Genomic DNA, 286758 nt, shown 5'->3' on the forward strand with positions numbered 1-286758 from the left:
CTGAATGGGGTAACTGTGCCCCTGAAGGACCAGGTGCGCAGCCTGGGAGTCATTTTGGACTCACAGCTGTCCATGGAGGCACAGATCAAATCTGTGTCCAGGGCAGCTGTTTACCAGCTCCATCTGGTACGTAGGCTGAGACCCTATCTGCCTGTGGACTGTCTCGCCAGAGTGGTGCATGCTCTGGTTATCTCCCGCTTGGACTACTGCAATGCACTCTACGTGGGGCTAGACATTCAGAAGACATCTTAAGGCAGCCCTGTTCAGGGAAGTTTTTAACGTGTGATATTTTATTGTATTTTTGCTTTCTATGGAAGCCGCCCAGAGTGGCTGGGGAGGCCCAGCCAGATGGGCGGGGTATAAATAATAAATTATTATTATTATTATTATAATGTTTTGCATATGTTAAGGGGAAGGGAAGTCGGGCACTTCAGGAAAAAATGATTACCTTGATCTGGGGGTCCCTCCTCCCTTTTCTTCCCGGTGCTTGCCTGATCAGTGGAGGGAAGGGACAGCTGTGATTCCTGCACTGCAGAGGGTTGGACTAGATGACCCTGTGATTCTGTGGGTCTTGGAAGATTAGGCAGTGGGACAGGAGTGCAGGTTGCACACTTTTGAGCAAGGAATCAGGAGAAAAGAGCATGTTCCATGGAGGCTATGCACATTGACCAGAGAATGTACAAAATTCAGTCGAACCTAGCTCCTTCAACCATTCCTCATAGGGCTTTGCTTCCAGGTCATTGAATATCTTAGTTGCCCTCCTCTGAACACGTTCTAGCTTGTTAACATTCTTCTTAAATTGTGGATCCCAAAACTGGACACAGTATTCCAGATGGGTTCTGAAGAAGGCAGAATAGAGTGGGACTATGACTTCCCTGGATCGGGATACTAGATTTCTGTTGATGCAGCCTGGAATAGCGTTAGTTAGTTAGGTTGGTTGGGGGTTTTTTTGCTGCTGCATCACAATTCTCATGTTCAGTTTGTGGTCCGCTAAAAAGCAGAGACATCACCTTGCCAACAAAGGTCCGTATAGTTAAAGCTATGGTTTTCCCAGTAGTGATGTATGGAAGTGAGAGCTGGACCACAAAGAAGGCTGATTGCCGAAGAATGGATGCTTTTGAATTATGATGCTGGAGGAGACTCTTGAGAGTCCCATGGACTGCAAGAAGATCAAACCTCTCCATTCTGAAGGAAATCAGCTCTGAGTGCTCACTGGAAGGACAGATCCTGAAGCTGAGGCTCCAAGACTTTGGCCACCTCATGAGAAGAGAAGACTCCCTGGGAAAGACCCTGATGTTGGAAAAGATGGAGGGCACAAGGAGAAGGGGACGACAGAGGATGAGATGGTGGGACAGTGTTCTCGAAGCTATGAACATGAGTTTGACCAAACTGCGGGAGGCAGTGGAAGACAGGAGGGCCTGGCGACAAAGAGTCGGACACGGCTAAACCACAACAAGACCCCCAGATCCTTTTCACATGTACTGGCTAGTAAGCCAGGTGTCCCCCATCCTATATTTGTGCATCTGGTTCTTCCTGACTGAGTGCAGAACCTGACATTTGTCCCTACTTAAATTCATTTTGTTAGCTTGCGCCCGGTTCTCCAATCTGTTAATGTCGTTGTGAATCCTGATTCTGCCTTCTTTGGCATTAGCTACCCTTCACAGTTTGGTGTCATCTGCAAACTTGATGAGCATCCCCTCAATTCTTTTGTCCAAGTCATTTATAAAGATGTTGATCAACAATGGGCCCAGGACAGAACCCTGCAGCACCCCAGGATGACAAGGAACCATTAAGGAGTACTCTTTGGGTTCAGTCAGTCAACCAGCTACAAATCCACTTAACAACTAGTTACCTTGTCCTGACCCACTGGTTGAAGACCTATGCTGTATAGCAGAGGTTCCCAAACTTGGGGGGGGGGGCAATCCCTCTTCATCTCTACAAATTGATGATGATGATGTATATATATAATTTATATACCACCTAACAACAACAACAGCAACAACAATTTATTATTTATACCCTGCCCATGTGGCTGGGTTTCCCCAGCCACTCTAGGCAGCTTCCAACAAAATATTAAAAATACATTAAAACATCAGTCAGGACCTTCACCGCCTTCACTGGTTCTGATTTAAAAGAGAGGTAGAGCTGGGTATCATCTGCATACTGATGAACACTCAGCCCAAAGGACTTCTTCACATGGCACAGAGTTTACCTGTGGAACTTCTTCCCCCAGCAGGTAGTGATGACTGCCAGCTTGGATGGTTTTTTGAAAAATGGATTAGACATATTCAGTTCTCAAAACTTTATTGGCATATCGACAAGATTCCGGGAAGCTTCAGTGCAATAAAATCACTCAGCAAAATCTGCATCTCACAATTTTTCTTTCATTCTTTTTCGGCGATCTCTCGTAGCCAAGTAAGATTGTCTTCCATAAACACGGTTTGAACAAGGAGTCCGTAAGTGACTGTGGAGGCCAATTCTGAACCCACACGTCCTTCCACAGTAGGGACAGAGGTTTCCAGGCGGGAGTTGATCATAGTGTGGATTTGCCAAATGTGCATTCCTCTTAGTCCATTTCTCCCTTTCGCCCTGAGTTTTTGCTTCTTCAGAATCACTGACACCTTTGGTAAAGGCTATTATCCAACTGGAACACTCACAGGCCAGTGATTCTCAATTGTCAGTGTTTATACTAAAAATTTTAAGGTTTGCCTTGAGAGCATCTTTAAACCTCTTTTGTTGTTACGCTTTCCATTCTTAAGTTGAGGATAGAGCAGTTGCTTTGGAAGACGATCATCAGGCATCCGATAATGTATAACGTTTGCAAATCCTCATTCCGTGTTGCAGAAACTTGGTTTAATATTAACAACAACAACAGCAGCAGCAGCAACAACAACATTGAATTTTTGTTTCTGCAGAACAGGTCTTATGTGACTTGGTCCCAAGTTCTCACTTGGTTCCAAGTTCTCAGCACATCTGGAGGTTGGCAAATGGTGCCCTATAAAATTATTCACTGGGCTAATGCCCTCCGACTCTGCGATTCACCCTCTGGGATGGGGGTGTGATCAGATCCACCCATTGCTTAGTGCTACCACTGCCTCCCGTCCTATCAATCAGTTATTGATCAGGAGGACGTTTCTCATTAACTACCCCGGATAAGCAGCTGGTTCTGCTGCCATCGCCTGAAGCCTTCCGGATTTATGCGTCATCTTGAGGAAAGGCATCGAGCGACCGGGGCAGGCCTGTTTTATTAAGTAGGCAACCCCCCCCCAAAAAATATCCAGCATTAGCACAGACAATAAACACAATTCCCCGAGGATTTGTAGGCTATGATAGCAGGCTCTGCAAATCAAATACCACATGGAGTCAGGAGACAGCGTGAATACTTACACAATCCCGGAAAGGATAACCAATGAGATATTAAATTATTGTCAGAAAACCCAGGAGCAGATATACAGGGAAAGTAGAAAACAATACTTTATTCTACGCGCGTCTGAGTAAAGTTTTCTAATGCAGAACTGTCTTCACAAGCCGAAAAGTGAGACAAGCTAGAAAAAAAAGGGATCTATTCTGGACTGTACAGAAGTGGGTGGTAGCACCCCCTGGGTGGGGGGTGGGGCACTGGGAAGCGAGAGGGTGCCAATTGGGTGCTGGAGATGTGAATGATTGCCAGTCTTTGAAAAGCTGGTATCACTGGTTCAATTTCAAGCATTTGGTTGAATTGATGGAGCTAAATAGTTTTGATTGGGTTGTTGCTGTTTTTGATTTGATTATGTACTTTGTGGTTTCATATTCTGACTTTGTGCTGTGGACCACCTTGAATGCCTGGAGGCGGTTGGAGGGTGGATGGCAGCTAATGGATTGAGGTTGAATCCTGACAAGACAGAAGTACTGCTCTTGGGGGGCAGGGGGTGGGTGGGTGTGGGGGACTCCCTGGTCCTCAATGGGGTAACTGTGCCCCTGAAGGACCAGGTGTGCAGCCTGGGAGTTATTCTGGACTCACAGCTGTCCATGGAGGTGCAGGTCAATTCTGTGTCCAGGGCAGCTGTCCACCAGCTCCATCTGGTACTCAGGATGAGACCCTCCCTGGCCGCGGACTGTCTTGCCAGAGTGGTGCATGCTCTAGTCATCTCCCGCTTGGACTACTGCAATGCACTCTATGTGGGGCTACCTTTGAAGGTGACCCAGAAACTGCAATTAATCCAGAATGCGGCAATTAGACTGGGGACTGGGAGTGGCCGCCGAGACCATGTAACACCGGTTTTGAAAGACCTACATTTGGCTCCCAGCACGTTTCCGAGCACAATTCAAAGTGTTGGTGCTGACCTTTAAAGCCCTAAACAGCCTCAGTCCAGTATACCTGAAGGAACATCTCCACCACCATCGTTCTGCCTGGACACTGAGGTCCAGCTCCAAGGGCCTTTTGACGATTCCCTCATTGCAAGAAGTGAGGTTACAGGGAACCAGGCAGAGGGCCTTCTCGGTGGTGGTGCCCGCCTTGTGGAATGCCATCCCATCAGGAAATAAACAACTATCTGACTTTTAGAAGACATCTGAAGGCAGCCCTGTTTAGGCAAGTTTTGAATGTTTGAAGTTTTATCGTGTTTTTAATATTCTGTTGGCAGCCGCCCAGAGTGGCCGGGGAAACCCAGCCAGATGGGAGGGGTATAAATAAATTATTATTATTATTATTATTATTATTATTATTATTATTATTATTATTATTATTCCTCCATCTGTTCTGAAACTTCCAGCTTCATTCAGCTTTGCTGGATGTCCCCAAGTTCCAGGGAGGGAAACTTTTCTCTATCTGCTTTCTCTATCTGAAACCTTTCTCTATCTGATGCGGAATTTTATAAGCTTCGATTATGTCGCCTCTTTCTGCTCCTAACTCAAAAGCCCCAAGGCTGCAGCTGTTCTTCACAGGGGAGTAGCTTCGCCCCTTGTTGCAGGAAACCTCCCCCCCCCCAATCATTTAGTTTGTAGAAACTCGACACACACACATTCACATACGACATAAGCGATGTTTCTGTTATAAATTCACAGAAAATCATCCGTACATTGCATTTACACCGTTCCACTTTTATTTTGCTCCATGAAGAAAGGACTATCAAAGGGGGATGGTTTGATACAGGGTGGCCATAATCCTTTGAGCGTACCAACACGTACTCAGGAGCCCTGCCCAGTTGGCATGCCAACCTTGATGGTCCCAGACAGAAAACCATCAAGGTCACAAAAAACTTGCATGTGGGAGTGGATTCAACAGGGACTGGAACAAAGGACAATGATCAGATCTTCCCTCTGGGGGGCAGGAAACTGCCAAATCCCCTTTGTCCTCTGGAAATGACTCATGGGGAGGGAGAGAGGAGGAACCAGCCAGGTGACAAAGATACTCAGGTTACTTCCACAACTCCTCCCTCAACCCCTCCTCTTTGTGATGTGTCAGTGATGTAGTCATGATGTAGTTCTAGGGGTGTAGCTTGGGGGATTAGTAGCTAATAAAAGTTTGGGTTCTCTTTTGTTCGGGGCTTCCATCTTGTTCCACCTGGTGGCAGGTGGGAGTCCTGTCGCGACAGTCTTCAATCAAGACCAAGCCTACTGGCTGCTGTTTTGCTCTGGTATTCCTGGCTGGTGTCCTTGTTTTTTGTCCAAGGGAGCCCTCGGATTTCTCCATTAACACCCTCGATCATTTTGGCTTCCCTTTCCTGGACCTTTTCAAACTCAGCAATATCCATTTTTCAGGAGAGGCGACAGTCGATGTTTCAGAGGCTGGCAGTGGACGCAGCCCAGGCAAGATGAAGGCTTCCCTTTCTCGTTTTCCCAGCTTGTTTTATCCTGACCCTGCTAAAGATCCGGTTTTCCTCACCCACACTTTCCCTCTCCACCGGGCTTCATCTCACAGCACAGCTTCCAGCCTCACAATGGACCAGCTGGGTGTCAGTGAATCGCCGAGCACAAGAGATGGGAGGCTGCCGGCTTTGATGGCGTCGCTGCTTTTTGCAAACCGTCTCTGGCGCACATGGAAGCGAAGCTCCCCTTGGCATTGAGGGGTCCACTGAGGCTCAGGCTCAGTGACATTGTTGCAGAGTCAGGGCCTGCCTATTCCACACATGGTGAGCACTGGAGCGGTTAAAATGATTTTTCGGGGAGGCAGGCAAGGGCAATTTAACTGGAGGCATCACAAAACCTGCAAGATTTTATTTTTTAAAAAAGCAGGTTGCCATCAAGAGGGGTCAAAGAATCATAGGAGAGTTCAAAGGGGCTCCAAGAGTCATTTAGCCCAACCTCCTGCGATGCAGAGACGCGGGTGGCGCTGTGGGTTAAACCACAGAGCCTAGGACTTACTGAACAGAAGGTCGGCAGTTCAAATCCCCGCGACGGGGTGAGCTGCCGTTGTTCGGTCCCTATTCCTGCCAACCTAGCAGTTCGAAAGCACGTCAAGTGCAAGTAGATAAATAGGTAGCACTCCGGTGGGAAGGTAAACGGCGTTTCCGTGCACTGCCCTGGTTCACTAGAAGCGGCTTAGTCATGCTGGCCACATGACCTGGAAACTGTCTGTGGACAAACGCTGGCTCCCTCGGCCTATAGAGTGAGATGAGCGTGCAACGCCAGAGTTATCCACGACTGGACCTAAGGGTCAGGGGTACCTTTACCTTTACCTGTGATGCAGAATCCCTGAGAGATGCCCATCCAACCTCTGTTTAAAAACCACAAATGAAGGGGACTCCACAACCTTCTAAGGGAGTGCATTCCACTGTCAAATGGCTCTTACCATCATAAAGTTCTTCCTAACGTTTAGCCAGAATCTCTTTGTTGTTTGAATCCTTTGATTTGGGTCTTACTCTCTGGAGCAGGAGAAAACAAGCAGGCTCCATCTTGCATGTGACGGCACTTGCAGATATCTGAAGATGGCTATTTTGCCCCTTCTCGGTCTTCTCTTCTCCAGGCTAACATTTTCAAGTCCCTAAGTCATTCCTCGTAAGGCTTGATTTCCATCATCATCTTGGTTTTCCTCCTCTGAGCATCTTCTAGCTTTTTGATACAGGAGTGAATGCCGGCCGTGTGGCCATTCAGCGAGGAGGCCCGGCACATGGCAAAAACAGGCTGGGCTCCGGGGCCCAGAGACCCCTGGCAGGGAAAGACAGGGAGCCGGGGATGGGGACCACCAGGATGTGCCTGGGCAGGGTGGGGATCCCCACAGAAGCCAACACCTACATGGGGGCGCCTGGTTTGCACCTCCCCAAAATTGTGCACCTGGAGCCACAGACCCCAGGTCTCCACCTGTTGCGATGCGTCCAAGGGAATGGGGGCAATTGGCAGACCCCCAGCTGGCTCCAGCCCACCAGCAGAACATCAATATCCTAACATACTAGGCCACTTGCCTGATCAAACAGGACTCTCCTTGCCCTTGCAACACATGGACACATGTGAGGCTGTGGCCTAAACCACTGAGCCTCTTGGGCTTGTTAATCAGAAGGTCAGCAGTTCGAATCCCTGCAACGGGGTGAGATCCTGTTGCTCTGTCCCAGCTCCTGCCAACCTAGCAGTTCGAAAGCACACCAGTGCAAGTAGATAAATAGGTACCACTGCAGCACGAAGGTAAATGGCATTTCCATGCGCTCTGGTTTCCATCACGGTGTTCCATTGCGCCAGAAGTGGTTTAGTCCTGCTGGCCACATGAATTAGAAAGCTGTCTGTGGACAAACGCCGGCTCCCTTGGCCTGTAAAGCGAGATGAGCGCTGCACCCCATAGTCACCTTTGACTGGATGTAACCATCCAGGGGTCCTTTACCTTTACCTTTTACCTTGCACTCCTAGGCAGGAAGGAAGTTGGAGTCTTTCTGGCCTTCCAGACCCAGAAGGACTCCCATTCCCATCATTCCCGGTTCCGTTAACCAGGCTGGCTTCTGTGGTGATGGGAGTTGGAGTCCAACCATATCCGCAGGGCTGCTGGTTTCTCCTGCCTGCCTTGGGGCCAAGTTGCTGTCAAAATAATTGCAGCCCTCGCTGCGTAGTTCACCTGTCCCTTGGATGCCAGTTGGCTCAAAAAACACAACACTTAGCATGCCATTACTTTGGTTGGGTCTTTGGAAGAACATTTAAATGAAGCATCTCATTTTGGGGGGTGAAGCAGGCAAGGAGGGACAACCCCCCCCCCCTCGCCGCATCTGCAATCCCACCTCAAAGAGCGGCCTGATTATCCAGCACAATTCTCCTTCTCTGCTGCCTTTTAAAGAAGCCAAACTCCTGCTCTTGAGCCGTAAAACTGATTTTCATGGGTACCTGAGGGGCTGGAGGAACAGCCTTTAAAACAGACGCGCCAGCCACGCGGCCTCACAAATCAGACGCTAATGGCTGCGGGAGAGGGAGGGGGAGAGGGACGGCGGTGCTTTCACCTCGCCTGCAGCACAAGGTTTGCATCATTCATAAATCCACAGTATTAATGAGGCAGCCAGAGGCCTGAGCTTGGAATTTTGCAAGAGAGACCTCGATCTTTCAGTGCGGCAGCAGGTACCCTTCGGAACTCCCTGCCTATTGATATTGGGCAAGCACATTCACTGCACACTTTTCGGCACCTGCTGAAAACAAGCCTACCTAGACAGCATCTTAAAAAGCAGAGACATCACTTTGCCAACAAAGGTCCGTATAGTTCAAGCTCTGGTTTTCCCAGTAGTGATGTATGGAGGTGAGAGCTGGACCACAAAGAAGGCTGATCGCCAAAGAATGGATGCTTTTGAATTCTGGTGTGGGGGAAACTCTTGAGAGTCCCATGGACTGCAAGAAGATCAAACCTCTCCATTCTGAAGGAAATCAGCCCTGAGTGCTCACTGGAAGGACAGATCCTGAAGCTGAGGCTCCAAGACTTTGGCCACCTCATGAGAAGAGAAGACTCCCTGGAAAAGACCCTGATGTTGGGAAAGATGGAGGGCACAAGGAGAAGGGGGCAACAGAGGACGAGATGGTGGGACAGTGTTCTCGAAGCTACCAGCATGAGGGAGGCAGTGGAAGACAGGAGGCCCTGGCGTGCTCTGGTCCAGGGGGTCGCGAAGAGTCGGACACGACTAAACAACTAAACAACAACACCCAGATTCATCACTATCAGACCAAAGAACATCTACATTTCCAAGTTAGCATTTGATGCGAGTTTTGATCTGCTTTCAGTCTACAGTGGTACCTTGTGTTAAGTACTTAATTCGTTCTGGAGGTCCGTACTTAACCTGAAACTGTTCTTAACCTGAAGCACCACTTTAGCTAATGGGGCCTCCTGCCGCCGCCATGGGATTTCTGTTCTCATCCTGAAGCAAAGTTCGTAACCCGAGGTACTATTTCTGGTTTAGCGGAGTCTGTAACCTGAAGCGTATGTAACCTGAAGCATATGTAACCCCAGGTACCACTGTATTGCTATTTTCACTTTTTGAATGTTTTAAGTTGTTGGTGTTCACTTTTCTTACTGATTTTTTTAAAAAAATCTTTTTTGGGGGAATCTGCTTTGAAGAATTTTATTACAACTGAGCAGTGGGTAAATCACATGAAATAAAAAATCGGGGGATGGAGGGGAATAAGATATGTGTACCATTCCTGCCTGGACATGGGTGGCGCTGTGGGTTAAACCACAGAGCGTAGTACTTGCTGACCAGAAGGTCGGCAGTTCGAATCCCTGCAACGGGGTGAGCTCCTGTTGCTCGGTCCCTGCTCCTGCCAACCTAGCAGTTCGAAAGCACGTCAAAGTGCAAGTAGATAAATAGGAACCGCTCCGGCGGGAAGGTAAACGGTGTTTCCGTGCGCTGCTCTGGTTCGCCAGAAGCGGCTTAGTTATGCTGGCCACATGACCCGCCAATAAAGTGAGATGAACGCCGCAACCCCAGAGTCGGCCACGACTGCACCTAATGGTCAGGGGTCCCTTTACCTTTACCATTCCTGCCAAGACCAGTCAGGAGACGCTGGGCCCCCAAATGCATAATCCCTGGGTGTCTGCCATGGTATTCAGAGTTCCCTTTATCTCAATACATAGTGGGGTCCCCCTCAGAGGTGGGTATTGTCTCTGATTGGCTCTGAGTATTCACCCGTCGCAGCAATATATGGAACTCATGGGCAACATGATATCTCATGCAGTCCTTGCAAAACATCCCTGTAAGATAGGCCAGTATTATAGTCCTCGTATTACGGGTGGAGCTGCTGAGGTAGAAGAAGAAGATGAAGAAGAGTTTGGATTTGATATCCCGCCTTTCACTCCCTTTAAGGAGTCTCAAAGCGGCTAACAATCTCCTTTCCCTTCCTCCCCCACAACAAACACTCTGTGAGGTGAGTGGGGCTGAGAGACTTCAGAGAAGTGTGACTGGCCCAAGGTCACCCAGCAGCTGCAGGTGGAGGAGCGGGGAAGCGAACCCAGTTCCCCAGATTACGAGACTACCGCTCTTAACCACTACACCACACCAATGAGTTTTGACCAGCTCTTGTCTTTTAACCCCTGTGTGCCACCATCTCTCCTTCTTACCAACATGACGGCTCCTTCTCTCCTCCCGCACCACGATGAAGAGATTGGAAAGACGGATGTCAGTCGCGGAAGATGCATGGAGACACTGAGTGATTTGGACTGACGAGGTAACATGCATAAGTGTGTGGATGGACGGATGAGAAAAGAGCACGGGAAGGAGATAAATTAAAAGATTATAGGATGATAGATGGGCAAGAAGCAAGTTAAATTATGAGGGAGAGAATGGAGAATCAGTAGCTTCCAAACATTGTTGGGTTATGATTCTCACCCTCCCTTGTTCACTGGGGCCGATGGGGGTGGGTCTCTGACAACACCTGCAGGGCCACAGGCTCCCCATCCCCATCTTAGGACACAGGAGACCTGGATTCGAATTCTGCTCTGCCACGCTGGAATGACCATAGGCTCTCTCTTACTGCCAATGCAACACAAAGCCTGCTTTATATCGATCTATAAGGCAGCTGCTGTTCCATAGTATCCCCAAGCAGAAGACTTAATATGGCCTTCAGAAAAACTGGGTGCATCTTAACCATTGAGGCTAGTGGTGCGGGACGCCAGGGCACCAAGTTCTGGAGGGTGCCAGGAAAGAGGTGGTGTGATGGCCTGGGATTCGGACTCAGAGGCTGAACCTGAGGGATCCCAGCCTGCACAGGAGTCCCCGCCTCCAGAACCAGCTGGGTTGGGGCTGGGGCATGAGCCTGAAGGGTCCTCACCTGTGCTGGGTCCTCAGGTGCAGGCACCAGCTGAGTCTTCTCTGGCTCCTGAGGTGATGGAGGACCCATTGCCTGCAGGTGCTCCACACTCAGCCCCGTCAGAGGAAGCTGAGGTTGCCTCTGGGTCCAGTAACCCTCCAGCCTCTCCTGAGCTGCAGAGGCTCAGGGCAGAGAGGCGGAGGGAACTAAGTTCCCGCAGGAGGAGTGCTCGCCTCCAGGCCAGGAGAGGCGAGTCACCTGAGGATCGGGGCTTCCCTATGCCTCGGGGCAGATAAAAGCCAGCCAGCCCTAGTCCCAGGTTGCGGGAGCAACATTGTTGGTCACCTGTTCCTGCCTGTACCCTGCCCTGCTCTCCTGCCAGAGTTCCTGACCTCACCTTGGACCCAGCTTCAGCTTTGACGGACTGCCTCCATATCGCACCCTTGACCTTGGACTGGACTCAGACCTCGCCGCACATTTAGCCCTCAGGACCAGCACAGGCGGAGGCTGGACGTGGCGCCTCCCGGCATCAGCTTGCCGTCCTCGCCCGCCTCTGCCATGCCGCGCTGAAGCAGCGCCACGGCCGGAGCCTCCGTCTGCTGTGGCCACCGTGGCACAAAGTGACCAGCTGAGCCGGGAGTGGCCACGTCCAGCCTCTGCCTCTTCCCCACCGCAGGAGCAGCCCTCCAGCCACTGCCTGCCTCCTCCAGCCCCGCTGGCAGCACCGCCCTCCCTAAAAAACTCTGGCAAATGGGAGGGCGCCAGAAGGAGCTTCACACCACGGCGCTGTATGCTTAAGACGGCCCTGGGTGTGCCCCAGGATGTTAAACACAGAAGTGATGGCCGCTCACCTACATGGCTTTAAAATGTTGTCATTTAGTCATTTAGTCGTGTCCGACTCTTTGTGACCCATGGACCAGAGCACGCCAGGCATTCCTGTCTTCCACTGCCTCCCACAGTATAGTCAAACTCATGCTGGTAGCTTCGAGAACACTGTCCCACCATCTCGTCCTCTGTCGTCCCCTTCTCCTTGTGCCCTCCATCTTTCCCAACATCAGGGTCTTTTCCAGGGAGTCTTCTCTTCTCATGAGGTGGCCAAAGTCTTGGAGCCTCAGTTTCAGGATCTGTCCTTCCAGAGAGCACTCAGGGCTGATTTCCTTCAGAATGGAGAGGTTTGATCTTCTTGCAGTCCATGGGACTCTCAAGAGTCTCCTCCAGCACAATTGAAAAGCATCAATTCTTTGGCGATCAGCCTTCATGGATCACTGCCTTGCTGTGGTGAAAGGGCTTGAATAACTCAGAGAAGCTATGAGCTATGCCGTGCAGGACCACCCAAGATGGACAGGTCATAGTGGAGAGTTTTGACCACCTGGAGCAGGAGCCGGCAAGCCACTCAAGTATCCCTGCCAAGAAAACTCCATGGACAAAGACAACAGGCTTTAAAATGTTTTTGTTTAGTCGTGTCCGACTCTTTGTGACCCCATGGACCAGAGCACGCCAGGCACTCCTGTATTCGGCTTTAAAATAGGATTGGAGAAATTCATGGAGGAAGAGGAGGAGTCTGTCAATATCCACTAGCCAGGATGGCCCTGCTTGGCCTTCACAGTCAGAGACAGCAATGCTTCTGAATCTCAGTTGCTGGAAACCACCAAAGATGTATTCCTTTACTGTCACTTGTGGATTCCCCACCCCCTTAATAGTAATAATAATAATAAATTTTATTTATACCCCGCCCTCCCCGGCCAGAGCCGGGCTCAGGGCAGCTAACACCAATAAAATCACAGTAAAAACATAATAGGGGGGAAAGAGAGGGTGGAAAAAACAATTTAAAATACAGGTTAAAATGCAATTTAAAATGCAGCCTCGTTTTAAAATAGCCGATAAATCAAAACCATAAGGGGAGGGAAACATAAGGGTCAGACTGTGTCCAAATGGAACAGCTCTGTCTTGCAGGCCCCGCGGAAAGATGTCAAGTCCCGCAGAGCCCTGGTGTCTTGTGACAGAGCGTTCCACCAAGTCGGGGCCAGTACTGAAAAGGCCCTGGCCCTAGTTGAGACCAATCTAACCTCCTTGAGGCTCGGGACCTCCAAAGTGTTGTTATTTGTGGACCTTAAGGTCCTCTGCGGGGCATACCAGGAGAGGCAGTCCCGTAGGTACATGGGTCCTAGGCCGCATTGGACCAGTGGTACTTACCTACGGTTTCTAGAAAATTGTTGGTGGTCTATGCGCTATGAGGATCGCCATATGTCTGGAAATTCAACAGTGAAATTAGCATTGAAAAACCAGCAGAATGCCCATTGTTTTCGTCAAGGGAACAAGGAAGCGTTCAACAGAACAGGGAAGCTCAACAACTTCCAGATTTTTGCTTCTTGAAATGTGGCAATATTCCGCTGCCGCTAGATCAGATGATGGCTCCCAGGTTAGAGTCGGGGGAAACTCTGAAGCTCCGGGAGGTTAAAATAAAGGTAGGGGAACTGATAGCTTGTCAGGACTGCGATGCACACAGGCTCTCAGACAATGGGAAGCACGCAGATGAAATACTAGCGGACCATTATTCCGGACCACTGCACTTATTACCAGATTTCAAGGCAAGGTGTCTAGGAAATGGATATCTCTCTATAGTGGGCTGGAAGAAGCTAGCTAGTGTTGGGGAGAGATGGCAGAGAAGAGGCCAGGCCGGATGATGGGATGATGGGGGTGCTTCTCCCTGCAGAGACAGCTCCATTAATCCGTCCGTCAAACACATTTTGTGAATACTCTCTTTCCCTGCTGCCAGCTAGGCCAGGACGTGTAGCCTAGACTTCTGTTTCCAACAGGGGCCAGCAAGATGCCTCAGGGAGGAGCTCAGAATGGGGGCGCGAGGGCCACCCCTGTTTCTGGCCCCAGGTAAAGGTAAAGGGACCCCTGACCATTAGGTCCAGTCGTGACCGACTCTGGGGTTGTGGCGCTCATCTCACTTTACTGGCAGAGGGAGCCGGCGTACAGCTTCCGGGTCATGTGGCCAGCAGGACTGAGCCACTTCTGGCGAACCAGAGCAGCGCACGGAAACACTGTTTACCTTCCCGCCAGAGCGGTACCTATTTATCTACGTGCACTTCGATGTGCTTTCGAACTGCTAGGTTGGCAGGAGCAGGGACTGAGTAACGGGAGCTCACCCCATTGTGGGGATTTCAACCGCCGACCTTCTGATTGACAAGTCCTAGGCTCTGCGGTTTAACCCACAGAGCTACCCACGTCCCATTTTCTGGCCCCAACTTACTCCTTAACTTAAAGAAAACAAAAGAGATTATTGTGGACTTTAGGAAATGTAAATTGAATATTCAGCCACTCATTATTGAGGGGAAGTGTGTGGAGCAGGTCTTGGTGCTTCGATTTCTGGGAATGGAGTTGAGAGATGACCTAACCTGGGGAGAAAATAGCAAAGACCTGATGAAGAAAGCACAGCAGAGGTTATATTTTCTGAGAATCCTCTGGAAAAACAATCTCTCAAAGGACCTGTTGATGGCATTTCACCATTGTACTGTGGAGAGTGTATTAACTTCTGGTCTCTGTGTGTGGTTTGGGAGCTGCACAGTCAGGGAAAAAACAAAACTATCCAGGGTTGTAAAGACTGCAGAGAGAATAATTGGGTGCACTCTTCCCACCTTGGATCAAATCTATTCTTCCAAGTGCCATAAGAAAGCTGCAGAGATAGCGCAGGATAGTGCGCACCCCAGAAATGATCCCTTTCAGCTTCTGCCTTCTGGAAGAAGGTCCAGGGTTATAAAGACTAGGACTGGCCGCCTGAGAAACAGTTTCTATCCCAATGCAATTTTGGTTCTAAACACAGTGTAAGGTTGTCTCTATGGGAGTAGATTGTATTTAATTATGGGGTATCAGAGTTTTTAGGGAGCTAACAGGCTGGGATAGCTGGGATAGCAGGCTTTTTGGTTTTGAATGTCTGATGCAGATTTTTTTCAATTTTGTTGTTCTGTATGGGACAATGACAATAAAGATTATCGTATCATATCAAATTGAGAGGCAGACTGCCTTTGCCAATGGGTGCTCCATCAGTGAATGGATTGCAACCAATTTTACCCTGCTATTCAGGCAAAAGAAAAGCAGGGCTCACTGAGTGATTATTGCAAACAGCTAACAGCCCTTAGGGTTCCCATGTGTCCTCTTCTTCCAGGACACGTCCTCTTTTTCAGGGGTAAAAATCGAGACAAATTGCATTTATTTGCCTTGAATGTTGTGGTTGTTGTTTAGTCCTTTAGTCGTGTCCGACTCTTCATGACCCCCTGGACCAGAGCACGCCAGGCACTCCTGTCTTCCATTGCCTCCCGCAGTTGGGTCAAACTCATGCTGGTCGCTTCAAGAACACTGTCCAACCATCTCGTCCTCTGTCGTCCCCTTCTCCTTGTGCCCTCCATCTTTCCCAACATCAGGGTCTTTTCCAGGGAGTCTTCTCTTCTCATGTGGCGGCCAAAGTCTGGGAGCCTCAGCTTCAGGATCTGTCCTTCCAGTGAGCACTCAGGGCTGATTTCCTTCAGAATGGATCAGTTTGATCTTCTTGCAGTCCACAGGACTCTCAAGAGTCTCCTCCAGCACCAGAATTCAAAAGCATCCCATTCTTTGGCGATCAGCCTTCTTTATGGTCCAGCTCTCACTTCCATACGTCACTACTGGGAAAACCAGAGCTTGAACTATATGGACCTTTGTTGGCAAGGTGATGTCTCTGCTTTTTTTTGGCCTTGAATAGTGTCCTCTTTTTTTGCTCTTCGAAAAAAGTTTTGATTTTCTAAGATCCCCACGTTGCTCACTGGGTGACGTTGGGCCGCTCACTGCATCTCTTAGCCTAGCCTACCTCGCAGGATTATTGTGCAGATTAAATGAAAAGGGAGAGAAATCCAGGTGGGATGAAAATGCAATTAATACAGTGCTTACTCGAATCTAATGCACCATCAAATTTAATGTGCACCTAAATTTTCAAAACCCCCAAAAAGTATCTAAGGTGCCATCAAATCTAATGTGCACCCTAATTTTCACATTGTAATTTGGCCATAAAAGGTGTGCATTACATTTGAGTAAGTACAGTAATAATAATAATAATTTCTAGAAATCCAGGTAAGTTGATGTCTACCTGCCTACCTGCTTTTATTTATCCTGGTGTCTCCTGCTGCTGCGGGAATTACGGTTTTATTTTGTGAGAATGTCTGGCCTGCTTTTGGAGGACACCCCCCCCCCACAATGTAGCTCACAATCTCCTATAAAACCCGAGTCGACCTGAAAATGAAACATAAAAAAAGGCCAAACCCGCTGCAACTAAACAATAAGCCGGAATTAAGCATGGAATTTAGTCTCGGCTCGGGCTCTGTTATTTCCTCTTCCACCCACTCCCTCTCCGCATTGCGTGTGGCTGCATGCTGCCCTTCCTTATCTCCACACAGTACCTTGGCCTGCGCATTCACCTGGAGGGATGCAGAGACGATAAGAGCAGCTCCAGGGAGATGGCGAGCGGAAGGAGGTCAGTGAGTGACCAGGTGATCTCCCCAGCCTCCTCTCTTCCAAGTCCAATAAAAACCATTTGATTCCAGCCTGTGACTTTGCCTTCCATCCTGAGGTCCCTCCATAAGAACATAAGGAGAGCGTGCCGGATCGGGCCCATCTAGCCCAGCTTCCTGTTCTCAAGTGGCCAAAGAGTTGCCTGTGGGGAAACTAGCCAGCAGGATCTGAGCATGAGAGGTCCTGCGGTTTCCGGGTCCTGGCATTCATAAGTGTTGCTATCTCTGACAGTGAAAGTGGTGCATAATAATAATAATAATAATAATAATAATAATAATAATAATAATTTATTTATACCCTGCCTATCTGGCTGAATTTCCCCAGCCACTCTGGGTGGCTTCCAATCAAGTGTTAAAAACAATACAGCATCAGACTTTAAAAACTTCCCTAAACAGGGCCGCCTTCAGTTGTCTTTTAAAAGTAAAATAGTTGTTTATTGCCTTGACTGATGGGAGGGCATTCCACAGGGAGGGTGCCACCACCGAGAAGGCCCTCTGCCTGGTTCCCTGTAACCTCACTTCTTGAAGGGAAGGAACCGCCAGAAGGCCCTCGGAGCTGGACCTCAGTGTCCGGGCAGAACGATGGGGGTGGAGACGCTCCTTCAGGTATACTGGGCCAAGGCTGTGTAGGGCTTTCAAGGTCAGCACCAACACTTTGAATTGTGCTCGGAAACTTACTGGGAGCCAATGCAGATCTCTCAGGACTGGTGTTATATGGTCTCGGCGGCCGCTCCCAGTCACCAGTCTAGCTGCCGCATTCTGGATTAATTGCAGTTTCTGGGTCACCTTCAAAGGTAGCCCCACGTAGAGGGGAGGGTCTCATCCTGTGTACCAGATGGAGATGATAAACAGCTGCCCTGAACACAGAATTGACCTGTGCCTCCATGGACAGCTGTGAGTCCAAAAGGACTCTCAGGCTGCGCACCTGGTCCTTCAGGGGCACAGTTACCCCATTCAGGACCAGGAAGTCCTCCACACCTGCCCGCCTCCTGTCCCCCACAAACAGTACTTCTGTCTTGTCAGGATTCAACCTCAATCATTGCAGCTGTTGTGTACAGACCCTCCAAGTGCCCCTATTTCCCAGGGACAGTAACAGATTTACAGAAGCTGTCCCGGTTTCTGATTTGATCCCAGAATGTCCCGCTTTTCCATGGAACATCCCCGTTTTTGTTGGAGGGTAAAAAAAAGAAACGAAAAGAAAGGTAATGGACCCATGAAAATCAGTTTTACAGCTCAAGAACAGGAGTTTGGTTTCTTTAAAAGGCAGTAGAGAAGGAGAATTGTGCTGGATAATCAGGCCGCTCTTTGAGGTGGGATTGTAAATGGGGGGGGGGGTCCCTCCTTGCCTGCTTCACCCCCCAAAAATGAGATGCTTCATTTAAATGTTCTTCCAAAGACCCAACCAAAGCAACGGCATGCTAAGTGTTGTGTTTTTTGAGCCAACTGGCATCCATGGGACAGGTGAACTACGCAGCGAGGGCTGCAATTATTTTGACAGCAACTTGGCCCCAAGGCAGGCAGGAGAAACCAGCAGCCCTGTGGATATGGTTGGACTCCAACTCCCATCAGCCACAGAAGCCAGCCTGGTTAACGGAACCGGGAATGATGGGAATGGGAGTCCTTCTGGGTCTGGAAGGCCAGAAAGACTCCAACTTCCTTCCTGCCTAGGAGTGCAAGGTAAAAGGTAAAGGACCCCTGGATGGTTAAAGGTAAAGGGACCCCTGACCATTAGGTCCAGTCGTGGCTGACTCTGGGGTTGTGGTGCTCATCTCGCTTTACTGGCCGAGGGAGCCGGTGTGCAGCTTCCGGGTCATGTGGCCAGCATGACTAAGCCGCTTCTGGCGAACCAGAGCAGCGCACGGAAATGCCGTTTACTTTCCCGCCGGAGTGGTACCTATTTATCTACTTGCACTTTGACGTGCTTTCGAACTGCTAGGTTGGCAGGAGCTGGGACCGAGCAATGGGAGCTCACCCTTTTGCGGGGATTCAAACCGCCGACCTTCTGATCAGCAAGCCCTATGCTCTGTGGTTTAACCCACAGCGCCGTCAAAGGTGACTATGGGGTGCAGCGTTCATCTCTCTTTACAGGCCGAGGAAGCCGGCGTTTGTCCACAGACAGTTTTTCCAGGACATGTGGCTGGCATGACTAAGCTGCTTCTGGCGAAACCAGAGCAGCGCACGGAAACGCCATTTACCTTCCCACTGCATTGGTACCTATTTATCTACTTGCACTGGTGTGCTTTCGAACTGCTAGGTTGGCAGGAGCTGGGACCGATCAACGGGAGCTCATTCCATCACGGGGATTCGACCTTCTGATTGGCAAGCCCAAGAGGCTCAGTGGTTTAGACCACAGTGCCACTCCTCCTTCCAGCAACTCCTTCAGCCAAGCAGGTGCCAAACGTCTCGCTCTGCTTTCTTTTGGGCCCCATGAGTGAGGCCGGCGGGGGGCGGGGGGGAGGTCTTGTCATCTGGGCACGCTGCCCAGGCTTGAGGTCACTTCAGAGCTGCTAAAGCAGCAGTTTGACTTCACCCCCGGAGGCGCACTCCATTGTCTCTCAAGGCAGATGGATGCCAACCACACCCACAGCAGCAATGTATTGTGAAAGGGCTACAGCTCAGTGCTAGGACATCTGCTTGGAATGTAGAAGGTCCCAGGTTATATATAGGGCTGGGAACACCCTCTGGAAATCTGCTGTAAGTCAGGGTGGATGATGCTGAACTCGATGGACCAGTGGTCTGATTAGACAGCTTCCTCTCTTCTTATTTAAATCAGCTATTTGTCGATGAGGACTAGAACCTTGTGCTCTCTTTTTAATTTTTTTTAATTCAAAATTAAAACAAGACATATTATCCAAAAACATATCATCCTTGTTCTCCCCCCCATTTTTTGTCCCTCCCCCCAAAAAACCCACCCCCACCCCGACTTCCCTCAGTTCCAGTCTTTGATCTCTCTAAAAACGCTGTTTTCTGTATGTTACAAAGTTGTATAGATCCTCAAACTATTTAGCTGATTATTATCAATAAAAAGTTTGTGAATGTTTATTCAAAACCAGCCAAGGAGTCCAGTTCGCTTTGTTGCGTCTTCAGATATTTTGTGAAAGGTTCCCATTCATCTTTAAAGTCACAGTTATCCTTGTCCCGTAGCTTATATGTCAGTTTTGCCAGTTCTGCATAGTCCATCAATTTTTCTTGCCATGATTCTTTAGTTGGGGTTTCTTCAGTCCTCCATCCTTGTGCTACCAGAACTCTCACAGCCGTTGTCGCATACATTCAGCTTTTGGGCAGATGTTTCCCTACAATCCCTAATAAAAATGCTTCAGGTTTTTTAACAAATGTTAAATGGAACATTTGCTTCAATTTGTTGTATATCATTTCCCAGAATTTTTAAATTACTTTACAATCCCACCACATATGATAAAATGTCCCCCTATATTTGAAATAGTTTTGTACATTTTCCCTAACTGCGCTGGTGTCGTGTACCATCATCTCTTTTTCAAAAGGAAAGACTCACATTGTCCTATGCATACCTTCCACCTCTGAACTCATATTGGAGGAATACTTCATTCCAGGGACAAGACAGTGTGAGAATGGGAAAGAGAGTTACCTACCAGAAGGGGGCGTTGTGCCCCTGCTTGAGCCATTGCTTCAATGGGGGGGGGGGAGGAGCAAGTCCAGAGCAGTAACTCACTCAGTGCTGCGACAGGCAGACTCCTTTGCGGATGGCTGCTTTGGGGTTCGGGCTCACATCCTCTGGTCCTGGGGGACTGGCGGCGCCATTTGGGATGAGTTCAGGAGTGTTCTGCCCTCCTCGCAGAGGGAGATCACATGCCAGGCTTTGCCTCGGGACCCCGCTCAGCCTCACCTTGAGAACAGCTAATATGTGACAATTTTCATGTCAGTTCGGCTGCCAAGCAAACCCAGGAGGCCAAGTCGGCTTCTAAACAGCCTGTCTCTGGAATGAAGCTGGCATGAAATTGACGCACATTCAGAAAGTGTGCAATGTGATAAAGGCAGACACACAGGCCTGGCAGGGTGGGGAGGTGAGGTCTTGGGTTCAAGCCATTTCCTGTTAGGGCTGGGAATGCCTGCTGGAAGTCTGGGTGCAGCTCAGCTTGCAGAAAGATGTGCCACGTAGGGTTAAAATAGAATGAGAGACTTGCAGATTTGGAAGGGACCTCAGTGGAAATCTAGTCCTGTAGCCTTCTTAGACTTTACCGACTGGTGGGGTCTGCGTTGCTCCTGGGAGGGAGGGAGGAAGTCAAATGACACCGAGGTTGATTCAGAGAAAGAGTTTATTCTGCTCTCCGGATAGCAGAAGGCACTTGCGTGGTCACTTCACAGCAAGTCCAAAGAAATGAGAAATTTCATGCAATATATATATCCTCCAGGCCCCCTCTCCCCCCTTCCCCAGGAATCCAACCACGTCAGCTTATACACGTAAGTTGACATCCATGACCATAAACAGTTGTTCCTGTTCCGGCACTCTTGACCATAAAAGGGTGTTCCTGTTCCTATACTCTTATCTTGGGGCATGTGATGGCCTGGGATTCCGATTCAGAGGCTGAACCAGTGGAATCCCAGCCTGCACAGGAGTCCCCGCCTCCAGGGCCGGCTGAACTGGGGCAGGGCCTGGATTCTGAAGCGCCTACACCTGTGCCAGATCCTCAGGAGCAGGCACCAGGTGAATCCACTCTGGCTCCAGAGGTGGTTGAGGATTCAGAGCCTGCAGGTGAGTCTCCCCCTGGGCCCAGTAACCCTTTAGCCTCTCCTGAACTGCAGAGACTCAGGGCAGAGAGGCGAAGGGAACTGGTTGCTCCCAGGAGGAGTGCTCGCCTTAAGGCCAAGAGAGGCGGGACTCCTGGGGGCCAGGACCGCCCCTGGCCTCAGAACAGATAAAGGCCAGTTGGCCCAGTCCCAGGGTGTGGGAGCAACGTCATTGTTGAGTTCCTGTTCCTGCCCAGACACAGACCTGACTCTCCAGTGCTCCTGTCCCCGCCCGGCTTCCTGCTTTGGACCTCGCCCCGCTCCTTCGGAACTGTTTCCAGGCTATTGACCCAGGACCGGACTTTGACTACGCCAACGGTAACCTTCCCCCCGGGACCAGCACAGGGCAGGAGGTCACCAACTCCTGGCGCCGTTCCCGGGTCTCTTGTCAGACTTGACAAGGTCTGTGCATCTTTGTGGTCTTTGTGGTCAGGATGTAAGATAAGACCCACACGTGCCATCCCTGCTCTACTGGAACTGGCAAGGCCACTCATTGCCGTCACGGACTGATAAAAGAGAGGGTTTTGAGCACTTGTTTATACAGCTGGGTTTTCTGTTTATACATTGACTCAAGCTCAAACTTCCTGAGCTTGAAAAGCTCAAGTTAATGCATTTTAGAAATGCTCCCTTGGAGGAGGAAAAATGGGGATTTGGGGTCAGTTTCAAACTGACTGCACAGAAACCCATTCCTTCAGTCCAGCCCTCTGCAATCCAAGAGTCCCAGCTAAGGTAGCCCTGACCTGAATAAACTCTTTCTTTGAATCAACCTCGGTGTCAGTTGACTTCCTTCCTCCTGTCCAGGAGCAACACAGACCCAATCGGTGAACTCCAATAAGGATACAATGGTAGCCCTGACTTGTGGCCACCCAACATCTGTTAAAAAACCTCCAGCAAAGGAGAGTCTGTTCTACAGTCAAACACAGCTCTTACCCTCCAGAACAGGAGAAAACAAGCTTGCTCCCTCCTCCATGAGACAGCCCTTCAGAGATTTGAAGATGGCTCTCATATCACCTCTCAGTCTCCTCTTCTCCAGGCTAAACATACCCAGCTCCCTCAGCCCTCAATTGTAAGTCTTGGTTTCCAGACTCTTGGTCATCTGGGTTGTCCTCCTCTGCACATGTCCCAAACAGAGTAGAATAATAGAATCACAGAATCTTAGAGTTGGGAGGGAACCCAAGGGTCATCTAGTCCAGTGTTTCCCAACCTTGGGCCTCCAGATGTTTTTTGGCCTACAACTCCCATCATCCCTAGCTAGCAAGACCAGTGGTCAGGGATGATGGGAATTGTAGTTCAAAAACAGCTGGAGGCCCAAGGTTGGGAAACACTGATCTAGTCCAACCCCCCGAAATGCAGGAATCTCAGCTTAAGCATCCATGGCAGATGGCCATCTGATCTCTGCTTTAAAATCTCCAAGGAAAGAGGGTCCACAAACTCCCGAGGGAGGCTGTTCTACTGCCAAACGGCTCTTCCGTTCAGAAAGTTATTCCTGACGTTTAGTCAGAATCTCCTTCCTTATAAGGGACCTTCAGTTCCCTTGATTGTCCCTGTCCCTTTGACCTCTTTGCTGACCTCTCTATCCTTTGAAGTTTGGGCAGACTTCCTCTTCCTCCTTCTATACTGTGAAAACAAAGGAGGGAGCACGGCTGCCTGTGTTTCCTCTAGACTCGTTAGCTTAGACTTGGGAGAAAAGCAATGACAAACCTAGACAGCATCTTAAAAAGCAGAGACATCACAATGCCGACAAAGGTCCGTATAGTTAAAGCTCTGGTTTTCCCAGTAGTGATGTATGGAAGTGAGAGCTGGACCACAAAGAAGGCTGATCGCCGAAGAATGGATGCTTTTGAATTCTGGTGCTGGAGGAGACTCTTGAGAGTCCCATGGACTGCAAGAAGATCCAACCTCTCCATTCTGAAGGAAATCAGCCCTGAGTGCTCACTGGAAGGACAGATCCTGAAGCTGAGGCTCCAAGACTTTGGCCACCTCATGAGAAGAGAAGACTCCCTGGAAAAGACCCTGATGTTGGGAAAGATGGAGGGCCCAAGGAGAAGGGGACGACAGAGGACGAGATGGTGGGACAGTGTTCTGGAAGCTACCAGCATGAGTTTGACCAAACTGCGGGAGGCAGTGGAAGACAGGAGGGCCTGGCGTGCTCTGGTCCAGGGGGTCACGAAGAGGCGGACACGACTAAATGACTAAACAACAACAACAGTTAGCTTAGGTTAGAACAGGAAAGTTATTTATTATTCTGGTTCGCCAGAAGCGGCTTAGTCCTGCTGGCCACATGACCCGGAAGCTGTCTGTGGACAAACGCCGGCTCCCTTGGCCAGTAAAGCGAGATGAGCACCGCAACCCCAGAGTCGTCTGTGACTGGACTTACCTGTCAGGGGCCCTTTTACCTTTACCTTTTATTCCTTAGCCTTTTCTTCTGCCCAAGATATTCCAGAAGGCAGAGGAGGTTTAGGGTCAGTGTTTTCCTTCTCCTCGATGGGCTCCCTTCCCATGTGCAGAAACTGCCTCCTTGACTGTCGGACCCACTTTTGGTCTTGTCCGCTCCCATCTGCAACCTGTGGGTCCCCAGGCGTTGTTGGACTACAACTCCCACCATCCTTGAACACTGGTCATGCCGGCTAGGAATGATGGGAGTTGTAGTCCAACAACATCTGGGGACCCATCGGTTGAGAAACAGTGTGCTAGAGTCAAACCCTAAGCGTTTGAGCCACATCGGCTCCCCTCCCCTGGTTTAGCCAGCCAGTCGAAGCCGTTTCCTGGGATTGTGGCCGCTGTTGCCTACTGACAGCTTCTAGGGGCCACAGGTGAGAGCTGTGGTGGACCAAAGGTGGGCAAACTACCCCAGAAGGTACACGATGCGGCCCCCACCAGAAATACCACCCCTCATCTAACAGTCTGAACACCCTGTGTATGTATATGGGTATATATGTTTGTGTGTATTTCAATAATTCTCTCCCTGCCACCCACAGAAAGGACCGAGAGGAGACTCTGCAGCTTATCACCGATGCAGCAGGGGACAGGAAGCCCCCCCCCGCCGAAACTCTAAAGAGGGGACCCCCCCTCCTTTCCTTCGCTGCCTGCGCCCGAGGGACACGCACCACAGAAAGCAAAACCTGAGCAGACATCTGTGCTGACGGAAGCACGGCTGCCTAATTCCCTGGCAAGAGCTTTATTATCCCATTGCATTATTAATCCCAATTATTCATTTGCTTGATTACAATTCTTCTATTTTAGTGGTTTTATGAATTGCGTCGCGCGGCGCCTCTCTCCAAGGCGTGGAGGCTAGGACGGCATGCCAATTTGGGCTTTGCGCTCCTTCCGGCGGAGAGTCACGCGCACGATGGTTTCCAGGAAAAGGCCGCCAGCTTCTGAGTCACACAGCATTGTTCCGCGGAGAGAAAGCACGCCAACAAAGGGGCTATTGGGAGGGGGGAGTTTATTCCCTTAGGAAAATTGCACCCGTTAAGAGAGCTTCTGGAATCCACACAGAACGTTTCATGCAGTATGTGGGTGTCCCCCCTGCTGAAGAACTCTGTGCCATCCGACAGCTTGCCTCTGTACCCGAGCAACACCTGACCTAGTTTAGCTCCCTTCTCACTGCAGAAGGTGAGGTTTCATATGTCAGAAAGGATGGTCCCAAAAAGGTTAGTGTCTAAAGCAGAAAATTCAGTTGGGAGCACAGTCTCAAAAGGAAGTTCTCCTTCATGCTGGAATGAAGCAAAGTCGCTCACAGGCGTGAATTTCAATGGGGACAGAAACCCCCTGAGGGATCGTTCGCTGCGGGTCTGATAAGCCTTTTTCACGGCACCCCAAACCTGTTCCTTATTCATTATTCATTGCATAACATATATACAGTCGCCCAGCTGAAAAAATTGGTGTACAAAATAATAATAATAAAACAATAAGGAAACACAACAACAACGATTTAAGGTTTTCGAAAGGTTAAAGTAAATATAGACTAAAAACTATATATGTTCCTAAACATATATAGGTGGGCTTGTCCAAACAAAAATGGTTTTAGCAGGGGCCAAAAAGAGTACAGTGAAGGCACCTGCCTGGTGTTCCAAAGTTCTGCCACACTAAAATGTTGATTTCTTACTGGTATTATGTGTCCCTGTAACAATGCCCGATCCTTTGATCAAAGCTGTCTCGTAAGTAAACATTGCGCTAAGTTGTTATGGGTTTTATATACTAGCAGGAACACCTTGAACCTGGCCAGGTAGCGAATGGGCAGCCGGCACAATCTCTGAGCTCAGGTGTGAGATGCTGACAAGGCCTCACTCCTGTCAGCAACCGGGCTGCAGCTTCTTGAGAGAGAAGAACCGAAGAGTTAGTGTGCTAGTTATCTCCCAGTGTGGTGCAGTGGTTAAGAGCGGTAGTCTCGTAATCTGGGGAACCGGGTTCGCTTCCCCGCTCCTCCACATGCAGCTGCTGGGTGACCTTGGGCCAGTCACACTTCTCTGAAGTCTCTTAGCCCCACTCACCTCACAGAGTGCTTGTTGTGGGGGAGGAAGGGAAAGGAGAATGTTAGCCGCTTTGAGACTCCTTAAAGGGAGTGAAAGGCGGGATATCAAATCCAAACTCTTCTTCTTCTCCCGCTTGGACTACTTCAATGTTCTCTACTTGGGGCTTCCTTTGAAAGTGACCCGGAAACTACAATTCATCAAGAATGCGGCAGACAGACTGGTGACTGGGAGCGGCCGCCAAGACCTGAAAGATCTTCATTGGCTCCCAGGACGTTTCCGAGCACAATTCAAAGTGTTGGGGCTGACCTTTAAAACCCCAAACGGCCTCAAGGGTCCAGTAGACCTGAAGGAGCATCTCCACCCCCATCGTTCTGCCCGGACACTGAGGTCCAGCTCCGAGGGCCTTCTGGTGGTTCCCTCATTGCGAGAAGTGAGGTTACAGGAGACCAGGCCTTCTCAGTGGTGGCGCCCTCCGGGTGGAATGTCCTCCCATCAGATGTCAAAGAAGTAAACAACTATTTGACTTTTAGAAGACATCTGAAGGCAGCCCTGTTTAGGGAAGTTTTTAATGACTGATGTTTGATTATTCTGTTGGGAGCCACCCAGAGTGGCTGGGGAAACCCACCCAGATGGGCAGGTTATATATAATAAATTATTATTATTATTATTATTATTATTATTATTATTATTATTATTATTCCCTAAGGTAGACAGCCACTCGCTTCTGGGAAGCCCTCAGAAAGGTCATGAAGGCATCAGCTCTGCCCCAAATCTGTTCCATAGAGTCATAGAGAGGGAAGGGGTCCCCCCAAAGCTCATCTGGCCCACCCCTCTGCAATGTCCTTAACAGCTGCTATTCAGAGGTTACAGGAGGGACCTGCAGGAAAATGACACAATGTGCAGTGCTCCTGTTGAGCCAGCCAGCTAGCTGGACCCTCTACCAGAACTCCATTCCATCCCATTGCCAATGCTCTTTTTCCATTCCAGCAGGCTCAGTTCTCATTGGTTGTTTGGGAGGGGGTTACACCTGTCGGGTCTTCTCCATCCCACCTCCCAGATGATTGGTAGTTCTGCAAACCTTGAGATTTCCCTGAGCATGCTGCCCCCTCCCTCTTGTTTTTCTTCCATTTCATTCCTGGCGGTGCCCTCCCTCAGCCGAGCTCTCTAAAAGTGGGAGAACCTGGAGGTTCCAGGCAGTTGTTGCAAGCGGCGTCCGCTGGTGGGTCTCTCATCCTTCATCCTGCACTTGCCCATTCTCTTCAGAAAACTGTCAAAGCTGGTGACCCCAACATGTTTGCAGCGAATCCAGCAAATGCTGCCAATCCAATTTTATTGGGTGACCCAAAATTCCTGCATGACCCGAAGGAGAAAAACAACCTTCTCTACCCTGTCTCCCCACCATAATTTTTCACATATCTCCTCCTGTGTCCTCCCATCATGGAAGCATAGAATCAGAGAATCTCAAGAGTTGGAAGGGACACCTGGGGGTCATCTAGTCCAACCCCTTGAAATGCCGGAATCTCGGCTGAAGCATCCATGACAGATGGCCGACCAACCTCTGCTAAGAAACCTTCAAGGAAGGAGAGTCCACCATCTCCTGAGGTGGACTCCTTTCCACTGTTGAACAGCTCTTACTGTCACAAAGTTCTTCCTGATGTTTAGTCGGCATCTCCTTTCTTGTAACTTGAAGCCATGGGTTCGAGTCCTACCCTCCAGAACAGAAGAAAACAAGCTTGCTCCACCTTCCATGTGAAAGCCCTTCAGATATTTGAAGGTAGCTCTCATATCTTATGTCTCCTCTCTTCCAGGCTAAACACTCCTTCAACCTCATCAGGCTTGGTTTCATCATCATCATCATCATCATCATCATCATCATGCATTCCTATCCCACCTTTTTCCTCTAGGGACCGCATGATGCCACACACAGTTTTCTCCCTTCCCATTTAATTCCCACAACTCTGTGGGGTAGGTTTGGCTGAGGGGCAGCTACTGGTGCCCAGGTCACACCCAGTAAGCCTTGTGGCTGAATGGGAGGACCCAACTCTCGACTCTCTCAGGTCCTAGTCCAACACTCTAACCACTACACCTCTGACCTAGCAGCTATGAGGATCAGGGCCTTTTCTGATGGTGGCTCCCTCCTTGTTGTGGGTCTCCCTCCCAAGAACGCCAAAAGCGGAAGGTCTCTCAGGACCATTCGGGAAGCAAGCTGAGCTCTGTCTGTTCTGAGCTGTCTGCTTCTATCCTAAATATATGCCTTATCTTCCCGTCGCAACCTTCGAGTTCCATTGTTTGACGGCGCCCTTGATTGCTTTATTGCTGCAATTTCCAAATTTTCGGGGAATTGTCTCCAGCTTGACTCATCTGCCAAGGAACTCCTGGCAAAGGCTTCTGGGGAGACACTAGCCAGCTAGGAGGGTGCAACTCTCGTTGCTGGCACCATTCGAACCAGGAGAGACCCCCAGAATGGCCACTCACCCACCCCTCAAGCTCTCCCCCATGGCTGTGGGGTGGTGTTGTTGTTTTCTCACGGGGAAGATCAGCAGCCACAGGAAATGTTTCCAAGCAAATCATCCCTGCTGTTGTTGATCTTCTCGTTGAGGAGCCCCTGAGAAGGTTCCAATGAACCCCAGGGGTGCCCAGAAAACAGCTTGGAAACTGCTGCTTTTATTAGCTACCGCCTGGCTGATGGCGGATTTTAGAGCTCTATAGTTGTCTCTGTGAAACTATGGGGTACGAGCCACATGGAGGGCCTGCTGTCTGGAGACAACTCTTCCCAGAACCACCCCACCCTGAAGGCTGAAGCTGCCCATTTCTGCTGCAGGGGGTCCTCCACCGTCGACTCTGAAGCTGAACCCCAGAAGCAAGTCTGGGAAAGGCCCTGGACCTGCCTGGGGCTCTGAAAAGACCCAGACAGTCCAGCCTTGGGGCGCCAGATGTTGCTGGACTTCAAAACCCACCACCCTCAGCCAGCTTAGCCCAACGGGCAGGGGCGATGGGACTTGTAGGCGCAAGGAACGGTTGAGGAAGTTGGGAATGTTCAGCTTGAAGAGAAGACCGAGAAGTGATATGATAGCCGTTGTCAGGAGTGCACGCAGGAGCCAGGCCCTGGGACCAGTAGGGCTTCGCAGGACTGGGCGTTCCTAAGTTTGTTCTGGAGAGGCAAGGCATGGCCACACAGGTGAGGCCGATTGGTAACTCGCTGCACCTGGTGGCAAGAGCCGGGAAGGGATATAAGGGCAGCATTTCCCTTCGGCTCTTTGCCACAGCAACACGTTTCCTGTCTTGCTGTGTTTGGCTTCTTGCCTCCTGATCCTCGGACCTCGGCTGCTTGACCCCTTGCTTCTCAACCCTTGGCTTCTTGACCCCTTGCTTCTCAACCCTCGGACCCTTGACTTCGTGACTCCTTGCTTCTTGATCCTTGCACCCTTGACTTCGTGACTCCTTGCTTCTTGATCCTTGCACCCTTGACTTCGTGACCTCTTGCTTCTCGACCCTTGAACCCTTGACTTCTGGACTCTTGTTCCTGCTCCCACCCAGCCATCTTGCCCCTGGTCCCAACATCCTCAGCCAGGACTTTGATCGCCCGTAGACCGGACCGTGACAGCCGTCTGGATAGTTCAGTTGATTAGAGCATGGTGCCGATAACGCCAAGGTCATGGGTTCGATTCCCATAAGGGACAGCTGCATATTCCTGCATTTCAGGGGGTTGGGCTAGGCAGTGTTTCTCAACCTTGGGTCCCCAGATGTCGTTGGACTACAACTCCCATCATCCCTGAGCTCTGACCTTGCTAGGTAGGGATTATGGGAGTTGTAGTTCAATGACATCTGGGGACCCACAGGTTGAGAAAGGCTGGACTAGAGGATTCTGAGTCCCTCCCAACTCTACAATTCTGTGATTCAAATATCTGAAGAGCTAGCATATGGAGCCTGGGGCAGACTTTGGTCATCTTTGGTAGCATGGCTCCCTGAGCAAGGCCAAAACTTGGCAGCTCCAAGTGGATCTTCTCAATTATGAATCTTTTCAATTTGGCGACCCCACAGCTCGGCGCCCTGTGTTGGGGAACCACCTGCATCACCGTTCATCTGATAGAGCAAGTGGATTCAAATCGCAAGGAAGGCAATTCCATCTAAACACTAGGAAGGACTTTCTGATGGTGAGAACCGTTCTACAATAGAATGGACTCCCTTGGAAGGGGGCAGATTCTCCTTCGCTGAAGGTTTCTAACCAGAGGTTCTTCAGCTGGGTTTCCTGCATTGCAGGCAGTCGAACTAGATGACTCTTGGGGGTCAACTCTTCTAACTCTACAATTCCATGGTTCTATGAAGCTACCGTCCAAGAGCCAGAACTTTGCTCCATCAAGACCAGTCTTTCCTGTCCTGGTGTGTCCTGGGCTTTGAAGACACTCAAACTCAGGACGCAAGGGAGAAGCGTGCTAAGAAGAAGGCACACCTGGCAAATCCACACCGTGATCAAATCCCCACTGTGATCAACTCCCCACTGTGGAAGGACGTGTGGATGCAGAATTGGCCTCCACAGTCACTTACAGATTCACTGTTGAAACCATGTTTATGGAAGACAATCTTACTTGGCTATGAGGGGTCGCCAAAGAAGAAGCTCCTCCCCAGATGTTCTGGACTACAGCTGCCAGCCGGGCATGTCCAATGGGAAGCCCCAGGTCGGAGGAAGCCTGATCTGAACCAATCTGGCCTTGTGTTCTTCAACCTTGGCTCCAGATGTTGCTGGACCAACAGTGGGGAAGGACTGTGGCTCACCTGCAGAAGGACCCAGGTGCAAACCCTGACAGCATCTCCAGGTAGATCTGGGACAGACTCCTCTTCTGAAACCCTGCTGTTGATAGTTTGCGGACCTATGACTGGGCATAGGGCAGCTTCCTGGCCTTCTTGATCTAACCACTGTACCCACATCCCTCCCAGCACCATCCACCGCTAGCTTCCCTTCTTACTGCTGCGCCAACCTGCGTTGCGATTCCTGTGTTGCAGGGGGTTGGTCTAGATGTCCTTCTGGGTGCCCTTCCAAGTCCACCATTCTATAAGCCACCAATTATTTACACGGCAGCCCATCAAACCAACAGCCTGTAGTTATTAATCAGAAACCAGCTGGCTTCTTGGATCAGAAGCAAAGTCGATTCCACATTCAGGGAACCCTGGAGAGGCCAACCCCCTTCTCAAAGACCAGTCACAGCACGGCTCTGGCTTGCAGGGTCGTGGGGAAACCACAGAACTCAGAACCCACTTTCTGCCGGCGGCGGCCAACTTTGCGACCTGCCATTGCGCCTGTGCTTTATTTTATTTTGCAGCGGGGGGGGGGGGGAGACCCGCAGCCCGTCTGAGAAGGCAGGTTCTTCCTACTTTGCGAAAAAGAGTCCCGGCAAATCGAGGCCGGACTGCCACAAGCACCCCCTAAAGCGCCAATCAGTTGGCAACCACTCATGTGCTGCCCCTTCGGGGAGGAGAGAGAAGCCGGCTGTTCGATTCCCCCTTCCTCTGATGCCCCGAGATGGGGCGGCACCACAGGGTCGCAAGTGTCCCTCCCCCCCCCCCCCGCATACAGGCAGCTCGCCCACACCTGCCCCCCCCCCATTGCTGGACTCCTGTCACTAACACCCGCTGTTATTTTCCTCCCAGAGATATTCACATGTATGGGGGGGGGGGAGACACACCGTTCCCCCAAACAATACTTTGCCCCTTCTGTGCCCCCCAGAGCCCCCTATCCACTCTCTTAAAGATGTTTCTACCCCACCCCGGTTTTCTCTCTAATCTAATGGCACCTCCTGACATTGAACCCCCTCGCTCTTTGGGGTATGGGGGTCCTTCCTTCTGCGCCCCCTCCTCCTTCCTTCACCTGCCTCTCCCCCCACCTCCCCCCCCCACTCGGTGCAGCAGCTGCAACGCTAAATATTTTCAATGCAAGACCCTCCTTGTCCCCGCCTTCCTCTCCCTCTGCAGAAAGGGGGCCGGCGCTTTCTCCAGCCTCCCCCTCACTCTTCCTCCTCCTCATGCCAACACCCAGCCCGACCCTCGCGGCCCCGATCCCCGGCCGTCCCCCGCCTCTCCTTCCCTCTCCGTCCAAGTGCTCGGGGGTGGGGAGAAAGCCCCCCACCTCCCCTCCGAGGCACCGCTCCCGCGCTGCGCCCCGGCCTTTCCTGCCCGGTTCCGGGGAGGCGTTTCCACCGCGCGCTCCTCCCTCTCCTCCCCCCTCCTCCTCTTCTCCCCCTCCCCTCCCTCCCCAGCCCAACCCCGGTTCTGCGGGGCTGGGAAGAGCCGAGGAAGAAGGGAGACTCGGCTCCTTCTGTGGCTCTGGATCGCCCGGAGAAGCCACCGGGCCCCGCGCACCCCTCTGCGCCCCGGCGCACCGCAGCCATGGCGGAGCCCAGCTAAGACGCCCTTCGGGGGCCACAGCGCTCCGTTAACCCCCACTCCACCCTCCCTTTGCGGATCTCGCCGCCAGGCTCGCCTTTGTTTGTGGATTCCGCCGATGGAGCCTGCGAGGAGTCGGCCCGGAGGAGCCCCCTAGGGCTCCCCCTCCAAGGCGCCCCCAAGGCGGAGTCCCTTTGGCGCAGGGCGGGCGGGCGGGCGGCGGCGCAGCCCCTCTGGACGCGGCCGCGCTGCCCAGCCGAAAGGATGAGCCCACCTCCCGTCGGGTGACACCCCGCTGCACCCCCAAAGGTAAGGGAACCCCCTCTTGCCTTTTCCTCCAGGGAGGGAGGGAGGGAGGGAGGAGAAGGCCGCCGGAGCGACATTTGCGCATGGTGAATAGATGGATGGAAGGATGGATGGAGGCTGGAGGGGAGGGGCTGGGTGAGGGTTGATGTGATGAAGCCCAGGCTGGCAACTGGAGGCTTTGCCAAAAATGATGGGGAGGTGTGTGTGTGTTTGTTGGGGGGGGTTTGTTATATCTGGGTCTGGTATTCCTTGAGATGCGCGGAATGTTAATGTCTCTTCGTTCGTCTGGTGCCAGAGGTTATGCTTGTTGGGGGAGGGGCTGGGTGGGGTGCCAGAAAATTGGGGGCGGGGGGGGCGCCCGGGTTAGTGGGTGAAGGGGCTCGCTTCGTTAGGGGCTTAGACGGGCTTGTATTTCCCCCTCCTCTGCCGCAAATGATTGGGGATGGAGAGGTATTTTTGCAGTTTTGGGGAGGGGGCTGTTAGTCCTGGCGAGGAGAACAGATGGGGGCGTTGGGCTCAAGCGGCAGCCAGCCTCTGAAGCGTCGCTGCTGCTGCTGCTTTGCTTCTGAACCCTGCTGTGTGCCAGGCAGGGACCCTGGCACTCTGGTGGGCACCGGGCTGCTGTCCTCTCTCCCCTTAGCACCAGAGCGCTTGGAACTGGAACAGGCAACCTGGGTTGTTTGCCCTTGTGCCAAAGATCGGAGATTTCTGAGTGTGTGTGTGGCCTTTTTTTTTTTGGAGGGGGCCACATTGGTGTATCTAGAGGGCGCTGAGATGCCCAAGTTGTCTCTTTGGCTCGGTTCGGTCTCTTTGGCGCGATTCAGTCGTCCTCCACCCCCAGCCCAACCCGCCGCCACTTGGGGCTGGCAAAACCGATTCTGTCTCCTAGAGCTGTGCTGCTGCTTCTGCCGCCAGACTCTGGGGGTGGCAGCTGGTTTGGAAGCGGGGAAGCTCTGCCAGGCAACAGAGGGGCCATTCTTTTCCCTTGGCACCTGCCAGCGAGGGCAGCTGGCATCCCCTTCGCCTCTTCTCATGCTGTCCAAGGTGCTGAATTTCAAAGCCACCCTCTGCTGCATTCTGATGGGGGACACACACATACACATGAACTGGAAACCATCTCACTCACTCTTGATGGATCTGAGCAATGCCAGGAAGGGGAAACAGATCCGCTCTTCTTCACCCCCCTCCCCGCCTTTTCTTTTTTGGACCTGATCCGTGGGAACACCTGCCAAAGAATTCCCAGCCTCTGTGCAGCCAGGTTTTGATGGTTAATGGTGCTCACCTGAGGGTGAATTATTAGATTAATGGTGGGTCTCTGTTACGTGGTTTTACACTCCCTTGGAGATCCACAACTCACCCCACTCTCGCCCCAATTTTGGGATCTGGATGTCCTTAGGGACCTTTCACAACTGGACTGCAGGCAGTATTATATTCCAGCGTTTCCCTCCCTCCCTTCCTCCTTCTCCCTCTCCACAAGTTGGTCTGTCTCCTGCCCTCCAGGTTGATGTATGATGGTTTTCTCTTCTCTTTTTTTTTTTTTGCGAATGAGGATGAAGGATGGATGCTGGGCTTTTGAGAGCGCATCAAATGGAGCTTCGCTCGCTTGCCTCAAACGCCTGACCGCCTCATCGCTCCTCTGTAAAGCTCCTGGACATACGGAATGCTCATTCACCCGCTGTCATTCACACTGCCAAATGCACACATACACACACACACACACACAATGCACGCGCCGAGTTGCAGGAGGAAGCAGCGCGACCCCCCTCTCCCACACCCAGCTGGGGGGGAAACAGACACCTCCAGATACTTGATGCCCGGCCAAGAACAGCCCCGCACACTTAAGTACACACACATTAAATATGCACGCTTTATGACACACCCGCGTGCATTTAGAGAGGGGCCTGGGAGCAAGTACGCCAGAGAGGCCTGGGGAGTGCCATTATTTATGTAGCGTATGCAGAAGGGAAGGGAGACCTGTGCCTACCCCCTTGGATGTCTTCAGACTACAACACCCATAACCCATGACAATAGGCCCTCCTGACTGGGGCTATAGGAGCTGGAGTCCCCATCCCTATTTTTACAGAAGCAATAAACAACCCTCCCCAAACAGGTCTCTGTCCCAAAGAGCTTACAATATGATAGAGGGCTGTTTTCAATACTTTATTGCGGTCCAAAAACCCACAAAACAATTTCAGAACAAGATACAGTTGAAACGACCAGACAGATGGAAGAAACCGAGGCAATTATTTTGTTTTATCTAGGGCATAATGATCTTTGTTTCTTATAACCGAAAAAAACTTTGGTGGCTATTAGGCATGATGGCTATGCTCTGCAGGCAGCAGTGCTTCTGAGTACCAGTTGCTGGCAACTACAGGAGGGCAGAGGACGTGGGTGGCGCTGTGGGTTAACCCACAGAGCCTAGAACTTGCCAATCAGAAGGTTGGTGGTTTGAATCCCCGCGACGGGGTGAGCTCCCGTTGCTCGGTCCCTGCTCCTGCCAACCTAGCAGTTCGAAAGCACGTCAGAGTGCAAGTAGATAAATAGGTACTGCTCTGGCGGGAAGGTAAACGGCGTTTCCGTGCGCTGCTCTGGTTCGCCAGAAGCGGCTTAGTTCTGCTGGCCACATGACCTGGAAGCTGTACGCCGGCTCCCTCAGCCAATAAAGCGAGATGAGCGCTGCAACCTCAGAGTCGGTCACGACTGGACCTAATGGTCAGGGGTCCCTTTACCTTTACCTTAGAGGAGGGCAGAGGGTTCTTGTGGTTGGGTCCAGATTCTGGGTTTCCCATTGGGGCATTTGGTTGGCTCCTGAGAGAGCAGGAGTCTTGACTCTATTGGCCATTTTTCTTGATCCAGCACCCGGGGTCTTGTTATGTTCTTGTGGAACCTCCAGGTCCAGAGGCAGTCTATCTGATTCCTAGGTTCTTAGAGGCATTTGGCCCCTGTGAGAGCAGGACGCTGGAGTAGACGGGCCACCTGCCTTTCACCTCAGGCCTTCCTTGTGTTCTTAATGCGCATTTTCACAGAGAGGGAGGATGGAGAGAGTTGGGACTGCCTAAATGATACCTGGCTAATCTCCTTGATGCATACTCAGAAGTGTCGGGTGCTAGTGGATGCTCAGACAGGTCCGCACTCCTGCAAGCGATGAGCAGGAAGGAAGCGCACTTCACACTTCCAGGCCTGATCCTTGGCAACAAATATATGCAGGGATTTTGTGCACCCGGCTGCATGTCGACTGTCACTCCCACACTTGTTTGCTGACATCTCTGCGCGCAGGCAAACTCAGCGACTGCGCGCAGGTAGGGCTTCTCTAGCAGCACAGTCCGAAACAGCCTTCCTTGGGGGCTCTGGCCGTGCCAAAGTTGGGAAATGTCGATCGCGCGGCACAGCTGAGCTTAGTCCTACTCCATGCCACCGTCTGTTTAGCCTGGAGAAGAGGGCACTGATAGGTGACATGAAAACCATCTCCAGATATCTGAAGCGCTGTCCCACGGAGGATGGAGCGGGCTTGTTTTCTCCTCTTCCTGGAGCGGAGGACCCGAACCGATGGATTCGAGGGACAGGGAAGGAGGTTCCGACTCAACATTCGGAAGAACTTTCTGATGGGGAGATCCATTTGATGATGGAAAGGACAACCTCAGAAGCGGGGTAGACTCAAGTTGCCTGGAGGATTTTAAACAGCCATCGATAAACTATGGAACTCAGCCCCATGGACCACCAACCTGGATGGCCTTACAAGACAAATTCAAGGAGGAGAGGCTGCTGTTGGCTACCAGGGATGCTTCTGGATGAAGAGAAGGCTCTCGCTTCCTGCCTGAGTGTTGGCCATAGAGGCACCTGGTTGGCCACTGTGAGAACAGAATGCCAGAGTAGATATTATTATTATTATTATTATTATTATTATTATTATTATTATTATCAATTTATTATTTATACCGCGCCCATCTGGCTGGGCTCCCCCAGCCACTCTGGGCGGCTTCCAACAGAATATTAAAATACATCAAACATTAAAAGTTTCCCTAAACAGGGCTGCCTTCAGATGGTTTCTAAAAGTCTGGTAGTTGTTCTTCTCTTTGACATCTGGTGGGAGGGCGTTCCACAGGGCGGGTGCCACCACCAAGAAGGCCCTCTGCCTGGTTCCCTGTAGCTTTGCTTCTCGCACTGAGGGAACCGCCAGAAGGCCCTCGGAACTGGACCTCAGTGTCCGGGCAGAATGATGGGGGTGGAGACGCTCCTTCAGGTATACTGGGCCTTTGAGGCCGTTTAGGGCTTTAAAGGTCAGCACCAATACTTTGAATTCTGCCACTGGTCTGATCCTGCAAGCTTCTCTTACGAAAGCGAGATCCCCATTGGATTAGGCTAGATTCCCCTCTAGAGACTGGCCAGAGTCATAGAGGATAAATGCAGGGATAGCACATAGTTAGACTTTGGAACTCGCTGCCACAGGAGCTGGTGATGGTCACCAACTTGGATGGCTTTAGATGAGGATTATTATTAATAGCTCAGTCGGTAGAGCATGTGACACTTAATCTCAGGGTGGTGGATTGGGCAAAAAGATTCCCACATTTCAGGGGGTTGGACTAGATGACCCTTGTGGTCCCTCCTATCTCTCCTATGATTCTATGAAGGCTATCAAGGGCCAATAGCCACAATGGCTCTCCTCTGCCTCCGAATGCCAATTCCTGGAAACCACAGGAAGGGAGAGTTAGAATCATAGAATCATAGAATCCTAGAGTTGGAAGAGACCACAAGGGCCATCGAGTCCAACCCCCTGCCAAGCAGGAAACACCATCAGAGCACTCCTGACATGTGGTTGTCAAGCCTCTGCTTAAAGACCTCCAAAGAAGGAGACTCCACCACACTCCTTGGCAGCAAATTCCACTGTCAAACAGCTCTTACTGTCAGGAAGTTCTTCCTAATGTTTAGGTGGAATCTTCTTTCTTGTAGTTTGGAACCATTGCTCCGTGTCCGCTTCTCTGGAGCAGCAGAAAACAACCTTTCTCCCTCCTCTATGTGACATCCTTTTATATATTTGAACATGGCTATCATATCACCCCTTAACCTCCTCTTCTCCAGGCTAAAGTTCTGCTCTGCCTGTTTTGCATAGGCATACTGGCTTCCATGGGCCTGATCCAACAGGCTTTCCTTACGCTCTCACAGAAGCCGGTGGGAGCTTCACTGTGCATGGCTGCGTCTTCTTTAGAAGACCGCATGACAGTTCCTGTGCGGCTGCAAGGCTTGTGTGAGCGAGTGTGTGTTTGATCCCCGGGTGTGAAATGTCATATTCCGTTTGTGTTATCCATTCGGCAAGCAAGCAAGAAAACCCACCTGGAAGGAGAGGGGCAGAAAAAGGAGGAGGGGGGAGGCAGTCAGGTCTTCGAAAACTGGTGCCTTACGTATTTATTCCTTTGCACGCGCGCTTCTCTCCCTCACCGTTTTATGCCCTGCGAGGCAGGTGGCGTTGAGAGGCAGGGAAGTGGCCCAGTGGACTTTGTGGCCAGGTAGGAATTTGAACCCTGGTCCAACACTCTAACTGCAGGAGGTTGGGCTGGATGACCCTCGGGGTCCCAACTCTACGATTCTACACCACACTGCCTCTCTCTTGCCTCGCTCTTTCCAATGTGGGTTAGAAAGGAGAGGTTCAGAGCAGTGATGGAGGCTTGCAGGTGTCAGAACTGGGGCTTGGGGACTGAGTTCTGCAGGTGAGGCCTCATCCTGGCCTCCTTGCCTGCGGCGTCTATTCTGCTCCCCCCCCCCCCGCCTAACTGCAGGGCGAGGAGAAGGCAGGCGGCCACAGATGGTGCTGCCGGGACTCGCCTGCCTGTTTTGGACATATGTCCTTTCTTTTCCTCCTGAGAAGGCCGCCATGTGCTGTAGCCTAGATTCTCCACCTAGATTTGGGCCGCTGGAAAAAACCAAAACACAAAACCTTGCAAACAGCTGCTTCTCTTATGCAAACAGCGCTGCAAAGTCCGCCCGGGTGCCCTGTTTTCAAGAGGGTCCAGTGGGAAGCCGGGAGGAAGGGAGGGAGGCAGCGTTGCTCAGTGGTTAGGCACTCACTGTTCCTGCGGAAGTTCCCATGTTCAAATCCTGGCAACTCCTGTTAAAAAAGGTATCAGGTAGCAGCAAAGCGATGGGGAGGAGTCCTTGGGGCATCCTGGCACCCTGCAGATGTTTCAGACTACAGTTCCCATCAGCCCCATTAGGAATTGTAGTACAAAACATCTGGAGGGTGCCTTGTTGAGGCGCTGCTGGTCAGACGACATGGGGCTAGGCGGACCAATGTTCTAGCTGGTTGGAGGCAGGTTCAGGCATTCAGCAGCCCCTAATCTTATTGTGTGCTTCCTTGGACTCCAGGGCTGGTAGACTGCCTCTGAATGTGGAAGCTCCACTGAGCAGTAGTGTGTCATGGCAGTGTCTAATCACAGAAAACCATAGAACCGCCATGCTGGCCACAGTCACATCTGTTCCAGCACCCTTTCAGAGGCATGGCTTGCAGGCAGTTACCCTCCCTGTTTTATCTGTGATCCCAGCACAGCAGGGGGTTGGATTCGATGACCCTTTGGGTCCCTTCCACCTCAGCAATTCTGTGTTTCCAGAAATGGGTACTCAAAGGTGTGCAGCCTCTGACCTGTTCATATCCCAGGCTATCCGCAAGTTTGCTGCCTGCTTTTTCCTCGCTCCATCCAATTTGCACGTAACGCCAAGCCAAACCATGGCTTAGCAGGAATGGGAAAACATGTGAGTTCCTGCAGTGCTCTCACCCTGTTCGTGCTGCTGCTGCACTAAACCATGGTTTGGCTTTGCATTACGTCTGAATCTGGGCTCACTGTTTTTCTTGCTCCGTGATACCAGAATTGGAAAGGAATCTAGTCTAGGGTTACCAGACCAAATCTGGTAACCATAATCTAGTCTAACCCCTGCAATGCAGGAATCCCAGGCAACGGATCACTGGCATGTTGTTTAGTCGTTTGGTCATGTCCGTCTCTTCGTGACCCCCTGGACCAGAGCACGCCAGGCCCTCCTGTCTTCCACTGCCTCCCGCAGTTTGGTCAAACTCAAGCTGGTAGCTTCGAGAACACTGCCCCACCACCTCGTCCTCTGTCGCCCCCTTCTCCTCGCGCCCTCCATCTTTCCCAGCATCAGGGTCTTCTCCAGGGAGTCTTCTCTTCTCATGAGGTGGCCAAAGTCTTGGAGCCTCAGCTTCAGGATCTGTCCTTCCAGTGAGCACTCAGGGCTGATTTCCTTCAGAATGGAGAGGTCTGATCTTCTTGCAGTCCATGGGACTCTCAAGAGTCTCCTCCAGCACCAGAATTCAAAAGCATCCATTCTATGGTGATCAGCCTTCTTTACTGACATATGGCCACCCAAACCCCGTTTAGAAAGCATACAGTGATGGAGACTTCTGCAGCTCCTGCCATCATCCATTCCACTGTTGAACAGTTCTTCTTGTTAGAAAGTTCTTCCTGATGTTTGATGTTTAGTCAGAATCTCCATTCTTGTCATTCGAATCCGTTGGTTCGAGTCCCACCCTCTGGAGCTTAACAAACAAGCTTGCTCCATCTTCCACGTGGCAACCCCTCAGATATTTGAAGGTATCTCTCATGTCACACTGGGAGACGAGCCATGAGCCCAGGAGGTTCAGAGGGGATGTTGCGCCAAGCCAGATCTTTGCCCTGGCACAGGAGCAGCAGCAGCAGAGCCAGGGGAGGAGGCAAACAGCGGCTCTGATCCTCACAGCTCCATGTCCGCTCGTTTGCGCGATGCCACAGCCTGGCTCTGCATGAACCGACCCGCCTTGTGACCCATCCCAGAATTTCAGTAAAATGCCCCTTTGTTGCTGAAAGGAATCATGAGGCAGGTTGCCCAGCGCGTGGCTGATGGACTGCTGTTGGCCTGACATGCCCCATAATGTTTGTGCCATGCTTGCAGAGACTGCATATTTCGTCTGCAGTGGTGGTATCTACACTTTGGAACTCCCTGCCCACTGATATTGAGCAGAGACATATGCTGTGTTTCTTTTCATGCCTGCCAACCCCCCTCCCTTTTTTTTTTTTTGCTTAGGCCAGCCCAGCCAGGTTCAATACGATACGATAATCTTTATTGTCATTGTCCCATACAGAACAACGAAATTGAAAAATCTACATAAAACATTCAAAATCCAACAAGCCTGCTATCCCAGCTATCCCAGCCTGGTTAACCCCCTAAAAACTCTGATACCCCATTTTTAAATACTCCCACAGAGACTACCTTAAAGGTAAAGGTACCCCTGCCCATACGGGCCAGTCTTGACAGACTCTGGGGTTGTGCGCCCATCTCACTTAAGAGGCCAGGGGCCAGCGCTGTCCGGAGACACTTCCGGGTCACGTGGCCAGCGTGACATCGCTGCTCTGGCGAGCCAGAGCCGCACACGGAAACGCCGTTTACCTTCCCGCTGGTAAGCGGTCCCTATTTATCTACTTGCACCCGGAGGTGCTTTCGAACTGCTAGGTTGGCAGGCGCTGGGACCGAGCAGCGGGAGCGCACCCCGCCGCAGGGATTCGAACCGCCGACCTTTCGATCGGCAAGCCCTAGGCGCTGAGGCTTTAACCCACAGCGCCACCTGCGTCCCTAGAGACTACCTTACAATGCGTTTAAAACCAAAATCGCATTTGGGTAGAAACTGTTTCTCGGGCGGCTAGTCCTAGTCTTTATAACCCTGTACCTTCTTCCAGAAGGCAGAAGCTGAAAGAGATCATTTCCGGGGTGCGCACTATCCTGCGCTATCTCTGCAGCTTTCTTATGACACCTGGAAGCGTAGATTTGATCCAAGGTGGGAAGAGTGCACCCAATTATTCTCTGACAAGCTGCGTCGAAATCCTGTTAAACAAATAAATAGTTTTATTGGAATGGCCCAAAATACCTAGATGTCAGGCTTTGAAAGCCGCTGTGCTGCTAAGGTGTTTGTCTGTTTGCATATTGTTAGATTTATAACCCACTAAGGAGCTCAAGGTGGCAAACACATTTCCCCCCCTCTCCATTTTACCTTCTCAACAACCCTGTGAGGTAGGTCAGGCTGAGAGGCATTGGCTGGCTGAAGGTCACATCCAGTGAGTTTCATGGCTGAGTGGAAGGGGGGATTGGAACTCTGCTCTCCCAGGTCCTGGTCTGACACTCTAACCACTACACCACCCTGCCTCCCTGTGGCCAAGTTCAGATTGGCTGGCTACTATCCTGGAGGGAAAGATTTAGAGGAGTGTTCATCATTCCTTCAGGCATGCCTTGGCTCTTTTGCTAGGGAAAATTCTTGGGGACTGCTTTATGATCCATGGAGAGGTTGCCAAATGGCAGAACACCTGCTTGGCATGTAGAAGGTCCCCAGTGCGTTACCAACTGCATCTCTATCTCAACAGGAACATTTAAACCTCTCATTTAAATCAGAACCAATGAAGGTGGTGAAGGTCCTGTGTGAGTGTCTGGAGCCGGTTGGAGGATAGATGGCGGCTAACGGATTGAAGTGGAATTCCAACAAGACAGAAGTATTGTTTCTGAGGGACAGGGGGCGGGCGGGTGTGGGGGACTCCCTGGTTCTGAATGAGGCAACTGTGCCCCTGAAGGACCAGGTGCGCAGCCTGGGAGTCATTTTGGACTCACAGCTGTCCATGGAGGTGCAGTTCAATTCTGTGTCCAGGGCAGCTGTTTATCATCTCCATCTGGTACGCAGGATGAGACCCTCCCTGTCTGCGGACTGTCTCACCAGTGTGGGACATGCTCTGGTTATCTCCCGCTTGGACTACTGCAGTGCGCTCTACGTGGGGCTACTTTTGAAGGTGACCTGGAAACTACAACTAATCCAGAATGCGGCAACTAGACTGGTGACTGGGAACGACTGCTGAGACCATATAACACCCGTCTTGAAAGACCTACGTTGACTCCCAGTACGTATCCGAGCACAATTCAAAGTGTTGGTGCTGACCTTGAAAGCCCTCAACGTCCTTCGCCCAGTATACCAGAAGGAACATCTCCACCCCCATCATTCAGCCTGGACACTGAGGTCCAGATCCGAGGGCCTTCTGGCGGTTCCCTCCCTGCAAGAAGCCAAGTTACAGGGAACCAGGCAGAGGGCCTTCTCGGTAGTGGCTCCCGCCCTGTGGAACGCCCTCCCACCAGATGCCAAGGAAATAAAGAACTATCTGACTTTTAGAAGACATCTGAAGGCAGCCCTGTTTAGGTGACTTGGAAACTGCAGAGTAGCTGGGACAAGATAGGTGGGATAATAAGAATAAGAATAATCGGAAGCAGCCTTAGACCAAGTGAGACCATTGGCCCATCTTCCCCAGTATTGTCTACACTGGCAGGCAGCTGCTCTCTAGGTTTTCAGGTTGGGAGTCTCAACTGGAGAAGCCTTTGGGGACTGAACCTGAGACCCACCTTCTGCTTGCAAGGCAGATTCTCTCCCTCTGAACTCTGGTCCTTCTGTCCAGTAGGAGGTGTGGGTGAGATCCCTGCCTGAAGCCCTTGAGAGCAACATAGAAGTCATAGCAGGGTCACTGGTGCGAGATGGGAACATGGTTTGTCTCGACCTTATAGGCTTTGCGTGATCACGGTAGTTGGTGCAGCCTGTTGGTTTCTGTTTCCCTCACTGAGCAGCAGCTGCAAGTCATGGGACTATGTTTTCATTCCACAGTCGAGATACTGTTGGATTCCCACGGGAAAGGGAGACGGGATGTGACGTTTACTGGTTTCCTGTTTGCCTACCTGGTATGGTTCTTTCAGATCAGGTGTGAGGATAGGAGGAAGGAGGCCTGGGGGCCGTTGGCGGGGAGAGCTGAGAGCAGTTGTAGGGTTGGCCGGTTTCCCTGCCTCCACCCGATGCTGAGATGTGTTTTTTTTGTGACTTGCAAACACACATCAGAGGCAGGTGTAGAAGGGATGGTGGCTACACAACTCTGTCGGGGTGTGTGTTGTGAAGAGGAGAGGAGAGGACCAGACTTCCTTGCCTTCGGCCAGCACCCTCCTTTAAGCACAGGGACAAAGAAGGCTGTCTCTATAGGGCCAGGGTAGCTGAAAGGCCCTATTCCCTCATATAATAAATTATTATTATTATTATTATTATTATTATTATTATTATTATTATTGCTGCTCCTTCTAACCTAGCAGTTCAAAAGCACGTCAAAGTGCAAGTAGATAAATAGGTACCACTCCGGCGGGAAGGTAAACAGCATTTCCGTGCGCTACTCTGGTTTGCCAGAAGTGGCTTAGTCATGCTGGCCACATGACCCAGAAGCTGTACACTGGCTCCCTCGGCCAGCAAAGCGAGATGAGCGCCGCAACCCCAGAGTCGGCCATGACTGGACCCAATGGTCAGGGGTCCCTTTACCTTTACCTTACATTCTGCATGGACTGGTTGCATGGCAACATGGGCAAATGGCTTTAGATACCTCTTAGGTCCATAAATTACCATATAGCATATATTCAACACAAAAAACAGCGGCAGTTTGTTGTTGCGAATTCTCCTCTTCAACATTCTCCTCTTTGTTCTTAGGAGAATAGTGGCCTATAGTGAACAATGGTTCCTCTAATTCTCGATCAGAGCCTTCAGAGGGTCACATAGAGGCTTTCGCACTCTTGAAATCCTCTGAACCATCCGATTCAGTCTCAGATTCAGAATCAGGACCTTCATCAGTGGGTGTGGCTGTTGTTTCTTATCCTCAGACTCTTCACTGTTATCAGAATAACACTGGAAAATTCCCACATTCTCCCCCCCACTTGGCATTGTACTCAACACTTCTAGTGAGCCTAATTGTCTTAGAGTCAGTCATCATTACTCTGTAAGAACCTTTCTGATACCCTAGAAAGATACCATGCAAACTACACTTGCCTAACTTAGAGCTTTGTGGTATGTGAACCCACATGTCAGAACCAAAAATTCTCATGTATTTGATGTATGGTTTCTTGCCAAGCATCTTTTCATAGGGGAGGCAACCAATCACGTTCATAGGGGGTACAACTCGGGGGATGGTCGCATCCAGGAAGGTGTTTTGGTGCAGCAATGTGGTTCTTGCCTTCCCACCTTCAGGAGATACTTTCCAGAGTCACATGGCAGCCAAGTAACTTTGCACAACTGCCATGGGTACCGTCCATCTGTCCCCCCACAATGTGCGGCACAGGACTCAGCGGGGGTCACACTTTCTGGGACCCAGGTGTCATTGGTGCAAAACGCTGGCCAGGCCATTCTCATGAGCCGAAAGCGTGCTCGAGAGCTCATCCTCAACGTGACCCGGAGAAATTGATAGCGCTACTCGAAGCGTCTTTCCGAGAGCCTCGTTCATCTTGTCATTAAGAGAAGGGCCAATAACTCATGGTCACAGAGTGCCTGGTTTGCATCCAGATTCAGCTTCCAGTTTAAAAAATCGAGGAGCAGGAAAAGACTTTCTCTGTCCGAGATCTTTCAAAGCCTCTACCAGTCAGAGCAGTGGATCAGATGGACCATGGGTAGGCCTGGGGCCTGGATCCGGCCCAATCGCCTTCTAAATCCGGCTTGCAGATGGTCTGGGAATCAGCGTGTTTTCACATGAGTAGAATGTGTCCTTTTATTTAGAATGCATCTCGGGGTTATTTGTGGGGCCTGCCTGGTGTTTTGACATGAGTAGAATGTGTGCTTTTATTTAAAATGCATCTCTGGGTTATTTTTGGGGCATAAGAAATTCATTCATTTTCTTTTTCAAAATATAGTCTGGCTCCCCACAAGGTCTGAGGGACAGTGGACCAGCCCCCTGCTGAAAAGGTTTGCTGACCCCTGAGATGGACCAACAGCTTGATTTAGGATTTGCAGTTGCTATTTTTCTGGAAAAAGAGGGGCCAGAACTCACCATGAACACCTCCCTTGTTCTCTTAGGATGGCAATGGCGCCCACTTGAGAGGTGCCGGAACTGAGTTCCGAATTAAAAAATCCCCATGATTCACGAGTTTCTGTTGTTGTTTAGTCGTGTCCGACTCTTCGTGACCCCCTGGACCAGAGCACACCAGGTACTCCTGTCTTCCACTGCCTCCCGCAGTTTGGTCAAACTCGTGCTGGTAGCTTCGAGAACACTGTCCAACCATCTCGTCCTCTGTCGTCTCCTTCTCCTTGTGCCCTCCATCTTTCCCAACATCAGGGTCTTTTCCAGGGAGTCTTCTCTTCTCATGAGGTGGCCAAAGTCTTGGAGCCTCAGCTTCAGGATCTGTCCTTCCAGGGAGCACTCAGGGCTGATTTCCTTCAGAATGGAGAGGTTGGATCTTCTTGCAGTCCATGGGACTCTCAAGAGTCTCCTCCAGCACCAGAATTCAAAAGCATCCATTCTTCAGCAATCAGCCTTCTTTATGGTCCAGCTCTCACTTCCATACATCACTACTGGGAAAACCAGAGCTTGAACTATACGGACCTTTGTCGGCAAGGTGATGTCTCTGCTTTTTAATAATAATAATAATAATAATAATAATAATAATAATAATAATAATCTCTAGGAAAATGCCAGCCCTTCACAGCACTCCCCATTTGAAAGGCTGAATTTGATGGCTTCCTGGCCTGTGACCAGGAATGGTTGTACAACAAGGAAGGGACCAATCTCAATGCTCTAGGGTAGGGTGACCCAAACCTGGGTCCCCAGCTGCTTTTGGACTACAACTCCCACCATCCCTAGCTTGCAGGTCAAGGATGGTGGACATTGTAGTCCAATAAACAGCTGGAGACCCAAGTTTGGGAAACGCTGCTCTAGGTAGTTCCAAAGATGTTTGGGGCCACCACTGAGAAGGCCCTCTTCTGCATCCCTTCCAAGCACGTGTGTGATGGTTGGGAGACCAAGAGAAGTCCTCGCTCAAAGATCTCAGAGCCTGGGGGAGGTTCGTATGAGGGAATAGGGTCTTTCAGATAGCTTGGACCTAAGGAATAAGGGGCTTTCTCCGTAATAACCAGTACTGGTGAAAATCTGGGAGGTGGGCATAGAATAAGTTGTGGCTTCTACTTAAGAAGAAGCTGCTGGATCAGTCATAATAATAATAATAATAATAATAATAATAATAATAATAATAATAATTTATACCCCGCCCATCTGGCTGAGTTTCCCCAGCCACACTGGGTTGCTCCCAATCGAGTGTTAGAAACAATACAGTATTAAATATTAAAAACCTCCCTAAACAGGGCTGCCTTCAGATGTCTTTTAAAGATCAGATAGCTGCTTATTTCCTTCACATTTGAAGGGAGGGCATTGCACAGGGCGGGTGCCACTACTGAGAAGGCCCTCTGCCTGGTTCCCTGTAACCTCACTTCTCGCAATGAGGGAACCGCCAGAAGGCCCTTGGTGCTGGACCTCAGTGTCCGGGCTGAACGATGGGGGTGGAGACACTCCTTCAGGGATACTGGGCCTTTGAGGCCATTGAGGGCTTTCAAGGTCAGCACCAACACTTTGAATTGTGCTTGGAAACGTACTGGGAGCCAGTGTAGGTCTTTCAAGACTGGTGTTATATGGTCTCAACGGCCGCTCCCAGTCACCAGTTTAGCTGCCGCATTCTGGATTAATTGTAGTTTCCGGGTCACCTTCAAAGGGAGCCCCACATAGAGGGCATTGCAGTAGTCCTAGCGGGAGATAACCAGAGCATGCACCACTCTGCCGAGACAGTCTGTGGGCAGGTAGGGTCTCATCCTGCGTACCAGATGGAGCTGGGAGACACCCACCCTGGACACAAAATGGACCTGCGCCTCCATGGACACCTGCGAGTCCAAAATGACTGCACACCTGGTCATTCAGGGGCACAGTTACCCCATTCAGGACCAGGGAGCCCCCCACAGCAACCCGCCTCCTGTCCCCCCAAAACAGTACTTCTATCTTGTCAGGATTCAACCTCAATCCATCCTCCAACTGCCTCCAGGCACTCACACAGAACCTTCACCGCCTTCACTGGTTCTGATTTAAAAGCGAGATAGAGCTGAGTGTCAGCCTATCTGGGCAGCATCCTGATCTGCCAATGGCCAGCTAGATGCCTGTTGAGAGCCCGCAAGCAGGATCCGAGCACAAGAGCCTTCTCCCTTCCTGTCTTTCCCCCAGGAACTAGCAATTCAGAAGCACAGCCATCCATACCCTTCTCCTTCTCCACGAATCTATCCAATCCTCTTGAAAACCATCCAAGTTGGCAGCTGTCGTTGCCTCCTGCGGCAGCGAGTTCCACTGTTTAACATCGCCCTGCGTGAAGAAGGGCTCTCTCTTCTGCCTGTCCTGATTTGCCATCCCGGTGAAGATCTTCAGCACGCCTTGTTTGCGTGCAGCAAGCGTTCGGCGTTCTGTGCAGGCGAAACGGACAGCTGGTCCGTTTGGCAGGGGTCCGCCTCTCCTGCCAAAATGCATTGGGTTGGAGGGGGAGAGGGCAAAGAGGCAGAGATGTGGACGGTGGATGCAAGTTCGGGGGAGCAGGTGTGAGGATAGGAGGAAGGAGGCCTGGGGGCCGTTGGCGGGGAGAGCTGAGAGCAGTTGTAGGGTTGGCCGGTTTCCCTGCCTCCACCCGATGCTGAGATGTGGTTTTTTTCTGACTTGCAAACACACATCAGAGGCAGGTGTAGAAGGGATGGTGGCTACACAACTCTGTCAGGGTGTGTGTTGTTGTGAAGAGGAGAGGAGAGGACCAGACTTCCTTGCCTTCGGCCAGCACCCTCCTTTAAGCACAGGGAAAAAGAAGGCTGTCTCTATAGGGCCAGGCTAGCTGAAAGGCCCTATTCCCTCATATAATAAATTATTATTATTATTATTATTGCTGCTCCTTCTAACCTAGCAGTTCAAAAGCACGTCAAGGTGCAAGTAGATAAATAGGTACCACTCCGGCGGGAAGGTAAACGGCGTTTCCGTGCGCTACTCTGGTTTGCCAGAAGTGGCTTAGTCATGCTGGCCACATGACCCGGAAGCTGTACACTGGCTCCCTCCTCCAGCAAAGCGAGATGAGTGCCGCAACCCCAGAGTCGGCCACTACTGGACCCAGTGGTCAGGGGTCCCTTTACCTTTACCTTATACCCCGCCCATCTGGCTGGGTTTCCCCAGCCACTCTGGGCGGCTTCCAACAAAGTATTAAAATACAATAGTCTGTTAAACATTAAAAGCTTCCCTAAACAGGGTTGCCTTCAGATGTCTTCGAAAAGTCTGGTAGTTTTTCTTCTCTTTGACATCTGCTGGGAGGGCGTTCCACAGGGCGGGCGCCACCACCGAGAAGGCCCTCTGCCTGGTTCCCTGTAACTTGGCTTCTCACAATGAGGGAACTGCCAGAAGGCCCTCGGAGCTGGACCTCAGTGTCCGGGCAGAACGATGGGGGTGGAGACGTTCCTTCATACAAACCTTCCCTGGGCTCTGAGATCTTTGGGGAAGACTCTTTTCTCGGTCCTGCCATCCTCACAGGCATGCTTGGAGAGGGCCTTTGGAGTATTATTAGAAGTATTGTAAAAATGGATAAGGGGAAGGATGATTTGTTAAGAGATGTAAAGGCAATATAAAGTTAAGAAATGCATAAGAAGTGGTTAAAACGGTGGATCATCAGAGGTGCTGATGGAAGTCAAAAAAGATTGTATAAGTGATAGGTTTTGTGGTACATTTTAGAATTTATATGTTAAAATTAATAAAATATATTATAAAAAAAGGAGAGGGCCTTCTTGGTTGTGGCTTCTCCCAAAAAACTTTGGAGCTCCCTAGAGTTTGTGGACTGTCCTTCGCTGGAGGTTTTTAAGCAGAGGCTGGAGGGCCATCTGTCATGGATGCTTCAACTGAGATTCCGGCATTGCAGGGGGTGTCCCTTCTGACTATGATTCCATGAAATCACCACTTGGCCATGAAGCTCACTGCACTGCTGCACTCACTGTTTTGGGTCTTTGTGGTGTTGTTACTGTTTACTTTTTGTACCTTTATTTGGGATCTTTTGATTCAAGTGGAGATTCTAATGTTTTGTTTGTGACTCCTTTTGCTATGCAGTTTCTGTGTGTGTTGCAAGCCGCCTCGAGCATGGTTTTAGTTATGGAAAGGCGGCATACTAATTGATTGATTGATTGGCCTCTGGAGGACAGGAAGTGGGCAGGAGTGGAGGACTCCCTGGTCCTGAATGGGGTAACTGTGCCCCTGAAGGACCAGGTGCACAGCCTGGGAGTCATTCTGGACTCACAGCTGTCCATGGAGGCGCAGGTCCATTCTGTGTCCAGGGCAGCTGTTTATCTTATTTAGTCCCTGCCCACGGACTGTCTCGCTAGAGTGGTGCATGCTCTGGTTATCTCTCGCTTGGACTACTGACATGCGCTCTACGTGGGGCTACCTTTGAAGGTGACCTGGAAACTACAACTAATCCAGAACACGGCAGTTAGACTGGTGACTGGGAGCGGCCGCCGAGACCATATAACACCAGTCCTGAAAGACCGACATTGGCTCCCAGGACGTTTACAAACACAGTTCAAAGTGTTGGTGCTGACCTTGAAAGCCCTAAACAGCCTCGGCCCAGTATATCCCTGAAGGAGCATCTCCACCTCCATCGTTCTGCCCGGACACTGAGGTCCAGTGCCGTGGGCCTTCTGGTGGTTCCCACCCTGTGAGAAGCCAAGTTACAGGGAACCAGGCAGAGGGCCTTCTTGGTGGTGGCACCCGCCCTGTGGAACGCCCTCCCACCAGATGTCAAAGAGAAAAATAGCTACCAAACTTTTAGAAGACATCTGAAGGCAGCCCTGTTTAGGGAAGCTTTTAATGTTTAATAGGTTATTGTATTTTAGTGTTTTGCTGGAAGCCGCCCAGAGTGGCTGGGGGGACCTTGCCAGATGGGCGGGGTATAAATAATAAATTATTATAATTATTAGTATCCTCCTCTGATATCATCACTGGGTCCTTCGTACACCAGTTGCGAGAGAGAGAGAGAGAGAGAGAGAGAGAGAGGCCTTTGCACAAATGAAAGCCAGGTCTGTCCTCTTTGTAGCACCGAGGTTGGTGGGTGTTTTCCTTCTTTTGCAAATCAAACAGCCCTCTGGATAAGGCAACTCTAGCATGTCAGGATCGGAACACGTTGCCTGCTGTCAAAGCTCTCTCCTTCGCACCTGCCGCAGATCTCTTGGCTCAGTCCTGGGCAGGCTTTGCGGAACAACTAATAAGCCAGAAGGATGTATTTTCTCAAAACAAAGCAAAACACCTTCTTATCTTGTTGCTGGCAAACAGTCAAGGCACGTCCCTGAATCACCGGAATGAAATACGGTGGTTCTTAGGTGATGGGTTTGTGCAGGGGGGGAAGAGAGCCTCTCCCATCCTGAAGCCCTTGTCGAGACGTCACCAATAAATATTAAAACAAGCCAGTGTGAGAGTGCGTGAAAGCTACTTGAGCGGCGCATATACCTTGCATGAGGGCTCTCCACTCTGCAGTCATTATTCCCTACTTCATGTTCCTTGTTTCAAGCAAGCTGTAATGCGGAGGCAAAGATCTTCCGCTTTCTTAACCTGGCCCCCTCCCGCCCCTTTCGCTGGTTCCAGTCGCTGCCGGAGTTAAGCTGCAGGCCAATTGCAGCAAGAGCGTACCCTCCAACATTTCTCCGATGGAAATGGAGACGTCCTCTATTGTTGTTGTTATACCCCAAACATCTGGGTGGGTTGCCCCAGCCACTGGCTTCCAGCAGATATGAGTGTTCAGACCCCTGGGCTCTCACTTGTGGGGTGCCTCAGAGTTCTGTCCTCTCCCCATGCTTTTCAACATCTACATGCAGCCGCTGGGAGAGATTATCAGGGGATTTGGGCTGGGTGTTCATCAGTATGTGGATGATACCCAGCTCTACCTCTCTTTTAAATCAGAACCAGTGAAGGCGGTGAAGGTCCTGTGTGAGTATCTGAAGGTGGCTGGAGGATGGATGGTGGGCACCACCACCAAAAAGGCCCTCTGCCTGGTTCCCTGTAAATTGGCTTCTCGCAGCGAGGGAACTAACAGAAGGCCCTCAGAGCTGGACCTCAATGTCTAGGCTGCACGATGGGGGTGGAGACACTCCTTCAGGTCTACTGGGGCCTTGAGGCCGTTTAGGGCTTTCAAGGTCAGCACCAACACTTTGAATTGTGCTTGGAAACGTACTGGGAGCCAATGTAGGTTTTCAAGACCAGTGTCATGTGGACTTGGCAGCCGCCCCCAGTCACCAGTCTAGCTGCCGCATTCTGGATTAGTTGTAGTTTCCAGGTCACCTTCAAAGGTAGCCCCACGTAGAGCGCATTGCAGTAGTCCAAGCGGGAGATAACCAGAGCATGCACCACTCTGGCAAGACAGTCTGTGGGCAGGGAGGGTCTCATCCAGCATACCAGATGGAGCTGGTAGACAGATGCCCTGGACACAGAATGGACCTGCACCTCCATGGACAGCTGTGAGTCCAAAATGACTCCCAGGATGTGCACCTGGTCCTTCAGGGGCACTGTTGCCCCATTCAGGACCAGGGAGTCCTCCACCCCCGCCTGCCCCCTGTCCCCCCAAAACAGTGCTTCTGTCTTGTCTGGATTCAACCTCAATCTGTTAGCCACCATATATACTGTGTATATATGGACTTGACTTGGATCAAGAGACTTTTCTTCTTTAAGTTCTCAAGGTTCAAGGCTGTCATCTGAACTAGCCAGATGTTTAACTGAGAATTAATCACAGTGAGTATCATTTGAAAAATAAGACTTCAGAGCTGTCTCGCCCCCAAACGGCAACCAGACATTCCGTTTTTGTCGACTGTAACCTTGGTTGCAGTCCTTGGCGCCATTTGGCACCTCGCTTATATATCTGAGTTTCTAACACTGAGTGCATAGCTCAGTGAGGATGTTGACCTAGTGTGCAGCAGCCGTGCAAAAGGCAAATCTATATTAGGAATCATTAGGAAAGGAATGGACAAATCATCAGTATCATAATGCTATTATACAAATCCCTGGTGTGACCGTGTTTGGAGTATAGTACTGTGCTCAGTTCTGGTCACCTTGTCTCACAAAGGATATTGTAGAGTTGGAAAATGGTTCAGAAAATGGCTGCTAAAATAATCAAGGGGGTGGAGTAACTCCTTGAGGGGGGAAAGGTTGCAGCATTTAGGACAGGGGTCAGCAAACTTTTTCCGCAGGGGGCCAGTCCACTATCCCTCAAACCATGTGGGGGCCGGACTATATTTTTTGGGGGGAGGGAAATGGACATATTCCTATGCCCCACAAATAACCCAGAGATGCATTTTAAATAAAAGCACACATTCTACTCACACGCTGATTCCCGGACTATCCACAGGATGGAGTGAGAAGGCGATTGGGCCGGATCCGGGCCCCGGGCCTTAGTTCGCCTACCCATGATTTAGGACTTTATTGGTTTAAGGAAAAGGCGAGGAAGAGGTGGCATGATGGAAAATTATCACATGATGAAAGCGATAGAGAAAGAGGGTAGAGAGGAAAGCATTTCTCCCTCTCTCCTAACAATGGAACTTTTGGACATCCAGTGAAGATGGATGTTGGAAGATTCAAGATGGATAAAAGGAAGTCCATCTTTACGAAGCTCAGAACCAAGGAGGCAATGAGGGCCACCAGCCTGGAGAGTTGTAAAAGACGATCAGAGACATTAATGGAGGAGGAGAGGGCTATCGATGGCTACTAGTCCTGATGGCTGGGCTCTCCCTCCACTACTCTGGCTGTGATAATAATAATAATAATAATAATAATAATAATAATAATAATAATACTTTATAATATATACCCCGCTCATTTGGCTGGGTTTCCCCAGCCACTCTGGGCTGCTCCCAACAGAATATAAAAAAACACGATAAAACATCAAAGCTTAAAAACTTCCCTGTACTGGGCTGCCTTCAGATGTCTTCTAAAAGTCTGGGAGTTGTTTATTTCCTGGGAGGGCATTCCACAGGGCGGGCACCACCACCGAGAAGGCCCTCTGCCTGGTTCCCTGCAACCTCACTTCTCACAGGGAGGGAACCGCCAGAAGGCCCTCGGAGCTGGACCTCAGTGGAAGCCACAGAGGAGGGGAGACAGCTCTTGTGCAGTGATGTAGCGTGGGGGGCCACAGGGACGGTTGCCCCGGGTGCCAAATTGTTAGGGACGCAACATATCAACACCCGGTGCTGCCTTAATACAGCTGCATGTTTCCGCTGCTGAACGCTGTTGAAAAGTCCTTCTCCATGCAAACCAGGAAGCAACCTCTCCAGACAACGGAATGGGTCTTCCTTTCGTATATTTTATCTCCTGGGTCGCATGGATGTCATTAGGCAATTGAGTGTGCATGTGTACTCCATCTGTTTCCTTCTCTTCTGAGCAGCCCTGGGCACTGGCAACCCAGGGTACACCACTGCTCTTGTTTTCAGATCCTCCTTGTGGATTGGGGCACCTGGTTGCTCCATGGGAGAATGGGATTCTGGAGTAGGTGAGCCATTGGCCTAATAATAATAATAATAATAATAATATAATTTTTAATTTTTATTCCACCCTCCCCATCCAAAGCTGGGCTCAGAGCGGCTAACAACAGTAAAATAATGCAGAATTCTAAAATCAATTCATTATAAAATCAGTTCAAATCAAATTGATGGCAACCATTGGCCTAGAGTTCTATGAAGAATTACCAAAGGAGGGGGTCAGACTTTGCCTTGGCCAAAGGCCTGGTGGAACAGCTCTGTCTTGAAGGCCCTGCGGAAAGATGTCAAGTCCCGCAGGGCCCTAGTGTCTTGTGACAGAGCGTTCCACCAGATCAGGGCCAGTACTGAAAAGGCCCTGGCTCTGTTTGAGGCCAGCCTAACCTCCCTGTGGCCTGGGACCTTCAAGATGTTTTTATTTGAAGACTGTAAGTTTCTCTGTTGGGCATACCAGGAGAGGCGGTCCCGTAGGTACGAGGGTCCTTGGCCGTATAGGGCTTTAAATGTTAAAACCAGCACCTTGAACCTGACCCTGTACTCCACCGGGAGCCAGTGCAGCAGGTATAGCACTGGGTGAATGTGATCCTGCAGCGAGGACCCCGTGAGGAGTCTCGCCGCGCCATTCTGCACCCGCTGGAGTTTCTGGGTCAGTCTCAAGGGCAGCCCCACGTAGAGCGAGTTACAATAATCCAGTCTGGAGGTGACCGTCGTGTGGATCACAGTGGCTAGGACAGGGCGAGAGAGGAAGGAGCCAACTGCTTAGCTTGGCGGAGATGAAAAAATGCCACTTTTGTTATAGCTGCAATCTGAGCCTCCATGGAAAGGGATCCAGCTTGTTCCTCTTGTGTTCTTGAGAGGAGTGTGGCTTGGGAATGTTGCAGGAACACCCCCCCCCCAAATCATTCAGTTTGTACAAACACGACACACCCACACTCACACACGACATAGGCAACGTTTCTGTTATAAATTCATAGTAAATCAACTGTACATCGGATTAACACCGGTCCACTTTTATTTTACTCCATGGAGGAAGGACTATCAAAGGGGGATGGTTTGATACAGGGTGGCCATAATCCTTTGAGTGTACCAACACGTACTCAGGAGCCCTGCCCAGTTGGCATGCCAACCTTGATGGTCCCAGACAGAAAACCATCAAGGACACAAAGGACTTGCATATGGGAGTGGATTCAACACAGACTGGAACGAAGGACAATGATCAGATCTTCCCTCTGGAGGCGGGAAACTGCCAACTCCTCTTTGTCCTCTGGAAATGACTCATGGGGAGGGGGAGAGGAGGAACCAGCCAGGTGACAAGATACTCAGGTTACCACCACAACTCCTCCCTCAACCCCTCCTTTTTGTGATGTGCCAATGATGTAGTCATGATGTAGTTGTGATGTAGTTCTAGGGGTGTAGCTTGGGGGATTGTTGTTGTTTAATCGTTTAGACCAGTGTTTCCCAAACTTGGGTCTCCAGCTGTTTTTGGACTGCAATTCCCATCATCCCTGACCACTGGTCTTGCTAAATAGTGATGATGGGAGTTGTAGTCCAAAAAACAGCTGGAGACCCAAGTTTGGGAAACACTGGTTTACACGTGTCCGACTCTTCGTGACCCCATGGACTAGAGCACGCCAGGCACTCCTGTCTTCCACTGCCTCCCGCAGTTTGGTCAAACTCAGGCTGGTAGCTTCAAGAACACTGTCCCACCATCTCGCCCTCTGTCGCCCCCTTCTCCTTGTGCCCTCCATCTTTCCCAACATCAGGGTCTTTTCCAGGGAGTCTTCTCTTCTCATGAGGTGGCCAAAGTCTTGGAGCCTCAGCTTCAGGATCTGTCCTTTCAGAGAGCACTCAGGGCTGATTTCCCTAAGAATGGAGAGGTTTGATCTTCTTGCAGTCCATGGGACTCTCAAGAGTCTCCTCCAGCACCAGAATTCAAAAGCATCAATTCTTCAGCGATCAGCCTTCTTTCTGGTCCAGCTCTCACTTCCATACATCACTACTGGGAAAACCATAGCTTTTACTATACGGACCTTTGTCGGCAAGGTGATGTCTCTACTTTTTAAGATGCTGTCTAGGTTTGGTTGGGGGAATCTTGCTTCATCTTGTTGTGGGTGGGAGTCCTGTCACGACAGTTTCCAATAAAGGCCAAGCCTACTGGCTGCTGTTTTGCTCCAAATTGTCCTGGTTGGTGTCTTTGTCTTTTTGCCCAAGAGAGCCCTCGGAAGAGGAGAAAGAGAGTAGGGCATCTCCGGGCACTGAAGTCAGGAGGCATGGAGTTGGGGGGCGCGGGAAATGAGGCCATAGGGACTAGCGCCTTGCATGGAGTGCTAATGATTTTAAGACGAGCCAGCAAAAGCTTTGAGGAGCCCATCTTGGCTGACTCTGCACCAAAAGGCCGGTAGCTTCAAAGCATGGTTCTCCCCCGCCAGCATCGCTCTCCTCCTCCCCAAATCTCCATCCCCGCCTGGCCATTTGAAATGTCACGTCCTGAATTCAGCAGCCAGCGAGGTTTCCAAAAACAACATGAGGCTCTGGGATCGATAGCGCAGGAGCATTCAGCGGAACCGCCATCAGAGTCCAGGCAGGGAGACGTAAATCAGGCCTTGAGACAAACCCATTGCAAAGATTTAGATCTGCTCCAGGCTTTCCTCTGAGCTCCTTGTAACAGTAGTTTTGGCCAGGCAGGCTGGATGGATGGACGGTGGCCAGAGGGGGTGGACAATGCTACCTAAAGCTCCACCTGGTATGCAGGATGAGACCCTACCTGCCCGTGGAATGTCTTGCCAGAGTGATGCATGCTCTAGTTATCTCCCGCTTGGACTACTGCAATGCGCTCTATGTGGGGCTACCTTTGAAGGTGACCTGGAAACTACAACTAATCCAGAATGCGGCAGCTAGACTGGTGACTGGAGCGGCCGCCAGGACCATATAACACCGGTCCTGAAAGACCTACATTGGCTCCCAGTACATTTCCGAGCACAATTCAAAGTGTTAGTGCTGACCCTGAAAGCTCTAAATGGCCTCAAAGGCCCAGTAGACCTGAAGGAGCATCTCCGCACCCATCGTTCTGCCCGGACACTGAGGTCCAGCTCCGAGGGCCTTCTGGCGGTTCCCTCACTGCGAGAAGCAAAGCTACAGGGAACCAGGCAGAGGGCCTTCTTGGTGGTGGCACCCGCCCTGTGGAACGCCCTCCCATCAGAGGTCAAAGAGATAAATAACTACCTGACATTCAGAAGACATCTGAAGGCAGCCCTGTTCAGGGAAGTTTTTAATGTGTGACATCTTAGTCTATTTTTGGTCTTTGTGGAAGCCGCCCAGAGTGGCTGGGGAAACCCAGCCAGATGGGCAGAGTATAAATAATAATAAAATTATTATAAAGGCCCTGCCATTGGCCTGGAGGAGGTCTATGGAAGGCAACCCACTACCAAGCCAAACCAGCAAATCTCATAATCATCATTTATTACTTGTACCCTGCCCATCTGACTGTGTCGCCCCAGCCAACCTAAAATAAAATTACAACTATGCATCACACAGTAAAAACTTCCCTAAACAGGGCAGCCTTCAGGTGTCTTCTGAAAGTCGTATAGTTGTTTATGTCTTTGACATCTGACAGGAGGGCGTTCCACAGGGCGGGCGCCACCACTGAGAAGGCCCTCTGCCTGGTTCCCTGCAACTTCGCTTCTTGCAATGAGGGAACCGCCAGAAGGCCCTCGGAGCTGGACCTCAGTGTCTGGGCTGAACAATGGGGGTGGAGACGCTCCTTCAGGTATACAGACTGTTTAGAGCTTTAAAGACGTGAGTTGAGGAAGACGCCATTGACCACAGCACTCTTGATCTCAAATGTGGGAATCATATTTTAGAACACTCAACTGAATTTATTTATTTTTAAATCCCTGGAAGTAAATAAGCAGCACATCAGGACTCTCCAAGAGCTTTTCTCCCTGAGATGCTAACTTTCTACTTGCAGGGACAAACCCATGGAGGACAAGGCTCTCTGTGGCTCCTAGTGATTATGGCTATGTTCTTCACTGCCAGAAGCATTATTCCTCTAGATACTAGTTTCTGGAAACCTCAGGAGAAGAAAAAAACTCTTGTGGTCAAATTCCACATGTGGGTTTCTCACGGGTTTCTGGTCGGCCGCTGTGAGAACAGCCTATAATTTTATACATCTCTTTCATGCCATCCTTTATTTGCCGTTTCTCTAAAGCAGGGGTCGGCAAACTACGGTCCGGGGGCCAGATGTGTCCCACCAGGCTCGCAAATCTGGCCCACGGACGTTGCTGCCCGCTTGGTCAGTTTCTGGGCGGGCGGCGATGCTGTCGCAGGTTTGGAACTTCCTGCAGCCAATCTGAAGCCTCACCACCCACGGCTGAGGTAAACTGGCATGGCCATGGACTGAGAGGCTGGTGGGCGGTCAGGCAGCGGGTCTGGGCCACGCCATGGGCATTGTGACAGGCATGTTGCAGGGCTTTCTCTTTTCTTTTTTAAAGAATATATGTTTATTGATTTAAAATTTGTTGTTGTTGTTTAGTCGTTTAGTGGTGTCCGACTCTTTGTGACCCCCTGGACCAGAGCATGTGCAGAGTGCATGCAGAGTGCGTTCCTCCTCCAGGTCCGGAGGGAGCTGCAGGACCAGCTTGCAGGGTACAGTGGTACCTTGGGTTAAGAACTTAATTCGTTCTGGAGGTCCGTTCTTAACCTGAAACTGTTCTTAACCTGAGGTACCACTTTAGCTAATGGGGCCTCCTGCTGCCGCCACATGATTTCTGTTCTCATCCTGAAGCAAAGTTCTTAATCTGAGGTACTATTTCTGGGTTAGAGGAGTCTGTAACCTGAAGCATCTCTAACCCAAGGTACCACTGTATTTATATTTTTAAAAATATAGTCCGACCCCTGCTCTAAAGCAAAAATCAACCTTTCCTCTCCCCTCGCCTTTTCCAAGTTGACAATACTCTTGGCAAGTTCTGACCCGCAGGAAATCGGAAAGAGCGCCCAAGCAAAAAGCTAACAGTGTCAGCGAAAGGAGACGGTGATAATGATAGGTAATTTTGAAGCTGGTGGCGTGGAAGGGAGGAGGGTAAAAGAACGAAATCGCTATTTTCCTCCATGGGGAAGTGGGTCTCTTTGCCATTTAAGAGCCGCACCGCAGGCAGAAATCAGCAGGTGCAGAGTTCCTGGTGGAGATCAAAACTCCACCTGTGGAATTTCTGCCTGCTGCACCCAGTGAAAGAGGAGCAGACTGCAACATAGCTGTCAACTGTCCCTTATTTGGCGGGAAAGTCCCTTATCCCAGCGCCGATTCCCGCTGCTGTCCCTTATTGATGATGTCCCTTAAATTTCCCGGGTTTCAAAGGAAGCAGCTCCTCTCCCTCCCTCCCTCCCTGCCGGCCAGGGAGGAGGGAGGCTCCAACTGTGTTGCTTGGCTGCGTTGCTCACCCAATAAGGAGTTTAAGAACGACTGGGGGGGGTGGAGCTTACATGCCTTGTGCCGATCAAATCGGCCACGTTTCCTGGGGACTCGCCTTTGCTCAGTGCTTCCCAGCGGAGAGGTGACGGTGGTTTTCCTTGCTGTAAATTTGATTTTCTCCCCTCGTTTTTGTCTTAGAGGGCAGGGCTCTCTAATAAAGCTGTCTCTCAACCCCTTTATCAAACCACAGTTCCCAGGCTTCTTAGGGGCAAGCCACGATGGTGCGGTGGGCACCAAACAGATGCCAATTTGTAGTGTGAATAATATTGTTTTTGATGAAGACAGCAGGGCATAGGTAAGGAGAACAGCATCTGCCTGGCAAACAGAACGTCCCAAAACAAAGCCCCCTTGAAATTGTACAGCGGTACCTTGGGTTACATACACTTCAGGTTACACACTCTGCTAACCCAGAAATAGTGCTTCAGGTTAAGAACTTTGCTTCAGGATAAGAACAGAAATCAGGCTCTGGCGGCAGAAGGAGGCCCCATTAGCTAAAGTGGTGCTTCAGGTTAAGAACAGTTTCAGGTTAAGAACAGACCTCCGGAACAAATTAAATACTTAACCTGAGGTACCACTGTAATTGAAAACACAAAACAACCAATGTATTTTATTTTATTTATTTTTAAAATCATTTTTATCGGTTTTACAAATACAAAGTACAAGTAAACGCAAATTAGTGAAAAACATACCCGTATAAAAGAGATTCTCTGAATCTCAAGACTCCCCCCCCCCCCCATTCCCTTCACGGGATCTCATTTTAAGAATCTGCAAATGCGTATTCACACGTACTCCAATTTTTATATCAGACCATACGGTGGTACCTCTGGTTGCAAACAGGATCCGTTCCGGAGGCCTGTTCACAACATGAAAAGCCCGCAACCTGAAGCGCCGTATCTGTGCAGGTGCGTGGCGCGATTTGGTGCTTGTGCGCATGCGCAAGCGCAAGCGCAAGCGGCGAAACCCGGAAGTAACCCTTTCCTGTACTTCCGGGTCACCGCAGGATACAACCTGAAAAAACATATCTTGAAGCAAATGGAACATGAGGTATGACTGTATTGTCCATAGTATTTTTTACAGTACAAGTGAGTCAAAATCTTGCTCTTGTTTCCATCTGCTTACAGAGGTAACTTAGGTAACTTATCAATTTCCCTCATTTTTTCATAAAGTTTTTATCCTCTTGGTTTCTGGGTTTTCCAGTCAGCTTTGCCATCTCAGCATAGTCTGTCAACCTGGTTTGCCATTCTTCTCTGCTAGGGACATTATCTTCTTTCCAACCAGTGCATTTTAAAAAGAGGATAAAACTCAAGTACAAGAAACCTTAAGGTGTTCTACGTCAGAAGCAGGTTACCTCTGCTTTCCAATTTTGGGGAACTGAAGGGGAGAGGAGCAATGTTGCCTCAGATCCTGTTTGTGGAGCGTCCTATTAGGGCACCTGGTGGTCCACTCTGAGGATGCTCCTTTGTGTGGGAATGTTCAGGGATGCAGGAGAGGATATATTGTCTGATTATAGCCTTTCCAACTTGTGTTAACAAGTTCACAGTTTAGCAGAGTAACATTCCCCCTTTTAAACTTGCAGCAGATGCGTTTGCTCAGGCTCGCTAAAGCCTCTATAATAACTGTTCTGGTATTTCCCCTTTATTCCCTCATAGAAGATAAGACATGACACAGTCTTCTATAAAAGTATAAAAAGAGTTTACTCACTCACATTCTGTTCACAATCGGATCCCAGAAGGCAGACTTAGCTTAGAAAAGTAACATACACCTGGAAACTATCTCCTAAGGAGACAGTCCCTTTGTCCTCTCTTGGCTGGAAGAGAGCATCTTTGGCTAAGCAGATGTTGCTTCTTCGATGCATGTAATCAAAGAGAGAGAGATGGCTGCCCTGCCCTGTGCTTTGGTCGTTACCTGCGCAGGTGAGGCCACGCCCACCTCTAGTCACACGCAGAGGAAGTCTGTCCCAACCCAGAAGGAAAGAGGAAGTTTACTTGCTGGCTGGACAAACATTCCTCCCCATGTGTAAACATGTTCACTCTAGGAATGATGTACTTGACTGCTCTTGTGTTTCACATCCTACACTTTGGCCTAATCCAGCAACCAGGCTTTTATGGAACCTCCAGCTCCAGAGGCAGTCTACATAGATTCCTTTGTCCTTACGGGTATTTGCTCAATGTGAGAACGAGATGCTGGACTAGGTGGGCCCTTGGCATGATCCAGCAGCCAGGTTTCTTCTTCTGTTCTTACGGCACCTCCAGGTTCAGGAGCAGTCTACCTGGATTTCTAAGTCCTTAGGGCTATTTGGCCACCGTGAGAATGCTGGAGTAGGTGGTCCACTGGCTTTATGTAGGAGCCAGGGTCTTTCTTCTCCGGTTCTTATTCCGCCGCCCTCCTGGCTCCCAGAATTCAGCAGCAACTGCCTCCCCACCATCATTCAGACCTCTGCAGCGTGAAGGTTTGCTCATTGCGGCCTCAACCTCTGCTTTTCCGCATCCTCACGGAATTCATCGAAGCATTCCTCTGGCCCTGACAACAGCCATTGCACCCGGGAGTCGAAACAGCCCTCAGGGTGCTCTCAGAGAAAAGGCGCTGCATTTTCCCAGCTGCAAACAACAACAACAACAACAACAACAACAACAACAACAACAACAACAACTAATAATTTATTTATACCCCGCCCTCCCCGGCCAGAGCCAGGCTCAGGGCAGCTAACACCAGTAAAATCACAGTAAAAACATAATAGGGGGAAAAGAGAAGGGGGGCAATTTAAAATACAGGTTAAAATGCAATTTAAAATGCAGCCTCATTTTAAAGTAAAGGTAAAGGTAAAGGTAAAGGGACCCCTGACCATTAGGTCCAGTCGTGGCCGACTCTGGGAGTCGTGGCCGACCCTTCCCACCGGAGCGGTACCTATTTATCTACTTGCACTTTGACGTGCTTTCGAACTGCTAGGTTGGCAGGAGCAGGGACTGAGCAACGGGAGCTCACCCCGTTGCGGGGATTCGAACCGCCAACCTTCTGATTCGCAGGCCCTAGGCTCTGTGGTTTAACCCACAGTGCCACCCGCGTCCCCATTTTAAAGTAGCCGATAAATAAAAAGAGAAATTGCACAACAGACCCTCAGCTGCAGTGCTGCTTTGAGGAAATTGTGCCAACGATGCACTTCTGAAGGGAAACAGGTGTGCATTTTTTGTGTGCATGAACAGAGAAGGCCCCAGCTGTCTTTCTGCCCCTAGAACTCCCTTGCTGACACACACACACACACACACCAATTGTCGACCAGCGACACCTGTCTCCTTCTAGTGCGAAAGGGATCTTCTGCTCTATATTCCTGGGTGGTTCCCACTGCCACCTTTGCATGCCTTCTGCCCGCTGCTCATTTCGGGCACAGTTGAGAGCTATGCCAACCTGGTGTTCGGAGGCACCGTGGCACCTCAGTCTCTCAGCCGGCGTAGCAGCGCAACTTGTCGTTTGCGCTGGTTTCAGTTCCATTTCTCACTTTTATTGTATTTTAAGTGCTTTTATGCGAGCATAAAAAGCGGCGTGGAAATAATTCAAGAAATTTATGAATGAATATTTGTGGGTGTCAAGCAACTTCAATAGTTTCATTATTATTTAAAAAAATATGCATGAAATGCACAGAAGCCGAATTGGAAACATCCAAGTAAGTCAATCATCGGGTCGTTGTTTATAAATGGATTTGTTTTAAAAACCCTCAAAAATGTAATAAAAGGTTGCGAGATGTTTAGGAAATTATCACATCCTTGCCTTCCTTCCTTCTTCTGTATATAATGTCTTAATTTGGCAGTAATTGCATATTCATTTATTCCACCATTCATAAATGCCAGGTGTATTTGCTAGCTTCTGAAACATAAAAACCTAGCTGTGCTAATAGCACAGGACAACTTCTGCAATCTGTTTATGATTACCTTCAGACCACAGTTATCACACAGCCATGCTTGCTGGAACTGATGGGAACTTTACTCCATTAAGCCCCATGGTTCCCCTTGCCCTCCACCAAACACCCATCAAGTGTAACAAAAGAAATATTTACATTTCCCTGTTTCCCAGCCAACCTAATTGGGTTTCCATGGGGCAGGGTCCAGGATGCTCAGATTCCTGCCACCAGACCTCCCCTTTCATGATGTAACCGTGATGTATGAGTGGTGTAGTTTAGGGGGGGTGTACATGGGGATTATAGGAACGCGGGTGGCGCTGTGGGTAAAAGCCTCAGCGCCTAGGGCTTGCCGATCGAAAGGTCAGCGGTTCGAATCCCCGCAGCGGGGTGCGCTCCCGCTGCTCGGTCCCAGCGCCTGCCAACCTAGCAGTTCGAAAGCACCCCCGGGTGCAAGTAGATAAATAGGGACCGCTTACCAGCGGGAAGGTAAACGGCGTTTCCGTGTGCGGCTCTGGCTCGCCAGAGCAGCGATGTCACGCTGGCCACGTGACCTGGAAGTGTCTCCGGACAGCGCTGGCCCCCGGGCTCTTGAGTGAGATGGGCGCACAACCCCAGAGTCTGTCAAGACTGGCCCGTACGGGCAGGGGTACCTTTACCTTTTTAACATGGGGATTAGCAGCTAATAAAAGTTTGGGTTCTCTTTTGTTCGGGGCTTCCATCTTGTTCCACCTGGTGGCAGGTGGGAGTCCTGTTGCTACGGTCTTCAATAAAGACCAAGCCTACTGGCTGCTGTTTTGCTCTGGTATTCCTGGCTGGTGTCCAAGGGAGCCCTCAAATTTCTCCATTAACAGCCTTCACCCCGGTATGGCTCCCCTTTATCACATACACAGCCCAACAAGACAATGACAAAAATCCACCAACGGCATACAAATCAATATGGCTAACCTGATCCAAAACACCCACCCACCCCACTCACACATGAAAACAAAGACCACCACAGCCAACCACAAATGAACAACCACACCCCAGGCCAACCCCAACCTCTCTCACCACCAAAGGAACACAAGACACCCAGAGGGCAGGTTGACAAAGGCTGAGCAGGAAGTATTTCTACAGTACGCAGCTGGTAGATTTTGGGGGCAAATCAATGAGAACAAGACAGAGGTCACACCCACAGTATGCATTTTAAAGCACATAGCTCCCCTCCCCCAAGAATCCTGGGAATTATAGTTTTCCTCCTTGCAGAACTACAACTCCCAACACCCTTAAAAAAACAACAACCCACAGTTCCTAGGATTATGGTGTGGTTGCGACCAGATTCTTGCCTCAATCATAAACTCATTAGGCGGCTTTATCATTATCACTAATTTACATTTGCATCCCACTTCCTTGCCAAAGTGCTCATGACGGCTTATGTAGCTCTCCTATTTTATTCTCACAACATCCCTGTGAGGTAGGTTAAGTTGAGAGCAAGTGACTGGCCAGAGCTTCGGGGAATTTGAACCCAGCTTTCCCAAGTCCTAGGCCATGGGTAGGCAAACTAAGGCCCAGGGGCTGGATCCGGCCCAATCGCCTTCTAAATCTGGCCCACGGACGGTCCGGGAATCAGCGTGTTTTTACATGAATAGAATGTGTCCTTTTATTTAAAATGCATCTCTGGGTTATTTGTGAGGCCTGCCTGGTGTTTTCACATGAGTAGAATGTGTGCTTTTATTTAAAATGCATCTCTGGGTATTTTGTGGGGCCTGCCTGGTGTTTTACATGAGTAGAATGTGTCCTTTTATTTAAAATGCATCTCTGGGTTACTTGTGGGGCATAGGAATTCATTCATATTTTTTTTTTCAAAATGTAGTCCGGCCCCCACATGGTCTGAGGGTCAATGGACCAGCCCCCTGCTGAAAAAGCTTGCTGACCCCTGTTCTAGACTGACAGTCTAACCACTATGCCACGCTGCCTCTCTTTAAACAGGTCCCTCTTTTTCTCTCATTCTCATTCCCAGCCCTCCAGTCACATCATGGAGGTTGAAACCAGCCTTCCTTGCCAGGTTGTTGTGCACACGGCGACAAAATGTTCCCAGCGCTAAAAAAATTGAGGGGGGAAAGCCATTTGTCTCCTGCTGAATGTTTGTTTCCTCAGCTCCCACACTGGACCGCTCCACTTATAAATAACAGCTCATTAAAATTCACCTCTTTTGCTCTATGGCTATTTTTAATCTTTATTGTTTTAATTGGGTTTCTGCCTGATTCTGACCTTCAGAAAAAGACAGAAAAGCTGCAATAACCAACAGATTTATGAGGAAAGGGGAGACCCAGATTGCTCTGCTTCTCTTTCCTCTGCTTCCTGCCTCTCGCTTGTTATGAACAGGAATGCAATTGCGGAGCCTTAATAGAGACCTGATGCTCCTAATAGGGTTTTTTAAGAGACTTGATTAGGTTTCCTTGGCTCTCAGCTCCATCTTGGAAATGAGCCTTTTCTCTCTGCCTCTAGGCAACCCTGGCTCTCCTGCACACTCAGCCCTTGCCTATCCTAGGAGCTCTTTTCAGCTGTCAAATGTTATGTTTTTAGGCTGGATCTCATGCGCAGGGCAGAGCTATGGAATGCGCCTCGCACAACATACAGTGATGGCTACCAGCTTGGGTGCCTTCGAAAGTGGGTTAGATAAATTCATGGAGGGCAAGACTACCTATGCTCCATGAAGACAGGAGTCAGGAAATTAAAAGACGCCTGCTTCTTGGGAGAAAAGCAATGACAAACCTAGACAGCATGTCAAAAAGTAGAGACATCACCTTGCCAACAAAGGTCTGTCTAGTTCAAGCCATGGTTTTCCCAGTAGTGATGTATGGAAGTGAGAGCTGGACCACAAAGAAGGCTGATCGCCGAAGAATGGATGCTTTTGAATTCTGGTGCTGTGGACTGCAAGAAGATCAAACTGATCCATTCTGAAGGAAATCAGCCCTGAGTGCTCACTGGAAGGACAGATCCTGAAGCTGAGGCTCCAAGACTTTGGCCACCTCATGAGAAGAGAAGACTCCCTGGAAAAGACCCTGGTGCTGGAAAAGATGGAGGGCAGAAGGAGAAGGGGGCGACAGAGGACGAGATGGTGGGACAGTGTTCTCTAAGCTACCAGCATGAGTTTGACCAAACTGCGGGAGGCAGTGGAAGACGGGAGTGCCTGGTGTGCTCTGGTCCAGGGGGTCACAAAGAGGCGGACACAACTAAATGACTAAACAACAACAACAACAACAATGTATATAATGTATGTATATATGTGTATATAATGCATAGCTAGTAGTCTCTGGTAGGTAGTCTTTTAAAAAAATATTTGCACTTAATTTATTTATTATTAATGTTGCAATACATATATGAAATCTTTACATATTGATACATATACATTATATTCGCAAATTCACACTTTCACATTTCATTACGTACCAACATTTATCCATTTCTTATTTCTTGCCCTGTGTCTTCCCTCCACCCCTGCGTGACTTCCTTGTTATTATTTTGTAACTTTATTATTGAGATTGTAATTTTGTATCTTAATAATTAAACACTCAATCTTATATATCTGCTTAGCTTAGCTTAGTTTAGCTTAACTTTGTGAAAATCAGTCTATACATATCAATAAATTCTTGTTGGAGAATCTTTTGGCCATATATTCTTCTACACATTTCCATTCCTGTTTGAGATTTTGATTAGATTGCATTCTAATTGTTGCGCCGTCATTTTTGCTAATTCAATCATTTCAAAAAATTTATGTTGCCAATCTTTCAATGTTGGTACTTCTTCTGATTTCCAATTTTTTTTTTGCAATCAATATTCACTGGTAGGTAGTCTTGTTGTTGTTGTTTAGTCATTTAGTCGTGTCCGACTCTTTGTGACCCCCTGGACCAGAGCATGCCAGGCCCTCCTGTCTTCCACTGCCTCCCGCAGTTGGTCAAACTCATGCTGGTAGCTTCGAGAACACTGTCCCACCATCTCGTCCTCTGTTGCCCCCTTCTCCTTGTGCCCTCCATCTTTCCCAACATCAGGGTCTTTTCCAGGGAGTCTTCTCTTCTCATGAGGTGGCCAAAGTCTTGGAGTCTCAGCTTCATGATCTGTCCTTCCAGTGAGCACTCAGGGCTGATTTCCCTAAGAATGGAGAGGTGGATCTTCTTGCAGTCCATGGGACTCTCAAGAGTCTCCTCCAGCACCATAACTCTAAAGTTATATACATTATACACATGCATTATATACTATCATGCATTCCCTCCACAGTGGGAGGCAGCGATGCTTCTGAATACCAGTAGCTGGAAACCTCAGGAGGGGAGAGTTGCTTTTGTGCTAAAATCCTGCTTCCTGGCATCCCATGGGCATCTGATGAAACTAGGATGCTGAACTAGATGAAATTTTGGCTCCGGGGCTCTTACATTCTCCTACAGCTGCATATATACCACAAGGTGTCTTCTTCGGGAGCTCTCCATGGTCCTGACACCCTCATGTCCTGCTTGCAGGATTCCCATTGAAGCATCTGGTTGTCCACTGTGTGAACAGGATGCTTGGCTAGATGGGCCATTGGTCTAATCCTGCAGGCTCTTCTTTGGTGCCCATGCTCCAGACCAGGAGCCCATGCCCCTTGAGCTATTGCCTTGCACCCGTGCCATGACTCCCAAGGCATTGTCAGGTGTGTGTGCAGGAGCCAGGCCCTGTGACCAATAGGACTCTGCAGGACTGGGGCCTTCCTAAGTTTGTTCTGGAGAGGCAAGGCGCGGCCGCACAGGTGAGGCCGATTGGTAACTCACAGCACCTGGTGGCAAGAGCTGGGAAGGGATACAAGGTCAGCATTTCCCTTCGGCTCTTTGCCACAGCAACAAGCTTCTTGCCTTGCTGCATTAGGCTTCTTGCTTCTTGATCCTTGGACCCCTGACTTCGTGACTCCTTGCTTCTTGAGCCTCGAACCCTTGGCTTCTTGACTCCCGGCTCTCTGACCCTCTGACTCCTGGCTTCTGGACTCCCATTCCTGCTCCCACCCTGCCATCTTGCCCCCGGTCCCGACGTCCCCAGCTGGGACTTCGATCGCCCATGAACTGGACTGTGACAGGCATGTAGCCCCAGTGGACCACTGGGGAGAATTTCATGCAGATAACATGCTGATATTGGTGAGCGCTCAAAATACGAAGCCATTGGGAGACATTACGCTTTTGCTTATTGACTTGGCAGTTTTGCCCCTGGCTCCTCCTGCATTCTGTAGTGGCAGCGTGACGTGCAGAAATTTAAGCAGGTGGAACTCCCACAATAGCTTTGCCTCCCATTTAGGAAAAGTGGGTTAGGACACATTTCTGTGTCCTGGGTGGCTGTAAAATGTGGAGGAACCAAAGAAATGTGGCTTTGGTTCAAAGTATTGCTGGGTCATGCAGCCACTGCAGCTGTAGTAAGTAACTCAGTTCCAGTCAATCAAGGACTTTTGGGACCTTGGAGAGCTCCATGAGAAGACACCTATTAGTTTGTGAGGTTGTGTAAGGAGGACTTCAGGACCTTGGAGAGCTCCCCGAAGAAGACACATGTGGGTGTGTTCAACTGTATACAGTGGTACCTTGGGTTACAGACCGCTTCAGGTTACATACACTTCACGTTACAGACTCCGCTAACCCAGAAATAGTATCTTGGGTTAAGAACTTTGCTTCAGGATGAGAACAGAAATCGTGTACCGGTGGTGTGGCAGTAGCGGGTGGCGCCATTAGCTAAAGTGGTGCTTCAGATTAAGAACAGTTTCAGGTTAAGAACGGACCTCCAGAACAAATTAAGTTCTTAACCTAAAGTACCACTGTACTGAGCCAGATTCAAGATTCTTACACCAGTTTACAAAGCCCTGAATAAGTGCAAGTTACCTCAGGGACTGCCAAGACCCTTACATCCCACCTCAGTCACTGAGATAATTTCCAGGAGGGTCATTGGTCATTCCCAGATTTGGTGAGGTTTGCTTGACAGCAACAAGAAACCGAGCCTTTTGTGTGTCCGGCCCTCTCCTGTGTAATACCCTGCCAGTAGAGATTCAGTGGGTGCCTTCTGTGCCAACCTTTGAATGCCTGCTGAAAACCTTTCTGTTCCACTAGGCTTGTATAGGCAATTATGAATACATCCTTCCACAATGGTTGATTGATGTTTCTTTTTAACCTTTTACTGTATAGTGTTGTTTTATTGCTGTAAACTATCTCTATATCTCTATCTCTGCATCTATCTATCTATATGTGTGTGTGTATAATATGATGGATTCAGGACCTTGGAAAGCTCCCGAAAAGACACCATTTGGTGTGTTCAGTTGTATAAGGGGGGGTTGCAGCATGTTGGAGAGCTCCTATAGAAGCTCAGCTGTCTATGTGAGGTGTCAGGACCCTGGAGAGCTCCTGAATAAGACACCTTTCAGTGTGCTCAGTTGTGCCTTGCTGGATCAAGCCAATGGCCAATCTAGTCCAGCGTTCTGTTCTCACAGTGGTCACAGCAAGGACCAGTTTTTCCATAAGAGACCTTCCTACTCAGTGCTGGAAAAGTTGGTAGTTCTGTGCAGCGGCCTGGTTGGGTCTTTTCCACCTACCTTGGGGATGGCACCACTCTGTCTCTTGGCTTGCTTGATGCTTCTTGCTGTGCTGTGTGTGCTTTATTGGAAAAGCCTCGCTGGTTTGATTTGCCCCGGCTGCTCCTAATTAGCCAGCAGTGGCAAGTGCCAGGAGGAGCAGCGAGGCCAAGGAAAACTCTGGCTGAGTGGCAGCTGCAGGAGAGGAAGGGATGGTGATTCTAGTCACCTTTTGGCATGGAGAGGCAAGGAATGAGGCACAGCTGCCGGGACCTTTTCCTCAACTTGGAGCTTCCAGGAATTGAGAGCCAGTGTGGTGTAGTGGTTCAGAGCGGTGGACTCGTAATCTGGTGAACCGGGTTTGATTCCCTGCTCCTCCACATGCAGCTGCTGGGTGACCATGGGCCAGTCACACTTCTCTGAAGTCTCTCAGCCCCACTCACCTCACAGAGTGTTTGTTGTGGGGATGGAAGGGAAAGGAGAATGTTAGCCTCTTTGAGACTCCTTCGGGGATATCAAATCCAAACTCTTCTTCTTCTAGAGTGTTCTCAGCGCCAACTAATGCAGGTCCCTTGCCTTGCAAAAGAGGCAAGACAGATTGGGAGCTGTGAACTTAATGAATGCTTCTCCTTCGTCCCTCAGGAGGGGAAATGTACTCAGTGTCAACTGGGCGGTCGCTCCCGGCGGGCATGATTAGTACCAGAGAATCTCCATTGCAGATCTGCCTAGATGGGGGAAGCAGAAGTAAATTAAAATGCATACGCTAGGCACGCATGCAGTGAAGGGAGATAAGAGATTTAGATCTGATATAACCCCTGTTGTTGAAACAGTCGCACTTGCTTGCCAGTCTGTTTCCAGGCCTCATTCAAGGTGCTCACGTTTAAAGCCCTAATGGACCCGGGGCCGAAATACCTGAAAGACCACATCCTTCCTTACAGACATTCTCAGGTGCTGAGATCAGCCCTTCTGGTAGTTCCCTGAGAGCTTGGGGAAAGACCTTTGTTGTGGTGGTTCCTTAGCTGCATAACTCCCTCCCCACAGAGGTGTGTTTGGTGCCCATCTGGAGACGCATCCCTTCACCCTAGTGCAGCCCCTGTTGCTCTGTCCCAGCTCCTGCCAACCTAGCAGTTCGAAAGCATGCCGGTGCAAGTAGATAAATAAGTACCGCTATGGCGGGAAGGTAAATGGCGTTTCCATGCACTCTGGTTTCCGTCACGGTGTCCCGTTGTGCCAGAAGCAGTTTAGTCCTGCTGGCCACATGACCTGGAAAGCTGTGTGTGGACAAACACCGGCTACCTCGGCCTGAAAGTGAGATGAGCACCACAACCCCATAGTCTCCTTTGACTGGACTTAACCGTCTAGGGGTCCTTTATCTTTACCTATCAGCTAAACATCGCAATATACAGATATATCACAATGTCTGCAATAAGGATGGAGCTCTGTAGAGGCATGGGCTGACTTCATGGTTTTCCCCATGCTTTGCTTGTCAATATTCTCTGGTTGGCCTCTGTTATTTTCTCCTACCGATAGAGAACCTACGAAAAGGACTCTATATTTTCCCCAAAAGGGAAAAGGAGCAGTTTTTTCTTACAACAGCTGTCTGTGGACACATGCCAGCTCCTTCGGCCTGAAAGCGAGATGAGCGCCACAACCCCATAGCCGCCTTTGACTGCACTTAACTGTCCAGGGGGCCTTTTGTTGTTGTTTAGTCGTTTAGCCGTGTCCGACTCTTCGTGACCCCCTGGACCAGAGCACACCGGGCACTCCTGTCTTCCACTGCCTCCCGCAGTTTGGTCAAACTCATGCTGGTAGCTTCGAGAACACTGTCCCACCATCTCATCCTCCGTCGTCCCCTTCTCCTTGTGCCCTCCATCTTTCCTAACACCAGGGTCTTTTCCAGGGAGTCTTCTCTTCTCATGAGGTGGCCAAAGTCTTGGAGTCTCAGCTTCATGATCTGTCCTTCCAGTGAGCACTCAGGGCTGATTTCCCTAAGAATGGAGAGGTTTGATCTTCTTGCAGTCCATGGGACTCTCAAGAGTCTCCTCCAGCACCAGAATTCAAAAGCATCCATTCTTTGGCGATCAGCCTTCTTTATGGTCCAGCTCTCACTTCCATACCTCACTACTGGGAAAACCATAGCTTGAACTATATGGACCTTTGTTGGTAAGGTGATGTCTCTGCTTTTTAAGATGCTGTCTAGGTTTGTCATTGCTTTTCTCCCAAGAAGCAGGCGTCTTTTAATTTCGTGGCTGCTGTCACCATCTGCAGTGATCATGGAGCCCAAGAAAGTAAAATCTCTCACTGCCTCCATTCCCCCCCCCCTTCTATTTGCCAGGAGGTGATGGGACCAGTGGCCATGATCTTTGTTTTTTTGATGCTGAGCTTCAGACCATATTTTGCGCTCTCCTCTTTCGCCCTCATTAAGAGGTTCTTTAATTCCTCTTCACAGGGGGCCTTTACCTCTACCTTTATATCCTAAAGACACTACAGTTTGTGCTGACTTTAGGTCCAAGGAAACCAAACCCTGGAACCCTTATATTCTCCTGCCGCTCGGAGACTGGGTTGGTTTGTTACAATATCCTCCTGCAAAAGATCTTCTCTAATTGGAAGCCACTGGAGGGAAGTGGCATATGGACTAATTAAGTCAAGCCCCAAGGAAACACTTCCATTTGGGTGGGTAATTCAATATTTCACCATTTCCTTCCTTTTGTTCTCTGGCGTCCCCAAGCACGGACTTGAGCATTATGTAGGGGGGGGGGCAAGGAGGGAGGAGACCCCACTCTTTGGGAACTGAAGTTTTATCCCAGCTGGGCAAGCGTTTCCTTTTGCTGCGGTGCCTGGAATCAAGGCTCGGGAGCGTTAATGGGATTAATCAGCTGCTCAATCAATTAATTCATTAATTGCAGATTAAAAGATGTGGATTTAAAAATGAGGATTTTCGAGCCCTGAGTCTGGGAGCGTGTTGCAAAATGGGTGGCTGCCAGCAATTAGCGTTTGTCTCGATAACATGAAAGGGGAATGCCCCAGTATGAAATGAATAGTCTGCATTCATTAGGAATATTAAATCTGTTTGGCAGCCTTTTGGAGGTTGTCTTTCTTGCAGCCCCAAATGTCGTTGCTGAGGAACCCAAATACTACCCCCTGAAAATGACTTTATAAATGGCTTGGATGAAGCCTAGGTTTCTGAAGAACAAGTCATGTTAGGCTAATCTCATTTCTGTTTTTAATAGAGTTACAAGCTTGGTAGATCGGGGGAATGCTGTAGATGTAGCATATCTTGATTTCAGTAATCATCATCATCATCATAATAGCAGTAATAATAATAATTATTATTTATTATTTATACCCCACCTATCTGGCTGGGCTTCCCCAGCCACTCTGGGCAGCTTCCAACAAAATATTAAAATACCGTAATGCATCAAACATTAAAAGCTTCCCTAAACAGAGCTGCCTTCAGATGTCTTCTAAAAGTCTGTTAGCTGTTCTTCTCTTTAACATCTGGTGGGAGGGCATTCCACAGGGCGGGAACCACCACCGAGAAGGCCCTCTGCCTGGTTTCCTGTAACTTGGCTTCTTGCAGTGAGGGAACCGCCAGAAGGCCCTCGGCGCTGGACCTCAGTGTCTGGGCAGAACGATGGGGGTGGAGATGCTCCTTCAGGTCTACTGGGCCTTTGAGGCCGTTTAGGGGTTTCAAGGTCAGCACCAACACTTTGAATTGTGCTTGGAAACATATTGGGAGCCAATGTAGGTCTTTTAAGACCGGTGTTCTGTGGTCTCGGTGGCCGCTTCCAGTCACCAGTCTAGCTGCCGCATTCTGGATTAGTTGTATTTTCCAGGTCACCTTCAAAGGTAGCCCCACATAGAGCGCATTGCAGTAGTCCAAGCGGGAGATAACCAGAGCATGCACAACTCTGGCCAGACAGTCAGGCTTTCAGCCAAGTCTTCCTTGATGTTCTTGCAGACATGGTGGTCAGACGTCGGCTAGATCATCTTACTGTCCAATGGATTTGTAGCTGGTTGACTGACCAAGCTCACTAACGGTTTCTCATCATCCTGGGGGAAAGTGACCAGTGGGTGCCACAGGGTTGTGTCCTGGACCCCTTGTTGTTCAATGTTTTTATAAACAACTTGAATGAAGGAATTGAGTGGGTGCGCATCAAGTTTGCAGATGGCACCAAACTGGGAGGGGTAACTAATACCCTGAAGGTAGAATCAGGATTCAAGATGACTTCAATAGGTTGGAGAACTGGACCTAAACTAACAAAATAAATTTCAACAGTGGCAAATGTGAGTTTATACACTCAGACAGGAATAACCAGGTGCACAAATATTGGATGGGGGACACATGGCTTGGCAGCAGCCCATGGGGTAAGGATCTAGCGCAGGCATAGGCAAACTCAGCCCTCCAGGTGTTTTGGAACTACAGTTCCCATCATCCCTGACCACTGGTCCTGTTAACTAGGGATGATGGGAGTTGTAGTCCCAAAACATCTGGAGGGCCAAGTTTGCCTATGCCTGATCTAGGCGTCTTAGTAGCCCACAAGATTAACATGAGTCCACAGTGTGATGCAGCAGCAAAAAAAGCTAATGCAATTTTAGGCTGCATCAACAGAAGTCCAGTGTCCCGATCAAGGGAGGAAATAAAAAGGTAAAGGTAAAGGAACCCTGACCATTAGGACCCTCACGACAACCCTGTGAGGTCTTCTTCTTTGGCAATCCCTCGTAGCTGAGTAAGATTGTATAGTCTTAACAGTGAGTCCGTAAGTGACTGTGGAGGCCAGTTCTGGATCCACACGTCCCTCCACAGTGGGGACATAGGTGTCCGGGCACCTTTTCTAGCCCCTCCCTCTTTTTTGGGGTGAGCAGGTAAAGGTAAAGGGACCCCTGACCATTAGGTCCAGTCGTGGCCGACTCTGGGGTTGCGGCGCTCATCTCGCTTTACTGGCCAAGGGAGCCGGCGTACGGCTTCCGGGTCATGTGGCCAGCATGACTAAGCCGCTTCTGGTGAACCAGAGCAGCGCACGGAAACGCCTTTACCTTCCCGCCAGAGTGGTACCTATTTATCTACTTGCATTTTGACGTGCTTTCGAACTGCTAGGTTGACAGGAGCAGGGACCGAGCAACGGAAGCTCACCCTGTCGTGGGGATTCGAACCGCCGACCTTCTGATCAGCAAGCCCTAGGCTCTGTGGTTTAACCCACAGTGCCACACGCGTCCCTAAGGGAAGTAATAGTACCGCTCTATTCTGCCTTGATCAGGTCACACCTGGAATACTGTGTCCAGTTCTGGGCATCACAATTAAAGAAGGATGTTGACAAGGTAGAATGTGGGCAGAGGAGGGTGGCCAAGATAATCAAGGGTTTGGGAAACCAAGCCTTGTGAGAAATGGTTGAAGGAGTTATGTCTGTTTTTCCTGGAGAAGAGAAGACTGAGAGGTGATGTGACAACAGTTTGAATGGTTGTCACATGGAAGATAGAGCACACTTGTTTTCTGCATCTCCAGTGGATACAAATGACAAGAGATTCCGACTAAACACCAGGAATAACTTTCTGAACCCCTTTTCCCCTTGTGTCGCCCTTCCAGAGTTAAGCTTTTAAGAACCTGAGATTTTTGTTGATTCAGCTTGTTGCTCTTCTGTGGGTTCTTGATTTCACTTAAGAATCACTTTATACGAAGCCTCTCAAAGCGATTTTGCAGTACGATAAAACCATATATAAAGTCAGTTAAATCAATTGCAGATGTAGAAGCGATTAAAGACCGTTGCACATATAAAAAGACAGTTAAAAACAGTCACATAGATAAAAAGCCATTTCAAATCCAAGCCATTTATCGATTGGGGTGAAATCATTCGACACTCAGAAGCCTTGTCGAAAGAGGAGCTTGTAATTTCTTGCTTCATATCATTGTGTGTGTGTGTGTGTGTGTGTGTGAAGCTTCGCAGAAGCTTATGAAGAGCTTGGCCTGTCACTCAACATCCAACACCAACAAGTACAAGCACCAACAAGTACAAAATAACCCCTCTGCAGCACCACAAATCCAACTCAATGGTGTAACGTTGGACAATGTCAATCACTTCTCCCACCTGGGCAGTTATCTTTCCACAAGGGCCAACATTGATGCCAAAATCCAGCATTGCCTGAGCTCTGCGAGCGCGGCTTTCTCCCGATTAAAGTGCAGAGTGTTTGAGGACCGGGACATTCTCAGGGAAACCGAAATGCTTGTTTACAAAGCTATTGTACTACCAACCTTACTGTATGCTAGTAAAACATGGACCACTTACAAACGCCATCTCCAACTTCTCAAAAGATTCCATCAACGTTGTCTCTGAAAAATCTTACACATCACTTGGGAAGACAGGAGAACTAATATCAGTGCACTGGATGAAGCAAAGTTCACCAGTGTCGAAGCAATGATTCTTCAACATCAACTTCGTTGGACTGGTCATGTTGTGCAGATGCCTGATGGTCGTCTTCCAAAGCAACTACTCTATTCCAAACTTAAAAATGGAAAGCGTAATGCTGGTGGTCAACAAAAGAGGTTTAAAGACTGTCTCAAGGCAAATCTAAAAAATGTAGTATAAACACCAACGACTGGGAAACACTGGCCTGCGAGCGCTCCAGTTGGAGAACAGCCTTTACCAAAGGTGTCATGAGCTTTGAAGACACTTGAACTCAGGACACAAGGGAGAAACATGCTAAGAGGAAGGCACGCTTGGCAAACCCTCACTGGGATCAACTCCCGCCTGGAAACCAATGCCCCCACTGTGGAAGGACTTGTGGATCCAGAATTGGCCTCCACAGTCACTTACGGACTCATTGTTAAAACCATGTTTATGGAAGACAATCTTACTCGGCTACAAGGGATTGCAGAAGAAGAAGAAGAAGAAGAAGAAGAAGAAGAAGAAGAAGAGGTTTATGAAGCCTTAAGGAGGGAAAATGCTAAAAGAAGCAACAGAGATGGTTCCTACTTGATATGTATCTGCAAGGAGTTCCAAAGGTTAGCCTCTGTTCTGATTTTGGAGCAATCCCTTTGCTAGGATGGTAGCTGCAGATTTCTTGCAATGCATTGTGATCAGTTGTTCAGGGCCACTGGAGCAAAAAAAAGATTGCAGACAGATCTGAAAAGACCTCTCCCAGCTGAGTGAATGGGCAGTAAAATGTCAAAGGCAATTCAGTGTAAACAAATGCAAAGTGAGGCAATTTGGGGAAGAAAACTCTTGCTTTCACATATGCACTCATTGGGTCTGAAATGGAGGTGACGCACCAGGAACGAGCGCCCCCGGAGTCATAGCAGCTCGCTTGATGAAGAGGCCGACCCTGTGTGCCGAAGCCGTAAAAAAAAAAAAGGCAAATTCCATGCGAAGGATCGTTGGGAAAGGAACTGAAAATAAAGCTGCTGGTATCATAATGGCATTATGCAAATCTAGGGTGCATCCTCATTTGGAATACTGTGTACAGTTGTGGTCACCTCACCTCAAAAAGGATATTGCAGAGTTGGAAAAGATTCAGGAAAAATCAACCAAATTGAGAATGGAACGAGCCCCCAGTGAAGAATGGTTGCGGTGTTCGGGACTTTTTGGTTTAAGGTAAAGGCGACATCACCCTTGCGAACAAAGGTTTTCCCAATAGTGATGTATGGAAGTGAGAGCTGGACCATCAAGAAGGCTGATCGCCGAAGAACTGATGCTTTTGAATTCTGGTGCTGGAGGAGACTCTTGAGAGTCCCATGGACTGCAAGAAGATCAAACCTCTCCATTCTTAGGGAAATCAGCCCTGAGTGCTCACTGGAAGGACAGATCCTGAAGCTGAGGCTCCAAGACTTTGGCCACCTCAGGAGAAGAGAAGACTCCCTGGAAAAGACCCTGATGCTGGGAAAGATGGAGGGCCCAAGGAGAAGGGGATGAGAGAGGTCGAGATGGTGGGACAGTGTTCTGGAAGCAACCAGCATGAGTTTGACCAAACTGTGGGAGGCAGTGGGAGCCAGGAGTGCCTGGCGTGCTCTGGTCCATGGGGTCACAAAGAGTCGGACATGACTAAACGACTAAACAACAACAACAAAAGGCGAGTTTGAGGTGACACAAGAGAAGCTTGTAAATTTATTCAATGGACGGGGAAAGAGGCTGGAAAGGGGAAACAATCTCCCTTGTGACACTAGAATAAGTGGACATCCAAGGGAGCAGATCATCAGGGGGTTTGGGCTGAGTGTTCATCAGTATGCGGATGATACCCAGCTCTACCTCTCTTTCAAATCACAACCAGTGAAGGCGGTGAAGGTCCTGTGTGAGTGTCTGGAGGCGGTTGGAGGTTGGATGGCGGCTAACAGATTGAGGTTGAATCCTGACAAGAGAGAAGGACTGTTTTGGGGGGACAGGGGGCGGGCAGGTGTGGAGGACTCCCTGGTCCTGAATGGGGCAACTGTGCCCCTGAAGGACCAGGCAGTGGCATAGCGTGGGGGGTGCAGGTGGGGGGGCAGCCGCACTGGGCGCAACATCTGGGGGTTAGGGTTAGGGGGCGCAAATCTACGGGTTAGGGGGCGCAAATCCATGGGTTAGGGGGTGCAAATTACTTGCCTTGCCCCGGGTGCTGACAACCCACGCTACGCCACTGGGACCAGGTGCACAGCCTGAGAGTCATTTTGGACTCACTGGTGTCCATGGAGGTGCAGGTCAATTCTGTGTCCAGGACAGCTGTCCACTAGCTCCATCTGGTACGCAGGATGAGACCCTCCCTGCCCACAGACTGTCTTGCCAGAGTGGTGCATGCTCTGGTTATCTCTCGCTTGGACTACTGCCATGCGCTCTGTGTGGGGCTACCTTTGAAGGTGACCTGGAAACTACAACTACAGGAAGGTAAACAGCATTTCCGTGCACTGCTCTGGTTCGCCAGAAGCGGCTTAGTCCTGCTGGCCACATGACCCGGAAGCTGTACGCCGGCTCCCTCGGCCAGTAAAGCAAGATGAGCGCTGCAACCCCAGAGTTGGCCACGACTGGACCTTATGGACAGGGGTCCCTTTACCTTTACCTTTTACCCTTATTCCAAATAGGATTCCTCGCAAGAAAAGGGAAAAGTTGACCGCTATGCACAGATCTGTGTCTCCTCCGGAGACAGATTCCCAGCCTTCTCCTTTCCCCGCGTTCCCATAGCGCGTTTTTAATCAGACGGAAACTTCTCAGGGAGAGATCTGGAGGGGAGGGGATCAGCCCGGTTCAGTGGGAAGGCGCTCCTATAATTACATCTAAGAGGAAAATAATGGGTATGGCAGCTAATATCAGCCCTCTGCCGATTGTAAGCGGAGGTTGCCAGAACGGATCAGTCATCATCGCGGCGCAAGGGCAGGAGTGCGCCTGGGCTCCCCGTCCGCCTCTCGGTTCTAAGGCTAAGTGGCAGTGGACAAAATGAAGGCTTTTTATTTCCCCCGGTAGAGCCAAAGTCCCGTCCCCCCCATTGACAACCTCTGCCTGTCACTCAGGACTCTGCAGCAAATAGATTTCTGGGCCCCCTTCATTTTCCCGCATTGATTTCTTTGTCATGTGTATAAATAATTTTTCTCTCTGCGTTTTCCATCGGAGATAGATGTGTTGGGCGGGATGGTGGTGGTGGTGTGTGTGAGAGAGAGAGACAATGAAATCCAGGGCCCAGCCTGTGCTCGTATATTATTGTATTTTATCTCCCTTTCAAGGTGGTTCTCTTCCCCCCCCCCCCGTGTATCCTCACCTCCCCAGTCTCTCTATTTTCCAGGGACAATTCTGGATTTACAGAAGCCGCCCCGGTTTCTGATGTGATCTCAGAATGTCCAGCTCTTTTAAATATATATATATATTATTTTCATTTTTAAAACAATATTCTTATACATTCATATCATTTTCGATTTCTACACTTCTGGGATTACTTAAATCCCTCAGACTCCCCACCCCTGGTTTTCATCCCCCCCCCCTTTTTGCATCCCTTTTTTACCTTATTATATTACATTATAAGTGTTACAGCAATCCTGTTAACTTTTTCAAGCACTGTATGCACAGGGGTCTTTAAGATATTCTACAGACTTTTCATACTCTTGGCTGAATACCTTGGTGCCTGATCCAAATGGCCATCTTCGCCATTTCGGCACAGTCCATCAAAGGGGTCAGCAAACTTTTCCACCATCTTCCTTCGAAATCCAGCCCTTGAACAGTCCAGGAATCAGCGTGTTTTTACATGAGTGGAATGTGTGCTTTTATTTAAAATGCACCTCTGGGTTATTTGGGGGCCTGCCTGGTGTTTTTACGCAAGTAGAATGCGTGCTTTTATTTAAAATGCATCTCTGGGTTATTTGTGGGGCATAGAAATTCATTTTTGTTTGTTCTTTCAAAATACAGTGGTACCTTGGGTTAAGAACTTAATTTGTTCTGGAGGTCCGTTTTTAACCTGAAACTGTTCTTAACCTGAAGCACCACTTTAGCTAATGGGGCCTCCTGCTGCCGCCGCACCGCCAGAGCATGATTTCTGTTCTCATCCTGAAGCAAAGTTCTTAACCCGAGGTACTCTTTCTGGATTAGTGGAGTCTGTAACCAGAAGCATCTGTAACCTGAGGTACCACAAGGTCTGAGGGACAGTGGACCGGCCCCCTGCTGAAAAAGTTTGTTGACCCCTGGACTAGATGGGGGTCCCTGCCAACTCTGTGATTCCAGGATTCAAAACACATCCTTTCTGCAGCAAACAGGTTTTGAGCCAGCTCCTCCCTCGCTTGGCTGGCCCACCTGTGTCTGTGGAGGAAGAATTAGCAGGCAACTCACAAACTCTGCAAGGAGGATTTCTCTGGCAGCTCTGTTTGTCGACAACCCTTCTCGCTTTTATCAGGCGCTGGTTTCAAGTCAAAGCATGTCAGGCCCATCGGAAGAACGGCTGTGCCGATCCCAGACCATCACGACTAAGCCCACAAGGGTGCTGGGGTTCGGGGGGGGGGGGTGGCTGGTATGGAGATGGGGGAGAAGCAGGGAGACCTTGGGGGCTAAGACTCAAATGGGGATTCTGTGTCCAGGGCAGCTGTCTACCAGCTCCATCTGATATGCAGGATGAGACCCTCCCTGCCCGCAGACTGTCTCACCAGAGTGGTGCATGCTCTGGTTATATCCCGCTTGGACTACTGCAATGCGCTCTATGTGGGGCTACCTTTGAAGGTGACCTGGAAACTACAACTAATCCAGAATGCGGCAGCTAGACTGGGGACTGGGGGCAGCCACCAAGACCATATAACACCCATCTTGAAAGACCTACATTGGCTCCCAGTACGTTTCTGGACACAATTCAAAATGTTGGTGCTGACCTTGAAAGCCCTAAACGGCCTCAAAGGCCCAGTATATCTGAAGAAGCATCTCCACCCCCATCATTCTACCCGAACACTGAGGTCCAGCACCGAGGGCCTTCTGGCGGTTCCCTCAGTGCAAGAAGCCAAGTTACAGGGAACCAGGCAGAGGGCCTTCTTGGTGGTGGCACCCACCCTGTGGAACGCCCTCCCACCAGATGTCAAAGAGAACAACAACTACCAGACTTTTAGAAGACATCTGAAGGCAGCCCTGTTTAGGGAAGCTTTTAATGTTTAATAGACTATTGTATTCTAATACTTTGTCGGGAACCACCCAGAGAGGCTGGGGAAACCCAGCCAGATGGGTGGGGTATAAATAATAAATTCTATTCTATTCTATCCTTGGCTACCATCCCTTAACTGCAGGGGGTTGGGCTAGATGTCCTTTGGGTTTCCCCTCGAACTGTACAAATCCTATGATTCCAGCCTGTGACCCGCTCTCACACCCCTCCCTCCCTGCTCTCCGACCCAGAGATATGTGCCTGGAAGACCCGAGCTGCCAGTCTTCTGCCAGCCTAGCTCTAAGGAGCTTTGGCAACTGATGATGTGCGATAAGGAGACTCTAAATCTAGAGGAGGAGGGGAAGGAGAGAGGAAGCAGGTTGCAGAGGTGGAGAGATGCTTTTAGTGTTTAGTGTTCTCTCTCCCCCGCCCTTCACCTCCCGCCAAACCACCAGCTTCGCGGCTTTATCCCTGAAATGGAATAAAAGGTACATTACGCAGAGGTTTTGGAGATTGCCAGGGGCCTGCGAGAGTCAAGATGCAAAGGGAGGATTATTCCTATTAAAACTGCCTTCCTTTCCGAGGCAGATAATGGCTCTTGCCACTCTACGATCACAGGCCTGCTGAGCTTTGGGTGCTGGGTTTCTGGGTTTTTTTTATGTTCTGAATGCAGAGAATCGACTTGGGACCACATGGAGTGAAAACGACGACAACCATGAGCCTCTGAGCATGTGCAGAGTTTTCCCCGGTGGTGATTAGGCTACCGAGCTTGCCCATCAGAGCTTGCCCACCCCTGTGGACATCTCTCTCTTTGGGAGTGTCGTCTCTTTAAGGCAAGTGTCTTGCGGGACTCCCATCAGCCCCTGCAGCCAGCATGGCCAGGGATCATGGGAGTTGTAGTCCAGTCACATCCGGAGGGCTATAGGTTGCTCATACTTGTTGGTACTTATAGGCTCAGTACTTATAGGCTCAGTTCATCTCCAGCTTTCTGTTGTAGCCAGTAGGACGTCTCACCCTAGGAGCTCTCCGAGGTCCTGAAGTCTGAGCACAGACTATGCATTTTACCTGCTTCCTGTTAATAATAATAATAATAATTTTTTTATTTATACCACGCCCTCCCCAGGCAGAGCCCAGCTAAGGGCGGCTAACACCAGTAAAATTACAATATTTTAAAAAACCAGTTTAAAATACAGGTTAAAATATAATTTAAAATGCAGCCTCATTTTAATAGTAGCCCATAGATCAAGACCATAAGGGGAGGGGAACATAAGGGTCAGACTGAGTCCAAACCAAAGGCCAGGCAGAACAGCTCTGTCTTGCAGGCCCTGCAGAAAGGTGTCAAGTCCCGCAGGGCCCTAGTCTCTTGTGACAAAGTGTTCCACCAAGTCGGGGCCAATACTGAAAAGGCCTTGGCCCTATTTGAGACCAGTCTAACCTCCTTGAGGCTCGGGACCACCAAAATGTTGTTATTTGTGGACCTTAAGGTCCTCCATGGGGCATACCAGGAGAGGCGGTCCCATAGGTATGAGGGTCCTAGGCCATATAGGGCTTTAAAGGTCAAAAGCAGCACCTTAAACTTGACCCTGTACTCCACCAGGAGCCAGTGCAGCTGGTACAGCACTGGATGAATGTGATCCCGTGGCAAGGACCCCGTGAGGAGCCTCGCTGCAGCATTCTGCACCCGCTGGAGTTTCTGGGACAGCTTCAAGGGCAGCCCCGCGTAGAGCGAATTACAGTAGTCAAGCCAGGAGGTGACCATTGCATGGGTCACTGTGGCCAGGTCGGGGTGGGATAGGTAAGAAGGAAAGAGTCTGTTGGATCTGGCCAACAGCCCATCTGGTCCAGAATTCTGTTCTCACAGTGGGTAACCAGACGCCCATGGTGGGAAACCTGCAAACAGGACCTGCAAACACAATAGCCATTCTCCCCATCTCTGTTTTCCAGCAACTGGTATTCAGAAACATTTCTGCCTCTGACTATATAGCCACTGATAGCCCTCTGTGATTTTGTTCAACCCTCTTCTAAAGCCATCCAAGTTAGTGAGCATGGCTGCTTCCGGTGGCAGGGAGTTCCACAGTTTAAACTCTGCTTCTTTGCAGGGGAAGCCGTGACAGCTTAAAGTGGAGTCACGGTGCATTAAGGCTATGTTGTGAATGTGCCCCTACAGGTGGCAATGTGTGTTGGCATCCATCCGGCATCCGAGAGACATTGGAGTGTGCCTCCGAGGGTGAAGTCAAAAGGCTGTGTTAGCAAGTGACCTCCCTGGGGTGCAAGCCCAGTTTGTCTAGAGGTCCTGGGCTGTCCAGATGACAGGACCCCCTCTTGCCCCACTGATGGCATCCAAGGGAAAGCAGAGCAAGACGTTTGGCACCAGCTTGGCTGCAGAAATTGCTGGAAGGAGGCGTATAAGGCACTATCCAACCGTCTTAGGGACTCCACTCGGGATTTGTGTAGGGTTTCCTCCTGAGCCTTTTCTTCTCCCAAAGATGTCCTGCTAAGCAGTGGCGGTTGAGGGTCAGAGTTTTCCTTCTTCTGTGGCAATAACAATAACAATAACAATACAGTGGTACCTCGCAAGACGAATGCCTCGGAAGACGAAAAACTTGCAAAACGAAAGAGTTTTTCGTTTTTTGAGTTGCTTCGCAAGACGGATTTCCCTATGGGCTTGCTTCGCAAGACGGAAACGTCTTGCAAGTTTGTTTCCTACGTCTTGCAAGTTTGTTTCCTTTTTCTTAAAACCGTGCCTTCACTTCGAGGAGCAACTCATCGCACGCGGTGTGGTAGCCCTTTTTGAGGTTTTTGAAGACTTTGGTGATTTTTGAAGCTTTTCCAAAGTCCGTGCTTCGCAAGACGAAAAATTCGCAAGACGAAAAAACTCACAGAATGAATTAATTTCGTCTTGCGAGGCACCACTGTAATATTTTATTTATACCCCACCCTCCCCAGCCAAGACCAGGCTCAGGGCGGCTAGATCTGGTGTTGGTCAGGAAGACGCTTGGTCTAGTGGGTCTTTCTCGAAGCCGGGTTAACAGACCAGCTCTGCAACCACGTTTTTGCTTTCGCTCTTTTCTCTTTTGCTTCTTTTGGCACTTCCCCCTCCCATGGACAATCCATAGAGATCCTGGAGGTCTGACTATGCAGTTTGGTATACAGTGGGACCTTTGAAACTCTAGTTATCTCTGTTTTTCTTGCGAGCCCGATGTTTACCAGTTTTGTGCATGAGTAGGTGAGGTATTGGGAGCTCAGAGCCACAGCGTATGAACGCGCCGCCATCTTGGAACGAAATAAGGAATAAGGAAGCATCACAGAACAGCTCATAATGTGAAATGTGGTGTGGATGGTCCATTATAAATCCACAACAAACACATGATTCTTGCATCGATGACACGTTGCTTTCTTCTTCTTCTTCTGCAATCCCTCGTAGCCGAGTAAGATTGTCTTCCATGAACACAGTTTTAACAGTGAGTCCGTAAGTGACTGTGGAGGCCAATTCTGGATCCACACGTCCTTCCACAGTGGGGACATTAGTTCCTGGGTGGGAGTTGATCACGGTGTGGATTTGCCAAGCGTGCCTTCCTCTTAGCACGATTCTCCTTTGCGTCCTGAGTTTGAGCGTCTTCAAAGCCCTTGACACCTTTGGTCAAGGCTGTTCTCCAACTGGAGCGCTCGCAGGCCAGTGTTTCCCAGTTGTTGGTGTTTATACATTTTTAAAGGTTTGCCTTGAGACAGTCTTTAGACCTCTTTTGTTGACCACTGGCATTACGCTTTCCATTTTTAAAGTTCGGAATAGAGTAGTTGCTTTGGAAGACGATCATCAGGCCTCCGCACAACATGACCAGTCCAACGAAATTGCTGTTGAAGAAAGAAGATAAATCCACAACGAATATGCAATTTTTGCACCGATGATACATTGCAGAATATACTCAGGGAAATAAACAAGCCTGCCATCCTCTTTCTGGAGCACGGTCATAGAACCAAAGAATTGTAGGATTGGAAGGGACCCAACCATCATCTAGTAACTCTCTCCTTTTTCATTTTTTTGGCCTTCGATGGCAAGGCTGCTCTCTTTCCAAAGGCAAGAAGAATCCATTTGTTCACCTGAAGCCTGACATGACCACAAAGCCGCAAATGTTAACTTGAACCCTTTCCCCCACCGTTGGAGATGCTAAGCTCAGAGGCCAGAGATACGGACACTTTCCTTACCTGGAAGAGTGATAACAGGTAAAAGAACCCTCCACATCCAACGATGAGGTTGCCAACTATTTCAGTGGGGGTGTGCACCTGTGTCTTTCAAGAGCAGACTAAGTTGCAGACTTTAGGAGTCAATGGTTCTTCTCAAAGAGTTGCCTGCTGATTTTTGGCACAATGGCCTTGGGGATACAAAAGCAAGCCTGGTTCAGCTTTTGCCCTGGTCAGTTGGCAACCTTTCCAGAATCCATGGGTGATGAGTAATGTATTAAGGGGTGATATGATAGCCATGTTCAAATATATAAAAGGATGTCACATAGAGGAGGGAGAAAGGTTGTTTTCTGCTGCTCCAGAGAAGCGGACACGGAGCAATGGCTCCAAACTACAAGAAAGAAGATTCCACCTAAACATTAGGAAGAACTTCCTGACAGTAAGAGCTGTTTGACAGTGGAATTTGCTGCCAAGGAGTGTGGTGGAGTCTCCTTCTTTGGAGGTCTTTAAGCAGAGGCTTGACAACCATATGTCAGGAGTGCTCTGATGGTGTTTCCTGCTTGGCAGGGGGTTGGACTCGATGGCCCTTGTGGTCTCTTCCAACTCTAGGATTCTATGATTCTATGACTCTATGATTCTATTGTGTAGGACCCTGCTCTTATTTATTTTTATCACTTGATTGCATTTCATAGAATCATAGAGGTGGAAGGGAACCCAAAGGCCATCTAGTCCAACCTCCTGAAATGCAGCAATCTCAGCTAAAGCATCCATGGCAGATGGCCATCCAACCTCTGCTTTAAAACCTCCATGGAAGGAGAGTTGACCACCTCCCGAGAAAGACCATTCCCCACTGTTGAATGGATGTTACCATCAGGAAGTCCCTCTTGATGTTTAGACAGTATCTCCTTTCTTGTGACTTGAAGCCATGGGTTCGAGTCCTACCCTCCAGAGCAGGAGAAAACAAGCTTGTTCCCTCTTCCATGGGACAGCCCTTGAGATATTTGAAGATGGCTCTCCTATCTCCTCTCAGTCTGCTCTTTTCCAGGCTAAACATACCTAACTCCTAATCTTAATCTTAATTAAGGATTAAGACATTCTGGGAGATGATTTATAATGAAATGAAAAAGGTATTTAAATATACCTTTTTGAAGAAACCAGAGGCCTTTCTCCTGGGCATGGTCGGCCAATTGGTGCCAAAGAAGGATAGAACATTTTTCATGTATGCAACAACAGCAGCAAGATTACTCATCGCGAAGTATTGGAAGACACAAGATTTACCCACCCAGGAAGAATGGCAGATGAAGTTGATGGACTATATGGAACTGGCGGAAATGACTGGCAGAATCCGAGACCAGGGAGAAGAGTCGGTGGAAGAAGACTGGAAAAAGTTTAAAGATTATTTACGGAAATATTGTAAAATTAATGAATGTTAGAAAAAAGGTGGAATGAAGCTATATGGCTTTGGCAGAAATGTTAGAAGGAACTAGGTATAGATAGATTGTTAATGCATTAAAAGGGAAAAAAACTAGGTTACAATATGTTAAAATTAACTTTAAGATAGAAAATAGATGAAGATGGAAAGGACTTGCTGAAATAGTTAATTGAAGTGGGATACAAAAAGGGAGGCGTTGAGGAAGTCAATGAAACAAGTGTATGAAAGCTAAGATTGAAAATATTGGAAGTGTTTTTAATTGTTTTTGTTTTGTTTTGTTAATTTAATGTTGTATGTAGTGTTTATGTTTTTGTTTCTGTCTTTGTATGTTTAACATTTCTTTTTTCTTTTTGTAATTTTCAAAATCTTAATAAATATTATATATATAAAAAATAAACATACCTAACTCCTTCAACCGTTCCTCATCAGGCTTGGCTTCTAGACCCTTGATCATCTTAGTTGCCCTCTTCAGCACACCGTCTAGCTTGTCAACACCCAGAACTGGACACAGTATTCCAAGTGTGGTTTGACCAAGGCAGAATAGAGTGGGACGAAGACTTCCCTTGGGACGCGGGTGGCGCTGTGGGTTAAACCACAGGGCCTAGGTAAAGGTAAAGGTACCCCTGCCCGTACGGGCCACTCTTGACAGACTCTAGGGTTGTGCGCCCATCTCACTTAAGAGGCCGGGGGCCAGCGCTGTCCGGAGACACTTCCAGGTCACGTGGCCAGCGTGACAAAGCTGCTCTGGCGAGCCAGCACCAGCGCAGCGCACGGAAACGCCGTTAACCTTCCCGCTAGAAAACGGTACCTATTTATCTACTTGCACTTAAGGGTGCTTTCGAACTGCTAGGTGGGCAGGAGCTGGGACCGAACGACGGGAGCTCACCCCGCTGCAGGGATTCGAACCGCCGACCATACAATTGGCAACCCTAGAGTCGGACATGACTGGCCCGTACGGGCAGGGGTACCTTTACCTTTACAAAACCATACATACTGCAGACCCCACAGTCTCCACTGAGCTCCGTTCCAAGGAGACACAACCCTGTGTGAGCAGTGGAACTCATGGCTTGTGTGCTATAGCAATTAGCCTCACCTGCCTTGCAGGGCTGTTGTGGAAATTAAATGAGAAAGGGGGGAAAAACCATATGCACCACTTTGAGCTCTTTGGAGAACAAGGCGGGGCACAAATGCAACAGATTATATAACACTTTTAAGGGCCAGTGTGGCCTACAGAGTTCTCCTCCCCCCCTGGGTAATCCTTACACCAACCCTGTGAGGTAGGTGCATCCTAGGAGACAGGGACAGCTGTCCATGGAGGCGCTAGTTAATTCTGCATGCAGGGCAGCTGTCTACCAGCTCCATCTGGTACGCAGGGTTAGACCCTCCCTGCCCACAGATTGTCTCTCCAGAATGGTGGGGCTACCTTTGAAGGTGACCCGGAAACTACAACTAATCCAGAATGCGGCAGCTAGACTGGTGACTGGGGGCGGCCGCCGAGACCACATAACACTGCACTTGAAAGACCTACATTGGCTCCCAGTACATTTCTGAGCACAATTCAAAGTGTTGGTGCTGACCTTTAAAGCCCTAAACGGCCTCAAATGCCCAGTATACCTGAAGGAGCTTCTCCACCCCCATCGTTCTGTCCGGACACTGAGGTCCAGCGCCGAGGGCCTTCTGGTGATTCCCTCGCTGCAAGAAGCCAAGTTACAGGGAACCAGGCAGAGGGCCTTCTCAGTGGTGGCGCCCACCCTGTGGAATGCCCTCCCTTCAGATAAAGGAAGGAAATAAGCAGCTATCCTATCTTTAAAATACATCTGAAGGCAGCCCTGTTTAGGGAAGTTTTTAATATTTAATGCTGTATTGTTTTTAACGCTCGATTGGGAGCCGCCCAGAGTGGCTGGGGAGACTCAGCCAGATGGGCAGGGTATAAATAATAAATTATTATTATTATTATTATTATTATTATTATTATTACTACAGTGGTACCTCGGGTTACATACCTTTCAGGTTACATCGCTTCAGGTTACAGACTCCGCTAACCCAGAAATAGTACCTCGGGTTAAGAACTTTGCTTCAGGATGAGAACAGAAATCGTGCTCTGGCGGCGCTGCAGCAGCAGGAGGCCCCATTAGCTAAAGTGGTGCTTCAGGTTAAGAACAGCTTCAGGTTAAGATCGGACCTCCGGAACAAATTAAGTACTTAACCCGAGGTACCACTGTATTATTATTATTATTATTATTATTATTATTATTATTAGGTCACCCAACCAGCTTCATGTCTAAGTGGGGGTTCGAACCCTGGTCTCCCAGGTCTGACAACCGAACCGCTGCACCGCCAGCGGCTCCAACAGTAGATGTGCTGCTCTTGTGAGCCTTTTGCCGGCGCAGAAATAACATTGCATTTTGCTGGCTCTGCCAAGGTCACCCCCCCCCCGGGGTTTCTCTGCACGCCTGTTTGTTCTCTTGACAGCTTTTGCACCTGAAAAGAAGAGAGTGGGGTTTCCCCCCCCCCTTTTTCTTTTTTTGGTATGTATGTATGTTTATGATTTGAGGGCCTGGGGCCCTGATTCTGCCGGAGACGTAGTCGGAGGAGCAGAAATGTGTGCAGCAACCAGCAGCCTGCAGAGAAAGGCAAGCCTTATCTTCCGTGATTGGGGGGGGGGGGCGTCTTCAAAAGCACTCAGAAGCAGGGCAAAGGGAGCGAGGAGCAATTCTCCAAAGGCAAGGCGAGAGTGCTCAGCACCGCTCCGTTCTGTCCCTAGGCAAGGGCTGCCCTCTCCTGGGCTTTGCCCCCAGTTATTAAGTAAAGGTAAAGGGACCCCTGACCATTAGGTCCAGTCGTGGCCGACTCTGGGGTTGCAGTGCTCATCTCGCTTTATTGGCCGAGGGAGCCGGCATACAGCTTCCGGGTCATGTGGCCAGCAGGACTAAGCCGCTTCTGGCAAACCAGAGCAGCGCACGGAAACGACGTTTACCTTCCCACCGGAGTGGTACCTATTTAGCTACCTGCACTTTGACGTGCTTTCGAACTGCTAGGTTGGCAGGAGCAGGGACCGAGCAACGGGAGCTCACCCCGTCGCGGGGATTCGAATCGCTGACCTTCTGATCGGCAAGTCCTAGGTTCTGTGGTTTAACCCACAGCGCCACCCGCCTCCTCTATGTGACATCCTTTTATATATTTGAACATGGCTATCATATCACCCCTTAACCTCCTCTTCTCCAGGCTAAACATGCCCAGCTCCCTTAGCCGTTCCTCATAAGGCATCGTTTCCAGGCCTTTGACCATTTTGGTTGCCCTCCTCTGGACACGTTCCAGTTTGTCCGTGTCCTTCTTGAACTGTGGTGCCCAGAACTGGACACAGTACTCCAGGTGAGGTCTGACCAGAGCAGAATACAGTGGCACTATTAGTTCCCTTGATCTAGATGCAATACTCCTATTGATGCAGCCCAGAATTGCATTGGCTTTTTTAGCTGCCGCGTCACACTGTTGGCTCATGTCAAGTTTGTGGGCAACCAAGACTCCTAGGAATCTCAGCCAAAGCATCCCTGACCAATGGCCATCCAACTTAACAACAACAACAACAAATTTTATTTATACCCCGTCCTCCCCAGCTAACACCAGTAAAATTACAGTAAAAACATAATGGGGGGGGGAACCAATTGAAAATACAGGTTAAAATGCAATTTAAAATGCAGCCTCATTTTAAAAGTAGCTCATAAATCCAAACCGTAAGGGGAGGGAAACATAAGGGTCAGACTGAGTCCAAACCAAAGGCCAGGCGGAACAGCTCTGTCTCGCAGGCCTTGCGGAAAGATGTCAAGTCCCGCAGGGCCCTGGTCTCTTGGGACAGAGCCTTCCACCAAGTCGGGGCCAGTACTGAAAAGGCCCTGGCCCTAGTTGAGACTTCTGCTTTAAAATCTCCTAGGAAGGAGAGTCCACCACCTTCCAGCTGGAATCACTGCCTGGTAAGCCTCCCACCTCTTCTGGGATACAGCCTGCACCACCCATTGCCAACCTGGTGCTCTCCAGATGTTTTAGATGACAACATCTGCCTGGGGGCTGATGGGAGCTGCATCTGGAGGGCACTAAGGTAGCAGAGGCTAAGGAGCACAAACGACTATTTATGTACGTGATGACAGCAGCGCAGATACTACCAGCCCAGAGATGGAAAGAAGATAAAGTCCCGACTAGAGACGAATGGCTGATGAAGACGATTGGACTACGCCGAAATGGCGAAATTGACCGGGAAAATCAGAAACCAGGAAGAGAAGAACTTTAAGAAGGAATGGGGGGTGTATCTAAGAGAACACTGTAAACAACTAAATGTTTGGCGGGATTTGAGTAATGCTTGTAATGTACGAAAAACTGGATTATTATTTTTAAAAATAGAGGAAATAAGGGAAGCAGATGGGGGAAAAAGATTGATAGAGAGTAGAGAGCAGTCGAAGGGTTCAGGGAATCCTAAATGATGGTGTTGATGTGTAATGTTTGAATTTAAATTTATGTAAAACTTAATGAAAATATGTTTTAAAAATAATCTAAAGTAGCAGAAGCTGGCCTAGACCACGTGGGTTGATGGCAAGGGATGGTGACAGAGCCTTTTAGTAGCAGGTTGGAATGGATGACCACTGGGTACCTTCCGGCTTCATGCCTCTGTTTTACCTCCTGTCTCCCACCCCTAAACAAGCAGCCTTTCCCTTCCAGCCTCTCCCTCCCCCCCACCCCCCTTTGATGGCTTCTAATCCTTTCTAATCTTCCTAACACCCCTAATGAGATCATGGGAGGGAGTCTTTGTAGTTCCTTCTCCCACAGAGCACCCCCCGTGGTGATAATCTCACCTCTTCCCCTTGGAAGTGCTGGCTGGGTGCTGAGCGAGGCCAGGACCCCTGCCAGGGGAAAGGGCAAAGAGCCTTGGCAACACAACTTGAACAGGCTCCATATTATTCCAACAACCAGGGTGAAGAGTTTGGGGACTCAGGCTTGGCTGGCAACAGATTCCCAGGCTGGAGTTCAAGGTAGGGCAAGAAATTTAATTCAGTTGCCTCTAAAAAGGCAAACCTACATAATCTGTACTTCCGGAAACAGAGACATGCCTTGAAATTTGCAACCTCTTACTAATTTTGTGGGACGCGGGTGGCGCTGTGGGTAAAAGCCTCAGCGCCTAGGGCTTGCCGATCGAAAGGTCGGCAGTTCGAATCCCCGCGGCGGGGTGCGCTCCCGCTGCTCGGTCCCAGCGCTTGCCAACCTAGCAGTTCGAAAGCACCCCCGGGTGCAAGTAGATAAATAGGGACCGCTTACTAGCGGGAAGGTAAACGGCGTTTCCGTGTGCGGCTCTGGCTCGCCAGAGCAGTGATGTCACGCTGGCCACGTGACCCGGAAGTGTCTCCGGACAGCGCTGGCCCTCGGCCTCTTAAGTGAGATGGGCGCACAACCCCAGAGTCTGTCAAGACTGGCCCGTACGGGCAGGGGTACCTTTACCTTACTAATTTTGCAATGCTGTTCTCTGTCCTGAATCTTCCAACATTCAGCTTCCTGAGTTCTAGGGCTGTGAGAGATGGGTTTTTAAAGCTGCTATAGTTTTGGAGAGCACAAAATATGGTCTGAAGCTCAACATCAAAAAACCGAAGATCATGGCCACTGGTCCCATCACCTCCTGGCAAATAGAAGGGGAGGAACTGGAGGCAGTGAGAGATTTTACTTTCTTGGGCTCCATGATCACTGCAGATGGTGACAGCAGTCACGAAATTAAAAGAAGCCTGCTTCTTGGGAGAAAAGCGATGACAAACCTAGACAGCATCTTAAAAAGCAGAGACATCACCTTGCCAACAAAGGACCGTATTGTTCAAGCTCTGGTTTTCTCAGTGGTGATGTATGGAAGTGAGAGGTGGACCATAAAGAAGGCTGATCACCGAAGAATGGATGCTTTTGAATTCTGGTGCTGGAGGAGACTCTTGAGAGTCCCATGGACCGCAAGAAGATCAAACCTCTCCATTCTAAAGGAAATCCAGCCCTGGGTGCTCACTGGAAGGACAGATCCTGAAGCTGAGGCTCCAAGACTTTGGCCACCTCAGGAGAAGAGAAGACTCCCTGGAAAAGACCCTGATGTTGGGAAAGATGGAGGGCCCAAGGAGAAGGGGACGACGGAGGATGAGATGGTGGGACTCAAAGCTACCAGCATGAGTTTGACCAAACTGTGGGAGGCAGTGGAAGACAGAAGTGCCTGGCGTGCTCTGGTCCAGGGGGTCACGAAGAGGCAGGCACGACTAAACGACTAAACAACAACAACAATGCTTCTATGTCCAGAGTTCAAATCTCCTCTCGGCCATGAAGCTCCCTGGGTGACCTTATGGACCAGCCACTGCCCACCTGACAGGGTCTCACTCTATGGATCATCACCATGTTCCTATGACCCTTATGAGCGAAGCCGTCGGGAATCTCGTACTCCCAGCAGGGTCACCCAAGACGGTAAGGTCACAGGGAATGAGCTAGACAAAAAATGATCCAAGAAGTCCTCAATGGCAGAACAGGCGGGTGATAACAAGAGGTATGTTACAACGGCTGTGAAGGCTGCAGCATATAAGAATCTTATGATACTTTGCCTTGCTGCAAAGATTGTGTGTTGGTCAGCACACACATCTGCACACATAAAACAAATTCACACAGAGGCATCTTCCAAAAACCCATCCCAAACCCAAACCCCGAAAGTCCCATGGCAATCAACAGATGGTAACTGGGGCAGGACCGTGAAATCTGGAAGCCTCTAGTCATGAACCGGCACACAAGCAGTGGATACGATTTAGTCACTCTTACTTAAGGAATGAGGCAATTGAGCATTTCGGCGGCTGTATTCACTATTTAGGATCCACTCTGCTCACCCCGTGGGACGCAGGTGGCGCTGTGGGTTGAACCACAGAGCCTAGGACTTGCCGATCAGAAGGTCAGCGGTTCGAATCCCTGCGACGGGGTGAGCTCCCGTTGCTCGGTCCCTGCTCTTGCCAACCTAGCAGTTCGAAAGCATGTCAAAGTGCAAGTAGATAAATAGGTACCGCTCTGGCGGGAAGATAAACAGCGTTTCTGTGCGCTGCTCTGGTTCGCCAGAAGTGGCTTAGTCATGCTGGCCACATGACCCGGAAGCTGTATGCCGGCTCCCTCGGCCAATAAAGCGAGATGAGCGCCGCAACCCCAGAGTCGGCCACGACTGGACCTAATGGTCAGGGGTCCCTTTACCTTTACCTGCTCACCCCAAAAAGAGGGAGGGGCTAGAAAAGGTGCCCGGACACCTATGTCCCCACTGTGGTGGGACGTGTGGATCCAGAACTGGCCTCCACAGTCACTTACTGACTCACTGTTAAGACTGTGTTTTTGGAAAGCAATCTTACTCAGCTACGAGGGATTGCCAAAGAAGAAGAGCTCACAGGGTTGTCGTGAGGGTCAATTGGTGAAGAGGGTGACCATGCAAGCCACCTCAAATTCCTTGGGATATAAATGTGAAAATAAATTTAAAAGTAAAATGAAGGTTGGAAGGGCCAAGCAGCTATGTCTCTGCTCCTGCCCATGTTGGGCTGTGTTGTTGTTGTTTTAGGTCCTCTTAACAGAGAAATCTGAGGGCTCCCTTGGACAAAAAACAAGGACCCCAGCCAGGAATACCAGAGCAAAACAGCAGCCAGGAGGCTTGGTCTTTATTGAAGACTGTCGCGACAGGACTCCCACCTGCCACCAGGTGGAACAAGATGGAAGCCCCGAACAAGAGAGAACCCAAAATTTTATTAGCTGCTAATCCCCATGTTACACTCCCCCAAACTACATCACTTGTACATCACGGTTACATCATGAAAGGGGAGGTCTGGTGGCAGGAATCTGAGCATCCTGGACCCTGCCCCATGGTTCCCCTTGCCCTCCACCAAACACCCATCAAGTGTGCCAAAAAAAGATATTTACATTTCCCTGTTTTCCAGCCAAGTTCATCATACCCTTTTGTCTTCATCTGGGTTTGATATTTCTGCAATGGCTACCTGTCTGGCACTCAGGTATCAGGAGGCCAGGGATCATCACTCAGGCAGAGGGGCTGCTGAGGAGCTGAGCTCATGTGTCTATATGAATTTCTGAAGTTTTCCCAGTGAGCCAGTACATAGATGCATTTATCAGTGAATTCCTACATTTGGTATCGTGCAGCAAAGGCCCTTTAGATAGGAAGAAACTGTGACGAAGTGTTTTGTGGGGACAAATCACAAAAGTCACAAAAGCGATGGTGCTGGTTTTGGTAGTGGGCTGCATGTGGATGATATCTGCTGGAGGGGCAACCCCACCCCCCAACCTATACACAAATTCCTACAACAGTCCAGAGGGGGCATCGATGACCACCTGGCCAGCTGACTGAGGTTCTCTTCTTGACGTCTCGCGGTGGCTGAGCACGAAAGTCCTCCCAATGCCATCCATCTGGCCCTGAAATTAAACCTCATCAGCTCTGCCCCAGACTCCTGTCACTTGTGTCTAATGGAGATGGACAAGGCCAGGCGGGGGGAGTCATGAGAGGCCAATGTTGTGTGTGTTTGGGGGGGGTGTTTGGGGTGCGCAATGACAGACCGATACGACGGGGAGAAGGATGTGAGAAAGAGCAGGGGCATGGAAAGGGCAGGCGACTGAAAGAGCACTAATTGAGGCTGGCAGGAAGGAGGCAGGCAGACAAGGGGGGGGGTCTCTTTCGCCCTTTTCCGAAGCCATTTTCACAACCCAGTTAAAAGTTCCCGGTTGAATCTTGCACGTTCTCGTTGTTCCACCAGGGGCGCTGTAGAGCAGAAAAGACTTCCTCTGAAGGTGTTGGGTTCTCCTTCCAGGGCTGGATCAAGACCTTTGTTGTTGTTGCTGTTTAGTCGTTTAGTCATGTCCGCCTCTTCATGACCCCCTGGACCAGAGCACGCCAGGCACTCCTGTCTTCCACTGCCTCCCGCAGTTTGGTCAAACTTATGCTGGTAGCTTCGAGAACACTGTCCCACCATCTCGTCCTCTGTCGTCCCCTTCTCCTTGTGCCCTCCATCTTTCCCAACATCAGGGTCTTTTCCAGGGAGTCTTCTCTTCTCATGAGGTGGCCAAAGTCTTGGAGCCTCAGCTTCAGGATCTGTCCTTCCAGTGAGCACTCAGGGCTGATTTCCTTCAGAATGGAGAGGTTTGATCTTCTTGAAGTCCATGGGACTCTCAAGAGTCTCCTCCAGCACCAGAATTCAAAAGCATCAATTCTTCGGCGATCAGCCTTCTTTATGGTCCAGCTCTCGCTTCCATACATCACTACTGGGAAAACCATAGCTTTTACTATACGGACCTTTGTTGGCAAGGTGATGTCTCTGCTTTTTAAGATGCTGTCTCGGTTTGTCATTGCTTTTCTCCCAAGACCTTTAGAAGCCACCAAAGATTTGGGTGCCCCCATATACCGTATTTTTCGCTCCATGAGACACACCTGACCATAAGATGCACCTAGTCTTTAGAGGAAGAAAACAAGAAAAAAATACATATTCTGAATGAAACAGTGGATGTATGATTTTTGTGGTTCATGCTGTGGCCACAGAGATGTGATTTGACGGTGAGTTTGGGGTAGCCCAATGCAAAAATCCTGAGGATCCATGTGGATCTGTGCTTTGTAACCACGTTTTTGCGCCATTGCGGCCCCACAAAACAGTGGGTGCGTGATTTTTTGGGTGCAGGCTATAGCCATGGACATCCTATGTGATCTGATGGTGAATTTGGGGTGACCCAATGCAAAAATCCTGAGGATCCATGGGCTTTTACCTCGCCTCTCCCAGGCACCCTCCTTTATCACTAGCATCCCTTATCTCCCTCCCGATCACTTGCCGATCAGCTGTTTCCTTTCAACACTCCCTTCCCTCTTGTTTGCCTTAGTGTCTTTTTCTTAGCTGGAGCGGTTTTTTGCTCCTCCTTTTCTTCTAATTTCTCTCCTTATTGCTTTAGTCTTCCTGTCTCCTCTCCTTGCAAGTTCGCTGTCTTTACCTCCCCATTCCCAGGCAGCCTCCTTTATCTCTAGCATCCCTTATCTCCCTCCCGATCGCTTGCTGATCAGCTGCTCAGTGGCTTTGTTTCAACACCCCCTTCCCTCTTTCTAAAAAAAAAAAAGCATGATCTGCTTTTTGCCCCCGGGCAATTCGACTCCAGGGACAACACATTTGCTCCATAAGACGCACAGACACTTCCCCTTACTTTTTAGGAGGAAAAAAGTGCTTCTTATGGAGCAAAAAATATGGTATATCTAATTCAAAAGGTAAAGAATAATAAACAGCAAATAAAATTTTGGTTTTTTGGGATGAAACGAAACCTACAGCGAGATGGAAAAATAATGTTGATTTTTTGCATCCTTCCACTTTATCTGCATCTGAATACTCCCCGCCCCCTTTTCTAATTGCAAAGTCTTTGATCAGAACCTCAAAAAGTCATCTTACATAACACATCTGCTTCTGCGCTTAGGCGTCCAGCTTGCCTTGCTGTTCTGTTGGGATTTTGAATAGACTTCAGCTGAGCAATTTTGTGACATTGTGAAATGTTAAAAATCCAGCAATGGGAAATTTCTGTGGGGCCCCCTTCCCAAGATGCCCCAAACACGTGCTTATTTTGCTTGATGGTTCATTCAGTCCTGTCATCTTCCTTGGGGGGTTTGTGGGGGACATTAGCAGTCCAACCTAACAAACTAGTTAGCATAAGAAGGGACTAACAACACAGAGCTGTTTTGCTGATGGGCAGATTCTCAGACCATAGAAATACAATTGGTAGAGAGGACTCTGTGTGATGTCATTTCCCCTCCTCTCCTGGGGAGGAGCATATAGTACTTCCTGTTCCTCTCTGTCTTCATTTGACCAGCTCATACCTGAAGCTGGTTTTACAGTAAATATAAGTATTTTGTCTGCACAGTTTTTACTGCTGCCTTTGCTGTGAACCAGTGCTTGATTATTGTTATGGTAAAATCTGGGTGCGAGGCTGCTCTGCCACCCAGCTCGTCGGACTAAGTCCGCGGGTCCCTGCGGAGGAAAATGAGCTCAGCCGGAGACAGGAGCAAGCTGCAGAAGATCCAAGTTTATTGCGCAACAGGTTCAAGGCGAGATTGAACCGCGAGAAAGGGGTGACATGAACTTTTGAAACTTCCCTCCATGTCCCAGAATACAGTGCAAAATACATCCCAGTTACATCATGAATACATTAAGAAGAGGTTGGGTTACACAGATTACATCATGAATACATTAAGAAGAGGTTGGGTTACACAGGATTAACATATGGAGGAGGGAGGGGGGAATATGCAGAGCTGGAGATATGCGCAGATAAGCACATCCTGAGTACCGGTGATGAGAAGACAATGGTCCATGTACTGGCATTGCCCGGAGGAAAGGCTTGGCAGAGTGATTTGGCAGGATTAGGGTCTTGACACCTTGCTTGAGGGATTATGGAGGACAAGGGAGGTGTCATGGAGTCCTAGAGAAATTGAGCAAATTGGCACGTTGAGTTTCTATGAATTTTATAGATTTTAGTCCCTTTTGACATTGACAATTGGAAATAAATGGATATATTGTAGCGAAGAAGAAGGTGAAGAAGACATGCCCCCCCTTCCATATCAATTATACAGCAAGTAAATCTTATTTTTAAACTTACTTACTTGTTATTTCCTGATTCCGTCTTAAGCCAAGTAAGAAGGTCGAAGCCATCTTATTTCATACCTGGACTTGCCTAATTCCTATACTTTCAATTTTGCTGCCAAGCACGGGATTTTGAAACTCTGTCCAACCCACACATGTGGGCACCTAGAGGGATAAATTGCAATTAATACATCCTTTCCTACTTGTGAAAACCCTTCCCACAAGGTGCCCATCTGTTGAGGATTCTGTAATTCCTGCAGATCTGGTTGGACCAGATCACCCCCCGGGATCTTTTCCGACTCTGCAATTCTACGTTTCTACGAAACTGGAACCTGAATTAAAGGGGGAGCTAAAAGGCCCATTTCCCAAGCAAAAGATCAATTTGCGGTTGATGTTCCTCCTGGCCCGAAATGGAAGTGCCGCTGGGTGCGGACAGAGGCAGGGAGAGAGAGGAGAAGACAAAAATTGCAGCAGCGTATTTGAAAGCGGGATTTGGGAACATCTGGGAAGATGCTGAGAGGAGGGAGGTTGTCGCTGCACACAGCTGCTCAGCTGTGGGTGCTGCGGAACAGAAAAGAGGCAGGAAGAAGAGGAGGGGGGGCCAAGGGGGGGGGACGGTGGAAATAAAGATTTGAGCATGTCTGAGGTCGCACCAATTGCAGAGGAGCCGAGCGCATTCGGCTGCTCTCGTTGGAAAAGGAGGCTGGAAGGAAAGAGATCTTTGGGCTCTCATCAGCACGGAATTAAAATCCCACCGTGCAAATTCCACCCTGGCAAAAGCTGGGAGTCTGTGACCCGTTGGAAAGCAATGCAAACAAGACCATTTGCACACATTTATGTACAGTGGTACCTCGGGTTACATACGCTTCAGGTTACAGACTCCGCTAGCCCAGAAATAGTACCTCAGGTTAAGAACTTTGCTTCAGGATGAGAACAGAAATGGCGCTCCAGCAGTGCGGCAGCAGCAGGAGGCCCCATTAGCTAAAGTGGTACCTCAGGTTAAGAACAGTTTCAGGTTAAGAACGGACCTCTGGAACGAATTAAGTTCTTAACCCGAGGTACCACTGTATATAGTTTGGGCCACGGGTGGCACTGTGGGTTAAACCACTGAGCCTCTTGGGTTTGCTGATCAGAAGGTCGGCAGTTCAAATCCCCGCAATGGAATGAGCTCCCATTGCTCAGTCCCAGCTCCTGTCAACCTAGCACTTTCAAAGCACATCAAAGTGGGACCTCGGGTAAAGTACTTAATTCGTTCCGGAGGTCTGTTCTTAACCCGAAACTGTTCTTGACCTGAAGCACCATTACATACCATGAACCTCAAATATTCCTCTGCAGTTTGGATGGAAATGGGAAAAGCCTCCCCATTGTCTCCGTGCTCACAAATCCTGCCTTAAGGTCACATTTGAGTATGAATAGGGTGAGCCTGTGTCTTGGACTCAGGAATTACCGTATGTACCATCACAAAAGAATGGCCAGGCTGCCCAGGTAAAGCAATCAGTGACCATTGTCAGGTATCCTGGCAAAGCAGGATTTCTGCTGTAGACTGCCTCCTTCTACGATGTATGTATGATGTTTTGGGGGGTGGTCTTGGGCTACAGGGTGGGCAATTTCAAGAGTATATAAGGGCTTGCACACCATTGTTCTGGGTTTATCCTCCCTCAGTGGCGTAGCGTGGGTTGTCAGCACCCGGGGCAAGGCAAGTAATTTGCGCCCCCTAACCCGTGGATTTGCGCCCCCTAACCCGTGGATTTGCCCTAACCCCAGATGTTGCGCCCGGTGCGGCCGGCCCCCCCCTGCACCCCCCACGCTACGCCACTGTCCTCCCTCCTGCATGTGGTGAGTGGGGACCCTGTTGCAACAGTTTAATAAAGAACAGGCTTACTAGCTGCTTTGCTTCTCAATATTCTCTGGTTGGCCTCTGTTTTCTCCTACCAATAGGGAACCTATGTAAGGACTCTATACGGGCTCTAGGGTACCCCATAGGGAAAAGGAGCAGTTTTTTCTTACAACACAGGATTTGGAGAAATTGAGGGTTGGTCTTTTGTCCTGTCCTCTGTTGCCAAATGCCCTCTTTGTCTTTTTGCAAAGATTTGTGGCCTATAAATCTCCCCTCCCGAGTGCCACAGCGCAGGGGGCCCTGAGCTGTGCCGATAAACAAAGCAGGGAGTGACAAGTCCCCTATCAAGTGGCCGTACTCAGTCAGGAATACACAGTGGGCTGTTTCTGCCAGCAGAGAGATAGCTTTGACTCAGGGTGTAGCAGAGAGGAAGGAGGTGTCGGAGCAGCGAGCAGAGTGTCAATTGAAGCCAAAGGAGAGCAAGATAAGGGGAGCCCAGGCAGCTACAATGCAGTAAAAAAAGATCCTCTCTGGCTTCTGAGCAGCACGGAGAGACAAATATCAGACTAATAATAATAATAATAATAATAATAATTTATTTATTTATTTATTTATACCCCGCCCTCCCCAGCCAAAGCCAGGCTCAGGGCGGCTAACACCAATAAAATTACAGTAAAAACATAATTGGGGGGGGGACCAATTGAAAATACAGGTTAAAATGCAATTTAAAATGTGGCTTCATTTTAAAAGTAGCTGATAAATCAAGACCATAAGGGGAGGGAAACATAAGGGTCAGACTGAGTCCAAACCAAAGGCCAGGCGGAACAGCTCTGTGTTGCAGGCCCTGCAGAAAGATGTCAAGTCCCGCAGAGCCCTGGTCTCTTGGGACAGAGCATTCCACCAAGTCGGGGCCAGTACTGAAAAGGCCCTGGCCCTAGTTGAGACCTTGCGACTTGGGACCTCCAAAGTGTTGTTATTTGTGGACCTTAAGGTCCTCCGCGGGGCGTACCAGGAGAGGCAGTCCCGTAGGTACATGGGTCCTAGGCCGCATAGGGCTTTAAAGGTCAAAACCATCACCTTGAACCTGACCCTGTACTCCAGCAGGAGCCAGTGCAGCTGGTAAAGCACTGGATGAATGTGATCCTGTGGCAAAGACCCCGTAAGGAGCCTCGATGCAGCATTCTGTACCTGCTGGAGTTTCTGGGTCAGCTTCAAGGGCAGCCCCACGTAGAGCGAGTTACAATAATTAAGCCTGGGGGTGACCATCGCATGGATCACAGTGGCCAGATCAGGGCAAGAAAGGTAAGGGACCAACTGCTTAATATGGCGGAGATGGAAAAATGCCACCTTTGCTGTGGCTCCATGGAGAGGGAGGCTTCAAAGGTTACACCCAAGCTCTTGACAGAAGGCGCTGGCACTAATTGAGCCCCCACATGAGATGGGAGCTAGTCCCCCAACCCCATATCGTCCCAACCCAGCCAGAGGACCTCTGTCTTCGAAGGATTTAACTTCAACCGGCTCCCATGCAGCCATCCAGCCACAGCTTCCAAGCATCTGGTCAGTGTGTCTTAAGTGATAACAGAAGTCCCACATGCGGAGAGCATCCGTAGAAGATTCTGGTAGAAACCACCGAGGAAGGCATGGTGTAGCAGCGAAAACGACCAATGCAATTCCAGGATGTATTAAAAGAAGTCTAGTGTCCAGATCAAGGGAAGCCAAAGTACTGCTCTATTCCACATTGGACAGACCCACCTGGAATACGGTGTCCAATTCTGGGCACCACAATTGAAGAAGGATATTTGCAAGCTGGAACATGCGCAGAGGAGGGCGACGGAGATGATCGAGCGTCTCGAAAGCAAGACTTAGGAGGAGCTGGATATGTTTGGCCGAGGAGAAGAGATTGAGAGGAGATAGGATGCTGTTGTTTAGTTGTTTAGTCGTGTCTGCCTCTTCGTGACCCCATGGACCAGAGCACGCCAGGCCCTCCTGTCTTCCACTGCCTCCCGCAGTTTGGTCAAACTCAAGCTGGTAGCTTCGAGAACACTATCCCACCATCTCGTCCTCTGTCGTCCCCTTCTCCTTGTGCCCTCCATCTTTCCCAACATCAGGGTCTTTTCCAGGGAGTCTTCTCTTCTCATGAGGTGGCCAAAGTCTTGGAGCCTCAGCTTCAGGATCTGTCCTTCCACTGAGCACTCAGGGCTGATTTCCTTCAGAATGGAGAGGTGGATCTTCTTGCAGTCCGTGGGACTCTCAAGAGTCTCCTCCAGCACCAGAATTCCTTCGGTGATCAGCCTTCTTTATGGTCCAGCTCTCACTTCCCCTTCATGGATCACTGCCTTGCCGTGGTGAAGGGGCTTGAATAACTCAGAGAAGCTATGAACTATGCCGTGCAGGACCACCCAAGATGAACAGGTCATAGTGGAGAGTTTTGACCAAACGTGATCCACCTGGAGGAAGAAGAGTTTGGATTTGATATCCCACTTTATCACTACCCTAAGGAGTCTCAAAGCGGCTAACATTCTCCTTTCCCTTCCTCCTCCACAACAAACACTCTGTAAACTGAGTGGGGCTGAGAGACTTCAGAGAAGTGTGACTGGCCCAAGGTCACCCAGCAGCTGCATGTGGAGGAACGGAGACGCGAACCCGGTTCCCCAGATTACGAGACTACCGCTCTTAACCACTACACCACACTGGCAAGCCACTCCAGTATCCCAAGCCACTCCAGTATCCCTGCCAAGAAAACTCCATGGACAAAGACAACAGGAGATAGGATAACGATCTTCAAATATCTCACGTGGAAAAGGGAAGAATCTTGTTATCTCCGGCTCTGGAGGGTAAGACCCTAACCAGTGGATTCAGTATGCAAAAAAGAAGACTCCAACTAAAAATTAGGAAGAGCTTTCTGATGGTAAGAGCTGTTCAACAGCGGAACAGGTTACCTTGGAAGATGGTGACTCTCCTTCAGTTGTGATTTTTAAACAGAGGTTAGATCAATGCCAGATTTATGTATAAGCTAAACAAGCTATAGCTTAGGAGTGGGCCCCCCCAAAAAAAAAATTAAAGGAAAAAACCTCCTGGGTGTACATTTCCAAAATATAAGATAAAAAAGAAATAAAATAGAACCTACATGCAGCAACAGTCTTTTGTGTTGTGTAGGCTCCTATGATGTAAGTCATGGGCCCCACCTGCTAGCCTGCTCCCTCAAATATCACTGGTTTGCTCCTGTGGGTTAAACCACAGAGCCTAGGGCTTGCTGATCAGAAGGTCGGCGGTTCGAATCCCCACGACAGGGTGAGCTCCCGTTGCTCGGTCCCTGCTCCTGCCAACCTAGCAGTTCGAAAGCACGTCAAAGTGCAAGTAGATAAATAGCTACTGCTCTGGCGGGAAGGTAAACAGCGTTTCCGTGCGCTGCTCTGGTTCTCCAGAAGCGGCTTAGTCCTGCTGGCCACATGACCCGGAAGCTGTACGCTGGCTCCCTCGGCCAATAAAGCGAGATGAGCACCGCAACCCCAGAGTTGTCTGCGACTGGACCTAATGGTCAAGGGTCCCTGGACTGGTTCCATGACAACATGTGCGCAAATGGCTTTAGATACCTATTAGGTCCATAAATTACCATATATAGCATATATTCAGCACAAAAAACAGCGACAATTTGTTGTTGACAAAGGACAACTGGACATACAAAGGGCCCCATTACCTTCAGTAGCTGAGGGCCTCATCAAACCTAAATCCGGCCCTGGGTTATGTCAGGGATTCCAGCATTGCAGGGGGTTGGAATAGATGACCACAGGGTCCCTTCCAGCTCTACAAATCTATGATTCTATGAGTCTCCACTCACACCTGAAACAGCCCTGCTTGCCTCTGACCTTCGACCACTTACAGGGTTGCGCTTTGCAGATCCTGGATGCTGAACACCTGCAAAAATCCGATGATATCAGACATCAATTCATTCACCTTTGATAGCATCCGATAATAGCTTTGCCTCTGGTCTTTATGCTCTTCCTCTGATGGTTTTACAACCGTCAGTGGGATATTTTGGGCCTTGGTGATCTGACGACACCTGATCTTCGATTTCTGCCAGGGCTTTTTGGATAACTTTGAAGCCTTTGGAGCACAAGGAACTGTCTTACTCTGAGCCAGACTCACGAGTCTGCCCTAGCTCAGTGCAGTCTGCACGGACTGGCAGAGGCTCTCCAGGATTTCAGACAAATAAAAAAACGCTGTGAAAATGCTGTTTTTTAAAAGGTTTTGAAAAAGGCATTTAATTTGACACAGCTCCTTGTTGTGATCTAGTGTAGTCTGTACTTTGCAACTCATTTAAAACTTTTTATTTGCGGCTGTATAGCCAGGTCCTAAGTTCTGAAACAAGAATTTACAGAAAACCTTCTAGCAGAGCTTCTGACACTGTGATAAGAATTTTAAGGTCTTAGATGTATAACAAATACTCATGAATGTACCAACCAAGCACGTACATAGATCAGCACAGGAAGACCGACCTGAAACCATTTTTCATTCCCAAACTGAGCAAATGTTTTCTCTGCAAGGTCAAAGGAAAATGGAAAGCCTCCCCATTGTCTTTTCCTTCACAAATCCTGTCTTAAGGGTATGTCTGTCTGTGTTTGAATAGGGTGAGCCTGTGACCTGGCTCAGGAACTAAGGATTTATCATTACAAAAGACTGGCCAGGCTCCCCAGGGTATCCAATCAAGTGAGCATTAACAGGTAACCTGTCAGACAAGATAAACAACGCACTCAGATTTCTGCTGTAGACCACATTTTCTGTGATGTAGGTATGATGTATCTGGGGGGGGGTGGTTTCTTGGGTTACACCCCTTCTGTGATGTATGTATGATGTATGGAGGGGTGGTCTGGAGCTCCAGGGCAGGGAATTTAAAATGTCTATATAAGGGCGGACACACCTTGGTTCTGGGTCCTCCTCCTTTCCTGCGTGTGAGGGGAGCACCCTGTTGCAACAGATCAATAAAGATCAGGCTCACTAGCTGTTTTGCTTCTCAATATTCTCTGGTTGGCCTCTGTTATTTTCTCCTACCAATAGGGAACCTACGTAAGGACTCTATATGGGCTCTTGGATCCCCCATAAGGGAAAAAAGGGCAGATTTTATTTAGAATAACACTCAGGTCTGTTTGTTGCGTGCTATAAATAGGCTAAACGTATGAAATTAAAAATAATTTCTGTTGCAAGAAGTTGGGTGACAATAAGGCAATATGAGGAAGCATATTGCTAAAAACACCGAGACAATAACAGCCTTCTTTAAATATACTAGAAGCCAGAAATCGGATGGGGAGGGTGTGTGGCTGGACGTGGTAGACGCAGAGGTGTGAAAGGACTCATGAAGGAAGATGCAGCCACTGCAGAGAAGCTGAATGAAGGCTTTGTGTCGTGGTGCTAACTGCGTAAGATTTGGGCAGATAATGCACGCCTGAACCAAGGTTTTTGAGGGGGCGTCTGGGAAAGGATTATTCTAGGGCAAACTGAAAATTGAAAAATTAACACATCGGCAGGCCCAGAATTGTTGATCTCCTTACCCAACAAGAATGCGACTTGTTACTAAAATCAGCCAGCTTGCCCGGAAATTGGAAGACAGCCAAAGTGACAAGTGATTTTTTTAAAAAAGAAAAGGGATCCCAGGGAAGCCATGGAAATGATAGGGCCACGGGGGTAATTTCAGCCTCCAATGAAATAGTGGGAGAGTGTGGTTTAATGCTGGAAGCACAGAACTTGTAGAAGAACAAGCCTTTGCGGAGGAAGGATCAGCATGGCTTCTGCAGCCATGCTTCGTGGACTTTGGGGTGTTCTTTTGAAGATTTGGGACAGAGGAAAGAAAGGACCTTTCATGCAGCACAGAGTTGAACTATGGAACTCCTTGCCACAAGAGGCAGTGATGGCCACCAGCCTATTGTTGTTGTTGTTTAGTTGTTTAGTGGTTTCCGACTCTTCGTGACCCCCTGGACCAGAGCACGCCAGGCACTCCTGTCTTCCACTGCCTCCCGCAGTTTGCTCAAACTCATGTTCGTGGCTTCGAGAACACTGTCCCACCATCTCGTCCTCTGTTGTCCCCTTCTCCTTGTGCCCTCCATCTTTCCCAACATCAGGGCCTTTTCCAGAAGGTTGAATGTGGCCCTCCAGTGTTTTTTTTTAAAAAACCTGTCAGCCCTGCACTCCCCCACCCCACAAAAAAACCCAACCCAAATTGAGAACCCAGAAGCAAAACTGTCTGGAAGATGTCTAAAAAGTTGAGGGAATATTTTTTCCCCCATAGAAGACTTTTATTTTAAATAATTTTAAACTGCTCACATTATAAAAGATCAGAGCCATGGGCAGAAAAGCAAAGTGAGTAAAAAAAATGTGTTGGGGTGTGGGGACGCGTTCTAATAAGAGTATGACACCTAGGAAATAAAAGGTTTATTGGAAAAGGTTTTGAACTGCAGGTTCTAGCTCCCTCCCTCCATCCCTCCCTTCCTTCCTTCCTTCTTCCCTCCCTCCCTCCCTCCCTCCCTCCTTCTTCCTTCCTTCCTTCCTTCCTTCCTTCCTTCCTTCCTTCCTTCTTCCTTCCATCCTTCTTCCTCCCTTCTTTCTTCCCTCCCTCCCTCCCTCCCTCCTTCCTTCCATCCTTCCTTCCTTCTTCCTTCCTTCCTTCCTTCCTTCCTTCCTTCCTTCCTTCCTTGCATGGGAGTATCATTCCTTCTGCTTGCATTGTGGTTCAGCCCAGACTCCCTCCTTGCTTGAGAGCAATGATGATCATATCTTCTTGGAGAGAGAGAGAGAGAGAGAGAGAGAGAGAGAGAGAGGCAGAAAACTGCAGAAATAGATGCTAAATTCCTCCCAAATCTGCCCAGCAACTGGGGAAAGAGAGCGTAAAGGTTACTTAACAATGAAAAACTCCCAGGAACTGGGCAGACCGGTGGCCCCCTAAACGGTGCTGGGCTCCAGCTCCCCGCAGCCCCAAGCAGCCAGCAGGACCAGTGGTCACAGCAGGGAATGATGGGAGTTGTAGTCTAGCAACCTCTGCAAGGCCACAGTTTCCCCAGTGCCGTCAGGACTCCTGGGTTCCCTCTTGAAAGGGAGATGGGAATAGGGGCAGAGAGGTATTGCACTTGGGCAAAAAAAATGAGAGGCACAAATACAAGATGGGTGACACCTGGCTTGAGAGCAGTACATGTGAAAAGGATCTAGGAGTCTTGGTTGACCACAAACTTGACATGAGCCAACAGTGTGACGTGGCAGCTAAAAAAGCCAATGCAATTCTGGGCTGCATCAATAGGAGTATAGCATCTAGATCAAGGGAAATAATAGTGCCACTGTATTCTGCTCTGGTCAGACCTCACCTGGAGTACTGTGACCAGTTCTGGGCACCACAGTTCAAGAAGGACACTGACAAACTGGAACGTGTCCAGAGGAGGGCAACCAAAATGGTCCAAGGCCTGGAAACGATGCCTTATGAGGAACGGCTAAGGGAGCTGGGCATGTTTAGCCTGGAGAAGAGGAGGTTAAGGGGTGATATGATAGGCATGTTCAAATATATAAAAGGATGTCACATAGAGGAGGGAGAAAGGTTGTTTTCTGCTGCTCCAGAGAAGCGGACACGGAGCAATGGCTCCAAACTACAAGAAAGAAGATTCCACCTAAACATTAGGAAGAACTTCCTGACAGTAAGAGCTGTTTGACAGTGGAATTTGCTGCCAAGGAGTGTGGTGGAGTTTCCTTCTTTGGAGGTCTTTAAGCAGAGGCTTGACAACCATATGTCAGGAGTGCTCTGATGGTGTTTCCTGCTTGGCAGGGGGTTGGACTCGATGGCCCTTGTGGTCTCTTCCAACTCTATGATTCTATGATTCTATGATTTTCATTAATAATTATCTTGAAATAATTGGGGGGGGGGAGTTTCTAGTCCACATGGCTGCAAAATATATATCTGTGCATGTTGGTCGGCCACATCGTCTGAAAGAACCAGTGTGGAGGTTAGGGTGTTTGGTTGGACTAAGACCTGATTGAGACCTGCGTTCGAATCCCCATGGGTGTCCGTGTTTTCGCCGCTACTATCGCAGAGGTCACATGACCGGATGATTCCATTTGTTATGAATTGTCTGTGTAAAGGGAAGTCAGGCTGATAAACATCCGCTCTCTGTTCTTTCTCTCCGACAGAGAGGATGTGTGAGAAAGCTACTGTTGCAGGAATTTATGTATAGGTTGGGGGGGGGGGTTGCCCCTCCAGCAGATATCATGCACATGCAGCCCACTACCAAAACCAGCACAATCACTTTTGTGACTTTTGTGACTTATCCCCACAAAACACTTCATCACAGTTTCTTCCTGTCTATTCAAAGGGCCTCTGCTTCAGAATACCAAATGTAAGAATTCATTGATAAATGTATCTGTGGGAACAGGAGGGTGATAAACTGAAATTGCAGCGTTTTGAGAAACTAAAAGACAAAGTGCGAGATTGGCTTCATTATTATCAAATAAGGGAGGCCTACAATTTGGACAAAAAGATTGGCTTCCAGGTGGAAAAATCAAAATTGGAAACAGAACTGTTAGAACCCAAAACTAAGATATTATCAAGAATGTATAACTTGCTGTTGAAATGGAATACTCAGGATGAAACGGTGAAATCTGTTATGATTAAATGGGCACAAGATGTTGGACATAACATTATGTTTGCTGACTGGGAACAGTTGTGGACCACAGGTATGAAATTTACGGCATGTAATGCCTTACGAGAGAATATTATGAAAATGATATACAGGTGGTACATGACACCAGTCAAGCTTGCAAAAATATATCATTTGCCCAATAATAAGTGCTGGAAATGTAAAGAAAATGAAGGTACATTCTTTCACCTTTGGTGGACGTGCCCAAGGATTAAGGCCTTCTGGGAGATGATCTATAATGAATTGAAAAAGGTATTTAAGTATACCTTCTTGAAGAAACCAGAGGCCACCCACTATATGGAATTGGCGGAAATGACTGGCAGAATCCGAGACCAGGGAGACGAGTTGGTGGAAGAAGATTGGAAGAAATTTAAAGATTATTTACAGAAATACTGTAAAATTAATGAATGTTAAAATGATGTCGGAATGAAACGAAGCGGTTTTAGTAATAAGGTTAAACAGGAATATGTAAAAATGGATTGATATTAGATGAAAATATAATGTCATAATATGTGAAGATAAAGATAAAACAAGAGGGTAAGGATTTGCTAAATTATCTATCTGAACTGGAATACAAAAAAGGGAGGTGTGAGGAAGTCATGAAAATAAGTAAATGAATTGTAAGATATAGAAAGAGGGACTTATTTTTAACTGTTTTCATTTTTTCTGTAATTTGTATTTTTTGTTTTTTCTTTTTATCATTTTTGTAACCTTTTTTTTTATTGAAACTTTAATAAATATTATTTTTTTAAAAAAAGATAAATGTATCTGTGTACTGGCTCACTGGGGAAACTTCAGAAATTCCTATAGAGATGTGAGCTCAGCTACTCAGCAGCCCCTCTGCCTGAGTGATGATCCCTGGCATCCTGATATCTGAGTGCCAGACAGGTAGCCATTCCAGAAATATCAAACCCAGATGAAGACAAAAGGGTATGATGAACTTGGCTGGGAAACAGGGAAATGTAAAGATCTCTTTTGTTACCCTTGATGGGTGTTTGGTGGAGGGCAAGGGGAACCATGGGGCAGAGTCCAGGATGCTCAGATTCCTGCCACCAGACCTCCCCTTTCATGATGTAACCGTGATGTATGAGTGGTGTAGTTTAGGGGGGGTGTAACATGGGGATTAGGGACGCAGGTGGCGCTGTGGGTTAAAGCCTCAGCGCCTAGGACTTGCCGATCGAAAGGTCGGCGGTTCGAATCCCTGCGGCGGGGTGCGCTCCCGCTGCTCAGTCCCAGCGCCTGCCAACCTAGCAGTTCGAAAGCACCTCCGGGTGCAAGTAGATAAATAGGGACCGCTTACCAGCGGGAAGGTAAACGGCGTTTCCGTGTGCGGCTCTGGCTTGCCAGAGCAGCGATGTCACGCTGGCCACGTGACCCGGAAGTGTCTCCGGACAGCGCTGGCCCCTGGCCTCTTAAGTGAGATGGGCGCACAACCCCAGAGTCTGTCAAGACTGGCCCGTACGGGCAGGGGTACCTTTACCTTTTAACATGGGGATTAGCAGCTAATAAAAGTTTGGGTTCTCTTTTGTTCTGGGTTTCCATCTTGTTCCACCTGGTGGCAGGTGGGAGTCCTGTGGCGACAGTCTTCAATCAAGACCAAGCCAACTGGCTGCAGTTTTGCTCTGGTATTCCTGGCTGGTGTCCTTGTTTTTTGTCCAAGGGAGCCCTCAGATTTCTCTGTTAACACTGCTCACACAACAGTTGCATGTTCTGGAAGTTGGGCAATAGGGGCAGTACAGGATTCCTACTGGTGTACCGACCTCCCCGCTGCACCAAGGATTCCCTGCCCGAGCTGCTTCAGGTCGTGGCGGATATGCTCCTGGAGACACCTAGCTTGGTTGTCCTGGGGGATTTTAACATCCATGCCGACACGACCTTACAAGGGGCCGCTCGGGACTTCGTGGAAAGCATGGCCTCCATGGGGCTGTCCCTGAATAAGTCTGGCCCAACTCATAGCCACGGACATGCCTTAGACTTGGTGTTTACCTCTACGGATGTTGGTGATCTGACATTAACTAAAAGCGAAACAAAAGAAGTGCCATGGTCAGATCACTTCCTGGTGCAACTGGACTTCTCCGCAACCCTTCCCCTCCGCAGGGAGGTGGGACCGATTCGGATGGTCCGCCCCCGCCACTTAATGGATCCAATTGGTTTCCAGAGAGTGGTAGGGGATGCTTTATCCCAAGTTGATGGCCTTTCAGCTGATTCCCTGGTGGCACGCTGGAATGCGGAGTTAACCAGGGCTATTGACTGTCTGGCTCCGAAGCGCCCTCTCCGATTGCGTGGAGCCCGGACAGCCCCGTGGTTCTCCCCGGAGCTGAGGGTGATGAAACAATTGTTGAGACGGCTAGAGCGCCGGTGGCGGAAAACTCATTCTGAATCAGACCGGACACGGGTTAGAGCTCAACGTCGAGCCTACCAAGTGGCAATGGCGACGGCGAAGAGGGCCTTCTTCGCCGCCTCCATTGCATCTGCAGGAAACAGCAGCAGGAGACTTTTTCAGGTGGTTCGCAGTTTATCGGAACCACCTGTACCACCGGGGCCTGGTAGGGACCCCAAGATCTCCTGCAATGCTTTTGCAAAGTTTTTTGCAGATAAAATCGCTCAGATTCAGAAGGAAGTAGACTCCACAGTGGGAGCAGGGCCAGGGCGGGAGAGTGCTAGAGTTCTGTCTGGTCCTGTTATATGGGATCAATTCCAATCTGTTACCTCCGAGGATGTGGACAGGCTGCTTGGACGAGTGAAACCGACCACCTGTCTTCTTGATCCTTGCCCATCCTGGCTGATAAAAGCGAGCCGGGAAGGGCTGGGCGATGGGCTTTGCGGGGTGGTGAATGCTTCCCTCTGTGAGGGAGCCTTCCCAGACCCGCTGAAAGAGGCGGTCATTAAACCGCTTCTTAAAAAAACATCTTTAGACCCGGCCAATTTGGCCAACTATCGCCCAGTCTCAAATCTTCCATTCTTGGGCAAGGTGATTGAGCGGGTGGTTGCTGAACAACTCCAAGCACGCCTGGAGGAAACGGACCATTTGGATCCCTTCCAATCGGGATTCAGGCCTCACCATGGGACTGAAACTGCCTTGGTCGCGCTGGTTGATGATCTCCGGCGGGCTAGGGACAAAGGTGAGAGCTGTTTCCTAGTTCTGCTGGATCTCTCAGCGGCCTTTGACACCATCGACCATAACATCCTTCTGGACCGTCTAGAGGGGCTGGGAGCTGGGGGCACTGTTATACAGTGGTTCCGCTCCTTCCTCCTGGGCCGTGTTCAGAAAGTGGTGGTGGGGGATGAGTGTTCAGACCCTTGGGCCCTCACTTGTGGGGTACCTCAGGGTTCCGTCCTCTCCCCCATGCTTTTTAACATCTATATGAAGCCGCTGGGAGAGATCATCAGGGGGTTTGGACTGGGTGTTCATCAGTATGCAGATGACACCCAGCTCTACCTCTCCTTTAAATCAGAACCAGTGAAGGCGGTGAAGGTCCTGTGTGAGTGCCTGGAGGCGGTTGGAGGTTGGATGGCAGCTAACAGATTGAGGTTGAATCCTGACAAGACAGAAGTACTGTTTTTGGGGGACAGGAGGCGGGCAGGTGTGGAGGATTCCCTGGTCCTGAATGGGGTAACTGTGCCCCTGAAGGACCAGGTGCGCAGCCTGGGAGTCATTTTGGACTCACAGCTGTCCATGGAGGCGCAGGTTAACTCTGTGTCCAGGGCAGCTGTCTACCAGCTCCACCTGGTACGCAGGCTAAGACCCTACCTCCCCGCGGACTGTCTCGCCAGAGTGGTGCATGCTCTGGTTATCTCACGCTTGGACTACTGCAACGCGCTCTACGTGGGGCTACCTTTGAAGGTGACCCGGAAACTGCAATTAATCCAGAATGCGGCAGCTAGACTGGTGACTGGGAGTCGCCGCCGGGACCACATAACACCGGTTCTGAGAGATCTGCACTGGCTCCCAGTACGTTTCCGAGCACGATTCAAAGTGTTGGTGCTGACCTTTAAAGCCCTAAACGGCCTCGGTCCTGTATACCTGAAGGAGCATCTCCACCCCCATCGTTCAGCCCGGACACTGAGATCCAGCGCCGAGGGCCTTCTGGCGGTTCCCTCATTGCGAGAAGTGAGGCTACAGGGAACCAGGCAGAGGGCCTTCTCGGTAGTGGCGCCCGACCTGTGGAACGCCCTCCCATCAGATGTCAAAGAGATAAAGAATTACCTGACATTCAGAAGACATCTTAAGGCAGCCTTGTTCAGGGAAGTTTTTAATATGTAATGCTGTATTGTTTTTAACACTGATTGGGAGCCGCCCAGAGTGGCTGGGGAAACTCAGCCAGATGGGCGGGGTATAAATAATAAATTATTATTATTATTATTATTATTATCTTTGCTGTAAATAAAAATGCTCGATGCTACAATTCCAACACAACCCTGATTCGGCTGATCTCTGCTGATTCTGTGTGCACATATCTTACGGGATGTGTGCTGATGTTTATACGGGACTCTGCCAGAAGGGGAGCAAACCCAAAATGGATCTCATCTCTGGGTGTGTGACCTTGGGGCCAGTCACTGCCTCTCAGCCTGACCTACCTCACAGGGTTGTTGTGCGGTGTAAATGAGGATTTGTGAAACCATGTGCCCCACCCTGAGCCATCCCTGCTCAGATCCATTATTATGAGGGGGGTGGGAAGAAAGTAGAGGCAGCCAAGAGAATAGAGATCACTAGGTGAGCCTTGCAGGAAACATGCCTTGCTGTTTTTTCATCTTCTTGGTGTGCAAGACAGGCAGATCTTGAGTTCCGGCACTTTTCTCTGCTCACAATGCTTTGAATCCAAAATAGCCTTTCTCCTTTTTGGAGAGGGGGAAAAAAAAGCTTAAAAATTCAGCTCAAATTGACAGAGTAATAAGAGTTACCGCCGGGATCAGCCATTCAGTGGCTTTCATTCTCTCTCTCCCTCTCCCCGGAAGAAGGAGAAAAGCCATCTCTCCTCTATCCCAAAGTGCTCTGTCAAATTGGTAGAAGCCGTCCACCTGCCAATTGAGTGTGTCAATCTGACTGCCGAAAGACGCAACCCCCCCCCCCACCGAAATGGCCTGAGATGGCTCATGAAAGAGGCTCGGGGAATAAAAACCAAGGGGATTTCCACCCCCCCCAATCCTGTTGTCGCTGAAGCCCCTCTCCTCTCGGTCTTTGCATGAATACATGCACCGAAACACAATGCCCCCTTTCTTCCCCACTCCCTCTCAAACCTTCCTTTTATAGAATCCTGGAACTGTGGAGTTGGAAGGGACCCTGAGGGTCATCTAGTCCAACCCCCTGCAATTCATGAATCGCAGCTGAAGCATCTCTCCAAATCCCAGAGGAGCACAACCGTCCTGGCTAGTAGCCTCTCCTCCATGAATTTGTCTCACCCCCCTTTAAAACCATCCAAGTTGGTGACCATCTCTGCCTCCAGTGGCAGGGAGTTCCATAGTCCAACTACACACACACACACAGCATAAAGGACTTTTCTCTTTTCTCTGTCCTGAACCTTCTGACATTCAGCTTCATTGAACATCCATGAGTGTCGTGAGAGAGGAAGGATAACGTTTCTCTATTCGTTTTCTCCAGGCCAGTTTTATAAATTTCTCTCCTGTCGCCTCCTACTTGACTTATCCCTAAACCAAGAAGACCCCAAAGCTTGCTCCATCTTCCATGTGGTAACCCTTCAGATATTTGAGGATAGCTAGCCTGTCAGTCTCCTCTTTTCTAAGTCTCCCTGGTCCTGAACGGGGCAACTCTGCCCCTGAAGGACCAGGTGCGCAGCCTGGGAGTCATTTGGGACTCACAGCTGTCCATGGAGGCGCAGGTCAGTTCTGTGTCCAGGACAGCTGTCTACCAGCTCCATCTGGAACGCAGGCTGAGACCTTCCCTGCCCGCAGACTGTCTCGCCAGAGTGGTGCATGCTCTGGTTATCTCCCGCTTGGACTCCTGCAATGCGTTCTACGTGGGGCTACTTTTGAAAGTGACCCAGAAACTACAACTAATCCAGAATGCGGCAGCTAGAGTGGGGACTGGGAGTGGCTGCCGAGACCCCATAACACTGGTCTTGAAAGATCTACATTGGCTCCCAGTATGTTTCCAAGCACAATTCAAAGTGTTGGTGCTGACCTTGAAAGACTTAAACGGCCTCAGCCCAGTATACCTGAAGGAGCGTCTCCACCCCCATCGTTCTGCCCAGACACTGAGGTCCAGCAACGAGGGCCTTCTGGCCCTTCCCTCACTTGTAAGAAGTGAAGTTACAGGGAACCAGGCAGAGGGCCTTCTCGGTGGTGGCACCCTCCCTTCAGATGTCAAGGAAATAAACAACTACTTGACCTTTAGATAACAGCTGAAGGCAGCCCTGTTTAGGGAAGACTTTAATATTTGGTGAATCGTTGGTTGTATTTTAATATTCTGCTGGAAGCCGCCCAGCGTGGCTGTGGGGACCCAGCCAGATGGGCGGGATATAAATAATAAATTCCTCTTAAGGTTTGGTTTCCACTCCCTTGATTATCTCAGTCACTCTCCTCTGCACATCTCCCAGCTTGTTGATATACCCTTCTTTAAGCAGGGTGCCCAGAACTGAAACACAAGACTCCAGGTCTGACCCCTAGTACAGTATGGTACCTCAGGTTAAGTACTTAATTCGTTCCGAAGGTCTGTACTTAACCTGAAACTGTTCTTAACCTGAAGCACCACTTTAGCTAATGGGGCCTCTTGCTGCCGCCACACCGCTGGAGCAAAATTTCTGTTCTCATCCTGAAGCAAAGTTCTTAACCCGAGATACTATTTCTGGGTTAGCGGAGTCTGTAACCCGAAGCGTATGTAACCCAAGGTACCACTGTATGTTTATCCCTGGAAAAGACCCTGATGTTGGGAAAGATGGAGGGCCCAAGGAGAAGGGGAGGACAGAGGACGAGATGGTGGGACAGTGTTCTCGAAGCTACCAGCATGAGTTTGACCAAACTGCGGGAGGCAGTGGAAGACAGGAGGGCCTGGCGTGCTCTGGTCCAGGGGGTCACGAAGAGGCGGACACAACTAAACAACAACAACAAAATAACAACAGACCAAAAATGCCTGGTATTGGGGGAAATCGCTTTGCCAAAAGATAAATGTTAAAAATGTGCTTATGCAAAGCGTGCATGTTAACGGGAAATTTGCCCTGAAATTTCATGAAACAGTAAAATTGGAAGGGAGGTCAAACCCCTTGCTCTGGAGGGTAGGACTCGAACCAATGGCTTCAAGTTACGATATGGACTCAAGATCAGGAAGAACAGTAAGAGCTGTTCGACTCCCTGGGATAATGGTGGACTCTCCTTCCTTGGGGTTGGTCTGGATGACCCTTGGGGTCCCAACTCTATGATTCTAACACTGGAATCTTTTGGGCAATGTGGGGCTCCGATCCACGACCCTGAGGTTAAGAGTCCCACACTTTACCGACTGAGCTGTCTCTTCAACGCTGATTATTTTCCCCCATCCTCATTTTAACGAGAAAAACACATGCCAACTAATATGAAAATGTGGAGGGGCTGGATTTAAAGCTGGGGAAACGGCTGCAATCGAATGGCGAGGGCTCTCTGTTTGCCAGCGGGCCTCCTCTTCCGGCACAGAGCCCCGCTTCACGGCACATCTGCGAAATCCATCTCCATGGAGCCTCTCTCTCTTGGCTCCCTCTGGGGTGTGAAAGAAACCAGAGGGAGCCCGCGAGGAAGAGCCCGCGAGCCAGCCAGAAAACTAAAAATACCCTCAGGTTTTTAAAAAGGGGCAGGGGAACTGGAACCCGCCAGAGCAGAGAAGGTGGCAGGTATTTTAAAACCAGCGAGGAGGGCTTTGCGCCCACAAATTTGGAATCCGAGGCAGGAGGCAGACGGCAAGGTTTGGAGCATCCCCGGAGATGGCAAGGAAGACAAGAGGTGGAAATCAGCTTGGCGACAAGGGACCTTGCGATGGCAAGAGAACTGCGGGCTCCTTACCTTGAGCTCCGTGGAGGAAAGGCAGGATACGGATGCAGCCCTAAAAATAAATAAATAGCTAAAGGGTTCAAATCGGGGACCAGTTTACCTGCAAGCGGAGGTGATCTTAATCCACTTTAGGTATTTTAACTTTTGTATGCGTGTCCCTTTTGCTCTTACCCTGAAGCACCACTTTAGCTAATGGGGCTTCCTGCTGCTGCTGCACTGCCAGAGCACGATTTCTGTTCTCATCCTGAAGCAAAGTTCTTAACCCGAGGTATTATTTCTGGGTTTGCGGAATCTGTAACCTGAAGCATCTGTAACCTGAAGCGTCTGTAACCTGAGGTACCACAGTATCGGGAAAGCTGGAGAATGGAATGTGTTTGAAAGAGAGAGGTAAAGGGACCCCTGACCATTAGGTCCAGTCGCGGCCGACTCTGGGGTTGTGACGCTCATCTCGCTTTACTGGCCGAGGGAGCCGGCGTACAGCTTCCAGGTCATGTGGCCAGCATGACTAAGCCGCTTCTGGCAAACCAGAGCAGCGCACGGAAACACCTTTTACCTTCCCGCCGGAGTGGTACCTATTTATCTACTTGCACTTTGACGTGCTTTCGAACTGCTAGGTTGGCAGGAGCAGGGACCGAGCAACGGGAGCTCACCCCGTCACGGGGGATTTGAACCGCTGACCTTCTGATCAGCAAGTCCTAGGCTCTGTGGTTTAACCCACAGCACCACCCGCGTCCCCTTTGAAAGAGACACCACATTCAAAAAACCAAAACAAAGTCCCCTCAAAATTGTACAGTGGTACCTTGGGTTACATACGCTTCAGGTTACAGAATCTTCAGGTTACACACTCTGCTAACCCAAAAATAGTGCTTCAGGTTAAGAACTTTGCTTCAGGATAAGAACAGAAATCGGGCTCTGGTGGCGCGGCGGCAGCAGGAGCCCCCATTAACTAAAGTGGTGCTTCAGGTTAAGAACAGTTTCAGGTTAAGAACGGCCCTCCGGAACGAATTAAGTACTTAACCCGAGGTACCACTGTATATGGAAATAGAACTGCCTTCCCCCTGCTTTGTGACTTGACCAGCCACAGCACCAATCCCCAGTCTCTCCTCAATCCTATTTGCATTTTTCCACATTCCAACAACCAACAGGCCACGCAAATGAAGAAGCAAAGACTGCTGAACTTACTATAACTGGAAGGAACAGCTGAAGCCGCAGCCCAGAGGCGAAGTCCCCAGCAGAGGGATAGAGAGGCAGCGTGCCAGGAGACAGGAGGGCGAGGAGAAATCAGCTGGGAAGGGAAGCTGGGGCTGGCATGCTTCCAGCTCATCATTGCCGCTGCATGCCTATAGCTGCATGCCCACCATCTGGTGGGCATTTCGCTCGTCAGAAATAAAAGCCAACGACATTATATTATTAAAAACGCATCGGAGTCTTGGCACGACACAATTTGTCTGGTTGCAGGGAGAAAAGCGTTTCAGCGTCACTTAGTGTCTAGATGAGTTTATCACACACACACACAACAGAGCCAGCACCCTCTTGGTCGAGGGGAGAGAGAAACCCCCTCCTCCATGCCACAGTTGCTCAATCAAATATTCAGCAGCCTGGATGGGTCTCCTCAGGTGACACTCATCCTCTCCTTTGAGGTGCTGCAAGTGCACCATAGTTGTCCAAACTTTCTTGGCTCTCCCAGAGTAATAATAATAATAATTTATTATTTCTACCCTGCCCATCTGGCTGGGTTTGCCACAGCCACTCTGGGCGGCTCCCAACAGAATATTGTTGTTGTTTAGTCATTCAGTCGTGTCCGACTCTTCGTGACCCCCTGGACCAGAGCACGTCTTCCACTGCCTCCCACAGTTTGGTCAAACTCATGCTGGTAGCTTCGAGAACACTGTCCCACCATCTCGTCCTCTGTCGTCCCCTTCTCCTTGTGCCCTCCATCTTTCCCAACATCAGGGTCTTTCTCAGGGAGTCTTCTCTTCTCATGAGGTAGCCAAAGTATTGGAGCCTCAGTTTCAGGATCTGTCCTTCCAGTGAGCACTCAGGGCTGATTTCCTTAAGAATGGAGAGGTTTGATCTTCTTGCAGTCCATGGGACTCTCCAGAGTCTCCTCCAGCACCAGAATTCAAAAGCATCCGTTCTTCGGCCATCAGCCTTCTTTATGGTCCAGCTCTCACTTCCGTACATCCCTACTTGGGAAAACCAGAGCTTTAACTATACGGACCTTTGTCAGCAAGGTGTTGTCTCTGCTTTACATGATAAAACATCAAACATTTAAAACTTCCCTAAACAGGGCTGCTTTCAGATGTCTTCTAAAAGTCCATTAGTTGTTTATATGCTTGACATCTGAAGGGCGGGCGCCACTACCGAGAATGCCCTCTGCCTGGTTCCCTGTAACCTCACTTCTCACAGCGAGGGAACCACCAAAAGGCCCTCGGAGCTGGACCTCAGTGACTGGGCAGAGCGATGGAAGTGGAGATGCCCCTTCAGGTATACAGGACCAAGGCCGTTGAGGGCTTTCAAGGTCAGCACCAACACTTTGAATTGTGCTCAGAAACATCCTGGGAGCCAGTGTAGGTCATTCAGAACCATCGTTCTGCCCGGACACTGAGGTCCAGCGCCGAGGGCCTTCTGGCGGTTCCCTTACTGAGAAAAGCCAACTTACAGAGAACCAGGCAGAGGGCCTTCTTGGTGGTGGCGCCCTCCCTGTGGAACGCCCTCCCATCAGATGTCAAAGAGAACAACAACTACCAGACTTTTATTTTAATTTTTTTTAATAATTTTTATTAACAGTTTTGTTTAAAATTACAATACCAATAAACAATACAATATAACATCTCTTGACATAGTTCTCTTCACTTCTTTGGACTCCCTCACATCTCCCGCTCCTGCGTTCCTGTTTATAAAAATTTTTTCCAGCAAATTTATCCCCTTATTTCTATTCTTATTATCTACTTTTCCAATGTTATATCTCTGATTTTAACTATCCTTTATTCAAATCTTAAAGAATTTAAATATAACCTACAATTTCCAAATTTTTTATCCTTTCTTAAATTTAGCTTATCTTCGTAATTCACTTCATCTAGCTTAATGGTGCCAAGTTGTTTATACTCTCGCATCCTTCTTAACATTCATACAATTTACAATATTTTTGTAGATAAATCTTAAATTTCTTCCAGTCTTCTTCCACCGTCTCTTCTCCCAGGTCTCGGATTCTGCCAGTCATCTCAGCCAGTTCCATATAGTCTATCAGTTGCATCTGCCATTCTTCCAGTGTGGGTAGATCTTGAGTTTTCCAATGCCTAGCGACAAGTATCCTTGCTGCTGTTGTTGCGTACATAAAAAATGTTCGGTCCTTCTTTAACACGTTCTGGCCGACAATACCCAAAAGGAAGGCCTCTGGTTTCTTAGGGAAGGTATACTTAAATACCTTTTTCAGCTCATTATATATCATTTCCCAGAAAGCCTTCACTCTAGGGCAAGTCCACCAGAGGTGAAAGAATGTTCCTTCATTTTCTTTACATTTCCAACATTTATTATCAGACAAGTGGTATATTTTTGCAAGTTTGACTGGGGTCATGTACCATCTATATATCATTTTCATAACATTTTCTTTCAAAGCATTACATGCAGTAAAATTCAGCCCAGTAGTCCACAACCTCTCCCAGTCCTCAAACATAATGTTATATCCAATGTCTTGTGCCCACTTTATCATAGCCGATTTAACCGTTTCATCTTGTGTATTCCACTTCAACAGCAAGTTATACATTTTTGAAAGTACCTTAGTCTTAGGCTCTAACAATTCCGTTTCTAGCTTCGATTTTTCCACCTGGAATCCTACAACTACCAGACTTTTAGAAGACATCTGAGCGCAGCCCTGCTTAGGGAAGTTTTTAATGTCTGATGCTGTATTGTTTTTAATATTCGGTTGGAAGCCGCCCAGAGTGGCTGGGGAAATCCAGCCAGATGGGCGGGGTATAAATAATAAATTATTATTATTATTGTATTATCATGAAATTAGACATGGCGTGGAGAAAGAGGCACGAGGAAAGCTTCTCTTCCTCTCACCTAGCACTAGAACTTGCGGGTGTTCAACGAAGCTGAACGTTGGAAGATTCGGGACTGGTAAAAGGAAGTCCTCTTTCGAGCAGCACAGAGTTCAACTGTGGAACTCCCTCCCACTGGAAGCAGGGACCGCCAGCAACTTGGATGGCTTTAAAAGAGGGTTGGACAAGTTCATGGAAGAGGAGAGGGCTATGGATGGGTGCTAACCAGGATGGCTATACGGTGACAAGGTCTTCAAACCCCCGTCCAGAACATAGCTGTCAACTGTCCCTTATTTGGCGGGAAAGTCCCTTATCCCAGCGCCGTGTCCCACTGCTGTCCCGGATTGATGATGTCCCTTAAATTTCCCGGGTTTCAAAGGAAGCAGCTCCTCTCCCTCCCTCCCTGCCGGCCAGGGAGGAGGGAGGCCCCAACTGTGTTGCTTGGCTGCGTTGCTCACCCAATAAGGAGTCTAAGAACGACTGGGGGGTGGAGCTTGCATGCTTTGTGCCGATCAAATCGGCTGCTGTCAGGGGCTCAGGAGCAGAAGCACAGGGAAGAGGGGAGATGGAGAGCGAAGGGGAAGAATCTGAGGGCAGCGTAGGAAGATGACAGTGGCCCGAGAGATTCCATGAGCCTCTCCAGCGAATCGGAAGATTCACAGAAGGGGGCTCCGATGGCCAGGGCAAGGGGGGTCCCGGGAGGGACGCACCAGAAGCTAGGGGCCAGCAGCGACTCCCAAAGCAGCAGCTGGAGATCGGGACCAGTTTCCCCACCAGAGCGTAGCGGGGGGGAAGAGTCCCATGTGTCAGGGCAGGCTTCCCCTCCAGTGGGGAGAGAAGATGAGTCAGGGCTGACCACGCCCCTATCGCTGAGTGAGGGAACGGAGGGGAAGTCAGATCCAGCCAGCCCCCCCCCCCCGAAGGGGGAAGCAGTGACAGGAGCAGTGTAACGGTCAGGAGGAAGGGGGCCGGGTAGGCGCGCGCGCCAAGTTCAAATGTACAGGCGCGCGGGACAGCAGGGAGCTCGGATTGGGAGCCAGGTCCTAAAGCCCGCCGGAGGAAGGGGGAAGAATCCGGGGACTCAGCATCAGAAGAGTCCAGAAAGGGCACCACGGACCCAGAGGAGGAAAGAACAACGGAAGAGGTGGAGTAAGGCTAGAGTCTTAAACTGGTGTCTAGGGGGAGGAGACTCAGACGGAGCTTCGGCGGTCTAGGGTTTAAGACGTAGAGCTGCACGCTACGGCTTTGGAATGGAAACTGAACTTCAATAAAGACTTTTGTATATAACCACGACCTGGCGTTGGTCCTCTGTGAGCTGGGACCTTGGGCAGCTCTGACAGCCGCGTTTCCTGGGGACTCGCCTTTGCTCAGCGCTTCCCAGCAGAGAGGTGACGGTGGTTTTCCTTGCTGCGTCCCCTTTGCTGGGTTGCTGCACTGTTGGAACCACCACTTGAGGCTTCGTTTGGCTGCTGGCTGGGCTTTCTGCCTTTGGCTCGGAGGGGCTCAGAAGTTGAACATACCTGTGTTCGGAAAATCCCTTATTTTGGCTCCTGGTCCCTTATTTTCGAGGCTGCTGGTCCCTTGTTTTCAAATCTGTAAGTTGACAGCTATGGTCCAGAAGGTCAAGGTGCAAGTAGCAGGGATGTTGGGGCTGGGATGGGCTTCCAGGAATAGCGGGGGCTCCAGGAACCGCGTCTGAAGGCAGCTCACCAACCCCTTGTGATTCTTTTTTTCTGTAAACCTCGCCACGAATAATTGCAATTAAAACACACACAGAAATGCAAAGCCCTGAAGTCAGTGGAAGAATTATTAAACGTATAGCTTCTAATGGTTTAATAACTCTGGCTTTTGTCAGGGAGATTAGAGGGCAGCCCCCTTGCAGTGAAGTCTCCCCCCGGCACTCCGTTCCTTTAATGAAGTGGCACATATTGAAATGTTAAGCCAGGATCCATCAGTCTTTGACTCTGTCAAGAAGTGGGAAGACGCGCGAAAGCCTGCGGGGGATGGAGGAAGCTTTTTGCAAGCGCGGATCAGACTCGACTTCCTTGGGTTTTTCTAACAGAGGTTGAAATGGCCATCTCTCTGGGATTCGTATAGAATCATAGAATTGGGGGGTTGGAAGGGAAGGGGGTTGGGCTGGATGACCTTTGGGGGTCCCTTCCGACTACCCAATTCTATGACAGCTCAAGAGCAAGCCCCTTCTTTCCCAGCACTCCCCTCGATATCCTGGCAGTCCCTCCCCTCTCACTGATTACACCCCCAACTCGCTCCTTTTTTATAATAATTTTTATTAACAATTTTGACATAACAAATTATTTCAGCTATTGTATTTCCCCCCATTTCCTCCCCCCCCCCATATCCCCCCGCATGACTTCCCTCAGTTCCTCTTTCTGGTTTATTAACACATACTGTTCTCTGCATGTTATAAAGGTAAAGGTACCCCTGCCCGTACGGGCCAGTCTTGACAGACTCTAGGGTTGTGCGCCCATCTCACTTAAGAGGCCAGGGGCCAGCGCTGTCCGGAGACACTTCCGGGTCACGTGGCCAGCGTGACATCGCTGCTCTGGCGAGCCAGAGCCGCACACGGAAACACCGTTTACCTTCCCGCTGGTAAGCGGTCCCTATTTATCTACTTGCACCCGGAGGTGCTTTCGAACTGCTAGGTTGGCAGGCGCTGGGACCGAGCAGCGGGAGCGCACCCCGCCGCAGGGATTCGAACCGCCGACCTTTTGATCGGCAAGCCCTAGGCGCTGAGGCTTTAACCCACAGCGCCACCTGCGTCCCATAACATACTGTTCTCTGCATGTTATAAAAATGTAAAAAATCTCTAGGCTATCTATCTATTATAACGGTAAAGGTAAAGGGACCCCTGAGCATTAGGTTCAGTCATGGCCGACTCTGGGGTTGCAGTGCTCATCTCGCTTTACTGGCCGAGGGAGCCGGCGGACAGCTTCCAGGTCATGTGGCCAGCATGACTAAGCCACTTCTGGCGAACCAGAGCAGCGCACGGAAACGCCATTTACCTTCCCACCAGAGCGCTACCTATTTATCTACTTGCACTTTGAGGTGCTTTTGAACTGCTAGGTTGGCAAGAGCTGGGACAGAGCATTGGGAGCTCACCCCGTCGCAGGGATTCGAACCGCCGACCTTCTGATCAGCAAGTCCTAGGCTCTGTGGTTTAACCCACAGCGCCACCCGCGTCCCTGATGTTAACCAGTAGTCTATGTTTATTCAAAACTTGCCAAGGAGTCCAACTCATTTTGTTGATTCTTTAGATATTTTGTAAAAGGTTCCCACTCTTCCTTAAAGTCACAGCTGACCTCGTCATGTAGTTTGTGGGTCAATTTCGCCAATTCCGCATAGTCCATCAATTTCTCTTGCCACTGTTCTTCGCTCGAGACTTCTTTATTCTTCCACGCTATGTCGCATACATAAATATATTCTTCATTTTTCCTTGGCAGGTCTTTCCCTACAATCCCTAACAAAAAAAGGCTTTTTTTTAACAAATGTTAATCTCACCCCCAGCTCGCTCCAACCATCTTCCTTCTCTGCTCCTGTACATCTGTGTGGAAGGTTTATTCTGATTTGCAGCTAAGTTCCTCTTCCAAGATCTCCAAATGGCAACATTCCCATCTTGCAAGTCTCCGAGGGGAAGAGTTATATATAGATGTTTTTAACAGCTCTTTTTGATAGGTCCCTCCTCCCACGAAAAAAGGGCAGGGAGGAGGGAGAACCACACATTTCACTCCTTTTTAAAACACACATGCACACTCTCACTTTTTTTCTCCTTAAAAAAGAAATACTATTTAGAGTCAGGGTGTGTGGAAGCCCCATGCAGATTTATTAAGAACACATGCTGCTACTGCTTTAGTTGGAGCCAGAACACTGGTCCACTTAGATCAGTGCTGACGGCTCTGGCTGGCAGCTGCTCTTAAAGGCATCAGGGAGCCTTGATGGCATTTTACCATCATACTGTGGAGAGTGTATTAACTTACGGTCTGTGTGTAGGGTTTGGGAGCTGCACTGTCAGGGAAAAAACAATGCTGTCCAGGGTTGTAAAGACTGCGGAGAGAATAATTGGGTGCACTCTTCCCACCTTGGATCAAATCTATGCTTGCATAAAGGTGCTGACCTTTAAAGCCCTAAATGGCCTCGGTCCAGTATATCTGAAGGAGCGTCTCCACCCCCATCGTTCTGCCCGGACGCTGAGGCCCAGCGCCGAGGGCCTTCTGGCGGTTCCCTCGCTGCAAGAAGCCAAGTTACAGGGAACCAGGCAGAGGGCCTTCTCGGTAGTGGCACCCGCCCTGTGGAATGCCCTTCCTTCAAATGTCAAAGAAATAAACAACCATCTGATGTTTAGAAGACATCTAAAGGCAGCCCTGTTTAGGGAAGCTTTTAATGTTTGATGCATTACTGTATTTTAATATTTTGTTGGAAGCCCCCCAGAGTGGCTGGGGAAACCCAGCCAGATGGACGGGGTACAAATAATAAAATTATTATTATTATTATTATTATTATTATTATTATTATTATTATTATTATTATTATTATTCCAGGTGTCATAAGAAAGCTGCAGAGATAGCGCAGGATAGTGCGCACCCTGGAAATGATCTCTTTCAGCTTCTGCCTACTGGAAAAGAAGGTCCAGGGTTATAAAGACTAGGACTAGCCGCCTGAGAAACAGTTTCTATCCAAATGAGATTTTGGTTTTAAACGCAGTGTAAGGTGGTCTCTGTGGGAGTATATTGTATTTAATTATGGGGTATCAGAGTTTTTATAGGGATGCGGGTGGCGCTGTGGGTTAAAGCACAGAGCATATGTCAAAGTGCAAGTAGATAAATAGGTACTGCTCTGGTGGGAAGGTAAATGGTGTTTCCGTGCTCTGCTTTGGTTCGCCAGAAGCTGCTTAGTCCTGCTGGCCACATGACCCGGAAGCTGTACGCCGGCTCCCTCGGCCAATAAAGCGAGATGAGCGCCGCAACCCCAGAGTCAGCCACGACTGGACCTAATGGTCAGGGGCCCTTTTACCTTTATCAAAGTTTCTAGGGGGTTAACTAGGCTGGGATAGCTGGGATAGCTGGCTTGTTGGTTTTTGAATGTCTGATGTAGATTTTTTCAATTTCGTTGTTCTGTATGGGACAATGACAATAAAGATTATTGTATTGAGAGACCTTTACCAACCATTCCAAGAGAAAGATCGTAGAATCATAGGACTGTACAGCTGGAAGGGACCCCTGGGGTCATCCAGTCCAACCCGCTGCCATGCGAGAATCTCAACTTAAGCATCCATGACTGATGGTCATCCAGCCTCTGCTTAAAAACCTCCAAGGAAGAAGTATCCACAACCTCCCAAGGGTTGTTCTTCCTGATGTTTAAGTCGAAATCTCCTGTTCTTGTAACATGAATCGATTGGTTCGGGTCCTGCCTTCCAGAGCAGGGGAAAACATGCTTGTTTCTTCTTCCATGTGACAGCCCTTGAGATATTAGAATATGGCTATTGTATCTCCTCTCAGTCTCTCCCCCCCCCCCCCAAGGTTAACAAACCCAAATTCTTCAACCATTTCCAGACCCTTGATCATCTTGGTCGCAATCCTCTGCACATTTTCCAGCTTGTCAGTCTCCTTCTTAAATTGTGGTGCCCAGAATTGGACGCAGTATTCCAGGTGTGGTCTGACCAAGGCAGAATAGAGCGGAACTAATATTTCCCTTGATCTGGACACTATTTTTCTGTGGATGCAGCCTAGAATAGCATTAGCCTTTTTTGCTGCTGCATCACACTGTTGACTCATGTTCAGCTTAGAATCATAGAATCATGGAGTTGGAAGAGACCACAAGGGCCATCGAGTCCAACCCCCTGCCAAGCAGGAAACACCATCAGAGCACTCCTGACATATGGTTGTCAAGCCTCTGCTTCAAGACCTCCAAAGAAGGAGACTCCACCACACTCCTTGGCAGCAAATTCCACTGTCGAACAGCTCTTACTGTCAGGAAGTTCTTCCTAATGTTTAGGTGGAATCTTCTTTCTTGTAGTTTGGAACCATTGCTCCGTGTCCGCTTCTCTGGAGCAGCAGAAAACAACCTTTCTCCCTCCTCTATGTGACATCCTTTTATATATTTGAACATGGCTATCATATCACCCCTTAACCTCCTCTTCTCCAGGCTAAACATGCCCAGCTCCCTTAGCCGTTCCTCATAAGGCATCGTTTCCAGGCCTTGGACCATTTTGGTTGCCCTCCTCTGGACACGTTCCAGTTTGTCAGTGTCCTTCTTGAACTGTGGTGCCCAGAACTGGACACAGTACTCCAGGTGAGGTCTGACCAGAGCAGAATACAGTGGCAGTATTACTTCTCTTGATCTAGATGCTATACTCCTATTGATGCAGCCCAGAATTGCATTGCCTTTTTAGCTGCCACGTCACACTGTTGGCTCATGTCAAGTTTGTGGTCAACCAAGACTCCTAGATCCTTTTCACCTGTACTGCTCTCAATGCAGGTGTCACCCATCTTGTGGTCCACTAAGACCCCAAGATCCTTTTCACATGTACTGCTAGTAAGACAGGTGCCCTGTGTAAGAAACGAAAATCTGCCCTTATTCGCTTATAGGTTCTCCATCGGTCGGAGAAAAGAACAGAGGCCAACCAGAGAATATTGAAAAGCAAAGCAGCTCGTAAGCCTGATCTTTATTGAACTGTTGCAACAGAGTGCCCCCTTCACACACAGGAGAAGGAGGAGAACCCAGAACCCAGGTGTGCCCACCCTTATATAGACACTTTAAATTGCCCACCTTGGAGTCCAAGACCACCCCCCAGACACATCATACCTACATCACAGAAAGGGGTGATCTACAGCCGAAATCTGAGTGCATTGTTTATCTCGTCTGAAAGGTTACCTGTTAATGCTTACTTGATTGGATACCCTGGGGAGCCTGGCCAGTCTTTTGTAATGATAAATCCTTAGTTCCTGAGCCAGGTCACAGGCTCACCCTACTCAAACACAGACAGACATACCCTTAAGACAGGATTTGTGAAGGAAAAGACAATGGGGAGGCTTTTCGATTTTCCGTTGACTTTGCAGAGAAAACATTTGGTCAGTTTGGGAGCCAAAACAGCTTCATGGCTGTTCTCCTGTGCTGCTTCAAACATGTGGTTTATATATTTATGTACGTGTTTGCTTGGTACATTTAAGAACATTTATTATACATATAAGACCTTATTTTTTTTATTTCACCTGCATCTTATTTTTGTGCATCTGGTTCTTCCTGGAATTAATTTTGTTAATTTGAGCCCTGCTTTCCAATCTGTGAAGGTCATCTTGAATCCCGATTCTGTCTTCTGCGGCATCGGCTACCATCCCAGTATCCACTGAGAGGTTGAGGAGAATTAACAGCGACACCTTTTCCCAGGTGGAATCTATGCATTAATTCTTTTTTTAAAAACTGCTGTAAAAATCCTTTTATAAAAAGTTTTTAATACAGTATATATATTGAATTTGCTATTAGCTTGTCAGCGCCATCTAGTGCCACATTTGTATAATGCTCTTAAAACGTGATATTTGCAGATGTACAGCTGAGTCCCCAGTCTCTCTCCTGAGTTCTAGCACTGCGAGGCAGAAAAACTGCCTCCCTACCATTCACTCCTTAACGTGTATCATTTTATACAGTCTTCTCCTGCAGTGTCTTCCTCGACTTTTCTCCAAACTAGTAAAGGTAAAGGGACCCCTGGCCATTAGGTCCAGTCGTGACTGACTCTGGGGTTGCGGTGCTCATCTCGCTTTACTGGCCGAGGGAGCCGGCGTACAGCTTCCGGGTCATGTGGCCAGCATGACTGAGCCGCTTCTGGCGAACCAGAGCAGCGCATGGAAACGCCGTTTACCTTCCCGCCAGAGTTGTACCTATTTATCTACTTGCACTCTGATGTGCTTTCGAACTGCTAGGTTGGCAGGAGCAGGGACTGAGCAACGGGAGCTCACCCCGTCGCGGGGATTCGAACCGCCGACCTTCTGATCGGCAAGTCCTAGGCTCTGTGGTTTAACCCACAGCGCCACCCGCATCCTTCTAAAAAGTCTCCAAACTCAAAAGTCCCAAATGCTGCAACCGTTCCCCCAAAGGCCTCTAGCTGTCCCCTGTCGGGAACAGGACACTGGGGCAAAAGAGGCCTTTGCGCTGAGCCTGAACCAGGTTGCAGTTCCCTTTCGGCCTCAAGCCCTAATTCTCCAACGAGATGATGATGATGATGGGTTACCTCACAGGCCTGTCATAAGATGACTCAGCCGAAGCCTGCAAACCAACTTGAGCACTGTCTATAAATAAAGCTGGGGATGCTAATTAGTATTAGTTTCCAGGCTCAGCTCCTGCTCTCGTCTGGCACCTGCTCTGCACTTCTGACACCACTGATACTTACACAACATCTGGGCCCCTCTGGGAACTGGTCTCACAGGGGCAAGCAGAAGGCGCCCTGTTTTTCTTTTCTCCTGCTTGGGTCTTGTGGAGAATGGCGGTGTTCCTGCCCTGTAGCTGTGCCGGGCGAGGGGAGGCGATCGGGGCTCCAGGCCTTCAAGGCTGCCTCAGAGAAGCATTAGGTTGGAAGGGACCCCAGGGGTCATCTAGTTCAACCCACTGCAATGCAGGAATCGCAGTGCACATGGGTCCATCACCCATGCAGGAGATCCTGGGTTCAGACTCCAGCACCTCCCAGCATCAGGTGGGAGCATAGCTGTCAACTTACAGATTTGAAAATAAGGGACCAGCAGCCTCGAAAATAAGGGATCAGCAGCCAAAATAAGGGATTTTCAGAGCACAGGTATGTTCAAAAGCAGTGCTTTTGAATCTCAGTTGCTGGAAACCACAAGATGGGAGAGGGCTCTTGGGCTCAATTCTGCATCTGCATAGGCATCTGGTTGGCCACAGTGAGAGCAGGACGCTTGGCCAGATGGACCATTGGCTTGATCCAGCTGTTAGTATCCTGCAGGCTATTTTGATGTTCTCCAACAAAGGAGAGTCCACAACTTCCTGAGGGAGACCGTTCCACCATCAAACAGCAATCACTGTCAGCAAATTCTTCCTGACATTTAGTCAGAATCTCTTTTCTTATTCTTTGAATCCATAACAACAACTTCTTCTATTCTTTTTTCTTTATTTTTTTCTTTAATTTTCTTTCTGCAGTATGAGATTGTAAATTCTTTGTATAAGTGTGTAATTTAAATTACCGGTAATAAAGATTATTTTTAAAAAAAGAATCCATAACAACAACAAAAACTCTGGGTGGCTCCCAACAGAATATTTAAAACACGATAAAAGATCAAACATTAAAAACTTCCCTAAACAGGGATGCCTTCAGATGTCTTCTGAAAGTCAGATAGTTGTTTATATCCTTGACATCTAATGGGAGCGTGTTCCACAGGGTGGGTGCCACCACCGAGAAGGCCCTCTGCCTGGTTCACTGTAACTTGGCTTCTTGCAATGAGGGAACCGCCAGAAGGCCCTCGGAGCTGGACCTCAGTGTCTGGGCTGAACGATGGGGGTGGAGATGCTCCTTCAGGTCTACTGGGCCTTTGAGGCCGTTTAGGGGTTTCAAGGTCAGCACCAACACTTTGAATTGTGCTTGGAAACGTACTGGGAGCCATTGTAGGTCTTTCAAGACCGGTGTTATATGGTCTCGGCAGCCGCTCCCAGTCACCAGTCTAGCTGCCGCATTCTGGATTAATTGCAGTTTCTGGGTCACCTTCAAAGGTAGCCCCACGTAGAGCGCATTGTAGTAGTCCAAGATGGTGGTGGTGGAGGAGGAGGTGTTTGGATTTGATATCCTGCATTTCACTCCCCTTAAGGAGTTTCAAAGCGGCTATCATTCCCCTTTCCCTTCCTCCCCCACAACAAACACTCTGTGCGGTGAGTGGGGCTGAGAGACTTTAGAGAAGTGTGACTGGCCCAAGGTCACCCAGCAGCTGCATGTGGAGGAGCAGAGACACGAACCCGGTTTACCAGATTACGAGTCCACCGCTCTTAACCACTACACCTCACTGGTAAGATCTAAGGGCTTCTATCTTGGTTCGGGTCCTCCCTTCCAGAGCAGGAGAAAACAAGCTTGCTCCATCTTCAGATATTAGATGATGGCTTTCATGTCACCTCTCAGTCTCCTTCAGGCTAAACATACCCAACTCCTTCAACCATTCCTCATCAGGCTTGGTTTCCAGACCCTTGACCCTCTGTCCATCAGCCTTGCTGATTGCAATGGCCCAGATGGAATGAGGAATTAACAGGAGACGCAGTAGATCTCAGGGGCAACGAGGCACAATGGCTATATTCTACCTCCATTGTCGAGAGCAGTGTACCTCTGAAGACCTGTTGCTGGGATCTGCTGATAGGGAGAGGGATTTTTCACCCAGGTCCTGCTTGTGGGCTCCTAGAGCATCTGGTTGGCCACCGCGAGAGCAGGATGATGGACTCGAGGGCTCCTTTCGGCCCGATCCGCCAGGGCTCGTCTGATGTTCAGAGAATCAGACTCTGCCAGCCATTCATCTCTGTGTTTGCGTTCCAATCTCCCAGAAGCCTGTGCTCAGAGCAGCTCCCAGCATATCAAATGATTGTCGCTACATATCCCAGTTCCAACGCGCCCTATGAATAATTACAATTGCAAATAACCATCATGTCTAAAAGTAAACATGAGCTGAGAATATCCGTCTGCGCAACTTTGAACAAGGCGAGACAATTGAATTTACTTGAGCCAACAGCTTAAAGCGATGCAGGAGAGAGAAGGAGGCCTAATTCAGAAAGTGCATTCTTCTGCTGGGTCTTAAGGACTAGATAAATGGCCTGATCCATCAGTCTCTTCGGATGTTCTTATGCTTACTGAGGATTCACCCTGACTTTCTTGCACAAACTTTAGATTAAACTGCAATTAATTCAGAATGCGGCAGCTAGACTGGTGACTGGGAGCGGCCGCCGAGACCACAGAACACCAGTCCTGAAAGACCTACATTGGCTCCCAGGACGTTTCTGAGCACAATTCAAAGCGTTGGTGCTGACCTTTAAAGCCCTCAATGGCCTCAAAGGCCCAGTAGACCTGAAGGAGCGTCTCCACCCCCATCGCTCTGCCTGGACACTGAGGTCCAGCTCCGAGGGCCTTCTGGCAGTTCCCTCACAAGGTTGCAAGGAACCAGGCAGAGAGCCTTCTCGGTGGTGGCGCCCACCCTGTGGAACACCCTCCCATTAGATGTCAAGGAAATAAACAACTATCTGACTTCTAGAAGACATCTGAAAGCATCCCTGTTTAGGGAGGTTTCTAATGTTTGATGTTTTATCGCATTATTATTATTATTATTATTATTATTATTATTATTATTATTACAGTGGTGCCCCGCAAGACGAACGCCTCGGAAGACAAAAAACTCGCTAGACGAAGGAGTTTTTCATTTTCTTAGCCACTTCGCAAGACGCATCTCCCTATGGGCTTGCTTCGCAAAACGAAGCTTGCCCTGCAAGCTCTGGGATAGCAGGGAAGCGCAGCGCGCCTTCCCCGCTGTCCCCGGACCCCTTTTGAACCAAGGGGCGGCAACGGGGAGAACCGATCTTCTCCCCTCCACCCCTTGCTTCAAAAGAGGGGACAGAGGGGAAGGCGCGCGGCGCTTCCCCTCTGTCCCCGGACGGTCTCCATAGGAACGCGTTGATTGATTTTCAATGCATTCCTATGGGAAACCGTGCTTCGCAAGACGAAAAACTCGCAAGAAGAAAAAACTTGCGGAACAAATTAATTTCGTCTTGCGAGGCACCACTGTATTATTATGATCTTGTATTATTATTATCTTGCGAGGCACCACTGTATTATTATGATAATATAATACACTGGGAGCCAACTAGAGTGGCTGGGAAACCCAGCCAGATGGGCAGGGTATAAATAAATTATTATTATTATTATTATTATTATTATTATTATTATTATTATTACCTCCCTGGAAAAAGCATCTCAAAGACAGGGAGCCACTGCAGAATGGGTCCATTCTCACGTTGCCATCCTCTGGACCTCTCATGGAGGAGACACATGAAGCAGAAGGGCCTCAGAGGATGATCTCAGGGTCTGGGTAGGTTCATGAAGAGCCTCCCTATTGTGGAACCTCCAGGCCCAGAAGCAGTCTATCTCAGTGCCTAGGATATTTGGCCACTGTGGGAAAAGGGTGCTGGACTAGATGGACCCTTGGCCCAGGTTCTCCCCCCCCCCTTTTTTTTTTTTTGACAAATCAAAACAGACGTTTTAATGACAGCACCAAGACAGGTGTCAACGAAAGTCTCGGCTCCCTGAGGAAAGCATGTCTGGATTGGAAGTCTCAAGTCTTTGGATAATCTGGTATATATATATATGTGTATTTTAATGAATGAATTCTGCTTCCAGTCACATCACTGGGGTCTTTCTAGTCTGCAAACCTCTTGGCTGCAGATGTACTTCTCTTTCCTTGCAAGTGAATAATTTTGCTGCTCTGTGTGCCTGATGGTTTTGGAAAGGAAGTAGTGGCTTATTGCACCTTTTTAAAATTAGGCTTCCTCTGCAAAAAGCTCCCCAGCCTTAGCATGTACATCTTGGTACCCAAGCATTTGACAAACAAAGCTATTTCAGAAAACTGCACCCTCTTTTAAAGAATAGGGTGTTCCAAAACAAACCCTAACTCTCAGCATAAAATATAATTCATTTGCCTTGCAACCATAGCATGCAGGACAATTTATAGGTCTAATTTCATTAATTGGCCCAGGTTCTTTTCATGTTGTTAAGAATCCTCCAGGTCCAGAGGTGGTCCATCTATAGATTGCTAGTTTTTGGGGGGTGTTTGTGTTGGGGAAAAATGCCCGGGAAGCCCGCCACCTTCCCAAGACACCGGGGAGTCTCTCCGATGGTCACTCTCTGGCTGTAAATCTTCCTCAGTCTCGAGAGACCGGTGATAAGCGACCCCTCCCTCCTGAGAGGAGCACACTCGTCTTCAAGCATCTCATAGCAGAAGAGTTAATCAGTAGCTCTAAACTACCGTATTTTTCGCTCTATAAGACGCACCAGACCACAAGACGCACCTAGTTTTTGGAGGAGAAAAAGAAGAATTTCCCCCCCCCCCCTGAATTTCAGAAGCAAGAACAGCAAGAGGGATTGCTGTGCAGTGAAAGCAGCAATCCCTCTTGGTGTTCTGCCTCCTGGGATAGCTGCACAGCCTGCATTCGCTCCATAAGACGCACACACATTTCCCCTTACTTTTTTAGGAGGGAAAAAGTGAGTCTTATAGAGCAAAAAATACGGTACTTTATTTACAGTCTATATACAAAGGGACGCAGGTGGCATCCACTGAGCCTAGGACCTGCTGATCAGAAGGTCGGCGGTTCGGATCCCCGTGACTGGGTGAGTTCCCGTTGTTGAGTCCCTGCTCCTGCCAACCTAACAGTTCGAAAGCACGTCAAAGTGCAAGTAGATAAATAGGTACCGCTCCGGCGGGAAGGTAAATGGCGTTTCCATACGCTGCTCTGGTTTGCCAGAAGCGGCTTAGTCATGCTGGCCACATGACCCGGAAGCTGGACGCCGGCTCCCTCGCCGAGAAAGCGAGATGAGCGCTGCAACCCCAGAGTCGGTCACGACTGGACCTAATGGCTAGGGGTCCCTTTACCCTTTACTTTATACAAAGAAACCATCAGAATGTCTGTGCTCTCTCAGCAGTGGTACAGAACAGCATCACACACAGAAGTGAAACTAAACTCTCCAACAATACCCCAACAGTACTGACACTTCGTGTCTCACACTCTCAGAAGCTAGTGCAGCATCAAGAGACATAAACAAACAGTTGTCATACACATAGTATACCCCTGTTGTACCAGTTCCGCATTTGGAACTACCTGCAACTGGATTGACCAGTTCAAACCTCTGGCTACCGGTCTTCCATGGGACTAGAGCTTTTGCTAGAAGAAAACTACAAGAAAGAAGATTCCACCTAAACATTAGGAAGAACTTCCTGACAGTAAGAGCTGTTTGACAGTGGAATTTGCTGCCAAGGAGTGTGGTGGAGTCTCCTTCTTTGGAGGTCTTGAAGCAGAGGCTTGACAACCATATGTCAGGAGTGCTCTGATGGTGTTTCCTGCTTGGCAGGGGGTTGGACTCGATGGCCCTTGTGGTCTCTTCCAACTCTATGATTCTATGATTCTATGGTCTGAGGAAATAGTGTTGACTCTGGCAACTTTCAGGTGTGGCTTTGTCTCTCCAGTGGACAAACCTTGCACAATGGTACCTCTGGTTACGTACTTAATTCGTTCTGGAGGTCCGTTTTTAACCTGAAACTGTTCTTAACCTGAAGCACCATTTTAGCTAATGGGGCCTCCCGCTGCTGCCGCGCCGCTGGAGCATGATTTCTGTTCTCATCCTGAAGCAAAGTTCTTAACCCAGGTACTATTTCTGGGTTAGCGGAGTCTGTAACCTGAAGCGTATGTAACCCGAGGTACCACTATACCTCACTCAAGACCTGAAACCTGGTTTGAGCTGCTAGCCACAGCTATACATGCAACAGCTGTGTTAGCAATCTCCCAAGAGTTGTTTACACTCTACAGTGGTGCCCCGCAAGACGAACGCCTCGCAAGACGGAAAACCCGCTAGACGAAAGGGTTTTCCGTTTTGGAGGTGCTTCGCAAAACGAATTTCCCTATGGGCTTGCGAGTTCCTGCTGGGTTTTTTTCCTCCCCCCCCCTTTTTCGAAGCTGCTAAGCCGCTTATCAGCTGATCCGCTAAGCCGCTAAGCCGGGCTAATAGCTGCTAAGCCGTTAATAGCGCTAATCCGCTAAGCCGTCAATGGGCTTGCTTCGCAAGACGAAAAAACCGCTAGACGAAGAGAATCGCGGAACGGATTCTTTTCGTCTTGCGAGGCACCACTGTATATACACTGGCCTGATCCAGCAAGCCGCTTGCCCCAGTTCCCAGATGGAAGGCTAGGTACACAAAGCCTCCCTGTCGACACACAGGAGTCTAGCTCCAGCCAGCGGGGCTGTGGGGAGGGAAAGGCTGCTTTTTTGCGGCATCTACGCTGGGCTCCCCAGAGACCTGTGTCAGCACTCTGTGGTCTGTCTCCTCCGATCTCCATCTGGAGGGAGAGATTCGAGGAATCCTCGTGAAGGTCACGGCAGAGTAGTAAGGAAGCCATAATGGTGGGTGGGGTGGCGACAGCTCCTTTAGCCCCCCCTCTCCAGCCCTGAAAGCTCAGAGAAGGGTGCAAACGGACCCTCGCCTTGCCAAGAAGGTGCAACAGATCATTCCAGACCCTTCAGTTCAGTGGGGCGTGGGGGCATGATCCTGTGCAGGGTTAGGGACTCCAAAGGCAACAGAACTGTAGAGTTGTTCAGGACCCTCTACGGTCATCTAGTCCAACCCCTGCAATTGAATCACCGCCATTTTTTATTTTTAAACTATATGCCATCTGTTCCCCGGGAATTAGAACGGATACAGATAAAACACACATAGCTAAAATCGTATGAAAGACCATTGTTAAGAAGTAAATACACTCTACTAGAATTAAGGCATTGCTTTTTAAAAAAACCCAAACCCAACCACAAATTTATTGAAATACAGCAAAATTTCAAAGCCCTTTTCAAAAAAAAAAAAAAAAAAAATCAGCCTCCCAAAAGCTGGTCAGAATAAATCTGTTTTCACATGCTGAAGGAGGGAGCTAGTCTCAGAGCTGTCTTTAACATATGCACCATTGGGGAAAATTGCTCACCTGTAACAACGACACAGCAGAAATAACTGCTTTTGTTTCCTGACTCGTCGGGAATATTTGACGCTATGGAGTAACAGAGCGACGGTTGGGTAGGGATTTTTGCTCCATCGCTTTTCACTGCCACCAATTGAGAGGCACCGGTATACAATAGGTATACATCTGGTGCCCCCCAGAATACATTGGGTGCCCCCCAGAATTTGGCGCCAGGGTGCCCCACACCCCTTGCACCCCTCGCTAAAGACGGCCCTGGCTAGTCTGGCTTCTCTCAGAATAGATTCCAGACGGATGAAAGGAAGTTCCTTCTTCACATGTTACAGAGTTGAACTGTGGAACTCATTGCCACAGGAGGCAGAGATGGCCACCAGTGTGGATGGCTATGAAAGAGGATTGGGCAAATTCACAGAGGTGGAGAGGGCTAGGGATGGCTACTAAACAGGATGGCTGTGCACTGACCATCCGTTGCTGGAAGCAACAGAAAGGGGAGATGACTCTTATGCTCAAATCATGCTTTCTGGTTCCCCATGATGGGCATCTGGTCGGCCACTGTGAGAACAAGGTGCCGGACTGGATGGGCAATGTTGATAATAATAATAATAATAATAATAATAATAATAATAATAATAATAATTTATTTTTACCCTGCCCATCTGGCTGGGTTTCCTCAGCCACTCTGGGCGGCTTTCAACAGAATATTAAAATACAATAGTCTATTAAACATTAAAAGCTTCCCTAAACAGGGCTGCCTTCAGTTGTCTCCTAAAAGTCTGGTAGTTTTTCTTCTTTTTGACATCTGATGGGAGGGCGTTCCACAGGGCAGGTGCCACCACCGAGAAGGCCCTCTGCCTGGTTCCCTGTAACTTGGCTTCTCGCAGTGAGGGAACCGCCAGAAGGCCCTCGGAGCTGGACCTCAGTGTCCAGGCAGAACAATGGGGGTGGAGACGCTCCTTCAGGTATACTGGGCCTTTGAGGCCGTTTAGGGCTTTCAAGGTCAGCACCAACACTTTGAATTGTGCTCAGAAACGTACTGGGAGCCAAGATAGGTCTTTCAGGACTGGTGTTATGTGCTGTGTACACAGCAGCAGGACAGTCCCAGGCCTGCCAGCTCTCCTCCCCCTCAGGCACTCCGTTCGAATCCTGAACCTTGCTGAGCATTGGGCCAGACAGGCCCAAAGGAGGAGCTCAAGCCCCTCTCGTCTGCTTGTGGGGGCGATCCCGAGTGAGAGGCTAGAGGGGGAAAGAAGGGAGTCGTGGTCAGTTTCAGCAACTTAATCCGCTGGATTAAGACGAATTAGGAAGAAGTTTAAAGAATATTTGAAAAAAATATGTTACTATTTAAGTCTTAGAATAGCTTTGGAAGTGGATATAGGGTGTAGGGTTAGTGTATTTTAAAATAGTATTATTTGCAAGTGATAAAATGTGAAGATTTTTATGGTAAAAGTAAGTGTGATAGAAAAATGGTTAAAAATTATGATATATGTAAACTGCTAAAGATGAAGTAAAATGAAAATCAGATGGGGGGGGGGAACTTGGGGAAGCCCACCTAACAATGTTTAGAAAAAATAAGGATAAGATAAGGATTTGTTTTTATTGTCTGCTTTTCCGTTTAAAAAGGTAAAGGGACCCCTGACCATTAGGTCCAGGTGCAGACGACTCTGGGGTTGCGGCGCTCATCTCGCTTTATTGGCCGAGGGAGCCGGCGTACAGCTTCCGGGTCATGTGGCCAGCAGCACTAAGCCGCTTCTGGCGAACCAGAGCAGCGCATGGAAACGCTGTTTACCTTCCGGCCGGAGTGGTACCTATTTATCTACTTGCACTTTGACGTGCTTTCGAACTGCTAGGTTGGCAGGAGCAGGGACCGAGCAACAGGAGCTCACCCCGTCGCAGGGATTCGAACCGCCGACCTTCTGATCAGCAAGTCCTAGGCTCTGTGGTTTAACCCACAGCACCACCCGCATCCCTACTTTTCTGTTTAGTTGTGTTATAAAATGAATAAAAAAAATTTGGAGGGGGGGGGAGATGAACCAAGGGACTCTGCTGTGTTATTTTCTATTAATAAAAATCTCCTTACACTCTGTCCCTGCCCTGTGGATGACCTGGCCTTGCTTGACAGCTCCCTGACATTTTGGGAGCCACTCCTTCCTGAAACCCTGCCAGCCCATGCAGACAGCACTAGCTAGATGGAGCAAGGGGCTAACCCACTTTATTTTATTTATTTTTTCAAAAATTTTATTGGTTTTCCAAACTTTTTGAACAAACAAACATAAACCTTAACTATACTTAATCCAATTTTAGTAACATTGTTAAGTGACTTCCTCAAATCCCCCGGCTGAGTTTCAGTGTATATCATTGTAACAGTTTTCCAAAACCAAATTTCTCATAAAATTAACTTAATCACTTAACATCATTCTAGCTTTTCATTTTAACTTTAAACATATTATTCGCTAACATCACATATTTCATTCCTAAGCCTACCTGGTATTTGCAAGTTTTTCCAATTAAGTTATCTTAGCATATTTAAGTAAATATTCTTTGAATTTCATCCATTCCTTCTGGTACTCCTCCTCCTTCTCGTCGCAGACTCTTCCGGTCAGGTCGGCTAGCCCTGAAAAATCCATCATCTTCATCTGCCATTCCTCCACTGTTGGGACTTCTTGTGTTTTCCAATTCTTAGCTAACAAAATTCTAGCTGCAGTTGTGGCATACAAAAACAATCCAACATCTTTCTTGGGCAATTCCAGACCTATTATTCCAAGAAGAAAGGCCTCTGGTTTCTTAGTAAATGTATATTTCAACATTTTTTTCAATTCATTATAAATCTTCTCCCAGAAGTCTTTCACCTTGGGGCAGGTCCACCAGATATGATAAAAGGTACCTTCTTTTTCTTTACATTTCCAGCATAGATTATCACTATTCTGATATATCTTTGCTAATTTTACAGGAGTTAAGTACCACCTATACATCATTTTCATAATATTTCCCTTTAACACCGTACATGCAGTGAACTGGACCCCTTTCCTCCACAACCTTTCCCAGTCTTCAAACATTATGTTTTGTCCCACATCTCTTGCCCAGTCTATCATCACAGATTTAACTTGTTCGTCCTTTGTATGCCACTCTATAAGATGCACCAGATCATAAGATGCACCTAGTTTTTGGAGGAGGAAAACAAGGAAAAAAATATTCTGAATCTCAGAAGCCAGAACAGCGATCCCTCTTACTGTTCTGACTTCTGGGATAGCTGTGCAGCCTGCATTCGCTCCATAAGACACACACACATTTCCCCTTACTTTTTAGGAGGGTAAAAGTGAGTCTTATAGAGCAAAAAATACGGTATACATTTTAGACAAAGGGGCTGACCCACTTTAAGGCAGATTCCTACATTCATCTGCTCGCGTTCTTACGTCTGCTTTGCCTGAAGGGTCAAAATGTCTTGGGGCGGCCGCACCTTGGCCCCTTCTCCTGGACACCTTTCTGTGGTCTAAGCCCCCGCCGAGCGGAGCGGGACTTGTTTCCGAGTAAAGGCGCGCGCCATTCGCTTGCAACTTCCGAGCAAATTGATTAGCGCTGCAGACTCGGTACATGGCTCCCGGGGGACGATTCGGCTGCTAGCTGGCTCGGGTTATTCTGCTGCCATCGGCAAAAAAATCAGCGGTGCTCCCCCACTCCATCTCCCCACCCCGCCAGATCATGTTTCTGCTGTGGAACGTAGCACGTTCCTTTTCTCATAAAGGACTTCCCACTAGCAGACGAAGGAGCGGAAGGAACGGGCTGGAGCTTCGTTCACCTCTTAGCAGGAAGGGGCAGGATCAGGCCAACAGCCCATCTGGTCCATTGCCCTGTTTTCGCAGCGACCCAATGTCCCACAGGAGCTACGGGTCGAGATAGACTGCTCATGGAGCTGGAGGCCATAGGTGTCAATCGTCCCTTACTTGGCAGGAAACTCCCTTATCCCAGCGCTGTTTCCTGCTGCTGCCCCGGATTGATGATGTCCCTTAAATTTCCCGGGTTTCACGCTCACCCGGCTTGGGAGGGAAGCAGCGGCTCGGGGTCCTCCGCCGCAAGAGAGAGCGTGCATGAGGTGCCGCGTCTCTGTCTCTCCCTTTCCCCCCTCAGGGGCGCGTTGTGAAAGACGGGTGGTGGCGGGTGGGCAGGCAGCCCCTCTCTTGCAAGACTTCCGCCGCGCTGCCAGGGGAAGCCGGAGGCGGCTGAGGAGGCGGCCTGAGGGAGGAGGAAGAGGAGGGGATGAGGAGGGATGCAGAAGGGCAGCGCTTCAGCTGCCGCCGCAGCACCACAACCACCTCATGCCGGGCTCGCGGGCAGCGTGGGCGAGAGTCTCTCTCCCTCTCGGGTGGGGAAGGGCCGATGGAACTCCTTGCTCCAAGATGATGGCAGCCCCAACGTGCTGCTTAGCATCCCCTCCAGCCAGTGCAGCATCTTAATGTAGTGATTTCCCCCTCTGCATCCCTTTCCTAACTCTATTTTTATAAATCCTTTGTCCATCCACAGTTCAAATTTTTACTACAAGTTTTCTGTCAATCCCACCAATGTATGTAACTCTTGACAATAGCTTTTCAACAAAATTTTAACTTTCCCCGTTCTTTATTAAAGAGGTCCTCTTCCTGGTTTCAAATTCTGCCTGTAAGCTTTGCCATCTGGACGTCGTTCATCAGTTTTGTCTGCCGCTCTTCTTTGGTGGGAGTTGTAGACCCATAGGATCATCTAGTCCAACCCCCTGCAAAACACAGTCAGTGGCAGCCAAAGCAGCCTGGCTCCATCAGTGCCGGATTTCTGCATAAGCTAAGCAAAATCCCTTATTTTGGCTGCTGATCCCTTATTTTCGAGGCTGCTGGTCCCTTATTTTCAAATCTGTAAGTTGACAGCTATGGCTGGAGGCTCCATAAGAACACCAGGAAAGCTTGGATGAGAGCTAACAAACCGAAGCTCAATTCAGATCAGACCGAGGTTCCCTAGACTGGATAGATGAGAGGTTGTCTGTTCTTGGTGAGATTGCTCTCCCTGAAGCAGCAGGCTTGGGGTCCTTCTTGGTCATTTGAGATTCAGGTGGCCTCAGTGGTCATTCAGTGGTCATTCCTCCCCGGTCAGAAAGTGTGAATTAGGTAGGTTCACCTTGAATGCAAACGGGATCAAATTCCTCCCCCCCCCTACTCCCGAGGAGACCTCCAGCTACTCTGCTCTCTCTGTGCCGTTGCGAACGTTGCGGGTACTTTCAAGCATAGCTCATAGAACTGTTTCGTCTCCTGCACTAATCTTGTTCTGAATTGGTGAATACTGCAGTCATTTTTTTTTAAGCCCTGCACAATTTGGCACCATTTTACCTGTGATATCACTTTGATCGGTGGAATTGGCACCATTACTAGTGCCACATACTCGTGGCATTTGTCTGTCTCGGAAGACAGTGGAGGAGTGCATCTTTGGGGGTGAGGTCAAGCTGTTGGGACAGTTGCAGCTGAGACCGATATGGGAGAGACATGTTTCGCTGCAGCCGGGGCAGATGAAGGCGTCCAGTTGTGCTGCTGCAAATGCACCATGGCTTTTCTTCTCTCTGCCCTTCTCCCAGCGGTCATTCCTCGACCTGTCTGTCTGTCTGTCTCCAGGCACAGTGGTCACCTACAAGGGTTTCCCGGACGCTGAGGTCCAGTGCCGAGGGCCTTCTGGCGGTTCCCTCATTGCGAGAAGCAAAGCTACAGGGAACCAGGCAGAGGGCCTTCTCGGTAGTAGCTCCTGCCCTGTGGAACGACCTCCCATCAGATGTCAAAGAGATAAACGACTGCCTGTCATTTAGAAGACATCTGAAGGCAGCCCTGTTCAGGGAAGTTTTCAATGTGTGACATTTTAATGTATTTTTAATCTTTGTTGGAAGCTGCCCAGAGTGGCTGGGGAAACCCAGCCAGATGGGAGGGGTACAGATAATAAATTATTATTATTATTATTATTATTATTATTATTATTATTATTATTATTCCCACAGGGTTGACGTTCCCAGCCTTCCTGTCATGTTGGCAGACATCTAGGTAGGTTGGTAGGTAGGTAGGTAGACAGAGAGACAGATGAGAATCGAAACTGAGTTTAAGTGACATCCGCCTCCACCTTCTGCTCTGAAAAAAATGACAGGAGCTTTGACTGTGGGATGCTCAGAGTGGTTTAATTTGCTGACGCTCAGCGATGCTGCGCTTCCCTCCATGCTCAGGCCATGCAGCATTCATGCGTCCGGCCTTTGCTAACGTCGCTGGATCTCTCAGCATCTCTGTAGCAATTATTGATAAGTCTGGCTGGCTGTGCTTCTCAGGACTGAAATGATTACTCTGGTCAAAATGGTCGATTTGTGGTTTCAGAAAGGTGTGGGCAGGTCAGTTGCAGTTTTACCTGCGTACTGGGTACAGCCTTCTGGGGGGGGGGGGGGTTTGCAGTCGATGATATGGATTATATTGCAGGATCTGCTCACTGTCGTCTCTTCTACTTGCCCCGGTGCTTTTGGAAGCGGCTTCCTCCACGATACAGATCTCTATCAATTAATCTGTTCATTTTCATAAAATGTATACACCGCTTGGTTGTTTTAAAAAGCCGCTTGCAAGAAGAATAAACCTAAAATTATCAGTGAAAGCAACTGCCGTATTTTTTGCTCTATAAGACGCACCAGACCACAAGACGCACCTAGTTTTTGGAGGAGGAAACAAGAAAAAAAATATTCTGAATCTCAGAAGCCAGAACAGCAAGAGGGATCGCTGCGCAGCGAAAGCAGCAATCCCTCTTGCTGTTCTGGCTTCTGGGATAGCTGCGCAGCCTGCATTCGCTCCATAAGACACACACACATTTCCCCTTACTTTTTAGGAAGGAAAAAGTGAGTCTTATAGAGCAAAAAATACGGTATTTGCCACGTTCAAAAAGTAGAATAAATGCAAATAAACTAAAAGCAGAGTAAAGCATACACCCAGTGCTTTTTTTGGGGGGGGGGGATGCAGGGGGATGCATACCCCTAAACATTTTGTGAATCTAAGTTTGGCCTCATTGAGGGGCAGTATTTCAATATGTGTAGGAAAATGAGAGTACCCCTAAACTTTTCTTTTAGAAAAAAAAGCACTGCATTCACCAGTATTGGTTGACTGGGCATTTATGGCACAGCTGTCAACCTTCCCTTATTTGGCGGGAAAGTCCCTTATCCCAGCGCCGTGTCCCGCTGCTGTCCCTTATTGATGATGTCCCTTAAATTTCCTGGGTTTCAAAGGAAGCAGCTCCTCTCCCTCCCTCCCTCCCTGCCGGCCAGGGAGGAGGGAGGCTCCAACTGTGTTGCTTGGCTGCGTTGCTCACCCAATAAGGAGTCTCAGAACGACTGGAGGGTGGAGCTTGCATGCCTTGTGCCAATCAAATCGGCCACGTTGCCTGGGGACTTGCCTTTGCTCAGCGCTTCCCAGTGGAGAGGTGACGGTGGTTTTCCTTGCTGCATCCCCTTTGCTGGGTTGCTGCGCTGTGGGAACCACCGCTTGAGGCTTCGTTTGGCTGCTGGCTGGGCTTTCTGCCTTTGGCTCGGAGGGGCTCAGAAGTTGAACATACCTATGCCCCTTGGAAAATCCCTTATTTTGGCTGCTGGTCCCTTATTTTCGAGGCTGCTGGTCCCTTATTTTCAAATCTGTAAGTTGACAGCTATGGTTTATGGGGTAAGGCAGTCTCACACGTAAACTGGTCCCAGATAGTTAAGGGCTTTATGGATCAATAGACTTTGATCTTGACCCAAGAGCAAATCGGCAACAACCTTAGATCTCTGAGCCCAACAGTCATATGCCGATGAGGCCTTACTCCTGTCAGCAATTGTGCTGCAGCATTCTGCCCTGACTGCAGCTTCGAGATCAAGTGAAAGGAAGCTCCATATAGAGTGTGTGTATCTATCTCCCACTATTTGAACTTCAGGCCCGCAACTTGGCTGACATTTAAAACCAGACATGAAAGATGCTTCTTAATAAATGAGCCAGAATGTCTTTAAAAATCACACACGCCACATTGCAGGGAAATTGTACGACAGCACAGACAGGAGATCTCTTGCACTAGTGGGGCAGGGGACTCCTTCCAAGACATTGTTGAATTCCAGCTCCCATCAGGTTCAGCGACAAGCATGGCCAATGGTCATACAAGGTCCATGTCTGGTCTGATGCTGAAACAGTAAAGCTGGGTGCTCTTTCTGCCTATAGCCATAAAAATGTAAGGCTGTCGTCACGCAGCCCCTAGTGGAGGATTCCTAGTGCTGCATCGCAATCCTGGCTTTGCATGAAGTAACGGCGTTGGAAAGGTGGAAAGTGAGCTTAGTAGTTGCATGATGTGGGGAGGGATGCTTTAAGGGTTAATGTGGAGGGCTTGGTGAACAGAGAGGGCAGGGATACAGACCTAGCGCAGGGGTCAGCAAACTTTTTCAGCCGTGGGCCGGTCCACCATCCCTCAGACCATATGGTGGGCTGTACTATATTTTGGAAAAAATAATGAACAAATTCCTATGCCCCACAAAAAACGCAGAGATGCATTTTAAATAAAAGCACACATTCTGCTCATGTAAAAACACGCTGATTCCCAGACCATCCACAGGCCAGATTGAGAAGGCGATTGGGCCAGATCCGGCCCCCGGGCCTTAGTTTCCCTACCCATGCCGTAGTGCAACAAAAAAAAAAGTTAAAATGAACTATGACAATTCTTCATGCTGGGTGTCCTTACGTGTATGTCTATATGGCAAGTGTGAAGGCAACAATTGTGTGTTTGTAGAGTGCTTACAGAGACGCAGGTGGCGCTGTGGGTTAAAGCCTCAGCGCCTAGGACTTGCCGATCGAAAGGTCGGCGGTTCGAATCCCTGCGGCGGGGTGCGCTCCCGCTGCTCGGTCCCAGCGCCTGCCAACCTAGCAGTTCGAAAGCACCTCCGGGTGCAAGTAGATAAATAGGGACCGCTTACCAGCGGGAAGGTAAACGGCGTTTCCGTATGCGGCTCTGGCTCGCCAGAGCAGCGATGTCACGCTGGCCACGTGACCCGGAAGTGTCTCCGGACAGCGCTGGCCCCTGGCTTCTTAAGTGAGATGGGCGCACAACCCCAGAGTCTGTCAAGACTGGCCCGTACGGGCAGGGGTACCTTTACCTTTACCTAGAGTGCTTACAAACCAACCATTTAATTATCTTTTTCTAGGACTTTTCCTGGTATCGATGTCAAGCTCACCGGTCGGTAGCTACCTGGGTCGTCTTCTTCCTCCTTTCTGAAGAAGGGGACAACATTGGCCCACCTCCAGTTCTGCAGGGACCTTACTTGTTCTACAACAATTCTCCACGCTTATAGCCAGAGGCTCTGAAATTACATCCGCAAGCTCCTTTAGTTCCCTTGGGTGCAGCTCATCAGGCCCTGGAGATTTGAATTAATTTAAAGTACTGTAGCTAGGTGTTCCCTTATTGCCTCTTTTCCTATCTTGGGCTGCAGCTCCCTCCTTCCATCATTTATTCTCTTATCACCAGGTTGGGCATCGCTTTCCTTTTGGGTGAAGATGGAGGCAAAGTAGGTGTTGAACAGTTCTGTCTTTTTTCTGTCACCCCATAGCATTTTCCCATCTTCCCCACGTAGAGGACCTACCACTTGCTTGTTCTTCCTCTTGCTTCTAACATAGCCAAAGGAACCTTTTTATTATATTTAACCTCCCTTTGCAAGCTTGAGCTCATTCTGAGCTTTAGCCAGCCTGACCTTCTCTCTGCAATGGTTGCTACTCGTGTATACTCCTCCTTTGTGATTTCCCCTATCTTTCATTTCTTATACATGCTCTTCTTAAAGCTCATCTCATCTGCAAGCTCCTTTTGAAGCCAAACAGACGCGTCCCACTTTTCCTTCTTGTTGAAATTGTCTGCATTTGGGCCTTCAATATTTCTCCTTTTAGATATTTTCCTTTTTTATAAAAAAATATTTTTTATTGATTCTAACATATCAATTATAAAATGTACCACAAAACTTATCACTTATACAATCTTTTTAGACTTCCATCAGCACCTCTGATGATCCACCATCTTCACCACTTCTTAACTTTATTTTGCCTTTACATCTCTTAACAAATCATCCTTCCCCTTCTCCATTTTTGCAATACTTCCATTAATACTCCTCACAAAACTTCTTGCAAACCTACAAACATCGTCTAATCTTCACAAATACTTTTCAAATATTCCATAAATTTACTCCAGTCTTCCGTGAATTTCTGGTCCTGCCGGTTTCGTATCCTTCCTGTTAGTTTATCTAGTTCTGCATAGTCCATTAACTTCATCCTCCATTCTTCAATCGACGGTAACTCTTCTTGCTTCCATTTTTGGGCCTGCTGTTACTGCATATAAAAAGAGCTTATATTCCTTTCTATTTATATCACTCCCCACAATGCCCAGTAAAAATGCTTCTGGTTTCCCTTTCGGATATTTTCCAGAGTGCTTGCCCGACTACACTCAGTTTTTCCTCAGCTTGGAAACCCAGGAGAACATAATCGCTTCATCCCAATGTTCCCAATCTCATACATCCAAAGCACTGTGAAACCACTTTAAGCAGTCATGGCTCCCCCACCAAAGAATTCTGGGAGTTGTAGTTATGTTAACGGAGAAATCTGTGGGCTCCATTGGACAAAAAACAAGGACCCCAGCCAGGAATACGAGAGCAAAACAGCAGCCAGTAGGCTTGGTCTTGATTGAAGACTGTCGCCACAGGACTCCCACCTGCCACCAGGTGGAACAAGATGGAAGCCCAGAACAAAAGAGAACCCAAACTTTTATTAGCTGCTAATCCCCATGTTAAAGGTAAAGGGACCCCTGACCATTAGGTCCAGTCGTGGCCAACTCTGGGGTTGTGGCGCTCATCTCGCTTTATTGGCTGAGGGAGCCGGCGCACAGCTTCTGGGTCATGTGGCCAGCATGACCAAGCTGCTTCTGGCGAACCAGAGTAGTGCACAGAAACACCGTTTACCTTCCCGCCGGAGCGGTACCTATTTATCTACTTGCACTTTGATGTGCTTTCGAACTGCTAGGTTGGCAGGAGCAAGGACTGAGCAACGGGAGCTCACCCCGTCACGGGGATTCGAACCGCCGACCTTCTGATCAGCAAGTCCTAGGCTCTGTGGTTTAACCCACAGCGCCACCCGGGTCCCCATGTTACACCCCCCAAACTACATCACTCATACGTCATGAAAGGGGAGGTCTGGTGGCAGTAATCTGAGCATCCTGGACCCTGCCCCATGGTTCCCCTTGCCCTCCACCAAACACCCATCAAGAGTAACAAAAAATATATTTACATTTCCCTGTTTCCCAGCCAAGTTCATCACACCCTTTTGTCTTCATCTGGGTTTGTTATTTCTGGAATGGCTACCTGTCTGGCTCTCAGGTATCAGGATGCCAGGAATTATCACTCGGGCAGAGGGGCTGCTGAGGAGCTGAGCTTACATGTCTAGATGAATTTCTGAAGTTTTCCCAGTGAGCCAGTACATAGATGCATTTATCAGTGAATTGTTACATTTGGTATTCTGCAGCAGAGGCCCTTGGGATAGATAGGAAGAAATTGTGACGAAGTGTTTCGTGGGGACAAGTCAAAAAGTGATTGTGCTGATTTTGGTAGTGGGCTGCATGTGCATGATATCTGCTGGAGGGGCAACCCCCCCCCCCCCAACCTATACATAAATTCCTGCAACAGTTAAAAGAGCTGAGAGTTGTTAGGGGCCATCCTTATACCCCTCCCAGAGCTGTAATTCCCAGAGTTTCTTGGCGATTGATTGCTAAACCACTCCGGCTGAGCCCTTGCGAATGGGCCAAGGTCACCCAGAGAGCTTCCCTGCTACGTGGTGATTCGAACCTTGGTCTCCAGGTCCCAGCTCAACACTCTAACCACTACACCACACTGCCTCTCAATGGACAGTGATGTTGACAGGAAGACAGTGGGCAGGGAAAGGAGCTTTGAAGCCCCAAGGACCCAGGTGGTGAGGCTGCTGAAATCTACCTATTGATTTGTATTAACCAGCCAAGCTTTGGTTTCCGGTTTGTAGTGAATAAATAATGTGTATTCCCTCTGACTTGGAGAGAGGATAATCCACAGGCTGTGTCTAGCCACAAAAGCACTCCAGTAACCTTCCCACAAGGGATGCTTATCGAGGCGAAACAACCCACCCCATAATTTCACATTTTGCTAGTAGGGACTGAACTGGCAGTGGCTGCACAGGAATGAGCTGAATGAGGTTGTCGACCCAGTGTGCATTGTCTGTGATAAAGGCGAGCTCCATGCTAGGGATAATTAGGGAAAATGTTGAAAACAAAACTGCCAGTATCAGAATTAAAGCTGGGCGATATCTGGTTTTCAACATCGTGATAAATCACCAACTAAACATCGCGATATACAGTGGTACCTTGGTTCTCAAATGCTTTGGTACTCAAACAACTTGGAACCCAAACACTGCAAACACAGAAGTAAGTGTTCCGATTTGCGAACTTTTTTCAGAAGTTGAACGTGCTCCATTTTGAGTGTTACGCTTCCGATTTGAGTGTTACGCCGAGGTCTGTCTGTTTTTGCTATTTTGCTATTTATTTTGCGTTTTTGCAGCTCTTTTTTGTTTTGTTTCTGTGACTGTGTGGAACCCAGTTCAGCCACTGATTGATTGATTGATTGATTGTGCGACTGCAGTACATTGTTTTTTGCTTTCATTTTATGGATCAATGGTCTTGTTAGATAGTAAAATTCATGTTCAATTGCTGTTTTCGGGGTCGTTTTTAAAAGTCTGGAGCGGATTAATCCGTTTTGCATCACTTTCTATGGGAAAGCAAGCCTTGGTTTTGGAACGCTTTGGTTTTGGAACGGACTTCCAGAACGGATTAAGTTTGAGAACCAAGGTACCACTGTACCAATATAACACAATGTCAGAAATAAGGGTGGAACTTTGTAGAGGCGTTGGCTGGTTTCACAGTTTTCCCCACATGGTGATTTTGCATAGCACAAGCACACATCATGATTCGCGATATATTGCCAGGTCAAAAATTGTGAAACCGTTATCATAATATAGATTTCAAACCGGTTTTGGACAATATATCGATATATCACCCAGCCCTAATCTTAATACCATTCTGCAAATCTGCGGTGCAACCATATTTGGAATACAGTGGTACTACAGGTTACAGACTCCGCTAAGCCAGAAATAGTACCTCGGGTTAAGAACTTTGCTTCAGGATGAGAACAGAAATCATGCTCCGGCGGTGCGGCAGCAGCTGGAGGCCCCATTAGCTAAAGTGGTGCTTCAGGTTAAGAACAGTTTCAGGTTAAGAACCAACCTCCAGAACGAATTAAGTTCTTAACCCGAGGTACCACTGTACTATCAACAGTTCTGGTAACCTCATCTTGAAAAGGATATCATAGAGTTGGAAACGGTTCAGAAAAGGGCAACCAAAATTATCAAGGGGGTGGAGTGACACCCCAATGAAGAAAGATTGCAGCATTTGGGGCTCTTTAGAGAAAATGTGGGTGGTGCTGTGGGTTAAACCACAGAGCCTAGGACTTGCCGATCAGAAGGTTGGCGGTTCGAATCCCCGTGATGGGATGAGCTCCCATTGCTCTGTCACAGCTCCTGCCCACCTAGCAGTTCAAAAGCACCTCAAAGTGCAAGTAGATAAATAGGTACCGCTCCGGCGGGAAGATAAACGGCGTTTCTGTGCGCTGCTCTGGTTCGCCAGAAGCATACTGGCCACATGACCCGGAAAAACTGTCTATGGACAAACGCCGGCTCCCTCGGCCATTAAAGTGAGATGAGCGCCGCAACACCAGAGTCGTCCACAACTGGACCTAACAGTCAGGGGTCCCTTTACCTTTAGAGAAAATGTGACAATTACATGCTCACCAACATTTGTCGGATGACAATAAGAACATTTTCATCTGAGGAATGTTGTAGACTAGGTCTGCCCTCTGTTTTTTAAACTGTTCTTATATTTATCTGTATATTTTTTTAAAAAAATAAAATATAATTTTCATTATTACCGTTTCCGAAAACACATTCACATTCAAATATACATTTCCACCGTTTATACCTTTCTCTGTAATAAAAACATTCAACGACTTCCCTTCTTTCCTGGTTCCTTTGATTTCCCCACCATTCCTGCATATTATTTATATATCCATTTAGATCACTTTCTCCCCTTATTTTTCCTTTGTTATATATTATGCTGTTGAATTTGCCCAAATGCTGCTAGCGTTTTCACTTCTTTACAGTTATTTTCCAGATTCTCCACAAAAAAATTCCACTCCTCTTTATATACTTAATTGTCTCGCTCTCTTATTTTACTTGCTTGACCTTCTACTATATTTATTGGTAATTAGTCCCTGTCAGGAGAGGCAAAGGCGAGGCACAAATAAATATATAGCAATTATAATAACGATTAATTAATAAAATGAATTAAGACCATCCTTTGGGTTGGGGATAATTCAGACAGAAATTCCCAGGTGTCAAAAAAGGCTATTTATGTATGCTACTACTGTGGCCCATATTTTGTTAGCCCAAAAATGGAAAACGAGCAGCGTCCCAACTAAAGAAGAATGGCAACTTAAACTGATAGAATATGTGCAGCTTGCAGCCCTACCGTATTTTTCCGTGTATAAGATGCCCCCACAGCCGCCAATCGCCTTGCCACAACCGCCAATCGCCTGCCCAATTGCCGCAGCCACAGCCAATCGCCAGCAGGCTTTGCCGCAGCCACCAATCACCGGCCCAATCGCTGCTGCCTATCTCCTGCTTGCTGCTGCCATTAATTGCATATCCCCACCCCCTGCATTCACTATTCGTCTATAAGACGACACCTGTTTTTCCCCAAGATTTTTTAAGCAAAAAGCATCGTCTTATACATGGAAAATACTGTAGCATATAGAATAAGAGAACAAGAAGAACATACGTTTTTTAAAAAAGACTGGGAAATGTTTATTGAATACAGTGGTGCCCTGCAAGACGAACGCCTCGCAAGACGGAAAACCCGCTAGACGAAAGGGTTTTCCGTTTTGGAGGCGCTTCGCTAAACGAATTTCTCTATGGGGTTGCTTCGCAAGACGAAAAAATCTTGCGAGTTCCCGCAGGTTTTGTTCGCTCCCCCCCCTTTCCTAAGCCGCTAAGCCGCTTATCAGCTGTTCCGCTGATAAGCTGCTTAACAGCTGATCGCTAAAAGCCGCTAGACCGCTAATAGCGCTAATCCGCTAAGCCGTCAATGGGCTTGCTTCGCAAGACAAAGAGAATCGCCGAACGGATTCTTTCCGTCTTGCGAGGCACCACTGTATAGGGGAGGAAATTGTGTACACCTGAAAACATGTCCAGCGTAAAGGTAAAGACAACAGGCATATTAAAAATAATAAAAAATAATAATAAAAAAGAAGAGCCGGGCGAAGTCGCCAGACCTTGCCAAGGGCGGAGTGGCTGGAGCAGTTGAGCACGGAGGCTGCGGTTTGAGGGACAGGCCAGCGCAGGTCGGAGGTGTTGCAAATGCAAAGGTTTGTGTGGCAGGAGGTTGTCTGAGGGCTAATTCCACGCATCCCAGCAAAGGGCAGGTGAGCAAAGGCGGTTGTTCGCCAGCGGCTGGGAAAACAGGATCCAGCTCTGAGTCAGGGAGGGGGGAGCGAGGCGCTGTCAATCAATCCCTGTGTAAACAAGCCTGCGTTGAGTGGCAGGTGCCAGCCGGTGCCAGGGGTGCCAACTTGAATAAGATATTTGGGAGCAGGTAAGCTTCGCCCGGCATAATCAGTCATATGGCGGGGCACATGCATGCCATTTGAATGGCAATGCCCGTCAACTTTGGGGGCTCATGGCCCGCTCAAATATTTTATCAAGGGCTCCTATGGTTGGGGCAACTTTGTTTTTTGCCCCGACCCAAGCGGTTGTGCCGCTCAGTTCTCTCTCTTGCTCTAGAACAGATAAAATTTTTACACATTGGAGAGTTAGACTGCGGAACTTTCTGACACAGGAGACAGTGGTGTCCACCAATCTTTGTGGCTTTAAAATAAGGTTAGGTGAATGCATGGGGGAGAGGGCAATTCAGGGCTGCTAGCACATGGGCTATGCACTGCATCCATTGTCAGAAGCGGCTGTAGGAGGGGAGAAGGGCTCTTATGTTCTGGTGCTGCTTGCAGACTTCCCATTAGGGCTTCTGGTCGACCACTGTGAAAACAGAATGCTGAACTATGGGCTATCAGTCACTGTTAATTAATCTGGGTTTTGTGTGTCTATGCTTTCCTGTGTTGTGTTTCCAATGAATTTTTGCTATCCACCTCGTTTTTTGGTGACAGGTGATATAAAGGTAAAGGTACCACTGCCCGTACGGGCCAGTCGTGTCCAACTCTAGGGTTGTGCGCCCATCTCACTTAAGAGGCCGGGGGCCAGCGCTGTCCGGAGACACTTCCGGGTCACATGGCCAGCGTGACAAAGCTGCTCTGGCGAGCCAGCACCAGCGCAGCACACAGAAACGCCGTTTACCTTCCTGCTATAAAGTGGTACCTATTTATCTACTTGCATTTAAGGGTGCTTTCGATCTGCTAGGTGGGCAGGAGCTGGGACCAAAAGATGGGAGCTCACCCCGCCGCGGGGATTCGAACCACTGACCATGCGATCGGCAAGTCCTAGGCGCTGTGGTTTTATCCACAGCGCCATCCGCGTCCCGACAGGTGATATATAAACCCACTAAATAAATAGACGTTTACATGGGCATGGCTTTGTGGGAAACAAAAATCAGCTAAATTCAGAAACAAAGCCACTGGCCATTGGTGAGTGGCCAGGGATTTATTCCTTTTAAATTAATGAGTGTTTATAGTATTGCATGCAAACCGCAGTCTCCAAGGGAAGCAAAATTCCAAGGGTTCCAGATGCTTACCTGGGATCTGTATTACCTTTGGGAATGAAGCACAGTGGAGACTGTTGGGTCTTAATGATATATGGTTTATTTACACATAAGGTAAAAGGTAAAGGACCCCTGGACGGTTGTTGTTGTTTAGTTGTTTAGTCATGTCTGACTCTTCGTGACCCCATGGACCGAAGCACGCCAGGCACTCCTGGTTTCCACTGCCTCCCGCAAACTCATGCTGGTTTCTTCGAGAACACTGTCCCACCATCTCATCCTCTGTCGTCCCCTTCTCCTTGGGCCCTCCATCTTTCCCAACATCAGGGTCTTTTCCAGGGAGTCTTCTCTTCTCATGAGGTGGCCAAAGTCTTGGAGCCTCAGCTTCAGGATCTGTCCTTCCAGTGAGCACTCAGGGCTGATTTCCTTAAGAATGGATTGGTTTGATCTTCTTGCGGTCCATGGGACTCTCAAGACTCCTCCAGCATCAGAATTCAAAAGCATCCATTCTTCGGCGATCAGTCTTCTTTGTGGTCCAGCTCTCACTTCCATACATCACTACTGGGAAAACCAGAGCTTGAACTATACGGACCTTTGTCGGCAAGGTGATGTCTCTGCTTTTTTTTTTAAAAAAAGCAGAGACATCACCTGGACGGTTACGTCCAGTCAAAGGCGACTATGGGGTTGTGGCACTCATCTTGCTTTCAGGCTAAGGGACCCGCGTTAGTCCACAGACAGCTTTCCGGGTCATGTGGCCAGCAGGACTAAACTGCTTCTGGCGCAGCGGGACACCGTGACGGAAACCAGAGCACACGGAAATGCCGTTTACCTTCCCGCCGCAGCAGTACCTGGTCTAAACCACTGAGCCTCTTGGGCTTGCCGATCGGAAGGTTGGCAATTCGAATCCGTGCAATGGTGGTGAGCTCCGATTGCTCCTGCCAACCTAACAGTTCGAAAGCATGCCAGTGCAAGTAGATAAATAGGTACTGCTGTGGCAGGAAGGTAAACAGCGTTTCCATGTGCTCTGGCACTCATCACGGTGTCCCGTTGTCCCAGTAGCAGTTTAGTCCTTCTGGCTACATGACCCTTTCTTGCATTGGTTCAGCTCCCACTCTCCTTAGCATCTTCCAGGTGACAGCTCTTCGGGTATTTTAAAGATGGCTCTCATATCTCCCTTCAGTCTCCTCTTCTCCAAGCTAAACATGCCCAGCTCCCTCAACCGTTCATCCCAAGGCTTGGTTTCCACACCCATCATCCTCCTGGTCACGCTCCTCTGTCCACATCTGGCATAGGAATTCGTTCATTTATTTATTTTTTTCCAAATATAGTCTGGCCCCCCACAAGGTCCGAGGGACAGTGGACCGTCCCCCTGCTGAAAACATCTGCTGACCCCTGTCTTGGTCTATGCAGATGTGCCCTACAGGGCAACAAAAGAGCAACAGGAAATAAATTGAAATATTTTTGCTATATAATACAATGGTACTTCAGGTTAAGTATTTAATTCATTCCGGAGGTCCGTACTTAACCTGAAACTGTTCTTAACCTTTAGCTAATGGAGCCTCCTGCGGCTGCCGTGCCACCGGAGCACAATTTGTGTTTACATCCTGAAGCAAAGTTCTTAACCTGAAGCACTATTTCTGGGTTAGCGGAGTCTGTAACCTGAAGCGTATGTAACCTGAGGTACCACTGTTTGGCTAACAAGTAGAACTTGTGCTTTTATTTAAAATGCATCTCTGGGTTATTTGTGGGGCATAGGAATTTGTTCATTTCGCCCCCCCCTTTCAAAATATAGTCCGGCCCCCCACAAGGTCTGAGGGGCAGTGGACTGGCCCCCTGCTGAAAAAGTTTGCTGGCCCCTATTCTAAGTTCTCTCTTCTTCCGTGGCTTGCTGCCTCTGACCATGAAAGGCAGAGCTGAGCCATTATGGCTTGTAGCCTCCAATAGCCCTCTCCTTCACCCTGAATTTGCCAGCATCTATAACATGCCCCAGGGGACGCAGGTGGCGCTGTGGGTTAAAGCCTCAGCGCCTAGGACTTGCCGATCAAAAGGTCGGCGGTTTGAATCCCTGCGGCGGGGTGCGCTCCCGCTGCTCGGTCCCAGCGCCTGCCAACCTAGCAGTTCGAAAGCACCTCCGGGTGCAAGTAGATAAATAGGGACTGCTTACCAGCGGGAAGGTAAACGGCGTTTCCGTGTGCGACTCTGGCTCGCCAGAGCAGCGATGTCACGCTGGCCACGTGACCCGGAAGTGTCTCCGGACAGCGCTGGCCCCTGGCCTCTTAAGTGAGATGGGCGCACAAGCCCAGAGTCTGTCAAGACTGGCCCATACGGGCAGGGGTACCTTTACCTTTATAACATGCCCCCCCCTTGCTTCCCCGACCGCGATCCTCCCTCCTGCCTCTCCTCCTTCTTCTCCTTCCAGTGGAGCCTCGTTTCCCAAGGTAATCGCTGGTGGGTGAAGGGCTCTTCAAAGGAGCGCAAAGCAGGCAGCCTTTGTTCTGAGACGCGCCGCATTCTGTGTCCCTTGGCTCCAAGGGGGACTTCAGACACCCGGCGGCATAATAGGAGCCGTATTAATAGCCGCAGTCAGGGGAGGAAAAGAGGCTCCTCTTCCTCAGCTGGGTCCTCCGACGCCTCTTCCAGCACAATGCCGCTGCCCCTTCACCACGTCGTCTCGAGAAGCGGGCAGACAAAACGGACCGTCTGCCCGGGCGCAGAGAGAAACGTTCACGACGGGGTTGTGTCGTGACTCCTGAGAGCCGAGAAGGAGGGCCGACGAGGACGTGCTGGTGGGGAGGCCAGCACATATTATCAGGACATAATTCTGGCAATATGTTGTTGTTGTTTAGTCGTTGAATCGTGTCTGACTCTTCGTGCCCCCTGGACCAGAGCACGCCAGGCACTCCTGTCTTCCACTGCCTCCCGCAGTTTGGTCAAACTCATCTTGGTAGCTTCGAGAACACTGTCCCACCACCTCATCCTCTGTCGTCCCCTTCTCCTTGTGCCCTCCATCTTTCCCAACATCAGGGTCTTTTCCAGGGATTCTTCTCTTCTCATGAGGTGGCCAAAGTCTTGGAGCCTCAGCTTCAGGATCTGTCCTTCCAGTGAGCACTCAGGGCTGGTTTCCTTCAGAATGGAGAGGTTTGATCTTCTTGCAGTCTATGGGACTCTCAAGAGTCTCCTCCAGCACCAGAATTCAAAAGCATCCATTCTTCGGCAATCAGCCTTCTTGATGGTCCAGCTCTCACTTCCATACATCACTACTGGGAAAACCAGAGCTTAAACTATACGGGCCTTTGTTGGCAAGGTGATGTCTCTGCTTTTTAAGATGCTGTCTAGGTTTGTCATTGCCCAGCACAGATTATCAGGACATAATTCTGAGTATATAGATATATCTATATATGTATATACAGTTGCAATCAAAATTATTCACCATTGCAAATCAGGTTCATTATCAACATGTGTAGACTCTCAGCTGTTTGCAATGAGCAAATACAGTCATACCTCGGGATACAGACGCTTCAGGTTGTGTTTTTTGGGGTTACAGACCGCCGAAACCCGAAAGTACTGGAACGGGTTACTTCCGGGTTTTGGCGGTCGCGCATGCGCAGAAGTGCTAAATTGCGCTTTGCGCATGCGCAGATGTGCCAAATCGCAACCCGCGCGTGCGCAGACACGCCGCTGCGGGTTGCGAATGTGCATCCCGCACGGATCACGTTCACAACCCGAGCGTCCACTGTAGTGAGTTGCATTTTCAGCTGAATTTGGGGGAAACCACTCAAAGCCTCTGTCAAGTTGAGCCATTTCAATTGCTTCTGTTTGCTTTGCTCATTGCAAACAGCTGAAAGTCTGTACATTTTGATAATGAACCTGATTTGCAATGGGAGGGGTGAATAATTTCGATTGCAGCTGTATTTCATGTTTGATGCATACACCATTCTTCCCCCCCCCCTTTAAAAATTATTTCATTATTACTATATTATTGAACTTTCTAGCCAAGACCATGATACATGCAGGTCCCGCTATAAAACGCAATGCGTTTGCAGGAAATTGTTCGTTAGGCGGGCGTTCGCGTAACAAGTCAGCGATTCCGATTGATTCCTATGCAGGAATTGCTAATGCGTTCCCAACTACGAATGTGGACCCCAAAATGAGAAAAGGGAAACCCAGAGAAACCGTCTGAAACTGTGCAGAAGTGAAACAAGGAAGGGGCAAATACTCCCTTATTTTTCTGATCCCACCATGGTTTCCATCGAAACAGCTTCCGCAGACCAGAAAAACACAAAAAAGTGAGGTTTGTTTAAGGCTGATCAGTGCTTTTTTCCTGGGGGGGGGGGACGCATACCCCTTGACATTTTGTGAATCTAAGTTTGGCCTCATCAAGGGGCAGTATTTCAATATGAGTAGGAAAATGAGAATACCCCTAAACATTTTTTTAAAAGAAAAAAAAAGCACCGATTATCTGTTTACAGTACGATATGCAAGCCCAGATGTTTGGATATCTGAACCTGCAGTGTGTATAGCAAAGTTTGGGTACTAATTCTTTGTGTTCAGATAAATGAATATTCGTACGAGTGTTTGCATAGCGGGAACTTCGTGTACATCAAACAGCAAGGGGGGGGGGCAGGAGAGACCTTTAAAGTAAAGTGAGTAGATTAAATATTGTGCTGTGCATTGTCATTCCACAATGTAAAAGCAGAGCCCACCTCTCAATAAATTTGCTTTCTTGAGTTTTATATATTGCATTTTATCATTAAGCTACTTTGCCAGGTTTTCCTTAACCAATCAGTTATAATGGGTGGGGTCTTTATTTTCAGCTTTTTGTGCAATACACTATTTTGCTGTGGTTAGCGCGCACAATTCTGAATAACAGCTTGCACATCATCCCTAGCTAACAGGACCAGTGGTCAGGGATGATGGGAATTGCAGTCCCAAAACATCTGGAGGGCCGAGTTTGGGCATGCCTGTTCTTAACTTTCAGCAGCAAAATAATATTAATACCTGTTGCTCCCTCACTTGCCACATGAAATTATTTGGGCTCGTGTTCACATCATCAGTGTGCCCAGAACAATTCATTGAACTGTTTAACATGTGCATATGGACTCTCCTTAAGGGCAGGGGGGTGTTAACTCTTGCCCTCGCTAACGCCTTCTCCAAGATCTTGTAGTTGAACCAGGATCCTTTTAGTTCAGCCACAAGAGAAGGGATTTATACAGTATATAGCTAGTTTAAGGGGATGCGGGTGGTGCTGTGCGTTAAACCACAGAGCCTAGGACTTGCCGATCAGAAGGTTGGCGGTTCGAATCCCCGCGACGGGGTGAGCTCCCATTCTTCCGTCTCAGCTCCTGCCAACCTAGCAGTTCGAAAGTACATCAGAGTGCAAGTAGATAAATAGGTACCGCTCTGGCGGGAAGGTAAACGGCGTTTCCGTGTGCTGCTCTGGTTCGCCAGAAGCGGCTTAGTCATGCTGGCCACATGACCCGGAAGCTGTACGCCGGCTCCCTCGGCCAATAAAGCGAGATGAGCGCCGCAACCCCAGAGTTGGCCACGACTGGACCTAATGGTCAGGGGTCCCTTTACCCCTTTACCTTTAGCTAGTTTAAGATACTGCTCTGTTGCCATTCTCTGCTGCAGACTAGCTTAGCCAGGTGCCTTAGATCTGAGTCTAATGGACCTATGGCAACCAGACCAGAAAAAGAGGACATGTCTTGGAAAAAGTGGACATTTGGCAACCCTGTCTTTAGTCTTCACAACTCCCTCACAGTGGCAAGACCCACCAAGAAGTGTTGCTACGCTCATGAGGCCTGGCACCCCTGAGCAGACCTTGTTTGTTCTGATAAAGTTAACGTCACTTCTTCCGTGTGATTCATTGCCGACACGCTTGTGTCCCCGACTGATGCCTCTCTCCCTTCCCTCTGCAGGTACGGCGTGTGCTGGTACGATGGAAAAGTTTTTCCTGCCTCTTCTGATGCTTGGCACCATGGCGAAAGCTCAGCACTGCCCCGGCCGATGCATCTGCCAGAACATCTCCCCGACGCTGACCATGTTGTGCGCCAAGACGGGCCTCCTCTTTGTCCCGCCCACCATCGACCGGCGGACGGTGGAGCTGCGCCTGACGGACAACTTCATCACCGTCATCCGCCGCAAGGACTTCTCCAACATGACCAGCCTGGTGCACCTCACTCTCTCGCGCAACACCATCAGCCAGATCCTGCCCTACGCCTTCTCTGACCTGCGTGCCTTAAGGGCCTTGCACATGAACAGCAACCGCCTGGCCGCCCTGAAGAACGAACACTTCCGCGGGCTGGGCAACCTGCGCCACCTCATCCTGGGCAACAACCAGATCAGCCACATTGAGCCTTCAGCCTTTGACGAGTTCCTCTCCACCGTAGAGGACCTGGACCTCTCCTACAACAACCTGGAGACGCTGCCCTGGGAGGCCATCGGGCAGATGGTGACCCTCAACACCTTGACGTTGGACCACAACCTCATCGACCACATCGCCGAGGGAACCTTCTCCCAGCTGCAGAAGCTGGTCCGGTTGGACATGACCTCCAACCGGCTGCAGAAGCTGCCCCCGGACAACCTCTTCTTGAGAGCCCAAGTGTTGGCCAACGTGCGTGGGACTCACCCGTCCACCTTGACCATCAGCTTTGGAGGCAACCCGCTCCATTGCAACTGCGAGCTCCTCTGGCTCCGTAGGTTGACCCGAGAGGATGACCTGGAGACCTGCGCTTCGCCGGAACACTTGATGGACAAGTATTTCTGGTCCATCCCCGAGGAGGAGTTCATCTGCGAGCCCCCGCTCATCACCCGGCAATACTCCTCCAAAGCGTTCATCATGGAAGGGCAAGGCGTCAGCCTCAAGTGCAAGGCGGTAGGTGACCCAGAGCCCTCCATCCACTGGATCGCCCCCGACGGCAAGCTGATCCACAACACCACCCGCACGACGGTCTTCGAAAACGGGACCCTGGAAGTTCTCATCACCACCTTAAAGGACAATGGGGTCTTCAACTGCATCGCCTCCAACGCTGCCGGCGAGGCCACGGCTCCCGTTGAGATCTGCATTGTCCCGCTCCCCTTGCTGGTCAACAACACGGGTCACATGAAGGAGCCCGATCCCGGCTCGTCGGATATCACCACCTCTGCCAAATCGGGCGCCAATGACACCAAGAACCACCTGGACAAGAGGATCGTGGCGGCTGACCTGACGTCCACCTCGGTGGTCATCCACTGGCCATCTGAACGGCACATCCCTGGCATCCGTATGTACCAGATCCAGTACAACAGCTCCCTGGATGACTCTCTGGTTTACAGGCGAGTGACGTGGGTCGGGGCCCGTTGCACCGTTTGAGTCGCTGCGCCGTGGTCGGGGCAGTGTCCATGGCTGCCACGTGGATGGACTGATGGGCTGGGGCTTGTATTGCCATGGGGTATTAATGGGTGGGTGTGGGTGGGTGGATGTGGAGATAATAATAATACTTTATTATTTATACCCCACCCATCAGTCTGGGTTTCCCCAGCCACTCTGGGTGGCTCCCAACAGAATATTAAAAACACGATAAAACCTCAAACATTAAAAACTTTCCTAAGCAGGGCTGCCTTCAGATGTCTTCTAAAAGTCAAGTAGTTTTTTTATTTCCTTGACATCTGACGGGAGGGCGTTCCGGCATTCCACAGGGAGGGTGCCTCTACCGAGAAGGCCCTCGGTGCTGGACCTCAGTGTCTGGGTTGAATGATGGGGGTGGAGATGCTCCTTCAGATATACTGGGCCGAGGCCATTTAGGGCTTTCAAGGTCAGCACCAACACTTTGAATTGTGCTCAGAAACGTACTGGGAGCCAGTATAGGTCTTTCAAGACGGGTATTATGTGGTCTCGGTGGCCACTCCCAGTCACCAGTCTAGCTGCCGCAATCTGGATTAGTTGTAGTTTCCGGGTCACCTTCAAAATTAGCCCCATATAGAGTGCATTGCAGTAGTCCAAGCAGGAGATAACCAGAGCATGCGCCACTCTGGCCAGACAGTCTGTGGGCAGGGAGGGTCTCATCCTGTGTACCAGATGGAGCTTTCAGGACCGGTCTTTCAGGACCAGTATTATATGGTCTCAGCAGCCACTCCCAGTCACCAGAAAAAGAGGGAAAACAATGTACTGCTAGAATTTATCTTCGTATAGGAACAGAGTTACGGAGATGTTGACGCTGCAGTGATCTATCTTGTGAGTTTCCAGCAGGAGTGCTCACTAGGGAGTTGAAATGTATTGAGTTCTTGAAATTGCTCTGCCTCTTCTGAAGTATGGAATCATACTGTTGTGAAGTTGGAAGGGACCCCCAGGGGTCATCCAGCCCAACCCCCTGCCCTGCAGGTAAAGGTAAAGGGACCCCTTACAATTAGGTCCAGTCGTGGCTGACTCTGGGGTCGCGGCGCTCGTCTCACTTTACTGGCCAAGGGAGCCGGCCTACAACTTCCGGGTCATGTGGCCAGCATGACTAAGCCGCTTCTGGCGAACCAGAGCAGCGCACGGAAACACTGTTTACTTTTCCACCGGAGTGGTACCTATTTATCTACTTGCACTGGTGTGCTTTCGAACTGCTAGGTTGGCAGGAGCAGGGACCGAGGAACGGGAGCTCACCCCGTCGCGGGGATTTGAACTGCCAACCTTCTGATCGGCAAGCCCTAGGCTCTGTGGTTTAACCCGCAGCGCCACCCGCATTTATCACATCCCGTGATAGATGACTTCAAATACCTGAAGGGCTGTCCCGTGGAAGATGGAGCAAGCTTGTTTTCTGCTGCTCTGGAGGGAACGACCTGAACCAACAGATTCCAATGACAAGAAGGAGATCCCAACTCAATGTTAGGAAGAACTTCCTGGTGGAACGGACTCCCCTGGGAGCTGGTGGACTCTCCTTCCTTGGAGGTTGATAAGCAGAGGTTGGATGGCCATCTGTCAGGGATTATTTCGCTGTGATACCTGCGGGTGGCGTTGTGGGTTAAACCACAGAGCCTAGGACTTGCCGATCAGAAGGTCGGCGGTTCGAATCCCCATGACGGGGTGAGCTCCCGTTGCTCAGTCCCTGCTCCTGCCAACCTAGCAGTTCGAAAGCACACCAGTGCAAGTAGATAAATAGGTACCACTCCGGTGGAAAAGTAAACAGTGTTTCCGTGCGCTGCTCTGGTTCACCAGAAGCAACTTAGTCATGCTGGCCACATGACCCGGAAGTTGTAGGCCGGCTCCCTTGGCCAGTAAAGTGAGACGAGCGCCGCAACCCCAGAGTCAGCCACGACTGGACCTAATGATCTGGGGTACATTTACCTTTTTATCACGGCATGTGATAAATGCGGGTGGCACTGTGGGTTAAACCACAGAGCCTTGGGCTTTCCGAACAGAAGGTTGACAGTTCGAATCCCCATGATGGGGTAAGCACCAGTTGCTCAGTTCCTGCTCCTGCCAACCTAGCAGTTCAAAAGCACGTCAAAGTGCAAGTAAATAAATAGGTACCGTTCTGGCAGGAAGGTAAACGGCGTTTCCATGCGCTGCTCTGGTTCACCAGAAGCAGCTTAGTCATGCTGGCCACATAACCCGGAAAAACTGTCTGTGGACAAACATCGGCTCCCTCGGCTAGTAAAGCGAGACGAGCTCACAACCCCAGAGTCGTCCACGACTGGACTTAACTGTCAGAGGTCCTTTACCTTTTTTATCATGGCATCTCTTAGTTTTCTGAGAGACAAGCCATTGAATGTAGGGAATGAGCAACCTCTCACCCAAGTCCACCTGAGTGAGATCAGCCCTGTGATTTACCGGTAATTATTTTTTCTTCTTCTGAATGCCTGAGCTATAGTTTCCTGCCATGCATTATTCCATACAGTTGTCTGAGCTTTTACTCAGAAGTAAACCCCACCGACTTGAGTGGGACAGACTTTGTAGCTGTTCCTGCAGCCTGCCAGCAGAGCCCCAACTTGTGCACTTCTACTCCAAAGTAAGCCCAACAGAGTCCCATTGGGCTTACTCCCAAGTAAGCATGCGCAGGCTCGCAGCCCAAATCCATGCAGGTTTTGATCGGCACACAGCTATTGTCAAATTTCTCGCCGTGTTATGGCATTAGGGATAATCATATGTATTTACAATCTTACGAGTAATTTGACTTAATTATCGTTATGTGGGATGCTAATTTTTGGTGGGTGTTTTTTAAATAGTTATTATTGTTTTCGTAATGGGCTGCCTTCAGCGCTGGCAACAAAGGAAGGGTAGCATAGAAAAAAGATTAATATAAATGAATAAATAAGGCAGGGGAAGGATCTCAGGAAATGTTTTTGCTGGGGAAATGATTTGAAAGTGGGAAGGTGTTTGCCCTCCAGATGTTTTGGACTACAATTCCCATCATCCCTGACCACTGGTCCTGTTAGCTAGAGATCATGGGATTTGTAGGCCAAAACATCTGGAGGGCCGAAGGTTGGGGATGCCTGGCACAGAGAGTGAGGTTGGTGAGAGTGCTGCTGATAACGCCCAAGGTTGCAGGTTCGATCCCTGTAAGGGACAGCTGTATATTCCTTTCCTTTATTTTCGTTTCTTTGAATTTATTCTTTCTTTTTTTGTTTTCAATTTTTTTTTATTGGTTTCCACATTTATCACATAGAGGAGGAAAAAGAAAACATTACAAAACACACAACAGGAAAAGGGAAAAGAAAAGAAAAAAAGGAAAACACAAAACAAAATTCTTATTTCAAATCTCTAATTCTCTTTACATTGATAACTGACTTCCTCTCCTCTAACTGAATTTCATTTTAACCCCTGTATAGCAGTTCTCCAAATTCATATTTCTAATAATATTCACTCCTTTCATTTACTGTCCTCATCTCTGTTATTAATATTCTAATCCTTAATATTTACTACCACCTATTCGTATAGACGCAGGTGGCGCTGTGGGTTAAAGCCTCAGCGCCTAGGGCTTGCCAATCGAAAGGTCGGCGGTTCGAATCCCTGCGGCGGGGTGCGCTCCCGCTGCTCGGTCCCAGCGCCTGCCAACCTAGCAGTTCGAAAGCACCTCTGGGTGCAAGTAGATAAATAGGGACCGCTTACCAGCGGGAAGGTAAACGGCGTTTCCGTGTGCGGCTCTGGCTCGCCAGAGCAGCGATGTCACGCTGGCCACGTGACCCGGAAGTGTCTCCGGACAGCGCTGGCCCCTGGCCTCTTAAGTGAGATGGGCGCACAACCCCAGAGTCTGTCAAGACTGGCCCGTACGGGCAGGGGTACCTTTACCTTTTACCTTTTTATTCGTATCCTGCCCCTAAGCCTATTTTTTACTTCCAAGAATTTTCTAATTATCTTATATCACAATATTCTTTAAATTTCTTCCAATCCTCTTGTGTCTCCTCTTCCTTCTGGTCGCGGATTCTTCCAGTCAGGTCGGCCAGCTCCAAAGAAATCCAGCATCTTCATCTGCCATTCTTCTATTGTTGGTATTTCTTGCGATTTCCAATTTTTGGCTAATAAAAGCCTTGCCATTTTCTTTGAATTTATTATTTCATTAAATTGCGAAACAGCTTACAAACAATAAATAACGACAACAGAACAGAATGCAACATAATGCAACAATGCAACACAAATCACGTAAAATCCTGTAGAATAGTTAAGAAATTAAGCAATTACAAATTACCAGCGAAACAATCAGAATCTATGAACCACGTTAAACCAAACAACTAAAAAGATAAGCTAAACAGGCCAAGAACAACAAAAGTCCTATTGTAGGATTCGCAGAGTACAACAATATTCATAAATTATGAACTAACGAAATAGCAACCCAAAAATAAGCTAAGCAGCGCTGGATTCACACACTCCCCACTCCTTTGACTCACAATCTTAATCTCATTTGTTCTGTTCATTCAAAGACACATGCACATTCCTGCATTGTCCGGGGTTGGTCTAGATGACTCTCGGGTTCCCTACAGCTCCATGATTCTACGATTTTGCATGGAGAGCAGGTGCTCCACCACTGACCTGTTAGAATTCAGGCTCGGTCAGAGGTATGTGCCTATCTCTCCAGGCACCGGCTGAATTCTTTCGACCTCCCTCCGGCGACTCCCGGCAGGAAAAACACACGAGGTCCGTTCCGGCGATTTTCCTCAGGCTGTGAGAAAAACACACCAACTGCTCTCCTCCTCCCTGCTCTCCAGCATATCCCCAGGGAGGGGAATCAGACTCAGACAGAAATGTATCTACATGTTTTTATTCCTGTCTTCAGCAGTCAAACAGTAAAAGATGTCCACTCTCTTCAACAAACAGAGAGAAACTCCAAACTCCACCCATGTACATCCTGTACAGGTCATATGACACACACACTGAGCTAACATCCGGTGCTCAGTACAGAATGGACTGCCCCTTTGTTTCCATGGCAACAGTCACAAACATCCTGTCTGGCTTTGCAGCCACAAGCAGCTGACTGAGCTGCTGGAGCCTTTGCTTGCTGCTGCATTGCTGCTTTAGAATAACATGACCCACCAGCACGTTCCCCTCCATTTGCCTCCCCGAGGAGATTCCCCGCTTTGACACCCTCCCCTTCCAGAGATCCGACGATCCTGCACATCTTATCTCCTCCACTCCTGCCACTTTGCAGCCATCTCTTGGGAAGGGGAGAGCAGGAGAGGTGGAACAGCTGCTCATACTGGGATTCCCTGCCAGGAATTGTCACAAAGCCAGCAATAAGATTAAAGCAGAGTTCAGGCGCAGAGGCAAGAAAGTAGCCATGAAAGAAGCCTCAAAGACGTTCTCCTTCTGTGCTCAGTATGGCAGCACTAGAATCAGAGAACTGAGGATCATCTATTCCAACCCCCTGCAAGGCAGGAATCTTTCGCCCAATGCGGGGATTGAACCCATAACCTTTAGATTTTTCTTCTTCTTTGGCGATCCCTCATAGCCAACTAAGATTGTCTTCCATAAACACGGCCTTAACAGTGACTGTGGAGGCCAATTCTGGACCCACACGTCCTTCCACAGTGGGGACATTGATTTCCAGGCGGGAGTTGATCATGGTGTGGATTTGCCAAGCGAGCCTTCCTCTTAGCACGTTTCTCCCTTGCGTCCTGAGTTCAAGTGTCATCAAAGCCCAGGACACCTTTGGTCAAGGCAGTTCTCCAACTGGAGCGCTCGCAGGCCAGTTTCCCAATTGTTGGTGTTTATACTACATTTTTTTAGATTTGCCTTGAGACAGTCTTTAAACCTCTTTTGTTGACCACCAGCATTACGCTTTCCATTTTTAAGTTGGGAATAGAGTAGTTGCCTTGGAAGACGATCATCAGGCATCTGCACAACACGACCAGTCCAATGAAGTTGATGTTGAAGAATCATTGCTTCAACACCGGTGATCTTTGCTTCTTCCAGTACACTGGTATTAGTTCGCCTGTCTTCCCAAGTGATGTGTAAAATTTTCCGGAGACACCGTTGATGGAATCTTTCCAGGAGTTGGAGATTGCATTTATAAGTGGTTTATGTTTCACAAGCACACAGTAAGGTTGGTAGTACAATAGCTTTGTAAACAAGCATTTTGGTTACCCTGCCAATGTCCCGGTCCTCAAACACTCTGCACTTCAGTCGGGAGAAATCCAAACTTGCAGAGCTCAGGCAATGCTGGATTTTGGCATCAATGTCAGCCCTTTTGGAAAGATAACTGCCCAGGTAGGAGAAGTGATCAACATTTTCCAACGTTGCACCATTGAGTTGGATTGAGTTGGGTGTAGGGGAATCGAACCTGCAACCTTGGCACGATTAGCCAACTGAGCTATCCAGTTGTCTAGAACCGGGGGAGGGCTGTGGCTCAGTGGTTAGAGCCCCTGCCTTGCTCACCCAAAGTCCCAAGATCAATCCCCAGACTCGTAGAAGCACCTGAAACATCATCTGGTCCAACTCCCTGCGATGCAGAAGTCGCTACTCCAGGTAAGCCAGGTAGAGAGCCCTGCTTGAAATCCTATAGAGACTCCGTTGGTCCATGTAGACAGTACCGAGTTGGATATACCGATGGACCGACTTTGCTATAAGGCATAGCTGTCAACCGTCCCTTATTTGGCGGGAAACTCCCTTATCCCAGCGCCATGTCCCGCTGCTGTCCCTTATTGATGATGTCCCTTCAATTTCCCGGGTTTCATGCTTGCCCGGCTCGGGAGGGAAGCAGCAGCTCAGGGTCCTCCGCCACCAGAGAGAGCGCGTTCACGAGCTGCCGTGTCTCCGTCTCTCCCTTTCCCCCCTCAGGGGCACGTCCTGAGGAGACGGGTGGCAACGGGTGGGCAGGCAGCCCCTCTCTTGCGAGACTTCTGCTGCGCTGCCAGGGGAAGCCGGAGGCGGCAGAGGTGGCAGCAGCTGAGGAGGCGGCCTGAGGGAGGAGGAAGAGGAGGGGATGGGGAGGCACACAGAAGGGCAGCGCTGCAACCGCCTCATGCTGGGCTGGCGGGCGGCATGTGTGAGAGTCCTTCTCCCTCTCTCCCTCTCTCTTGGGCAGGGAAGGGCCGATGGAACTCCTCGCGCCAGGACGATGGCAGCCCCGACATGTCGCTTAGCATCCCCTCCAGCCAGTGCAGCATCTTAATGTAGTGATTTCCCCCTCTGCATCCCTTTCATAACTCTTTTTCTATAAATCATTTGTCCATCCACAGTTCAAATTTTTACTACAAGTTTTCTGTCAATCCTACCAATGTATGTAACTCTTGACAATAGCTTTTCAACTAAACTATAAACTTTCCCCATTCTTTATTAAAGAGATCCTCTTCCTGGTTTCTAATTCTCCCTGGAAGCTTTGCCATCTCAACGTCGTTCATCAGTTTTGTCTGCCCCTCTTCTTTGGTGGGAGTTGTAGACTCTTAGGCTCATCTAGTCCAACCCCCTGCAAAACACCGTCAGTGGCAGCCAAGGCAGCATGGCTCCATCAGTGCCGGATTTCTGTATAAGCGAAGCAAAATCCCTTATTTTGGCTGCCGATCCCTTATTTTCGAGGCTGCTGGTCCCTTATTTTCAAATCTGTAAGTTGGCAGCTATGCTATAAGGTCACCTCCTATGTTCACAGTAAATCATCCTTCTATTCAGAATTGAGATTTTAGTGCATTTTTAGGGGGAGTATCGTAGCTCAGAGCACCTGCCTTGCAAGCCAGCTGTCCCAGGTGTCATTTCTGGCTGTCCGCCGGCTGTTCTGTTGGAAATTTTAGCTGCGGTGGCTAAGTAGAACCTCCTTGGATAGGCGCAGTGCATCTCAGAGTGTCAGATGGCGACAAACTTCAGGAAAGGGCTGTGGCCTTCAGGAGCGGCTTGTAGGCATCTCAGAGGCATTGGGGGGCACCTGCCAGAAACAGCATCATGCCTGGATTTTATGTGCAGTTGAGGTGTTGGCTGTGTCTAATGTCACAGCAGACCAGTGTTCGCCAAATTGGGGCAGAATGCCCAGTCAACTGCAACCATGGTTTGTCAGCGGCCTTTGATACAATCGACCATAACATCCTTCTGGACTGTCTAGAGGGGCTGGGAGCTGGGGGCACTGTCATACAGTGGTTCCGCTCCTTCCTCCTGGGCCGTGTCCAGAAATTGGTGGGGGGGGGATGAGTGTTCAGATCCCTGGGCCCTCACTTGTGGGGTGCCTCAGGGCTCCATCCTTGCCCCCATATTTTTAACATCTACATGAAGCCGCTGGGAGAGATCATCAGGGGGGTTGGGCATTCATCAATATGCAGATGATACCCAGCTCTACCTCTCTTTCAAATCAGAACCAGTGAAGGTGGTGAAGGTCCTGTGTGAGTGTCTGGAGGCGGTTGGAGGATGGATGGCGGCTAACGAATTGAGGTTGAATCCTGACAAGACAGGAGGACTGTTTTGGGGGGACAGGAGGCGGACAGGTGTGGAGGACTCCCTGGTCCTGAATGGGGTAACTGTGCCCCTGAAGGACCAGGTGCCCAGCCTGGGAGTCATTTTGGACTCACAGCTATCCATGGAGGTGCTGGTCAATTCTGTATCCATGGCAGCTGTTTCCCAGCTCCATCTGGTACGCAGGATAAGACCCTCCCTGCCCGTGGACTGTCTGGCCAGAGTGGTGCATGCTCTAGTTATCTCCCACTTGGACTACTGCAATGCGCTCTACATGGGGCTACCTTTGAAGGTGACCCGGAAACTACAACTAATCCAGAATGCGGCAGCTAGACTGGTGAATGGGGGCGGCCGCCGAGACCACATAACACCGGTCTTGAAAGACCTACATTGGCTCCCAGTACGTTTCCGAGCACAATTCAAAGTGTTGGTGCTGACCTTGAAAGCCCTAAACGGCCTCGGCCCAGTATGCACCACTCTGGCAAGACAGTCTGTGGGCAGATAGGGTGTCATCCTGCATACCAGATGGAGCTGGTAGACAGCTGCCCTGGACACAGAACGGACGTGCACCACCGACAGAAGCCACAGGTAGCCTTCTCCTCCCAGAATTTGTCCAATCCTCTCGGAGGCAGTTTCCGAAGGACATGGGGAGAAGCTTGCCCCTTCTCTCCTGATGATTAATTCACCCGTTCCAGAGGCGCCATGTTCCGGCAGTGGGAGACAGATGTGGAAACCCAGCGAGACCCTGGTGTGGAGGCCCAGATACCTTGTTTCTTTGAAGGCTGACGCCGGCTAATCCTTTCCGCTGGCAGAATGATGGATCCTGCTCTCTCCCCTCCCTGGCCGGATCAATCCATCTTCCCGCCAGGTCGCCTGGGCCATGTGCGATCTGTGTGTCGTCCCCCACCCCCGACATATCTTCTCCCCCTCCATTCTGTCTTTCCCACCCCCAGAAAATTGCAGCTGTTGGCGACACGGTTCTATAATTCTTGGCTAATTGCCTGCTGCTCCTCTGGCCTCTCCATCACTCGCTCCTGCTAATAAATGGGAACTAATCGAGTGCTCTGCAGAAGTGCGGCACTTCAGCAGTCTGTGGACCACTTTGCAAGCCCCCCCCCCCCCGGCCTCTCCCGCCCGGATCCTCTGCATCCCTCGCCTGCCAGGGCGCACAGTAAGGTGCTGAGCATCTGTTTTACCCTGCCCCACCTCTGTTTTATTTCACTTTATTGTTTATTTATTTGGGGATTTTTTTTTCAAATTACAGCTTTACAATCACATATCCAACATACTGTTGGGATGCGGGTGGCGCTGTGGGTTAAAACACAGAGCCTAGGACTTGCCGATCAGAAGGTCGGCGGTTCGAATCCCCGTGACAGGGTGAGCTCCCGTTGCTCGGTCCCTGCTCCTGCCAACCTAGCAGGTCAAAGTGCAAGTAGATAAATAGGTACCACTCCGTCAGGAAGGCAAATGGCATTTCTGTGCACTGCTCTGGTTCGCCAGAAGCGGCTTAGTCATGCTGGCCACATGACCCGGAAACTGTATGCCGGCTCCCTCGGCGAATAAAGCGAGATGAGCGCCACAACCCCAGAGTCGGTCACGACTGGACCTAATGGTCAGGGGTCCCTTTACCTTTACCTTATCCAACATACAATATCATCACCATCACCATCACCATTATTATTATTATTATTATTATTATTATTATTATTATTATTATTATTTCTATACTGCCCTATACCCGAAGGTCTCAGGGCAGTTCACATAAAATATCAAATACAGTCATACCTCGTGTTACAGCCGCTTCAGGTTGCGTTTTTTCACATTACGGACCGCCGAAACCCGGAAGTACCGGAATGGGTTACGTCCAGGTTTCGGCGTTCGCTCTTTGCGCATGCGCAGAAGCACCGAATCGCAGATGCGGGTTGCGAACGCTGCAGGTTGCAAATGTGGATCCCGCACAGATCACATTCGCAACCCAAGCGTCCACTGTACATAAAATCAAAACAAAACCAAGAACCCAATAATAATCAAAACCCAAAAGACCCAGCATTTTTTAAAAGGGTATAGGATGTAGATCGAATCAGGCAAAGGCCTGTTTGAAAAGGAACATTTTTGCCTGGCGCCTAAAGGTGTCTAGTGAAGGTGTCAGGCAAACTTCCCTGGGGAGAGCATTCCACAGACCGGGAGCCACGGCAGAAAAGGCCCCGTTCTCATTTTGACGCCCTCCAGACCTCTTGCAGAGGAGGCACACGAAGAACATAAAAACAAGATTAAAGGAATCTCCTGGACTTCCCCCCTCTCCTTTGTGGTCTATTATTAGTCATTTCCTCCTGCATCTTTTATAATAATCCAAATCTTTTACATCTCCATTTTTTCCACAATTCAACATTAAACTACAAGTGTTATTCCAATCCTACTAACAATTTTAACTGTTTACAATGGTTTTACAGATAATTTCCCCTTTCTTTATTTAAATTTCTGATTCTTCCAGTCATTTTTGCCATTTTGGCATAATCTATCATCTTCATCAGTCGTTCCTCTCTGGTCGGGACTTTATCTTCTTTCCATCTCTGGGCCTATAATATTCACGTAAACATGGTTGCATACATAAATAAACTTTTCCGCTCCCTTGGGATTTCGGCACCCAAAATTCCTAAAAGAAAGGCTTCGGGGGGGGGGGGTTAAGAGAAAGTTATTTTAAACATATTTTTTCAATTCATTATTGTCAGAGCTGCCTCTAGGTCCCAGCTCACAGAGGACCAACGCCAGGCTGTCGTTATGTACAAAAGTCTTTATTGAGGTTTAGTTTCCATTTCAAAGCCGCAGCGCGCAGCTCTACGTCTTAAAGCCTAGACCGGCGAAGCCCCGTCTGAGTCTCCTCCCCTATGACACCAGTTTAAGATCGTAGCCCGGCTCCACCTTTTCCGCTGCTCTCTCCTCCTCTGGGTCCTCCTGCCCGCTGGGGCATTGCCCTTTCTGGACTCTTCCGACGCTGAGTCGCTTAGCTCCTCCCCCTGCCTCCGGCGGGCTTTAGGACCCGATTCCCAATCCTCATTCTCTGCTGTCCCGCGCTCCTGTACATTTGAATTTGCCTCTCGCGCCAACCCAGTGACCTTTCTCCTAACCGTTACACTACTTCGGTCACTGCTTCCCTCTTCCGGGATACTGGCCGGATCTGACCTCCCCTCCGTTGTCCGACTTTCTGATGGAGGCGTGGTCAGCCCTGCCTTATCTTCTCTCCCTGGTGGGGAATGCACTGGCCCCGATCCTTGGGACTCTTCCCCCCCACTCTGCTCTGGTGGGGAAGCTGGTCCTGATTTCCAACTACTGCTCTGGGAGTCCCTGCTGCCCCCTTGCTCCTGGGGCGTTCCCCTTGGGAACCCCCTACCCCTGGCCACTGGCGCCCCCTTCGGTGAATCTTCCGATTCGCTGGAGAGGCTCATGGAATCCCTCGGTCCACTGTCCTCTTCTCCTACGCTCCCCTCGGATTCTTCCCCTTCGCTCTCCATCTCCTCTCTTCCCTGTGCCTCTGCTCCTGAACCCCTGACAATTATATATCATTTCCTAATTCTGTTTTAAGGAAAGATGCCAGGTAGGGTTAGAATCATGGAATTGTCGAGTTGGAAGGGACCCCTGAAGGACATTTAGTCCAACCCATTGCAATGCAGGAATCTCAGCTAAAACATCCATGGCAGGTGACCATCCAACCTCTGCATTAGAACCTCCAAGGATGGAGAGTTCACAAGCTCCCAAGAGAGACCATTCCACTGTCGAACAGCTCTTATTGCCGGAAAGCTCTTCCTGACATTTAGTAGGAATCTCCTTGGGTGCAATGTGAAGCCATTGGTTTGGGTCCTCTGGGCTCAGAGTGGCTGGAGCAAGCCAGTCAGATGGGAGCAATGATTCTTCAACATCAGCTTCATTGGACTGGTCATGTTGTGTGGATGCCTGATGGGAGTATAGCATCTAGGAGTATAGCATCTAGATCAAGGGAAGTAATAGTGGCACTGTATTCTGCTCTGGTCAGACCTCACCTGGAGTACTGTGTCCAGTTCTGGGCACCACAGTTCAAGAAGGACACGGACAAACTGGAACGTGTCCAGAGGAGGGCAACCAAAATGGTCAAAGGCCTGGAAACGATGCCTTATGAGGAACGGCTAAGGGAGCTGGGCATGTTTAGCCTGGAGAAGAGGAGGTTAAGGGGTGATATGATAGCCATGTTCAAATATATAAAAGGATGTCACATAGAGGAGGGAGAAAGGTTGTTTTCTGCTGCTCCAGAGAAGCGGACACGGAGCAATGGTTCCAAACTACAAGAAAGAAGATTCCACCTAATCATTAGGAAGAACTTCCTGACAGTAAGAGCTGTTTGACAGTGGAATTTGCTGCCAAGGAGTGTGGTGGAGTCTCCTTCTTTGGAGGTCTTTAAGCAGAGGCTTGACAACCATATGTCAGGAGTGCTCTGCTGGTGTTTCCTGCTTGGCAGGGGGTTGGACTCGATGGCCCTTGTGGTCTCTTCCAACTCTAGGATTCTATGATTCTATGATCGTCTTCCAAAGCAACTCCTCTATTCCCAACTTTAAAATGGAAAGCGTAATACTGGTGGTCCACAAAAGAGGTTTAAAGACCGTCTCAATGCAAATCTTAAAAAATGTAGTATAAGCACCAACAATTGGGAAACACTTGCCTGCGAGTGCTCCAGTTGGAGAACAGCCATTCCCAAAGGTGTCAGGGGCTTTGAAGACACTCGAACTCAGGACGCAAGGGAGAAACGTGCTAGGAGGAAGGCACGCTTGGCAAACCCTCACCGGGATCAACTCCTGCCTGGAAACCTATGTCCCCACTGTGGAAGGACGTGTGGGTCCAGAAGTGGCCTCCACAGTCACTTATGGACTCACTGTTAAGACTGTGTTTATGGAAGACAATCTTACTCAAACATGAGTGATTGCCAAAGAAAAAGAATACATCATTATTATTATTATTATTATTATTATTATTATTATTATTATTTCGAGGATGGCTCTCCTATCTCCTCTCAGTCTCTTTTCCAGGCTAAACATGCCCAACTCCCTCAACCGTTCCTCATATGGCTTGGTTTCCAGACCCTCGATCATTTTGCTCACCCTCCTCTGCCACCTTCCAGTATAAAAAGGGCTGTCACCTGAAAGATGGAACAAGCTGGTTTTCTCCTCCTCTGGAGGGTAGGACTCGAACCCACGGCATCAAGTTACAAGAAAGGAGATGCCGACTAAACATTACTTTCTGACAGTAAGAGCTGTTCGACAGCGGAACGGCCTCCCTTGGGATGTGGTGGACTCTCCTTCCTTGCAGATTTTTAAGCAGAGGTTGGTTGGCCATCTACCATGGATGCTTTAGTTGGGATTCCTGCGGGTTGGACTAGATGACCCCAGGGTCCCTTCCAACTCTACAATTCTATGATTTTGTGAAAGTTACATAATAATAATAATAATAATAATAATAATAATAATAATAAATTTTTATTTACACCCCACCCTTTCCGGTTCAAAAACCGGGCTCAGGGCGGCTAACAACAAATTTAAAACACTTTAAAACACTTAATTATAAAGACATCGTATAATACAATGTGAAAACATGAATGACAATAAAATTCAAAAATCAATTCGATAATCCCCAGGGCTAGCTGGCTGAATTGGTCCTACTTGGGCCAGCGAGGAGGTCAGGGGAGAATTAGCTGTGGGGTCTCAGAGCAGGTGATCTTCATAAAAGGGGAGGGGGAGGGAAGAGAAGGGAAATAAAAGAGATCAGGCTGAATTCAAATTAAAGGTCAGGCGGAATAGCTTTGTCTTACAGGCCCAGCGGAAGGAGGTTAAATTCTGCAGGGCCCTGGTCTCCTGGGACAGAGCATTCCACCAGGTCGGAGCCATCACTGAGAAGGCCCTGGCCCTGGTGGAGGATAATCTGACTTCCTTAGGGCCCGGGACCTCTAAACTGTGGTTATTCATGGACCTTAATGTCCTCTGCGGGGCAGACCAGGAGAGGCGGTCCCGTAGATACAAGGGCCCTAAGCCATGCAAGAATGAGGCCCGTGAGAGAGGAAGGGGTGGCTGAGTGCTGTTTATAACCCTCAATTTGTTTGATCCCAATGTCTCCTTCTCTCCTCGCCCCCCCAGGATGATCCCCTCGTCCAGCAAGACCTTCCTGGTGAATGACTTGGCAGCCGGACGGGACTACGACCTGTGCGTCCTGGCCGTCTACGACGACGGGGTGACATCCCTGACGGCCACCCGGGTGGTGGGCTGCGTCCAGTTCACCACGGAGGGCGAGGCCACCCAGTGCCACTCGCTGCACACCCAGTTCCTGGGGGGCACTATGATCATAATCATCGGGGGCATCATCGTGGCCTCCGTCCTGGTCTTCATCATCATCCTCATGATCCGGTACAAAGTCTACAGCGGGCAGGAGGAGCACAAGAAAGCCAAAGTCAGCAACGTCTACTCGCAGACCAACGGGAACCAGCCTCACGCCCACGCCCTTCCCCGCTCGGCCTCCAAGGACAAATACGAGACTCTCCAAGAAGTGGCTTCCAAGGAGCCTCCTCCGAGGGGGGACGCTGCAGGAGAGGCGCCCAGCCGCCAAGACATTGCCTTGACGGAGCTGGACAGCCGAGGAGGCTCCAAGATGGCCACCAGCCTCCAGACGGTGGCCATCTTGTCTTCTGACGAAGGGCAGGCAGAAGGTGCCCTGAGGGGCTCAACGGTTTCCTTGTGCTTGGTCAAGGACGCTGGGTCGGGGCCGCCGTTGCGGGCCAAGATGGGCGGTGGTGGCGGCTTGGTGGGATTCCCCACGCGCGAGTTGTCCAGGACTCACCATCACCGACACTCCTTCGACGGGGACTACTCGCTGTTCCAGAGCCACAGCTACCCGCGCCGGGCACGGACAAAGCGACACATGTCCACCTCCCAATTGAACTCGGACGAGGACCCCCTGAGCCACAGGAGGGTCACTTTTAGCAGCACAGAATGGATGCTCGAAAGCACAGTCTGAAAAGCGGGGTGGCGGGGGAGGGGAGGGGGGACGGACGGACAGACGGACGGACGGACTTGCCGGACGCACAACTCGTTGGGGGCAGAGCAACCAAGGAAGGGAGGCAGGGAAGGTGACCGGGGGGGGAGAGAGAGAAGCAGGCCGAAATATTCACGGGGGGCAAGGGGCGGATCCGGCCCGCCCCCCTTTGCCCCCCAACCTCTTCCGCAATCGACCGCTCGTTTCCAGAATCTTCTGCGGCGGTGCCTTAACCGAGCCACAAAAAGAGAGAGAGAGAGAGAGAGATTGAGAAGGGGAACTGAACCATGATTTTTTCGCTGAAATTGGGAGAAAGTTCGGTTTCCCGGAAAGAGGGTGTTGGGAGAGAGAGAGAGAGAGATGGGGGGGCTGTGGATGGTTTTAGGGGTGCCAGTGCTCAAGAGCGTTGGGAAAGGGGGAGGGGGGTTGGGGGGTGGCGGGAGGCCAAGGAAAGACACATATGCACAGATGACACGAAAAACTAAACAAAGATCCTTTTCTTTCTTTTCCCCCCCTTTCCTTCTCTTTATGCATTAATAACTGTTCCAATAAAAAAAAAGGAGAGAATTGGGGGGAATTATTTCAGGAGAGAACTGAGCATAAGACCACAGAAAAACTTCTACCGGGGTGGTGGTCCGACTTAAGGAAAGGGAGGGATGGGGGGGGTCCCCCTTCCCATTTGCTGCACACCCCACCCCACCCCTAGGACCCACGGAGACAATATTCGGTTACTATATTTATTGTATCTGGCTGGTCTAGATAAAAAGAAATTCTGTGTTTGGTGTGTTCATTCATCGGAAAAGTCATTTGAACTCGTCGACCGACCCCCCCCCCCCCCGATTTCCCTGCCTTTGCCCCCATTTCTGCCAGCCCACGCCTCCCTCCCCCCTCGCCCAAAATCTATGGTCCTCCATCTCAGCTGCCCCACTTCCAACATTGATGACATCCAGACCCCCCCCTTTCCTTTTTCCTTAAAACCTTTGAAATCGACCCTGTTCCCCCCCCCATTTAAAGTCATGCAAGACCCCTCCCTCCCTTCTCCCCTGCAACTCCCCCCCCCCCCAATGCCTTCTTCTAACTCCTACCCAAACCATGACTCTCTTATTTCTTTTCAAGGTCAAACCCCCCCAAAAACGTTTGAGTGTTGATGAACACAAGTTTTTACATTAAAAACCTGTGCCTGCCACACCCGGCCATCGCCCTGACCTCTTTGTCCCGTCCCCCCTGCCATCATCCATTCCCAGTCCTCCCAGTTCTCCCAGTGCCATCCAGCTCCTCTTCCTCCATCACAGGGTGTGGCTGCTTTTTCGGAGGTGATTAAATCTTTTGTGTGTGAACTGCAGCCCAGTCTGGTTTATGTTATTCCTGGGATGCGGGGACGGCATATGGACTCTGGGGATGGTGGTTTGGAAGTGGTGGCAAACAGGTCCAAGGACGCCCAGGGAAAGGCTGCGTTCGATTTCAATGTAATGCATTTTGCCAGAATCATAGAACTGTAGAGATCAACGAGACCCCGGTCATCTAGTCCAACTCCCTGCACTGCAGGAATCTCAGCTTAAGAATCCCTGGCACCCAGCCTCTTGTTTCAAAGCCTCCATCATCCCCAGGTCTTCTGTTCCACTGTCAAATAGCTCTCATTGTTGGAAACTTTTTCGTGATACGGTGGTACTTTGGTTGTCGAACTTAGTCTGTTTGACTCCCGGAGCCGTTCGAAAACCAAGGCATTGTTGTAAACAAAAATTGCCCTTTTCCCTTATGGGGGACACAAGAGCCCTTACAGAGTCCTTTGTAGGTTCTCCATCGGTAGGAGAAAATAACAGAGGCCAACCAGAGAATATTGAGAAGCAAAGCAGCTAGTAAGCCTGATCTTTATTGAACTGTTGCAACAGGGTCCCCACTCACCACATGCAGGAGGGAGGAGGAGCCCAGAATGATGGTGTGCAAGCCCTTGTATGGACTTTTGAAATTGCCACTCTGTAGATCAAGACCAGGGACGCAGGTGGCGCTGTGGGTTAAAGCCTCAGCGCCTAGGACTTGCCGATCGAAAGGTCGGCGGTTTGAATCCCTGCGGCGGGGTGCGCTCCCGCTGCTCGGTCCCAGCGCCTGCCAACCTAGCAGTTCAAAAGCACCTCCGGGTGCAAGTAGATAAATAGGGACCGCTTACCAGCGGGAAGGTAAACGGCGTTTCCGTGTGCGGCTCTGACTCTGGCCAGAGCAGCGATGTCACGCTGGCCACGTGACCCGGAAGTGTCTCCGGACAGCGCTGGCCCCTGGCCTCTTGAGTGAGATGGGCGCACAACCCCAGAGTCTGTCAAGACTGGCCCGTACGGGCAGGGGTACCTTTACCTTTACCTTTTAGATCAAGACCACCCCTGGAAATATCATACATACATCACAGAAGGGGTGTAACCCAAGACCACCCCCCAGATCTACATCACAGAAAAGGCGGTCTACAACAGAAATTTGAATATTGTTTTTCCTGTTTGCCAGGTTATCTGATTGCATTTCCTGATAGTGTGTCACCCATTAAAATGCTGATTACTCAATTCCTGAGACAATGGGAAGGCTCCCTGACCCCCTCCCTCCTTGCAGGGAAAACATTTGGTCAGTTTGGGAATCAAAATGGTTTCAGGTCGGTCTTCCTGGGCTGATCCATGTACGTGCTTGGTTGGTACACTTGTGAACATTGTTGTTGTTTAGTCGTTTAGTCGTGTCCGACTCTTTGTGACCCCATGGACCAGAGAACGCCAGGCACTCCTGTCCTCCACTGCCCCCCGCAGCTTGGTCAGACTCATGCTGGTAACCTCGAAAACACTATCCAACCATCTCGTCCTCTGTCGCCCCCTTCTCCTTGTGCCCTCCATCTTTCCCAACATCAGGGTCTTTTCCAGGGAGTCTTCTCTTCTCATGACGTGGCCAAAGTCTTGGAGCCTCAGCTTCAGGATCTGTCCTTCCAGTGAGCACTCAGGGCTGATTTCCTTCAGAATGGAGAGGTTTGATCTTCTTGCAGTCCATGGGACTCTCAAGAGTCTCCTCCAGCACCATAATTCAAAAGCATCAATTCTTCGGCGATCAGCCTTCTTTATGGTCCAGCTCTCACTTCCATACATCACTACTGGGAAATTGTGAACATTACCATATATCTAAGTCCTCAAAATTCCTATCATAGCGTGGCTTCCTGTTGTCTTTGTCCATGGAGTTTTCTTGGCAGGGATACTGGAGTGGCTTGCCGGTTCCTGCACCAGGTGGACCACATTTGGACAAAACTCTCCACTATGACCTGTCCATCTTGGGTGGCCCTGCACGGCAGAGCTCATAGCTTCTCTTAGTTATTCAAGCCCCTTCACCACGGCAAGGCAGGTGATCCATGAAGGGGATGGATCAAACCTCTCCATTCTGAAGGAAATCAGCCCTGAGTGCTCACTGGAAGGACAGATCCTGAAGCTGAGGCTCCAAGACTTTGGCCACCTCAGGAAAAGAGAAGACTCCCTGGAAAAGACCCTGATGTTGGGAAAGATGGAGGGCACAAGGAGAAGGGGACGACAGAGGACGAGATGGTGGGACAGTGTTCTTGAAGCTACCAGCATGAGTTTGACCAAACTGCGGGAGGCAGTGGAAGACAGGAGGGCCTGGCGTGCTCTGGTCCAGGGGGTCACGAAGAGTTGGACATGACTAAACAACAACAAAGCGTGGCTTCCAATTGTCTGCAGGAGCTTCCTGCACCCAATTGGAAGCCGCGTCGGACGTTCGGCTTCCAAAAACCGTTCGCAAACTGGAACACTTGCGGTGTGCGGGAGCCGATTTGTTTGGGAGCCAAGCCGTTTGACGACCAAGGTACCACTGTATCAGTTGCCATCTCTGTTCTTGCAGATTGAATCCACTGGTTCAGATCCTCCCCTCCAGAGCCATTTAAAGACGGCTCTCATATCTCCTGTTGGTCTCCTCTTCTCCAGGCTAAACAGACCCAGCTCCCTCAACTGTTCCTAACAAGGCTTAGCTTCCAGACTCTCCTCTGCACACCTTACAGCTTGGCAGTATCCTTCTTTGACTGCAGTGCCCAGATGATGTGCCCAGTTCACAGTGTACATTTTCTGGGCTTTTAGAGTGGCATGCAATGTAATAATAATAATAATAATAATAATAATAATAATAATAATAATAATAATAATTTATTATTTATACCCCGCCCTTCTGGCTGAGTTTCCCCATCCACTCTGGGCGGCTCCCAATCAAGTGTTTAAAACAGTACAGCGTTAAATATTAAAAACGTCCCTGAACAGGGCTGCCTTCAGATGTCTTTTAAAGACAGGACAGCTGCTTATTTCCTTCATATCTGAAGGGAGGGTGTTCCACAGGGTGGGCGCCACCACCAAGAAGGCCCTCTGCCTAGTTCCCTGTAACCTCACTTCTCGCAATGAGGGAACCGCCAGAAGGCCCTCGGAGCTGGACCTTAGTGTTTGGGCAGAACGATGGGGGTGGAGACGCTCCTTCAGGTATACAGGACCGAGACCGTTTAGGGCTTTCAAGGTCAGCACCAACCCTTTGAATTGTGCTCGGAAACGTACTGGGAGCCAATGTAGGTCTTTCAAGACCGGTGTTATGTGGTCCCGGCGGCCACTCCCAGTCGGAATGCTGCCGCATTCTGGATTAATTGCAGTTTCCGGGTCACCTTCAAATGTAGACCAACGTAGAGTGTGTTCCAGTAGTCCAAGTGGGAGATAACTAGAGCATGCACCACTCTGGCCAGACAGTCTGTGGGCAGGGAGGGTCTTAGCCTGCATACGAGATGGAGCTGCCCTGGACCCAGAGTGGACCTGCGCCTCCATGGACAGCTGTGAGTCCAAAATGACTCCCAGGCTGCGCACCTGGTCCTTCAGGGGCACAGTTACCCCATTCAGGACCAGGGAATCCTCCAAACCTGCCCGCCTCCTGTCCCCCAAAAACAGTACTTCTATCTTGTCAGAATTCAACCTGTACTGTTGAATGTGCAGAGGAAACCTACCACACCCCCCAAAAAATTTAAATGCCACAAATTCGCCTATTATTGGCAATTGCAGTCTTATCTTATGTGATGCCAGAAGATTAATCACCTTCCTTTTAACTGATTCGTCGACTGGAATCAATCTGCACGTTGCCAGCCCTCAATAGAGCAGGCTTTCTAAAGGAAGCTACATGTAATTTTGTCTGAAAGAAGCTCCCATCGTTCTTAGCCCAAACAGGGATATATATTTATTTCATTCCCACCACAGCCAAAGATCCCTTTCAAGTTGCAGCCCAGCTAATGAAAATCGAAGCCTAACCCATTATTGAAGCAAACCGGTATTTTAATTCATTGCAGAAAGGAGGCCGCAAGCGCTGCGCGTGAATCGTTTGCAAAATGTCGCAATCAGTCGCGTGGCATTTTTGCTGTGACTTAGCTGTGGGGCTGATAGAGGAGTTTTAGTGCAAAATATCTGGAGGTTGGAGAAAGCTGCTGTACACAGTATTGTTAACGGAGAAATCTGAGGGCTCCCTTGGACAAAAAACAAGAACACCAGCCAGGAATACCAGAGCAAAACAGCAGCCAGTAGGCTTGGTCTTTATTGAAGACTGTCGCGACAGGACTCCCACCTGCCACCAGGTGGAACAAGATGGAAGCCCCGAACAAAAGAGACCCCAAACTTTTATTAGCTGCTAATCCCCATGTTACACCCCCCCTAAACTACATCACTCATACATCATGAAAGGGGAGGTCTGGTGGCAGTAATCTGAGCATCCTGGACCCTGCCCCATGGTTCCCCTTGCCCTCCACCAAACACCCATCAAGTGTAACAAAAGAGATATTTACATTTCCCAGGCAAGTTAACTGCACCCTTTTGTCTTCATCTGGGTTTGTTCTTTCTGGAATGGCTACCTGTCCGGCACTCAGGTATCAGGATGCCAGGGATTATCCCTCAGGCAGAGGGGCTGTTGAGTAGCTGAGCTCACATGTCTATATGAATTTCTGAAGTTTTCCCAGTGAGCCAGTACAGAGATACATTTAACAGTGAATTCTTACATTTGGTATCGTGCAGCAAAGGCCCTTTGAATAGATAGGAAGAAACTGGGATGAAGTGTTTTGTGGGGACAAGTCACAAAAGCGATGCTGGTTTTGGTAGTGGGCTGCATGTGCATGATATCTGCTGGAGGGGCAACCCCCCAACCTATACATAAATCCCTATAGGAAGAGCCTGCAGGATAAGGAACCAGGGTCCCACCTAGTCCAACACCCTGTTCTCACAATGGCCAAACAGTTACTCCAATGGGAAACCTGCAATAAGGATTCGAACACAAGACCCTTCTTCCCTCCTGCTGTTTCCAGCGACTGGTATTCAGAAGTTTTGGGGCCTCCAACAGTAGAGGCAGAGCCGAGCCGTTCATAGTAGCCACCAATAGCCCTCTCATCCATGACTTTGTCGAATCCTCTTTTTCAACCAGGCTTCCTCAACCTCGGCCCTCTAGATGTTTTGAGACTACAGTTCCCATCATCCCTGACCACTGGTCCTGCTAGCTACTGTTGATGGGAGTTGTAGTCCCAAAACATCTGGAGGGCTGAAGTTGAGGAAGCCTGTTTTAAACCATTCAGATTGGTGGCCTTCACCACCTCTTGTGGCAGGGTGTTCCACAGGTTAACCAAGTGCTGTATGAAGGACTTTCTTTTATCCGTCCTGAATCTTCCAACACGCAGTTTCATTGGATGAGTTCAAGTGTTTTGAGAGCAGGAGTTTTCTCTATCTGCTTAATAATAATAATAATAATAATAATAATAATAATAATAATTTATTTATACCCTGCCCATCTGGCTGGGTTTCCTAGGGCCGCTCTGGGCGGCTTCCAGCAAAATATTAAAATACAGTAATCCATCAAACATTAAAAGCTTCCCTAAATAGGGCTGCCTTCAGATATCTTCTAAAAGTCTGGTAGTTGTTTTTCTCTTTGACATCTGGTGGGAGGGCGTTCCACAGGGCGGGTGCCACCACCGAGAAGGCCCTCTGCCTGGTTCCTTGGCTTGGAGAAGTGATAGGGAGAAGTGAAAGGGTCCCTGCCTCAAAGGAGCTTACAGTTAGGCCTCTACGGAATGCAGTAGCGCCCCCTGTGTGTGGTTGTGGGGCAAAGCCACCGAGCTGCTCTCCCAACGCCAGCGTCGCTGATGCGTACCCAGTTAGATGGCGGCTCTGGTGGGCACCCAGCTTCCAATTCAACCCTTGAGTCAGTGTGACCCCCACGGCAGCCATCTCACCACCGTTCTGAACCATTCAGATCATCAGCAGCAGCTGTTGTGACCGGTAGGGCAAAAGGCTGGGAGCCTAACAGTAGGGGGCGCCAGAGGCCCTGACTGGAAGAGCCAACTGATTTTAGTTTCCTCTCCTTCCTCCATCCTGCTGAGTTCAACACAAAGGGAACACCATTAGGTCACATTCATACCATGCATTGACAGCGGTATGAGAACAGTTTTGGCTTCCCCCAGAGATTCCTGGGAGTTGTAGTTTTTGAGGGTGCTGGGACTTGCTAGGAGATCCCCTCTTCTCCTCCTAGAGCTACAAGGTCGATGTTAAACCGCTCTGGGAATTGTACCTCTGGGAAGGGAAGAGGGGTCTTCTAACAACTCTCAGTACCCTTCACGAACTATAGCTCCCAGGATTTTTTTGGGGGGGGAGCCACAACTGCTTAAAGTGGTCTCAAAGCAGGGTGCAATCGTGACCTTTGGCTGCATTCATTCAGCAGTTTATTCCGTTTACCCTGGCGTCTCCCTATCTCTTAATTTCCGTATTCTGTTCGTGCTTTCGCAAGACGTAAAAGCCACTTCTGAGAATAGAGTGGAAGTCCAGCTCTCCATAATCATCATTTAACAACAACAACAACAACAATTTTTTAATTTATATCCCGCCCATCTGGCTGGGTTTCCCCCAGTAAAAACACACCAAAACATAAAACATTAAAAAACAGAATATCCTAAACAAGCAACAAACAAACCAGTAAATCAATAGAAACTAATAATAATAATAGCAACAATAATAAAAAGTTTACAGTTATACCCAAGTTAAAATAACTGCCAACCCCAACTAAACATTTAACCAACACCAATCCAAACAAAACAGAGAAACCCAAATTCGAACCGTTTAAAAGATTGTAAAACATTTTAGCCAGTTGCCCCAACCCAAGAGTTGTTCCAGCAGTCTCCCAGGAGGCTCTTTTAGCTGTTCAGGGTGAGTGTGGGCCCTGCCCCCTAGGCCCATTCTGAGCAAGCACAAGGAGAAGACCTTGGAAGTGCTTTGAAACCCATTAAGCACATTCTGAGCAAGGGCAAGATCTCCGGAAACCATTAAGCCCATTCAGAGCAAGGGCAAGATCTCTGGGGACCATTAAGCCCATTCAGAGCAAGGGCAACATGGAGATCTCCTGGGAGGTGTTCTTGAGAGTGCAGGAGAGCTTGCCGGTGGTGGAGCTGGGTGGACAAAGGTGGAAAGCGATGGCTGATGTATCAGGATATAAGGGATCATGGGAGCCAACAAGGGCAAGACCTGTAAAGTTCTTTGAAAACCCAGCACGATGAATTGAAGGCACCTCTCCCAAGGCGGGACGCGGGTGGCGCTGTGGGTTAAACCACAGAGCCTAGGACTTTGCCGATCAGATGGTCAGCGGTTCGAATCCCCGCGACGGGGTGAGCTCCCGTTGCTCTGTCCCTGCTGCTGCCCAGTTAGCAGTTCAAAAGCACGTCAAAGTGCAAGTAGATAAATAGGTACCACTCCGGCGGGAAGGTAAACGGTGTTTCCGTGCACTGCTCTGGTTCACCAGAAGCGGCTTAGTCCTGCTGGCCACATGACCCAGAGGCTGTACGCCGGCTCCCTCGGCCAATAAAGCGAGATGAGCGCCGCAAGCCCAGAGTTGCTCATAACTGGACCTAATGGTCAGGGGTCCCTTTACCTTTATCTCCCAAGGAGGCTGGATTCCCCACTTCCCCTGAACATAGACTGATTCAAGAAACCTTTTCTTGACTCCTTCATACAGAGCCCCCTTCCTTCCCACCCAGTAGCTTCTGGTCTCCCTGCATTGCTGGCATGTAGCTGTTAGCTGCTAATTACTTGCTTGCAAATGCCATTTCCATGTGTTGACCTCTGCAGCTTCATCCAAATATGCTTTTCCATTATCAGAGGGACCAGGTGTGATAGCCCTGCAGAGCTCATCCATTCTTTGAAATGAGGATGGCTGCCTGCTTGCTTTGGAGCTGATGAACAAGGGCGGGCAGCCGAGTGGGAAGAGAAGTGCTTTTTTGTTTTGTTTTCTGTTCCAGGGATTCATTTTTTTCGTCCCTGGTGAAGGAACAGCCTTGAACGGGTTGCCAGACCGTCTTTACTCCATCAATCACAGATGGTGAGCTGCACAAACGAGTTTCCTCTTGCGCCTTTGCGTGCTGGGCAGTGAGAGAGATTTTTGCAAGCTCAATATCACCGATGTGGTCTGCCTGAGGTGCAGGAGGCAGGAGAGGGGGATGAAGACGGGGCTGTGGTGGTAGTGGGGAAATAAAAACCACCATCATTTCTTTTGCATCACCGGCATCTTCGGCATCACCGAAGGAGTAGGTTTTGAGGAGGGATCCGAAGGAAGGAGGAGGTGGCAGCACTCTGTAAGCCCGTTCAGAGCAAGGGCAAGGAGAAGAAAGACCTGTGGAGTACTCAGGAAACCAACCCATTCAGAGCAAGGGCAAGGAGAAGACCTTTGGAAACCATTCAGAGCAAGGGCAAGGAGAAGACCTTTGGAAACCATCCCACCCATTCAGAGCAAGGGCAAGGAGAAGACATTTGGAAACCGTTCAGCCCGTTCAGAGCAAGGGCAAGGAGAAGACCTTTGGAAACTGTGCAGCCCATTCAGAGCAAGGGCAAAGAGAAGATCTTTGGAAACTGTTCAGCCCATTCAGAGCAAGGGCAAGGAGAAGACCTTTGGAAACTGTTCAGCCCATTCAGAGCAAGGGCAAAGAGAAGATCTTTGGAAACTGTGCAGCCCATTCAGAGCAAGGGCAAAGAGAAGATCTTTGGAAACTGTGCAGCCCATTCAGAGCAAGGGCAAGGAGAAGACCTTTGGAAACTGTGCAGCCCATTCAGAGCAAGGGCAAAGAGAAGATCTTTGGAAACTGTGCAGCCCATTCAGAGCAAGGGCAAGGAGAAGACCTTTGGAAACTGTGCAGCCCATTCAGAGCAAGGGCAAAGAGAAGACCTTTGGAAACCGTTCAGCCCATTCAGAGCAAGGGCAAAGAGAAGATCTTTGGAAACCATTCAGCCCATTCAGAGCAAGGGCAAGGAGAAGACGTTTGGAAACATGCTGTGGCATGTTTAGCCTGGAGAAGAGGAGGTTAAGGGGTGATATGATAGCCATGTTCAAATATATAAAAGGATGTCACATAGAGGAGGGAGAAAGGTTGTTTTCTGCTGCTCCAGAGAAGCGGACACGGAGCAATGGTTCCAAACTACAAGAAAGAAGATTCCACCTAAACATTAGGAAGAACTTCCTGACAGTAAGAGCTGTTTGACAGTGGCATTTGCTGCCAAGGAGTGTGGTGGAGTCTCCTTCTTTGGAGGTCTTTAAGCAGAGGCTTGACAACCATATGTCAGGAGTACTCTGATGGTGTTTCCTGCTTGGCAGGGGGTTGGAAACCGTTCAGCCCATTCAGAGCAAGGGCAAAGAGAAGATCTTTGGAAAGCATCCCACCCATTCAGAGCAAGGGGATCATGAAGATTTCCTGGGAGGCCGTTCAAGGCAAGAGGAGAAAAAAGGACAAAGTCATTTGAGACTGCAGGAGACCTTCAGGTGACCAGTGGTGGAGCTGGAGAGACAAAGGTGGAAAGTGATGTCCGAGATATATCAGGATATATGGGTTAATGGGAGCCAACACCATGGAGGCTTCCAATATTGTTTCAGGTCGGTCCATTAGGGGAAACTGGGGCGCTCCCCCAGCAACCTCGATTCCTCCCAGCTCCCCCCACTGCCTCCTTACTTTCATCTGCTCCAGCTGGCCGTCAGCTCCCCACCCCTTAGTCTCAGTGTTCAAGGGGATGGGGATTGAGTGAGAATCAGCTGGCTCTGCCCGTCATTGGCTCTGGCGCCACCTGCTGGTGGGCTCCCCGCATTCTGCCCTACCAGTTTCAGTGGGCACCAACCACCGCTGCTGCTCCTGCTTAACAGGAATGGGGGCATGATGGAGGCAGGTCACCCCGACACCCACGACAGATTGGCCTCTGAGTGCCTAGCAGTGCTAGACCTAGGGAGGGGACTGAAATTACTCAGCGCAAAGTGAAAGGCACTCTGAGCATGCTCTGAAGAAGCCCTGTGGTTCTGACGCCATGCTCTCAACAGCGGACCAAAGGCCGGGAGGTGGATTTTCCACGAGCAGAATAAAAACTCTGTCATTAAGGAAGGGGTCATAGAATCCTAGAATCATAGAATCCTAGAGTTGGAAGAGACCACAAGGGCCATCGAGTCCAACCCCCTGCCAAGCAGGAAACACCATCAGAGCACTCCTGACATATGGTTGTCAAGCCTCTGCTTAAAGACCTCCAAAGAAGGAGACTCCACCACACTCCTTGGCAGCAAATTCCACTGTCAAACAGCTCTTACTGTCAGGAAGTTCTTCCTAATGTTTAGGTGGAATCTTCTTTCTTGTAGTTTGGAACCATTGCTCCGTGTCCGCTTCTCTGGAGCAGCAGAAAACAACCTTTCTCCCTCCTCTATGTGACATCCTTTTATATATTTGAACATGGCTATCATATCACCCCTTAACCTCCTCTTCCCCAGGCTAATCATGCCCAGCTCCCTTAGCCGTTCCTCATAAGGCATCGTTTCCAGGCCTTTGACCATTTTGGTTGCCCTCCTCTGGACACGTTCCAGTTTCTCAGTGTCCTTCTTGAACTGTGGTGCCCAGAACTGGACACAGTACTCCAGGTGAGGTCTGACCAGAGCAGAATACAGTGGCACTATTACTTCCCTTGATCTAGATGCTATACTCCTATTGATGCAGCCCAGAATTGCATTGGCTTTTTTAGCTGCCGGGTCAGAGGGTCTCGCTCAGGCTGGGCAGCAACAGATGGAAAGGCAGCCTCAAGATCTGTTTGCAAAAGCGGGTCTGGGCTTGAGAGGAGCGTGTGACATTCCAAACAGTGCCTGCAATGGAACGGGCTGTGCATGCAATAGATATTTGGAGTGAGAGAGAGAGAGAAAAGAGCAATCTCAAGCATTGCAATGAGGTTTCAGCTGTGTGTGTGTGTGTGTGTGAGTGTGTGTGTGTGTGTGTGAGAGAGAGAGAGAGAGAGAGAGAGAGAGAGAGAGAAATATGAATGAATGGGGAGTGTGTCAGCCAATTAAGCATGTCGTGTTTTGCATCTGCAACACGCGCATGTGAAGATTGAGATAAATAGCCCAAAATATTCATAAGCGCTCAAATTCTCCAAATTTCAAATGCAGCATGCTGGGTTTGAACTTCAGAAGAACGTAAGGAAAGCCTGCTGGATCATGTCATTTGCCTATCTAGTCCAGCATGCTGTTCTCACGGTGGCCCCAAAGCGAAGCAGGATTCGAACCTAAGACCACCCCCCCCTCTTGTGGTTGCCATAGGGGCACTACAAATCAGTGGTCATCCCATGAAGGTGAATGTTGGAAGACTGGGGACGAAGAAAAGAAAGTCCTACTTCAGTCAGCACCGAGTTAGACTATGGAACTCCCTGCCACAGGAAACAGTGAGGACCAGCAACCTGGATGGCTTTACAAGAGGATTATACAAATTAATAGAGGAGGAGAGGGCTATTGATGGCTACCAGCCAGGATGGCTGTGATGGCCTGGGAATCTGATTCAGAGGCTGAACTGGAGGAATCCCAGCCTGCACAGGAGTCCCCGCCTCCAGAACCAGCTGAGCCGGGGCTGGGGCATGAGCCTGAAGGGTCCTCACCTGTGCTGGGTCCTCAGGAGCAGACACCAGGTGATTCCACTCTGGCTCCTGAGGTGATGGAGGACCCATTGCCTGCAGGTGCTCCACTCTCAGCCCCGTCAGAGGAAGCTGAGGTTGCCTCTGGGTCCGGTAACCCTCCAGCCTCTCCTGAGCTGCAGAGGCTCAGGGCAGGGAGGCGGAGGGAACTAAGTTCCTGCAGGAGGAGTGCTCGCCTCCAGGCCAGTAGAGGCGAGTCACCTGTGGGCCAGGACCGCTCTAGGCCCCAGAGGAGATAAAGGCCAGTCAGCCCAGTCCCAGGTTGACGAAGCAACATCGCTGGAAACCTGTCCCTGCCGGCACCCAGACCTGCTCTTCTGGAGTTCGTGACCATGCCCAGCACCTTGCCTTGGACCCCGCCTTGCCCTTGATGGACAGCCTCCAGACCCTCAACCCAGGACCAGACTCAGACCACACCGCACGGTACCCCCCCCCCCCCCAGGACCAGCACAATGGCTATGATCTGCCCTCCAACAGCTGGAGGCAGAAATGCTTCTGAATAAAAGTTCCAGGAAATGCAGGAGGCGAGAGGGCTCTTGTGTTCGAATCCTGATTGCAGGTTCCCCATAATGGACATCTGGTTGGCAACTGAGAGAAGAGGATGCTTAGAGCTGCCCTACATTTTCCCGGACATCAATGGGCTTTCCAAGGTGAAATTGGGGTTTTTTCCCGAAAGGTGGATCTTAGGCAAGTCAAGTCATTGTGTTTCAGGGGTTGACTTTGTAAAATAAAATAGCTCAGCAACTTTGGGGTCACTTTTTCAAATATGGCAACCCCAAATGGTGGACTAGCTGCATTCCTGGCCTGATCCAACAGTTTCTTCTTATGTTCTTATCTTATATTCCGAAATATTTACTTCTACCTTCCAATTTCGAATGCACAATGTGGGGTTTCAACTTCAAATCCACGTGTGCGTGTGCTTTTTAACCTGGAATTGTACTTTTAATCTCACTGGCTATCTCCAGATCGCTTCTGTCGTGCATCAGGAATAAAAATCTCCTAAGCTACCGGCTGCCAAAGATGAGATACCTTTGAACGTTACTTATCACGTTGTGGATATCAAATGCAGAAATCGAGCAACCAAGGTCAAACCCAGATAGCAAGTACCAGGAGTAAGAGCGTTCAGAGGATATTTGAGATAAAGTGTTGCAGAAGAAAACCGAGGGGAAACTAAGCTCAGGGTGTATATATGTGTAGCCAAGCCTCTCTGCACATGCCCAGAAACACTCCTCCTAACATTTCCAACTTTGTCAAAAGCCTTACTGAAATCAAGATACATTACGGCCACATTCCCCTGATTCACCGTGCTAAGGAGTCTATCAAAGAAAGAAATGAGATTCCTTGACCTTCCATTACAGCCTGGGCTGTGTTGCACATGGTGCATATAAACACACACACACACACACACAAGCCCCGAATCCTGGAAACTGTCCTTGCAGTGGAGTTTTGTTTGTTGTTTAGTCATTTAGTCGTGTCCGCCTCTTCGTGACCCCCTGGACCAGAGCACACCAGGCACTCCTGTCTTCCACTGCCTCCCACAGTTTGGTCACACTCATGCTGGTAGCTTCGAGAACACTGTCCCACCATCTCGTCCTCTGTCGTCCCCTTCTCCTTGTGCCCTCCATCTTTCCCAACATCAGGGTCTTTTCCAGGGAGTCTTCTCTTCTCAGGAGGTGGCCAAAGTCTTGGAGCCTCAGCTTCAGGATCTGTACTTCCAGTGAGCACTCAGGGCTGATTTCCTTCAGAATGGAGAGGTTTGATCTTCTTGCAGTCCAGGGGACTCTCAAGATTCTCCTCCAGCACCAGAATTCAAAAGCATCCATTCTTCTGCAATCAGACTTCTTTGTGGTCCAGCTCTCACTTCCATACATCACGACTGGGAAAACCATGGCTTTAACTATATGGACCTTTGTTGGCAAGGTGATGTCTCTGCTTTAAACGGACTTTATGCAATGGACTTTAAACGGGCTTTAAACGAATGGTGTTTGTGCAACCTTGCAATCCTTGAGCTCCCATTGCAAAGAGACCTGGGCTGCGTCCACAACATACATTTAAAGCCCATTATCCGCGAGGGGTAAACTGTGGTTCCCGTGTCCCCTGCAGGGAGGAGATGCGCTTTCAGTGTGCTTTAAATGCATGGTGTATTTGCAGCCTCAGGCAGGGCCAACAGCTGGAAACCCAAGTCGTGGCGCGGAGAGAGGAGCCAAACTGTGTCGCCTGCTGAAACCATCAACAGATGCCGACAAGCTCAGCTTCCTGCTGCGCGTTTCAGGCATAAAATCAAAGGCTGTGTGCGCCTGTGTGCGTGCAACACAGTGGCGCAGGTGTGCATACAGGGGGTTGCCACTCAACACAAGTCTCTCGGGCACCGAACTTCCTGCTGGTTTAGGACGGCTGCACAAACACAGCAACACAACAGTATCTCTTGCGGTCTCGATTGGTTTGCAGGGGCTTTGTTTATTTACCTACTCATTTCCTAAAACCTATGCACCACTTGGTTTTTTTACTATTTAAAAAACACACACTTCCAAGCGGTTTATAAACAGGAAAGCAACAATGAAATTATCAGCAAACGCAACCCTCTGAAACATTCGAGAAATAAAATCGGCAAGAAACCGGAGACCAGATTACAACACACATCGATAATATGCATTGCCTTTATGTGCTCGTCTAAACAAAAATGTTTTTAGCCAGCACCGAAAAGAATATAGTGAAGGCATCTAGGTATAGGTAAAGGGACCCCTGACCATTAGGTCCAGTCGTGACCGACTCTGCGGTTGCGGCGCTTATCTCGCTTTACTGGCCAAGGGAGCCGACGTACAGCTTCCGGGTCATGTGGCCAGCATGACTAAGCCTCTTCTGGCGAACCAGAGCAGCACACGGAAACGCTGTTTACCTTCCCTCCGGAGCAGTACCTATTTATCTACTTGCACTTTGACGTGCTTTTGAACTGCTAGGTTGGGTGAGCAGGGACCGAGCAACGGGAGCTCACCCCGTTGCGGGGATTCGAACCGCCGACCTTCTGATTGGCAAGTCCTAGGCTCTGTGGTTTAACCCACAGCTCCACCCGCGTCCCTTACAGTGAAGGCACCTGCCCAATGTCAATAGGCAGGGAGTTCCACAGTGCAGATGCGGCTAAACTAAACAATCAGTTTTGTACAAACCAAGTATTATGCAGCTCCTGTAACAGTGTCCGTTACAGCAAGCCGCAGTTTACAGTGCACTTCTGTAACAAGTCCATAAGACATCCGTTTCAGGTCTCAGTAAAAAAATAATTTTACAAACTGAGGAAGTTGTGCTCTTCTTCCAAGCTTTAGCAATCCTCACTTCTTTTTTGCCACAGATAGTAAATTTAACACACAATCCACCTCCAATACTGTGTGATTATTTTTTCAAATACCTTAATAATAGTATCTGGGGGTTCTGCGGTCGTGAGTATCCCTGTCATTTAATTGATAAAATTACAGGTTGCAGTCCAGAAAATCTGGATTAATGGGCAACGCTGGAAGATGTGCATATGACGGCACCTGTAGTTCAGCAACATCCAGAGGGTCACAGGCTCCACAGTCTTATAGAATCATAGAATTGGAAAGTTGGAAGGGACCCCCAGCGGTCATCTAGTCCAACCCATTGCAATGCAGGAATCGGTGTACTGGAAGCAAAGAAATGACTTGGAAATGGATTGGCTATGGGGTCCTTAAGGTCTGTGGGATGTAGTGGTGGTTCAGAGCAGGGGTAGGCAACCTAAAGCCCGGGGGCCGGATGCAGCCCAATCGCCTTCTAAATCCGGCCCACGGACGGCCTGGGATTCAGCGTGTTTTTACATGAGTAGAATGTGTCCTTTTATTTAAAATGCATCTCTTGGTTATTTATGGGGCATAGGAATTTGTTCATTTCCCCCTCCCCCCCAAAAATATAGTCCGGCCTCCCACAAGGCCTGAGGAACAGTGGACGGGGCCCCCTGCTGAAAGTTTGCTGACCCCTGGTTCAGAGTGTTGGGCTAAAATCTGGGTGACGGGTTCGAATTTGTGCTCTGCCATGAAGCTCGCTTGGGGGCCAGTCACCCTCTCTCAGGGCCTCTCTCAGAGGATGAAATGGGGAGGAAAAGATCATGAACACCACACCGGGAAAAGGTGGGATATAAATGTAAGGCGGGAAGGGTGTCAGAGGCACAGGGACAGGGGGGAAGTGCTGCCTAAGGGTCAGAAGAGGGAGATAAATGTAATTTTAAAAATAATTAAAACAGGCTGCGTGCATGTAAAGCACATGGCATCCTGCAAAGTAGCCTTGGACCCATTCTTTGCCCTTCCAGCATGACGATTCTGGGCACCCTTAACAAACTACAATTCCCAGACTACAATTCCCAGGATTCTTTGGGAGAAGCTGTGCATTTTAAATACATAACCTGGAGAAGAGGAGACCAAGAGACGATCTGATAGCCATCTTCGAATATCTAATGGTCAAGAGGAAGAAGGAAGGAGCTTGTTTTCTGCTCCCTCTGAGGGCAATACTTGAAACCAATAGAATTCCAGAAACACAAAAGGAGATTCTGGTGAAAAGAAAGGACTTTATGACGGTAAGAGTTGTTCAACAGTGGGACGAATGACCTTGGACTCTCCACCATCCACAGAGGGCAGTTGGCCACCTGTGAGGGACTCTTCACCTGTGATTCCTGGGGGCTGGAATAGATGACCTTTGGGGTGCCCCTTCGAACCCTACAGCTCTGTGAAATGCCCTTTTTTAAATGCACAGTGAGTCTGCAGCCTTTGTCGCGGACGGAGGTAGCCCTACTAGGCCCATCTGAAGCGAGGCGGCCTTGAAATCTTGCCTCCCTGCTTCGAAAAGGCCACGGAGCCAAAACTCTGGCGGTGAAACTGTCAAACGCTATTATTGTTCTCAATCCCCTTCATAATTGCTCCCTGCCTCTCTCTTGGCCCACTCTGACCCTCACTGCATCTGATCCGACCTCCGGACCACCAGGCTGAGCTCTCGCCTGCCGGAGCCTTGCCACCTGGCTCAGAAACCATGAAAAAAGCAGGGTTAATATTTTGTTCCCCTCCTCCTGGGTCTGCCCTCCCCACCCTTGGTGCCGCCAAACATTTTTTGCCGCTGTCACCTGTCATCCTAGTCTCCTGTCGCTTGGTTCCGCACGAGGCTCGCACGCTCGCACGCTCAGCCAACGCTCACACACATACATCAGTCCTGTTTTGGGTTCTGCCGGGTCGGATAATGACATGCCATTTGCAAATTTCACCTTATCGCCGCTGATCCTTTTCCCGGAGAATTAGAAGCCATAGCTCAGTGCCGGGGAGGACATGATTGGAATACAGAGGCTTTTGGCGTTGCTGCCTGAAAGGGAACTCGCACAGCTGGGGAAGGTCTAAGCCTCCTCATTTACAGCCATAACACGCACTCCAGTGAGAAGCAGTACGGCATGGTGGTGAGAGACCAGGGTTTGAAACCCCTCTCAGCTGCAAAACTCCCTGGGCCAGTCACTGCCTCTCAGGTTCACATTTTGAACCTCACAAGGAGCTGAACCTTCCTCACCAGGTTGTGGTCAGCTTTGAATGAAGACTTGTTGTTTAGTCGTTTAGTGGTGTCCGCCTCTTTGTGACCCCCTGGACCAGAGCACGCCAGGCCCTCCTGTCTTCCACTGCCTCCCGCAGCTTGGTCAGACTCATGCTGGTAGCTTCCAGAACACTGTCCCACCATCTTGTCCTCTGTCGTTCCCTTCTCCTTGTGCCCTCAGCAGTTTGAATCCCCGTGACGGGGTGAACTCCCGTTGCTCGGTCCCAGCTCCTGTTCACCTAGCGGTTCGGAAGCATGTCAAAGTGCAAGTAGATAAATAGGTACCACTCCAGAGGGAAGGTAAACGGCGTTTCAATGCGCTGCTCTGGTTCGCCAGAAGTGGCTTAGTCATGCTTGCCACATGACCCGGAAGCTGTACGCCGGCTTCCTCGGCCAGTAAAGCGAGATGAGCGTGCAACCCCAGAGTCGTTTGTGACTGGACCTAATGGTCAGGGGCCCCTTTACCTTTACCTTTAATCCCAAGTGTGTAAACCTGAGTTGTAGTTACTTAGACATGACACTCCAAAATTATTCTGGGGTTCAGATATCAATCACGTTCCTCTATTCCGTTGCTGCAGCTGACTCCCCTGATGGATTTTTGAGATTCCCAAATGTGGTACAAAAAGAGAGTCTGGCACAATAAACTAATAATAATACTACTAATACCAGTCATAATAGTTATAATAAAAAGCTTGTTAGCATAATGAGTTAATTACCGTGTTGCCTCATTAGCATAATAACGAGCCTCTTGCCACAACAAGCTAATTGCCATGACAAGGGGCTCATTTTGCCTGCTCATTAGCATAACAATGAGGAAATTGCCACTACAATGAGCTCATTATGAGGCCTCATTAGCATACCAATTAGCTCATTTGCATGCCAAAGTGCAAGTTGATCCTTACTGTCTTTTCACTGGAATATTTTTCTAAAAGTTTTCTTGACGAGGAGTCTGTGTCGCCTTCTTGGAGAAAGCAGATCAACTACAGCAGTCTTGAAAGTGACTCGGAAATTCCTGGTGAAAATTGGTTTTCTGAAGGCATGTTCCTTCTCCTTGGCATTTCCTAACGTTTTTTCGTCTGGGCACCAGAGAGCGTTGTGCCAAGGAGAATGAACCCCAAAATTTTGAGCGGTTGGACAGAACCATTCTGAAATTACGTAATTACCTCCCCAAAACGAAAAGCCCCATCCCATCCATTTCAGGACCCTGCTTGCAAAAAGGGTTCAGATCCTGCCCTGGGGGTATATTTACTGCAAAAGGAAGCAGGGGAAATGGGAAGCCTGGGGCTGAGATGAGCTGGAATCCAGCACAGTTTGTCTTCTCATTCTTCGGTGATCCCTCGTAGCTGAGTAAGATGGTCTCCCATAAACATGGCCTTAACAATGAATCCGTAAGTGACTGCTTTTGAAGCTCCCAAACGATCGACCAGGAGGGAGGGAACCTGCCAGTCGGGCATGTGTCTCTGCCAGGGTCCTACACGAGTGTAGGCTGAACTCCTGACAACCCCTGCCTCCCCCAAGGAGTGGTGCTCTCGGCATCTCCTGCTGCCTGCAATATGGGATTAATTTAATATCCCACCTTTTTCTCCAGGGACTTAAAGTCCATGGCTTCTCTCATCCTCATTGTATCCCAACCAACGACCCTGAGAGGTAGGTGAGGCTGAGAGGCAATGACCGGCTCAAGGTCGCTCAGTGAATTTCGTGGCCGAGGGGGATCCAGACCCCGATTTCCCAGGTCCTAGTCTTCATTCCTGTTGTTCTTTGTCCATGGAGTTTTCTTGGCAGGGATACTGGAGTGGCTTGCCGGTTCCTGCTCCAGGTGGATCACGTTTGGTCAAAACTCTCCACTATGACCTGTCCATCTTGGGTGGGCCTGCATGGCATAGCTCATAGCTTCTCTGAGTTATTCAAGCCCCTTTGCCCTGGCAAGGCAGTGATCCATGAAGCAGAGACATCACCTTGCCAACAAAGTTCTGTATAGTTCAAGCTCTGGTTTTCCCAGTAGTGGTGTATGGAAGTGAGAGCTGGACCATAAAGAAGGCTGATCGCTGAAGAATTGATGCTTTTGAATTTTGGTGCTGGAGGAGACTCTGGAGAGTCCCATGGACTGCAAGAAGATCAAACCTCTCCATTCTGAAGGAAATCAGCCCTGAGTGCTCACTGGAAGGACAGATCCTGAAGCTGAGGCTCCAAGACTTTGGCCACCTCATGAGAGGAGAAGACTCCCTGGAAAAGACCCTGATGTTGGGAAAGATGGAGGGCACAATGAGAAGAGGACGACAGAGGACGAGATGGTGGGACAGTGTTCTCGAAGCTACCAGCATGAGTCTGACCAAGCTGCGGGGGGCAGTGGAGGACAGGAGTGCCTGGCGTTCTCTGGTCCATGGGGTCACGAAGAGTCGGACACGACTAAACGACTAAACAACAACAACAACAATAATATTAATAATTTATTATTTATACCCCACCCATCTGGCTGAGTTTCCCCAGACACTCTGGGCGGCCTCCAATCAAGTGTTAAAAACAATACAGCATTAAATATTGAAAACTTCCCGAAACAGGGCTGCCTTCAGATGTCTTTTAAAGAGAAGATAGCTGCTTATTTCCTTCACATCTGGTGGGAGGGCGTTCCACAGGGCGGGTGCCACTACTGAGAAGGCCCTCTGCCTGGTTCCCTGTAACCTCACTTCTCGCAGTGAGGGAACCACCAGAAGGCCCTCGGCGCTGGACCTCAGTGTCCGGGCTGAACGATGGGGGTGGAGACGCTCCTTCAGGTATACTGGACCGAGGCCATTTAGGGCTTTCAAGGTCAGCACCAACACTTTGAATTGTGCTCGGAAACATACTGGGAGCCAATGTAGGTCTTTCAAGACTGGTGTTATGTGGTCCCGGTGACCACTCCCAGTCACCAGTCTAGCTGCCGCAATCAATAAATGCACAATTAAAAAATAAGGGCGCCTCATCTTCTGGGGCTGGGAAATCACCTAAATCAGTAGTTCCCAAGCTTTTCTGAACTCCGCAATCTCACATCCAGTACCTGCTTCCCCACCCTATAAAAATCACTGTTCAGAATAGTGGTTTGCACAACCCACTAAGGAATATAGTAACACAATCAAACTAAAAAAAACAGTGAGAAAAACTATTGCACATTTATTCAAAATCCAATTAAAACTGTTTAATTAGCTAATTCAACAAAACTGACAAACTTGATCCCGTGACAGCAGCTTCTCAAAGTCTGGTAGTCATTTACACCTCCGGCGAGAATAGATGGTCCTTCTTTGGCCTGATCCAACAGCCTCTTCTTAGGCCCTTGGGGCAAACAGCCCTAAAAACACAGAAGTGCCGATAGACTGCCCCTAGACCTGGAGGTTCCATAAGAGCCTGGGAGCTGCACCTCCAGTCCAGTATCCTGTTCTCACAGCGGCCAAATACACCATACAGGTGAAACTCAGAAAATAAGAATATCATGGAAAAGTTCATTTATTTCGGCTCCCCAAATCTCTTTTCTGATGAGAGCAGCTTTTGCATCTCATTTGGAAACCAAGGACCCAGAGTCTGGAGCAAGAATGGGGAGGCACACAATGCCAGACGCTTGAAGTCCAGTGTGAAGTTTCCACAGTCTGTGTTGATTTGGGGAGCCAGTGTGGTGTAGTGGTTAAGAGCGGTAGCCTCGTAATCTGGGGAACCAGATTCGCGTCTCCGCTCCTCCACCTGCAGCTGCTGGGTGACCTTGGGCCAGTCACACTTCTCTGAAGTCTCTCAGCCTCACTCACCTCACAGAGTGTTTGTTGTGGGGGAGGAAGGGAAAGGAGAATGTTAGCCGCTTTGAGACTCCTTAAAGGGAGTGAAGAAGGGATGCAGGTGGCGCTGTGGGTTAAAGCCTCAGCGCCTAGGACTTGCCGATCGAAAGGTCGGCGGTTCGAATCCCTGCGGCGGGGTGCGCTCCCGCTGCTCGGTCCCAGCGCCTGCCAACCTAGCAGTTCGAAAGCACCTCCGGGTGCAAGTAGATAAATAGGGACCGCTTACCAGCAGGAAGGTAAACGGCGTTTCCGTGTGCGGCTCTGGCTCGCCAGAGCAGCGATGTCACGCTGGCCACGTGACCCGGAAGTGTCTCCGGACAGCGCTGGCCCCTGGCCTCTTAAGTGAGATGGGCGCACAACCCCAGAGTCTGTCAAGACTGGCCCGTACGGGCAGGGGTACCTTTACCTTAAAGGGAGTGAAAGGCGGGATATCAAATCCAAACTCCCCTCCTTCTTCTCCTTCTCCTTCTCCTTCTCCTTCTCCTTCTCCTTCTCCTTCTCCTTCTCCTTCTCCTTCTCCTTCTCCAGCTGGTGTTGGTCCACTGTGCTTCATTAAGTCCAGGGTCAACGCAGCCGTCCACCAGGAGATTTTGGAGCACTTCATGCTTCCTTCCACAGATGAGCTTTATGGGGATTCTGACTTCATTTTCCAGCAGGACTTTGGCACCTGCCCACACTGCCCAAAGTACCAAATCCTAGTTCAATGCCCATGGGATTACTGTGCTTGATTGGCCAGCAAACTCACCTGACCATAGAGAATCTATGGGGCATTGCCAAGAGAAAGATGAGAGACATGAGACTGAGCAATGCAGAAGAGCTGAAGGCTGCTATTGAAGCATCCTGGTCTTCCATAACACCTCAGCAGTGCCACAGGCTGATAGCATCCATGCCACGCCACACTGAGGCAGTAATTGAAGCACCCACCTTGGAAGAATGGCAGATGCAAGTAATGGACTACATGGAATTGGCGGAAATGACCAGCAGAATCCGAGACCAGGGAGAAGAGTTGGTGGAAGAAGATTGGAAGAAATTTAAAATCTACAGAAACACTGTAAAATTATTGAATGTTAATGACATTGGAATGAAACGAAGTGGTTCTAGCAATAAGGCAAAATAAGAATATGCAAGAATGGATTGATATCAGATGAAAATTTGAAGTTAGAATATGTGAGGATAAACAATTAAGGGTAAATTAAAAGGGTATGAATTTGCTTAAATGGAATACAAAAAAGGGAGGTGTGAGGAAGTCATGAAAATAAGTAAATGAGTGGTAAGATATTAGAAAGAGGGATTTTTATTTTTTCATTTTTCTTTTTACGTTAAATTTTGGTTTTTGTATTTTCTTTATGTGTTCTTTGTTTACTGTTTACTGTTTTGTAACCCTTTTTTTGTTAAAAACTTAATAAATATTATTATACAAAAAATAAAATAAAATAGAGGCAGTAATTGATGCAAAAGGGGCTCAAACCAAGTACTGAGTACATAGGCATGCTTGTACTTCTCGGAGGTCCAGTATTGCTCTATTTGCAGTCCTTGTTTTGCTGATTTCATTTAATATTCAGATTTTCTGAGATTGTTAATTTGGGGTTTTCATCAGCTGTAAGCCATGGTCATCGCAATTATAACAAATCAAGGCTTGACATATCTCGCTTTGCATGTCACGAGTCTATCTCATATATTAGTTTCACCTTTTAAGGTGAAGTACTGAAATAAACGAACTTTTCCACGATATTCTAATTTTCTGAGTTTCACCTGTAAATCCTAGTAATCTGGATAGACTGCCCCTGGCCCTGGAGGTTCCATTGGAGCCTGGCTGCCGGATGAGGCCAACATGAGACTCGAACCCAGAACCCTGAGATGAAGAGTCCAACCTTCTACTGACTTAGCTAAGATGAGACACACCGTTTTGAAGGTACCCGAAGCAGACCATTCTCCCCTCCCCACAGACCCACGCAGGAGAGCCCCTACTCCAGATTGTGCTGCCCCCCCCCTCCATATTAACAAGTGGGGTATGTGGGGCAGCCTTTGCCATTTGGATTTTCTCGGGCACCTAAAATGTCTTGATCAGGCCCTGGGGAAGCATCGCCTGGGCCGACACTCAATTAAAATGCAAAATACTGGAGGGCTCCCCCCCCCCCTCTGGAAAACATCGCAGGAGGGTTTATTGCAAATTATCCCAGGCTTGAACAGATTTCAATTTTGACTCAGCCGATGGTGTCGGGGAAGACGAAGGGAAACAAGAAAGCGGGGAGGAGAGGGGAGGGCGGAATGGCACTTATGGGGGAACAGAGTCAATATATCTGAAGCCAGTCCTCCGAATACGCACGAGGCATGTGTCAAGTCCAGGCGGGAGGGGGCTATCATTTTTTTTTCCAGAGGCTCATCGAGCAGGAGGAACAAATCCAGGTCTAATTGCTGCGCTGCCAGGAAGAAGCTGGCAAACCTTCAGCTCCTCTCTCGGAATCACAGAGCTGCAGGGTTGCAAAGGGGTCCCCCGAGGTCATCCAGCCCAACCCGCTACAAGGCGGGAATTTCTCTGTTAAAACCTGGAATGGGGGGCAGTTAAATGACTCCCCCCCCCAAACCCCAAGTCCCCACCACAGCCTCTCTGACTAAGGCCAGGACAATGAACGTTGACGCAGGCATCACACATACACAAAAGCCAGTGCCGGATTTAGGTATAAGCGAAACAAGCTATAGCTTAGGGCCCCACTATCTTGGGGGGCCCTAAAAAAATTAAAGGAAAAAAACCAACCTGGATGTACATTTCCAAAATATAAGACAAACATCTTCTTAATTGTATTTCAGTTCAACAATTACTTGGATAAAATACGTGTTTTGTTACGTGCAAATGGCTTTAGATACCTACCAGGTCCATAAGTTACCATGTGGATCCGTGCTTTGTAACCACGTTTTTGCACCATTGCAGCCCCAGGCAACAGTGGGTGCGTGATTTTTTTGGTGCAGGCTGTAGCCATGGACATGCTATGTGATCTGATAGTGAATTTGGGGTGACCCAATGTAAAAATCCTGAGGATCCATGGGCTTTTACCTCGCCTCTCCCAGGCACCCTCCTTTATTGCTAGCATCCCTTATCTCCCTCCCAATCACTTGCCGATCAGCTGTTTCCTTTCAACACTCCCTTCCCTCTTGTTTGCCTTAGTGTCTTTTTCTTAGCTGGAGCGGTTTTTTGCTCCTCCTTTTCTTCTAATTTCTCTCCTTATTGCTTTAGTCTTCCTGTCTCCTCTCCTTGCAAGTTCGCTGTCTTTACCTCCCCATTCCCAGGCAGCCTCCTTTATCTCTAGAGTCCCTTATCTCCCTCCCGATCGCTTGCTGATCAGCTGCTCAGCGGCTTTGTTTCAACACCCCCTTCCTTCTTTCAAAAAAAAAAAGGGAAAAAAAAGCATGATCTGCTTTTTGCCCCTGGGCAATTCGGCTCCAGGGACCACACATTCGCTCCATAAGACGCACAGACATTTCCACTTACTTTTTAGGAAGAAAAAAGTGTGTCTTATGGAGTGAAAAACACGGCATTTTAACACAAAAACAGAGACAATTTGTTGTTGACAAAGGACAGTTGGACATATAAAGCCCCGCCCCCCGCTTCACCTTAAGTAGCTTAGGGCCTCATCAAATCCGGCCCTGACAGCAGGAAAGAGGCTCAGAAAAGCAGACCATAAAATTGTAGCAATAAGCGGCCGCCATGCATCGTACCATTTCCTCTGACTATCCAATATAGAATCAAATAATCGCCAAAATTCACTGGTTTGGCAGATTTCCTTGGTTCCAACGGCTAATGGCTCCTCTGGAAGCCATTAGCCGTTGGAACCAAGGGCTCCCCCTACTCCATAATCCCTCAAGCATAAGATCACATACTCCTTCCCCCTCCACAAGGTGGGAACTTAGCCACACAATTTCCGCCATCCCTTCCCCACAGGTGGGGGGGACAGTTCTTAACCCAAGGTGGACAGCCGGTGGATTGAATCCTGATACTTTCAAAGGAGAAGACCAGAAAAGCCTTGCAGCCAGGGGGAGGTGTCATTACAGTGGTACCTCGGGTTACATACGCTCCAGGTTACAGACTCCGCTAACCCAGAAATATTACCTTGGGTTAAGAACTTTGCCCCAGGATGAGAACAGAAATCGTGCTCCGGCAGTGCAGCAGCAGCAGGAGGCCCCATTAGATAAAGTGGTGCTTCAGGTTAAGAACAGTTTCAGCTTGAGAACAGACCTCCAGAACGAATTCAGTACTTAACCCGAGGTACCACTGTACTATTATTGTTTTTGGGGGTAGAGGGTAGTCAAAAGGTGTCGGGAACTGGGGTTATTGACAGCAGTGGGTGGTGGGCTCATGTTTCTACATGCCAAACACTCTTACTTTGTGACATATTTGTGACGTACCGATGATGTTGTGGAAAAATGTATTTTATTCTGTGAACCGGCCTGAGACCCCCAGGTATAGGGCAGTATATTATTATTATTATTATTAATAATAATAATAATAATAATAATGCAGGTATAGGACAGTATATAAATAAATAAATAATAATAATAATAATAATCTCATCTTATGTCCTAATGGAGCCCCCAGGCCTAGAGGCAGTCTACCTGGATCCCTAGGTTCTTAGGGGCATTTGGCCACTGTGAAGATAACATTCCTATGTTTGGGAATTCCCATCAACCCTAGCTAACAGGACCAGTGCTCAGGGATGATGGGAATTGTAGTCCCAAACATCTGGAGGGCCGGAGTTTGCCTATTCCTGGGTTAGGCTAAGAGAGAGAGCGGCAGAGTTCATTTTCCGCAGCCTCCAGCTGCCTCACCTCCAAGCACTGCCCTAAATTGAACACAGAGTTTGCTCAGAGCATCCTTCTGGTTTCAGGTGCGAGTCCGTTGCAGAAGTTCCTGGTCAAGAAATAACAAGGGGCTTTGAATCTGGAGTGACTCCAGCTTCTGAAGGAGCCCTGGATGAATCGTGCCTCACAACTGCTTTCTCCAACTCCTCGCGTGCATCCTTATTTGGGTCACAAGAACATCGGAAAACGTGCGGCCCAGGACCCTCATACCTACGGGACCGCCTCTCCTGGTCTGCCCCGCGGAAGACCTTAAGGTCCACAAATGACAACACTTTGGAAGTCCCAGGTCGCAAGGTGGTTAGATTGGTCTCAACTAGGGCCAGGACCTTTTCAGTACTGGCCCCGACTTGGTGGAACGCTCTGTCACAAGAGACCAGGGCCCTGCGGGACTTGACATACTTCCGCAAGGCCTGTAAGATGGAGCTGTTCCGCCTGGCCTTTAGTTTGGACTCAGTCTGACCCTTATGTTTCCCTCCCCTTATGGTTTTGATCTGTGGGCTACTTTTAAAATGAGGCTGCATTTTAAATTGCATTTTAACCTGTATTTTTAATTGGTTTCCCTCCCCTCTCTTTCCCCCCTATTCCTCTTTCTTCCCTAATCCCCCTATTTTCCCCTATTATTTCCCCACCATTTTTACTGTGATTTTATTGGTGTTAGCCGCCCTGAGCCCGGCTCTGGCCAGGGAGAGTGGGGTATAAATAAAAATTATTATTATTATTATTATTATTACTACTACTACTACTACTACTACGAGCCTGCTGGATCCGGCCAAGGGCCCATCTAGTCCAGCATCCTGTTCTCACAGTGGCCGACCAGACACCTGGTGGAAACCCGCAGGATTCGAACTCAAGACCCCTCTCCTCTCCTCTCCTGCAGTTTCCCACACCTGGGATATACAGAAGCAACTTTGGAGGCTACAACTGCCCTCTCCTCCATGAATTCGCCTAATCCGCTTCAGAAACCATCCAAGTTCGCAACCACGACCGCCTCCTGTGGCGGTGAGTTCCATAGGTCACCCACCCCGCACTCATAGTCAATAAAGATATTTTATTGGGGGGGGGGAGACCTGGGGTGGCAGAGGCAAGGAAGCCTTATGAAAGCTTTGGCCTTCTGAATCCGAACGAAAGGATCTTTTTGTGTGAGATTAATTTATTCGGCTCGTTTAATCAACTCCGAGGGCGTTTTTTGGAAATGGCTTTTCAGAGCTGCGCAGGAAGCCAAGCGAGGGGTGGGCTAGGAGGAGGAGACGGTTGTTTAAATCAAAATGGGGAGAAAAATAATAGGAAGCACCCCTCTTTTACATTTTAAAAGAAGAGGGGGGGGAGACAACCATCATTAGCCCTCAAAGGAAGCCCTCAAGAGCAAACCGGACTCATAGAACCACAGAAGGGGTTCCATGGGTCATCTAGTCCCTCCCGCCTCCCCACTGAAACCCCACCACAACCCTGTGAGGCAGGTTAGGCTAAGAGAGTCAGTGGCTATGGTCAGCGTCACATCCAGTAGGCTTCATGGGGCGAGTGGCAGGATTCGAACCCTGGTCTCTCCCAGGTCCTGCCTCTAACCACTGCACCACACTGCCTCGGGCTGATACAGGAGTCAGAGGTGGCCTCTTTATGCATGGGAAGAGGGACCGACGTCTCAGCAAGCTCCCCTTGTCTGGAGGGGCTCAGGATACGGTGACCAACAGGGAACGCCATCCTATAGTGGCACTTTCCCAACAGATCTGGGAGGTCGTACGCTCGATTCCGTCTTCTCTTCCCGTGCAGCTGAGAGAAATCTGTGGGGCGGAGGACTGGGGTGGGCTCAGCTGTAGTGCAGAGGGGCAAATCCCCTCCCTCGATTCAACCAAGGTGACCCAGGGTCTGGAAACCGAGCCTGATGAGGAACGGTCGAGGGAGCTGGATATGGTGGTGGGATGAGTGGTCAGAGTGTCAGGAGTGCATGCAGGAGCCAGGCCCTGGGACCAGTAGGGCTTCGCAGGACTGGGCCTTCCTAAGTTTGTTCTGGAGAGGCAAGTCATGGCCACACAGGTGAGGCCGCTTGGTAACTCGCTGCACCTGGTGGCAAGAGCCGGGAAGGGATATAAGGTCAGCATTTCCCTTCGGCTCTTTGCCACAGCAACACGTTTCCTGCATTGCTGTGTTTGGCTTCTTGCTTCTTGCTTCCTGATCCTTGAACCTCGGCTTCTTGACTCCTGGTTTTTTGATCCTCTGACCCCTGACTTCATGACTCCTTGCTTCTTGATCCTTGGACCCTTGACTTCATGACTTCCTGCTTCTTGATCCTCGGACCCTTGACTTCGTGACTCCTTGCTTCTTGTTCCCGGACCCTTGACTTCGTGACTTCAATCGCCCGTGAACCGGACCGTGACACAGAGGGAGAAGAGGGAGAAGACTGGGAAGAAGGGCTGTCGGATGCTGAAGAAGCAACAGGGCTTTGTGAGCAGGGAGAGTCTGTGTCAGAGAGCAGTCCAGAATCATTTTTTAAAAAATATAATATTTATTGAAGTTTCAAATAAGACAAATACACAAAAAGACAGAAAAAACACACAAAACAAGTATACTTTCAATCCTTATTTTCTTATACCTTATTTCCCACGACTTCCTCTCGCCTCCCCTTCTTGTATTCCAATTCCAAATGTTAGTTCAACAAGTTCTTAAATTTTTACCTTATTTCACTGTTATATCAGACCTTCTACCTAAACCTTTTTTCCAAGGTCGACCCAGATTCCCTTCCACGAATTTCCCAATTTTATATTAATACCAAACCAAAAATACAAAATAAGAAATATATATATAAAAAAGTATTTATACAGCCTTTGGATTGATCAAACCCCACCCTCCCTTTCAGTCCAGAGCAGTCCAGAATCAGAGGCAGGAGAGGGGGGAAGCCAAGAGGCAGAGATGAGTCTGGCTGTGTCAGGAATGTCCCTTCCCAGAGAGACAAGGGGAGGAGCAGACTGGGGAAAACAGAGTCTTGCTTCCTTCCCATACTGAGTGATACAAGCACCTCCCATCCTGGGATGCTGGCTGTGAATTCCCAAGATAGCAAAGGGCAGACAGAGACAGGTTCAGAGAAACTGCAGCCTTTAGACATCGCTCCGAGGGGGGTGGAAACGGCTCCGGGGGGGGGGGGGGATGAACAAACTGCCCCTGAGTCCCCACGGCGAAGGAGTAGGGTCCAGGCTTGGCGTCAGTCCAACAGGAGGAGGGGCGTCCAATGGAGTATATCCTGTTGGAGGAGGAGCCGCCCTTTAGCGAGCTCAACATCGTCTTTGGCAGACGATTGAGCTGTGAGCTTGGACTGAAACTACTGTGTAAATACTAATAAATCTAAGTGCAATTGAACCCCCATCTTGCTGCATTCTTGGTGTGAGAGGGGCATCTGTAATCCTGACAGGCTGGGGGAAAGTCACAGCTGTCTCCCCCTCCTGCTGCAACAAGTTCCCCTCCCCTCTTGTATCCCAGAGCCAGAAGAGGCGTGAAGAGAGCGGAGGAGAGGTTGGTTTCACTCTGGCGCAGTCTCAGATTGCTTGGGGAAAGCCCCAGAGAGGAGGGGACTTAGAGGGCTGTGGGGGAGGCAGGGAGTTTCAGTCTCGGCAACTGATTCATGGGATGAGCTGCTGCGCCCATTAGGCCTGATGCTCAGCCAAGTCTGTGCAGATTGTGTTCTTGCCAATACAGTAAAATTATCTCCAACCATGGGCGTAGTCGTCGTTGAGCTTTCTTTTAGGAAATCAAAGTTGTTGAGATTTTCTTGGGAAATCACGGGTAAAAATGGTCCATGCAGGACATTGTGGGGGGTAGGCTTCTGCTGGAGGGGTGGGGAGCAGAACCTCAGATAATTGAATACATTCAATGGTTTTCAATAATATTTGTAGATCTGGGGGGGGTAGGGAGGGCAGGTCCAACTTGGTGTGATTTACTGCCTGCTCATTCCTGGCAAGGTTTATGGTGTGGGAAGTGGGGAGCCAGTACAAATTACTGGGGTCCAGAAGATGCCCCTGGGACCAGTTATCCTGCATGTTTTAAGCAACTCTTGATAAAATATGTATTTCATGTTCAGCGCGTAGGCAATTCTAAAGAACGCCTTGCGCACTTTTGCCGTGAACTGAGCATCGGGGTTGCTCTCAATGGCCCTTGTGGTCTCTTCCAACTCTGATTCTATGATCTCCGACTCTCTACGAACTGTGCACTTCAATGGCATGGCGTCTTATTATGGGCTGCCGCACTAGTAGGTTTTCGTAAGCCAAAACCCCGTGAGAATGCAGCAAAACTTGTTGTGCGAGACACACCGCGTTGTGTTGCGCGGACAGGTTTAACATTTAGAGCATGTGGTTAGGGTCGTGGGGACGCTTACATTATCAACATTGGCCATTAGGATCTTAATATTCTCAACAGGTAAAGATTTTTATCCTATTCATTGGTAATAAAAAAAGAGTGCAGGTTTATTTTATATCCTGTGTAAGCACCCCCCTGCTGGGGGTGGGGGCCATTCCACCAGAGCCCCCCCAACCCACTGTTGTCAGCCCTGATCTTGACATTCCCCCTCCTCATGTTTGGGATTCCCCCCCCCCTTTCCAAAATCCCTCCCAGCCATTCCAATAATGAGACTCCAGTGCATTTATCTCTCTCAAATAGCATTTTCTTCTTTCGAGGATGATTCTGCAGACGATCCGCCCACCTGCCCTATGAAATCGTTGACAGGTGTGCAGAGTCATGATATTTTTTGCAAGGAGATATTTAAAAAGGTGGGGGAGGGGGGAGGAAAACCCAAAGAGGCTTTTTCGGCAACGGACCCCGAAACCCTGTAATTTAGAAATTATTACAGCTCATTTTCCTGTCTCGATGAGCCTCTGTGCTTGTCTCTGGTTCCCTCTCTCCCTCTCTCTCTCTTAAACACAGTTATTAGCCAGGTCGGATGAAAATGAGATTTTTTCACTCTTCCCCAACACCCACAACCTGCCTAGACTTCAGCGCTGATCAACTCAGGGTTTGCCTGCTTCTCTTTTCCCTGATTTCCCTGATTATTCAAACCACAAAAAAATAAAAAATAAAAAATCAGAAGTAATAAGCCCAGGTTCGCCAGGGGGGAAAAACTGCAGCATCTTCTTTCTCTTCAAATATGATACGATTGCTATGGTAACCTTGGACCGGGAGAACGATGGGGCCTCGGCGCCACTCAAGGACACTTGGAAAAGTAGGCATTGGGGAGAAGGACACACACACACACACCAACCTGCCCCACAGTGGTCACAGAAGGCAGCAAAAGGATGGGTGAACAGGTTGTCTGGAGAAGACCAGTCCTGTGCTCCAGCGCTCCACAGAAACCTCCAACCCCCCCACCCCCCCAATGAAAAGGCTTGTTGTTGTTGTTTAGTCGTTTAGTCGTGTCCGACTCTTCGTGACCCCATGGACCAGAGCACGCCAGGCCCTCCTGTCTTCCACTGCCTCCCGCAGTTTGGTCAGACTCATGTTTGTAGCTTCGAAGACACTATCCAACCATCTCGTCCTCTGTCGTCCCCTTCTCCTTGTGCCCTCCATCTTTCCCAACATCAGGGTCTTTTCCAGGGAGTCTTCTCTTCTCATGAGGTGGCCAAAGTATTGGAGCCTCAGCTTCACGATCTGTCCTTCCAGTGAGCACTCAGGGCTGATTTCCTTAAGAATGGATCGGTTTGTTCTTCTTGCAGTCCATGGGACTCTCAAGAGTCTCCTCCAGCACCAGAATTCAAAGGAATCAATTCTTCGGCGATCTGCCTTCTTTATGGTCCAGCTCTCGCTTCCATACATCACTACTGGGAAAACCATAGCTTTTACTATACGGACCTTTGTTGGCAAGGTGATGTCTCTACTTTTTAAGATGCTGTCTAGGTTTGTCATTGCTTTCCTCCCAAGAAGCAGGCGTCTCTTAATTTCGTGGCTGCTGTCACCATCTGCAGTGATCATGGAGCCCAAGAAAGTAAAATCTCTCACTGCCTCCATTTCTTCTCCTTCTATTTGCCAGGAGGTGATGGGACCAGTGGCCATGATCTTCGTTTTTTTGATGTTGAGCTTCAGACCATATTTTGCGCTCTCCTCTTTCACCCTCAATAAAAGCTTCTTTAATTCCTCCTCACTTTCTGCCATCAAGGTTGTGTCATCTGCATATCTGAGGTTGTTGATATTTCTTCCGGCAATCTTAATTCCGGCTTCGGATTCATCCAGCCCACCCTTTCGCATGATGAATTCTGCATATAAGTTAAATAAGCAGGGAGACAATATACAGCCTTGTCGTACTCCTTTCCCAATTTTGAACCAATCAGTTGTTCCATATCCAGTTCTAACTGTAGCTTCTTGTCCCACATAGAGATTTCTCAGGAGACAGATGAGGTGATCAGGCACTCCCATTTCTTTAAGAACTTGCCATAGTTTGCCATGGTCGACACAGTCAAAGGCTTTTGCATAGTCAATGAAGCAGAAGTAAATGTCTTTCTGGAACTCTCTAGCTTTCTCCATAATCCAGCGCATGTTTGCAATTTGGTCTCTGGTTCCTCTGCCTCTTCTAAATCCAGCTTGCACTTCTGGGAGTTCTCGGTCCACATACTGCTTGAGCCTTCCTTGTAGAATTTTAAGCATAACCTTGCTAGCGTGAGAAATTAGTGCAATTGTGCGATAGTTGGAGCATTCTTTGGCACTGCCCTTCTTTGGGATTGGGATGTAGACTGATCTTCTCCAATCTTCTGGCCACTGCTGAGTTTTCCAAACTTGCTGGCATATTGAGTGTAGCACCTTAACAGCATCATCTTTTAAAATTTTAAATAGTTCAGCTGGAATACCATCACTTCCACTGGTCTTGTTATTTGCAGTGCTTTCTAAGGCCCATTTAACTTCACTCTCCAGGATGTCTGGCTCAAGGTCAGCAACCACACTACCTGGGGTATATGAGACATCCGTTTCTTTCTGGTATAATTCCTCTGTGTATTCTTGCCACCTCTTCTTGATGTCTTCTGCTTCTGTTAGGTCCTTACCACTTTTGTCCTTTATTATGGTAATCTTTGAATGAAATGTTCCTTTCATATCTCCAATTTTCTTGAACAGATCTCTGGTTCTTCCCATTCTGTTGTTTTCCTCTATTTCTTTGCATTGCTCATTTAAGAAGGCCTTCTTATCTCTCCTTGCTATTTTTTGGAAATCTGCATTCAATTTCCTGTATCTTTCTCTATCTCCCTCGCATTTTGCTTGCCTTCTCTCCCCCGCTATTTGTAAGGCCTCATTGGACAGCCACTTTGCTTTCTTGCATTTCCTTTTCATTGGGATGGTTTTCGTTGCTGCCTCCTGTATAATGTTGCGAGCCTCCATCCATAGTTCTTCAGGCACTCTGTCCAGCAGATCTAAATCCTTAAACCTGTTCCTCACTTCCACTGTGTATTCATAAGGGATTTGATTTAGATTGTATCTTACCGGCCCAGTGGTTTTTCCTACTTTCTTCAGTTTAAGCTTGAATTTTGCTATAAGAAGCTGATGATCTGAGCCACAGTCAGCTCCAGGTCTTGTTTTTGCTGACTGTATCGAGCTTCTCCATCTTTGGCTGCAGAGAATATAATCAATCTGATTTCGATGCTGCCCATCTGGTGATGTCCACGTGTAGAGTCGTCTCTTGTGTTGTTGGAAAAGTGTGTTTGTGATGACCAGCTTGTTCTCTTGACAGAACTCTATTAGCCTCTGCCCTGCTTCATTTTGCTCTCCAAGGCCAAACTTGCCAGTTGTTCCTTTTATCTCTTGGTTCCCTACTTTAGCATTCCAATCTCCTATAATGAGAAGAACATCCTTCTTTGGTGTCACTTCATAGAATTGGTCAATTTCAGTTTCTTCCGCACCAGTAGTTGGTGCATAAACTTGGATTACTGTTATGTTAAAAGGTCTGCCTTGGATTCGTATCGAGATCATTCTATCATTTTTGAGATTGCAACCCAGTACTGCTTTCGCAACTCTTTTGTTGACTATGAGGGCCACTCCATTTCTTTTGTGGGTTTCTTGCCCACAGTAGTAGATATGATGGTCATCCGAACTAAATTCGCCCATTCCCGTCCATTTTAGTTCACTGATGCCCAGGATGTCAATATTTATTCTTGCCATCTCATTTTTGACCACATCCAACTTACCCAGGTTCATGGTTCTTACATTCCAGGTTCCTATGCAATATTTTTCTTTACAGCATTGGACTTTCCTTTCGCTTCCAGGCATATCCGCAACTGAGCGTCCTTTCGGCTTTGGCCCAGCCGCTTCATCAGCTCTGGATTTACTTGTACTTGCCCTCCGCTCTTCCCCAGTAGCATGTTGGACGCCTTCTGACCTGAGGGGCTCATCTTCCAGCGTCATAACTTTTATATGCCTGTTGTCTTTGTCCAGGCTTAGTATTTCCTATAAAGCATATTTTTCTTTTGCACATAAACAAAGGCAGGGAGGAAAGCAATGACAAACCTAGACAGCATCTTAAAAAGCAGGGACACCACCTTGCCAACAAAGGTCCATACAGTGGTACCTCGGGTTAAGTACTTAATTCGTTCCGAAAGTCCGTACTTAACCTGAGACTGTTCTTAACCTGAAGCACCACTATAGCTAATGGGGCCTCCTACTGCCGCCGCGCCACCGGAGCACAATTTCTGTTCTCATCCTGAAGCAAAGTTCTTAACCCGAGGTAGTATTTCTGGGTTAGCGGAGTCTTTAACCTGAAGCATATGTAACCTGAAGTGTATGTAAGCTGAAGCATATGTACCACTTTATAGTTAAAGCTCTGGTTTTCCCAGTAGTGATGTATGGAAGTGAGAGCTGGACCATAAAGAAGGCTGATCGCCGAAGAATGGATGCTTTTGAATTCTGGTGCTGGAGGAGACTCTTGAGAGTCCCATGGACTGCAAGAAGACCAAACCTCTCCATTCTTAAGGAAATCAGCCCTGAGTGCTTACTGGAAGGACAGATCGTGAAGCTGAGGCTCCAATACTTTGGCCACCTCATGAGAAGAGAAGACTCCCTGGAAAAGACCCTGATGTTGGGAAAGATGGAGGGCCCAAGGAGAAGGGGACGACAGAGGACGAGATGGTGGGACAGTGTTCTTGAAGCTACCAGCATGAGTTTGACCAAACTGTGGGAGGCAGTGGAAGACAGGAGTGCCTGGCGTGCTTTGGTCCAGGGGGTCACAAAGAGGCAGACACAACTAAACAACTAAACAACAACAACAGGGGAACACAACCAGGTGAGTCACACTGGGAACAGAAATTCTGGAGTTCCACAGCAGGCTCCGCAAGCATGAAGTCCAAAGGAAGGCAAGTGTGCTGGTCCTGTGGGTTACCTGAGAGGCGAGGTCCAAGTCCGGTCCATGGTCAAAGGTGCAATGAGGAGGCAGTCCATAGAAGCTGAATCAGGGTGCAGGGCAAGGAGCCGCGTGAAGTCAGGAACAGGCTTGCAAGCAGAGAGCCAGGGCAGGTCAGGAGCTCTGGCAGGAAAGCAGGACAGGGTTTGGGCAGGAACTAGCAACCAACATTGTTGCTCCCACAACCTGGGACTGGGGCTGGCCGGCTTTTATCTTCCCCAAGGCACAGGGCGGCCCCGATCCTCAGGTGACTCGCCTCTCCTGGCCTGGAGGCGAGCCCTCCTCCTGCGAGAACTTAGTTCCCTCCGCCTCTCTGCCCTGAGCCTCTGCAGCTCAGGAGAGGCTGGAGGGTTACTGGACCCAGAGGCAACCTCAGCTTCCTCTGATGGGGCTGAGAGTGGAGCACCTGCAGGCAATGGGTCCTCCATCACCTCCGGAGCCAGAGCAGACTCAGCTGATGCCTGCACCTGAGGATCCGGCACAGGTGAGGACCCTCCAGGCTCAAGCCCCAGCCCCGGCTCAGCTGGTTCTGGAGGTGGGGACTCCTGTGCAGGCTGGGATCCCTCAGGTTCAGCCTCCGAGTCCGAATACCAGGCCATCACAGCAAGAGGTGGTGAGGGGGTGCCAGGTTTTGTTGTCTTTACAGGGTGCTGCTGAAATAGGAGGTGCCAATGTCCACCGTTGCATCATCATCATCATCATCATCATCATCATCATCATTATACCCCACCCATCTAGCTGGGTTTCCCCAGCCACTCTGGGCTGTTCCAGCAAAATATTAAAATACAATAATCTATTAAACATTAAAAGCTTCCCTAAACAGGGCTGCCTTCAGATGTCTTCTAAAAGTCAGATACAGTGGTACCTCGGGTTACATACGCTTCAGGTTACAGACTCCGCTAACCCAGAAATAGTACCTCGGGTTAAGAACTTTGCTTCAGGATGAGAGCAGAAATCATGTGGCGGCAGCGGGAGGCCCCATTAGCTAAAGTGGTACCTCAGGTTAAGAACAGTTTCAGGAACTGTTTTAAGAACGGACCTCCAGAACAAATTAAGTTCTTAACCCGAGGTACCACTGTAGTTGTTTATTTCTTTGACATTTGGTGGGAGGGTGTTCCACAGGGCGGGCGCCACCACTGAGAAGGCCCTTTGCCTGGTTCCCTGTAACTTCGTTTCTCGCAGGGAGGGAACCGCCAGAAGGCCCTCGGAGCTGGACCTCATTGTCCAGGCTGAATGATGGGGGTGGAGATGCTTCTTCGGGTATACTGGGCCAAGGCTGTTTGGGGCTTTAGAGGTCAGCACCAACACTTTGAATTGTGCTCAGAAACGTACTGGGAGCCAATGAAGATCTTTCAGGACAAGTGTTATGGGGTCCCGGTGGACATTCCCAGTCATCAGTCTAGTTGCCGCATTCTGGATTAGTTGTAGTTTTGGGGTCACCTTCAAAGGTAGTCCCACATTGCAGTAGTCCAAGGGGGAGATAACCAGAGCATGCACCACTCTGGCAAGACAGTGTGCAAGCAGGTAGGGTCTCATCCTGCGTACCAGGTGGAGCTGGTAGACAGCTGCCCTGGACACAGAATTGACCTGTGCCTCCATGGACAGCTGTGAGTCCAAAATGACTCCCAGGCTGTGCACCTGGTCCTTCAGGGGCACAGTTGCCCTATTCAGGACCAGGGAGTCCCTCACACCTGCCCGTCCCCTGTCCCCCCAAAATAGTACTTCTGTCTTGTCAGGATTCACCCTCAAGCTGTTAGCTGCCTAGAATTGTAGAGTTCAAAGGGACCCTAAGATAAGGTTACCAGACATTCCCGTTTCCTGGGGACAGTCCCCAGATTTACAAATCAGTCCCCATACAAAATCCATTGAAACTGAAAAGTGTCCCTAGATTCATTGAAAAAAATCTGGTAACCTTACCCTAAGGGGTCATCTGGTGCAGCCCCCTGCAATCCAGGAACCACAGCTAAAGAACCCCGGACAGATGACCATATGACGTCAGTTGGGAAGCCTTCAAGGAAAACCACCGCCTCCCGAAGGAGTCACCCGTCACTAAGTCATTTCTAACGTTCAGCTGGAATCTCCTTCCTTGTAATTTGGATCCATTGGTTTGCGTCCTCTCTGAACCTTCTTAATCACCCTTTAAGAAGGATGTTGACAAGCTGGAAGGTGTGCAGAGGAGATGATCGTGGGTCTGGAGACCAAGCCTGATGAGGAACGGTTGAAGAAGCTGGGTAGGATTAGCCTGGAAAAGAGGAGACTGAGAGGAGATCATAGAATCATAGAATCATAGAGGTGGAAGAGACCCCAAGGGCCATCGAGTCCAACCCCCTGCCAAGCAGGAAACACCATCAGAGCACTCCTGACATATGGTTGTCAAGCCTCTGCTTAAAGACCTCCAAAGAAGGAGACTCCACCACACTCCTGGGCAGTAAATTCCACTGTCAAACAGCTCTTACTGTCAGGAAGTTCTTCCTAATGTTTAGGTGGAATCTTCTTTCTTGTAGTTTGGATCCATTGCTCCGTATCCGCTTCTCTGGAGCAACAGAAAACAACCTTTCTCCCTCCTCTATGTGACATCCTTTTATATATTTGAACATGGCTATCATATCACCCCTTAACCTCCTCTTCTCCAGGCTAAACATGAGAGATACGAGAGCCATCTTCAAATATCTCAAGGGCTGTCCCGTGGAAGAGGGAACAAGCTTGTTTTCTCCTGCCCTGGAGGGTAGGACTCGAACCCATGGCTTCAAATGACAAGGAACTAAACATCAGGAATAACTTTCTGTCCGTAACGGCAGTGGAATGGACTCCCTCTGGAAGCTGTGAGCTCTCCATCCTTGGAGAGGTTTCTAAGGAGAGGTTAGATGGCCATCTTGCATGGATGCTTGAGCTGAGATACTTCCAGCTGATGAAGGTGAATACATCGGAACAGGGCCCTGTTCTGGTTTCTGATCCATAATTGACTTCTGACTTCTCCTCAATGATTGGAACTAAGATCTTCACGTCAAATCTGACTGTGGACTAACATGAATTTATCTCTACAGTGGTGCCTCGCAAGACGAAATTAATCCGTTCCGTGAGGCTCTTCGTCTAGCGGTTTTTTCGTCTTGTGAAGCAAGCCCATTGACAGCTTAGTGGATTAGCGCTATTAGCGGTTTAGCGGCTTTTAGCGGATCAGCTGATAAGCGGCTTAGGGCTTAGGAAAAGGGGGGGGGAGAGAAAAAACCCCCGCAGGAACTCGCAAGACTCGTTTTCGTCTTGCGAAGCAAGCCCATAGGGAAATTCGTTTTGTGAAGCGCCTCCAAAACGGAAAACCCTTTCGTCTAGCGGGTTTTCCGTCTTGCGAGGCGTTCGTCTTGCGGGGCACCACTGTACTCATAAACTCTTATCTCTAATACTGTAACGAATTATTGTGTTATACATATCCTTATGAGTTTGAGTTTGTCATCTCTATTTGAGTTTGTAATCCTTGTCAGTATACAGTGGTACCTCGGGATGCGAACAGGATCCGTTCCGGAGCCCCATTGGCATCCTGAACAGAACGTAAGACGTGACAGTGCGTCTGCACGTGGGCGAGTTGCGTTTCGCCGCTTCCCAAGTGAATTTTTATTGTTTTCCTTACATATTCTTTTCCAACAAATTGTAATAACACCATACATTCCCTTTGACTCTGCCGAGTCGCAACCCCCCTCCCTCCCCACAACTGGTATATTTAACCCCTTTCCATCGCGCACATCATTCTCATATTAGTACTATTATACATTGGAGGTATTATGTCAATCCTGCTAGTGTCTTGACCTCTTTACAATTCTTCTTTAAATATTCAATAAATTTACTCCAGTCATTTTGGTATCTTTGATCTCCCTGGTCCCGGATCCTCCCTGACATTTTGGCAAGTTCTGCATATTCTGTCAACTTCGCCTGCCACTCCTGAATAGTTGGTATATCTTGTACTCTCCATCTTTGGGCCAGAAGGGTTCTCGCGGCAGCTGTAGCATACCTGAACAAATTTTTCTTTCTTATCTACTAATATCTTCATTTTTATCCTTGGCCTTTTCCCCTGCCAGACAAATTTCGCCGCTTCCGCGCATGAGTGTGATGTCACTTTTACCGTCTTGTGCATGCATGAGCGGCGAAACCCGGAAGTAACACACTCCATTACTTTCGGGTCACCGCGGAGCGCAACCCGAAAATACTTATCCTGAGGCATATTTATTCCGAGGTATGACTGTACATACTTTTGAATGGATTCGTTTTTGTTACAATTGACTATTGATTTGCGTCGACGGACCACTTCCACTATTGAAACTTATATCGGCCTGAGTTCTTGGTGTGCTTTTTTCTTGGTATATTTAATACAGTGGTAAAAGGTAAAGGTAAAGGGACCCCTGACCATTAGGTCCAGTCGTGGCCGACTCTGGGGTTGCGGCGCTCATCTCACTTTACTGGCCGAGGGAACAGGCGTACAGTTTCTGGGTCATGTGGCCAGCATGACTAAGTTGCTTCTGGTGAACCAGAGCAGCGCACGGAAACGCCATTTACCTTCCCGCCAGAGTGGTACCTATCTATCTACTTGCACTTTGACATGCTTTCAAACTGCTAGGTTGGCAGGAGCAGGGACCGAGCAACGGGAGTTCACCCTGTCATGGGGATTCGAACCGTCAACCTTCTGATCGGCAAGCCCTAGGCTCTGTGGTTTAACCCACAGCGCCACCCACGTACTGTGGTACCTCAGGTTAAGTACCAGTACTTAATTCATTCCGGAGGTCCGTACTTAACCTGAAACTGTTCTTAACCTGAAGCACCACTTAAGCTAATGGGGCCTCCTGCTGCCGCCGCACCGCCGGAGCACGTTTTCTTTTCTCATCCTGAAGCAAAGTTCTTAAACCGAGGTACTATTTCTGGGTTAGCAGAGTCTGTAACCTGAAGCGTATGTAAGCCGAGGTAACAAGAACTCCAACTTATTTAACGCTAGTTGAGATTCCTACCTGGCAGGGGGTTGGACTGGATGACCCTCAGGGTCCCTTCCAACTCTACAATTCTACGATTCCTGGATCTTCCGAACGCAGCCTTCGCACCAGAAACAAACATCTGAGCAGGAAGCAGCTTCTCATCTCCCCCAGGCGCACATCTCAGCCATGTGCCGGTTGCCTGGCGTTCCTGCTCAGTGCTGGCCTTTAAAAGGGCTCAGCGTTACCTGCGATTGCACTCACACCGGAGAGGAGGGGCGGGAAACGGAGGATGCTTCTGGTTCCCAGGATGTTCAAGCTAAATGGAGGCTGGAATTGGAGGCAGGCAGGCAGGCGAAGTCTCAGCAGCGGCGTCTCCAGGGAGAGGCGAAGTCAGTGTGTAAATACCTTGAAGGAAACAATCTAAGCGGAGAAATGGAAAGAGAAGCGTTCAGGGAGGGACCTCTGGGGGGTTGAGACAAGCCACTATCGCTAGGAGCGAAATGGGATGGATCCGGCTCTCTGGGACACGGCGCGAGGAAGAGTTACGCCACGCCGGCGACCGCCTGCCAGCCTGGGAAGGGGGCAAAGACGCCCTCAGGGAAGCCGGGGGCGAGATGTTTGTGGCTTGCACACATTGATTTCCAGCTCAGTCAGATCTTTAGCTAGCGTTTTTTTCAGAAATAAAAAAGTCACTTTGCTGCACAGGAATCTTGAGGCGTGTCTGGGAGCAGGCATACAAGCTATCCTGGTTCCCATTGAGATCTACCGGCCCTAATCCTGGCGTAAGTCAGCTTTGTTTGCCATCAGAGGGGACTGTGTAGGAAGCTAAGAAGAGCCTGCTGTATCAGGCCAAGGGCCCATCTAGTTCTCAATGTGGACACCTAAGAACCCTAGGAATCCAGATAGACTGAGCCTGGACCTGGAGGTTCCACCAGAACATGAGAAGAGCCTGCTAGATCAGGCCAATGGCTCATTTAGTTCTCAATGTGGACACCTAAGAACTTAGGAATCCAGATAGACTGTGCCTGGACCTGGAGGTTCCATCAGAGCATCAGAAGGACCTGCTAAATCAGCCCAATGGCCCATCTAGTTCAGCTTCCTGTTCACATAGATGCCTCAGTAGGAAACCCCATATGCAGGACCTCACCTGAGCCCTCTCCCTTCCTCTGGTTTCCAGCAACTGGTATGTGTGGGAATGTTCAGGGATGCAGGAGAGGATACATTGTTAGATTATAGCCTTTCCAACTTGTGTAAACAAGTTCCACAATTTAGCAGAGTAACATTCCCCTTTTTAAACTCACAGCGGATGCGTTTGCTCAGGCTAGCTAAAGCCGCTAGAATAACTGTTCTGGTATTTCCCCCTTATTCCCTCATAAAAGATAAGACACGACACAGTCTTCTATAAAAGTATAAAAGGAGTTTACTCACACATCATTCTGTTCACAACTGGATCCCAGAAGGCAGACTTAGCTTAGAAAAATAACATATACCTGGAAGCTATCTCATAAGGAGACAGTCCCTTTGTCCTCTCTTGGCTGGGGCATCTTTGGCTAAGTGGATGTTGCTTCTTCGATGTTGCTTCTCTCTGTCAAAGAGAGAGAGATGGCTGCCCTGCCCTGTGCTTTTGTCGTTACCTGCGCAGGTGAGGCCACGTCCACCTCTAGTCCCATGCAGAGGAAGTCTGTCCCAGCCCAGAAGGAAACAGGAAGTTTACCTGCTGGCTGGACAAACATTCCTCCCCATGTGTGAACATGTTCACTCTAGGAAGGTTGTACTTGACTGCTCTTGTGTTTCACATCCCACAGTATGCAGATGTACTGCTGCCTCCAGCTGTGGAGGCAAAGGATTCCCATCGTGGCTAGTAGCCATCAATCACCCTCCCCCCCATGGATCTGCCCAGTCTTCTTTCAAAGCCACCCAGGTTTGTGCCCATCTCTGCCTCCTGTGGCAATGAGTTCCGTAGTTTACCTATGCTACGACCCCATTTCTTTTGGCTTTCAAAGAGGACAAGGCAAATTCACAGAGGAGGAGAGGGCTATGGATGGCTCCTAGCCACAACGGCTGTGTTCTGCTCTCCACGGTCGCAAGCATCAATGCTTCTGAATGCCTCCGGCTGGAAGCTACAGGAGGGGAGAGGGCTCTGTGTTCGAATCCTGGTTGCAAGTTTTGCACCGGCATCTGCTTGGCCACTGTGAGAACAGGATGAGGGACTAGCCTGATCCATCCAGGACAGGCTTCCTCAGCCTCAGCCCTCCAGATGTTTTGAGACTACAGTTCCCATCATCCCTGACCACTGGTCCTGCTAACTAGGGATCATGGGAGTTGTAGTCCCCAAACATCTGGAGGGCTGAGGCTGAGGAAGCCTGGTCCAGGACATCTTATGTTCTTAAGATTTGGGGCTGTTTTCCATTGAGCTGTGATTCCTGTTCGAGCTGCCAAGATTCCTGTTCGAGCTGCCCTGGACACAGAATTGGCCTGTGCCTCCATGGTCACCTTCAAACGTAGCCCCACGTAGAGCGCATTGCAGTAGTCCAAGTGGGAGATAACCAGAGCATGCACCCCTCTGGCGAGACAGTCCGCAGGCAGATAGGGTCTCAGCCTACGTACCAGATGGAGCTGGTAAACAGTTGCCCTGGACACAGATTTGACCTGTGCCTCCATGGACAGCTGTGAGTCCAAAATGACTCCCAGGCTGCGCACCTGTCCTTCAGGGGCACAGTTACCCCATTCAGGACCAGGGAATCCTCCACACCTGCCCGCCTCCTGTCCCCCAGAAACAGTACTTCTGTCTTGTCAGGATTCAACCTCAATCTGTTAGCCGCCATCCATCCTCCAACCGCCTCCAGACACTCACACAGGACCTTCACCGCCTTCACTGGTTCTGATTTAAAAGAGAGGTAGAGCTGGGTATCATCCGCATACTGATGAACACCCAGCCCAAACCCCCTGATGATCTCTCCCAGTGGCTGCATGTAGATGTTGAAAAGCCCGGGGGAGAGGACAGAACCCTGAGGCACCCCACAAGTGAGAGCCCAGGGGTCTGAACACTCATCCCCCACCACCACTTTCTGGACACGGCCCAGGAGGAAGGAGCGGAACCACTGTAGGACAGTGCCCCCAGCTCCCAGCCCCTCAAGGTGGTCCAGAAGGATGTTATGGTCGATGGTATCAAACGCCGCTGAGAGATCCAGCAGAACTAGGAAACAGCTCTCACCTTTGTCCCTAGCCCGCCGGAGATCATCAACCAGCGCGACCAAGGCAGTTTCAGTCCCATGATGAGGCCTGAATCCCAACTGGAAGGGATCCAAATGGTCCGCTTCTTCCAGGCGTGCCTGGAGTTGTTCAGCAACCACTCACTCAATCACGTTACCCAAGAATGGAAGATTTGAGACTGGGCGATAGTTGGCCATATTGGCAGCATCTAAAGATGGTTTTTTAAGAGCGGTTTGATAACTGCCTCTTTCAGCAGGTCTGGGAAGGCTCCCTCATGGAGGGAAGCATTCACCACCCTGCGAAGCCCATCGCCCAGCCCTTCCTGGCTAGCTTTTATAAGCCAGGATGGGCAAGGATCAAGGAGACAGGTGGATGGTTTCAGCCTGTCCACATCCCCGGATCCAAGATCGTATATAAGACCAATAAACAACATTTATTGATTCTGGGGAACAAATGACAGTCTCTTTTGCCACAGACAAACACTCCACTCTGCACTCTTCAAATAACCAAGAGAAATTGTGCATGTCAAGAGTGCCTCTTCTGGCCCCTTCATTAGCGAGGCCTGTGAGGCAGAGATCTCTGAGGAGCGGATTAAGGGCCACGACTGTTTTACAGCCCACACTTTGGGGTCCCAGGAGAATTCTCTCCTGCCAGGAAATCTCCTTCAATGTTTCATTAAAACGGGGAGAAGCCGGTTCTTAAGCATTAAATTACTATGGGGAAGGAAAGAAACGATTCCTTTGGAAAGAGTCCAGCATGCAGCTCCCCCACAACATATATATATGAAAATAAGGCACAGCACCGTTAAAATTAAAGAAAGAACAAATGTTCCTCTTTGTTTGACAAGCAAAAGCAAATAAATAGCTGCTATATTGCAAAGCCCTGAAACAATTGAGCACTTTGAAATTACATAAAGGGATGCAGAGTTCTCTCATGTTGACAACGCCTTCTTTTCGGTTTAGGGGCTGCGCTGCGTGACAACTCCTCCGCTGATCTCCGGCAGCAGAACCCAAGTTTCTCCTTGTGTTGTTCGTCCAATAACTAGTCTTGAGCCGAAAGGTCAAAATGCCTGAAGTTCAGTCTGAAATGGGAGCAGCTAGGAATGAAAAATATGAGGGGGGAACCACCTTCCATCTTAGGTGGGCAAGGGCCTCTTCTCAGAATATTTCAGAAGAGGCTTTCTCCATCTCTTTGCTGAGAATCAGGAGGATCAGAATATCGGTTCTACGTGGGGCTACCTTTGAAGGTGACCTGGAAACTGCAATTAATCCAGAATGCGGCAGCTAGACTGGCGTTTGGTGACCTCCCCTCCCACCAAGACCTTGTTGTTGTTTAGTTGTTTAGTCGTGTCCGACTCTTTGTGACCCCCTGGACCAGAGCACGCCAGGCACTCCTGTCTTCCACTGCCTCCCGCACTTTGGTCAAACTCATGCTGGTAGCTTCGAGAACACTGTCCAACCATCTCATCCTCTGTCATCCCCTTCTCCTTGTGCCCTCCATCTTTCCCAACATCAGGGTCTTTTCCAGGGAGTCTTCTCTTCTCATGAGGTGGCCAAAGTCTTGGAGCCTCAGCTTCAGGATCTGTCCTTCCAGTGAGCACTCAGGGCTGATTTCCTTCAGAATGGAGAGGTTGGATCTTCTTGCAGTCCATGGGACTCTCAAGAGTCTCCTCCAGCACCAGAATTCAAAAGCATCCATTCTTCGGCGATCAGCCTTCTTGATGGTCCAGCTCTCACTTCCATACATCACTACTGGGAAAACCAAGACTAGGCCTACTCAACACCTAACCTCAGAAAGTTGGCCACTGTGAGAACAAGATGCCAGACTAGATGGGACCTCCCTGCCAGACTGTCTCTCCAGAGTGGTGCATGCTCTGGTCATATCCTACTTGGACTACTGCAATGCATTCTATGTGAGGCTACCTTTGAAGGTGACCCAGAAACTACAACTATTCCAGAATGCGGCAGCTAGATTGGTGACTGTGAGACCATATAACACAGGTCTTGAAAGACTTACACTGGCTCCCAGTACATTTCCGAGCACAATTCAAAGTGTTGGTGCTGACCTTTAAAGCCCTAAATGGCCTCGGCCCAGTATACCTGAAGGAGCGTCTCCACCCCCATTGTTCTGCCCGGACACTGAGGTCCAGCGCCGAGGGCCTTCTGGTGGTTCCCTCCCTGCAAGAAGCCAAGTTACAGGGAACCAGGCAGAGGGCCTTCTCAGTGGTGGCGCCCGCCCTGTGGAACACTCTCCCACCAGATGTCAAAGAGAAAAATAACTACCAAACTTTTAGAAGACTTCTGAAGGCAGCCCTCTTTAGGGAAGCTTTTAATGTTTAATAGGTTATTGTATTTTAGTGTTCTGTTGGAAGCCGCCCAGAGTGGCTGGGGAAACCCAGCCAGATGGGCGGGGTATAAATAATAAATTGTTGTTGTTGTTGTTGTTATTCTCATATAAGTTGGAAGGGTCCTTGTGACGGCCTGGGATTCCGATTCAGAGGCTTGAATCCCAGCCTGCACAGGAGTCCCCACCTCCAGGGCCGGCTGAACTGGGGCAGGGCCTTGATCCTGAAGCGCCTGCACCTGTGCCGGATCCTCAGGAGCAGGAACCAGGTGAATCCACTCTGGCTCCAGAGGTGGTTGAGGACTCAGTGCCTGCAGGTGAGTCTCCCCCTGGGCCCAGTAACCCTCCAGCCTCTCCTGAACTGCAGAGGCTCAGGGCAGAGAGGCGAAGGGAACTGGTTTCTCCCAGGAGGAGTGCTCGCCTTAAGGCCAGGAGAGGTGGGTCTCCTGGGGGCCGGGACCGCCCCTGGCCTCAGAGAAGATAAAGGCCAGTCAGCCCGGTCCCAGGTTGCGGGAGCAATGTCGTTGAAGAGCTGTTTCGGCCAGCAGTCCTGTTCCTCCAGTGTTCCTGTCCTCTCCCGGCTTCCTGCTTCGGACCTCGCCCCGCTCCTTCGGAACTGTTTCCAGGCTATCGACCCAGGACCGGACTTTGACTACGCCAACGGTAACCTTCCCCCTGGGACCAGCACAGACCTTGGCAGTCATCTAGTCCAACCCCCTGCATTGCAGGAATCTTTGTTCCTTTGGCAAATATGTTCTCATGGTGATGGAGGAGATTTTCTTCCATGGCTTCTTATCCTGTCCTCTCTTTGCTTCTTCCGATACCTTCCGTCTCCTGCAGACCCTTCCCTCCTCTTGCCTGGCTGCAATTCTGGCACGCTGCCACGACTCAAAACCGTTTCCAGAATAGCAAGCAGCCGGCGTGATTCCCCCCCCCCCCCCGACACCTCATCTTCTGCCTTTTCTTTCCGTGCACTTGAAACAATTCATCTCCCTCGCCTGGCTCGGAGAGCATCGGGTCTCAAAGTGAGAAGAGCACGCCAGGCTCACGCAGTCGTGGCCGCCTCTTACTCTGCGACCTCTGAACCCTGCTGCCCCCTGAAAAAGTGTTTTTCAGCACCTACCCGATTCTCATTAAACCCCCCCTCCCTGCTGGGAGCCAATCTGTTTCGTTCGGAAAGAACGCAGGCGAGACTCGAGACCTGTAGCCCAAGATCACCAGAACAAGGAGGGAAGGAAGGCCTGTCCTTGAAACTGCTCAGACGTTAAACGCTGCAATTTCTGGGCATCGTTAAATCAAAGAGCCAATGTGGGGCAATTGCTACAAACCCTCCAAGCGCCCCTATTTTCCAGGGACAGTCTCGGATTTACAGAAGCCATCCCTGTTTCTGATTTGATCCCAGAAAGTCCCACTTTTCCTTAGGACGTCCCTAGTTTCATCAGAGAAATGTTGGAGGATATGGGGTCATCAAACTTTTTCAGCAGGGGGCCAGTCCACTGTCCCTCAGACCTTGTGAGAGGCTGGACTATATTTTGGAAAATAATAATAATGAATGAATTCCTATGCCCCACAAATAACTCAGAGATGCATGTTAAATAAAAGGACACATTTTACTCATGTAAAAAAAACAATGATTCCTGGACCGTCCGCAGGCCAGATTTAGAAGACTGATTCCCGGATCCGGCCCCCGGGCCTTAGTTTGCCTACCCATGTGGTAAGGTAAAGGTAAAGGTACCCCTGCCCGTATGGGCCAGTCGTGTCCGACTCTAGGGTTGTGCGCCCATCTCACTTAAGAGGCCGGGGGCCAGCACTGTCCGGAGACACTTCCGGGTCACGTGGCCAGCGTGACGAAGCTGCTCTGGCGAGCCAGCACCAGCGCAGCACACGGAAACGCCATTTACCTTCCCGCTATAAAGCGGTACCTATTTATCTACTGCTAGGTGGGCAGGAGCTGGGACTGAAAGATGGGAGCTCACCCCGCAGCGGGGATTCGAACCGCCGACCATACGATCGGCAAGCCCTAGGCACTGAGGTTTTACCCACAGCGCCACCCGCGTCCCATCCATGTGGTAGGATGTCCCTATTTTCATTGGAGGGGATGGGGATGGGGATAAGTAATTACCGTATTTTTTGCTCTATAAGACTCACTTTTTCCCTCCTAAAAAGTAAGGGGAAATGTGTGTGCGTCTTATGGAGCAAATGCAGGCTGCACAGCTATCCCAGAAGCCAGAACAGCAAGAGAGATTGCTGCTTTCACTGCGCAGCGATCCCTCTTGCTGTTCTGGCTTCTGAGATTCAGAATATTTTTTTTCTTGTTTTCCTCCTCCAAAAACTAGGTGCGTCTTATGGTCTGGTGAGTCTTACAGAGCGAAAGATACGGTGTACAACCTTTAGAAGACATCTGAAGGCAGCACTACATAGGGAAGTTTTTAAAATGTTTGATGCTTTATTATATTTTTAAATATGTTGGAAGCTGCACATGCGCAGAACAGGCACCTTCAGTTGTGAATTCCTAGTGATCTGACCGGAGCTCCGGAACGGATCCCATGCGCATGTGCAACTCTACTTCTATTGTTCTTTGGGGAAGAGGGAAGTTAAAAGGTGTGGGAAACTGGGGTTATTGACAGGGGTGGTGATGGGCTCATGCTTCTACATGCCAAACACTCTGACTTTGTGACATAGAATCATAGAATCATAGAGTTGGAAGAGACCACAAGGGCCATCGAGTCCAACCCCCTGCCAAGCAGGAAACACCATCAGAGCACTCCTGACATATGGTTGTCAAGCCTCTGCTTAAAGACCTCCAAAGAAGGAGACTCCACCACACTCCTGGGCAGCAAATTCCACTGTCAAACAGCTCTTACTGTCAGGAAGTTCTTCCTAATGTTTAGGTGGAATCTTCTTTCTTGTAGTTTGGAACCATTGCTCCGTGTCCGCTTCTCTGGAGCAGCAGAAAACAACCTTTCTCCCTCCTCTATGTGACATCCTTTTATATATTTGAACATGGCTATCATATCCCCCCTTAACCTCCTCTTCTCCAGGCTAAACATGCCCAGCTCCCTTAGCCGTTCCTCATAAGGCATCGTTTCCAGGCCTTTGACCATTTTGGTTGCCCTCCTCTGGACACGTTCCAGTTTGTCAGTGTCCTTCTTGAACTGTGGTGCCCAGAACTGGACACAGTACTCCAGGTGAGGTCTGACCAGAGCAGAATACAGTGGCACTATTACTTCCCTTGATCTAGATGCAATACTCCTATTGATGCAGCCCAGAATTGCATTGGCTTTTTTAGCTGCCGCGTCACACTGTTGGCTCATGTCAAGTTTGTGGTCAACCAAGACTCCTAGATCCTTTTCACATGTACTGCTCACAAGCCATACTTGTGATGTATCGATGATGCTGTTGAAAAATGTATTATGTGAAATGGGGAGAGGTCTGAAAAGTCCACGCAACCCTATGCTCAGGGTTCCTACTCCTTGTGTGTTTGAACCTTGTTGCAACAAATAAAGATCAGGTCTACTGACCGCTGTTAACTTCTTTAACTTGGCTGGAGACTCCTTCTTCTGCTGACCGGAGGGGCTCACAGGGAGTGGCACCCTGGCAAGCTGGACAGTGGAGTAAATCCATACCCCATGATTTTTCCTTATCTGTTTAGTCGGAATCTCCTTTATTGGCATTTGAATGCATTGGTCCAGGTCCTCCTCTCTGGACCACAAAAGCAGAAATTCATCTTATGCCTGCCATCTCCCTCCCCCACCAGTTTGCATATTCCACATTGAGCCAGCGTGGTGTAGTGGTTAAGAGTGGTGGACTCGTAATCTGGTGAACCGGGTTCGATTCCCTGCTCCTCCACCTGCAGCTGCTGGGTGACCTTGGGCCAGTCACACTTCTCTGAAGTCTCTCAGCCCCACTCACCTCACAGAGTGTTTGTTGTGGGGGAGGAAGGGAAAGGAGATTGTTAGCCGCTGTGAGACTCCTTTGGGTAGTGATAAAGCGGGATATCAAATCCAAACTCTTCTCTTCTTCTTCTTCCCAAAACAGACCTCTGAGCAGAGTCATTTTTTAATTTTTAGTTTTTGGCGTATGCAGGCAGCTGCCGTCTAAGAAGCCAGAGACTTGGTCCGCCTCAGCCAGTGCTGTCTGCACTGAGTGGCAGCAGCTCCCACCAGCTTTCCAGACGGGGAGTGTGTCTCCCAACCGCACCTGGCAATGCAGCTGAGAATTGACCCTGCGGCCTTTGGCACTAAGGCAGATGCTCTTCCACAGAGCCAGGTCAGGTGTGTGCTGGGCCTGGAGGTAACCCATGAAACGCAGTCCAGGTCCAGTCCAGCATCCGAAGGTTCTGCTGGGAGTCTATCCGACAGGGCCAAGGCAGGACACAAGGCAAGGACAGGTACAGGATCTCTGGCAGGATCTGGCATACAGTAGTGTTGCTCCCGCAACCTGGAGCAGGATCCAACTGCCTTTTATCTTTGTCGGGGTAGCGGCTGGTCCTGATCCCCTGGCGACTCACCTCCCTGTTTCACCCAAAGGCTAGCACTCCTCCTGCGAGTACTCAGGTCTCTCCTTCTCTCACACCTTAGTCTCTGCAGCTCGGGAGATGTCGGTCAGGATCAGGCCCCAGACTTGGTTCAGATGATGCCTGAGGCAAAGGATGCAGTGCAGACTGGGACTCCTCTGGTTCCGAGTCCAAGCCCGAGTCCCAGGCCATCACACCGGTGCGATTTTTTTTTGTCAAACCTCCCCCACACTCACATTGCAATTTTTGGGAACGTTGCCCAGAGTTGTTGATCTTTTTTAGGGTGTCCGCAGATTGCGCAAGCCTGATCAAGGATCACATAAAACCGCCCTCTGGGGGTGCTGTGCGAATGGTGCCCGCTGGAGGATGCCAAGCTGATTGCCGGTTGTATTTATGCGATCAGTGGGCGGATTTTCACGATGGCAATTGCGCCAATTGCGAAAATAAGCCTGCTGGGGCTGCGAGCACCGCCACCTGGGGGGATTTTGTCACAAACACCGTAGGAATGACACCCAGGGCAGACCACACCCCTCTTGCGATGCCCCTGCACAGAGCTACAGCCCTTTATCTCCTGCATCCACCAGCTTGCCTTGCAGTCTCCAGGAGTCTCTGAGGTCTGGGACGACTCCTGCTTCTCCCCCACTAACATCATCATAAGTAACAGCTCTTGATAGAGTTTCTGTCCCAGAGTACCCTCGGAGTAAGCCCCTAGCAGAAGCAATCACACACTCGGACGAGCCCAGGCCTGCTCCGGTCTAATTCGACTTGGCACCCATTTGCCCAGGAGACCCTTCTCGCCTCCCAAATTTGGACCGGGGGCTCTTTAAGGAACTGGTTCCAGTTAATGTGATTTAATCGGATTGCCGCCGCCACAGACCAGGCCGTGGCACTCCTCGCTTGGCAGTGCCCCGGCTCCCCTCGCGGAGCGGGACCGAGGCCACCTGGCATGGAGCTGGAGAAGGGGAGACGTCCCATCGGATCAGGATCAAAAGCAGGGCGAGGGGCAAGGCGGCGAGAGGGGCACCCCTAAAGCGTTGTGGCGCCAGGAGAAGGTGGGGAAAGGAGTTGTCTTCAGGAGTGGAGAGAGAAAGAGAGGGACATAGTCAGCAAGAGCGCTTTAAATCAAAGCGATGGAGCGTGCCGGCCATTTGCTTAATGCCATTTGATTAATATTCGTAGAGTACATCAGATGCTCTTAAAAAAATAGAATTTAAAAACCCTCCACTTAAATCCAGGCCTTTAAAGAGAGGCCACCTTTTAGCAGCTGTCAAAGGAAATCAATCAGACAAGGAGGGCTCTTCGAGAACTCCGGAGGGGAAGGGAGAGAGATCTTGGGAAGGAAAATAGAAAACTCCTCGCCAGATGAGGGGGAAAGAGGAGAGCGCAAAATAGGGTCTGAAGCTCAACATCGAGAAAATGAAGATCATGGCCACTGGGCCCATCACCTCCTGGCAAATAGAAGGGGAAGAAATGGAGGCAGTGAGAGATTTTACTTTCTTGGCCTCCATGATCACTGCAGATGGTGACAGCAGCCACGAAATTAAAAGACGCCTGCTTCTTGGGAGGAAAGCAACGACAAACCTAGACAGCATCTAAAAAAGCAGAGACATCACCTTGCCAACAAAGGTCCGTATAGTTAAAGCCATGGTTTTCCCAGTAGTGATGTATGGAAGTGAGAGCTGGACCATAAAGAAGGCTGATCGCCGAAGAATGGATGCTTTTGAATTCTGGTGCTGGAGGAGACTCTTGAGAGTCCCACGGACTGCAAGAAGATCAAACCTCTCCATTCTGAAGGAAATCAGCCCTGAGTCCTCACTGGAGGGACAGATCCTGAAGCTGAGGTTCCAAGACTTTGGCCACCTCATGAGAAGACTCCCTGGAAAAGATCCTGATGTTGGGAAAGATGGAGGGCACAAGGAGAAGGGGACGACGGAGGACGAGATGGTGGGACAGTGTTCTCGAAGCTACGAACATGAGTCTGACCAAACTGCGAGAGGCAGTGGAAGACAGGAGTGCCTGGCGTGCTCTGGTCCAGGGGGTCACAAAGAGGCGGACACGACTCAACGACTCAACAACAAGGAGGGTGGAGGGAAACAGCTTTCAAAACAATTAGGAGGAGGAAAAATCTATCAATGGCTGGTAGCTGTGGAGACTCCTTCTGCAGAGGCAGTCTACCTTTGAATCTCACCGCTTTTTTAAAAACAACAACAACAAAGCAATGCATAGATTTCATGAAACCATCGCCATCCCGTGGCCTCCAGACTTCTCAGAGGTCCTTGGCTGACCCCAGTCAGAGACAGGACGCTGGGCTAGTTGAAACTGCTTTGCTCTCATCCAGATTGGGCTTCTCTTATGTTCTTAAGGCCAGTTTCTGGTTCTTTTTATAGAAGCAAAATAATAATAATAATCCAAGTGGAAGCAGGCAAACGACGAATATGGCAATCTCACAGACAAATTGGTGGGAAGCATTATTAAGTCTAGAATGGAGCCAGGAAAAGGTAGAAACTCAAGTTTCTCCTTTCTCTAATTTCTCAGAGTTCCTTGAGGGCATTGCTAAAGATGGAGGTCTTGAATTTCCAAAAGCACCCACTACGTGGGCTGCTGACTGAAATATATATATTTAAACTGCCCAGATTAAATGCCATTACAACAGATTCCATTCTAGAGCATCGGGGTACATTTTCAACCTACCCTTTGCTCTTTATTGTAATCGGTTTTAACCATTATTATTATGGCATTTTGGGGACTTTTTAGTTTAGAGAAAAGGTATGATTTGACATGATTATGCATGACGTGGACAAATTCCTTCAAAAATCCTGATTAATTTTCACAACAATGTGTCTGTGGATAGACTCTATTAACCACGAATATCTTAAGAATATGCTTGAAAAGGGCACAAGAAACACCGTGTATTTGGGGGTGGCATTAATTGTATTATATACCTAGACTTGTGCTTGGTTATTGTTGTGAAAAGTTTTATTTTGGAACATAAAAATGTCATTTCAAAGAAAAATAAAATCACGGGTTGCTGCAGAAATGAGGAGAAATAGATTTTAGACTGGGAAAAAGGAGCAGCCGAGAGAAAACGAAATTGGCTGGTTCGTTCATCTCCACTCGCAAGAGAGCAACTCCCCGCATGTAGAAGGCTAGCCACAAAGGTTTTATCCCAGCCCTCTTCCTGGGGTGTTTATTTGCTGCACGCAGAACACTCCCCCCTTTTTTTGCATAAAGGAAATGCAATAATGCATTCCCAAGGGGGTAGAGTCATAGAGGGGCTAAACTGATATACATCAGCCCTCCAGGCTCATCCTCACCTTGGCTGAAAAATTCTGCACGCACCACCTCGACTGCTTCATTTTCACGGCTGTGTCAGAAATAGACCCTGCATGAAAAATTTGCAAATAGCGTTTCCATCCACCCCCCCCTCCCTCTTGGACTTTTCTTTGGAGGCGGCGGCAGGGGGGGGGTTTAAACTACTTGCATGAACACTTCTCCCCACTGTTGTGAAATGAAAAGGAGCTGGTGCGAATTCTCGGTGCGGATATAATCGCCTCTGAAGCAAACGCTCTCCAGACCCAACCTCAGGGGCCAGCAAACCTTTTCAGCAGGGGGCTGGTTCCCTGTCCCTCAGACCTTGTGGGGGGCCGGTCTATATTTTGGAGGGCGGGGGAGAACGAATTAATATGCCCCACAAATAAGCCAGAGATGCATTTTAAATAAAAGGACACATTCTACTCATGTAAAAACACGCTGATTCCCAGACTGTCCGCGGGCCAGATTTAGAAGACGAATGGGCCGGATCCAGCCCCCGGGCCTTAGTTTGCCTACCCATGCCCTACCTCCTCCTCCTCCTCTCCTCTTCTTCGTCTCTGGCGATCCCTCGCAGCCGAGTAAGGTTGTCTTCCATAAACATGGTTTTATAAGTGAGTCCGCAAGTGGCTGTGGAGGCCAATTGTGGACCCACACGTCCTTCCACAGTGGGGATATTGGTTCCCGGGCGGAGAGTTGATCACGGTGTGGATTTGCCAAGCGTGCCTTCCTCTTAGCACGTTTCTCCCTCTTGTCCTGAGTTCGAGTGTCTTCAAAGCTCATGACACCTTTGGCAAAGGCTGTTCTCCAACTGGAGCACTCGCAGGCCAGTGTTTCCCAATTGTTGGTGTTTATACTACAATTTTTTATATTTGCCTTGTAGAGTCTTTAAACCTCTTTTGTTGACCACCAGCATTACGCTTTCCATTCTTAAGTTCGGAATAGAGTAATCGCTTTGGAAGACAATAATCAGGAATCAGCACAACATGACCAGTCCAACGAAGTTGATGTTGAAGAATCATCGCTTCAACACAGGTGATCTTTGCTTCTTCCAGTACACTGATATTAGTTCGCCTGTCTTCCCAAGTGATGTGTAAAATTTTTCGGAGACGCCGTTGATGGAATCTTTCAAGGAGTTGGAGATGGCCCTCTCCTTGGTACTTATTTATTTATATTTTATTTATTAAAGATATATGCTGCATCTTTGCATGCGTGCGTGCGTGCATGCGTGCATGCGCACAAACACACACACACACATCTGAGCGGTTAACAACTGTACATAAAACAACAAATTAAAAACCATGGAAAAGTTAAAATCGGAAATCTACTAAGTATTATGGAAATTGTAGTCTTAATTGCCTCCATAGGGGTGGCAGAATAGGAAAGTTTCCAGCAAATGTTTAAAAGGCATTTACAGAAGGTGCCTGATTCTAGTGGCAGAGAGTTCCACAGGACTGGGTGGATGACACTAAAGGCTCAGTTCCTTATGGTTGTCAAATGAGCCTCACCAGCTCAGGGAATGCCCAGCGATGCTCCTTCAGATGATCTTGGTGACTGAACAGGGATAGAAGGAGGTTCCCTGCCATATCCTGGATCCATGTTGTTCAGGGCCTTGTAAATTAATACAATGACTTTGAACTTGGTTTTGTGGGCAGCCAGTATGGGGCCAGATGGAGGTTTGATGAGGCCCTGAGCTCCTGAAGGGCCCTTTCTATGTCCAGCTGTCCTTTGTCAACAACAAATTGCCGCTGTTTTTTGTGTTGAATATATGCTAGATGGTCATTTATGGACCTAATAGGTATCTCAAGCCATTTTGCATGTGTTGCCCTGCAACCAGTCCATGCAGAATTTCAGCACCCTATATATAGTAAAAGGTAAAGGTACCCCTGCCCGTACGGGCCAGTCTTGACAGACTCTGGGGTTGTGCGCCCATCTCACTTAAGAGGCCAGGGGCCAGCGCTGTCCGGAGACACTTCCGGGTCACGTGGCCAGCGTGACATCGCTGCTCTGGCGAGCCAGAGCCGCACACGGAAACGCCGTTTACCTTCCCGCTGGTAAGCGGTCCCTATTTATCTACTTGCACCCGGAGGTGCTTTCGAACTGCTAGGTTGGCAGGCGCTGGGACCGAGCAGCGGGAGCGCACCCCGCCGCAGGGATTCGAACCGCCGACCTTTCGATCGGCAAGTCCTAGGCGCTGAGGCTTTAACCCACAGCGCCACCTGCGTCCCACCCTATATATAGAAAGGAGAAAAACAGGGATATTTGAGGGAGCAGGCTAGCGGGCGGGGCCCAGGACTTACATCCTAGGAGCCTACGCAACACAAAACACGGTTCTGTAGGTAGGTTTTGTTTTATTTGTTTTTTATCTTGTATTTTGGAAATGTTCATCCAGGTGTTTTTTTCCCTTTACTTTTTTCTCTTGGGGCCCTAAGCTATAGCTTGTTTATCTTATACATAAATCCAGCACTGCCACCAACATTTCCCCAATAAAATAGGGACATTAGGGACATCCTATTCATTTTCATCATCATCATCATCATCATCATCATTATACAGCATCCAACTGACTGGGTTGCCCCAACAACCCTTGGCGGCCTCCAACATATATAAAAACATAATAAAACATTATTCCTTCCCCCTACAGGGCTGCCTTCAAATGTTTGATGTTTTCTTAATAATAATAATAAATTTTATTTATATCCCGCCCTCCCCAGCCGAAGCCGGGCTCAGGGCGGCTAACAACACTAAAACAGTGCAACATTATAAAAACATTATAAAAATGAATTAAAATCAAAATTGATGGCAACCATAAACTAAAGTTTTGTAAAGATTGCCAAAGGAGGGAGTCAGGCTGCGCCCTGACCAAAGGCCAGGTGGAACAGCTCTGTCTTGCAGGCCCTGCAGAAAGATGTCAAGTCCCCCAGGGCCCTAGTCTCTTGTGACAGAGCATTCCACCAGATCGGGGCCACAGCCGAAAAAGCCCTGGCTCTAGTTGAGGCCAGCCTAACCTCTCTGTGGCCTGGGACCTTCAAGATGTTTTTATTTGAAGACCGTAAGTTTCTCTGTGGGACATACCAGGAGAGGCGGTCCCATAGGTACGAGGGTCCTAGGCCGTATAGGGCTTTAAATGTTAAAACCAGCACCTTAAACCTGATCCTGTACTCCACCGGGAGCCAGTGCAGCTGGTATAGTACCGGGTGAATGTGATCCCATGGCAAGGACCCCGTAAGGAGCCTCACCGTGGCATTCTGCACCCGCTGGAGTTTCTGGGTCAGTCTCAAGGGCAGCCCCACGTAGAGCGAGTTACAATAATCCAGTCTGGAGGTGACCGTCGCGTGGATCACAGTGGCTAGGTCAGGGCGAGAGAGGTAAGGAGCCAACTGCTTAGTTTGGCGGAGATGAAAAAATGCCGCCTTTGTTATAGCTGCAATCTGCGCCTCCATGGAAAGGGAGGTATCGAAGATTACACCCAAACTCTTAACGGACGGTGCAGGCACTAATTGCATCCCCGCAAGAGATGGGAGTTGCCCCCTCAATCCCATATTGCCCCGTCCCAGCCACAGGACCTCTGTCTTTGAAGGATTTAACTTCAACCGGCTCCCACGCAGCCATCCAGCCACAGCTTCCAAACATCTGGTCAGTGTGTCTGGGGCCGAGTCAGGATGGCCATCCATCAACAGATAGAGTTGGGTGTCATCGGCATACTGATGGCAACCCAGCCCAAAACTCCGGACAAGCTGGGCGAGGGGGCGCATAAAGATGTTGAAAAGCATCGGGGAGAGTATTGCACCCTGGGGCACACCACACACCAAGGAGTGGCGGGATGACAATTCCCCCCCAAGCGCCACCCTCTGTCCCCGACCAGAGAGAAACGAGTGCAGCCATTGAAGGACTGTGCCCTGGATCCCCACGTCGGCAAGGCGGTGGTCCAGGAGTTCGTGATCGACCATGTCGAAGGCTGCTGACAGGTCTAGAAGAATCAGCAGCCCCGACCCGCCTCGATTATTGAGCTTTTAATTCTGTTGGGAGCCGCCCAGATGGGCGGGGGATGGATAAATAAATAAATAAATATTCAAATGTCATCTAAAGGTTGCTCATCTTCTTGGCTCAGGGAACACATAACTCCATACCCTCCACCATTTCTCTGATGAAAATCGGGATTTCCTGCAGCCTTTTTCAGCCTGTGGGTTCCCAGATGTTGATGAACTACAACTCCCATCATCCCTAGCTAGCAAGGCCAGAGCTCAGGGATGATGGGAGTTGTAGTCCAACAACATCTGGGGACCCACAGGTTGAGAACCGCTGTAAGGAATGGGTAGGCAAACTAAGGCCTGGGGGTCAGATCTAGCCCAATTGCCTTAAATGCATCTCTGGGTTATTTGTGGGGCACAGGAAATTGTTCATCTCCCCCCAAAAAATATAGTTCGCCCCCCAAAAAAAGGTCTGAGGGGCAGTGGACTGGTCCCCTGCTGAAAAAGTTTGCTGAGCCCTGTAGACCTAAGGAAAAGCGGGACATTCTGGGATCAAATTAGAAACCGGGACGGCTTCTATGAATCTGGGAAATAGGGACATTTGGAGGGTCTGGATATTGTTGTAAACAAAAATTGCCCTTTTCCCTTATGGGGTACCCAAGAGCCCATATAGAGTCCTTGCATAGGTTCCCTATTGGTAGGAGAAGATAACAGAGGCCAACCAGAGAATATTGAGAAGCAAAGCAGCTAATAAGCTTGATCTTTATTAATCTTTTGCAACAGGGTGCTCCCTTCACCCGCAGGAGAGAGGAGGAACCCAGAAAAATGGCTCACAAGGCCTTATAAAGACTTTTGAAATTCCCATCCTGTAGATCAAGACCAACCCCAGAAACATCATACCTACATCACAGAAGGGGTGTAACCTAAGACCCCCCCCCCCCGATACATCATACCTACATCACAGAAAAGGCGGTCTAAACAGAAATTTAAATGTTGTTTTTCTCTTGTCTGACAGGTTACTTGGTTGGATTTCCTGGGGAGCCTGGCCAGTCTTTTGTAGTGATAAATACTTAGTTCCTGGGTCAAGTCACTGGCTCACACCCTATTCAAACACAGACAGACATACCTTTAAGACAGGATTTGTGGAGGAAAAGACAATGGGGAGGCTTTTCCACTTTGACCTTGCAGAGAAAACATTTGCTCAGTTTAGGAATCAAAATGGCTTCAGGTCGGTCTTCCTGTGCTGATCTATGTACGTGCAGTTATGAACATTATCATATATCTAAGACCTCAAAATTCCTATCACAATATCACAGCAAAAGAATTCCACTTATCATGCCTGAAAACATTTCTGTGGTGCTGATGATGCCAAGGTTGCAGGTTCGATTCCCATCTGGGACGGGAGCTGCCTCTTCCTGCAATGCAGAGGGTTGGAATAGATGACCCCTGGGGGTCCCCATCCTACTCTTCAATTCCATGAGTTTTAAGAAGCTCAGGGACAGCGCAGCACCTCAGGGCTGCCGTAAGGATTACCGAGATAATGTATGTGACTCACCTGGAGCGGGGAGGGGAAGCCTTCTATAAATACTGTTATTAATTAGCGCTCTTAAACCTCCATCCCAGGAGGTGGGAGATTGCCGAATTAAATCTGGGGGGAGCCCAAGGGACGGTGCAATTCTGCGCTAGACGGATGCCAGAGATGGGCAAAGGCAAACGGACGGCGATTTTTCATTGTTATTTTTGAAACGCTTCTGGGGAGGGTGGGGAGGAAAAGGAAGTTAAACACACGCAAAAAAAAAATATCCTTTAATTTCCCTGCTTCTTACTCTAATCGATCGGCTGCCTATTTTAGCCGGAACAAATCAATAATTAATTAGGCCCGGTGATTGGACCAGAGGGGGCGTTAGAGGGGCTGTGCCCAGAAAGGAGGGGGCTCCTCCAAATTTGTTTCGCCGGCTGGAGGAAGCCTGAACTGCCACAGTCTCCGATTAATTAGAATACAAACTTGGTCTGCACATTTAGAAGTAATTTCCCGTGACTCTCGGGCAGCGGCCAGGCGTTTGGAGGTCAGACAAGGTCACACTTGAGTCGTGAGATTATTTACTGCGCAGATAATTACTGCCCTCTCCACCAGGGGGCGCTCCAGAATCTAGGGGAAAACTGAGAAGGGGTTGGGCTGGGGGGGGGAATACGAATATGAAAAGCAGGCGGGGCATTAATAATAATAATAATAATAATAATAATAATAATAATAATAATCTCTTTGTGAGACACTTGCCTTTGCTCCAAGCTTTCTAGATACAGGCAAACCCTCCAGGTGCCTTTATTTTCCAGGCACACTCCCGGATCTGATCCCAGAATGTCCTGATTTTCCTTAGGGTGTCCCGATTTTCGTTGGAGGGTGTGGAGTTATGCCTTGACCCCCGAGGCAAGGAAATATGTAACATTACAACCTTTAGAAGATATCTGAAGGCAGCCCGGTAGAAGGAAGTTTCTTAACGCCTAATGTTTTATTATGTTTTCATATTTGTTGAAGCTTCCCAGAGTGGCGGGGTATAAATAATAAAATAAGGTAAAGGTAAAGGTACCCCTGCCCGTACGGGCCAGTCTTGACAGACTCTGGGGTTGTGCGCCCATCTCACTTAAGAGGCCAGGGGCCAGCGCTGTCCGGAGACACTTCCGGGTCACGTGGCCAGCGTGACAAAGCTGCATCTGGCGAGCCAGAGCCGCACACGGAAATGCCGTTTACCTTCCCGCTGGTAAGCGGTCCCTATTTATCTACTTGCACCCGGAGGTGCTTTCGAACTGCTAGGTTGGCAGGCGCTGGGACCGAGCAGCGGGAGCGCACCCCGCCGCAGGGATTCGAACCGCCGACCTTTCGATCGGCAAGCCCTAGGCGCTGAGGCTTTAACCCACAGCGCCACCTGCGTCCCCCACAAATAATAAAATAGGACATCCTTATTTTCATTGGAGAAATGTTGGAAGGTATGCACAGGCCCAAGCTTGCCATGTCCATTTCAGAGCACGGTTTTCGTTGCTGTCCCTGTTCTTTCCACGCGAAAACCTGGATTTCACCACTGAATCACAGCAAGCGGCGCTGCTGCGCTCAGATCCTGCATATGGGTTCTGTTTTGTTATTTGGGCTGTACAGTGGTACCTCGGGTTAAGAACTTAATTCGTTCTGGAGGTCTGTTCTTAAGCTGACACTGTTCTTAAACCTGAGGTAACACTTTAGCTAATGGGGCCTCCTGCTGCCGCCGCAAGATTTCTGTTCTCATCCTGAAGCAAAGTTCCTAACCCGAGGTACAGTGGCACCTCTGGTTGTGAACGGGATCCATTCCACAGGCCCGTTCATAACATGAAAAGTCTGCAACTTGAATCGCCGTATCTGCGCAGGTGCGTGGTGCGATTTGGCGTTTGTGCGCATGCGCAAAGCGCGATTTAGTGCTTCTGCGCATGCGCGAGCGGCGAGACCCGGAAGTAACCCTTTCCGGTACTTCCGGGTCGCCGTGGGACGCAACCTGAAAAAACGTAACATGAAGCAAACGTAACATGAGGTATGACCGTACTATTTCTGGGTTAGCGGAGTCTGTAACCTGAAGTGTCTGTAACCCGATGTACCACTGTATGGGAAAACATCCAAGAAAAATGCTTTTTAGAAAACAGCCACTCGACGGCTCTACAGTTCCGTGATTCCTGGCAATCCCATAATTCGCGGGTGCCTCCGCCATTGCCTCCCACACCTCTCCCACAGACGCTCTCTCTCTCTCCATCTTTTTTGCCTTTCTCTCTCTCTCTCATTAATTCTAACAAGCCTTGCAACGCAGCGCTCCAGGGACGGCTGAATCACTCCGTTGTCTCTTAACACTCTATTTAAAAATTACTCCACTGTCAACACAAGTCGAACCCGGAAACATTCCCAGGGCACAGGGAATTAGAGCCAGAGGAGGCAGAGGCTGGCTCCAGGGTTTTTTGGGTGGCCTGGTTTTTTTCTTTGCAGGCGTCAAAGCAAGGAAATGGGCACAAGGAGGGCTGGAATCGGAGAGCGTAGCAGGATTTAAATGCGTTTGACTGTGGCAGGCCGGCTCTGGCGGATTTGGAGAGAGCACTTGCTATCTCTCTCTCTTCCTAACAGGGTGGAAAGCACAATTGCCTTTTGAACACGAGCAACTGCTCAACTGCTGTACCTCTGGGAGCATCGTCTTGTGGTGAATGCCAAGGGGTGGCTTCCCTCGCTCCTCCCAGGAAAGCAAACACTCCTCGGGAGGCGAAAGGAAAACAGGGAGAGGAGGGCCTGCCAGGGCCCGGGATGAACTAATGAGTTAAGGAGGGACGGCTCAGTTGGGAGAGAGTGAGGCTTTCTTAATCTCAGGGATGTGAGTTCAAGTCCCACATGGGGCAAAAGATTCCTGCATTGCAGAACGTTGGGCTAGAAATGACCCTCCTAATCCCTTCCTCCTAATCCCGTGGGACGCGGGTGGCGCTGTGGGTTAAACCACAGAGCCTAGGACTTAGAATCATAGAATCATAGAGTTGGAAGAGACCACAAGGGCCATCGAGTCCAACCCCCTGCCAAGCAGGAAACACCATCAGAGCACTCCTGACATATGGTTGTCAAGCCTCTGCTTAAAGACCTCCAAAGAAGGAGACTCCACCACACTCCTGGGCAGCAAATTCCACTGTCAAACAGCTCTTACTGTCAGGAAGTTCTTCCTAATGTTTAGGTGGAATCTTCTTTCTTGTAGTTTGGAGCCATTGCTCCGTGTCCGCTTCTCTGGAGCAGCAGAAAACAACCTTTCTCCCTCCTATATGTGACATCCTTTTATATATTTGAACATGCCTATCATATCATCCCTTAACCTCCTCTTCTCCAGGCTAAACATGCCCAGCTCCCTTAGCCGTTCCTCATAAGGCATCGTTTCCAGGCCTTGGACCATTTTGGTTGCCCTCCTCTGGACACGTTCCAGTTTGTCCGTGTCCTTCTTGAACTGTGGTGCCCAGAACTGGACACAGTACTCCAGGTGAGGTCTGACCAGAGCAGAATACAGTGGCACTATTACTTCCCTTGATCTAGATGCTATACTCCTATTGATGCAGCCCAGAATTGCATTGGCTTTTTTAGCTGCCGCGTCACACTGTTGGCTCATGTCAAGTTTGTGGTCAACCAAGACTCCTAGATCCTTTTCACATGTACTGCTCTCAAGCCAGGTGTCACCCATCTTGACGATCAGAAGGTCGGCGGTTCGAATCTCCACGACCGGGTGAGCTCCTGTTGCTCTGTCCCTGCTCCTGCCAACCTAGCAGTTCAAAAGCACGTCAAAGTGCAAGTACATAAATAGGTATCCCTCCGGCAGGAAGGTAAATGGCGTTTCCGTGCGCTGCTCTGGTTCGCCAGAAGCAGCTCAGTCATGCTGGCCACATGACCCGGAAACTGTACGCTGGCTCCCTCGGCCAGTAAAGCGAGATGAGCGCCGCAACCCCAGAGTCGGTCACGACTGGACCTAATGTCCGGGGTCCCTTTACCTTTACCTTATCCCTTCCAGCTCCGGCTGGTTCGCCAGCTATGGCCCCAGAGAAGGGTTTAGCTGAGATTCCTGCATCAGACGGGGTTGGACTAGATGATGTTATAAGAATTTTAAGGTCTTAAGATATATATTAAATGTTCATAAATGTACCAAGCAAACAGGTACATAAATATAAACCACATGTCTGAAGCAGCTCAGGAAGACAGTCCTGAAACCACTTTGACTCCCAAGCTGACCAAATGTTTCTCTGCAAGGAGGGAGGAGGTGAAAAAAAAACCTTCCTTGTTACAGGAATTTAGTAATCACCATTTCAAAGGAATGGCCAGACTACCAGGAAAGGCAATCAGATAAGGCATTATCAGATAATCTGGCAGGCAGGAAAAACAACAACATTCAAATTTCTGTTGTAGACCACCTTTTCTGTGATGTATGTATGATGTATCTGGGGGGGTGGTCTTAGGTTACACCCCTTCTGTGATGTATGTATGATGTTTTTGAGGGTGGTCTTGGGCTACAGGGTGGGTATATTCAAGAGCCTATATAAGGGCTTGCACACCATCATTCTGGGCTCCTCCTCCCTCCTGCATGTGGTGAGTGGGGACCCTGTTGCAACAGTTTAATAAAAATCAGGCTTATGAGTTGCTTTGCTTCTCAATCTTCTCTGTTTGGCCTCTTTTATTTCCTCTGACCGATGGAGAACCCACTTAAGGACGCCATACAGGCTCCGGAATACCCCATAAGGGAAAAAAGGCAGATTTTGTTTACAACAATGACCCTTGGGATTCCTCCCAACTCTACAATTCTATTATTCTATGTCCGGGTCCAGAGGCAGCCTTTTCTTAAGACATTTCTTAAGACATTTGGCCACCGTGAGAGCAGGAAACTGGCCTGATCCAGCAGCCGGGCTTGTCTGATGTTCTTATGGAACCTCCACCTCCAGAGGAACTCTGTCCTGTCCCTAGGTTCTTAGAGGTATTTGGCTGCTGTGAGAGCAGGAATAATAATGATGATGGTGATAATAATTTATTATTTATACCCCGCCCATCTGGCTGGGTTTCCCCAGCCACTCTGGGCGGCTTCCAATAAAATATTAAAATACTGTAATACATCAAACATTAAAAGCCTCACTAAACAGGGCTGCCTTCAGATGTCTTCTAAAAGTCTGGTAGTTGTTTTTCTCTTTGATATCTGGTGGGAGGGTGTTCCACAGGGCGGGTTCCACCACCGAGAAGGCCCTCTGCCTGGTTCCCTGTAACTTGGCTTCTCGCAGTGAGGGAACTGCCAGAAGGCCCTCGGTGCTGGACCTCAGTGTCCGGGCAGAACGATGGGGGTGGAGACGCTCCTTCAGGTATACTGGACCGAGGCCGTTTAGGGCTTTAAAGGTCAGCACCAACACTTTGAATTGTGCTCGGAAACGTACTGGGAGCCAATGTAGGTCTTTCAAGACTGGTGTTATATGGTCTCGGCGGCCGCTCCCAATAACCAGTCTAGCTGCCGCATTCTGGATTAATTGCAGTTTCCAGGTCACCTTCAAACGTAGCCCCACGTAGAGCGCATTGCAGTAGTCCAAGTGGGAGATAACCAGAGCATGCACCACTCTGGTGAGACAGTCTGCGGGCAGGTAGGGTCTCATCCTGCGTATCAGATGGAGCTGGTAGACAGCTGCCCTGGATACAGATTTGACCTGTGCCTCCATGGACAGCTGTGAGTCCAAAATGACTCCCAAGCTGCGCACCTGGTCCTTCAGGGGCACAGTTACCCCATTCAGGACCAGGGAATCCTCCACACCTGCCCGCCTCCTGTCCCCCCAAAACAGTACTTCTGTCTTGTCAGGATTCAACCTCAATCTGTTAGCCGCCATCCATCCTCCAACCGCCTCCAGACACTCACACAGGACCTTCACCGCCTTCACTGGTTCTGATTTAAAAGAGAGGTAGAGCTGGGTATCATCCGCATACTGATGAACACCCAGCCCAAACCTCCTGATGATCTCTCCCAGCGGCTGCATGTAGATGTTGAAAAGCCTGGGGGAGAGGACAGAACCCTGAGGCACCCCACAAGTGAGGGCCCAGGGATCTGAACACCAAGGCAGTTTCAGTCCCATGATGAGGCCTGAATCCCGACTGGAAGGGATGCAAATGTGTAATGCTTTGAAGGAAAATGTAATGAAAATGATATATAGATGGTACATGACCCCAGTTAAACTTGCCAAAATATACCATTTGTCTGATAATAAATGCTGGAAATGTAAAGAAAATGAAGGAACATTCTTTCACCTCTGGTGGACTTGCCCTAGAGTGAAGGCTTTCTGGGAAATGATATATAATGAGCTGAAAAAGGTATTTAAGTATACCTTCACTAAGAAACCAGAGGCCTTCCTTTTGGGTATTGTCGGCCAGAAGGTGTTAAGGAAGGACCAAACATTTTTTATGTATGCAACAACAGCAGCAAGGATACTTATCGCTAAGCACTGGAAAACCCAAGATCTACCCACATTGGAAGAATGGCAGATGCAGCTGATCGACTATATGGAATTAGCCGAGATGACTGGCAGAATCCGAGACCTGGGAGAAGAGAAGGTTGAAGAAGACTGGAAGAAATTTAAGATTTATTTTAAAAAGCATTGTAATTTGGTTGAATGTTAAGAAGGATGCTAGATCATAAATAATTGACCACCATTAAATTAGATGGAATTAGGATGATAAGTAGACTGAGGAAAATATAAACCATTTGGAGAACGAGTAGACTATGTTTAAAAGAATGGGACCTAGGAATACAAATAAGATGATAATTTGCTGGTTAAAATTTAAGAAGATGTAAGTGGGAGCAGGAGATGTGAGGGAGTCCAAAGAGGTTTTGAAAATTTGTCATGATATCTATATTGTTGATTACTTTTGCATTTGTATTCAAAAAATTTTAATAAATATTTATAAAAAAAAAAATGGAAGGGATGCAAATGGTCCGCTTCTTCCAGGCGTGTCTGGAGTTGTTCAGCAACCACTCGCTCAATCACCTTGCCCAAGAATGGAAGATTTGAGACTCTGGACTCGTGGAAGGAAGCTGGACTCGTGGGCCCCCTTTGGCCTGACCCACAATCCGGGCTCTTCTTGTGTTCTCGTGGAACCTCCAGCTCCAGAGGCAGTCTATCTAGACTCCTTGGTTCTCAGGGGCTCCCCTTGGGCCTGATCCAGAACTCTCTCCTCCAGTTCTTCTGTTCTGCACAACCAAACAATGGGGAAGGAACCCCAAGGGATCTCTTAGCCGGGGAGCCCCCTCCCAGTAGCCCAGCTGCTCCAGTATCCAGTCCTCCCAGTGGCCAACTGAATGGGAAACCTATAGGGCTCTGGTTCTGGATGCAGAACTGGTAGACAAATTTCAGCGGGGCTGGCAGCCGCCCTCCCGTTGCTGGCGACGGTGGCGTCAGCGTCCCCCGAGGAGCGGCTGTTTGCTTTGGCAGCCTTTGCCGCCCAGCTCTGCTCTGCTGCACGCAGCAGACGGCATCACGGACGGAGCGCAGCTCCCACCCGCCTGCCTGTGTGTTTTGCTTGCCACATTAAAAAGCTTTATTGGTCCTCATCTGTTTCAATTACCCGCCCGGCCAGTGCCGGATTTACGTAAGAGCTAAACAAGCTGCAGGGTTGCAAAGGGGCACCCCCCAAGGTCATCCAGCCTAACCCACTGCAGTGCAGGAATTCCTCTGTTAAAACCTGGAACGGGGGAGGCAGTTACACGACTCCCCCCAAACCCCAAATCCCCTCCACAGCCTCTGACTAAGGCCAGGACAACAACAACGACTGTTGACACCGGCACTGTACAGTGCCGGATTTTCGTATAAACTAAACAAGCTCTAGCTTAGGGCCCCACTCTCTTGGGGGCCCCAAAAAAATTTAAAGGGGAAAAAAACAACTGGATGTACATTTCCAAAATATAAGTGAAATATACTCGGAGTCGAGAGTGGATTTCATGCTCTTTATTCAGCTCATAGTGGTTAGGAGGAATGGAAGTTCCCCCACAATATCTGCTTTATATACATTACTTACACAATGGGCTTCACATGATTGGCTAATTCCGGGATTCTCCTGTAAGCCAATCAGGTTGAGGATTCGCTTCCACCTGGAGCTGGATTGGGTGGCTCCTGTGGACCAATCAGACTGCGGCAATCTGGATCCTATTGTTCTAGGACCAATCAGACTGCTGCATTTTGGATCCTATTCAACTCAGTACATAACAATAAGATAAAAAGCAAATAAAACAAAACCTACATACAGCAACCGTGTTTTGTGTTGTGTAGGCTCCTGCGGTGTAAGTCCTGGGCCCCGCCTGCTAGCCTGTCCCTCAAATATCCCTGGTTTGCTCCTTTCTATATATAGGGTGCCCACATTCTGCATGGACTGGTTGCAGGGCAACACATGCAAATGGCTTGAGATACCTATTAGGTCCATAAATGACCATCTAGCATATATTCAACACAAAAACAAAAGCGGCAATTTGTTGTTGTCAAAGGACAGCTGGACATAGAAAGGGCCCTTCAGGAGCTCAGGACCTCATCAAACCTCCATCTGGCCCCATACTGGCTGCCCACAAAACCAAGTTCAAAGTCCTTGTATTAATTTACAAAGCCCTGAACAACATGGATCCAGGATATCACAGGGAACCTCCTTCTATCCCTGTCCAGTCACCGAGATCATCTGAAAGAGCATCGCTGGCCATTCCCTGAGCTGGTGAGGCTCATTTGACAACCATAAGGAACTGAGCCTTTAGTGACACACCCCCAGTCCTGTGGAACTCTCTGCCACTAGAATCAGGCACCTTCTGTAAATGCCTTTGAAACGTCTGCTGGGAACTTTCCTATTATGCCACCCCATGGAGGCGATCTATAATGAATTAAAAAAAATTCTTAAATATACGTTTGTTAAAAAACCCGAAGCCTTCCTGCTGGGGATAATTGGTATGGATATCAAAGAAGAAGATAGAACCTTTTTTCAATATGCAATGGTGGCCGCCAGAACCCTCATAGCACAGTACTGGAAAACACCAAAAATCCCAACACTAAAGGAGTGGCAACTTAAATTATCCGATTTTTTGGAGCTGGCTAAATTGACACAGAAAATAAGAAATCAAAGAAGTGCAAAATTTAACAATGAATGGGATAAATTTAGGATATACATGGAAATAGAGACAAGGGGAAAATCAAAATGTTGATCAGAAACACATATGTACTTACAGAAATCACAGTAGGCATGAGATAACGCTTACTACGTAAAAAGTTTTATTAAGGAATAGACACAGCAGATAGATAAACAAGGTAATATTTTCCGAAATCGAGATAAAGGGAAGTCGATCAATGTCATTAAAGTTGTATGTATTTCATGTTTTTCTTTTTTTCTCTTTTTCTTTTTCTTTTTTTTCTCCCCCCCCCCTCTTTTTCTGTTTTTTCTTTTTCATTTTGTCTTTTGTATGTTTGTGAAATATATTTATGTCAAAATTTAATAAAAATTAAGAAAAAAAAAATGACAACCATAAGGAACTGAGCCTTTAGTGACACCCCCCCCAGTCCTGTGGAACTCTCTGCCACTAGAATCAGGCACCTTCTGTAAATGCCTTTGAAACGTCTGCTGGGAACTTTCCTATTCAGCCACCCCATGGAGGCGATTAAGACTACAAATTTCCATAATACTTAGTGGATTTCTGATTTTAACTTTTCCGTGGTTTTTATTTTGTGATTTTATGCACTGTTGTAAACCGCTCAGATATATATGTGTGTGTGCGCTCGCGTGCAAAGAAGCAGCATATATCTTTAATAAATAAAATATAAATAAATAAGTACCCAGAAGAGGGGACTTATAGCATATATTCAACACACAAAAAACAGTGACAGTTTATTGTTGACAAAGGACAGCTGGACATAGAAAGGACCCCATTACTTTCAGTAGCTTAGGGCCTCATCAAAACTAAATCCGGCCCTGGTTGGTTGGTATGTGATTCCTGCATTTCGGGGGGTTGATCTAGATGACCATTGAAGGTCCCTTCTTGTTTTACAATTCTGTGAACTCTATTCCTTTCCTAAACAACCTTCATTTCAAAACGCACCCCTGGGCAAAGAGGGAAGGAGCCCAGAATCATCATGTTGTTGTTTAGTCGTTTAGTCGTGTCCGACTCTTCGTGACCTCCTGGACCAGAAAACGCCAGGCCCTCCTGTCTTCCACTGCATCCCGCAGTTTGGTCAAACTCATGCTGGTAGCTTCGAAGACACTATCCAACCATCTCATCCTCTGTCGTCCCCTTCTCCTTGTGCCATCCATCTCTCCCAACACCATGGTCTTTTCCAGGGAGTCTTCTCTTCTCATGAGGTGGCCAAAGTCTTGGAGCCTCAGCTTCACGATCTGTCCTTCCAGGGAGCACTCAGGGCTGATTTCCTTCAGAATGGAGAGGTTGGATCTTCTTGCAGTCCATGGGACTCTCAAGAGTCTCCTCCAGCACCAGAATTCAAAAGCATCCATTCTTCGACGATCAGCCTTCTTGATGGTCCAGCTCTCACTTCCATACATCACTACTGGGAAAACCAGAGCTTGAAGTATACGGACCTTTGTTGGCAAGGTGATGTCTCTGCATCATACACAGAATCATCATACAGACGCAAAAACAGAGCCCCCTTTCCTTCCAGCTTCCCAGAGAGTTCTGCAATAGAGAACCCCTCCGGGAAACCAGCCGATTCCTGCTCGGCTTGAACTGAGAAATAATATCCGCCGCAATTTTCTCCTGCCTCTCCTCCTAGGCCCTGCAGAATGCTTTGTTATCCCAGAATATCCCTGGAGCCCCAGAGCTTATTAGAAAGATTCTGGCCTTTCCATCCCCGAACCTATTTCTCTCCCAGCCCTGGACCACAGAGGAGGGCAGCTCGCTTCAGAATTAAAAGGCATAATTTGCAGTTTGTTTCCCCCCAGTTTTATCTTGTTTTTTAATTAACTCATGACATTAATGGAAGGAGAAACCCATCTGGGGGCCGGATATGATTTGAAAAGGAGGATTCTTTCCAGGCCCTGGATGGAGAGAGTAGAAACTTAGAGGGCACCATTGCAAGGGGCAGGTTGTGATGTTTGGGGCTAGAGGGGATCATAGCTGTCAACCGTCCCTTATTTGGCGGGAAACTCCCTTATCCCAGCACCATGTCCCGCTGCTGTCCCCTACTGATGATGTCCCTTAAATTTCCCGGGATTCAGAGGAAGCAGCTCCTCTCCCTCTCTCCCTGCCGGCCAGGGAGGAGGGAGGTTCCAACTGTGTTGCTTGGCTGCGTTGCTCACCCAATAAGAAGTCTAAGAACGACAGGGGGGTGGAGCTTGCATGCCTTGTGCCAATCAAATCGGCCGCGTTGCCTGGGGTCTCACCTTTGCTCAGCGCTTCCCAGCGGAGAGGTGACGGTGGTTTTCCTTGCTGCATCCCCTTTGCCGGGTTGCTGCTATGTGGGAACCACCGCTTGAGGCTTCGTTTGGCTGCTGGCTGGGCTTTCTGCCTTTGGCTCGGAGGGGCTCAGAAGTTGAACATACCTGTATTCTGAAAATCCCTTATTTTGGCTGCTGATCCCTTATTTTCGAGGCTGCTGGTCCCTTATTTTCAAATCTGTAAGTTGACAGCTATGGAGGGGATGGGAAAGAGTTTGAGAGACATTTACTATGGGGACCCACTTCTGGGTGCCTCGCCTCAAAGTGGATAATGTAGCATTGGGGCTACCTTTGAAGGTGACCCGGAAACTACAACTAATCCAGAATGCGGCAGCTAGACTGGTGACTGGGAGCGGCCGCCGAGACCATATAACACCGGTCTGGAAAGACCTACATTGGCTCCCAGTACGTTTCCGAGCACAATTCAAAGTGTTGGTGCTGACCTTTAAAGCCCTAAATGGCCTCGGTCCAGTATACCTGAAGGAGCGTCTCCTCCCCCATCGTTCTGCCCGGACACTGAGGTCCAGCTCCGAGGGCCTTCTGGCGGTTCCCTCACTGCGAGAAGCAAAGCTACAGGGAACCAGGCAGAGGGCCTTCTTGGTGGTGGCACCCGCCCTGTGGAACGCCCTCCCATCAGATGTCAAAGAGATAAACAACTACCTGACATTCAGAAGACATCTGAAGGCAGCCCTGTTCAGGGAAGTTTTTAATCTGTGACATTTTAGTGTATTTTTCATCCTTGTTGGAAGCCAGATGGGCGGGGTACAAATAATAAATTATTATTATTATTATTATTATTATTATTATTATTATTCAGAAATGATCCACCGAAATGATTCAGGGGAAGGGAGAGACTCCTCTAGGATGGGCCGATTATAAATAATAAAATTATTATTATTAAAGATTGCAGCGTTTGGGACTTTTTCATTCAAAGAAAAGGCAAGACAAGAGGCTTGGGAAAGGTTATGGAAAACCGATTTAAAATTCACAGACTGTTCTCTGCTGAAAGAAAATTATGTGAAAATGATGTCTAGATGGCATATAGCACCAGCGCAGTTAGGAAGAATGTATAAAACCAGTTCAAATTTGTGTTGGAAATGTAAGGAAAAAGAAGGGACTTTTTATCGCATGTGGCGGGATGGTAGCAAAAATTTTTTAAAATGGGAAATGATATATAATGAATTGAAGAAAATATTCCATCTAATAAACCTGAAGCATTTCTGTTAGGGATTGTAGGAAAAGACGTGCCAAGGAAACTGAAAAATATATTTATGTATGCGACAACGGTGACAAGAGTCTTAATAGCACAAGGATGGACGAATGAAGAATTCCCGACCAAAGAACTGTGGCGAGAGAAACTGATGGACTACGCAGAATTGGCAAAACTGACACATAAATTACATGACAAGGATAACTGTGACTTTAAAGATGAATGGTACTGAGTTGAATAGGATCCAAAATGCACCGGTCTGATTGGTCCTAGAACAATAGGATCCAGAATGCAGCAGTCTGATTGGTCCTAGAACAATAGGCTCCAGAATGCAGGAGTCTGATTGGTCCACAGGAGCCACCCAATCCAGCTCCAGGTGGAAGTGAATCCGCAACCTGATTGGCCTACAGGAGAATCCCGGAATTAGCCAATCACATGGAGCCCATTGTGTAAATAATGTATATAAAGCAGACATTCTGGGGGAACTTCCATTCCTCCTCACCACTATGAGCTGAATAAAGAGCATGAAATCCACTCTCGACTCAGAGTATATTTCAACGACAGAGGACAAGATGGTGGGACAGTGTTCTCCAAGCTACCAGCATGAGTTTGACCAAACTGCGGGAGGCAGTGGAAGACAGGAGTGCCTGGCGTGCTCTAGTCCAGGGGGTCACAAAGAGTCAGACATGACTAAACGACTAAAAAACAACAAGCAGCCAGGCTCTTCTTAGCCTCTTATGGAACCCGCAGGCCCAGAGGCAGTCTACCTGGATTCCTAGGTTCTTTGGGACATTTGGCTACTGTGAGAGTAGGATGTTAGATATAAAGATTTTAACAACAATTTTGGCAAATTGTTGTTGTTGTTTGTTGTTTAGTCGTTTAGTCGTGTCCGACTCTTCGTGACCCCATGGACCAGAGAACGCCAGGCACTCCTGTCCTCCACTGCCCCCCGCAGCTTGGTCAGACTCATGCTGGTAACCTCGAAAACACTATCCAACCATCTCGTCCTCTGTCGCCCCCTTCTCCTTGTGCCCTCCATCTTTCCCAACATCAGGGTCTTCTCCAGGGAGTCTTCTCTTCTCATGAGGTGGCCAAAGTACTGGAGCCTCAGCTTCACAATCTGTCCTTCCAGTGAGCACTCAGGGCTGATTTCCTTCAGAATGGAGAGGTTTGATCTTCTTGCAGTCCATGGGACTCTCAAGAGTCTCCTCCAGCACCATAACTCAAAAGCATCAATTCTTCGGCGATCAGCCTTCTTTATGGTCCAGCTCTCACTTCCATACATCACTACTGGGAAAACCATAGCTTTAACTATACGGACCTTTGTTGGCAAGGTGATGTCTCTACTTCTCAAGATGCTGTCTAGGCCTGTCATTGCCCTTCTCCCAAGAAGCAGGCGTCTTTTAATTTCGTGGCTGCTGTCACCATCTGCAGTGATCATGGAGCCCAAGAAAGTAAAATCTCTCACTGCCTCCATTTCTTCCCCTTCTATTTGCCAGGAGGTGATGGGACCAGTAGCCATGATCTTCGTTTTTTTGATGTTGAGCTTCAGACCATATTTTGCACTCTCCTCTTTCACCCTCAATAAAAGGTTCTTTAATTCCTCCTCACTTTCTGCCATCAAGGTTGTGTCATCTGCATATCTGAGGTTGTTGATATTTCTTCCGGCAATCTTAATTCCGGCTAGGGATTCATCCAGCCCAGCCTTTCGCATGATGAATTCTGCATATAAGTTAAATAAGCAGGGAGACAAAATGCAGCCTTGTCGTACTCCTTTCCCAATTTTGAACCAGTCAGTTGTTCCATATCCAGTTCTAACTGTAGCTTCTTGTCCCACATAGAGATTTCTCAGGAGACAGATGAGGTGATCAGGCACTCCCATTTCTTTAAGAACTTGCCATAGTTTGCCATGGTCGACACAGTCAAAGGCTTTTGCATAGTCAATGAAGCAGAAGTAAATGTCTTTCTGGAACTCTCTAGCTTTCTCCATAATCCAGCGCATGTTTGCAATTTGGTCTCTGGTTCCTCTGCCTCTTCTAAATCCAGCTTGCACTTCTGGGAGTTCTCGGTCCACATACTGCTTGAGCCTTCCTTGTAGAATTTTAAGCATAACCTTGCTAGCGTGAGAAATTAGTGCAATTGTGCGATAGTTGGAGCATTCTTTGGCACTGCCCTTCTTTGGGATTGGGATGTAGACTGATCTTCTCCAATCTTCTGGCCACTGCTGAGTTTTCCAAACTTGCTGGCATATTGAGTGTAGCACCTTAACAGCATCATCTTTTAAAATTTTAAATAGTTCAGCTGGAATACCATCACTTCCACTGGCCTTGTTATTTGCAGTGCTTTCTAAGGCCCATTTGACTTCACTCTCCAGGATGTCTGGCTCAAGGTCAGCAACCACACTACCTGGGGTATATGAGACATCCGTTTCTTTCTGGTATAATTCCTCTGTGTATTCTTGCCACCTCTTCTTGATGTCTTCTGCTTCTGTTAGGTCCTTTCCACTTTTGTCCTTTATTATGGAAATCTTTGTACGAAATGTTCCTTTCATATCTCCAATTTTCTTGAACAGATCTCTGGTTCTTCCCATTCTATTGCTTTCCTCTATTTCTTTGCATTGCTTGATTAAGAAGCTCTTCTTGTCTCTCCTTGCTATTCTTTGGAAATCTGCATTCAATTTCCTGTATGTTTCACGATCTCCCTTGCATTTTGCTTGCCTTCTCTCCCCCGCTATTTGTAAGGCCTCATTGGACAGCCACTTTGCTTTCTTGCATTTCCTTTTCATTGGGATGGTTTTCGTTGCTGCCTCCTGTATAATGTTACGAGCCTCCATCCATAGTTCTTCAGGCACTCTGTCCACCAAATCTAAATCCTTAAACCTGTTCCTCACTTCCACTGTGTATTCATAAGGGATTTGACTTAGATTGTATCTTACCGGCCCAGTGGTTTTTCCTACTTTCTTCAGTTTAAGCTTGAATTTTGCTATAAGAAGCTGATGATCTGAGCCACAGTCAGCTCCAGGTCTTGTTTTTGCTGACTGTATAGAGCTTCTCCATCTTTGGCTGCAGAGAATATAATCAATCTGATTTCGATGCTGCCCATCTGGTGATGTCCATGTGTAGAGTCGTCTCTTGTGTTGTTGGAAAAGCGTGTTTGTGATGACCAGCTTGTTCTCTTGACAGAACTCTATTAGCCTTTGCCCTGCTTCGTTTTGATCTCCAAGGCCAAACTTGCCAGTTGTTCCTTTTATCTCTTGACTCCCTACTTTAGCATTCCAATTTTGGCAAATAGAATGCAACAATTGATATCGCCAATAATAAAGAGTGACTACTTTGATGTTGGGAAAGATGGAGGGCACAAGGAGAAGGGGACGACAGAGGACGAGATGGTGGGACAGTGTTCTCCAAGCTACCAGCATGAGTTTGACCAAACTGCGGGAGGCAGTGGAAGACAGGAGTGCCTGGCGTGCTCTGGTCCAGGGGGTCACGAAGAGTCGGACACCACTAAACAACAACAACAACCCCTTTCCAGGAAGCCCTGACGCCCCAATACCGTGGGTGCATGCTGCAACAAGCGAAAGCACTCTGCACATGCCCACACACGTGTTGTTTGTGAAATGGGAAAAGGGACAGGGATGTATATTATATATGAGGTGCACTTTCAAATCGAGGGCAGCGTTCGTCACATCACACTGGAGTTGTGGGAGGTGCAGAATGAAATTTTAGCAGCTTGGCGGCTCCAAAATGCTCCACTTCTAGTTTGCTGTTCTATTCTCCCTGTATCTTGGGGGGAAAGTGTCAGTTCACAATCACACCCTTAGATTTAGAAAAAGGTAAGCGAAAATATACCTTGGCTCTGGGCGCCCTCTGGTTTCCAGCGCTAGAATCTCACTTGGAATTAAGAGTGGCAGGGATGTACAAAAAAACCTGATTTGTATAATCTTTCCTAGCTCAGATTGATTTGCCCAGATTGACTTATTGAGTGTGGGTTGGTGGGTGTTTGGAAAATTTTCACATGCAGATTCAGGTAGATTCAGGAACTGAGTGGGGAAATGTAATTTATCCTTTTTGCAATCCATTTTAAAATATTTTATTGGCTAAAAAAACAATCCATCAAACAGACTTTGTAGAGGAATCTGCAGGGTGCTTCTAAATGTTCAAACGATTTCCCATATATTACCCTGTCGAAAATTATTTGTTTTCCGGATTCATACGGCACCTTTCGAAGGAAAGGTCGCTGTCCGCGTCATAAAAACCCCATATATTTTATAGCCAATATCTAAGCATTTTAGACTGAAACAGCAGTGTAAACAATTCACAGTCCAGACCCATAAAAGAATGTTTTAAACTTCAAAACAGAGAGCAACAATGCTTTCACAATCCAGCCCATTTTAAAAAAAACAAAAAACAAAAACCTTAAAAGCAATCGGGGAAGAAAACAGGTGAGTTTCAAAGATTAAATTTAAGAAAATATATATTAAACTGCAGATTTTGAGAGAGTACCCACGCCCAACCCCGATGCAATCACCAAATTTAAAATTTGTGCACCATTTTTTGCTCTGCCCCCAGGAGTCTGATTCCCAAAGTTTGGCCCAGAACAAATTTTATTTCAGTTCATTTATTTGGCCTCTAAAGCCATGTTGTTGTTGTTTTCAGCGGTAAAAGTAAAGGCGCTCAGGGTTCTGGGTTACTAGGCAGAATCAATGACCGCATAGGGCCCTAGCATATAACAACTTACTAAACCGACCCCACTGCAGTGAGATTTGCAAAGCATTGTCAGACTCTCGCTGAATTAGAACTATTGTACTTGTCGTTTTTATTTTCATAAAGATTTTTCGCTTCATCATGTATACAAAACCGAGAGAACAATTATAACAGGTGGAAATGAAAAGATGAAAAACAAAGCTATGAAACAGGCACCTGGAATGAGTACAGTTGCACATGGGTTCAAATAACGGAAGCCCAAGTAAGGAATATCAGCGTTGTCCGATTATCAAGCTGAGCCCCACATTTGCTGGGCTTTTGGCAAAGGTTGCCTGGGAAATGATGGCTCCGCTGTGCATGTAATATAGGCATGCCAAGTCACATAAAAAATATCTGGAGTCAACATCTCAAATTAGGCATAATTTTCCCAGCCATAGCCAGAGAGAGAGAGCGATACCCAAGCATCTAGTGTAACTTTATGGGCTGTTTTCCACTGAGTTGCAATTCCAACAGGGACAAATGTCAGGCTCTGTGCTTAGGTAGGAAGAACCAGCTGCACAAATATAAGATGGTCGAGAATATCTGGCTTGCCAGTAAAAAAGGTAAAGGGACCCCTGACCATTACGTCCAGACATGGCCGACTCTGGGGTTGCGGCGCTCATCTCACTTTATTGGCCGAGGGAACTGGCGTACAGCTTCTGGGTCATGTGGCCAGCATAGAATCATAGAATCATAGATTTGGAAGAGACCACAAGGGCCATCGAGTCCAACCACCTGCCAAGCAGGAAACACCATCAGAGAACTCCTGACATATGGTTGTCAAGCCTCTGCATGACTAAGCCGCTTCTGGTGAACCAGAGCAGCGCACGGAAACGCCGTTTACCTTCCCACCAGAGTGGTACCTATTTATCTACTTGCACTTCGTGCTTTCGAACTGCTAGGTTGGCAGGAGAAGGGACCGAGCAACGGGAACTCACCCCGTCGCGGGGATTCGAACTGCCAACCTTCTGATCGGCAAGTCCTAGGCTCTGTGGTTTAACCCACAGCGCCAGTAGTACATGTGAAAAGGATATAGGGGTCTTGGTGGACCACAGGCTGAACATGAGCCAAAATATTATGCAGCAGTAGTTGCGGCAAAAAAAGAAAAGGGAGAGAGAGAGAGAGATGATGTTACTTGATGAAGTAAGCTTGTTTTCTGCCTCTCCAGTATTGTAAACAAAAATCTGCCCTTTGTTCCCTTATGGGGTATCCAAGAGCCCATATAGAGTCCTTACGTAGGTTCCCTATTGGTAGGAGAAAATAACAGAGGCCAACCAGAGAATATTGAGAAGCAAAGCAGCTAGTGAGCCTGATCTTTATTGATCTGTTGCAACAGGGTGCTCCCCTCACACGCAGGAGGACGGAGGAGGACCCAGAACCCAGGTGTGCCTGCCCTTATATAGACATTTCCCCTGCCCTGGAGCTCAAGACCACCCCTCCATACATCATACATACCTCACAGAAAGGGCGGTCTACAGCAGAAATCTGAGTGCTTTGTTTACCTCCTGTCTGGCAGGTTACCTATTAATGCTCACTTGATTGGATACCCTGGGGAGCCTGGCCAGTCTTTTGTAATGATAAATACTTAGTTCCTGAGCCAGGTCACAGGCTTACCCTATTCATACACAGACATACCCTTAAGACAGGATTTGTGAAGGAAAAGACAATGGGGAGGTGTCAGGGACTCAGCGGGAGCGCAGGGAGGAGAGGAGATGGAGAACGAGGGGGAGCAATCCGAGGGCAGCGTAGGAGAATATGACAGCAGCCCGATAGATTCCATGAGCCTCTCCAGCGAATCGGAAGATTCACAGAAGGGGGCGCCGATGGGCAGGGCAAGGGACGACCCAAGGGGGACACCCCAGAAGCAAGGGGCCAGCGGGGACTCCCAGAGCAGCAGTTGGAAATCAGGACCAGCTTCCCCACCAGAGCGTAGTGGGGGGGAGGAGTCCCAGGTATCAGAGCCCACATATTCACCACCAGCGAGAGAAGAGGAGTCAGGGGTGGCCACGCCTCCATCAGAGAGCGAGGGAACGGTCAAGAGGAAAGTTGCAGGCTGGGCGCGCGCGCCAAGTTCAAAGGTACAGGCGAGCGGCACAGAAGGTAGCCCGGATAGGGAACCAGGTCCTAAAGCCCGCCGGAAGGAGGGGCAAGAATCGTCAGGGTCAGCGTCAGAGGAGTCCAGGAAGGATGAAACCCTAGCGGGCAGGAGGGCCCAGAGGAGAAAGGAACTTAGGAAGAGGTGGAGCAAGGCGAGAGTCTTAAACTGGTGTGGAAGGGGAGGAGACTCAGACGGGACTTCGCCGGTCTAAGGTCGAGACGTAGAGCTGTGCGCTGCGGCTTTAAAATGGAAACTGAACCTCAATAAAGACTTTTGTACATAACTACAGCCTAGCGTTGGTCCTCTGTGAGCTGGGACCTGGAGGCAGCTCTGACAGGAGGCTTTTCCATTTTCCTTTGACCTTGCAGTGAAAATATTTGGTCAATTTGGGAATAAAAAATGGTTTCAGGTCGGTCTTCCTGTGCTGATCTATGTACGTGTTTGGTTGGTGCATTTATGAACATTTATTATATATCTAAGACTTTAAAATTCCCATCACACCAGGAAGGAGGACCTGAAGCAATGGATTCCAATTAGGGGAAAGGAGATTATGACTAAACTTCAAACTTTCTGACAGCAAGAGCTGTTCAACAGTGGATCAAACTCCCTCAGGAGGCGGTGGGCTCTCCTTCCTTGGAGGTTTTTGAGCAGAGGTTGGATGGCCATCTGTCATGGACTCTTTAGCTGAGATTCATGCATTGCAAGGGGGGGTGGGGCTAGATTAAGGTTACTAGGCTTCCCCGTTTCCCAGGGACAGTCGCTGGATTTACAAATCAGACCAGAAAAAAAAAATCTGGTAACCTTAGACTAGATGACGCTCTGGGTCCCTTCCAGCTCTATAATTCTATGATTCTGTGAACTCCCTCAAGATTTCCAGACCCTCTTGGTTGCCCTCCTCTGCACATGTTCCAGCTTGTCAAAATCCTTCTTAAATTGTGTTGCCCAGAACTGGAAACAGTATTCCAGGTGTGGTCTGACCAAGGCAGAATAGAGTGGGACTATTACTTCCCTGTTAAAGCCATGGTTTTCCCAGTAGTGATGTATGGAAGTGAGAGCTGGACCATAAAGAAGGCTGATCACCAAAGAATGGATGCTTTTGAATTCTGGTGCTGGAGGAGACTCTTGAGAGTCCCATGGACTGCAAGAAGATCAAACCTCTCCATTCTGAAGGAAATCAGCCCTGAGTGCTCACTGGAAGGACAGATCCCGAAGCTGAGGCTCTAAGACTTTGGCCACCTCATGAGAAGAGAAGACTCCCTGGAAAAGACCCTGATGTTGGGAAAGATGGAGGGCACAAGGAGAAGGGGAGGACAGAGGACAAGATGGTGGGACAGTGTTCTCGAAGCTACCAGCATGAGTTTGACCAAACTGCGGGAGGCAGTGGAAGACAGGAGTGCCTGGCGTGCTCTGGTCCAGGGGGTCACAAAGAGGCGGACACAACTAAACGACTAAACAACAACAACATTAGTTACCTTGATCTGGACACTTGACTTCTGTTGATGCAACCTTTTCTCTTTTTTTGCTGCTGAATCACACGCTTAACTCTTGTTCAACTTGTGGTCCAGTAAGACCCCTAGATCCTTTTCGCATGTACTACAGTGGTACCTCGCAAGACGAATGCCTCGAAGGATGAAAAACTCGCAAAACGAAAGAGTTTTTCATTTTTTGAGTTGCTTCGCAAGACGGATTTCCCTATGGGCTTGCTTCACAAGACAAAAACGTCTTGCAAGTTTGTTTCCTACGTCTTGCAAGTTTGTTTCCTTTTTCTTAAAACCGTGCATTCACTTCGAGGAGCAACTCATCGCACGCGGTGTGGTAGCCCTTTTTGAGGTTTTTGAAGACTTCGGTGATTTTTGAAGCTTTTCCAAAGTCCGTGCTTCGCAAGACGAAAAAATCGCAAGACAAAAAAACTCGCGGAACGAATTAATTTCGTCTTGCTTACTTACTTACTTATCAAACCTTTATTAGGCATTATGTTGGTAAAACCATAAAAGGAAAATAACATATAAAAGCCTTGAGATATATATAAAAAGGCAGGAGTTGGCTACATACAAATATAAATATATACATATAGAATCAGTGGTTTTCCTTGTTAACCTGCTCCTTGGAGGACTGCTGCCAAAAACTCGGCTACCCCCGCCGTTACCCTTTGGTCAGCGTCGGATAGGTAGAGTCCCACACATTCAGCTTGCTGGGGTTCCAGACCACCCGAAAGGGGGGACAGCACGCGTTGACGGAGCGTACTGTACAATGGGCAATGAAAGAGGATATGCTCTACAGTGTCCGGGACATTCATAGAACATCTGCAGAATCTCTTGCTTCTGGGAATGTTTTGATATCTTCCCCAGACAAATGCTGAGGGAAAAACATTCAAACGGGCCAGCATAAAAGCCCTACGTTGGGCTGGGATTATTAATTTAGAGACGTAATTGGCTCTGCAATCTAAGATATTTAAATCGTAGAATCTGGGGGAGCAAATTTTGTTTACAGCTGCCATAATATTTTGTCTCTCGACATCCTTTAGTCTAGTTAGGATATTATGGAGAATATATTGCTCATTAGAATTGTACAGGAGCTCCAGCTCGATGCCTAAAGATTCAATTTTTTTTTCAAGGTGCTGATACCATCTTGATTTATAATTGTCTTTGAGCAAATCAGCGAGCAGACTTGATGGAGGGCAGCGAAAATGGCAGCGTAACCAATACTTTATTGAGGTGGACCATGCCCAGTATTCCATTGTGTGTATGCCTATTTCTGCACACATTGTTTCATATTTGATCATAAGAGGGAGTCCAAGAATACGTCTCAAAAAGCTGGAGTGAATCTTTTTTATATCACTGTTATATGCTTGGACCCATAGCGGGATACCATAGAATATCTGGGATTGCACTTTTGCTTGAAATATCTGATTGGCCGCAGGAATAAATTGATTACCTTTCTGATAATAAAAACGGGCAACTGCTGATGAGATGCACTTTGCCTGTTTTATGGCATTTGTGCGATGGGTTGCCCACCCTAAGTTGCTCTGGAATAAGATTCCCAGATATCTATGGATTTTCACTTGTTGGATTTCTTGCCCTCTTATTTTCCATTTCTCTAATTTCCAACCATTCGAGAAGACCAAAATTTTTGTCTTCTCATAATTTATAGAGAGTTTGTTACATTCGCAGTAAAGGATCAGTGAAGATATAAGACGTTTCAGACCCAAGCTCGTTAGTGATAGTAAGACAGCATCGTCTGCGTATAATAAGAGAGGAACTGGTTTCTGATTGAGTTTAGGGGCATGTGATTCTATTTTTTGAAGGTAATCTGGCAAGTCTGATAAAAATAAATTAAATAGAAAGGGGGCAAGAATACACCCTTGTTTTACCCCTTTCGAGTTTGGGATGTCTGAGGAGAGGTGACCTTTGGTGTTAAGTTTGACTTGACAGGTATTGGAAGAATGTAGATTTTGCATTAGAATCAATAAGCGCTGATCAATTTTTAATTCTGTGAGTTTCCTCCACAACTTTGGGCGGTCAATTGAGTCGAATGCACCACGAAAATCTACAAAAGCAGCGTATATCTTAGATTGCCTTTGGGATCTGTATTTTTCAACCAGATGCATAAGTGTAAGACAGTGATCTAGAGTAGAGCAACCTTTGGAGAAACCTATTTGTTCTTTCCCTGGTAAATTTAGATTTTTCATCCAGGTAAGAAGTTTAGATAAGAGGTGCTTAGCGTAGATTTTCCCTATCACTGATAGTAGGCTTATCGGTCTATAATTCCTTGGTTCTTTTGGGTCGCCATTTTTAAAGATTGGAATAATTATTGATCTTAACCATATCTCAGGTATGGTCCCATATTTATCTATAAGAGTAAACAATTGAGCTAAGGGTTCTGCCCACCAATCTATATAGGTCTTAAATAGTTCTATTGGTAGACCGTCTGGCCCAGGAGATTTCCCCGATTTGAAGTTTTTAACTATCTCTCTAATTTCCTCTTCCTCTACCCTTGGCCACTCCTGGAGTTTATTAATTTTATTTTTAATGGTTTCATTTCCTTTAGGTTCACCGTGTAGATTGTTAAATACAGATGTAAAGTATTGGGACCATTTGGATTCTGCAATTGGTGGCAGAGTTAGTTGATTTTCGGCTTTCAGTCCTCCGTACACTAGGCTCCAGAACGCTTTGTTGTTTTTACTCTGAATTGAGTCGAATAATTGTAGCCATTTTTGGGTTGCGTATTTCTGTTTCTTTTCGGCCAGAATATAATGGTATTTTCTTTTTTCATCAAGATAAGAGGGCTCTAGTTTAGTGCGATTATTTTTAAATGTTTGGCGCAGTTTTCTTTTTAGCTGGAAACATTCATCATCAAACCAAGGGCTAGCGCTATATTTAAGTTTCCAAACTTTAGGTGGAGTACTAAGCTCTACAAGCATTTGGAAGATTTCATTATAAATTTTGGGAATATCACAGTAGGAATTAGTGGTCTTTAAGTTGAATAATACTTGTTTTCTCAGGTTAGCTGTAAGTTTATGCCCCACTTCTGCACTCATTTCCTGGGACCATTTTAATTGGGTCATTTGTTTGTATTGAGAAGGTTCTATGATATTGTGCTTAGTTATTTTGGTTTCGTCCTTTAAGCTAATAGACAGCAATAATGGCTGATGATCGCTTTCAGTGCGCGTTCCAATTTTGAGGTCCATGATCGAATTTATAATATTATAAGGGACAAGAATATAGTCGATGACACTGCATCCTCGGGGGGAGAAGTATGTAAACTCCCCGCTTCTATCGCCATTTGTTGAACCGTTCACAATCTGCAAATTAAAGTTGTTACATAATTCAAGTAGGCGTAAGCCTTCGTTGTTAACAACCCTGTCTCTGGAGAATCGTCCTATTTTCAGGGCATGTGCGATATCATTATCAGTATTCCAATTTAGTTTGCTACATAGTTGTTCATTGTTGGTTCCCACTCTGGCATTAAAATCACCTGCTATTATCAGTGAGGCATTTGGGTATTTATCGGACAGATTTTCTATATAAAAGGTTAGTTGTGACCAATTTTCACTACTGATGTTGTTTTTGGTTGGGGGGATATAGACATTTACAAGTAGCAAAGAGTCTTTTTTTTGGGTTAAAAGTAGAGCTTGTGCAAGTGGTAAACATATTTCTAGTTGCTTGATTTCAAACCCTAAGTTGTCTTTGATCATACAACAGAACCCTGCTTTCGGCCGGCCCTTCGTGTTTGTTTTCAATGCGGGTTTCGTATAGGAGATGAATCCGTTAATTTTAATATCTCTAGTTGACCATGTTTCTTGTAGGAGTATTAGTTCAAAATCCTTAAAGAAGTTCATTAGGTCTGGGTCTCCGTCTTTGTTTCCCCACCCTGCGATATTCCAGGACAACAGGCGTAGGATCCGTTTTTGGGTTGGTGGCTGGTTGACAGCATTTAGTCATTCTAGTTCTGTCATTAAGTCCAGCGAGGAATTTTTTCTTGTGCAGATACAGCCATTTGTCGCTGCTTTCGGTGGGGGACGTAATGGTGGATCTTTTTGATTCTTTTTTAAAGTGCGGGAAATTAGAATTTCCTCCCTTTCTTGATTTTCTTCCTTAACTGTTCCTTGTTCCTGAGAGATTTCTGTGGTTGGTGGGCTATTATGGACAGTAGGACTGTTTTTAGTCTCTACTTCCATTTCTTTGGCCTCATTAGGTGTTGAGCTCGGTGTGTCAGGTCTGTTGGAGGTCATCTTTTGTTCGGCAAAGTTAGAGTCCTTTGTGGTACTTAAATAAGGGGTACCTATTTCGTTTGGAGCTAGTATTTGATATCTCAGCCAGGAGTTTGTAGTCTCATTACTGGAGTTTTTCCTTGCCGTTTCATATTCTAAAGGCGGCTGGATTTGTAGCTCTGCATCTATACATTTGAAAGTTCCATTTGCAGCTCTCTTTTTGACTATGCATTTTGGGGAAAAGGCTGGCAAGTGTAAAGTTTGATTGTGTATTGTATCTACTGCATTTTGTTGACCTTGTCGGTGAATTTCGGTCAATCTGGCCTGTAGTTTCGTCAATTTACTGAGTATGTTTATTTGTTCTTTATCTGGTAGCTTGGCAAAATTACTCAGCAGATCTTCTTCTTCTGGGACTGTCCAGTCTATTGTGTCAAGGGCGAGGTTGTTATCTGATGCTACAGTCGCATGGTTTGGGAGCTTGGATTTTTCTTGCGTAATTTTCCGGGTAGCTGACTGCGGTTTCTCCCATCTACTGGGTTCTTCCACGGGGGTAGGGGAGATGTCGGCTTCTGGTGGAATGGCCTTGTTCATCTTATTCTGTCTTTTAGATGCAAACAATGGTCTGGGTGATATATCTTCAAAATGTCGGCGCGGAAAAATTCCTTTCTGGGCTAAATGAGCCTTTACCCTTAAGATTTTAGTTGGGATTCTATGACTACCAAATCTTAGTAGTACTTTTTTGGAATATCCGTCGTTAGTGAGCCTCTTGACTGCTTTTAAGTCAATGCTTCCGCCCTCAGAACCAAGGAGCAGATTTAGATGGTGTCTGGCCCAGAAAGATGACTCCCAGTAAGGTAGGGGTCCTCTATATGGAAAAATGTGGAGAACAATCTCACATGGCCTCAGTATCAGGTTGATTGAGTGAGGGGGGCTTCCTCTGATTTTTGACTGATTTAGAGGTATAAATTTGTATTTGTTCTGTTTATTTCCAGGGGTTGTTAAGGATGGCAAAAAGGGAGTGAGTTGCCTCCTTTCATCTGGGTTATCCAGCTTCTTGGAGATGTTTTGTAATTGTTCAAAGATTTTTTGAACTGTTTGAGCAGTCAATAGGCAGCATTCCTCCAGCAGCTCCACCTTTCTATCAATTAGTGCTTGTGCCTCGGTTATGGGAGTAGTAGCCTTGTCCTCATTTACTCCTAGGGATATCTCTTCAATTGTCTTTCCATGTAAGGAGTTGAGGAAGGTTTTGGGAGGAGATACGTGCTGTTTTTGAGGTAGCAGGTAATTATCTAGATTACTCTGTTTAAAACCAGAGGGCTCTGTGTCAGTTTCTATATCAAGGCACCTGGGTCTTTTGCCTCTTCTCATTACTAGATTCTTAAATCAATGAGATCAGACTTCTAAATAGAATGATAAAGTGCTAAAGTTCTCTGGTCACAATCTCGTTCAATTCTCATTCGGTCCTAGCTGGACTGCTGCGAGGTAAGTAACGAGTAACTGGGAGGGAGTGCCTTAGTGCGAGGCACCACTGTACTGTCAAACCAGATATCCCCCCCGTCCTAAATTTGTGCAGTTGGCTCTTCCTACCTAAGTGTAGAACCTTGCATTTGTCCCTGCTGAAATTCATCTTCTTAGTTTGGGCCCAATTCCCCAATCAGTTAAGGCAATATTGAATCTCGATTACCTTCTGCAGCATTAGCTACCCCTCTCATATACGGGCATAAAATTGATTTAAACAAATACATTCTCCTAGTCTAAAGCCTTTTAACAAGCCCTCTCTTAAACCAGAGAGTTTTATGAGCTCATTCGGAGAGGAAAGTGAAAGCCTTTGGAAATATATTAAAGGGGATATGTAGAAAAACACCCTCGTCCTCTCCAGCTAAAGATAAATGGGGGTGCATTTCCCCTTACTAAGCACTAGGGGGCAATGCTTCTCTTTGCTGGGCTGCTAAACCGGAACTCGGTACCTATTAGAGATGTTCAAACCCCCTTGGTTCCATTGCCTCCTTTTAAAAGGTGAAATTCCTTGTTAACAGAGATTTAAAAACTGGCATCTGTACAAATGGCAGGCAGATGTTACTGCTATTTCTCAGTTTTATTATTAATTCAACCTGTTAGTCATCTTATACAGGGGGGTCTCCAGGCAAGTGTTTGGCAACTGGATGCCCTCCAGATGCGTTGGACTACAACTCCCATCAGCTGGGGCACCTGGTTGCCAAAGGCTGGCTTAGATGGTTTACAAGCGAGCTGGGCATGTTTAGCCTGGAGAAGAGGAGGTTAAGGGGTGATGTGATAGCCATGTTCAAATATATAAAAGGATGTCGCATAGAGGAGGGAGAAAGGTTGTTTTCTGCTGCTCCAGAGAAGCGGACACGGAGCAATGGTTCCAAACTACAAGAAAGAAGATTCCACCTAAACATTAGGAAGAACTTCCTGACAGTAAGAGCTGTTTGACAGTGGAATTTGCTGCCAAGGAGTGTGGTGGAGTCTCCTTCTTTGGAGGTCTTTAAGCAGAGGCTTGACAACCATATGTCAGGAGTGCTCTGATGGTGTTTCCTGCTTGGCAGGGGGTTGGACTCGATGGCCCTTGTGGTCTCTTCCAACTCTTCTATGATTCTATGATTCTATGATTCTATGAAACACCCAAGCAGCAAAATGGGCTTGATTTGCTCATCGCAAAGCAAGAGGGAGCGAGTGTCTCTGGGGCATGTGCAGAGTTCTCATGCAAACACACTCAAGGGTCCACAATCACTTCTCACACACCTCCAGAAACAGAAGCAAGGGAGGCCAGTCTAAATGCAAAAGGGATCTCAGGTAGTGTTATGTACTGAGCTGAATCCTACAACAATAGGATCCAGAATGCAGCAGTCTGATTGGTCCACAGCAGCCACCCAATCCAGCTCCAGGTAGAAGTGAATCAGCGACCTGATTGGCCTACAGGAGCAGCCAATCAGGCTTCTGGAAGAGGTGAATCCACAACCTGATTGGCCTATAGAAGCAGCCGGGAATTAGCCAATCACGTGAGGCCCATTGTGTAAATAATGTATATATAGCTAGACGTTTGGGGGGAAATTTCATTCATTGCTACTATGAACTGAATAGGTGAAGGTAAAGGGACCCCTGACCATTAGGTCCAGTCGTGGCCGGCTCTGGGGTTGCGGCACTCATCTCGCTTTACTGGCCGAGGGAGCCGGCGTACAGCTTCCGGGTCATGTGGCCAGCATGACTAAGCCGCTTCTGGCGAACCAGAGCAGCGCACGGAAATGCCGTTTACCTTCCCGATGGAGTGGTACCTATTTATCTACTTGCACTTTGACGTGCTTTTGAACTGCTAGGTTGGCAGGAGCAGGGGCTGAGCAACGGGAGCTCACCCTGTCACAGGGATTCGAACCGCCAACCTTCTGATCGTCAAGCCCTAGGCTCTGTGGTTTAACCCACAGCACTACCTGCGTCCCTATGAGCTGAATAAAGAGCATGAAATTCACACTCGACTCAGAGTATATTTCAGATAGCATTCAATCCCTTCCCGTGCTCTCGCACAATTTGAACAGGAGTTCACCCTGCACACTCCAGCTTTCAAAATCTGACACACACACACAAACACCCACCCACTGAGCTGGCCGCTGTGCCCTTCCTGGAAGCAGAGCTAGCCCTGCAGAATGGTTTGACGTTCCCGTTCAAGTCAGTAGGCCTCAGTGCTCACCTGTCCTTTCCAAAGCCGGAAAAGGCATAAAAGGGTGCTGGGGTTTTTTTGGGGGGTAGGGAACAGTTGAGAGCTGGGCTTCCACCGCAAGCTGCCATTCCTGCGTTGGCACGCCACTCATCGCTGGATCCAAATCGAACGAGACAGGCCAAAAGCCCCTCCGGGATGCTGAGTTTCTGACAGCTGCCAATCAATCACTCGAGCTACCGCACCAAGATCTTCGGAGTCGCAGGCCGCTCCGTCCAATCGATGGCGGGCTAATTAAGACACCGCGTTATCCATCTTCATCGGGGTCCAGCACCTGGTGCACAGACACAGATCCCTTCGTTAACAGCTCTGGGCCATCAGGAATTAATTTGCAGTGAGGGGTCTCCAGGCCTGGGACATCTGATGTGCAGCTAATCTCATGTCTCTCTCCCACCCTTGACTTGCCACCCTGCAATTTCCTACCACACTCCATCTCCTAGCAAAAGGTGCTTTCACATTCTAGCAACCCGTGCCTCTGTCCCGGGAGTCTTGCTTCCACGCCCAAAGGGAAGAACTTCTGTACATGCTCTGGGGAACTCAGACATAGGGGTTAGAGCAGAGGTCAGCAAACTTTTTCAGCAGGGGCCCGGTCCACTGTCCCTCAGACCTTGTGGGGGGCCAGACTGTATTTTGGAGGGGGGGAAATGAACGAATTCCTATGCCCCACAAATAACCCAGAGATGCATTTTAAATAAAAGCACACATTCTACTGTTAACGGAGATATCCAAGGGCTCCCTTGGACAAAAAAACAAGGACACCAGCCAGGAATACCAGAGCAAAACAGCAGCCAGTAGGTTTGGTCTTGATTGAAGACTGTCGCCACAGGACTCCCACCTGCCACCAGGTGGAACAAGATGGAAGCCCTGAACAAAAGAGAACCCAAACTTTTATTAGTTACTAATCCCCCAAACGCAGGTGGCGCTGTGGGTTAAAGCCTCAGCGCCTAGGGCTTGCTGATCAAAAGGTCGGCGGTTCGAATCCCTGCGGCGGGGTGCGCTCCCGCTGCTCGGTCCCAGCGCCTGCCAACCTAGCAGTTCGAAAGCACCTCCGGGTGCAAGTAGATAAATAGGGACCGCTTACCAGCGGGAAGGTAAACGGCGTTTCTGTGTGCGGCTCTGGCTCGCCAGATGCAGCTTGTCACGCTGGCCACGTGACCCGGAAGTGTCTCCGGACAGCACTGGCCCCTGGCCTCTTAAGTGAGATGGGCGCACAACCCCAGAGTCTGTCAAGACTGGCCCGTATGGGCAGGGGTACCTTTACCTTTAATCCCCCAAACTACACCCCTAGAACTACATCATGACTACACCATTGACACATCACAAAGAGGAGGGGTTGAGGGGTTGTGGTGGTAACCTGAGTGTCTTGTCACCTGTCCGGTTCCTCCTCTCACCCCCCCCCCAGATCTGATCATTGTCCTTTGTTCCAGTCCGTGCTGAATCCACTCCCATATGCAAGTCCCTTGTGTCCTTGATGGTCTTCTGTCTGGGACCATCAAGGTTGTCATGCCAACTGGGTAGGGCTCCTGTGTATGTGCTGGTACGGTTAAGGGATTATGGCCATCCTATATCAAACCATCCCCCTTTGATAGTCCTTCCTTCATGGAGTAAAATAAAAGTGAACCGGTGTAAATCCGATGTAGGGTTGATTTACTATGAATTTATAACAGAAACGTCGCGTATGTCATAGAATCATAGAATCATAGAAGAGTTGGAAGAGACCACAAGGGCCATCGAGTCCAACCCCCTGCCAAGCAGGAAACACCATCAGAGCACTCCTGACATATGGTTGTCAAGCCTCTGCTTAAAGACCTCCAAAGAAGGAGACTCCACCACACTCCTTGGCAGCAAATTCCACTGTCAAACAGCTCTTACTGTCAGGAAGTTCTTCCTAATGTTTAGGTGGAATCTTCTTTCTTGTAGTTTGGAACCATTGCTCCGTGTCCGCTTCTCTGGAGCAGCAGAAAACAACCTTTCTCCCTCCTCTATGTGACATCCTTTTATATGATTCTATGATTCCTTTCTGGCCATTTGAATCCATTGGTTTGGGTCCCAGCGTCTGGAGCAGCAGAGGAGTTGGACTAGATGATGTCTTTGTGGTCACCATCTGTTGTAAACAAAATCTGGTCTTGTTCCTTATGGGGCATGCAAGAGCCCTTATAGAGTCCTTTGTAGGTTCTCCATCGGTAGGAGAAAATAACAGAGGCCAGCCAGAGAATATTGAGAAGCAAAACAGCTCGTAAGCCTGATCTTTATTGATCTGTTGCAACAGGGTGCTCCTCTCACACGCAGGAAAGGAGGAGGACCCAGAACAAAGGTGTTCCTCCCTTTATATAGACATTTTGAAATTCCCTGCCCTGGAGACCACCCCCAGAAACATCATACCTACATCATAGAAAAGGCGGTCTACAACAGAAATCTGAGTGCTTTGTTTATCTTCTGTCTGCCAGGTTATCTGATTGCTTTTCCTGGTAGTCTGGCCATTCCTTTGAGATGGTAATCACCTAATTCCTGAGACAATGGGAAGTTTCCCTCACCCTCTCCCTCCATGCAGAGAAACATTTGGTCAGTTTGGGAGTCTGTGCTGCTCCAGTCATGTAGTTTATATATTTAGGTATGTGTTTGCTTGTACATTTATGAACATTTATTATATATCTAAGACCTTAAAATTCTTATAACAATTCTCTTAGGGGTCCCTTCCAAACCTACGATTCCATGCTTCAATTAAAACAAGTGTGCATTTAAAAAAAAAAAAAAATTGTGCAAGCGAATCAGAACGAAAGCTCCAATGGAGGAGGCCCATGGTCCAAATTTCCCAGCCAGCCCCTAAAAGCTTGCAGTCTAATATCAGAAGGGGCATGGAGACAACAAGCCTTGCCCTCACTGCCTCCTGTGGCAGGGAGTTCCATAGTTGCATCCCTGCCCTGCATGAAAAAAAGGGTCTTGCACTGGATATTTTTAAGGTCAGAGGGCCATCTGTCAGGGATTTTTCAGCCGTGATTTCCTGCAGTGCAGGGGGTTGCACTACATGAACCTCGGGTGTCTCACCCAGCCCTACGATTCTGGGTTCTCATGAGGTTAAATCTCAGAGTGGCGAGACGGATGCCTCTCTCATTCCCTGCTCTCATGCTGCTGTGCGGCACAAACCTTGCAATTTCACACACTGTGGCTGCGGAGATGCTTTTTGAACTGTTGATAACAAGCTGTAAGACCATTAGGGCTGTTTTAAAAAAAAATTGGAGGTGGGGGTGGAAAAACCAGAAGAAAGATTGGGAGCTTTTAAAGCTGCAGCCATGGAGGAAATTAGCACAGAGTTCGGGAGGTGATAAAGAGCCTTCAATAATTGGTATTAGTGGTGGTATTTGGAACACGAGCAATGTTGCATTGCGGTAAGTTAGAGGGTTGGACTAGGACCTGGGAGACCGGGGTTCGAATCTCCACACATCCATGAAGGTGCCTGGATGACCTTGTGCCTGGCACTGTCTCTCAACCTGGCTTACCTCACAGGGTTGTTGTAAACATAAATGAGGATAATAATAATAATAATAATAATAATAATAATAATAATTATAATTTATTTGTACCCCGCCCATCTTGCTGGGTCTCCCCAGCCACTCTGGGCAGCTTCCAACAAAGATTAAAAATACATTAAAATGTCACACATTAAAAACTTACCTAAACAGGGTCGTTTTTTCTCTCTTTGACATCTGTTGGGAGGGCGCTCCACAGGGCGGGTGCCACCACTGAGAAGGCCCTCTGCCTGGTTCCCTGTAACTTGGCTTCTCGCAGTGAGGGAACTGCCAGAAGGCCCTCAGAGCTGGATCTCAGTGTCCGGGCAGAACGATGGGAGTGGGGACGCTCCTTTGGGTATACTGGGCTTTGAGGCCGTTTAGGGTTTTAAAGGTCAGCACCAACACTTTGAATTGTGTTTGTAAACGTCATGGGAGCCAGTGTAGGTCTTTCAAGACTGGTGTTATATGGTCTCAGCAGTCGCTCCCAGTCACCAGTCTAGCTGCCGCATTCTGGATTAGTTGTAGTTTCCGGGTCACCTTCAAAGGTAGCCCCACATAGAGCGCGTTGCAGTAGTCCAAGCAGGAGATAACCGGAGCATGCACCACTCTGGCCAGACAATCTGCGGGCAGGGAGGGTCTCAGCCTGTGTACAAGATGGAGCTGGTCAGCAGCTGCCCTGGACACAGAATTGACCTGCGCCTCCATGGACAGCTGTGAGTCCAAAATGACTCCCAGGCTGCGCACCTGGTCCTTCATGGGCACAGTTGTCCCATTCAGGACCAGGGAGTCCTCCACATCTGCCCGCCTCCTGTCCCTCAAGAACAGTACTTCTGTCTTGTCAGGATTCAACCTCAATCCATCAGCCGCCATCCCTCCTCCATAGGGAGAACAATGGACTACACCTTAGAGAAAAAAGGTCGGCAAAAAATGCAATGAACGAATGAATGATAAATTAATACCACCCCTTGCTTCAGTTGTTGCCACAACCCATCCAGTTCCTGCAGCTTTTCTCAGGGATATGACCTGCGGAAAAATCAGCCAGTAAAACCTGCCCGGAGAACCTGGCTGGAGACATTAATTTTTATTTGTTCCAGATAGAACTTTTTTTATGTATGCAACAACAGCAGCAAGAATACTTATCGCAAAGTATTGGAAGACACAAGATTTACCCACCCGGGAAGAATGGCAGATGAAAGTGATGGACTGGCGGAAATGACTGGCAGAATCCGAGACCAAGGAGAAGAGTTGGTGAAAGAAGATTGGGAAAAAAATAAAGTTTATTTACAGAAATATTGCAAAATTAAGGAATGTTAGAAGGATGTTGGAATGAAGTAATGTGGTCTTAGCAGAAATGATATAAAGGATTAGGTAAAAATTGATTTTTTAATTGGAGAAAGACGAGAATGTAGAATTACAGTATATTAACATAAATTATTAGGATAAAAACAAAGCTAGAAAGGATTTGCTGAAATATCTAATTGAACTAGAATACAAAAAAGGGAGGCGTGAGGAGGTCAAGGAAATAAGCAAAGGAAAGAAAGTTATGTAAAAGTTTGAGCTGTTTTTCCCCCTCTTTTTTTCTTTTTTTGAATTGTCTGTATTTTTGTATTGTATTTTTGTATTTTTTTATTTTCCTTTTTTGTTTTTTCTAATTTTCTCTTTGTAATTTTTAAAATTTGAATAAATATTATTTTTTTAAAAAAAATTATTTGTTCCATAAAATTCATACACTGCTTGATTGTTTAAAAAATAAACCCTCAAAGCAGTTTACAGAGAACTTAAGACAATAAATTTATCAAAAAGAAAGATTAACAAGAATGACCTAAGACTTTTGAAAAGTTAAAATAACAATAAAAGCAGATTAAAACTCATATCAACTCTCTAAATACCTGAGTAGGTTTCTCGAAACATAAATGTTTTCAGCTGGCAGCATTTTTTTTTAAATAGACTTACTCCCAATCACTGGTTAAATTCCTTGAGATCAAGCTGGTGAAACAACAACAACAACATTCTTATAAAATCAGCCCATGAGTCCTGAATGTACATCCATTTTGCAAAAATGTACATAGCTCAGCAGTGGGGGCGGAGCAGGAAGCCAGGAGGAGGAGGAGCCAGAGCCAATAGGAGGCGGAGCCAAATAATTCTAGTCCTGCCTCCAGGCTCCTCCCTGGCAGGTTCTTCAAGGAGACAAGGGCGATGTCTGCACCATCCACTTAAAGTGCTTTAAACAGGCATGGCTTTCCCCAAAGAATTCTGGGAACTGTAGTTTGCACAGGGTTCTGAGAGTAGTTGTTGTTGTTGTTGTTTAATCATTTAGTCGTGTCCACCTCTTCGTGACCCCCTGGACCAGAGCACGCCATGCCCTCCTGTCTTCCACTGCCTCCCGCAGTTTGGTCAAACTCATGCTGGGAGCTTCCAGAACACTGTCCCACCATCTCGTCCTCTGTCGTCCCCTTCTCCTTGGGCCTTCCATCTTTCCCAACATCAGGGTCTTCTCCTGAGGTGGCCAAAGTCTTGGAGCCTCAGCTTCACGATCTGTCCTTCCAGGGAGCACTCAGGGCTGATTTCCTTCAGAATGGAGAGGTTGGATCTTCTTGCAGTCCATGGGACTCTCAAGAGTCTCCTCCAGCACCAGAATTCAAAAGCATCCATTCTTCAGCGATCAGCCTTCTTTATGGTCCAGCTCTCACTTCCATACATCACTACTGGGAAAACCGTTAAGAGACCCCTATTCCCCTAGCAGAGCTACACTTCCCAGAAATACTTTTGAAGAGGGACTCAAGCATTCTGAAGCCACACTTCCACCATATATTTGAAGCACTGTGATACCACTTTAAACAGGCAGTGCTTCCCCAAATAAGTTCTGGGAGTTGTAGTTTGCTTAGGGCGCCGGCAGTTCTAGGTATTCCGCTCCTGGTGCTAAAATTCCAGGTGTGGAATTTCACAGGGTCTCCTGGAACAACTCTCAGCACCTTTAACAAACGTATGTTATAACTTATGTTAGAGCCAGTGTGGTGTAGTGGTTAAGAGCGGTGGACTCATAATCTGGTGAACAGGGTTTGATTCCCTGATCCTCCACATGCAGCTGCTGGGTGACCTTGGGCTAGTCACACTTCTCTGAAGTCTCTCAGCCTCATCCACCTCGCAGAGTGTTTGTTGTGGGGGAGGAAGGGAAAGGAGAATGTTAGCCGCTTTGAGACTCGTTAGGTAAAGGGACCCCTTACCGTTAGGTCCAATCGCAGAAGACTCTGTGGTTGTGGTGCTCATCTTGCTTTATTGGCCGAGGGAGCCAGCGTACAGCTTCTGGGTCATGTGGCCAGCATGACTAAGCCGCTTCTGGCGAACCAGAGCAGCGCATGAAAACGCCGTTTACCTTCCCGCCGGAGCGGTACCTATTTATCTACTAGCACTTTGATGTGCTTCTGAACTGCTAGGTTGGCAGGAGCAGGGGCCGAGCAACGGGAGCTCACCCCGTCGCGGGGATTCGAACCACCGACCTTCCGATCGGCAAGTCCTAGGCTCTGTGGTTTAACCCACAGTGCCACTCGCATCCCTTGAAACTCCTTAGGGTAGTGAAGCGGGATATCAAACCCAAACTCTTCTATGTCATAGAATCATAAATTCATAGAATCCTAGAGTTGGAAGAGACCACAAGGGCCATCGAGTCCAACCCCCTGCCAAGCAGGAAACACCATCAGAGCACTCCTGACATATGGTTGTCAAGCCTCTGCTTCAAGACCTCCAAAGAAGGAGACTCCACCACACTCCTTGGCAGCAAATTCCACTGTCAAACAGCTCTTACTGTCAGGAAGTTCTTCCTAATGTTTAGGTGGAATCTTTTTTCTTGGAGTTTGGATCCATTGCTCCGTGTCCGCTTCTCTGGAGCAGCAGAAAACAACCTTTCTCCCTCCTCTATGTGACATCCTTTTATATATTTGAACATGGCTATCATATCACCCCTTAAGCTCCTCTTCTCCAGGCTAAACATGCCCAGCTCCCTTAGCCGTTCCTCATAAGGCATCGTTTCCAGGCCTTTGACCATTTTGGCTGCCCTCCTCTGGACACATTCCAGTTTGTCAGTGTCCTTCTTGAACTGTGGTGCCCAGAACTGGACACAGTACTCCAGGTGAGGTCTGACCAGAGCAGAATACAGTGGCACTATTACTTCCCTTGATCTAGATGCTATAGTCCTATTGATGCAGCCCAGAATTGCATTGGCTTTTTTAGCTGCCACGTCACACTGTTGGCTCATGTCAAGTTTGTGGTCAACCAAGACTCCTCATGAAACCTACATGTCCAGAAGCAGTCTACCTGGATCCCTGGGTTCTTAGGAGGTATTTGGCCCTGCGAGAACAGGACGCTGGACTTGATGTGCCTGATCCAGTCAACCCTCCTTCAGTCCTCACGTTTTCTCGCTTGCTCGCTCTCCTTCCTGACAAGGACTCTGCGCTTTTCTGACAAGGCGAAAGGTCAGCTGCCTGATTCGGTTTTCGCAGCGCGGAGAAATGGAGAAAAAGTGATGTGGCAGTGGGGAGCTTGGATTCCCACCCCACCCTTTCTAACCCCCTGCAAGCACCCCACACCTCGCCAGCCTGCTCGGCTGATTCTCTCTTCCTCCTCCTCTCTTTCCAGCCCCCCACCCAACCCAAGACCCTATCCCTTGAGCCCCAGAACGGCTGCAAATGTCTCCGCAGGGACGTTGCTATTGTTGTAGGGTTTCTCCCCCCCCCCCCCGCCCCGGTCCCCGTGATGGGAGGAAAACTGGCGGGGTTGCCTAGCAACCCCCAGGCTCAGAGCTGGCAGCCGAATGTGGGTCAGCGCGGAGTGGTCGGGGAAAGCGCATCCCGCGGTTGCTAGGTAACCGCCGGGCGCTCCTGCATCCTTCCTGCCGCCAAAGGGGGGAGCGGGGCGAGGGAGGCCCCGGTAGGTCCAGTTTGTGGGGCAAAGGGAGCCAGGTAGGGACCACCTGGGGCACCAGGGTGGGGTGGGGGGTGTCAGTTTATCATATTGCGCAACTGCAAAGCGGGTACCAAAGTTGCTGATCCGAAGTTGCCATCCCCGTGCAAAAGTGAGTCGGGATAATTCTACGCATCATTTTCTGCCTCTCTCAAACACTTGTGTCGGGGGTAAAATAAAAACAACCCGTATTTACATTTTGCGTGTTTAATTTTATTTCAGTCGTCGTTCCTTCTTGTGCGTTATTAGAGCGTATGTCCTTTCTTAAATAAATATTTTAGAAATAAATAAATTCAGAAGTTGGATGAAGGATGATTCCTTCCAACTCTACGATTCTATGAAAGGCAGAAGGGGCGCCAAGGAGGAAAGTTCTTTAAGGAAAGGCTGCGTTGTTTTCTTTATCTGTATTTTAATGGATTTGGGAGGTTTTTTTTATATTGCTTTAATTCTACTGCAGTTTAATTAGCATTTATCGTTTATCTTTTACATGGCGGTGGAGGTGTAGTGATTTAGAATGTCATACTAGGGACTCCGCTCCACAGCTGCAAACAAAACGTTTTTATTTGTCTTTTTATTTGTTCTTATTTGTCTTTTTAGGGCAATATACAATGTGACAGTAGATGGCGATGGTGAGTCTTGTGGGAAATTCAATATACCTTTAAAAACGCTTTTAAAAAAAAGCATTTTCAGAACGTTTTTTATATGTACGTTTGTAGATTCCACTGGGAGAGACCGGGGTTGAAATTCCCCCACTGAACCATGAAGCTCACCAGGTGTGACTTTGGGACCAGTCACTGCCTCTCAACCTAACATACTTCGCAGGTATCTGAAGAAGTGTGCATGCACACGAAAGCTCATACCAAGAACTAACTTAGTTGGTCTTTAAGGTGCTACTGGAAAGAAAATTTTTTTTTTGTTTTATACTTCGCAGGGTTGTTGTGGGAAATAAATGAGGACTATGAGCTTGGAAGTAGGGACGCCGGTGGCGCTGTGGGTTAAACCACAGAGCCTAGGGTTTGCTGATCAGAAGGTCGGCCATTTGAATCCCCACAACGGGGATTGGGAAAGGTTATGGAAATCTGTTTTGAAATTCTCAGCAGGTTGTACACTGAAAGGAAACTATATGAAAATGATGTGCCGGTGGTATTTGATTCCTAGTAAGGTAGGGGTGCGGGTGGCGCTGTGAGTCAAACCACAGAGCCTAGGGCTTGCAGATCAGAAGGTCAGCAGTTTGAATCCCCGTGACAGGGTGAGCTCCCGTTGCTCGGTCCCAGCTCCTGCCAACCTAGCAGTTCGAAAGCACGTCAAAGTGCAAGTAGATAAATAGGTACTGCTCCGGCGAGAAGGTAAACGGCGTTTCCATGCGCTGCTCTGGTTTGCCAGAAGCGGCTTAGTCATGCTGGCCACATGACCCAGAAGCTGTACACCGGCTCCCTCGGCCAATAAAGCGAGATGAGTGCCGCAACCCCAGAGTCGTCCGCGACTGGACCTAACGATCAGGGGTCCTTTACCTTAGGAGCTTGAGGAGTCCAGACTTAAAATTCCCTCATCCAGCCATGGAAGGGCAGACCTGGAGCTGGGGTTATTGAGCATGCACAGAGTGTCTTCCCACAGTAGCCCACCATAGCAAGGACAGCCAGGGTTAGAGAGATACACTGATTCCTGGAAGACCTCACACCTCTGCGCCGCCCCCCACAAAAAAAAAAATCACCTTTCATTTTGGAAATTAATAGCATTCAGGAACATTTTTCCTCCATGGTCTTCCAGGACATCCTCTCACCATAGTTCCCCCTACTTGAGAGTAGGAATTGCGGGGGGGGGGGGGAGCATGAGGGGACGAAATGTACCAGACAAGGGGCTGCCGTTGTGAGTCTGAATTTGACAGCTGTGTCTCCTTCTCCCTCTGAGCACCGTAACAGATATTTTCATCAGCGTCTCCATGGCAACCGGCAGCACTCACATCTTCCATGACATTGCAGTTTCTTGCGCTCATGCTTCCTTGGAGAGGGATTGTGGGGATGTGGGGGGGGGGCGAAGTGTCTGGGGGATGGGGACTCCAATCACAGCATCAGGGAATTGTAGAGTCGGTAGGGGGACTCCTGAGGGTCATCTAGTTCAACCCCCTGCAATGCAGGGATCGCCACTCAAGAATCCATGATAGGCGGCCGTCCAACTTGGATTGGCACAGCAGTTTCCTATCGCCTTCAGGCCTTGGGGAGCCATGCCACCCGGAGCTGACAGAAGTACTGTTTTTGGGGGACAGGGGGCGGGCAGGTTTGGGGGGACTCCCTGGTCCTGAATGGGGCAACTGTGCCCCTGAAGGACCAGGTGTGCAGCCTGGGAGTCATTTTGGACTCACAGCTGTCCATGGAGGCGCAGGTCAGTTCTGTGTCCAGGGCAGCTGTCTACCAACTCCACCTGGTACGCAGGATGAGACCCTCCCTGCCTACAGATTGTCTCGCCAGAGTGGTGCATGCTCTGGTTATCTCCCGCTTGGACTACTGCCATGCGCTCTATGTGGGGCTGCCTTTGAAGGTGACCTGGAAACTACAACTAATCCAGAATGCGGCAGCTAGACTGGGGACTGGGAGCGGCCGCCGAGACCCCATAACACCGGTCTTGAAAGACCTACATTGGCTCCCAGTATGTTTCTGAGCACAATTCAAAGTGTTGGTGCTGACCTTGAAAGCCCTAAATGGCCTCGGTCTAGTATACCTGAAGGAGTGTCTCCACCCCCATCTTTCTGCCCGGACACTGAGGTCCAGCACCGAGGGCCTTCTGGCGGTTCCCACCCTGTGAGAAGTGAGGTTACAGGGAACCAGGCAGAGGGCCTTCTCGGTGGTGGCACCCGCCCTGTGGAACGCCCTCCCATCAGATGTCAAGGAAATAAACAACTATCTGACTTTTAGAAGACATCTGAAGGCAGCCCTGTTTAAGGAAGCTTTTAATGTTTGATGTTTTATTGTGTTTTTAATATTCTGTTGGGAGCCGCCCAGATTGGCTGTGGAGGCCCAGCCAGATGGGTGGGGTATATATAAGTAATTGTTGTTGTTGTTGTTGTTGGAACTAGAGTCCCACAACAGTGTGGTGAGAGCCAGTGTGGTGTAGTGGTTAAGAGCGGTAGTCTCGTAATCTGGGGAACCGGGTTCGCGTCTCTGCTCCTCCACCTGCAGCTGCTGGGTGACCTTGGGCCAGTCACACTTCTCTGAAGTCTCTCAGCCCCACTCACCTCACAGAGTGGTTGTTGTGGGGGAGGAAGGGAAAGGAGAATGTTAGCCGCTTTGAGACTCCTTAAAGGGAGTGAAAGGCGGGATATCAAATCCAAACTCTTCTTCTTCTTCTTCTCAGATATCCCCTTCCAGGCACAGCCTGTCTCTCTCCACACACACACACATATACAGTGGTACCTCAGGATGCAAACGGGATCTGTTCCGGAGCCCCGTTCACATCCTGAATGGAACATAAGACGCGACGGCATGTGCGCAGGTTGTGTTTTGCCACTTCTGCACATGTGTCTGCGCATGCACAAGCGGCGAAACCCAGAAGTAACACGCTCTGTTACTTCCAGGTTGCCAAGGAGCGCAACCCGAAAGCACTCAACCTGAAGCACAGTCAACCCGAGGTATGACTGTATGTAGATGGCATAATTGGAAGTAATCTCTTGTGGGCAGTGACTTTCCAGGGGGTTGGTCTAGATGACCGTTGGAGGTCCCTTCCAACTCTACACTTCTACGATTCCACTGGCCTGACCCAGCCGTATGTGCAGCTCGAGGGTGTGTGGGGAGCGCTTATTCTCTGCCCTGCCTACGCCCTGCTGCTCCCACAGGCTTTCCAAGTATCCGAGGAGAACCATAGCGCCGTCAGAATCAGGGTGCCCATGAGCTCGCTAAGCGGCCTTTCCTGTGCTGAAAAATGCTTCCCCTGATGGGGAGAGACAGACGAGGCCCGGAGCAGCCGGGGAAAACTATTGCACGCCTCTCGCTGGCAGCTTGGAGGCAGCTGGCTCACTGACAGCCCAAATCTCGACACTTCATGCAGGCTCAAGTGCTCCTATTATTGCACCCTGACGTCTCCCACCTCCCGTTTGCCAAGCCCAGGTGTTGATTTATTCCAGCATGAATCCATCCTTGAAAACAGCGTATCCTGGCTCACGTCGGAGTTCAGCTAAACGGAAATCCATACACTTATTTCGCCAAGCCGAAAACTGACCCCACCGGGCGCTTGAGAGCTGGAGAAACAACGGTTTAGTGAGTCTATTTGACCCAGAAGGTGAGAAGCAAATTCTGAGGTCAAGTGTGCACAGACGGCGGCTATTGAAACCTCACCGATGTAGAGCACAGGCTTCAGTCAACGGATTAACAAGGCCTCCCTGGTCTTTGGGCTCAGCGGCGGAGATTACAGAATGTTTATGAGCATCCCAACTTCTCAGAAAGAAGGTCGCTTTTTTAATAAGAAGGTACAAAACTGTCAGCACACACAAGTTGGAGGGGCAGAAGGACAGGAACGCAGTCGGTAGAGGAGGGAGCAGGCCGTGTGTTGTGTGAGCAGCTCACACCTTGATGCGTCGGTCAAGGTGGTAATAAAAGTGTTGGGATTGAGGGGTCAGTCTGGATGACCCCCCGGGGTCCCTTCCCAACCTGCAACACTGTTGGTGGTGAGGTTAGAATCTACAAGAAGAAACCTGGTGAAGCAGTTGTGATAAGAATTTTAAAGTCTTAGATATATAATAAATGCTCATAAATGTACCAATCAAGCGCGTACATAGATCAGCACAGGAAGACCGACCTGAAACCAATTTGATTCCCAAACTGACCAAATGTTTTCTCTGCAAGGTCGAAGGAAAATGGAAAAGCCTCCCCATTGTCTTTTCCTTCACAAATCCTGTCTGAAGGGTATGTCTATATATGAATAGGGTGAGCCTGTGACCTGGCCCAGGAACTAAGTATTTATCATTACAAAAGACTGGCCAGGCTCTCCAGGGTATCCAATCAAGTGAGCATTAACAGGTAACCTGCCAGACAGGAGGTAAACAAAGCACTCAGATTTCTGCTGTAGACCGCCCTTTCTGTGATGTATGTATGATGTATGGAGGGGTGGTCTTGAGCTCCAGGGCAGGGGAAATGTCTATATAAGGGCAGGCACCCCTGGGTTCTGGGTCCTCCTCCGTCCTCCTGCGTGTGAGGGGAGCACCCTGTTGCAACAGATCAATAAAGATCAGGCTCACTAGCTGCTTTGCTTCTCAATATTCTCTGGTTGGCCTCTGTTATTTTCTCCTACCAATAGGGAACCTACGTAAGGACTCTATATGGGCTCTTGGATACCCCATAAGCGAAAAAGGGCAGACTGGTTGCTTTATGAAGAGACTGCTGGATCAGGCCAATGGCTCACCCAGTCCAGCATCAGTGTCAGGCAGATACCCAACAGGAAAACCGAAATCAGGATCTGAGCACAACAGTAATAATCTTCCCACCTCTGGTTTCAAGGCCACCAACCTGGATGGCTTTAAAAGAGGATTGGACAAGTTTATGCAGGCGGCTATCTAGGGCTACCACACACACACCCCTTATCCGATGAAAATAGGGGCATCCTATTTAATAATAATAATAATAATAATATTGTTGTTTAGTGGTGTCCGACTCTTTGTGACCCCCTGGACCAGAGCACGCCAGGCCCTCCTGTCTTCCACTGCCTCCCGCAGTTTGGTCAAACTCATGCTGGTAGCTTCAAGAACACTGTCCCACCATCTTGTCCTCTGTCGTCCCCTTCTCCTTGTGCCCTCCATCTTTCCCAACATCAGGGTCTTTTCCAGGGAGTCTTCTCTTCTCATGAGGTGGCCAAAGTCTTGGAGCCTCAGCTTCAGGATCTGTCCTTCCAGGGAGCACTCAGGGCTGATTTCCTTCAGAATGGAGAGGTTGGATCTTCTTGCAGTCCATGGGACTCTCAAGAGTCTCCTCCAGCACCATAATTCAAAAGCATCCATTCTTCAGCGATCAGCCTTCTTTATGCTCCAGCTCTCACTTCCATACATCACTACTGGGAAAACCATAGCTTTAGCTATACGGACCTTTGTCAGCAAGGTGATGTCTCTGCTTTTTAAGATGCTGTCTAGGTTTGTCATTGCAAACATGATTGCAAAGGTGATGTCTCTGCTAATAATATAATGATTATATTATTATATAATAGCAGTATTAGTAGTAGTAGTACAACACCCTGTCCATCTGACTGGGTGGCCCCAGGCAGCTTCCAACATATATATAAAATCGTAGTAAAAGCTTCCCTGTGTCTTCTAAAGGTTGTACAGTGACTTATCTCCTTGGCTCGGGGCTCGCATAACAACTCCATGCCCTCCAACATTTCTCCCGTGAAAATAGGGATCTCGCCGCTCCCACATTGCCCACCTCTTTCCCCTTCCACAAGAAAGCATCGCTCTCTCGCTCACCGCGTCCTTCAGGATATACGCCAAACTTCCAACACAGAGAAAACAGTTGTAAATAATCCTGGAAAAATAAACTGCACCAGTAAATCTGCCCGTCCGGGAGTCTATCAATGCTCACCTCTTTTTTTCCCCCGTCACAGACAGTAAATCATATTGACAGCTGAATAATAAGCAGCCGAGCGGCTATTAATGCAGACTCATAATTATTTGCTGTAAAAAAAACACACACACACACAAAAACCCCCAATTACGCTTGATTGCTAGGGGCTTTTTTAAAAAAGAAGGTGGGCGGTGATCAATCATTTTTCCTTTTCAAAGGAACAAAGGAGGGGTCAGGGGCCCGCCTCTGCACCAAGGTAGGTTCGCGACCCGTTGTTTATTGGCGGATGCTGAGTATATAGAGCCTGTACCACAGGGAGAAGAGGGAAATGGAGAAGGGCGATGACAGCCCTCTGTGAAAGGGCGTTGGGATGGATGACCTTTGGGGGTCCCTTTCCAACTCTACGATTCTTGGAATACACTCACGAGCAACATTTCTACCCACTTCAAATTGTGCACGATTCGATTAGAGCTCATCCAGACATTTGGAAGCCGGGTTTAAAAAGGGATTGTTCTGTGGCCCTGTCCTCAGCAACAAAGCTCCCAGCATGCTCGGTTTGGGTTCCCACCCATCGGCATGGCTCACTCACTTGAGCCCGTAGCTGTCAACTTACAGATTTGAAAATAAGGGACCAGCAGCCTCGAGAATAAGGGATCAGCAGCCAAAATAAGGGATTTTCCAAGGGGCACAGGTATGTTCAACTTCTGAGCCCCTCCGAGCCAAAGGCAGAAAGCCCAGCCAGCAGCCAAACGAAGCCTCAAGCGGTGGTTCCCACAGCGCAGCAACCCGGCAAAGGGGATGCAGCAAGGAAAACCACCGTCACCTCTCCGCTGGGAAGCGCTGAGCAAAGGCGAGTCCCCAGGCAATGCAGCCGATTTGATTGGCACAAGGCATGCAAGCTCCGCCCCCCAGTCATTCTGAGACTCCTTATTGGGTGAGCAACGCAGCCAAGCAACACAGTTGGAGCCTCCCTCCTCCCTGGCCGGCAGAGAGTGAGGGAGGGAGAGGAGCTGCTTCCTTTGAAACCCCGGAAATTTAAGGGACATCATCAATAAGGCACAGCAGCGGGACACGGCGCTGGGATAAGGGACTGTCCCGCCAAATAAGGGATGGTTGACAGCTATGCTTGAGCCACCTAGATCCGCTTGCACCTGGCTGCTGGATTAGGGCAGTGGTCCTTCCTGTTCTCACAACGGCCAACCAGGTGCCCCAATGGTAGGGTAGCCATAAGTCTGGGATTTCCTGGACATGTTCTCTTTTGGGGGCGCAGCATTCCCCTCTGGGTGGATTTTTGCAATTTACATGAAATGTCCGGGGGTTGTTATTTTTTATTTTGGGGGGGATTTTGTGCTTTGGAATACGGCAACCCTACAAATGGGAAACCAACAAGCAGGACAAGAGCCACTCTCCCCTCCTGTGGTTATCTATTGTTTGTAAGCAGCTTTGGAATTATTATTATTATTATTATTATTATTATTATTATTATTATTATTTGTACCCCGCCCATCAGGCGGGAGGCAGTGGAAGACAGGAGTGCCTGGCATGCTCTGGTCCATGGGGTTGTGAAGAGTCGGACACAACTAAACAACAACAACAATATCTATATATCTATATCTATATCTATCTATATCTATCTATTTATCTGTCTATAGATATAGATATATCTATATATTTCAAATACAGTGGTACCTCTGGTTGCGAACGCAATCTATTCCGGAGGCCCGTTCGCAACATGAAAAGAGCGGAACCTGAAGAGCTGTATCTGTGCAGGTGCATGGTGCGATTTGGCGCTTCTGCGCATGCGCAAGCGGCGAAACCCGGAAGTAACCCTTTCCAGTACTTCTGGGTTGCCGCGGGACGTAACCTGAAAGAACGTAACATGAAGCGGACGTAACATGAGGTATGACTTTTGACCCATGGAACAAATCTGTTGCCAACTTCCCAATCACACACAAACACCTTTAGCACCTGCCTCTCCAAAGCAAGCTGTCTCAGAAGGCAGCGGCCTCACCTTTACTGGAAAAATTTAAAGAGAGCTTGGATGACCACTTGTCAGAGATTCCTGCATTGCAGGTGTTATGTACTGAAGTTCTCACCCTGGGCCAGCAGGGGGATACTGTAGATAGTTTTCACTCAGGTCCACATATGCAAATAGGGGATTGAAAGTGACGTTCAGTGATTGGATAGTTACAGAAAGCGGTTACTGTTGCGTTGTAGTGGAGCTCTATATAAGCAGGCTGGCTGAACCCTTCAGTTCAGTTCTGTTCTGGCCTGTGAATAAACAAGAGCTGTCTGAAGAATCGCTGTGTCGTCTGATATGTTCACCCACAACTTAACAGCAGGGGGCTGGACTAGATGACCCTCGGGTCCAACCCTACAATTCTAGGATTCTAGCATTAGCAAAGCTGGCCGCATTTCAACGCAACCCCTGCCCCCTCTCTCCCACCGAAAAGTAAAATCCCTTTTCCTACTCCAAATGCATAATTCCTCCTGCTCTCTCAGCAGCTTGATGAATAGGGGTCTTTATGACCTGACCTTCCCTCTATTTCTGCGGAAAGGACTCTTTCCTCAGATGCTCATCTGGGGTGGCAGGGCCATTTGCAGAGAACCTGTCCCTCGGTGGGGGGGGGGGCAACGCGAGAAGATGCATCCATGATGTGGAGAGGGAGCTGGGCTGCGCAACCGCAGGGAGACAGGAGTTGTAGCAAACTGCAAAGCGGAGGCGTTTGATGATTCCTCGTCCGGCAGGAGAAATGGACCTGGAATCGAAGTGGCAAATAAATTGTCCGCCGGGTCCTCTCCATCTCAAAGGCTCCAACCAAATACGCACAAATTGTCTGGGGTTGTGCTCTCAACTTGAGAGGAAACAGAGGCTCAGACATTGGAAAATGTGGCGGTGCCAATTTATAGCTCACCTTTTTCTAAAAATAGCTTAAAGGGGCAGACAGGGTCCACCGCCTCCCCATTTTTACCCCCCAAAACAGCCCTGTGAGGCAGATTGGGCTGAGAGGCAGCAACGGGCCCTCAAGGCCACCCAGAGGTTGCCGTCACCCAGAATCGCATCTCTGGTTTGCAAATGTGCCCCTGTGAGCCCAGCAAAGGTTAGCGATCCAAATATTTTGATTTAGACCTCCAGCGTAAGAAATAGTCCACCTTCGCATGGTTTGTGCATGTTTTATGCAATGCTAAGGCTTTGGGGTGTGAACTCAGGGGTGCTTCTGACCATGTGCAAAGGGCTTCTCCTGTACACTGAGAAACTGCACCCAGAGCCAGAATCTGGAAAGAAGTCTTTCATTCAGAGCCCTTGAAAAAGAAAAGTGCTCAGAGGGAAGAAGAGTTAACAGAAGATCTAAGTTCCTCTAAGGTCTCAGGTTCAGCAAAGCTGCTGGACTCCCAATTTGAGCCTGAGCTGGCAAGCCCAGCATAGTTGATTGTCTTCCTTGGTCCTTCGGATTTATATTCCAGCTGCCAAATACAGTGGTTTTTCAGCTGTAATTCCAGCATTGCACGGGATTGGACTAGATGACCCTCGGGGTCCCTTCTGACTCTACAGTTCTGTGATTCTATACAAATGCACCTGGGTAGTGGGAATTCTCTGCCTCCGGGGTCTTTTTCTCCCCTGAAAGTAGGTCAAAAGCTTGCAGGGCAGCCAGGACATTGCCAGCCAGATGCAGATCGCCACCGCAAGCCACTCAGTGACCTGAATTTAAATGACAGGTGTCGGGGAAAGTGAGGGCTCAGTCTGACAATGGCAAGATCTGAGGGTGGCGGAGGAGATAAGAGAAACTAGACCAGACCAGGCACTTTGGAGAGACAATTGAGGCAGGGTTTGTCCTCTTTCTTTCGTTGCAGGAATTTATGTATAGGTTGGGGGGGGTTGCCCCTCCAGCAGATATCATGCACATGCAGCCCACTACCAAAACCAGCACAATCACTTTTGGGATTTGTCTCCACAAAACACTTCATCACAGTTTCCTCCTCTGTCTATTCCAAGGGCCTTTGCTGCACCATACCAAATGTAAGAATTCACTGATAAATGCATCTATGTACTGGCTCACTGGGAAAACTTCAGAAATTCATCTAGACATGGGAGCTCAGCTACTCAGCAGCCCCTCTGCCTGAGTGATGATCCCTGGCATCCTGATACCTGAGTGCCACATAGGTAGCCATTCCAGAAATAACAAACTCAGATGAAGACAAAAGGGTGAGGTTAACTTGGCTGGGAAACAGGGAAATGTAAAGATCTCTTTTGTTACACTTGATGGGTGTTTGGTGGAGGGCAAGGGGAACCATGGGGCAGGGTCCGGGATGCTCAGATTACTGCCACCAGACCTCCCCTTTCATGATGTAACTGTGATGTATGAGTGATGTAGTTGGGGGGGGTAACATGGGGATTAGTAAAGGTAAAGGGACCCCTGACCATTAGGTCCAGTCGTGACCGACTCTGGGGCTGCGACGCTCATCTCACTTTATTGGCCGAGGGAGCCGGTGTACAGCTTCCGGGTCATGTGGCCAGCATGACTAAGCCGCTTCTGGCGAACCAGAGCAGCGCACGGAAATGCCGTTTACCTTCCCGCCAGAGTGGCACCTATTTATCTACTTGCACTTTGAAGTGCTTTCGAACTGCTAGGTTGGCAGGAGCAGGGACCGAGCAATGGGAGCTCACCCCGTCGCAGGGATTCGAACCGCCGACCTTCTGATCAGCCAGTCCTAGGCTCTGTGGTTTAACCCACAGTGCCACCCACGTCCCTAAAACATGGGGATTAGCAGCTAATAAAAGTTTGGGTTTTCTTTTGTTCTGGGCTTCCGTCTTCTTCCACCTTGTGGCAGGTGGGAGTCCTGTTGTGACAGTCTTCAATCAAGACCAAGCCTACTTGTATTCCTGGCTGGTGTCCTTGTTTTTTGTCCAAGGGAGCCCTCAGATTTCTCTGTTAACACTTTCTAGAAACTGGAGTTTGGTTTGAAGAAGGAATCCGTCCATTTGTAGCCAGCCAGCCTTCCCCAGAAATTTTGGAGCTGAAAGGGAACCCAAAGGTCATTTAGCCCAACCCACCTGCAATGCAGCACCCTCTTTTTCCAGTGGCCAACCAGCTTGCCAACCCAGCAAGCAGGATTCGACCACAAGAGCCCTTCCTGTGGTTTCCAGCAACTGGGATTCAGAAGCACTGCTTTCCCCGACTGTGGAATCCAGCCTTCGTGAATTTGCAGCAACAGTGTGGCTGAGCCCTTACTCAGAGTTGAATGGAGCTTGCTGCCAGGTGTCTTAAGGTTAGGATTCCAATCCTGGGGCAGGATCCGACCAATGCAAGGATTTCTTCTTGCACATCAGGGATTTTTCCCTCTCCAGAGGAACCCCAGAACACATTTGGGGTTGGGGTTTGCAAGGTGAGGAAAGGGGGGCGACCCCCATTGCACAAGCAGAAATATTTGCGCTGATGGGACGCATTTTTACAGCGCTACGGTGGATGCAATCCTGATTCTTTTCAGCATCACCCAGAGAGGGTAGCAACTCTGCAACGATGCCATTGCAGTAAAGGCAAGCAAAGGTCTTCTGCCCCCTTTCCAGCTACGTGCGACAGAAGCGAGGCCATTTTTCTCAGTCGCACTTCATCAAAAGAGGCAGGTTTTAGTCACCAAACATCTCTGCCGCAATAAATCTGCGGCTGTTTAAGGCTCCGGGGGCTCTCAGTTGCTTCAGTCTCCAGTCGTATTGATTTGGGTTCTGCTGCGTATATCTCTGCAGGAGCGGGGATGGAGGTGCAGGATTA

The 286758-nt window shown here is 48.9% G+C and overlaps 1 protein-coding gene and 1 long non-coding RNA gene across 2 annotated transcripts; one reads left to right on the forward strand and one right to left on the reverse strand.

Moving 5' to 3' along the window:
• The first annotated feature begins 32534 nt into the window (after positions 1 to 32534).
• Positions 32535 to 177070, forward strand: LRFN1 (leucine rich repeat and fibronectin type III domain containing 1). The gene is made up of 3 exons (XM_079985497.1): positions 32535 to 32650; positions 159720 to 161115; positions 175783 to 177070. Exons 2-3 carry the CDS (start codon positions 159740 to 159742, stop codon positions 176654 to 176656), a joined length of 2250 nt encoding a protein of 749 aa, XP_079841623.1. The 5' UTR covers positions 32535 to 32650; positions 159720 to 159739; the 3' UTR covers positions 176657 to 177070.
• On the reverse strand, positions 40732 to 41480 carry LOC307221885. Its single transcript, XR_013841581.1, has 2 exons — positions 41266 to 41480; positions 40732 to 40893 (listed from the first exon to the last, which is right to left on the reverse strand). It is a non-coding gene; the product is annotated as an uncharacterized lncRNA (long non-coding RNA).
• Positions 177071 to 286758: the final 109688 nt, after the last annotated feature.

This window comes from Podarcis cretensis (assembly GCF_951804945.1).
Source record: "Podarcis cretensis genome assembly, chromosome: 8".
Lineage (NCBI taxonomy): Eukaryota > Metazoa > Chordata > Lepidosauria > Squamata > Lacertidae > Podarcis > Podarcis cretensis.

Excerpts from the sequence above, each read along its gene's own strand:
- LRFN1 (XM_079985497.1), top strand. The coding sequence starts at position 159,740 with ATGGAAAAGTTTTTCCTGCCTCTTCTGATGCTTGGCACCATGGCGAAA. Across the intron at positions 161,116-175,782 it reads GATGACTCTCTGGTTTACAG|GATGATCCCCTCGTCCAGCA; the intron begins GCGAGTGACGTG and ends TCGCCCCCCCAG.